This window comes from Geotrypetes seraphini, chromosome 5 (assembly GCF_902459505.1).
Source record: "Geotrypetes seraphini chromosome 5, aGeoSer1.1, whole genome shotgun sequence".
NCBI classification, from domain to species: domain Eukaryota; kingdom Metazoa; phylum Chordata; class Amphibia; order Gymnophiona; family Dermophiidae; genus Geotrypetes; species Geotrypetes seraphini.
Window position 1 is genome coordinate 18,278,872 of NC_047088.1, and position 260,564 is coordinate 18,539,435.

At 44.2% G+C, this 260,564-nt stretch overlaps 1 protein-coding gene across 1 annotated transcript; it reads left to right on the top strand.

Annotated features, from left to right (window-relative positions):
- The first annotated feature begins 104,233 nt into the window (after window positions 1-104,233).
- Window positions 104,234-232,276, top strand: DCX (doublecortin). The gene is made up of 7 exons (XM_033946242.1): window positions 104,234-104,361; window positions 111,164-111,547; window positions 129,243-129,583; window positions 200,370-200,472; window positions 208,605-208,718; window positions 227,752-227,846; window positions 230,673-232,276. The coding sequence occupies exons 2-7, from the start codon at window positions 111,184-111,186 to the stop codon at window positions 230,727-230,729; spliced, it is 1,074 nt and encodes a 357-aa protein (XP_033802133.1). The 5' UTR covers window positions 104,234-104,361; window positions 111,164-111,183; the 3' UTR covers window positions 230,730-232,276.
- The last annotated feature ends 28,288 nt before the right edge of the window (window positions 232,277-260,564 follow it).

Consider the following 260,564-nt stretch of genomic DNA (forward strand, 5'->3'; position numbering starts at 1 on the left):
ACGTGAGTATCCCATTTTCTCTTAAAATCCGTCACGCTGCTGGCCTTTATCACCTGGAGTGGGAGTCTGTTCCAATGATCCACAACTCTCTCGGTGAAGAAATACTTCCTGAAGTCGCCACGAAACTTCCCTCCCCTGATTTTCAGCGGATGCCCTCTGGTGGTCGAGGGTCCCATGAGCTGGAAGATATCATCTTCTGACTCGATGCGTCCCGTGATATACTTATACGTTTCAATCATATCTCCCCGTTCTCTTCTTTCCTCAAGTGAGTACAGTCGCAATTTCTTTAGTCTTTCTTCATACGTGAGATCCTTGAGCCCCAAGACCATCCTGGTGGCTGTTCGCTGCACCGACTCGATTCTCAGCACGTCCTTTCGGTAGTGAGGTCTCCAAAACTGAACGCAGTACTCTAAGTGAGGCCTCACCATGGCTCTGTACAACGGCATCACAACTTCAGGTCTCCTGCTGACGAAACCTCTGCGTATACACCCCATCATTTGTCTTGCCCTGGAGGAAGCCTTCTCCACTTGATTGGCAACCTTCATGTCCTCGCTAATGATCACTCCTAGGTCGCGTTCCGCTGTGGTCCTAACCAAGGTCTCACCATTTAGTACATAAGTTCTACGTGGGTTACTCTTTCCCAGGTGCATTACTTTGCATTTTTTAGCATTGAAGCCAAGCTGCCAAGTAGTTGACCATTGTTCCAGCAGCAGTAGATCGTGTGTCATATTATCAGGTAATAAGCTTCTGCCTACTACGTTGCAAAGTTTGGCGTCGTCAGCGAACAGCGATACCTTTCCCCTAAGTCCTTGCGTCATATCTCTTATGAATAAGTTGAATAGAATCGGACCCAGGACCGAGCCCTGCGGCACTCCACTTATCACGTCCGATGCTTCAGATGAAGTACCATTCACCACTACCCTCTGATGTCTGCCGCTCAGCCAATCCCCAACCCATGTAGTTAGAGTGTCTCCTAATCCTATCGATTTTAGCTTGTTCAGTAATCTTCGATGAGGGACGCTATCAAATGCTTTACTGAAGTCCAAATACACTACGTCCAGTGACTCTCCTGCATCCAGTTGTCTAGTAACCCAGTCAAAAAAGCTAATCAGATTAGATTGGCAGGATCTACCTTGGGTGAACCCGTGTTGGTGTGGATCACGCAGTTTTTCTTCGTCTAGGATTGTGTCAATATTCTGTTTGATCAGTGTTTCCATGAGTTTACACACTATAGACGTGAGACTCACTGGTCTGTAGTTTGCTGTTTCTGTCCTGCAGCCCTTTTTGTGGAGTGGGATTACGTTGGCGGTTTTCCAGTCCAAGGGGACCCTTCCTGTGCTTAGGGAAAGATTGAAAAGAACAGATAATGGTTCTGCCAGGACTTCCCTTAACTCCCTGAGCATTCTGGGATGCAGGTTATCTGGTCCCATGGCTTTGTTTACTTTGAGTCTTGATAGTTCGTTGTAGACGCTACTGGGTGTAAATTCATAATCTTGAAACGGGTCTTTCTGGTTATCTCCCGTCTGTAGCTGTGGACCAACTCCCGGCGCTTCTCGGGTGAATACTGAACAGAAGTATTGGTTTAGTAGTTCTGCCTTCTCAGAATCTGATTCCGCAAAATTACCGTCCGATTGCTTCAGGCGTACTATCCCATCTTTGTTTCTTTTCCTGTCACTAATATAGCTGAAGAAAGATTTATCCCCTTTCTTAATTTTCCGTGCTAGCTCTTCCTCCATTCGGAGTTTGGCCTCTCTGACAGCTGTTTTGACAGCTTTAGATCTGTCTAGGTAGTCCTCCTTCGCTCCCTCCCTGCCTAGATGTTTGTAGGTGATAAATGCGTCTTTTTTCTGTTTAACTAGGTCTGAAATTTCTTTACTGAACCATTGGGGTCTTTTGTTTCTCCTGCGTTTACTTACTGTCTTTATGTATCGGTCTGTTGCTTCGTGTAGTATGGATTTCAGAGACGACCACATATCCTCCATGTTGTCAGATTTTGCTTGTTTATGTAGCTCCCGATGGACATAATCTCCCATGCGGTTGAAGTTTGTACCTCTAAAGTTGAGAACCCTTGTTGCTGTGGTTGTCTTAGGGAAACCTTTCTTAAGGTTGAGCCATACCATATTATGGTCGCTGGAGGCCAGTGTGTCTCCTACTGAGACTTCCGTGACGCTATCTCCATTGGTGAGGACCAGGTCTAGTAATGCCTGATCCCTGGTGGGCTCCAACACCAATTGCTTGAGACGTGCACCCTTTATGGAGTTCAATATTCTTTTGCTGCTACCCGTAGTCGCGGAGAGTGTGTTCCAATCTGCATCTGGCATGTTGAAGTCTCCTAGCATTACTGAGTCTCCACGCAGCGTGATGTTCTCTATGTCCTCGATTAATTCCATGTCTTTGTCCTCCTGTTGCCTGGGAGGTCTATATATCACACCAAGGTATAGGCATTTTTCTTTCCCTCTGGCCAGGTTCACCCAGAGGGATTCCCCGGTGTATCTAATATCTGTGATTCTGGTGGTTTTGATGCTTTCCTTAGTGTATAGCGCTACTCCTCCTCCCAATTTTCCCACTCGGTCGCAACGAAGTAGGTTGTACCCTGGTATAACCATATCCCACCCATGCGATTCCGTGAACCAGGTTTCGGATATCGCTATCACGTCAAGATCGGCATTTGTTATCTCAGTCTCTAATTCTAGAATTTTATTGCCCAAGCTGTGTGCATTAACATACATAGCCCTCCATATCTGTGAAGAGATTCCTTTGTGAGTTAGTGTGGCTCCTAATTTATCAGTGATCTTTCTCCCTGAAATGTTGTGTGTATCCTTGGTACTTACCTTAGACTTTGTAGTGTGAATGCCACTTGCCTCTTCAGGGTGGTTTCTTACTGCTCTGGGATATAAGTATGTACCCTCCCCCAACTTACCTAGTTTAAAGCCCTATGGAGTAGGCGGGCTAATCGATGTCCAAATACGTTTCTACCTCTTCTGGTCAGGTGGAGTCCGTCTGGTCCCTGCAGTCCCTGGAGTGTCTCGCCGTGGTTCAGGAATCCAAAGTTCATTTCTATACACCATTTGCGGAGCCATTCGTTAGTCCGTTGAATACGCTCTTCTCTAGCTCTGCCTCTGTTTCTCACTGGAAGAATTGACGAGAAGACCACCTGCGCTCCTATCTGCTTCAGCTTCTTTCCCAGCGCTCCAAAATCTCTGGGGATGTTCTCTGTGTCGTTCCTAGCAGTGTCGTTTGTGCCTATATGGATGAGAAACATGGGAAAATGATCGTTAGGTTTTAGAATTTTGTCTAGGCTAGCGGTAATATCCTGGATCCTGGCTCCAGGGAGACAGCAGACCTCTCTCTCCTGCAAATTAGGCCTGCAAATTGGACCCTCGGTGCCCCTTAGCATGGAGTCACCAATGACTACCACTCTTCGTTCCTTCTGAGGGGGTCGGTCTGCATGCTCTGGATTTGACGTTGTGGGCTGGGTATCCTCATGAGCCTCTTCCGCTGTTTCCTCGGTGGTTCCATCCTGTAAGATCTGGAATCTATTTCTGAGAGTTAGCTGTGGTATAGATGAACGGCTATCCTGATGAAGAGAAAAAGAAAAAGAAGAAGAAGAGGGTGAGAATGAGGTGGGTTTATTTCGCTTGCCCGTAGAGGAGGTTACTAGTTGCCAGGGACCAGCATCTCCAATCATCTCCTGTACTCCAATCCTTGTGTTCAGTGCTGTGGGTTTGGGTGTATCTAGGATGGACCTGTCGTGGGTTCTCTCAGTGATGTGTGACAGTTCCAGGATGGCGTCGTCGATGAAGGCCTCGTCATCCCTTATGCTTCTTAGGCTCTGTACCTCCTCCCTGAGTCTCAGTAGTTCCTGCAAGATATCCTCGTCTAAGTTCCCTAGCTCCTCAGTCTGCGTAGAGACTGTAGTGCACTTTGGGAGGGGGGGAAGGTCTCGGTCTGCACTGAGACCTCTGCCCTCTGATCCATGTCTCTCTCTGCCTTCTGTGCACAGACCTCGACCATCCCCTGGGTCCCTCTGGATGCTGGAGTGTCGATCTTGATAGTAGCTTTGGTACTTCGTGTCCTCCCCGCCATTTCCAAGTTAGAGGGATTTATTTCTGTAGAGAGAAAGGTTGAGATGTCAGAGAGTATGTAAGTCAGAGAGTATGTGCTTTGTGTAGTTTAATTTTGTGGTTAACCATTATGTGTTGTTAATACGATTATATTATGTGTGTGTGTATATATGAAAAATGAATGGAAAAAATGGTGTTACAATTAGTACTATTATGGGGCGGGGTCTGGGGCAGAGAGTGTTCTTCAACTGCCGGTCTGCGGACCGGTGCCGGTCCACAAAATAATTATTTTATTTCCGTCGGTCATAGGTATCAAAAGGTTAAAGAACACTGCTTTAGAGCAGGGTTGTCAAAGTCGGTCTTCGAGGGCCGCAATCCAGTCGGGTTTTCAGGATTTCCCCAATGAATATGCATGAGATCTATTTGCATATACTGCTTTCATTGTATGCTAATAGATCTCATGCATATTCATTGCGGAAATCCTGAAAACCCAACTGCATTGCGGCCCTCGAGGACCGACTTTGACACCTGTGTTAAAATTAGAGATTTTTTTTTTACTTCCAGCTCAAATGGAGTCTATTGGGTCTGGGCCTCCCTTCAGGGCTGCAGAGGATTATAAACCCCCTTCTCTCCCGTCTAATAAAGCCACGTCTAGCTGATAGCCATGGGCTCCTGTTCTGTTTGGAACTCGGCCTGAGTATGCTGTAAAGCCAGCAAATATATCCTTCCTTCTTATCCTGTTTGGAGCGAACTCAAATAAAATCCAATTTCTTATTGGCGTGCCTTTGAAGAAGGACTGAGTGTTCCTCTGGTGAAATTTTCTTTTATTAAAAAAAAAAATTTGGACCAGGCGTATCCTTCTGTTACTTTGGGCATCCAGCTGAATCAGAATTAGCCTGTTTTGAGCACCAGTAACCTTCATTTGCAGCTACCCATGATTTTTTTTTCTTTCTTTTTAAACCCCCACCAACTCCAATCCAGCCAGTGTAGGATCCACAAACCTCATCTTGCCACAGGACGTAGCTAATGTAGGGTTTTGGACTGTCCAGCATAGGAGCCATCTTTTCAAAATGATCAGACAGGAGGCTCAATTCAACAGACATTCTCTCTCCTTGGCAGAGGAGGATTAACTGGCTAGTGGACCCTAAGCAAATAAGCATGTTGACCTCCCCCCACCCCTCTGAAATATAAATATATTTTAAAGCTCCAACAAATGCCCTCCCCTTGGTTCTGACAGCAAAGGAAAACCAGGAGAGGGGGAGGTAGCAAGTAAGAAGCGCCATTCGCTGATTCCTCCTGCTGACGGGAGGAAAACCAGACTGGCCTGTGGGCAGTAATGGCTCTGATCTCGCCCCTAAGTTTCCAAATGTTATTAACATGTGATATACCGCGCTTAGCAAAACATCAGTGTGGTTTACAAAATATAATTACGTTCAAACAATTTTTATTGAGAATAATAGGTAATAAGTCAAAAAAAACCCCAGTGTTCCCACATTGCAGAACAATAAAAAGAAAATCCCCCATCACAAAACAATTGAACACAAGTGAGACCTATTCCCTGACCAAAATATAGCCACAGAAAAGTTGTAGAGAGAAGGGGATTTACTTTTGCCCTGTAGTATTTGCACATGATTTTATTCAAGGAAGGGAAGGGGGGGATCTTTAAGAGATGGGAGCGAAAAGGTTTGAGGTATTTTGGATTTTACCAAGTAGTAGCAGGGGATCTTTTCCCTTAATTACAGCTGAAAAATTATATTATGACATTTAAGGCGATGGAAAAAGGAATAATGAGGAAGCCGGAATTTGAAAAGAGGTTGGGAAATCCGGTTAAGAAAGGGTCTACCTCTTTGGTTATATAAAATTATACATGTAGATGAGGGAAAGAAAACATCTAGGAAATGCTAGGAAATTCTTTTTCACTCAGAGGGTGTTGGACACCTGGAATACGCTTCCGGAGGTTGTGATAGGACAGAGTACATTACGGGGTTTCAAAGAGCGATTGGATAAATTCCTGAAGGATTCGGGGATTGAGGGATACAGATAGGGGTAGAGATAGGACTATGAAAGGTTAATAGATAGAAGGAAAAAGGGGAATGTAGGGTTTCCGACAAAGGATCACTTTACAGGTCATGGACCTGATGGGCCGCCGCGGGAGCTGAGCGCGATGGACCTCTGGTCTGACCCAGCGGTGGCATCTTCATATGTTCTTATCTCATATGAGAGCGTGGGAACAGGATTTGGGAAGGGAATGGAGCACTGATGAAAGGGGAGCAATTGTGTTTTATCTCGTTCACACAGCTAGAGCTTCTATTTTGGTGGAAAATGCTCTTAAACTTTTAGTGCGATGATATATTACCCCAGTTTTAATTAATAAATGTGTAAAAGGGAAAAGTGATGGCTGTTGGAGGGGGTGCACTGAATGAGGCACATTTTTATCATATGTGGTGGGAATGTCAAGTTCTTCAGAGGTACTGGGAACGGGCGTTTCGGTATGTGAGCAGATTCATTCAGATCCCTGTGGGCATGAAAGCTGAAAGGGCACTATTGGGAGTGGGGATTGGGAGACTGTCATCCCTTCAATCTAAACAAAATCTTTTCCAGAGAAAGGAAAATGGTAAAACCAGAGGGCATAATTTGAGGTTGAGGGGTGGTAGATTCAAGAGCAATGTTAGGAAATTCTACTTTACGGAGAGGGTGGTGGATGCCTGGAATGCGCTCCCGAGAGAGGTTGTGGAGAGGAAAACGGTGACGGAGTTCAAAGAAGCGTGGGATGAACACAGAGGATCTAGAATCAGAAAATAATATAAAATAATGAACTAAGGCCAGTACTGGGCAGACTTGTACGGTCTGTGTCTGTATATGGCCGTTTGGTGGAGGATGGGCTGGGGAGGGCTTCAACGCCTGGGAGGGTGTAGATGGGCTGGAGTCGGTTTTGACGGAGATTTCGGCAGTTGGAACCCAAGCACAGAACCGGGTAGAGCTTTGGATTCTTGCCCAGAAATAGCTAAGAAGGAAAAATTTAAAAAATTTAAATTGAATCAAGTTGGGCAGACTGGATGGACCGTTCGGGTCTTTATTTGCCGTCATCTACTACGTTACTATGAAGGCCCCGCAGTGGCATAATCCCAGTGCTCCTAAATTAAGAGATATGAGGGGTCATTTAGGAATAATCTGTGAAAAATATAGATTATCAGCCCCCTTAACGAACCGGTGGTTACAATTTAAAGATTTGTGGAGAGATTATATTGACGTGGAGAAGGAGGATATGGGGTGTGGTTAGAGGGGGAAATAAGGATGTTATGCATACTATCCTGTCCTTATGGAAAAAAAAAATTCCCTTTAGATTGATTCCAGGTTTCTTGGGGGGGAGGGGGGAAATATTATATTTAATTATATGTTTAATGATGTACTTCCACATTTTAATGCATTGTATACGGGTCTTTTGGATAATGTTATTATCGGTTTGTATTTTATGCTTTTCTATGGAAAGTATTATGTTATATTTTGTTCAAAATAAACAATTAAAAAAAAGTCAAAGAGAAGAAACTGAATTAAAGTAGGGGAACAGAGGTAAAGGAATATTCAATAATACAGGAATCAAAAGAGAAAGAGAAGGGGGAGCGGGGTGGGTTGTGCAGTCATGCAGGTAACCCACGGGAACAAAACTAAAGTGAGCCACTCAGTGGCATAGCGAGGATGAGAGGCAGCCGGGGCGGTGGTGCCTCTCCCCCCGATTCCTCCTGCCGCACACGCTCCCCCTTTTCCTTCCCCCCGTACCTCTAGTTGAAGTTGTTGCTCGCGGGGGGTCAACTGCTCGTTCCTCGTGACCCCATCGGCTCTCCCGCCGAGGTCACTTCCTAGGTGCAGCACCCAGAAGGCGGAGGGGGGGGGCCGAGAGGAGGAGGGGTGCTGGCCCCCCCTTACTATGCCACTGAACCCACTGACGGATAAAAGTAGTTGGATTAACGGAAGGCATCTTGAAATAGAAAAGTCTTAGGTGAGGGTTCAGGCCTGAGTTGTGCAGGGAGGGCCTTCCATAGTGTAGGACCAGCGACTGAGAAGATGGCTGCTACCAGATGATGTGTAGGCGATCCGATTGTGGAAGAGACATCAACTTGCCAAGGCAAACATATACCTTAGGAACCACTGAAATGGCATATCTCAGAGGGTCCCTCCTCAACATTTGGCCTATTTTTTAATCCCGCCCTGCTCATTGGACACAGTGAAGGAGTTTGATCAGTAGTGGGGATGATTGTGTCCACTGCATCCACAGAGCTGGCATCTATGTTGTACACTGGGTGTTGCCACTAAGCAATAGCCAACCTCATCAGAACATATGAATTGCCATACTGGGGACACGCTGAAGGTCCATCAAGCCCAGTATCCTGTTTCCAACAGTGGCCAACCCAAAGAGTAGCAACACTCCAGAGCTGAGATTGTGATGTCATAATGCCTCATTCCACCAATGCCTAAGAGCCAACCTCATCAGAACATATGAATTGCCATACTGGGGACACGCTGAAGGTCCATCAAGCCCAGTATCCTGTTTCCAACAGTGGCCAACCCAAAGAGTAGCAACACTCCAGAGCTGAGACTGTGATGTCATAATGCCTCATTCCACCAATGCCTAAGAGCCAACCTCATCAGAACATATGAATTGCCATACTGGGGACACGCTGAAGGTCCATCAAGCCCAGTATCCTGTTTCCAACAGTGGCCAACCCAAAGAGTAGCAACACTCCAGAGCTGAGACTGTGATGTCATAATGCCTCATTCCACCAATGCCTAAGAGCCAACCTCATCAGAACATATGAATTGCCATACTGGGGACACGCTGAAGGTCCATCAAGCCCAGTATCCTCTTTCCAACAGTGGCCAACCCAAAGAGTAGCAACACTCCAGAGCTGAGACTGTGATGTCATAATGCCTCATTCCACCAATGCCTAAGAGCCAACCTCATCAGAACATATGAATTGCCCATACTGGGGACACGCTGAAGGTCCATCAAGCCCAGGATCCTGTTTCCAACAGTAGCCAACCCAGGTTACAAGTATCTGGCAAAATCCCAAGGAGTAAAACAGATTTTATGCTGCTTATCCTAGAAATAAGCAGTGGATTTCCCCAAACCATCTCAATAATAGCCTATGGACTACTCTTTTAGGAAATTAGCCAAACCCTGCTAAGCTAGCTGATTTCACCTCAAGGTCTGTGTCAAGTTGCTTTTACATGTCCCCCCAGCCCAACCTGGCTTGGGAATCATACTTGGGTCCTCTGCTTAGCATGGTTCAACATATTTCCTTATAACAGCAGTGGTTTTGTGTGTCGTGGTGGGGGGTGGGGGGTGTTTAGCGTCCCTCTGGCACATCATTTTCAAACTGCACTACTGAGTTCTCATTTCTTATCATCAGTAACTTTCAAAACATGTTTATCATGATCTCTTGTTGCAATGAATCACAACCCTTCTCGTGACCTTGGAATGTCAGCCATGCTATCCATCCCATTTTCTGCAGTACATTCATTCTTTTGTTATTTTTTTGATAGAGAAGCCTATTTCCTTTCTCCCCCCCCCCCTTTCCTTATTTTCCTTATGCACATTTCATGAGCTGACCCTAGACATGGCTTATGTGATCCATTGGATACGCTCTCATCACAATACCCACCCTTGATTTTTTTTCCACATGCCAGCTACAAGGGTTCTCTTCATCCTTCACCATCCGTTAGACAAAGATAACTCTTCTTGATGTGTGTGAATAAATAGCAATGTTATACAGGAATAAACCACATGGTTTGCGCATATTTTTCTCAGGATAAAGTGGACCCCATGTATTTGCAGCCTGCATGAAGCTCAGTCTTGGATAATTTATTATTTTAACACTGCTTTCTTAACAGAACTTATCTAAAGCAGTTTTGAAGTCATCAGACTTGTGTCAGGGAGGGGGACAGGGTAGCTTACATCAGAATAATGAGGGGACAACAAACGTACAACCCCCCAAGTACTAAGATACTATTGCATCTCCTTTAGGCTTAGGAGATGCATCCAAGTTTCGCCAGTTGGGGGGGGGGGGGGTGATATGCCCAAATGAGAATGTGGATAACATGAGCAAGATAGAGTGACTCTGAAAACAGATCAGGCTTCTAGTTGACACATGTCCCAGGTTATTTCAGTCTTTGCTTTTTCTCCATTTACCTACTGTTCCCTGGCAATATGGAGCCCTCTGGATACCCTAGGGATTAGAAGGTGCTAAATTTAGAAGGTGCTAGATTTAGATTGTGAATCCACTACCCGCATATAATGTATGTAAATAGCTTTGATTGTACCCCAAAAAGGTGATATATCAGATTCATGACCCCTTTATATCAAGGATAGCATAGTCCGGCACTTGGACGCACATGACTTGATGAAACCCAGTCAACATGGATTCAGGAAAGGGAAATCATGTTTGACGAATTTACTCCAATTTTTTGAGACCGTGAACGAGCAAATTGATAGTGGGAAGCCGGTGGACATAATATACTTGGACTTCCAGAAAGCGTTCGACAAAGTTCCACACGAAAGACTTCTCAGGAAACTACAAAGCCATGGCATAGAGGGGGATATACAAAGGTGGATAGGCAAATGGCTGGAAAACCGAAAGCAGAGAGTGGGCATAAATGGGAAGTTCTCCGACTGGGAGAAAGTGACTAGTGGTGTACCCCAGGGCTCGGTACTTGGGCCGATCCTTTTTAATATTTATATCAATGACCTGGAGGAAGGAACATCCAGTGAGATCATCAAGTTTGCAGACGATACAAAACTATGCCGGGCGATCAGATCGCAGGATGATAGAGAGAAACTCCAGAGCGACTTGTGTCGGTTAGAAACATGGGCGGAGAAATGGCAGATGAAGTTCAATGTGGAGAAATGCAAGGTAATGCATTTAGGCAATAAAAATAAGGAATACGAGTATACAATGTCAGGTGCAACTCTGGGGAAGAGTGAACAAGAAAAGGACCTGGGTGTACTGATAGATAGGACCCTGAAGCCGTCAGCACAATGCGCGGCAGCGGCAAAGAAGGCAAATAGAATGTTGGGCATGATAAAGAAAGGAATCTCGAGTAGATCGGAGAAAGTTATAATGCCGCTTTATAGGGCAATGGTCAGACCACACTTGGAATACTGCGTCCAACATTGGTCTCCCTACCTAAAGAAGGATATAAAACTGCTGGAGAGGGTGCAGAGACGAGCAACAAAACTGGTGAAGGGTATGGAGAAACTGGAATACGAGGACAGACTTATAACACTAGGATTGTTCTCCCTTGAGAAAAGGAGACTGCGTGGGGATATGATCGAGACCTTCAAAATACTGAAAGGAATCGACAAAATAGAGCAGAGAAGATTATTTACATTGTCCAATTTGACACGGACTAGAGGACATGTAATGAAGCTAAGGGGGGACAGGTTCAGGACTAATGTCAGGAAGTTCTGCTTCACTCAGAGAGTGGTTGACACCTGGAATGCCCTCCCAGAAGAGATTATGACGGAATCGACCGTCCTAGGCTTCAAGAGCAAACTAGATGCATATCTCCTTAAGAGAGGCATATAAGGATATGGTGGACTATAAATTAAGCCAGGTGTACACCTGGCAGGGCCTCCGCGTGTGCGGATCGCCGGACTTGATGGACCGAAGGTCTGATCCGGAGAAGGCAGTTCTTATGTTCTTATGTTCTTATGTACCACACACAAACTGAAATAGAAGAACCTAGGCTGGCTCGGTGACTGCTCACTGCCATGCAGAAGGTATTGATTCAGTTACTGGGTTAGACCTTTCACTTCCTGGGTTGATCAGTGCTGGGGGATGGTGAAGGGGGAATTGTGGTCATTGTATGGAAGTGACTCAGGGCTTATGATGGTGGAGTTCAGGAGGGAGCCAAGCTACCTGGTCTGCAGCTCAGAATGTCAGTATAATGACTTAATTGAATATGTTTTGGGGAAGGGGGACAGAAAATAGGCAAAAAATCCCTGGGTAATGAAATGAAAGCTCATGGTATCAGATTCCAACCAGGTTCCCAATGAACGGGAGAAAACTGCCAGATCAAAAAATAATAGAAAAGTCTGATGGCCTTAACTTTTACCGTCCTGAATGTTTATGAATCTGGTTTTGGTCAACAGCCAAAATCCTGCTTTCGTTTAAGAGTCCACAGAGGATCTATAGTTGCAGGAAAGGGAATGGAAGGCCAGGAATCTTTGGAACTAAGAGCACTTTATTGGCTTATTGGGACCAGATCAAACCCTCAACATCTTCAGATCTAATCTGATTCACTTCTTCATCCTAAATTTTGCCTCAGCACTTTAATGTTTCTTTGCTCTGAGTGGGATTCCCAGGGACCAGGAACCAGTAGCAGTAGGCCCTGTGGATAAGATGTTTTATGCAGTGTTTGAACCAGGAGTGTCAAACTCCTTCTTGGGCCAGACTGACACAAAAGCTAGCTTAGATGTTAGAGTGATGGAGATCAACCTGAGATATTGTGGTAGTGGGAGAGAGAGAAGGGGGCAGGAAATGCTGTGATTGTTGGACTAGTGGAGATGGGGCTTCAATGTACCTTCCTTATGCATGTATGCCAGGTGCTCAGCTGCCTCAACATAACCCACGACCATATGCACACACAGCCATGTATTCATGTACACACTTGCGCTCTCGAGAGAAGTGGTGGAGAGGAAAACGGTGACTGAGATTAAAGAAGCGTGGGATGAGCACAGAGGATCTAGAATCAGAAATTAATAGTAAATATTGAACTAAGGCCAGTACTGGGCAGACTTGCACGGTCTGTGTATGGCTGTTTTGGGGGAGGATGGGCTGGGAGGGTGTAGATGGGCTGGAGTAGGTTTTGATGGAGATTTCGGCAGTTGGAACCCAAGCACAGAACTGGGTAGAGATTTGGATTCTTGCCCAGAAATAGCTAAGAAGGAAAATTTTAAAAATTTAAATTGAATCAAGTTGGGCAGACTGGATGGACCATTCAGGTCTTTATCTGCCGTCATCTACTATGCTCACATGTTTATACCGCTTTTAACTCTCCCCCCACCCCCCCACCCCCACATACACACTAACAGGGGGCCTACAAGTGTCTCCTTTCAATTTCCCTTTTCCTATCCTCTAGATAATCCATAAACAGCCTTCTCCTTCCCTTCACTCTTCCACTCCAGGCTCAACTCAACCTCACTTCTGTACTCAACCCCTTCTCCATTCTGCCAGACAGAACCCCTTCTCCAGACTCATCCACTCTTCCCCACTTCTTCACTGTCATTCTTTCCAGACTCATCCCTCTCTTTCATTCCTCCTAGGCTTACCTTTCCAAATTCATCTACTTTTTCAACTCCCACAGCAGGCCTGTTCTCTTCTTTCTTCATGTCTTCACCCTAAAGTCATTCACCTCCCCTAAACGCAACCATTCACCCTCTTTCTTCCATCTGTGCTCATCTCTTCTCTCTCACCTTCCAGATTCATTTCCCCTTTTCTCCATCAGTGGTTACTCCTTCACTTCTCTTCCTCCAGGCTGAATCACTCATCCACTTTCTCACAGCATCCTGGATCCACTCTCCTGGGCTCACCACTTCCAAAAAGGCCCTCTCTCCCTGCTCCAGCATCTCACTTGTCTCTTCATTCCCTTTCCTCTTTCTGACTCCCCTTGTGGTCCAGCGTCCTTCCTCTCCCTTCTCCACCCCTTCCCGTGGTCCAGGATCTCCTGCACTGGTCCTTTCTCCATGTCTCCTGCTGCCGCTATGGATATACCCCACCAGGTTCATGACAGCAGCAGCAGCAGCAGCAGCAGCAGCAGCAGCAGCAGCAGCAGCAAAATAGACACTTCAGCACTGGTGGCAGAGCCTTTGAGTCTCTGCATTCAGGCTGCTGCTGGATCCTGTCCTTTTTGACTCATACTTCCTGTTGGGGATGGGACACAACAGTGACTGCAAGTGACAATGAAGCATCTGTTTTAATGTTGTCACTGCCATGGGCCTAGTGAGATATGGCGGTAGCAGCTTTAGCAATATGGGGAAGAGGACTTACAAGCAATGTTGGTCAGGGCGGTGGGTGGGATAAAGGGCTGCAGAATGTTTGATATCTCTGGCCTAAACCATGTTACCATAACTGGTGCTGTAGACGTGGCAGAGGAAATCAGGGCAGTAGAAGGCCACGAAGCAGCGTGTTTAGAGTGCTGCGGACGCTGCTGGAGCCGGAAGGTTTGTGGTCGTCTCGCGGTGGGAGGGTCAACGGGGGTTCGGGTGCGCCGGGGGGGGGGGGGCGACGACGACGAACTGCCTTACACGAAAACAGAACCCTAAGCGCGCATGTGCACTCCTACCTGCCAGGGACCTACTGATCACGAAACACGCAAGTAGGAGTGCGCATGCGCACTTAGGGTTTTATTATTATAGATGCTGTGTGGTTTACGGTAAGATCAATAATAGAGGAAGAAGTTTTTTAACCACCTAATAACAAAACTAAGACCAACATAAAATAGAGTAGGAAAGGCAAAAAAAAAGGAGAGGGAGGGGGGACACATGAAGGGAGACATATTGGTGAAAAGTGATAAATTATCATTTCAAAGCTGGGTATGGGGCAAAAACGGGAAGGGGGGAGGGGAAGGCTGCATCCTTCAGAGAGGGGGTTTGAAATTGTGAGAAAGCTTGAGAGAATAAGTGCGCTTTAAGACAGGTTTTGCAATTTGGAAAGGAGAGTTGTAATGGTGGTCTACATTCTCACAGTACCACCACTAGGGGTCAGCCTTCCTAGTAATAGTACTGCAAAACTACTGTTAGGGGTCAGCACCATTATTTTGAACCCAGAGCCAGGTGGAGCAGGACCAAAAAGGGAACTGATCCTGCCCTGACTCACTACATGACAAGAATCAGCTCCAGGTAAGCCCGGGGGGTACCTAGGAGTCTGCGTGGAGGGGGGAGGAGTGCAGAGGTGGAGGAAGAGATAAAAAGGATCAGACCCGCAGGGAGGGAGGATGAATTGGTGGGGGAGGGGGGAAGGGAGGGTTGGGGGACTTGACAGATCCCTTATGCCGGTCCCAGCCCTTTCTTAAAAACATTTCAGAACTCAACTGAAAAACTATCTCTTTTCAAAATACTTGATCAAAAAATTTCTCCCTAGTCATCCTTAAATTGTTCTTAATTTAAAAAAAAAAAAATACCAATATATTTATTATTACAGGTTAAATGTGCCACAGCTACAGTGCAAGATTTTTCAATACAAGTTTTTATCCTAAGGCGACACATACCGGGATCTAGTACCAATATACGTTTCTTTGTAATCCATCGGTCGTGTATTCAAATAGTTTCTCTTTCAACACAGGCTATTCCTCTTATTATAATTATAAACTCATTCACTAGACAAAATTTTTACATTTCAATTTTATAATAAGAGTGCATAAGTCAGCCAGAGCATGCATGAGTGTCTAATGCAGATCCAGACTGCATATCAGCTGGGACCTGCACAATTGCTGACCGTCACCGTGTCCGGATATTCAATGCTGGTGCGTCAGTCTAATTTAGCCAGTTGAATATTGACCAATACCTAGTGTATCTGAACATAACATAGTAACATATACAGTAATCCGGTCTGCCCAAAAGTAACATTAATTTTTGAGGCAATGTAAACTAACAACCCAGTAATTATTCATTTTACTTGCTAAGGGATATTGAAGGGAATTGACTTAGTAGAGAAAGAGAGATTGTTCACCCTCTCCAAGGTGGGGAGAACGAGAGGGCACTCTCTAAAGTTGAAAGGGGATAGATTCCGTACAAACGTAAGGAAGTTCTTCTTTACCCAGAGAGTGGTAGAAAACTGGAACGCTCTTCCGGAGGCTGTCATAGGGGAAAACACCCTTCAGGGATTCAAGACAAAGTTAGACAAGTTCCTGCTGAACCAGGACGTACGCAGGTAGGGCTGGTCTCAGTTAGGGCACAGGTCTTTGACCTGGGGGCCGCCACATGAGCGGACTGCTGGGCACGATGGACCACCGGTCTGACCCAGCAGCGGTAATTCTTAGGTTCTTAAGTTTCACTATTAAGATATTTTTCCGCTCTCCCCTGAGATTACTCCGATTATATGAATGTGATAAAAAGGTGTATTCTTGCTCCTGGTCCATATTGCTGCACACAGGACACAGGCCGTACAAGTCCTCTGAAAAACATAAATAAAAATGCAAATTGTATGCAGATTTAAGCATTGCCTTACATCAGAACATTTTCGAATGGCTGTGCAAGCTTTATGACCACCTTATCTTGACCATTGTAATGTGTTGTATCGTAGCTTTCCCGATGCAGCTTTGTGCCGCTGCTTATTCAGTTTCAGCAATTAAGAGATGTAAATATATCTCAAGTTTCAAGTTTATTAGATTTTAATATACCGACCATCAAGCAAATATCTGGACGGTTTACATTAGATTTAAAAATGACAGATAAGAGTAGAAACAATTGAAAAAATGTTAAGTAATTTAAATAATATATAGTGAACATTAAAAACAATAACAAGACGGACTTGACAGTGAGGAGAGAGGAAATGGATGGGTAAAGTTACATTGTAGATAGAAAAAGGAGAAAGAGGGGTTGGGAAAAAACATGTTGGATGGGGAAAAATATATTGAATGTTTGTGGAAGAAAAAAGTTAGATAGAAGAAAATTAAGACGAGAGAGATTAAATGGAAGAGAATGCATCACGAAATAAAAAAGTTTTTAAGTTTTTCTTAAATTTGTCAAGGTGTTGTTCGTCTCGAAGTGGTTGTGGGAGGGAGTTCCATAATGTCGGAGCAGTTACTGCAAAATTTATTTTGCGTGTGTAATAAAACTCTTTTATAGACGGAATCAATAAGAGGTTTTGATTTGAAGATCTCAAAGTTCGAGTAGAGCACTGAGGGATAAGAAGTTTGTGAAGATATGACGGCAGGTGAGAAGATTTTATTTTGAATGACAAAAGGATGATTTTGTAGGTGATTCGGTGTGTCTCCCCTGTGCTACTAGATTTTCATTACCTGCCAGTTCATTTTCAGGCAATATTTAAAAGCTTATCTTTCGTTTTCAAGGGGCCCTTCTGCTAAGCCACACACATGCTTACTGCAGCTTAAAATGTTGTACCTCAGGCACATTCAAAAATACTTTTTATCTTTTCCGGGGGAGGGGGGGGGGGCGTCAGGGGGCAGAAAGTGGGCATTCCTGTGCTAATCAGTTAGCCTGGCTACATTAACTGGTTAACCTAGGATAATCACATGAGCTCTTAGGGGCTGATTCTATATAGTCCACCTAGAAAAATTGACCCTGACTAGTGCCACGCCAAACACTATATAGAATTATGCTTAACTCCACGTAAGCGGCATTAGGCATCACAGTTTATAGGTGCACTCTACTTATGCCAAGGTTTCCTTGTCCTAAACTAAACGCCTCTGCCTTACCCTCCCCCCCCCACCCCTTTTACAAATGTGCGGAAGAGGCTTTTAGCAGCAACTATCGTGCTGAATGCTCGGCAATGCTCCGATAGTCATAAAGTTCCCATGAGCGTCGGAGCAGCGCAGAGCATTCAGCGTGCCGTCCGGCGTTAAAAACCTCTTCCGCACTTTTGTAAAGGGGGGTAGGTTAGGCATACAATAATATACACCAATATGATGGCTTCCTTCTAGCCAGCTTGCATTATCAACAGATCTTCCACCACGATAGCGTACAAGGTTTCTACTGGAGCTAGAGCAGTGGTCTCCAACTCAAACCCTTTGCAGGGCCACATTTTGGATTTGTAGGTACTTGGAAGGCCTCACAAAAATTGTTAATGTCTTATAAGACAATTTTGCATGAGGTAAAACTCTTTATAGTTTATAAATCTTTCCTTTTGGCTAAGTCTTAATAATAATATTGTAATTTATAGCTAAAGAGACAAATGATCAAGAAACTGTTTTATTTTACTTTTGTGATTATGATAAACATACCGAGGGCCTCAAAATAGTACCCGGCGGGCTGCATGTGGCCCCCGGGCCGCGAGTTTGAGACCACTGAGCTAGAGCCTATGGAATGACATCTCTGTGGATTTAAGGTTTGTACGTGATTACCTTAACTTCCATAAGAAAGCAAAGGCACGCTTGTTTAATCTTGTGTCTGTCTTGAGGTTTTTAAAAATATTTTATTAATTGAGCATATCGCCTTATATTGTTCTTTTGTTTATGTATTAATGTTTTAAATGGTTATTACGACTATTGAACTCGTATCCTGCCTAGAGGTGGGAAGGTAGATAAGTCATAAATTTTGATACATGAAATGAACTTTCTGAAACCTCGTCTTCCCCCAGATACTGAAGCATTGCCAGGAGGGAGGATTTAGGCAAATCAGATGCAATTCGCCTGACCTTCTCCCCTAATACTGTGCAGTTGAAAAATATGGATCTTACAAAAACAACTGATGCCTGACCTCTGAGGACGGAATTTTTCGAAAACAGCGAGCATGGCGGTCGTGTGATAGCCCAGGGCAACAGGACACAGTCCATCCAATATCATCATCTGCTCAATCATGTGTCGGATTCAGCAATCGCAGATGCACACGAGTTACCAAAGCAACATCCAGTAAGACAACTCTATTTTTAAAATGACAAACACGCTCTTTCACTGACAGTTGCCTCTGTCCCTCTTCAGAAGCTTAGCTAACAGAGTGAATACCTTTTAAAAGCTATTTGGAAGGGCAATTTGGAGGACCACGGTGAGAATGTTTTACTACGCCACCGATAATGCGTGATAGAATTAATAATCCAAAGATTTATGGGGTTGAAGTTGGCTCTTGTTCAGCTACATTTTATGCTCATAAATCTACTGAACTCACAGATTTATCCAGATATAAAAGTGGTATTACAACAAGGACAAAAGAAGTTATCCTGCCATTGTATCGGGCGATGGTGCGCCCGCATCTGGAATACTGCGTCCAATATTGGTCTCCGTACCTTAGGAAGGATATGGCGTTACTCGAGAGGGTTCAGAGGAGAGCGACACGCTTGATAAAAGGAATGGAAAACCTCTCATACGCTGAGAGATTGGAGAAACTGGGTCTCTTTTCTCTGGAGAAGAGGAGACTTAGAGGGGATATGATAGAGACTTATAAGATCATGAAGGGCATAGAGAGAGTAGAGAAGGACAGATTCTTCAAACTTTCGAAAAATAAAAGAACAAGAGGACACTTGGAAAAGTTGAAAGGGGACAGATTTAAAACGAATGCTAGGAAGTTCTTCTTTACCCAACGAGTGGTGGACACCTGGAATGCGCTTCCAGAGAGCGTAATAGGGCAGAGTACGGTACTGGGGTTTAAGAAAGGATTGGACAATCCCCTGCTGGAAAAAGGGATAGAGGGGTATAGATAGAGGATTACTGCACAGGTCCTGGACCTGTTGGGCCGCCGCGTGAGCGGACTGCTGGGCACGATGGACCTCAGGTCTGACCCAGCAGAGGCATTGCTTATGTTCTTATGGTTCTTACTGGCTGTGACCAAGACAGACTTTTCAATATATTGGCTTCGTGTGATGATCAGAGCTAACTGGTTTAATCTGTGCAGACAAGTCTGTCCAAAAAAACTTTCTGTGGCTATTGAGTCACTCGACCAAAACTCAGCCCTTCTGATGTGACCAATCATCAGCCAGTAGCTTACGTCCCCCTATTTATCAAAATGGTGGAAGGAATTGCTACAGAATGATTCGAATGCTATTTACAACACATCAATATCCTCCATCCTTCACAATTGGGATTCAGGAAAAATCACAGCACTCTATAAATGGCATTCCGAGTTGGCTGCCATTTATAGAGCAGTGTTTAGCATTAGGATCCATGCCCAACTTTGGGCATGAGGATTTTCACCAACTGACTAACCTGTAGACCAGGGATCTCAACGTCCCTCCTTGAGGGCCGCAATCCAGTCGGGTTTTCAGGATTTCCCCAATGAATATGCATTGAAAGAAGCATGCACATAGATCTCATGCATATTCATTGGGGAAATCCTGAAAACCTGACTGGATTGCAGCCCTCAAGGAGGGACTTTGACACCCCTGCTCTAGACCATGTTAAAACCCCAGAAATCTAGGCTGACAGTCTGAATGCTGGAATGACCTCATCAGGTTGTTCTGAGACAAGTTATCCAGTGTCTAGCTGTATTTCTCTTTCCAAGCTTTCATCCCAACCTCGTAACCTCTTCAGGTAATTCAGGTCAAAATTCAGCTGGTAAATTATGAGCATGTTCCACAGAACTGGATTGTAAATCTCAGATATTTGTACCACAGAGAACATGCTTCCAAGCAATATTTCAGCTGCAGAATGTTGAAAAATCATTCCTGGTCCATTTGTGTTGCTACAAATCTTGATTTGGCCTGAAATCAATCTAGAACATATCAAAGAAGAACAGCTCTAGACATAAAGTCTGGTAGTTAAAGTTCTCTTTGTTCGTGGGGGGGGGTTTCTCCCCAAAGTCGTTAGATTTAATCTTTTTCTGTCATAGATAACCAGCACTTACAGAGTCTAAAGTTTAGTATCTGTTATAAAGCAGTTTTCAGTGTGTTACCAGACTATCTTGCTCTCCATTTTTACTTGAGTCACTCGGACAGGGGTGTCAAAGTCCCTACCACTCTAGAAATTAGAATGTAGCAAAAGTGAGCCAAGTATAGGACAATCAAGCCATTGTGATATCACTGATGAGGTTGGCTCTTATTGGTGGACTGAGGCATTATTATGTCACAATAGCAGCTCTAGTTATCAGAGGCTGAAACTTGTCAAACTATTTATTTATTCAGTTTTCTCTACTATTCTCCCAGGGGAGCTCAGAACGGTTTACATGAATTTATTCAGGTACTCAAGCATTTTTCCCTGTCTGTCCTGGTGGGCTCATAATCTATCTAACGTAGGGTTGCCAGATTTTCCAAACAGAAAATCCGGACCTTTAGACCCGCCCCCCCCAGGTCTACCCTAATCCCGCCCACCCAGTCCCGCCGTAGCCCCGCTCCCTGCTCTTGAAAACCCAAAGGGCCGGGTTTTGAAAAGCCATCCGGACGCCTGGACAGTCCTCTCGACATGTCCGGGATAAATCTGGACCTCTGGTAACCCTAACTAGGACTGGCCATAACATCTGAAGCTGTCACACAGGCAGGTATGTACTGTTTCATTCACACATCTTTGGGGGTGAGTGGGGGGGTCAGCGACGCGGGGGTGGGGTGTATGTGTGTATGGGGGGTTCATGCTTGCATCCCTCCAGTTGTCATCTGGTCAGCTTGGGTACCTTGTCGACACTACTGCTGATGCTTTATGCCGTAGCCAGGGTATTGCTGCTCTCTGCAAATACACACTTTAAAATTAATCAATCTGCTCCGGGTGCCTCGTATTGTTGACTGATGCATTTGTTCTGCTCTATTTGCATGCGCTGAAAGGAACAGCCATAAATATATCCAGTGTAAATGGCTGAATAATTAGACTCAGAACTGGGATTCTCCCTGGGTCTCTGGTCTACCCCTCTCCTTCACCCTGGTAGGGTGTCAGGTCAAAAGCGCGTCGGGACAAAGGCGCGCACAGACAATTGAGCGCAGCGTGGAGGTGCGCGCCGCAGAAAATTACTGTTTTTACGGCTCCAACGGGGGGGGCGGGGGGAACCTCCCCACTTTACTTAATAGAGATCGCGCCGCGTTGTGGGGGCGTTGTGGGGGGAATGGGGGGTTGTAACCCCCCCACATTTTACTGAAAACTTCACCTTTTCCCTGTTTTTAGGGAAAAAGTTAAGTTTACAGTAAAATGTGGAGGGTTACAACCCCCCCAAACCCCCCACAACGCCGGCGCGATCTCTATTAAGTAAACTGGGGGGGCTCCCCAACAAAACCCCCCGTCGGAGCCCCTAAAAACTGTAATTTTCTTCGGCACGGACCTTTGTCTTTCGGGGGGTTGTCTATGAACCCCCTGGTAGTCATCACCATTGCATCTCTATTTCTCTGTTAGCAGAATGAAATGATATCTAGATTTTTGTCTTTGTTCAGCTGTGAATTGTCGGTTTTAGAGTGTCAGACGTGAACGTTGTCAGGTGTGTTCCATCTGTATTTCTCTTGCATCATTGTTAGCACAAGGAAATGATATCTAGGGTTTTTAAAAAAAAACAAAAAACTCTTTGTTCAGCTGTGACTTGTAGGCTTCAGTGTCAGACGTGAACATTGTCAGATGTGTCACAACAGAAGAGAGTTGAGAGCTCCTGGCTTAGAGGAAGGCATTCAACTACACATTCCGATCAGGTTTAAAAATGTGCACAAGGATGCGTTTCTTGCTAGGGCTGGTTCCGAGTGTGTGTCTTGTAAAGATGCACAAGCACAGGGCTTTTTCGTTGCTTGATAAAAATGACACACAAATTTACCCAGACATTGTGATGTCATCGTGATGTCATCGTGTCACATCTGCACATGTTCAGATGCCCTCCCGACGTGGCTCCAAGCGCAAGAACAGGCTGAGGGGGCGGGGCTGGGGGGCGTTGAGGCTGGAGCAGAACAGGGTGTGATGGGTGGAATAGGACGGGCCTGGGGGGGTGGAGCTACGGGTCCAAATTTTACAATAGTAAAATCTGGTAACCCTACCCATAGTCCTCAAATATTAATAAGAGAGCTCAGATTCTGCACACTCGGTGTTACCTTTTCATGGGTTCTGTGGCTGGTTGCGGGGGGCCTGGCTGCTGTGGGATGGGTCCCTCAATGATTACCCCACTCCTGAAGAATGGCCTGGTGTTTGAGCACTCACACCTTTCCTGCTAGAAAAATGCACTATACAAACATCTACGTTGCTTTCACAAAACAGGTGCCTTGTATTGGAACTTTGACACTGACACCCTTTCATTATTTTTTTTAATGTATTACAAGCATTTCACATACTGCCCTGCCGGACATAACCATCCAGATGATTTACAGCCTAACATGCATTTATATGATGATGGGGAGGACCAACATGCTGGTTTGCTGAGTGCGCACCAAAGAGTTAATCTCGTCATGGAGAGAGGGGAGTTCAACATGTAGGTATATAAGGCAGGCAGGAAGGAAGGGAAAAAGGCAGGAAGAGAGGTGGACGAGGCAGAGAGGGGAAGAGTAAAGAAGATGCACAAGGAGGGAATGGGGATGCAGTAGTGTAGTAACAGGGACGATCCACCCTGAGCGCAGTAGGGGCACCAACGGCCATCCTCTCCCCCCAATCCTCACCTCCCCGTGTGCCCCTTCCCTCCCCTCGTACCTCTTTAATTTTCCCTGCATGAGCAGCATTACAAACTTGCTGCCCGCATCAGTGTCATCTCTCTCTGATGTCACTTTCGGGCCCTGCACCTAGGAAGCGATGTTGGAGGTATAGCTGACACGATGCGGGCAGCAAGTTCGCGATGTTGCTCTCGCCTGGAAAGTGAAAAATGTGCGGTGAAAGGGAAGGGGGTGTGTGTGCATCAGGGGAAAGGGGGTCGGGAAGGAGTGAGGGGCAGAGAAGAGGGTTAGGAGGGCCCCCACCGCCCCAGGTGCCACTCCCCCTCGCTATGCCACTGTGGGGAAGTAATGTTGTAACAAGCAAGGGAGTAAAGAGGGGCCAGAAAGGGCAGGGAGAAGGACTGACAAATGGGTCGCAAAAGGGAAAGAAGAAAGCAAGAGGGTTACAAAGAAGACAGGAGAAGAAACAACTAACTGGGGAAACAGAAAGGGCAACAAGACAATGAGAACGAGAAACCAGAAGGTTAAGATGGCAATGACATGATAGAAGAATTACCAGGGATGGCAAAAGTTCCTGGAGGAAAATTCCATAGTCTGTTATTGAGAAAGACATGGGGAAGCCACTGCTTGCCCTGGATCGGTAGCATAGAATGCTGCTACTCTGGGGATTCCATGTGGAATGTTGCTACTCTCTGGGGTTCTAGAATCTTACTATTCTGTAGGATTCTGAATGGAATGTTGCTACTCCTTGGGTTTTTGGCCAGGTACTAGGGACCAGGATTAGCCACCGTGAGAACGGGCTACTGGGATTGATGAATCATTGGTCTGACCCAGTAAGGCTATTCTTATGTTCTAAATCCCAAAAAAGTGAGATATGAAGTAGTGATAGAGGCAGCAGAGAAGTGAAATGAAAGGAGGGAAAGCTGGAGAAGAGAGAGGAAAAAGGAAATATAATGTGCAAAATTAAAATAAGAAAATGAGTTAGGAAAAGCCGTAAAAGCATTTTGAGGATAATTTTGCAAAGCATTTGCAGTGTGTCAAGTATGTTTACATGAGGAAAATGGATCTTACAAAACTGTGTGGCCAAATTCCCACTTATGCATTTCCAGGAGGTGGAGTTGATGCAAGAACACATGGAGTCTTCTACGTGCAGACATACGTCTAATCAGGTGCTCTCGCAAGATGAAAGCAAAGGGGCGGTGGTAATATGTATAAAGATCAGTCAGTGGTGTCCCTTTGCCCAGCAAGTTCTAATCCCTTTCCCTTTTTGTGGTTACTACTACTACTGCTATTAATTATTTCTATAGCGCTACCAGATGTACGCAGCTCTGTACGGAGTCACAAAGAAGACAGTCCCTGCTCCAAAGAGCTTACAATCTAAGCAGCCATGGATAGAGTTAAGGGGAATGGTTAATCAACTGGCTGGGTTGGAGGGCAGAGGGGAGTCCAGGACAATCAAGCCATTGTGACATCACTGATGAGGTTGGCTCTTATTGGTGGAATGAGGCATTATGACATCACAGTCTCAGCTCTGCTTCCCAAAGACTGAAACTCTTCACACTACCACTATTATGAATTATTTCTATAGTGCTACCAGATGTACACAGCACTGTACAGAGTCACAAAGAAGACAGTCCCTGCTCCAAAGAGCTTACAATCTAAACAGACAAACAGGATGTCATGGATAGAGTTAAGGAGAAGGGTTAATCAGCTGGCTGGGTTGGTGGGCAGTGGGGAGTAGGGTTAAGGATTGAAGGCTATATCAAAAAGGTGGGTTTTCAATCAAAGCAGTTTATATATTATACTAGCTGATGCCCCGGCGTTGCACGGGTATTTAATTATAGCAATAACACTGTAAATGGATTCAAATAAAGATACTTTGTAGTGGTGAATGAAATTATTGTTTTACAGCTTAATAAAAAGTACAATATTCAAATTATAATGTGAAATATTTGACAAAATGAATACAATACAACTAACGCAAAATGTGATTATAAACAAAATTTTTAGTTTCACCTCCAGGAGCAAGAACATATAAATTGTTGGGTGAACCCACCCTTGAGCAAGCAACATAGAGTTGTGGGCCGAGAGACCCCCAGAACATATCACCCCAGGTAGTGAGGGATCTGCATACCAAGGTTCGTTCAAATCGGTCAAGCCGTTTTTGCGTGATCGCGGCACATACACACATACATACCTCCGGTTTTATATATATAGATTATATACACGTACTTATTTTGCACCTGGGCAATAGAGGGTTTAAGCGACATGCCTATGCCCTCCCCCCCCCCCCCTTGATTCTCAGACAGCTGCACCAACCATTAGGCTATTCCTTCAGTCTAAGAAGGGATTGCCCTCCAGATCCCTGGCCCCAGTGCTTTCCAGTTCCTTGACAATCCTGCCAATGTTTTCGTTACATTAAGTTAAACCCAGCTTCCAAACAACTACATCTAATGAACCCAACTGCAAACCAGTCCAACAGGATCCAAGTGCAGTAAACATAACTATTACTCATGCAACGTAGGGGTCCTCCTAATTAAAATATAAACAGTCCTCTTGAGTATTTTCATGCCATTCTCTGTAAAGGACATTAAGTTCAACTTTTAGTATTTTGCTAACCGAAAACCCTTATTTTCACTGCAGATGAATTATTAACCTGTCAGACAAACAGCTTTTCAAGATTAATTTTTGTAATGCTCATACATGCTCGACTTAACAAATATGAACCTACCAGAAGAATGTCTGTCATAAATGACAAGATTTAAGAATTTGTAACTTTCACAATGTAGCACAAAGACAGTCCATTCCCTCTCAAGACTAGAAAAATGTACGCCATTGAGTACATGTTTTTCAAAGGCATTCTCCACAGTATATTCTATCTCTCTCCCCAATTCTGTTCACTATCTCCTCTCCACCTTCCAGTCATCATCTTATTTATTCTCTCCCTCTCACCCCTTTTCCATCCAGCATCTCCTTTCCTCTTCTATCCAACACTTCTCTTTATTCCCCCCATTCAGCATCTCCTCTCTCTCTTCAGCATCTCCTCTCTCTCTCTTCAGCATCTGCCTCTTTCCCCTTCCATCCAGATTCTCCCCTCTTTCTTTTCTCCTTTTCATTCAGCAGCTCACCTTTTTCTCCTTTCTATCCAGGATCATCTCTCTCTTTCTCTCTTCCATCCAAATTCTTTCATTTCACTTCCCTCTGCCATAGTGTATCTCACTTTTTTCTTCCCTTTTATCATCTCTATTCTTCCCCCTCTCTATCCAGCATCTCCCTTCTCTTTCTCTGTCTTCCCCCTTGCATCCAGTGTCGCTTTTTTCCCTCCCCTATCCCTTCCTAGCATCTTCTGTTCTCTCTCCCCTCTGGGACTCCCTCCCCACCCCAGCACCCTGGCCATTGCTGCTTCCTAGGACTAGCAGTGGCATTACAAAGATGCAGGGCCGTAGCCTCTATGCATGTGGATTCCCTCTACTGGGTTTTCCCCCTCCAAAACAGGAAGTCGACTTCAGAGTAGGCAGGACCAGAAGAGCCAGCAGCTGTGCATATAGAGGCTTCGGCCCTATGACTTTTTTTTTTTTTACACTGTTGCTGCCGATCTCAAAGGAGGGAGGTTATGAAAGGGTGGAGGGGCTTAGCCTCCCCAAGCCTGTTATGCTGGGTGCCTATCACTTCCTTCTTTATCTCCAGTCTCTTTTCCATCTAATGTAGAGGGTCTCCTGGATCCTTTCCATATTCAGAAAACTTCTCCAGAACATGAGGAATGATCTATAGGAATCCCATCTCACCCTATTCTTCCACCACTGAGCAGGAACGAGTCTCCATGCAGATATTTCATATCCAAAGTCTGTCAGCAAATTGAAGTCCTTTTCTCCTTCATCATGAATTGAAATCTAGATCAAAAATCTTTGGTTTTTTAAAAATATGTAGAGAGACCCCCAAAGCCAACAGTAGCTGTAGCAGTGCATGGAATGCTTAAGGGCCAAGAAATTTGTTTGTGGCAGAATAACTTTCTATTCAGCCTGTTTCTAAAATTTTGAACATGAAATAAAGTCCAACTATCTCTAGGATTTAATAAGGTACAGCTATCACATTCTTCAGTAGTGGTAGAAGCAGTTATGCAAAAAAAAAAATCCCAAAATGCAGAGTATTCATCAACACATCTTCACACTAGTCCATTTAGAATAAGGGAATATTAATCTATGACTTATTTTTTGCAAGAGAATTATTCCATAGTTTTGGCCCTTTTAGGCTTATTCTCCAAGTTAGCCGATTTAGTGCGCGCAAAGCGCTAACGCGTTCACAGAATAAATGAAAGCATGTTCTCTTGGCATTCCATTGCCTATCCAGGACCTCTACAGCTGCTCAGACACCTTCTACTAAGATGAACCTTTGGTTTAAATTGTCTCATGCTTTTCTAATAGCCACAACCCCATTACATGTCCTCCTATAATGATTCTATAGTACCTATACTACCATGTATATTATTTGATTCTTCAAGTCTCTTCTATTAGAATACAGTGGTACCTCGGAATCCGAATGCCCCAGGACTCGAACGTTTTGGAATCTGAACTTTTTTTTGTAGTAAATTTTGCCCCAGAATCCGAACTCTGCTTTGGAATCCGAACGCCTTGCACATTGTATGTGTATGTTTCTGAATGCTGCTTTGGAATATTTGTTAATATTTTACCTTAAAATCCAATGTATTTACTGTTAAAATTTGAGTTTGTGGGACCCAGGAACGGATTAATCTATTTATTTCTATTATTTTCAATGGGAAAAATTGTCTTGGAACTCGAATGCTTTAGAACTAGAACGGGGTTCTGGAATGAATTAAGTTCGGATTCCAAAGCGTCACTGTACACCTCAATACACTTTTGGCGTACCATATTCTGGTGCATAATCTTTAAGGTTCACAATCACATGTGGTTGCTTGCTTGCATCATGAAAGACCTAATTCATTTAAAGTCTCCATTGCAGAAGCCCCTGATGCCATGGGACATGAATTTAGTCCTTGCTTCCTTCCTGGTCGCAGGGAGTGACTTCAGAGGGAGAACCAAGGCCAGCGCTGGCAGCAGGTTGGAGATTCTGCTCACGCTGGAGAAAAACCAAAGAGATTCGGGGGGTGAGGGGGAGGGGAGAGGAAGAGAGGTGCCAGAGCCCCCCACCAAAGACGGCGCCTGAGGTGGTCTGCCCCCCACCCCCCTTGACACGCCCCTGACTACCTGCTGTCCCTATCATATCCGAGCTTCGGCTTCCATTGGGCTTGCTTTGCTTGATGGTCATGCTGTGATCTGATTCCAGAGCAGTGAATCCGCACGCTCTATAACTCATGGTCCAATTATAGAAGCAGCGCCATTCTCTGAGAGTCTCAAAGCTTTTCTCTGTTACGCAGAAGTAATCCACAGCCCCTCTGAATTGCCAGTAGAAAGACTAATTAACGGAACGGTGTTATTCAAGCCCTTGCTGGGAGTTGTAGAGATTGTTCTGAAAAAAATAAATAAAGCGGGAAATAAAATATGTTTGTGGCTTGTCTGCAGATATGCTACATTAATTTTAATACTCTCAACGGGGCAATATGTCCAACCTGGAAACGATTCACTGCCATCGCACATGTGAATGATCTGCTGTGCGTCTGAAGTATCCGAGCAGGATCTGAACATATTTTGGAAATAGGGCAAATGTTACTCTTCTTCCTGGCCGCTTAAAGTTGTGTGGCAGAGATCAGGACAGGAGGTCAATTTGCCAAAGCTCATCAAGCAGCTCTGGCAAGATTACAATTTGAATCCCACTGTGAGGTACCAGAGCATGGCCGACTGAAGTAGAAATCTGTTTTGAGTGTTTATTTTAAGGATATTCCTTCAGTTACATAAAATTAAGCACTCATAAATGGCTGTTTTAGCATTAAAGAAAACTGTCTGTCAAAATTGTCTGTTTTAAGTACAGTATAATTTGCCGTTAAGCAAACCTGTTGTCCAAGAACAATGTAGGGTCTCCTAAAACAGTGTTCTTCAACCACCGGTCCATGGACCAGTGCCGGTCCACAGAAATTTTCTGCCGGTCCACAGGGCCAGCACGTGCATCAGGCCCAAAACAGTGTTCTTCAACCGCCGGTCCACGGTGCGATCGATGCGGAGTTATCTTCGAGCCAGTTCCCTCTTCCTAACTGATCCAGTGCACAAAGCCACGGGCAGTGGCTCCTACGGGCATCCTGCGCCTGATCCGGAAGCCTTCTCTCTGACGTTGCAACGTCAGAGGGAAGGCTTCCAGATGAGGCACGGGACGTGCAAGGTGCAATTAGTACTATTATGGGGTCTGGGTCTGGGGTGGAGATTGGGTAGAGATGGGCGGGGTCAGGCCCATGACTTAGCCCAGTGTTCTTCAACCGCCGGTCCACGGACCGATGCCGGTCCACAGAATAATTATTTTATTTCTGCCGGTCCATAGGTGTAAAAAGGTTGAAAAACACTGTCCTAAAACACAGGGAAAATCCATCTCCTAGAAACAGGGAGTGGTTTTCTGAGCACCCTTCTTCAGAGTGGGTAGAATTGCTACTACCGTACTACTAATTTATCATTTCTATAGCACTGAAAGGCGTATGCAACGTTGTACGTTTTGATAGTTAATAGATGATCCCTGCTTGGAAAAGCTTACAGTCTCACTTGGACAGACAGACATGACTTATAGGGTTGGGATGCAGAACCCAAGGTGAGAGGAGTTAGGGGTTGAAAGCAGTCTCGAAGAGGTGGTCTTTTAGCTTGGGCTTGAACACTGCCAGAGACGGAGCCTGCCGTACAGATTTGGGCAGTTTGTTCAAGGCATACGGCGCAGCAAGACAGAAGGGGGCGGAGTCTGTAGTTGGCAGTGGAGGAGAAGGGCACAGATAGGACGGATCTAATGGCTGAGTCGAGACGAGCTTTCCTGGATTGAAGTCTCAGTATATAAAACCAAGCATTAGATTAGATTATTGGAACGACCTTCCACTTTGCTTAAGAAGTTCTAGTTCCCTTCCCTTTTTTTTGTAAGTCTCTGAAACCATTCTGTTTACTAAACATTTTGGAAACTAATCTTTCTTGATAAGAAGAACATAAGAAGTTGCCTCCGCCGAGGCAGACCAGAGGTCCATCTTGCCCAGCGGTCCGCTCCCGGGGCGGCCCATCAGGCCTAATTGCCTGAACAGTGTCCCAGACTAATTTTGTAACTGCCTCTAATCCTCTAATCCTATCCCTATAACCTACCTCTACTCCTATCTGTACCCTTCAATCCCTTTCTCCTCCAGGTACCTGTCCAGACCCTGTTTGAAGCTCTGTAGCGTGCTCCTGCTTATCACATCCTCCGGTAGCGCGTTCCATGTATCCACCACCCTCTGAGTGAAAAAGAACTTCCTGGCGTTTGTTCTAAACCTTCCCCCTTTCAATTTCTCTGAGTGCCCCCTTGTACTTGTGTTTCCCCGTAATTTGAAAAATCTGTCCCTGTCTACTCTTTCATGATCTTGAAGGTTTCTATCATGTCTCCTCTAAGTCTCCGCTTTTCCAGGGAGAAAAGCCCCAGCTTCTTCAGTCTGTCAGTATATGAGAGGTCCTCCATACCCTTTATTAGCTTAGTTGCTCTTCTCTGGACCCTCTCAAGTACCGCCATGTCCTTCTTGAGGTACGGCGACCAGTACTGGACACAGTACTCCAGGTGCGGGCGCACCATTGCACGATACAGTGGCAGGATGACTTCCTATATATAATTCTCTATATGCCCTTATTGGCCTAACTTAATCATTGTAAACCGAGTTCAGCTTTCCTGGATTGAAGTCTCGGTATCCAAAACCAAGCATTAGATTAGATTAGCTCAGGGGAGGGAACATAGGGGGAGATAAATGACGAAAGATAATGAAAGGCTGCTGAGTGAATGCATCTGTAGGGTCAGGAAGAGGAGTTTGAATTTGTATTCAGAAAAGGATGGACTTTAGGAGAGAGGTAACGTGAGTATAGCGACTCTCACAGAATATGAGTTATTCAGCTGAATTTTGAACGGTTTGAAGGGGAGAAAGATGGCTGAACGGAAGTCCTGAGAGTAGCAAGTTGAAGTAAATGTAAGCACAAGGTGATGAGGGCAGGGATAAGGGTTTTGGTCATGTGCTTGGGTCAGATTTTGGTAATATTATAGAGGAAGAAACGGCAGGTTTTAGCGGTATGTTGTATCTGGGCATAGAAGGAGAGGAGCCATAGATGACGCTGAGATTGCGAGCAGACAAGACGGGGGTTGGGGGGGATGAGAATGTTGTCCACAGAGACAGAGAACGGGGGAAGTGGCGAGGTAGATTTAGGCGACTGTGGCGCATTGGTTAAAGCTACAGCCTCAGCACCCTGAGGTTGTGGGTTCAAACCCCATTCTGCTCCTTGTGACCCTGGGCAAGTCACTTAATCCCCCCATTGCCCCAGCTCCATTAGATAGATTGTGAGCCCACAGGGACAGACAAGGAAAAATGCTCAAGTACCTGAATAAATTCATGTAAACCATTCTGAAGCTATTATGACCTCACAGATGAGGTTGGCTCTTAGGCATTGGTGGAATGAAGCATTATGACATCACAATACAAGGGGCCACTGAAAAGTTCTCAGCCTAACCAAGAAGAGAATGGGGAGAGTGTGGCACAGTGGTTAAAGCTACAGCCACAGTATCCTGAGATTGCGGGCTCAAACCCATGCTGCTCCTTGTGACCCTGGGCAAGTCACAGTGCAGTATGTGCTTCCTTATCAGTTCAGTATATACTCCTTTTGTGAATCAGTGCTTTGTCATGGTTATTGATGCAGTGTGCACTCCTTTGTTTAATTGGCATTATGTCAGCGTTATTAGTTCAGTGTGTTCTGCTTTGGTAAATTTCACAGTATTAGCATCCCTCCCCCCCAAAAAAAAAAAACCCACACACTGGGAAGAGCAAAGATGAAAACACCCGACGCTCTTCTTATATAACTTATTTTGAAGTGTGAAAAATGCTCAGAACCTTTTTGGTAAAGAGACCACAAACGGGTTCACGCCCCAAAATGTGCCACTTGCGTTCAATCACAGCACACGTCAGAACCCACAAGCATTTCGTGAGAAGCATTTAAAAGATAAGTGCATTATAAACAATCTGTATATTTAGAAAAAAAAAAAAAAAATCGATCCATCTAACTGCTGTGATTATGAACCTCTATGAGACAAACCTGGTTTTTTTTGTTACATAAATCTTTTTGGACCCCTTTTAGGTTACAAAACTTGGACAGTTCTAAATCAAATAGATGCTGGCGCTGTCATATAGACATTGGGACGTTGGATCATCTGTTGTTCTATTGTCCTTTGATACTCAACTTTTAGAAGTCAATATGGGGACAGATTAACCTCATGTAATGTAATGTAATTTATTTCTTATATACCGCTACATCCGTTAGGTTCTAAGCGGTTTACAGAAAATATACATTAAGATTAGAAATAAGAAAGGTACTTGAAAAATTCCCTTACTGTCCCGAAGGCTCACAATCTAACTAAAGTACCTGGAGGGTAATAGAGAAGTGAAAAGTAGAGTTAGAGGAAAAATAAAAATAAAATAAACATTTTAACAAGACAGCATTGATCTAAATACTTTGGAAGGTAGAAGAGAGGAGAGAAAGGAATAGAAGCAGAAGGGGGAGCCGTTGAACAGTAGAATTCTGGAGAAATTTAAATGATAGAAATAAAACAAAACAAAGACAAAAGGCAAAACAATAGATAAGATTAAAGATAAATCATAAGCTGGAAAGAAAAATAAAATAAAACTTTGTCTTCAATCCACGGTTTCAGCGTCAGTGATGAAGTGGAGCAAGTAAGTTTAGGAAGAGCGATTGACGTTTCCAGAAAGGGCTTCTTCAGGGAAGAGACTTGGCAGACAGTCCCAGGATGCCTATGTCTCCTCCCCTGCGATGTTCTCATATTGGAATCGACATTCCCATTGACTTATGAGGTAATTATATGAGCCCCCCACGGATCGTTATGACTGGGGTAGCCATACAGATGATAACTCGAAATTGGAAAAACTGTGATCGTCTTAATTTTTCCTTTTGGTGGGCGAACTTATATTTAAGTTACAGGTATGAAAAGATGAATGCCGACATTTTAGGGCATTCTAAGATATTTAACTTAATTTGGGGTCCATTAACATCTGTTGTACAACTGTTATAGTTCTTTTAGCCTTCTTTTATTGGTGTAATTCAGACACATCTGGGGTGGGGGTGGGGATGTATTTTTAGGGCGATTTGTAGGTTCATAGACAAAATTGCGCGACACAACGGGGTGCCGCCAACTGAGCGCAGACAACTGAGCGCAAGGTTGACGGCGCGCCGAAGAAAAGTACTATTTTAAAGGGTTCTGATGGGGGGTGTTGGTGGGGAACCCCCCTATTTTACTTAACAGAGATCGCGCTGGCGTTGTGGGGGGTTTGGGGGGTTGTAACCCCCCTCATTATACTTGAAACCGAACTTTTTGCCTGTTTTTTAGGGAAAAAGTTCAGTTTTAAGTATAATGTGGGGGGTTACAACCCCCCAAACCCCCCACAACGCCAGCGCAATGTCTGTTAAGTAAAGTGGGGGGGTTCTAAAGTGGGGGGGGTTCCCCCCACCACCCCCCGTCGGAGCCCTTTAAAATAGTGCTTTTCTTCGGCGCGCCGTCAACCTTGCGCTCAGTTGTCTGCGCGCCGTTGTCTCGCGCGATTTTGTCCCGTCACCGATTTGTAAGGTAATTGTGTGTGTGGGGAGGGGGAGGGCATATATTGTTGTACTAATTCTGATTGTATTTAAATGCTTATTTATTTTTACTGATGTGAACATTGTGTTGCACTTTTTGTTAGTACTAAAAATTAATAAAGAATTAAAAAAAAAAAAGAACATAACAATAGCCGTACTGGGTCAGACCAATGGTCCATCAAGCCCAGTAGCCCGTTCTTACGGTGGCCAATCCAGGTCACTAGTACCTGACCAAAACCACATTTTGGGGTGTGACCCCTTTTGTGGTCTCTTTACCAAAACGGTTCTGAGCACTTTTCACGCTTCACATAAGTTATATAAGAAGAGTCTCGACTGTATTTGCATTAAAACAAGGAAACCCAAAAAGGAGAAACCGAAAAAAACCTAAAATGCTATGGAATAAGATGTTTTTGATGCAAATATTTATTTCATAAAAAGGTGGTAAATCAATCCAAATAAATGTACCTGCACAATTTTATAACAGTCATTCCTGCAAGCAAAACGTACTTTTCATGCGAAAAGTGCTTCATGCGTCCGCTAATCCAGAAAAATCAAATTAGACAAATCCCACAGTAGCCCATACTGCTTTCGTCTTCTGTGTCTTGTTTGTTAAATTATTATGGATGTTCTGAACTCTGGGGAGGACGGGATATAAATCGAATTAAATAAATGAATAGATCGATAAAATTATCCCCAAAATACATTCCTGTTAGCTCATTCTCGAGCTCCCACGTCTATTCCTCTAAATCTCCCTAATTGACAGACTGGTCTTGTTGGGTCTTTTCCATGTCCTTCTCTCCTGTAGAGCTGAAAGTCACAGAAAAAATAGATTTTCCCACTGGACTATAGAAGGGGAATTCAAAATGCTCCCTTGCCAGCCCTTAATTAAACATCCCAATTGCAATGACTAAGTTAATCTATGCAAATGAATGCCTAAGCAGGAGGATTGCCTTCGATTCCTGAATGGCCCTCACCGTTCATCTTTATCTTCTCCTTACTTCTTGTCAAGGTCACCCATCACAGCCCACAGGAGAGGGGGAGTAGCTTAGTGTTTAGTGCAGCTCCTTTTGACCTTGGGCAAGTCACTTAACCCTCTATTGCCCCAGAAATAAAATAAGTACCTGCATACGTAATATGCAACTCCTTTGATTGTAACCACAGAAAGATAGTGTAGTAAGGGGGGGGGGGCAGGGGGAGGACCGCCCTGGGTGCCGTCTTGGTGGGGGCGCCAGCACCTCTCCGCACCCCCATGCCACACTTGTGCTCTCCCTTCCCCGGGGCCCCCACATACCTCTCTATCCCCGCCCCGTCCCTGCAAGCTCCATCCTCATCTGCACAAGCCTCAGACACTTTAAAATCACAAGTGGCAACATTCTAGAACTCAGACTGTGATGTCATAATGCCTCAGTCCACCAATGCCTAAGCTCCGCCCTCATCTGCACAAGCCTCAAACACTTTAAAATCCTAAGTAGCAACTTTCTAGAGCTCAGATTGTGATGTCATAATGCCTCATTCCACCAATGCCTAAGCTCCATCCTCAGCTGCACAAGCCTCAAACGCTTTAAAATCCTAAGTAGCAACTTTCTAGAGCTCAGATTGTGATGTCATAATGCCTCATTCCACCAATGCCTAAGCTCTGCCCTCATCTGCACAAGCCTCAAACGCTTTAAAATCATAAGCGTTCGAGGCTTGTGCAGTTAAGGCAAAGCATGTAGGAATGGGACAGGGATAGAACTTGCAGGGATGGGACAGGGATATTGAGATCCCATGGGGACAGGGACACATTTGTCCCTCTGTCATTCTTTACGTCCCAGTTAACCTGGTTCTGTCCTAGGACCCAGAACCTCATTGTGTTACCTCCCTGAAGTGTGTGCCCTGGTCTCCTCCAAAGAAAATTAAGAGGCAGGGAGGGAATCCAGACTGGTAGGGGTTACAGACAGAATCCCCCCCGCCCAGGAGAAGAAACGTAAAAAAAATCACAGACAATAAGGTCAGCTAAATTCCATGGAATCCATTAAATTTTTCTTCCTGTTTCATTGATACAGGTCCCAGTTTATTATTGGGTTTGTCTCTACCACCATTACATACATTCACCCCCCCCCCCTTTACCAGGAAGAAATACTTCTACTATTTACTCCTGAGTTCATCCTTTTGGAGTCTCATATCATGAGCCCTTGTTCTAGAACTTTCAGTCCACTGAAAAAGCTTAATCTCTTCTGCAAGACCTAACATCGTCAAGGTGTTTGAACATCTCTCCTCTCCTTGGTCTTCGGGTCTCACATCACTGAGCTTCCAGTGCAGACGTTGGCTCAATGTTGCTCCTGTGGCCGAGAGAGAGAATGCAGGTCCTCTTCCAGCAGCTTCCAGGGTCGCTGTTTGACAGGGCGTTCTATATTTAACATGTTTGTTAGCATAATGTAAAACAGTCCTCGGGGCTGATGTGTTAAATGTTTGCACCTGTACTTGAAAGGCACATTTTGCTGACTCAGGTGCATCTGACGCTTGTCAGTCAAAAAAGTCCTCTGGTGCAAATTACACCTTTGTGCACAACCTTAGATTGCCTGGTTTTGCACCTGTGTAATTATGGGTATTATAAATGCAGGTGCAAAAAAAAATGGAAATGATGAAAGATGGCTTTTCACGGACGCTCAGATTATTAAAATACCAGGGAAGGAGAGAGGCGGGGAATCATGCAGTGACTGTCTCTACTGCTGAGGAAAAAAAGCTGCAGTTTGTATAGGTGACAGATTTTCCGAGACTACCAAATTCTACTTCACTTGGTCAGGCCCCTGAAATATTCCAAGGAACCAACATTTTGTTGATGTGGGAGAGGTACCTCGGATTTCAGCTGAGGGTCTGAATTTATGACTCATTGACTCAGCCAGACATCTCCCTATAAGATTTATGAAGAACTTTGCTAGACCTAACACCAGTTTGTAAAGGTCACTTTGTTGCCTACCAGTCAGGTTTCCAAGTTTCCAAGTTTCCAAGTTTATTAGTTTTTTAATATCCCGACCATCAAGTGAATATCTGGCCGGTTATTGGTACCAGACCTCTGGACCACCAGACTCTTACCTTCCCCCTTACAGGACCTACGGTAACAAGAGGGCATCTGTTAAAAATCAAGGGTGGGAGATTTCATGGTGATATTAGGAAGTATTTCTTCACTGAAAGGGTGGTTGATCATTGGAATGATCTTTCACTTCAGGTAGTAGAGGCCAGCAACGTGCTCGATTTTAAGAAAAGATGGGATAAACATGTGGGTTCACTTCGAAGAAGTGCTTAAGGGGGAGGGTTATTAGGTGGGCAGACTTGTTGGGCCGACGGCCCTTTTCTGCCGTCATATTCTATGTTTCTAAATGACTAGAAATCAATGCTACATGCATTCCTGCACCTAACATTAGGTGGCTCCTTGCAGAATTACAGGGATGAAGTTACAGGGAAATACATTTAACACAAATAGGAGGAAATATTTTTTTTCACTCAGAGAATAATTAAGCTCTGGAACGCGTTGCCAGAGGTTGTGGTAAGAGCGGATAGCGTAGCTGGTTTTTATGAAAGCTTTGGACAATTTCCTAGAAGAAAAGTCCATAATCTGTTAATGAGAAAGACATGGGGGAAGCCACAGTTTGCAATGGATCGGTATGGAATGTTGCTACTCTGGGGATTCCGCATGGAATGTTGCTACTCTGGGGATTCCGCATGGAATGTTGCTACTCTTTGGGGTTCCGGAATCTTTTGTTACTCTGTGGGATTCCAGAATCTTGCAATTCTTTAGGATTCTGAATGGAATGTTGCTACTCTATCATATCTCCCCTCTCCCGCCTTTCCTCCAAAGTACACAGAATGAGATCTTTAAGTCTGTACCTATACGCCTTATCACGAAGACCACGCACCATTTTAGTAGCCTTCCTCTGGACCGACTCCATCCTTTTTATATCTTTATGAAGGTGCGGCCTCCAGAATTGTACACAATATTCTAAAGGAGGTCTCACCAAAGTCATATACAGGGGCATCAATACCTCCTTTTTCCTACTGGCCATACCTCTCCCTATGCACCCTAGCATCCTTCTAGCTTTCACCATCACCTTTTCAGCCTGTTTGGCCACCTTAAGATCATCACATACAATCACACCCAAGTCCCGCTCTTCTGTCATGCACATAAGTTCTTCACCCCCTAAACTGTACCATTCCTTTGGGTTTTTGCAGCCAAAATGCACGACCTTGCATTTCTTAGCATTAAATTTTAGCTGCTAAATTTCAGACCATTCTTCAAGCTTCGCCAGGTCTTTCTTTATGTTATTCACACCATTCTAAATATATATTCTATTGCAGCTTCTATTATCCACAAAGAGGCATATCTTACCTGACAGCCCTTCAGTAGATGAACAACAAGGAAATCCATCCAGAAAATAGGTTTCAAAAATAGGCGTCATCCAATGTAAATTGTAGTTTTTTTGTCTACTCAGCTCTTCCCTGTAGAAGACTCTTCACCCTCCTCCTGTTTACTGTCTCCTCACTCCTAAATTCTTCTTTCGATTTCTCCTGTCACTTGAATTGTACGTCGCCTTGGCATAGAGCGACTCATAAATATAAGATTAGATTAGATAAATAGCGAATTGGAAGGATTCGGCAGACCAGAGAAAATATTTCTTCACACAACATGCAATTAAACTTGTTGGCGGAGGATGTGGTAAAATCATTTGGTAAGCAGGGTTTAAAAAAGGTTTGGATAATTTCCTAAAAGAGAAGTCCCTAAACCATTATTGAGGTGGTTTGGGGAAATCCACAGTTTATTCCTAGGATAAGCAGCATAAAATCTGTTTTACTCCTTGGTACCTGGGTTGGTCACTGTTGGAAACAGGATACTGGGCTTGATGGACCTTCAGTAAGTCCCAGCATGGCAGCTCTTATGTTCTTTTCTGAGCCAAGTATAGGACAATTAAGCCATTGTGACATCACTGATGAGGCTGGCTCTTAGGCATTGGTGGAATGAGGCATTATGACATCACAGTCTTAGCTCTGGAATGTTGCTATTCTTTGGTACTTATTCTTTGGCCTCTGTTAGAAACAGGATACTGGGCTTGATGGACCTTCTGTCAGTCCCAGTAAGGCAATTCTTATGTTTTTATCTGCCACTTTATGCTGCTTTTTGGACATTTTTCTTTTTTGAAAATAAGCACCTTTGTATATTAATATCAAAGATAAAGCAAAAAAAAAAAAAAAAATTATTCAAAGGATTAAGGACTCTTAATCATTGCATTTACTAGCCCACAGAATAGTGAGTTTAATATTTTGCCTAAGTACAAGAATTAGTTGATTATTTTGCAACCAGAATTGCTGCATTATGAGCTTCATTGGGTCTTTCTACTGGGAAAATATGTTTGCATGGAAGAAAGTGAAACAGGAAGATTTTTGGGGCAGACATGAAGTATGATATTGTTATTTTATCCCATATGAATAATGTCGCCTACTCCCTGGAACCCTGCCTTGCAGGGGTCAAGAAAGCAGCTATTAATACAAAGGACGGCACATTAACCATGATTAATACCTCACATAGGGAGAATTCTAACAGCTTTTAAAATACAATTGTTAGGTCAATGTTATAAAAGCAACTGCAACTCTCTAAACCTTAACAATCAGGACTGGTCTAAAAAAATTAGGTGCCTTAGGCAAAGCTCGGTCTTGCACCCATCCAGCCCCTCCTGATTAACCTTTAGGCTCCCCCTCTAACAAGTAGGTTAACCCTCAGTTTTGACAATTTGCAGCTTTTTTGATCTAGTGCACTGTTTTTCATTGCAAGGCCTATGAGCCAATGGCGGCCCGCGGAGACCTCTACTGCGGCTCACCTCAAAAACTACAAGGAGGAGTGTGCTGGCACAAGAGTGGTTCTCCAGCACTGCCAGTGGCCTCCTCCGAACAGTTCTTTGGTCTTCCCCCTTTGAAATAACTTCCTTTTTCCGCTTGGCTGGACCTCAGCAAAGGAACCATGTAGAGGAGGCTGTGGGCAGTGCTGGAGAATCACTGCCATTCCAGTATCCTCCTTATAGTTTTCATGGGCTTTGGAACGGGGGGGGGGGGGGGGGGGGGAGAGGGAAGAAGAAGGAAGAGATGCTGAATGGGAGGGGCAGAAAGGAGAGAAATGGGTGCACATGGATGGAGGGGAAGGGAAGGAGATGGTGGCACATGGATGGATAGAGTGGAGGGGAAGGCAAGAGGAGAAGGAAAGGAGATGGTGCATATGGACGGAGGACATGGGAAGAGAAGAGAGGGAAGAGAGAATGCACATGGATGGAAGGGCAGGAAGGGGGGGGGGAGAGAGATGGTGCACATGGATGGAGACGAGGGGAAGAGATGGAAAGGTAGATTTGAGATGGATGCAGAAAAACTTGAGAAAACTGAAATGTGAAAATCAGTGCCAAAGATGGATGTAGTGTAAAAAGTGAAGGAGAGGAAAGAAACAGCAAATGCACAAGGAGGCCTTGGAAATCGAGTTTGAGCATTAGATAGACTGTGATCCCTCCGGGACAGATAGGAAAAAATGCTTGAGTACCTGAATAAATTCATGTAAACCGTTCTGAGCTCCCCTGGGAGAACAGTCTAGAAAATGGAATAAATAAATAAATAAAAATAAATAAGATGATCAGAAAAATAAAATCACCAGATAACACAGGAAGGAAAAATGTTTTTATTTTCAATTTAGTTCTGAAACTTTATATCTGCTGGTTTTATATTTTGGACTGTTTATATACCGCAGGACCGTGAAGTTCTATGCGGTTTACAATGATTAAAAATGCTTCAAATTGAGTAGCATATAGTTCTTTTGTATTGATTCCTTTCCTTTGGATGAGTCAATTTTAGATTTTTATGTTGTTCTCCAGTTGTTCCGGTCTGACAATTTTCCCGTTTATTTTTCCAGATCCTTTTCAATCGTCTTACTAATTATTTCATTTTTAAAAGTTCAGTGTCAAACCATTTATTATATTTATTTGAGCAACTTTTACTATTTCGTTTAGGGGCAATTTTATTGCTTGTTTTCATCCAGTGATCCCAAAAATCAACTCCTTCTCCTATATGACCCCTTGTGAGATGTTCTTTTTTTTATCTTTGGATGTGTTTTAGATTTTAAATGAGTCCAGATTAAATTAAAATAATAAGTAACATAGTAGATGACAGCAGATAAAGACCCTAATGGTCCATCCAGTCTGCCCAACCTGATTCAATTTAAATTTTTTAATTTTTTTTTCTTAGCTATTTCTGGGCAAGAATCCAAAGCTCTACCCGGTACTGTGCCGAAATCTCCGTTAAAACCTACTCCAGCCCATCTACACCCTCCCAGCCACTGAAGCCCTCCCCAGCCCATCCCCCACCAAATGGCCATACACAGACACAGACCGTGCAAATCTGCCCAGTACTGGCCTTAGTTCAATATTTAATATTATTTTCTGATTCTAGATCCTCTGTGTTCATCCCACGCTTCTTTGAACTCAGTCACAGTTTTACTCTCCACCACCTCTCTCGGGAGCGCATTCCAGGCATCTACCACCCTCTCCGTAAAGTAGAATTTCCTAACATTGCCCCTGAATCTACCACCCCTCAACCTCAAATTATGTCCTCTGGTTTTACCATTTTCCTGTCTCTGGAAAAGATTTTGTTCTACGTTAATACCCTTCAAGTATTTGAACGTCTGAATCATATCTCCCCTGTCCCTCCTTTCCTCTAGGGTATACATATTCAGGGCTTCCAGTCTCTCCTCATACGTCTTCTGGCGCAAGCCTGCTATCATTTTCGTCGCCCTCCTCTGGACCGCCTCAAGTCTTCTTACGTCCTTCGCCAGATTCGGTCTCCAAAACTGAACACAATACTCCAAGTGGGGCCTCACCAATGACCTGTACAGGGGCGTCAACACCTTCTTCCTTCTACTGACTACGCCTCTCTTTATACAGCCCAGAATCCTTCTGGCAGCAGCCACTGCCTTGTCACACTGTTTTTTCGCCTTTAGATCTTCGGACACTATCACCCCAAGGTCCCTCTCCCCGTCCGTGCATATCAGCTTCTCTCCTCCCAGCATATACGGTTCCTTCCGATTATTAATCCCCAAATGCATTACTCTGCATTTCTTTGCATTGAATTTTAGTTGCCAGGCATTAGACCATTCCTCTAACTTTTGCAGATCCTTTTTCATATTTTCCACTCCCTCTTCGGTGTCTACTCTGTTACAAATCTTGGTATCATCTGCAAAAAGGCACACTTTTCCTTCTAACCCTTCAGCAATGTCACTTACATACATATTGAACAGGATTGGCCCCAGCACCGAACCCTGAGGGACTCCACTAGTCACCTTTCCTTCCTTCGAGCGACTTCCATTAACCACCACCCTCTGGCGTCTGTCCGACAGCCAGTTTCTGACCCAGTTCACCACTTTGGGTCCTAACTTCAGCCCTTCAAGTTTGTTCAACAGCCTCCTATGAGGAACTGTATCAAAGGCTTTGCTGAAATCCAAGTAAATTACATCTAGCATATGTCCTCGATCCAGCTCTCTGGTCACCCAATCAAAAAATTCAATCAGGTTCGTTTGGCACGATTTACCTTTTGTAAAGCCATGTTGCCTCAGATCCTGTAACCCATTAGATTCAAGGAAATACACTGTCCTTTCTTTCAGCAACACTTTCATTATTTTTCCAACAACTGAAGTGAGGCTCACCGGCCTGTAATTTCCTGCTTCATCCCTGTGACCACTTTTATGAATAGGGACCACATCCGCTCTCCTTCAATCCCCAGGAATCACTCCCGTCTCCAGAGATTTGTTGAACAGTCTTTAATAGCTCCCTTAGTATCCTGGGATGGATCCCGTCTGGTCCTATTGCTTTGTCCACCTTCAGTTTTTCAAGTTGCTCATAAACACTCTCCTCCGTGAACGGCGCAGAATCTACTCCATTTTCTCGTGTAACCTTGCCAGACAATCTTGGTCCTTCTCCAGGATTTTCTTCTGTGAACACAGAACAGAAGTATTTGTTTAGCACATTTGCTTTTTCCTCATCTTTTAGTTTAGCAATTCCATTTTTCATCTTCCTCCTTTCACTAATATATCTGAAAAAAATTTTGTCTCCCTTTTTTACATTTTTAGCCATTTGTTCTTTCACCTGTGCTTTCGCCAGATGTATCTCTCTCTTGGCTTCTTTCAGTTTCACCCTGTAGTACTTTCTGCACTCCTCTTCTTGTTTTTATTTATATTTCACGAACGCCAACTTTTTCGCCTTTATTTTCTCCGCCACTAGTTTGGAGAACCATATTGGCTTCCTTTTTCTCTTGTTTTTATTGATTTTCTTCACATAAAGGTCCGTAGCCATTTTTATCGTTCCTTTCAGCTTAGACCACTGTCTTTCCACTTCTCTTATGTCCTCCCATCCTAACAGCTCTTTCTTCAGGTACTCTCCCATTACATTAAAGTCTGTACGTTTGAAATCTAGGACTTTAAGTATCATGCGGCCGCGCTCCACTTTAGCCATTATATCAAACCAAACCGTTTGATGATCGCTACTTCCCAGGTGAGCACCCACTCGAACATTAGAGATACTCTCTCCATTTGTGAGGACCAGATCCAATATCGCTTTTTCCCTTGTGGGTTCCGTCACCATTTGTCTGAGCAGAGCCTCTTGAAAGGCATCCACTATCTCCCTACTTCTTTCCGATTCCGCAGACAGAAAGTTCCAGTCCGCATCTGGCAGGTTGAAATCTCCCAACAGCAGAACCTCCTCTTTCCTTCCAAACTTTGGGATATCCACAATCAGATCCTTATCAATTTGCTGCGTAGATAGAAGTAAAATGATCAGACCAGATATCATGACGCCAAGTACCCTCAGATAGAGAGATGGAAGGATCTAAAGTCTTCTTTATGGACATAGCTACCATATCTAAATGATGTCCTTTTTCATGCGTTTGTGGGGTAAAGGGAGATTATAATTAAGCAAAGATAAAAAGTTTTTAAAATCTTTTGCATTTGGATTGTCCTCTTCATCTAAATGTAAGTTTATGTCTCCTGCAATAATATTATAAGAAGGAGTAATCTTATGGTGTGCTGTGTGCAGAGTCTGGCATATTAAGGTTTCGTTTGTATACTATAGTGCTTTTAGTTTATGGGCTTGCATTTGAAAAAGGTGTTTTATGCTTTCTGCGTGTGTGTTTCCAAGTTTCCAAGTTTCTTATATAATTTGATTAATCGCCTATTCCAAGTTCTAGGCGATGTACAATTGCTAAAATAGCCAAATATGGGTAACAAATCACACAGACATAAATCTAAGCAAATTAAAATGACAAATACAAACATTCCTATACAAAGTTTAAATCAATTAAATTGAGTGACTGATACATACAATATCAAAATAAAAGGGAAAATTATTAAGGGATTACAATCAGTGTTTAACTCAATATATTTAAGGTAAAAACATTAGGAGAGCAAACAAATATAGTTTGTAATAAAATCTATATATATAAAATCGGAGGTATGTATGTGTGTGTGTATGTGCCGCGATCACGCAAAAACGGCTTGACCGATTTGAACGAAACTTGGTATGCAGATCCCTCACTACCTGGGATGATATGTTCTGGGGGTCTCGCGGCCCACCTGCACACGTGGGCGGAGCTACAAACATAAAATAAGATTTCACCCATTCATGTCAATGGAAAAAATGTAAAAAGCTGCCATTCTCACAGTAATTCAACAACGGCTTGACCGATTTGACCGAAACTTGGTATGCAGATCCCTCACTACCTGGGGTGATATGTTCTGGGGGTCTCGTGGCCCACCTGCACACGTGGGCGGAGCTACAAACATAAAATAAGATTTCACCCATTCATGTCAATGGAAAAAATGTAAAAAGCTGCCATTCTCACAGTAATTCAAAAACGGCTTGACCGATTTGAACGAAACTTGGTATGCAGATCCCTCACTACCTGGGGTGATATGTTCTGGGGGTCTCGCGGTCCACCTGCACACGTGGGCGGAGCTACAAACAGAAAATCAGATTTCACCCATTCATGTCAATGGAAAAAATGTAAAAAGCTGCCATTCTCACAGTAATTCAAAAACGGCTTGACCGATTTGAACGAAACTTGGTATGCAGATCCCTCACTACCTGGGGTGATATGTTCTGGGGGTCTCGCGGCCCACCTGCACATGTGGGCGGAGCTACAAACAGAAAATCAGATTTCACCCATTCATGTCAATGAAAAAAATGTAAAAAGCTGCCATTCTCACAGTAATTCAAAAACGGCTTGACCGATTTGAACGAAACTTGGTATGCAGATCCCTCACTACCTGGGGTGATATGTTCTGGGGGTCTCGCGGTCCACCTGCACACGTGGGCGGAGCTACAAACATAAAATCAGTTTTCACCCATTCATGTCAATGGAAAAAATGTAAAAAGCTGCCATTCTCACAGTAATTCAAAAACGGCTTGACCGATTTGAACGAAACTTGGTATGCAGATCCCTCACTACCTGGGATGATATGTTCTGGGGGTCTCGCGGCCCACCTGCACACGTGGGCGGAGCTACAAACATAAAATAAGATTTCACCCATTCATGTCAATGGAAAAAATGTAAAAAGCTGCCATTCTCACCGTAATTCCAACTACCTGGGGTGATATGTTCTGGGGGTCTCGCGGCCCACCTGTACACGTGGGCGGAGCTACAAACAGAACATCAGATTTCACCCATTCATGTCAATGGAAAAAATGTAAAAAGCTGCCATTCTCACCATAATTCCAACTACCTGGGGTGATATGTTCTGGGGGTCTCGTGGCCCACCTGTACACGTGGGCGGAGCTACAAACAGAACATCAGATTTCACCCATTCATGTCAATGGAAAAAATGTAAAAAACTGCCATTCTCACAGCAATTCAAAAACGGCTTGACCGATTTGAACGAAACTTGGTATGCAGATCCCTCACTACCTGGGGTGATATGTTCTGGGGGTCTCGCGGCCCACCTGCACACGTGGGCGGAGCTACAAACATAAAATAAGATTTCACCCATTCATGTCAATGGAAAAAATGTAAAAAGCTGCCATTCTCACCGTAATTCCAACTACCTGGGGTGATATGTTCTGGGGGTCTCGTGGCCCACCTGTACACATGGGCGGAGCTACAAACAGAACATCAGATTTCACCCATTCATGTCAATGGAAAAAATGTAAAAAACTGCCATTCTCACAGTAATTCAAAAACGGCTTGACCGATTTGAACGAAACTTGGTATGCAGATCCCTCACTACCTGGGGTGATATGTTCTGGGGGTCTCGCGGCCCACCTGCACATGTGGGTGGATCTACAAACAGAAAATCTTATTTCACCCATTCATGTCAATGGAAAGGATGTAAAAAGCTGCCATTCTCACAGTAATTCCAACTATAAAACACTTTATATGACACTATAACCACTAGGGACATCGTTTCTATTCTACCATGGACACCATACATATAGAGTTTGTATGTTCTAATTGTGTTTGTAACTGTTTCCTTCATGCACCCCAGTTCATAATGTTATTACATTACATGAGTACTCACATATGCTGAACTAGGCACACAGATTCCATTCTGAACCGGGGAAAAACTCCATGGAGTTTCTTTTCAACCTGAGTTTCCACATATTGAGTTGTTTAAATCAATACTGAAACTTTTGGATGCCACTTATTCCAACAGATCTTCCTTTTCAGTTTAAGAGATTGCTAATTCCAGTGAGACTTGCATTCATTCACCACTATAAAGTATCTTTATTTGAATCCATTTACAGTGTCATTGCTATAATTAAATACCCGTGCAACGCCGGGGCATCAGCTAGTATTAGATAAAAAGAAACAAAAGCATTATGTTTATTCACTAAAAGCATCTTTAAAGAGAAAACTCTTAAGTTTGGTCTTAAATTTGTCCAAATTCTTTTCCTCTCTTATATATAATGGGAGGTCATTCCAGGACTGAGGAGCGGTTATAGAAAAAATAGTGTGGCGCCTCGTGTTAATAACTTTTAATGAGGGGATGGCCAGTAAGTGTTGGTCTTGTGATCTCAGAGATCTAGAGATAGACTGAGGCCAGGTGTTCTGGTGAGGACAGAAGTCCAAAAACTTTGGTTGGTGTTGTGTCCCCAAGTAGGAAGATATTTGTCAGCTCTCCTTCAGCTTTTTTGGACTTGAAACTTAAAAATTAGTGCGTCAGGGCATCAATATCTATCTACCTATGGACAAGTCGACTAAACTAAAAGCCATTGAATCACTAAGGCCGCCCTTTGATCAAGTTAGGCTTTTAGCACAAGCCAGAATTCCTATGAGTGTCAGAACACTTACATCGCTGGCCCACTCTAAAACCCTCTAGCGCAACTTCATAAAAGGGGGGGGAGGGGAAAGGGGGGATAAAGCTTCTAGATTGGTAGACTTGCGGGAACTACAACACAAGTTTTTGTTGAGACTGAAATGTCCTAAATGCCAGGCCACTCCGACTAGAGAATGACACGGGGACAAATCTTTTCCCCGTCCCCGCGGAACTCATTTTCCCGTCCCCGTGAGTTCTTTTCCTGCCTCTGCCCCATTTCCTCCAAGTCCATCCTCATCTGCACAAGCCTCAAATGCTTTACAATAATACGTGTTTGGGGCTTGGGCAGTTAAGGTAGAGCTTACAGGAATGGGGCAGGGACAGCGACAAAACTTGCGGGGACGGGACGGGAAAATTGAGTTACTGCGGGAGACAAATTTGTCTCTGCGTCATTCTCTGACTCCGACTACTCTTTTGCATATATTTTGATCTCCAAAAATTGCATTGGCTTCCAGTCGCCTTCAGAGTACAGTATAAAGCAGTGATGATTTGCCATCAATTCTTGTATCCCATAATCGTTTAAAAATAATATATTTAGTTATATACCAAAAAGATCTTTGCGTTCTGAAAATTTAGCTTTACTGAAGACGTCTATGAATCCAAGACTTGTCGAGACTGGTAAAATGACTTTCTGCTGTGCAGGAGTTAAGTTATGGAATTCCTTGGTGGGTCGGATACCAAATTGCTGCAAAAAGGGCAGGTTTAGAAAATTAGATATTTGTAAGATGCCTTTTTCTAGCTATTTCTGGCAAAGTTGATGAATTATTCATGATTTTTTATTATCTAAATTATGGTATTTTTCTGAGGATTGTTAGCATGTTAATTTTACTACATGATTATCTCATTATGTATTTGTTTTATTATGTGTCTATTTTAAATATTATACAGTGGTGCCTCGCATAACGAACGCCTCGCACAGCGAACGCTGCGCACAATGAACTTCATGTCTTGCTTCCCACAACGAACTTCGTTTCACACAACGAAGTCGCCCGAGCTGCATCCTTCCGCGCAGGCACTGCGTTTAACTGCCCTCTCTCCGCCTGGCTCCCTGTGCAGTGGCGGACCGTCGGCTCGCAGGGGCCCGGCGCCTACTGCTGATGCGTTGGGGGGGGGCGGAGCTACTCTCGCCGCTTCCCCGATGCTAGAAAAAAAAAAAAAATGAACAGTTAAGTCCCAGTTTTTGCCGCTGAGACTCTGCCCTCTCTCACTGTAAAATTAGACTCTACTTAGTCTGTCTTTAAATTTAAAAAATGTGTGTTGTTTTAAACAACAATTATGTTTTTAGATGTATCTAAATAAAAATAATAACAAATTTATCTTTTTTTATGTCATCTTAGCATATTTTATGCTACAGAACGAATTATTTTTTTTAACATGTATTGTTATGGGAAAACGCGTTTCACATAACGAACTTTTCGCATAACAAACTTGCTCCTGGAACCAATTAAGTTCGTTGTGTGAGGCACCACTGTATATGTAAATTATGTACGTCGCTTAGTTTTAATTTAAACAGTATATACATTTTTAAAATAAAAATAAAATAAAAATTCTGGAAATACATTTTGAATTATCTTGATTTATTTTATTTAAAAAAATGTATAACCTGTTACATCCAACAATTCTGTGTAGGGAACAATAAAACATACATAATAATACAAAAAACAAAATCAGAACATATAATAATACATACTCCAGTTAAAATATGCTAACGTAGCAAAACCAAAAAACAGGCTGAAATTTCTGGTGAAGACCATGAGGTTTTCATCCTTAGTGGTGTTAGCCGTAATGAAAATAAATGAGGAGGAATGAAATGGAGAGACACACCTCTTTGCTTCTCTATGGGCAGATAATTCCTGTCACGCTGCCAAGGTCAGTGTGACCTTGACGCTTGGTAGCATAATACCACTTTGCTAGCAGTGTGCAGCATAACTTGATTATGTGTTAATCCACACTAGTTGGTTGGATAATGATCAATTCCTTAATTAGGATAAATGAGAGAGGGGGGAGGATGAATTGGGAGCAATTCCTATTCGGAGGAAGATTAACCCTGCTAGTCTGCCAATGTCACGGGCTGTAAAAAAAAGTGACAAGCTCTTTCGATTACAGTGGGCTGGGGGCCTTCTGCATGCATGCCCACAGCTGCAAATTGTTCACACAGGTCAGGTGCTTTCTTTCCCTCCCCTTCTGGATTGCACATAGCTTGCATGCAGCACGCAGAAGACTAGCTTTAGAGACCCCTCTGGGTGGGTAAACAATCATTGAGCATTACTACAGCAGAAAGGCTGGACCAAAAACTATGAAACGGCGTCCAAGGCCAAAAGCATGTGGCAGAAAGATACAGAGAAATCTCCCATCTCCCATGAACTCCAGAAGGAGGGTCTGTTTGGTACAATGCGACTAAGTAGAGACTAAGATCATATTCCACATACCTGGCTAAAGATTTATTGACTATGTTACCCTGTTAGAATGGGTTTGAGACACTGTTTACATTTTGCTTTGCTCTTGTCTACTATGTGGATTTTTAAAATTTTACATAGTAACATAATAAATGAGAGCAGATAAAGACCTGAACGGTCCATCCAGTCTGCCCATTAGTTATCTATATATATAAAATCGGAGGTATGTATGTGTGTATGTATGTGTGTATGTATGTGTGTATGTGCCGCGATCACGCAAAAACGGCTTGACCGATTTGAACGAAACTTGGTATGCAGATCCCTCACTACCTGGGATGATATGTTCTGGGGGTCTTGCGGCCCACCTGCACACGTGGGCGGAGCTACAAACAGAAAATCTGATTTCACCCATTCATGTCAATGGAAAAAATGTAAAAAGCTGCCATTCTCACAGTATTTAAAAAACTGCTTGACCGATTTGAACGAAACTTGGTATGCAGATCCCTCACTACCTGGGGTGATATGTTCTGGGGGTCTTGCAGCCCACCTGCACACGTGGACGGAGCTACAAACATAAAATCAGATTTCACCCATTCATGTCAATGGAAAAAATGTAAAAAGCTGCCATTCTCACCGTAATTCCAACTACCTGGGGTGATATGTTCTGGGGGTCTCGCGGCCCACCTGTACACGTGGGCGGAGCTACAAACAGAACATCAGATTTCACCCATTCATGTCAATGGAAAAAATGTAAAAAACTGCCATTCTCACAGTAATTCAAAAACGGCTTGACCGATTTGAACGAAACTTGGTATGCAGATCCCTCACTACCTGGGGTGATATGTTCTGGGGGTCTCGCGGCCCACCTGTACACGTGGGCGGAGCTACAAACAGAACATCAGATTTCACCCATTCATGTCAATGGAAAAAATGTAAAAAACTGCCATTCTCACAGTAATTCAAAAACGGCTTGACCGATTTGAACGAAACTTGGTATGCAGATCCCTCACTACCTGGGGTGATATGTTCTGGGGGTCTCGCAGCCCACCTGCACATGTGGGTGGATCTACAAACAGAAAATCTTATTTCACCCATTCATGTCAATGGAAAGGATGTAAAAAGCTGCCATTCTCACAATAATTCCAACTATAAAACACTTTATATGACACTATAACCACTAGGGACATCTTTTCTATTCTACCACGGACACCATACATATAGAGTTTGTATGTTCTAACTGTGTTTGTAACTGTTTCCTTCATGCACCCCAGTTCATAATGTTATTACATTATATGAGTACTCACATATGCTGAACTAGGCACACAGGTTCCATTCTGAACCGGGAAAAAACTCCATGGAGTTTCTTTTCAACCTGAGTTTCCACATATTGAGTTGTTTAAATCAATACTGAAACTTTTGGATGCCACTTATTCCAACAGATCTTCCTTTTCAGTTTAAGAGATTGCTAATTCCAGCGAGACTTGCATTCATTCACCACTATAAAGTATCTTTATTTGAATCCATTTACAGTGTTATTGCTATAATTAAATACCCGTGCAACGCCGGGGCATCAGCTAGTACCCTTTTAAAATACATGATTAAATCAACTTGTCTCTTCTTTGATATTTCTGGGTCACAGACTTTAAAGTCCACCTGGTATTGTCCTAGGTTCCAAATGCTGAAGCTGCCATCTAATCAAGCCATTGTGACATCACTGCTGAGGTTGGCTCTTAGGCATTGGTGGAATGAGGCATTATGACATCACAATCTCAGCTCTGGAATGTTGCTGCTCTTTGGGTTTCTGCCAGGTAACATAGTAAATGACGGCAGATAAAGACCTGAACGGTCCATCAAGTCTGCCCATTAGTTATACCCATTACAAATCCATGATTACATTAACTTGTCTCTTCTTTGATATTTCTTGGTCAAAGACTAAAGTCCACCTGGTATTGTCCTAGGTTCCAAATGCTGAGCTCTCTCCAGCCTATCCAACCATCCTTTTTGCAGAATATCTACCATAAAGTCTGGCCAGTAACATCCTCAGGTTCCAAGTTAGGGGAGTTCCCATTGAGTTTAGAAGGTGTGTATGTTACCTGTGAGCCGCTTTGATTACAAGCGGAATTCAGATGTGTTAAATAAAGAGTAGATTCATTACTGTCATGGTATGTGCAGAACTAAAATTACTTTTACCAAGGGCTCTGGTATTCACAAAGTGCACCAACTTGATATTCCCTCCCCCTCCCCGAAGCAGCCAGTGATATTGGCGAAACGAGGTGCCTTATCAGGATATGGGGTGGGCAAGATAGTTTTTTGAGGACTGCATCATAGGATGCTGGAAAATCTGGCAACCCTAGCCCATCCAGTCTGCCCATCCAGGAATCCACTATTTCCTCCTTTCCCTAAAAGATCCAACATGCTTGTCCCATGCTTTCTTGAATTCAGATACAGTCTTTGTCTCCACCGCCTCTACCAGGAGTCTATTCCACGCATCTACCACCCTTTTTGTAAAGAAGTATTTCCTTAGATTACTCCTCTTCTCTTCATCCTATTCCCTCTCCTTCTGGAGTTTTCCTTCATTTGAAAAAGACTCACCTCCTGTACATTAATGCCAAGGAGATATTTAAATATCTCTATCATATCCCCTCTTTCCCGTCTTTCTTTCAGTATTAAGTTCTCTAAGTCTGTCCCTATACGATTTATGATGAAGACCACTAACCAATTCTGTAGCAGCCCTCTAGACAAACTCCATCCTATTTATATCTTTTTGAAAGTGGGGTCTCCAAAATTGCACACAATATTTCAAATGGGGCCTCACCAGAGACAAACAATGACACTGTCATCTCCTTTTCCCTACTGGCCATTCCTCTCCCTATGCATCTGAGCATCCTTCTGGATTTGGCCATCACCTGTTCTACCTGTATTGCACCTTAAGATCATCAGACACATCACCCCCAAGTCCTGCTCTTCTCTCATACACCAAAGTACTTTGCTGTCTATACTATACTGTTCTCTTGGATTTTTGCAGCCCAAGTGCATGAGCCTGCATTTTTTAGTATTAAATCTTCGTTGCCAATTACTGGACCATTCTTCAAATTTTGCTAGATCTCTTTTCATGTTATTCATACCTAGGGTTACAACGGCATTATTACCTTCCTTTTCCTACTGGCCATTCCTCTCTGTATGCACTCAAGCATCTTCCTGGCTTTGACCGTCACTTTTTCTACCTGTTTTGCCACCCTGAAATCATCAGATACAAGTCCTGCTCTTCTTCCATGCATATAAACTATATACAGGCAGAGGTAAGAAGAAAAATAGCTTCAATCTCTTACAAAGTTTAGTAGGCTTCCTTGTCAACACTATGGGGAAAATTCTATAAATGGTGCCCAAAAAGAGAAGCCAGAAAGATCCATGCTAAACTAGTATTCTACATATGGCACTTTGTGCACTGTGCCCTTTATAGTATAGTGCTTAGAGTAGATTCCTGTGTCCCATTTTGGGCGCCAGCATTTATGCCTGTCAAAACCTGGTGTAGATACTGGCTCCTAATTTCTGGTAGTTGGACATGCAAATGACAGTATTTTTTTACATCGTGCTTAACTTCTGAGAACGCCCTCTGATCTGCCCGTGCTCCTTGCATAGCCACGCCCCTTTTGAGTTGAATGCTATAAAATTTAGGCTACTAGACAATACTAGATACTAGACAATAATGACTAGGGCAGATGCATGCACAAATGCAAATTGTCAGCAATTAATCCAATTATTCACTGTTAACATCTTATTAACTTGTTAAGTTGTGCATGCATCTAACCTGCCAAATTTAGGTACTCGACTTTTGGTGACCCGTATAGAATTTGGGGGTATCTGTATAAAGGATAAGGTCAAGTTCTTTTCATAGCTTTACTCTCCTTAAGGCTCTCCCCAAGAGAGAAAATTGCACTGTAATTCTCTGATCTGGTTGCATGAAGCTCCTTGAGCCTCTTTTTGGTGCAAAGTCCTTGGTAGGTAGTCCATTCTTCGATGGTAACTCAGCTACTGGGACTCTTTATCCTTGATGGTCTTCTGGTACCATTTTGCTCAATCAGGCTGGTTATTTCAGCATGTTATTCCTTTTCTCTTTGGTACTTTGGTACGTGGCTTCATGATCTAGCTTTCACTTGTGAACAGTGTAGCAGCTTCAGAGGCTCTGTCACTTCTCTTCACTTCTCTCCACTTCTGCTCTCTCCAGGCTTTGTTAACTTGAGACCCTCTACTCTTAATGGTAATGGTACAGTGGCCATGGAAGCAAGAGCTAAAGACAAGGAATTTCATACTGGGTTGGGATTCATATCAGCACAGTTTCCCTCCAAGAGGTGTCTTCTCCTACTACAATCAATCACAGGAGCTGTGAAGGGAGTACAGGTATTTAAAAATTAACATGTAATACTATGATAGAGCCACTAGAGGTAGCTGCAGTTCCTTTAGGGAGCAGAACCTAAGGGTTTCTATATTTCATAAAACAGAATGGAACTCAAATCATTTCTGCAATGATTGAAGGATATAAAATAGAGTTAATCTCTGGGAGTTGTGATCAAAGACTGATGGTACATTGGAATAATGATCAGGTCGGGCCCAGGACTAAGAGCCACCCTGAAGGGGGTGTTACATGTGTATAAGAACATGCTGTGCTTTTATGTCAGTCTCTCTCGACCCCTCTATGTTTCTGTCGCTTCCCCTCTCTTCTGTCCTACTTGGAAAGTGGCAGCAATACCTTGAAGGCTCCCCCCCCCTCCCACCGCTGGCCTCTATGATCATGGCTAGGAACTTGGGATCTGTCAGGTGGAGCATGGAGGACTCTTCTCACTCCTGGTAAGAATGGATAGTGTAGCTGGTTTTATGAAAGGTTTGGACAATTTCCTGGAGGAAAAGTCCGTGGTCTGTTATTGAGAAAGACATAGGGGAAGCCACAGCTTGCCTTGGATTGGTAGCATGGAATGTTGCTACTCTTTGGGGTTCCGGAATCTTTTGTTACTCTGGGATTCCAGAGTCTTGCTATTCTTTAGGATTCTGAATGGAATGTTGCTACTCTTTGGGTTTTGGCCAGGTACTAGGGACCTGAATTGGTCACCATGAGAAAGGGTCTACTGGGCTTGATGGACCATTGTTCTGACCCAGTAAGACTATTCTTATGTTCTTATGGTCCAGGCTGGCTGACTTCAGCTGTTTTTCTTTCTTCCTTTCTGACCTCTCTTCCTCCTAGTGGATCCTGCTGGCCTCCCCTCAGCAGCTGCTGGCAATGCACTATGCACGAGGTCATACTCGTCGGAGGAGGGCTCATCATCCAACCAACCTTGCCACACAGCACACGCGAGTAGATCAGGTGACCAGCGTGACCTGAGTTGACCTGGTGCTGTGCATTCTCTTTGCACAAGCCTTGACTGATTTGCCATGATGACAACACCCACTGCCCCTCCATGCTAAAACCTGGTCAAAAAGCTGTCAACAGCAAAAGGCGCACGGATGGACTGCCAAAAATAAGTCATGTGTGGGAAAACTCGGACATATGGTAACTCTACTTTCAATGGAAGTAAAACCCAGGTGTCTCAATCTGTTTCCCTCTTTCTGCACGTAATAAATCTTGGAGCAGAACTGATACACTTTCTTGTGATAATGCTTAAGTGCTCAGCCAACACAGGAGACACTCATTCAGCACTTCATCTCATAGCCACCTTCCTCACATAAGCAATTCAAAGTGCATAAATTATAGTGATAAGTGCTCAGACCCACAACCTAAGTGCTCTAATAGTGATATTAAGCAGAGGTTGTACAAGGGACCATCATAGCTGCTTATTAGTCCCTGACCTCTCCTACTGTTCTTAATAATGGCAATGGAGTTGAAAACAATTTCACTTAGCTGTATACTGGAGCGGGTGAAGTTTCTTCATGTGCAACTCTCTGCTTCACCAGCTCCACCGAAAATTGTGTAACCACTTGTGCATTGAGTTCCCTCTACTCGAGTTTTGCAAAAAAACAAAAAACCCCAAACCAACAACCCAACAAAAACTTCCTCAGGAGGTATATAGCAGTTGCACGGCTACAGGACCTTTTTCTGGAGTCATATGGTAACCCTAAGTCAGTGGTCTCAAACTCGTGGCCCGGAGGCCACATGCGGCCCGCCAGGTCCTATTTTGAGGCCCTCGGTATGTTTATCATAATCACAAAAGTAAAATAAAAGTTTCTTGATCATATGTCTCTTTAGCTATAAATGACAATATTATTATTAAGACTTAGTCAAAAGGAAAGATTTATAAACCATAAAGAGTTTTACCTGACGGGCAGCAGGCTTAGGACAAATGTTAGGAAGTTCTGTTTCACACAGCGAGTGGTGGACGCTTGGAATGCTCTCCCGGAGGAGGTGGTGATGGAGTCTACCATTCTGGGTTTCAAGCGTAAGTTGGATGCACACCTCCTTGCAAATCACATTGAGGGATACGGATGATCAGGGTCTCCATCTGGAAGCACCTGGCTTGACCTCCACGTATGCGGGTCGCCGGAATAGATGGACCTAGGGTCTGATCCGGTGAAGGCGTTTCTTATGTTCTTATGCAAAATTGTCATTTCTTTAATAAGACATGAACTATTTTTTCTGCGGCCCTCCAAGTACCGACAAATCCAAAATGTGGCCCTGCAAAGGGTTTGAGTTTGAGACCACTGCTCTAAGTCATTGCATGAACCAATGATGAATTGTAGACAGTAAAGATTCTTACAGTCACTACTGGAGGGGGTCATTGAAAATATTAATTTTCCTTCAAAACGCCTTAAAGAAAACAAGAGAAGGATGACATTTTACTCAGGAAATGCTGCACCATTTCATTTATTTCTTCTTTTAAATCATTTGAAAAATTAATTCTAATGAAGTCACGCTGAAGACATTCCGTCTTCTGTAAACCTGTTTCGTGGTGGGGCTCAGCCACACCTTCAGGGCTCCTGTCTGGTTCATTAATCACCTGCCTGCTGAAACCTTTATTCTAACTCTTAATTAAAGACTTCAGAAGGGAGAAAGTATTTTGAGAACTGCAGACTGGCTTTAAGCTAAGCCAGCCTAAGAATTAACTTTCCGAAGACTGGAAACAGGTTTAAGCTAAGTAATGCAGGGTCATGCATTTGGGCTGCAAAAACCCGAGGGAACAGTACAGTTTAGGGGGTGAAGAACTTATGTGCACGATGGAAGAGCGGGACTTGGGTGTGATTGCATGTGATGATCTTAAGGTGGCCAAATAAGTTGAAAAGGTGACGGCGAAAGCTAGAAGGATGCTAGGGTGCATAGGGACAGGTATGGCCGGTTGGAAAAAGGAGGTATTGATGCCCCTGTATAAGACCTCCTTTAGAATATTGGGTACAATTCTGGAGGCCGCACCTTCAAAAAGATATAAAAAGGATGGAGTTGGTCCAGAGGAAGGCTACTAAAATGGTGTGTGGTCTTCGTCATAAGGCGTATGGGGACAGACTTAAAAATCTCAATCTGTATACTTTGGAGGAAGGGCAAGAGAGGGGAGATATGATAGAGACGTTTAAATACTTACATGATGTAAATGCGCATGAGTTGAGTCTCTTTCATTTGAAAGGAAGCTCTGGAATGAGAGGGCATAGGATGAAATTAAGAGGTGACAGGCTCTGGAGTAATCTAAGGAAATACTTTTTTACAGAAAGGGTGGTAGATGCCTGGAACAGTCTCCTGGAAGAGATGGTAGAGACAGAGACTGTGTCTGAATTCATGAGGGCCTGGGATAGGCATGTAGGATCTCTCGGAGAGAGAAAGAGATGATGGTTATTGCGGATGGGCAGCTCTATGACCTCACAATGCAGGTGCACAGAGCCTTAGCCTATAGGAAGAGGAGATGCAAATGTTAAGAGCCTTAGCCAATAGGGAGAGGAGGAGATGGATGCTGTGGATGGGCCATTTGGCCTTTATCTCCCGTCATGTTTCTATGTTTCTTATAACCTCCACATTGAAAAGCTTGCACTCCACTGGTTCTGGTTTAGTGGCTGATGTAATGGTTGACTGCCTATTTATATTATTCAGGCTTTCCCGCCACTGCCTTACTGGGAAGGACTCTCACATACTGGAAATGCTGTGTGGCATAAAAAAGGTCTCTATACTGGGTCCTACCAAGTTGTCAGAGTTGGTTGGTATCAGGGACAGGTTCCTGTCAGGACTACGATCCAACCTGGCACTTCTTATACTCTTCTGTTAATCAAAAAGGGTATAATACAGAAAAAATGCTGGCAAGGTCATCGAGGGGAGGGAATCAAACATAAGACCTTTTACAAAGGTGCATTACTGTTTTTAATGCACGCACTGGATTAGTGTGTGCTATAGCGGGCGCCAGCCCTGTTCAAAAGGAGGCGGTAGCGGCTAGCACACGTGGGAATTTAGCACGCGCTATTCCGCGCATTAAGGCCCTACCTCGCCTTTGTAAAAGGAGCCCTAAGGCTTGTGCATAAGGAAGGGGTACACGAGTTGATCTTTTGAGTAATTTCATTGTTCGGCTACTATTACCTTTCAAATAATTTTCTATAAACTCTCTCTTTGAGTTAACCACACTCCCATAGCTTTGTCCAGCACTCTTTTGGGTATAGTCAGCTATCTAAGAATTGTTTTGCTAAAGTGTGTTGCTTCTCTCTTGCTTAGGTGAATGAGGTTCAACGTGGATAAGTGATGCATGTCGGTAACAAAAATCTTATACATGAATACAGGATGTCCGGGGCGGCACTTGGAGAGACCCCCCCCCAAGAAAGAGACTTGGGAGTACTGGTCGACAAGTCAATGAAGCCGTCCACACAATGTGCAGCAGCAGCGAAAAGGGTGAACAGAATGCTAGGAATGAGTAAGAAAGGGATCACGAACAGATCAGAGAGGGTTATCATGCCGCTGTACCGGACCATGGTCCGCCCTCACCTGGAGTACTGCGTCCAGCACTGGTCGCCGTACAAGAGCGACTAAAATGGTTAAGGGGTTGGAGGAGTTGCCTTACAGCGAGAGATTAGAAAAACTGGGCCTCTTCTCCCTTGAAAAGAGGAGACTGAGAGGGGACATGATCGAAACATTCAAGATAATGAAGGGAATAGACTTAGTAGATAAGAACAGGTTGTTCACCCTCTTCAAGGTAGAGAGAATGAGAGGGCACTCTCTAAAGCTAAAAAGGGATAGATTCCATACAAACGTAAGGAAGTTCTTCTTCACCCAGAGAGTGGTAGAAAACTGGAACGCTCTTCCGGAGGCTGTTATAGGGGAAAACATCCTCCAGGGATTCAAGACAAAGTTGGACAAGTTCCTGCTAAACTGGAACGTACGCAGGTAGGGCTAATCTCAGTTAGGGTGCTGGTCTTTGACCAGAGGGCCGCCGCATGAGCGGACTGCTGGGCAGGATGGACCACTGGTCTGACCCAGCAGCAGCAATTCTTATGTTCTTGTGTTCTTATATATCCATCAAGCTATGTCTTATTATTCTTTTCTAAAATGAGTTAAGACTACTTTGACAAATTCATTACCTAACTTAGGAGTTTTTAAGACTGTAACTAGTGTATTTATTGTGTATTAGAACTACTAGGTGATGGTGGTATAGAAGAATAAAGTTATCATTATTATTATTGCTGAGCAAGGACTCTCCTTTGGTAGAGCATTAGATGCCACCTAAGAGGAGAGTCCAGTGCTCCAGCCAAAATTTAAAGGACATTTGAAAGGAAAATTCAGCATTGCCCAATGTGAAGAATTTGGCCGCTTTTTGAGTGCAATTTGGATATATCTGGCAGGCAATGAATTAGGTATTCTCTTGAATTCATTTTTTTTAGAAGCAGGTGTGGTGTTATCTGCTTGCAGTGGTGAGGACAGAAATTGAACAAGCAGTGTTGCTGTAAGTAATTTTACCACCGGAGGGCGCAGCAGAGGGGCAAGTTGCTCAGTGATAATGAACTTGTTCTAATCAGTCTGTACAGGGACACCTACCAAGTGTTGCCATCGTAGGACCTGAAGGATGGCCACAAGACGTCAGAGGTCACAGCTCTTATATTGCCATAGGCTGAGAAATGCCAGCTGAGGTGGACATGTCCTGGCAGGGCTGGCGGTAGACCTAGGTGATACCCATTCCTAAGTGGATCGTTACATTGTAGAGTAGCCCAGGGTGACCAGAGGCCATTAAAGTGGACCGTATATCCCAAAAGAATGATATTAAGGACTATGGCTAGCTTTCCAATATAAATTTCACTTAAGGGATGGGATATTAGAATAGTGGGTGTCAGGTACCTCTCATTTGCTCTTTTAAGACACTAATCAGAATCTCAGAGGGCAGGTTTTAGCATTCTTGATATTGTTAATAAAGGCGCAGTTGATTATTCCAACTACCTGTGACCTAAGAGCTATTTTTTTAAACAAGGGATGCGCGCGTTACTAGTAATTCCATTAAACAGCTAAAGAGCTTGCAAGGAGAGGGGGGGTCTCACAGGGAAAGACACAGGCCCCAGCAGTAATGCAGAAGTCATTGTTACCACAATGATTGTTTTTAAAAATGGAGAATATGTATCTGTGGATACAGCTATACAAGGGGTTACTGAAAAGTTCTCAGCCCAACCCAGAAGAGAATGATATGTGGAGCCATGAAACTTAGTTTATTCCACACTGTTCTTGACACTTTTTCTTTCAATGATATGAAATGAAACGAAAAATGTCAAGAAAAGTGTGGAATATCTAAATTTCATGGCTCCACATCATTCCCTTCTGGGTTGGGCTGAGAACTTTTCAGCGGCCCCTCGTGTTGTGATGTCATAATGCCTCATTCCGCCAATGCCTAAGAGCCAACCTCATCGGTGATGTCACAATGGCTTGGTTTCCCTACACTCGTGTCCATTTACTAGATGCATTTGCCTCATTGAAACTGAAAGTGTCATGAGAAGTGTGGAATAACTAAATTTCATGGCTCCACATCATTCTCTTCTGGGTTGGGCTGAGAACTTTCAGCGGCCCCTCAGACCAGGCTAACATTCACTATTACTGTCTTTTGACAGTGGGTGCTTGTATTTATTTATCTTCTGGTCAATAGTTGAAATGATTTAACATGCCAGAAGTGACCGTTGACCGGTTAAATCACTTGTTTGCAGCTATCTGGTCATTTTCAGTGGCACTTGTCTGGTTATGTTTGCTGAAAATATGGCCGGTTAAGGCCTATGCGAAAACTGGCTATGTACAAGCTGGCTCAGATATTCAATGCTGAAGCTTGGACAAGGCCCAACATTGGCGTCAGTCAGCAAAATGTTCACAGCACTGGCTGAGATTTTAGTTCATGAATTATAAATAGTAACCCAAGGGGAGTTTCATTCTGGCTCCCCCATCTAATTTTCTATATGACGTATAGGTGTTGGCATGGGAGAAGCCAGAGGGGCCGTGGCCTCCCCAAAAATCGGTGGTCAGAAGAGTCAGTTACGGCTCTACTCCCCCCATCCACCTCCTCCAGGCCTGCTCATTGACGCTGTGCGGCGGCTGTTGGATGATTTAAAATGACAGCGACCGGGGGAGGTAGGTGGGAGAGTCGGGAGCTGGAGAAAGGTCGTGCCACAGGATCCTACAGGAGCTAGGGCGGAGCCTTTGGGCCTTCCCAAACGAAAAGGCGTTTCGCTTCCTAGGATTTGAGGCAACGGAGGGTTACGTGATTTGTCCAAGATTTCAAGTTTCAAGTTTATTAGATTTTAATATACCGACCATCAAGCAAATATCTGGACGGTTTACATTAGATTTAAAAAATTAACAGACAAGAGTAGAAACAATTGGAAAAAAAAAAACAAACAAAAAAAAAACAAAACGAAAAGTATTAAATAATTTAAATAATGTATAGTGAACATTAAAAACAATAACAAGACAGACTTGACAGTGAGGAGAGAGGGAATGGGTGGGTAAAGTTACATTGTAAGGAGAAAGAGGGGTTAAGGAAAAAACATGTTGGATGGGGATAAGATATATTGAATGTTTATAAAAGAGCAAAATTAGATAGAAAAGAATTTAAGAGGATAGAAGTTAAGTGGAAAAGAATGCATCTCGAAATAAAAACGTTTTTAAGTTTTTCTTAAATTTGTCAAGGTTTTGTTCGTCACGAAGTGGTTGTGGAAGGGAGTTCCACAATGTCGGGGCAGTTACTGCAAAGTTTATTTTGCGTGTGTAATAAAATTCTTTTATAGACGGAATCAATAAGAGATTTTGATTTGAAGATCTCAAAGTTCGAGTAGAGCACTGAGGGATAAGAAGTTTGTGAAGATATGACGGCAGATGAGAAGATTTTATTTTGAATGACAAAAGGATGATTTTGTAGGTGATTCGGTGCGTCACGGGTAACCAGTGGGCATCTTTCAAAGCAGGCGTAACATGATCATATTTACCTAGGTTATAGATGAGTTTTATTGCTGTGTTTTGTATAAGTTGAAGGCGGCGAATTTCTTTTTGTGGGAGGCCGTTGAGTAGGGAATTACAGTAATCTAGGTGAGAGATTATTAGTGAGTGAATAAGAATTTTGATGGATTCGGTTTCTAGAATTGAGGTCAATGAACGGATTATGCGTAGTTTATAGAAACATGTTTTAACTACCGAACTAATATGATCATGAAATGATAGATCTTTATCAATGGTAACTCCTAAGAGTTTTATTTTTGTCTCCATTTGAATTGGGATAGATTTGATAGAAATTTTATCTGGTAGAAATTCAGGATTTTTGATTGAGAATAGAAGACCGCGAGATTTATCTATGTTAAGAGAAAGTTTATTAGAATATAGCCAATCGTTTATGGAGTCCAGTTTATTGTTTATATCTTTTATGTCAGACGTTTTGGAAATATTGATTGGGTGAAGTAGTTGTATGTCGTCTGCATAGGCGAAGATCGTAAATCCTATAGATTGTGCAAGGGTTAAGAGGGGAGATAGGAAGATATAGAATAGTAAAGGGGAAAGAATGGAACCTTGCGGAACCCCATACTTTAATGATATTGAGGGTGAGGTTTCATTTCTAGCAAAGACTTTGAAGCTGCGTTCTTGAAAGTAAGATGAAAACCAAGATAGTGCCGTTCCTGTGATACCGCACTCTTTAAGTCTGTTTAGGAGAAGCGAATGGTCAATGGTGTCAAAAGCAGCAGATAGATCAAGTGAGATAAGAAGGACAGATTTTTGGTGGTCATGATAGTAGTGTATGGTTGAAATAAGGCCTAGCAGAGATAGTTCTGTTGAATGTGATGAACGGAAGCCTGTTTCAAAGAGCATCAGTGGGATTTGAACCAGGCTTCCTGGATCCAAAGCCTGTTGTACTAAGCAAAGACTATTCATCTTCATGTGGTTTGTCCTGTTCCACTGACTGGCTGCATCCCAGACTGAACAGATGTGACAGGGCTTGTTGACATCTCAACCTCTTTAATGCTCAGCTCACTGCTTGTGGTGGCTGGTGCTGTGTTACAGGATTTCATTCTGTCCTGAATCTATTAATTAGCCACGCAAGGTCAGCCTGCACTATTGAATCCAGAATAGCTTTTGCACTGAAGCGTGCGATCCACATTTATCTGAGTGGGTATGAAAGAGCAGGCGGCTGGATTCGGAAAGGCGGCTGCCATCCACCGAGACGGTCACAATCCAGCTTTATCAGCTGACTCCAACTCACTGGAGAGAGGATGGGCCAGCCCTGGTTTACCTCGCTGCCTCTCTTGACTTGTAGGTGAAATTTGTCTTTGAAAAACAGATCCAAGACCAGCTCATGAGGTTCTTGTTGACTTTGAGTCATAGGTCAGCGACATTTTGCAGTTTTGGTTCAGGCCATTATTTTATCTCAGTTGGAACCCGCTTTATTCTTGTTAAGGGAATTTGAGGAGGCTACAACTTATCCAAAATATGACGGCTAAACTGATATACGGTAAACATAACTATGATCATGTCACACCTTTACTGAGATCCCTTCACTGGCTTCCTGTTTACTGGAGGATCCAATTTAAGTGTGCAACTGTAATTTTCAAAATGCTATACTGTATTTTTTTCTCCTTTGGTTCCTGTCTCATTTAATTCATAAGAAATCTCTAATTCTAGGAGCTCTCAGAAATATAAACTTGGTTTTCCCACTGTTAAAAGAATAAAAACTATGGCCAATTGTTGTCGATCATTTTCTTTTTCATTTGTAAAAGTTTGGAACGACCTTCCTTCTATAATTAGAGTTCTCTCTCATCTACCCACTTTTCATAAAGTACTGAAGACATATTTATTTCAGAAATTTACTAATGATCTTTCTTGTTCAAATAATCAATCATAAAAGATAAAATTCTGGCCTAAAATATATACCCCTCTCTTCTACGAAACCGTGCTAGTGGTTTGTAGCGCAGAGAGCCGCGCTGAATGGCCCACACTGCTCCCGACGCTCATTGAGTTCCTATGAGTGCCGGGAGCAGCGCGGGCCACTCAGCGCGGCTCTCTGCGTTAAAAACCACTAGCGCGGTTTCGTAGAAGAGGGGGGATGGTTTCTGTTCTAATCTCCTGTATAATCCTATATAATAAAACCGTAGCTGCGCATGCGCACTTACCTGCGTGCTTCCATGATCTCTGATCTGTGATCAGTAGGTCCATAGCCAGCAGGAGTGCATATGCGGTGGCCAGACAAAGCAGAGAAGCACAATACAGCCAGCAAATCCCCCCACCCGCCCTCACTCACCGCCAAAACCACCACCGCCAAAGCCTCCTCCTACTTTTCCTTGGCTCACCCGCGTTTAAATTAAGAGAAAAGCGCTGCACCGCGCTAACGCTGGCCTCGCCGTCTTCTGTTCACTGTGGCCCGCCCTCTCTGACTATTTCCTGTTTCCGCTAGGGTTGGCCGTAGTGGATAGAAGACGCCGAAGCCAGCAGTAGCGCGGTGCAGCGCTTTTAAATGTGGCAGCTGGGAAGGGGGCAGCGGGAAATGCTGCTGCTGCACAGGAAAGGCCGGGAAATGCTGCTGCTGCACAGGGAAGTGTGTGTATGGGGGGAAATGCTGCTGTTGCACAGGGAAGTGTGTGTGTGGGTGGGAAATGCTGCTTCTGCACAGGGAAGGCCGGGAAATGTTGCTGCTGCACAGGGAAGGGTGGGAAATGCTGCTGCTGCACAGGGAAGTGTGTGTGTGTGTGGGGGGGGGGGAAATGCTGCTTCTGCACAGGGAAGGCAGGGAAATGCTGCTGATGCACAGGGAAGGGTGGGAAATGCTGCTGCTGCACAGGGAAGTGTGTGTGTGTGTGGGGGGGGGGAAAATGCTGCTTCTGCACAGGGAAGGCAGGGAAATGCTGCTGATGCACAGGGAAGGGTGGGAAATGCTGCTGCTGCACAGGGAAGTGTGTGTGTGTGTGTGGGGGGGAAATGCTGCTTCTGCACAGGGTAGTGGGGGGGGGGGGAATGCTGTTGCTGCACAGGGAAGTGGAGGGGACGGAGAGGGAAAGGGGGCCTGGGAGCAATCTTGGTTTGCTTTGGGGGAGAGGAGACAGAAGGGGGCCATGGAGAGACAGAAAGACAGGCAGACAGGCAGCGCATTAGAACGAAAGACAGACACACAGAAAGACAGCATGCAGGGAGAGAGACAGAAAGAAAGACAGACAAACAGACAGGGTGCCAGAGAGAGAACTAGAAAGAAAGAAGGACAGATAGCGGGAGGGAGAAAGACAGAAAGAAAGGAAGAGAGACAGGGGCAGGGAGAGACACAGAAAGTAAGAAAGAAAGACAGACAGACATATATTCTAGCACCCGTTAATGTAACAGGCTTAAACACTAGTTTTATTAATATTTTGTTAACTGAGTCGAGCCCTCCTGTTGGGATGAATCGGTATAACAAAAAAATCAAAGATTAGATTAGGTTAACCCTTCCAAGGCCACAACCGATTTCAAAGGTACCAGATGTGACTTTCAGAGGGCAATGACCTGAGTTGGCTTGTGAATATTTAGGGCCAGATGCACTAAACAGGATCAGTAAAACCGTGCAGGTCTGCTCCGATCCAATTTTTGGCTGATTCTTAAAGAGCTATTGATGCACTAAAAATTTTGCATGCAAATGATTCGTAATTCCCGTCTCTCCTGTCCGACTGATCGCTGTGAGAGTGACTCTCACACATGTGCAGAGCCGGCAGGGGAAGCCGCAAAAGCATCCTCCTGCCACTCAGCTGTTTGGGGAAGAAAACCTTCTTTTTAATGGGCACAGATGCTGCACAATATCTGCCCCATTAAAAAAAAGACACCCCCCCCCCAGTAAAACAGAAAACAGAATAAACTGAGAGAAGTGCACTAGAGCAGTGTTCTTCAGCTGCCGGTCCATGGTGCGATAAACGTGGCATCTTCGGGCCGGCTCCCTGAGTGCTGCAGTGCACAAAGCCATTAGAAAAGGCTCCTACATGCGTCCTGCGCCTGAACCGGAAGCCTTCTTTGTCACGTCACAACGTCAGAGGGAAGGCTTCCAGATGAGGCGTGGGACGCGCGCTGCCCACAGCTTTGTGCAATGCAGCACTCGGTAGCCAGCCCGAAGATGCCGCGTTGATCGCACCGTGGACCGGCCTGAAGATAGCACCAGGGGGGAGGCCAGAAGGCAAACATATCGATAGCGGAGAACCGGTGGATATAATATACTTGGACTTCCAGAAAGCATTCGACAAAGTTCCATATGAAAGACTTCTCAGAAAATTACGGAATAGAAGGGGATATACTAAGATGGATAAGCAAATGGCTGGAGAACAGAATGTAGAGGGTGTGCATAAATGGGAAGTTATCGGACTGGGAAAAAGTAACTAGCGGCGTGCCACAGGGCTCGGTTCTTGGGCCCATCTTATTTAATATTTTTATAAATGACCTGGAAGAAGAAATAACCAATAAAATCATCAAGTTTGCATATGACACAAAGCTAAGTCGGGCAATCAAGTCACAAAAGGACAGCGAAGAACTCCAGAGAGATTTGAACCAAATAAAAAAATGGGCAGAAAACTGGCAGATGAAGTTTAATATAGAGAAATGCAAAGTGATGCACTTGGGCAGAAAAAACAAGGAGCACAAATATAAAATGTTAGGTGTAACATTGGATAAGTGCAAGCAAGAAAAGGACCTGGGGATACTAATAGACAGGACCCTGAAACCGTCGGCTCAATGCGTAGCGGCAGCTAAGAAGGCAAACAGGATGTTGGACATGATAAAGAAGGGAATCACGAGTAGATCAGAGGATGTCATAATACTGCTCTATAGAGCAATGGTCAGACCACACTTGGAATACTGTGTCCAACACTGGTCTCCCTATTTAAAGAAGGATATAGCAATACTGGAGAGGGTGCAGAGGAGAGCGACGAAGCTAGTTAAAAATATGGAGAACTTGAGCTACAATGAACGCCTTGAAAAACTGGGATTGTTCACCCTCGAGAAGAGAAGAATGCGCAGGGATCTGATTAGAGAATGACATGGTGAAAAAATTGGTCCCCGTCACCGCCCCGTCCCCGTCTCACCATCCCCGTCACCGCCCCATCCCCGTCTCACCATCCCCGTCACCGCCCCGTCCCCGTCTCACCATCCTCTTCACCGCCCCGTCACCGCCACTGCCACCCCATTCACCGCCCCGTCACCGCCACTGCAATCCCATTCACTTTTCTTTATTTACGGCCGCTGTACCTAATCGCGGCAAAGATCTCCCTGCCGTGATTAGCATAGTGACCGCGGCTACGGCTGCAAGTCTCCCCTCCCCCCAGCGATCATGGCAGGAGGGCACCCAACCCCTCCTGTAGACCCCCCCAACGGCCCTCCCGACAATCGCAGCAGAAGGGTACCCAACCCCTCCTGCCGGTCCTCCCAATGGCCTCCCCTAAGATCGCCGGCAGGAGGGTACCCAACCCCTCCTGCTGGACCCCCCCCCCCCCAACGAACCCTCCCACCCCGGAACCCCCTTAGTCTTACTTTCCAAGTTGGACCGGACGGCTCCTCACACGTATGGCCAGCAGGCTTGCCTCCGTCCAAATGAGGCGGGCCCGCCCCTACCCTGCCCAACCCACAGGATCCTAGGGCCTGATTGGTCTAGGCACCTAAAGCCACTCCCGCTATAGGAGGGGCCTTAGGTGCTTGGGCCAATCAGGCCCTAGGATCCTGTGGGTTAGGCAGGGGAGGGGAGGGACGGGCCCGCCTCATTTGGACGGAGGCAGGCCTGCTGGCCAGACGAGCGAGGAGCTGTCCGGTCCAACTTGGAAAGTAAGACTAAGGGGGTTCCGGGGTGGGAGGGTTCATTGGGGGGGGGGTCCAGCAGGAGGGGTTGGGTACCCTCCTGCCGGCGATCTTAGGGGAGGCCATTGGGAGGCAGGGGAGGGGCGGGCCCGCCTCATTTGGACGGAGGCAGGCCTGCTGGCCAGACGAGCGAGGAGCTGTCCGGTCCAACTTGGAAAGTAAGACTAAGGGGGTTCCGGGGTGGGAGGGTTCGTTGGGGGGGGGTCCAGCAGGAGGGGTTGGGTACCCTCCTGCCGGCGATCTTAGGGGAGGCCATTGGGAGGCAGGGGAGGGGAGGGGCGGGCCCGCCTCATTTGGACGGAGGCAGGCCTGCTGGCCAGACGAGCGAGGAGCTGTCCGGTCCAACTTGGAAAGTAAGACTAAGGGGGTTCCGGGGTGGGAGGGTTCGTTGGGGGGGGGTCCAGCAGGAGGGGTTGGGTACCCTCCTGCCGGCGATCTTAGGGGAGGCCATTGGGAGGCAGGGGAGGGGAGGGGACGGGCCCGCCTCATTTGGACGGAGGCAGGCCTGCTGGCCAGACGAGCGAGGAGCTGTCCGGTCCAACTTGGAAAGTAAGACTAAGGGGGTTCCGGGGTGGGAGGGTTCATTGGGGGGGGGTCCAGCAGGAGGGGTTGGGTACCCTCCTGCCGGCGATCTTAGGGGAGGCCATTGGGAGGACCGGCAGGAGGGGTTGGGTACCCTTCTGCTGCGATTGGCAGGAAGGGTTGATCTGACAAATGAGGAGCACGGTGAAATAGCGGTTCCTAGAAGGGGGTACATTGGCCCGCGAGGACAAACCTGTTCACCGTTTCCGCGGTCGGTGAATGGCCTTGTCCCCGTCACCGCAGCGACTGCTAGTTTTCTTCCCCGTTTTCGGCGGTGACCCGCGGCTTAAATGCGGTGGCCGCGGGTAAACCGTCACCGTGTCATTCTCTAGATCTGATAGAGACTTTTAAAATACTAAAAGGAATCGACAAAATAGAGCAAGAAACTACGTTATTCACGTTGTCAAATGTGACTTGGACAAGAGGTCATGGACTGAAACTGAAAGAAGACAGGACCAGGACAAATGTCAGAAAGTACTATTTCACACAGCGAGTGGTGGACGCCTGGAACGCTCTCCCGGAAGAGGTTGTGGCGGAAACTACCATTCTAGGATTTAAGGGCAAGTTGGACGCACATCTTCTTGCAAGACACATTGAGGGATACGAGTGACCAAGGTCCTCGTCGGGGAACACCTAGCTGAGCCTCCGCGGGCGCGGACCACCGGACTAGATGGACCCACGGTCTGATCCGGTGCAGGCATTTCTTATGTTCTTATGTGCCCCTGTGTCATTCTCTAGTTCAAAGTAAAAGAGCATTTGATGATATGTAGGAGTGGGGAAAGAAGATGTGGTGAGAGTAGGCAATGTTGGATAGTGAGATTAGCAATGGAAACTGAGGAACAGAGGATGCAGGAGTATAGAATTTATTTTTTTTTAACTTCTCCTGGGATCCAAAAAAAAAAAAAAAAGGTTCTTTCATTGGGACCCATGGAAAAAAGTTAGAAATTGACTCATCTTTAGAAATCAAAACCTGGAGACAGTTGCTAGAATTACAATTGCGCCCTCTGCTGGTCTATTATATCCAGCAACACCTACATTTCTCTGATGCTTGTTAGTGATTTAAGTTAAAACTAAAAGACCCCGTTTTGAAAGATATCAGACCGAAGCAATTATGTTGGGTGAAACATGGATTCATGTCGGGAAAAGTGGTGCTATATTCTGAACAAACTGAAGGTGTCACTAGTTTTTCACATGTTTTATAGAAAGAACATAAGAACATAAGTAATGCCTCTGCTGGGTCAGACCAGAGGTCCTTCATGCCTAGAAGTCCACTCACATGACGGCCCATCAGGTCCAGGACCTGTATAGTATTCCTCTATCTATACCCTTCTATTACCTTTCCTTCAAGAAATCATCTAATCCCTTCTTGAACTTCAATACTGAACCTTGTCCTATCACGCCCTCTGGAAGCGCATTCCAGGTGTCCACCACCCGTTGGGTGAAGAAGAACTTCCTAGCATTGGTTCTGAATCTGTCCCCTTTTAATTTTTCTGAATGCCCTCTCGTTCTTGTAGATTTTGAAAGTTTGAAGAATCTGTCTCTCTCTACTCTCTCTATGCCCTTCATGATCTTGTAAGTCTCTATCATATCCCCTCTAAGTCTCCTCTTCTCCAGGTAAGAGTCCCAGTTCCTCCAATCTTTCTCTCTCTCTCTCTCTCTCTCGCTATTTCTGTCTCTCTCTCTCTTTCTTTCTATCTCTCTCTCTATATATTTCTCTCTCTCTTTCTTTCCCTCTCTATTCTCTCTATGCCCTTCATGATCTTGTAAGTCTCTATCATATCCCCTCTAAGTCTCCTCTTCTCCAGGGAAAAGAGACCCAGTTTCTCCAATCTTTCTATCTCTCTCTCTTTCTCTCTCTCTCTCTATTTCTGTGTCTCTCCCTTTCTCTCTCTCTTTCTATTTCTCTCTGTCTCCCTTTCTCTCTCTCTATGCCCTTCATGATCTTGTAAGTCTCTATCGTATCCCCTCTAAGTCTCCGCTTCTCCAGGGAAAAGAGCCCCAGTTTCTCCAGTCTTTCAGCATATGAAAGGTTTTCCATACCTTTTATCAAACGTGTCGCTCTCTTCTGAATCCTCTCGAGTATCGCCATATCTTTCTTTAGGTACGGCGACCAATACTGGACGCAGTACTCCAGATGCGGGCGCACCATTGCCCGATACAGCGGCAGGATAACTTCTTTCATTCTGGTTGTAATACCCTTCTTGATTATACCTAGCATTTTATTCGCTTTCTTAGCGGCCGCTGCGCACTGTGCCGACGGCTTCATTGTCTTGTCCACAATTACCCCCAAGTCCCTTTCTTGGGAACTCTCACTCAATAACAGCCCTCCCATTTTGTAGCTGTAGTGGAGCAATTTACTCCAACAGCAATCTGAAGATCCTTATAAATTAGAATATATATTTTATATATTTAAAAATTTATATACCATATAAATCCTATACGGTTTACATAACCACAGTCAAAAATAGTAGACAGAACATACATGCTCAATACATAGTCTGCGCATGTTGAGGAAGGTCAGATCACTATTCCATCAAGACCATTTCTCAGTATTGGTACAATCCACTGGGCTTTCTCAGCTAGATTATTGTAACTCAGTTTATCTGGGCATTAAGCAGAGCAGTCTAAAAGGACTTCAGTTAATTCAGAATACTGCAGCTAATCTAATCTAATCCTTAGGTTTGTATACCGCATCATCTCCACGTTCGTAGAGCTCGACACGGTTTACAGTAGGAGAAATAGGAAGGAACTACAACAGAGGGTTAGAGGTAGAAGTGTGAAGAAAATTTTGAGGACTTGGGATGCCAAGATATAAGAGTTTCCTTGATTCCTAAGTTGGAGGGAGACTTACATTTTATGAGAAAAACCAGGTTTTCAGATGTTTGCGGAAAACTTGGAGAGAGCTCAAGTTCCGAAGAGGGGAGCTCATTTTTGGGAAACGAAAGTATGATCATGTTTCCCCTTTGTTGATCAAGCTTCACTGGCTCCCAGTTCACTTTAGGATCCAGTTGAAATGCGCATGCATAATCTTCAAGCTTCTCTATGGAATATTTGATCCTTTTGTCCCCTTATGTTGGAATACCCTTAGACCAGGGGTGTCCAACCTGTGGCCCAGTGAAGTATTTTGTGTGGCCCCGGTCGAGGGCGATGCAGTGTTTTCCTTTGCTGCCCCTGGGTGTTTACCGTCTTGCCGGCTCCCTCCTGTGTCTTACTGGGCCCCAGAAACATTTTTTTCGGCCAATGCGGCCCAGTGAAGCCAAAAGGTTGGACACCCCTGCCTTAGACTTTGCCATTTGAGAAACCCACAAAGATATAAGTTAGCCTTCCCTTCCTTTAAGGGAATTAAATCTGCTGGAAAGTTCAGTCGATCTTTTGTTTTCAAGTTTGTAGAGATCTGGAATGAACTTCCTGACTCCCATTAAGCTTTTAGGCCAGCTGCAATTATTTTGAAAATTCCTGAAAACTTTGTTGTTCTCACAATTTGTAAATGGTTTAACTACAGCCTCAACAAAATGATAATATTATAGTTATTTTTCTTATGTTTTTCTTATGTACTTTAATTTTTAATTAGTTCTTCCTTCTCCTATGTACTCTAGTCTTAATTATACGTGAACCGAGTCGAGCTCCACTGGGAGATGACCCGGTATATAAACCAATGATTAGATTAAACAACTTTACTATAAGATCCAAAATAGCTATCAAAAAGCATTTGCAAGAAATTATATCCCACAATATCTCATTATAAGAAAACATTTACAAACAATTGCGTTTTCAACATTTCCTCGAAACCCAACCTAACTGCGCATAAGCACAGAAATCCTGGCAAGGCATTGGAAAGCTTTATACCCCCAAATGACCACATAGCGCCGCCAATCCTGGAGTGAGAAGTTGACATCCTGCCACCCAAATAGAATTTCATACTATTTTCTGATCTCAAGCTCCTTCTGGGTTGACAAATCTAAAAAAAAAAAATCCTTGCAAAACAATGGGCAGACGCGTGGTACGATATCTGATGTATTTTGGCTCAACTCGTTTCACTGGAGTACACGTGTGTAGTATCACATCACATGTTGGGCAGATTGAGTGGGCCATACAGGTCTTTATTTGCCATCATCTAAATGTGTTAAATTAAATCCAATGTCCTTGGAGCCTGGCTAGGCCTGTTCTGCTGCCAATACATTCCTGAAATGCAGGCCCACTTTCCAGGGGCCTGGGAGGAATATGAGGATAGCAGCTCTCACCAGGGAAACCTGTGATGCTGTGAAATTGTGTCGACATGGAGCAGATGGTAACTGCTGCTACATTTTTGTGCAAACGGAAAAGGGAGAGCGGGATTACACTCTCTAAATTTAATTGTCAGATGCAAAATGCCACTTCCTAGCTGCAGTTTTTTTTTTAATTTTTTAATTTATTGATTTTCATTTAAGTACATAAATGTGCTTAACAGGAAATTAACAGAAATTAATACATCCAATTTACTAATGGATTTAGAAATTAAATTAAGCCAAAATGGCTGTGAAACAATATACCTTAATACATAGTCCTCAAATTAAAGAGAAAGGAGGCAAGAAAGAAATTCTTCCAGGAAAGAAAAACACCTTATCAATATTATTATAGGAAATTAGAGCGTTAACTTCGGCTTTAATTACAGACTTGAGTTACTTTATCATTCACTGGGGTGCAAAAGAAATCCCTTTCCCTTCTAAAAAGAAACGCAGCTGATCAGGATCATAAAATATATACTTATTATTCTGATACAATAGAAAACACTTGCATGGAAACCTTAACTGAAAAGAAGCACCCAAGGAAATCACTTTATCACGATAACCTAAGAATTCTTTTCTTCTTAATTGTGTCCATTTGGAAACATCAGGATATACAAATATTCTTTCTCCTAGATAGCTACAGTAAGCGAAAGCTGAGTTTACTCAGGACTCTGATGGCACAAATAAAATGGAAGACGACAGCAAAGGAGCATGAGATCGAGATGCCAAGCAGAAGTTAAAAAAAAGTCTCAACGTTCTTTTCTTTTTTAATGCTTTATTTATAAAATGTTAATAACAAATCAAGCAATACACAAAATCAAGCAATTTGCACAAAAAAGCACTACAGGCTTCAAAACAAAGAAATATACATAGCAAAATACTAACCTTAAGGAAATTACATGTCATCACTCTAGTCCAGAGGTGTCAAAGTCCCTCCTCGAGGGCCGCAATCCATTCGGGTTTTCGGGATTTCCCCAATGAATATGCATGAGATCTATTTGCATGCACTGCTTTCATTGTATGCTAATAGATCTCATGCATATTCATTGGGGAAATCCTGAAAGCCCGACTGGATTGCGGCCCTCGAGGAGGGACTTTGACACCCCTGCTCCAGTCCATATTAAGAAGAACCAATAACAAAAGAGAAATGTTGAAATAAATCACCCAAAAAGCTTGCAAGACGTCATACTAGACAGAACAGTGAGATGAATCTAATTACAAGCCCATTAAGCCCTATTTCCGGGGTCCATCACAGAGGGGGATGTAGGAAGAGTCTTGGGTGGTACATAAGTCTTTCACATGGACAGTGGAAGGTAGAAGGAAACCCTAACACAGAGGAGGAGGAGTCTCGGGCGCCATTTTGGTAAAGCACGTTTGGCCACCCACATGGCAGCAGAACTCTACCACTTCTTCTGACTGCCACCTCTCCTCCCCCTGCCTAAAGAGTCTGCTTAGTGGAGTTGGGGGGGGGGGGGATAAAGTGCCAGATCCATGTAATTTGAAAGTATTTTCCATTTATGTTGTCTTTGAACTATTGTGAGTGTCTCATTGTTAACCGCTCAGTTATAGGCGGTCTAGAAAGTTTAGAAAGAAATAAATAAATATAAATCTGACATCATTAAATACAGTACTCCATCAATATACAATCACTGATTCCCCAGACGTTTACCCCCCCCTCCTTTACAAAGCGGTAACAGCTCCGACGCTCATAGGAATTCTACGAGTGCCGCAGCTGTTATCGCCCTGGTCAGCGCTAAAAGCCACACTATGGTTTTGTGAAAAGAGGGGGGGAGATAAATAAGATGACGCATTGTTTACAAGAGGGAGAAACACAGACTCCCATTGAGTTATTTGACATTTCTTGTGTGTACTGAGGCGAAAGGCAAGCAAGTGGCTCTTCTCAAACTCCAGGTTGCTGAATTAAAAGCGAAATGTTCCACCAAATAACTAGGCAAAAGACCACTAAGACATTTATTTATTGCCATTTTTTTTTTTTTGTAAATCTTTTTGATTTTCAAAGCATATAATAAGTGCAATAATTATCAATTGATAAATATCAAAGAACAGCACTTACATATTTGAAAATAACTGAAACAAATTACCCTCCCCACACCTTTCCCTCCCTCCCTCCCTACCTGGATGGAAACCAAATTAATTCAGGGCACTAAGGTATTAATTAACGAATGACTCTAATGGACTCCAAATATCCTTAAAAGTCTTACTATTCCCAGATTGTTCTGCTAATCATCCTTTCATATCTATAGTATAAGTGTAAAGTGATGCATGTCGGTAAGAAAAATCTCATGCATGAATACAGGATGTCCTGGGCGGTACTTGGAGAGACCTCCCAGGAAAGAGACGTGGGAGTTCTGATCAATAAGTCGATGAAGCCGTCCATACAATGTGTGGTGGCGGAGAAAAGGGCGAACAGAATGCTAGGAATGATAAAGAAGGGGATCATGAACAGATTAGAGAAAGCTATCATGCCGCTGTACAAGGCCATGGTGTACCCTCACCTGGAATACTGCGTCCAGCACTGGTAACCATATATGAAGAAGGACATGGTACTAATCGAAAGGGTCCAGAGAAGAGCGACTAAGATGGTTAAGGGGCTGGAGGAGCTGCCGTACAGCGAAAGATTAGAGAAACTGGGCCTCTTCTCCCTTGAAAAGAGGAAATTGAGAGGGGACATGATTGAAACATTCAAGATAATGAAGGGAATAGACTTACTAGATAAAGTGTAGTTACTTACCTGTAACGTAGGTTCTCCGTGGACAGCAGGATAGTCAGCCACATATGGGTGTTGTCCCAACACCTCCCAATTTGCGGAAAAGCTCTCCAATAGCTCAGAGAGATTTTTTTTTTTTTTTTTTTCTCTGAGCACGTGCAGTGCCCGGGCCCCACTGGGCATGCCCGAGCCCTACCCATTTCCCCCTGCTTCTCCCTAATCCCCACGATGTTCCTAGCTGTGGCCGGGTCGGCCGTATGGGGAGGCGGGTGGGTTGTGTGGCTGACTATCCTGCTGTCCATGGAGAACCTATGTTACAGGTAAGTAACTACACTTTCTCCTAGGACAAGCAGGATGAGTCAGCCACATATGGGTGACTTCCTAGCCGAGGGATGTACCGACTGGACCTGCGCCTTAGCGCTTTGTGCATCCCTCGCCTGGCTGTGGAGGCCGAGCCGGGCAGGGTAATCAGGCAAAGCAGGTAAAGTTGTGGAAACAAGGTTTTAGATAAAGTGCTGTGTTAACTGAGCAATAATACTCACAGAACAATGAACTGGTCAATGACAATCAATGATCAGTGAGAAACCAACTGGTCAACAGTGACCATTCGTACTTGCATGTGAGAATTCATACTTGCCTATTCCACCTTCAGTCTAGACAGGAGTGCTGGAAGACCTACTTAACTCACAGAACAGCGAAAACTGGTCAATGACAATCAATGAACAGTGAGAAAACCAACTGGTCAACGGTGACAATTCATAACTGGTCAATAGTGACAATTCGTACTTGCATATGAGAATTCATACTTGCCTATTCCACATTCAGATTAGACAGGATTGCTGGAAGACCTACTTAACTCACAGAATAGTGAAATTGGTCAATGACAATCAATGAACAGTGAGAAACCAACTGGTCAACAGTGACAAATCGTGCTTGCATGTGAGAATTCATACTTACCTATTCCACATTCAGTCTAGGAAGGAGTGCTGGAAGATCTACTTAATCAATATCTATAACACCCTACTTGAACAGTGTTTGTCGATATTTATAACACCCTACTTGATCAGTGTTTGTCAAGGCTGTGCTAGTGGTTGCTGTCCCTCCCGGGAGGGAAGAGCCACTTCCAAGACTGCTCGGCCGAATGCATTTGGAGCGTGGAATGCTATGTCGAGGCAGTAGTGCTTGGTGAAGGTGTGCATGGAGGACCAAGTGGCTGCATCGCAGATGTCCCCTATTGGTGTGTGGTGCAGATGTGCCGTTGTGTTGGCTATGGTTCTGCGCTGGTGGGCGTTGGCTCCCACCTTCGGTTGATGCTGCGCTTTTCTATAGGTGAAGGGGATGCACTCTTATATCCAGCGCGAGCGCCTGCATTTGGTGGCCGGAAGTCCTGGTCTGTTTTGGTCGTAGGAGACGAACAATTGAGGCTTGTCTAATCTGCTGCATAGTCAGGGCCCGCACACAGTCCAGGAGGTGTTGCTGAGGTGGCAGTGTGCCTCCCTGTGGGGAGATGTAGAGTGCCGGGAGGCACGCTGAAGCCACCTTCGGCAAGAATCGGGGGTGGGTTCTGGGTACCACCCTGTTCTCATGAGGGAGTGTGTCGGTAGACACGATGGTCAGGGTTTTCCCAGCCAGGAATACGGGATCTGCCTCCCCCAAAGGTTTGAAGGGGTCGAGGTGAGATGATGCGGCCCCAAGTTGAGGTCCCATCCGGGCGGTGGTGGTCTGACCGGTGGGTGCAGATTGGACAGTCCCTTCATGAAATTTTGTGATTACTGGATGCGTCGACACTGGTTTGCTGTCTAGGCCAGCGTGGTATGCCGTGATTGCACTTAGGTGGACCTTGATGGAAGTGGGTTTTAAGTCCCCCTGAGATAAGCTCAGTATGTACTGCAGGATGTCCGGTATGGGGCAGTTGTAGGGGTCTCGCTGCGTGTCTGTGCACTGGTAGCGGAACCTTCTCCCTTTCAACCCATAGCGTTTTCTGGTTGAAGGTCTTCTGGCTGCCATAAGAGTGTGCTTCACGTCTTGTGGTAGGTTCATCCTCTCATCATCCATGCGGTCAGGGCTAAGGAACGCAGGTCATGGTGGAGGGTAAGGTTCCCGCGTTGTGTAATGAGAACTGCACTGATCGGGAGCGGGGAGAGGTGGGTGAACCGCTATCCCTTGCCGGAACGGGAACCATGGTTGCAGGAGCCCGAACAGGGCAATCATGATCACCGTTGCTCTGTCCTGAAGAATCTTCTGCAGGACTTAGGGTGTTCCAACTCACAGACATACCGTCGGGGCTGAGACGGCGATGGGTTGATCTCTTTGCGCAGAAGGTCGAGTATTGTGAGTTCGGTTCGGTTGCAAACAGGTCGATGCTCGGTGTGCCCCAGGTGCTGAAGATCTTCTTCATCGCCGCTGGGTTGAGACACCACTCATCGGGATCCAGCTGGTGGCTGAGTCTTTCTGCCAGGTCGTTCTGCTCCCACAGGAGGTAAATTGCCTGGATGGGGCATTGAATGGAGTTGGAGAACTCCCACATGTGGCAAGCTTCCTTGCATAGCGAGGTTGACCCTGTCCCTCCCTGTTTGTTGATATAGTGCAAGGCCACCTGGTTTTCTGTTTGGGTGAGGACTGCCCTGCCTGTTTGAAGGTTTCGAGGGCATTCCCTAAGGCCCTGAGCTCCAGTAGGTGGGTGGTCAGAGGTTGGGTACACTGGTCCCAGTGACGTCTGAGGTGCCCTTTCAGGGATCACATGAGTAGTCTGGTGTGCTGCACAACAAAGACCGGAGCGTGCTGACGATGAGCTGCTGGCAGGGATGCACTGGGCCAGGGATGTCATGGCGTCGATCTGGTAGTCCCGTAGGACGGCCTTGGTCTGCGTGGTGTCGATGACTGCCCAGATGAACGATATCCCCTGGGTGGGTATCAGGTGGGATTTCATGTAGTTGATGAGGAACCCCAGTTCTTGGAGGAGGGTTATGGTGGTTGACGGGGCTGCCAGCTGTCGAGATAAGATAGGACGCGCACCCCTTGAAGGCGAGGATGTGCCACTGCCATGCACTTTGTGAACGCTCTTGGAGCCGTTGAGAGTCCAAGGGGCAGGACCTTGTACTGGAGGCGTCTGTCTTGGCTTTAGAAGCGACAATGCCTCCTGTGGGCTGGGTGCATGGGATACTAGCCAATACTCGGGCTGTAACAGGGCCAAGACTGTACCCAGAGAGTGTATCTGGACCTTGTGTATGCATCTGTTGAGCTTACAGAGATCCAGGAATGAGCGTTGTCCTTGTCCATGGTGACGCGGGGGTTCCTGGAGTAGAAACCCCTTGGTGATCTCCTCTGTTCGTCACCGCCTCTATTGATTCTGCCGAAGCAGGTCCTCTCCTTGCTGCAGGAAAGTTGGGTCATCAGATGGAGGGTGCCCCGCCCGCTCGGGGGGGGGGGGGCGGGAGTGGAGACGAATTCGGAATCCCTGCTTGATGATGCTGAGGGCCCACTGGTCGATGGTGATCCTGAGCCAAGCCTTCGCAGACAATTAGAGTAATTCGTTTTTGTCTTGGGGAGAGGGCTGCCCTTGGATGCCCTGCCCCTCGGGCGGTGCTTGTTTGCATAGCAGTTATGTTACTGTTGTGAGCGCTGGGGCACAGACTGCTGCCAGTGTGGACTGGCTCAGTTGTGAGCTGGAGTCTCTATTTTATTTTATTTATTTATTTCCTCTCACTGGCCTCCTGATAAAGCCGCATCTGGAACTGGAGCACAGCAATTCATGCGCTCAGCATTGCGCCCTCGAAGGTCTTTTTCCCCGTGGAAACCAGGGTTTTTCAGGTCCTTCCCTGACGGGGGTTGGAGGGGGGGTCGTGCTGCCCTGTTTCTCTTAAGCTACCACAATGTCCATGTATGACTGCTGCGGGTTGTCGAATCCCTGGGCTGGAAAGATCTGGTACTTCAATCCCAGTCTCCTTGATGTTGGTTGCCCTGAGGAGGGAGTCAGCCAAATCTTGTCTCTGCAGTCCAGGAGGTTCTTGTGGACTGGAATCGCCACTGCCTGCGTGAAGTACTGGTACTGGTATTTCAGGCCTTGTAGTACTCTGTCTTGGGTACTTGTTGTCCACCCACGTGGATCTTGAGAAAGGCTGTAGTACTCTGTCTTGGGTACTTGTTGTCCACCCACGTGGATCTTGAGAAAGGCTGTGAGTTTCTGGAGGGACTTGGGGTGAGTCCTCGTTTGTGGGTTTTTGTTTTTTTGTTTTTTTTTTTTTAGTAAATATTTATTTATTTTTGTGGGTGGTGACTCGGGGCGTGGCTGGAGGCTGGTGTGTAGCTTGTTCCTCCGTTGCTTGGGTGCATGGCATGCCGCTGAACCGCGCCATGTTGTTGTGCGTGGCTCCCTCTAAAGGGGGGCATAGTGGGGAGTGTAGCCCACTGAGAGAGGAGTGGGTCAGCAGGAGGATTAACTGTGGCTGCTGGTCCCACCCCTGGTGGTTCGCAGGTTCATGTGCTGCTCCACTTGGCTGGTTGGGTGGCTCCATGTACCCCACCGCCCTTCTCTGTCCTTCTTGAGAGGGGGGGAGAGCCTGCAGAGAAGGGGCAGGATGCACCCCTTCATCTGTGCCAGTGCTCCTGGCTGCGTTTCCCACTGTGCCTTGAGGCAGAGAAAGAGGAGTGATAATGCCTCTTGAGTGGGCTTCTGCTGCTGTACTGCCTATTGTATATTAAACTGTACAGTGCTGCATATGCCTTTCAGTGCTATAGAAATCATGAATAGTACAGAGTCCCTCATGCTAGCTGGAAAAGCACTCTGCCTAGGTTTTATGAAGAGCAAACAGCTTTTTAGACTGAGGAGTTTCAAACCCCCACCTTTGGAGAGGCATGGTCTGACATGCCGCATCTCTGAAGATATCAGCACCCTGCTGAGAAAGGCAGACTCCTCGTTCCCAACATGAGAGGGGGAGGGGGGCGGGGTGGGAAAGGTGTGAATTGTAGAATCTGCAGGACCCCAAGAGGGAAAGAAACATCGAGTTGTGTTTTTTTTTTTTTGTTCTTTTTTTTTCAGCATGTCCTTTATGAGCTGAACTCTGGGGCAGCATGTCTCCTACTGGGGGGAGATATCTGCAGGTCCCCTCCAAGGGAAAGAAGCATGGGAGATTCTTTCTCCTTAAATTCAGATTGGGAGGAGGGTGGGGCAGAGCCCTCGGGGCTGCAACAGATTATCAGAGGTTTTCCCAAAAACAAGCAGATAGGACTTACCTTTGAACCCCTGCAGAGGCTGGCTGTAAGAGGCAGCATGCCGTCTGGAGGGTGAAAGCCCCGATCTGTTGCTTGCAGAGGCTGTGGATTTACGCAGCAGCATGCAAGACTCCTATCGGCTGCCCTGCAGAGGATGGCTGTGCGTGGCAACATGCAGGGATTCCTGGAGAGATCTCTCGGTCTGGCGAGACTCCTATCGGCTGCCCTGCAGAGGCTGGTTCTAAGCGGCAACATGCAGGGACTCCGGGAGATATTTCTCTCCTTGGCCAAGTGCAGGCGGGGGGGATTAGCTGAGCCAGGGCATCCTGGAGGCTCCTTGCCACTGTAGCTTGTGGATCCCCCGCTGCTGCATTCTGATGAGGATGGCTGCTGGAGGAAGATTCTCGGGCCTCACTTCTCTTCATGCCCTGCAGAGGCTGGCTGTAAGCAGTAACATGCAGGAACTCCTGGAGAGATCTCTCGGTCTGGTGAGACTCCTATCGGCTTCCTGCAGGGGCTGGCGGCTAGCGACAGCATGCAGGACCTCCGGGAGAGATTTCTCGACCGGGCAAGTTGCAGTCAGGGGGGTTGACTGAGCCAGGATGTCCTGGAGGCTCCTCACCGGATTCGTATGTGGATCCCCCGCTGCTACGCTCCGATGAGGATGGCTGCTGGAGGAAGATTCTCGGGCCTCACTTCTCTTCATGAAGTCTCTCAGTGCCCTCTTCCTGGTGACATGTGGTGACATGTGCGCACAATGCAAGCCACACGGAAACCTCGAGCGCCGGATCCAATCAGTGGGCGCACAATTCATGAGGATCCAGTGTGTTCATCCTCCTCCTGCATCCCAGTTGTTTCCTTAGATGATTCAGGCATCTTCAAGTTGATGAGTAGAAAAGTTGTAATGGAGAGCTGTAGAAAAATCCGACCGATGGGAACGGGCGGAAACTAAAGACTGGGGATTAGGGGGAAGCAGGGGGAAATGGGTAGGGCTCGGGCATGCCCAGTGGGGCCCGGGCACTGCACGTGCTCAGAGAAAAAAAAAAAAAAAAATCTCTCTGAGCTATTGGAGAGCTTATCCGCAAATTGGGAGGTGTTGGGACAACACCCATATGTGGCTGACTCATCCTGCATTATCTTGAAACATTCAAGATAATGAAGGGAATAGACTTAGTAGATAAAGACATGTTGTTCACCCTCTCCAAGGTAGGGAGAATGAGAGGGCACTCTCTAAAGTTGAAAGTCTAGCCTTACCTGCTTATGTTCCAGTTCAGCAGGAACTTGTCTAACTTTGTCTTGAATCCCTGGAGGGTGTTTTCCCCTATTTGAATCCCTGGAGGCTGTCATAGGGGAAAACACCCTCCAGGGATTCAAATAGGGGAAAACACCCTCCAGAGATTCAAGACAAAGTTAGACAAGTTCCTGCTGAACTGGAACATAAGCAGGTAAGGCTAGACTCAGTTAGGGCACTGGTCTTTGACCTAAGGGCCGCCGCGTGAGCACGATGGACCACTGGTCTGACCCAGCAGCGGCAATTCTTATGTTCTTATAGGGCTCCTTTTACTAAGGTGTGCCAGCGTTTTTAGCACGTGCTCAAGATTAGCGCGTGCAAACTGTGTGCTAAACAAAAAATACTAACGCAAGCTCTATGGAGGTGTTAGCATTTAGCGCGCGGGGCACTGCAGCGCTCGCTAAGTGCGCGCTAAAACCGCTAGCGCGCCTTAGAAAAAGGAGCCCAAAGTGTTTCACACCAAAAAGAAAAATTCAACCTATCCCAATTTTTCCCATTTCTAGTTATTAATTGCATGGCCACCCCAGTCATAAGAAGAAGTCATTTTGATATTTGTCAGTTGGACTATTACGTTTTAACAATGTCCCCCAAAAAACCGCGTCATACGACAATGGAATAGAGCAGTGATTCCCAACCCTGTCCTGGAGGAACACCAGGCCAATTGGGTTTTCAGGCTAGCCCTAATGAATATGCATGAGAGAGATTTGCATATGATGGAAGTGATAGGCATGCAAATTTGCTTCATTCATATTCATTAGGGCTAGCCTGAGGTGTTCCTCCAGGACAGGGTTGGGAACCACTGGAATAGAGACACCTAATACCCTATTCATTTTGCCCCAAATTGACTTCCATTAAGACATTTATAACAAAGGCGAATGTTTTACGATATGTTGTCACACCACAGGACCTGCCTAGCTGCACGGTGTCTTTTCCGAGGCCTTGGCATGGTTTCCTTAGGAAGAGGGAAGACTCTTCAAGTTGGTAGGACTCATGCACTGTTTCACCCAGTCCGAATGCCGTTTGTAGAAACATGGAAACAAAGGCCGATCTTTAAACAAAATCAGATTTTTATTGTTGGTTTGTCAAACAAACCAGGATTGAAGAACATACGTCATCGTTGCAGTTCGACAAAAAAAGAAATCAAATCAAAATAAAAGTCATTCTTTCCACGGTTCAAATGCATAAACTCCCTTTCCTGGTCCGGCCATTACTTGCTCCAGTATGGTCTTTTCCAGATAAGCCCCACCACTAATGCAAAAAGTGCACGGGCGAAAACTTAAGCCCCGCCACCACTAATGCAAAAAGTGCACGGGCGAAAACTTAAGCCCCGCCACCACTAATGCAAAAAGTGCACGGGCGAAAACTTAAGCCCCGCCACCACTAATGCAAAAAGTGCACGGGTGAAAACTTAAGCCCCGCCACCACTAATGCAAAAAGTGCACGGGCGAAAACTTAAGCCACGCCACCTTATAAATTATTAAACTATTGAAGCCCTCCGAGGAAATTATTCACATGATTTGAATAATGACTTGGGGGGCTCTAAGGGGGGGCAGAGCCCCCCCTTGTATATCACTTTCCCCAAGTATTCACTTAGCATGGTACTAGCTAAAACTGTGGCGGGGGTTAACTTTTTGGCGGGGCTTATCTGGAAAAGATCCCAGGTAAGAGTATTTTAGGAAAGTGGTTGCTTCATAACTTCCTTCAATATGGAAAAGTTCACAGGCAAAAAGAAATTAGCTCAGCTCTCCCTTTAAGCAAAGCAGGGAAAGAGCACAAAACTTAAGCCCCCAGCTTCAGAACTTGGGAGCTCGGTGACACCGCTCAGCCCAGCGTTTGTTCAAGGGCTTGACCTCAGATTTTAAACAAACACAGCAGGGAGTCTGGAGATTAACTTTCAGTTTTAGGTAGGCACTTGCCTGGAGCTCCTTCTATCTCTCTTGCTTCTTGATTAGCCTCACCTGCAAACACACCTAATGCTAGCAAGGCAATGCTTCCCTGTACAGCTTACAGACTTACACTGTTAAAGGGTTCATAGTCAGTGGCGCGCAAGATGCCAGCGCGTTGACAATCCAGCGCCGACAATTTGGCACAAGACAGAAGCGCGCGGGGGAAAAAGTAATTTTTAAAGAGCTCCGATGGGGGGGTTAGGGTGGCAGCCCCCCACTTTATTGGTTAGTGTTCGCGCTGCAGTTGGAGGGGGGCTCGGGGGGTTGGAAACCTCCATTATAGTGAAAACGGAACTTTTTCTGATTTTTTTGGGAAAAGTTCCATTTTCTCTATAATGTGGGGGGTTTCACCCCCTCCCCCCCCGCAACGGCAACGCGAACACTAACCAATAAAGTGGGGGGGGGGGGGGCGTTGCCACCCCAAACCCCCAGTTGGAGCCCTAATGAATATGCATGAGAGAGATTTGCATATAATGGAAGTGACAGGCATGCAAATCTGCTCCATGCATATTCATTAGGGCTAGCCTGAAAACCAGATTGGCCTGGTGGTCCTCCAGGACAGGGTTGGGGGACCACTGATCTAGTTGATAGTCTGCAGTGTTTCCACATAGCTTAAATATATGCTCGATCTTGTTTGCAAAGTGTAATGCGATTGAGTTAGGGGTAGGGCAGGGGTAGGCAATTCCGGTCCTCGAGAGCTGGAGCCAGGTCAGGTTTGCTAGATCTGCAAAACCTAAAAGTTGCCACAAGGGGGTAGCATTGCCTTTCTGGACACACTTTGTGCTGCGGAGGAGGGAACAATTGCAAAGATAGCCTCCTATCTGTGAAGCTCAGAGCCATGCAGACAAGTCTATCATGCACAGAAGCAAGATTTTCCTGGGGAAACTGTTGGCTTTTTCCCTCTACCTTCCAGAAGTGACCACTGAGTCATCTCTTTTGCCACAATTAGAAAAGAATATCAAATACAGTATTTGGCTATTTATACAGAACGGAACAAAATTCTAGGAGAAACATAGAAAAATAGAGTATGACGGCAGAAACGGGCCGACGGCCCATCAAGTCTGCCCACTCAAGAACCCTCCCTCCTCGAGAAACCGTCTTTTAAGCATTCCTCTGGAGCGATCCCACCTGACGGTCCCTTGAAGTCGAGCGTTGTACTGGCCTCAACTACCTGGCGTGGAAGACCATTCCATTTATCAATTACCCTTTCGGTGAAGAAGTATTTCCTGGTGTCCCCATGAAATCTTCCCCCCCTGAGTTTTAGCGGGTGCCCTCTTGTCGCTGTGGGACCTGTAAGATAAAAGATTTCTTCTTCCACTTCAATGCGGCCCGTGATGTATTTGAATGTTTCTATCATGTCTCCCCTTTCTCTGCGCTCTTCGAGAGAATATAAGCGTAGCCTGTTCAGACATTCTTCGTATGGGAGATCTTTGAGTCCTGAGACCATCCTAGTGGCCATTCGCTGAATCGACTCCATTCTCTTCACATCCTTTTGATAATGTGGCCTCCAAAACTGAACACAGTACTCCAGGTGAGGTCTCACCATGGATCTGTATAATGTTAGTATAACTTCAGGCTTTCGGCTGATAAAGCTTCTTATAATGCATCCCAGCATTTGTCTAGCCTTTGCTGAAGCTTTCTCCACCTGATTGGCAACTTTCATATCTTCCTGGATGATTACTCCCAAGTCCCGTTCTGCTGCAGTTCTTGTTAGGCTTTCACCATCCAGGGTGTACGTTCTGCATGGATTTCCGCTATCAAGGTGCATTAACTTACATTTCTTGGCATTAAAATTCAGCTGCCAAGTACTGGACCACTGTTCTAGTAAAAGCAGGTCCTGTTCCATCGTGTCAGGCATGGTTGCGCCGTCAGGTTCTGCTGCGCCGCCCACAAGGTTGCATAGTTTAGCGTCATCAGCGAATAATGTAATTTTGCCTCGAAGTCCCTGAGGCAGATCCCTTACAAAGATATTGAATAGTATCGGGCCCAAGACCGAGCCCTGCGGTACACCACTGGTCACTTCCGCCGTTTTTGAGGAAGTACCGTTTACCATCACCCTTTGAAGTCTACCGCTAAGCCAGTCTTCTACCCATGTCGTTAGTGTTTCTCCAAGGCCCATCGCGTTCATCTTGTTCAATAACCTCCAGTGTGAGACACTATCAAATGCCTTACTGAAGTCTAAATACACGATGTCCAGGGACTCTCCCTTATCCAGCTTTTTTGTTACCCAGTCAAAGAAATTTATCAGATTGGATTGACAAGCCTTTCCCTTTGTAAAGCCATGCTGGTGGGGATCCCTTAGTCTTTCGTCCTCCAGAAACGTGCCCAGTCTGTTTTTGATCAACGTTTCCATAAGTTTACATACTATTGATGTGAGACTCACTGGTCTGTAATTTTCGGCCTTCGATCTGCACCCCTTTTTGTGGAGCGGAATAACATTGGCAGTTTTCCAGTCCAAGGGAACTTTTCCCTTGCTTAGGGAAAGATTAAAAAACTCGGCTAACGGTTCTGCTAGGACATCTCTCGATTCCCGAAGTACTCTGGGGTGTAGATCATCCGGGCCCATAGCTTTGTTCACTTTGATAGCTCGTGGTAGACATTGCCCGCGGTAAATGCAAAGTCCCGGAATGGGTCCCCCGAGCAGCCCTTTGTCTGCAGCTGAGGTCCGGATCCTGGCGCTTCACAGGTGACGACTGAGCAGAAGTAATTATCGAGTAGTTCTGCTTTGTCTGCGTCTGAGTCTACAAAGTTTTTATAGGCGAACAATACCACTTGAGTTCTTCTTCCTGTCGCTAACGTATCTAAAAACAAGATTTATCCCCTTTTTTAACCTATCTTGCTATATTTTCTTCCATCCGGAATTTGGCCTCCCTGACTGCCGTCTTAACCTTTCTAGATTTTGTCTGATAGGCTTCTTTAGTTTCCGGCTTTTGCGATTGTTTGTGGGTTACGAATGCTTTTTTCTTTTGCTTTACTAGATCTGAGATCTCAGCAGATAACTATTGTGGTCTATTTTTTCTGCGCCGTTTGCTCACGGTTTTTATGTATATATTGGTTGCTTCTTGCAGGGTGGATTTCAGAGCCGGCCATAGTATCTCCACGCCGTCCGTCGTGCTCTGGTTTTGCAGCGCTTTATAGACATAGTCCCCCATGCGCCGAAAGTTAGTTCCTTTAAAATTTAGGACTTTAGTCGAAGTATTTGACCTAGTGGTTCCCTTCTTCAGGTGGAACCACACCATGTTGTGGTCGGTGGAAGCCGAAGCCTCTCCCACCGATACCTCTGTGACACTGTCCCCGTTGGTGAGCAACAGGTCCAGGATCGCCTGATCCCTGGTGGATTCTAACACCATCTGTTTGAGGTGTGCTCCTCGTGTAGAGGTTAGTAGCCTCTTGCTGCCGCTTTTCGTGGCGGAAAGTTTGTTCCAGTCCACATCAGGCATATTGAAGTCTCCCAACAGCACTGTGTCTCCTCGCAGTGTGATGGTCTCAATGTCTTCAATTAGTTCTTGGTCCGCATCGTCCTTTTGTCTTGGTGGTCTGTACACAACCCCAAGATACAGGCATTTGTTATTGCCCCTGGCAAGGTTCACCCAGAGGGATTCTCCCGTATACTTGATGTCTGTGACTTTAGTAACTTTGATGTCCTCTCTAATGTATAGAGCTACTCCTCCTCCTGATTTGCCTTTTCTGTCGTGACGGAGTAAGTTATATCCTGGTATAACCATATCCCATCCGTGGGACTCCGAGAACCACGTTTCTGATATCGCCACCACATCCAGGTCGGCGTTTCTTATTTCTGTTTCCAGTTCCAGGATTTTATTGCCCAAGCTACGGGCATTAGCGTACATGGCCGTCCATTCTTTCTGTTTGCACGGAGTGTGTTCTTTCCTAGATAGTTTGTCCCCTTCAATTATGCCTTTGTCGCTCTTAGTGTTGCTTGTGCCCCTTTCAATAACCCCTGCAGTACGCGCGTGATTACTTACCTCAGGCTCCAAGATGGAGTTACTTACCCTACTAGTGTGAGAGTGGGTCCCCTCCCCCAGCTCACCTAGTTTAAAGCTTTCCGGAGCAGGTGAGCTAGACGTCTTCCCAGGACGTTCTTCCCTCTTCTGGTTAGGTGTAGCCCATCTGGTCCCTGCAGTCCCTGCAGTGTCTCTCCGTGGTCCAAGAAGCCAAAGTTCATTTCTTTGCACCATCCCCGTAGCCATTTGTTTGTCCTCTGGATCCGTTCTTCTCTAGCTCTTCCCTTGTCTCTTACTGGTAGGATGGAGGAGAAAACCACCTGTGCTTCCATCCATCTGCTTCAGCTTCACCCCTAGGGCTCTAAAGTCTTCCGGTATCTTCTCCGGTGAGTTCCTGACTGTGTCGTTTGTCCCAACATGGATGAGGAGCATCGGGTAGTGGTCTTGGGGCTTGATAATTTTCCTTACAGGTGGTCACATCTCGGATCCTGGCAGACAGCAGACCTCTCTTGATTGTAGATCTGGTCTGCATACTGGTCCCTCGGTTCCCCACAGAAGAGAGTCCCCTATGACAACCACTCTGTGCTTCTTGGAGGGGTGCTGATTTGTTGCTGCTTGAGCTGGGGTTGACTCCTGGATGTCCTCCTGAGTTCTGTTGGCGGGTCCTTCTTGTAGGAGTTGAAATTTGTTGCTCAGAGTAATTTGTGGTGTCAGTGTGAGGTTGCTGTGCTTGCATGAAGATAACGAAAAGGAGGACCACCTTCTGTGGTTGCTTGCAGAGTTGCCAGGTGCCATCGTCTCGAGTCACTTCTTGTACCCCAGTTGTTACTTCCAATGCTGCAAGCCTGGTCGGTTCGGGTGTCTTGAAGATGGATCTGCCTTCGTGCACTGGCTCGGAGTCTTGAGACAGTTCTTGAAGGACTTCATCGATGAATGCCTCACTCTCCCGGATACTTCTTAGCCACCGCACTTCTTCCCTCAGACTCGTCAGTTCTTGCAGGATGTCTCCGTTGAGCTGTTGCTGGGTGTGCTCTTCTGTCTGCACAGAGACTGAAGTCTTCAGCTGGGGCTCAGCTTCGGTCTGCACAGAGACCTCTGTTATCCGTTGGGGGGGGGGAGGGGGTCTACTTCGGTCTGCACGGAGACTGTGGTCTTCATCTGGATCTCTTCGGCAGCCGGAGCACTGATTTTGATGCAGTCTTGGTGCTTCTAGTCTTCCCTGCCATTGCTGAGCTGGTCTGGCTGTGTGTTTCCGCTGGGTGCTATCCGCTGCTGGCTATGTGTCTCTGCTGGGTGTTTTCTATCGCTAGCTGTGTGCTAGTTGGACTGCCCTCTAGCTTGTAAGCTCAGTCCGCCTTCTACCTTATTAGTCTGTTCTAACATTGCTACCTTCTACCTTGTTAGTCTGTTCTTACCTTGCTGCCTTCTACCTTGTTAGTCTGTTCTTACCTTGCTGCCTTCTACCTTTTTAGTCTGTTCTTACCTTGCTGCCTTCTACCTTGTTAGTCTGTTCTAACCTTGCTACCTTCTACCTTGTTAGTCTGTTCTTACCTTGCTACCTTCTACCTTGTTAGTCTGTTCTTACCTTGCTGCCTTCTACCTTGATAGTCTGTTCTAACCTTGCTGCCTTCTACCTTTTTAGTCTGTTCTTACCTTGCTGCCTTCTACCTTTTTAGTCTGTTCTTACCTTGCTACCTTCTACCTTGTTAGTCTGTTCTTACCTTGCTGCCTTCTACCTTGTTAGTCTGTTCTTACCTTGCTGCCTTCTACCTTGTTAGTCTGTTCTAACCTTGCTGCCTTCTACCTTTTTAGTCTGTTCTTACCTTGCTGCCTTCTACCTTTTTAGTCTGTTCTTACCTTGCTGCCTTCTACCTTGTTAGTCTGTTCTTACCTTGCTGCCTTCTACCTTGTTAGTCTGTTCTAACCTTGCTGCCTTCTACCTTTTTAGTCTGTTCTTACCTTGCTGCCTTCTACCTTGATAGTCTGTTCTAACCTTGCTGCCTTCTACCTTGTTAGTCTGTTCTAACCTTGCTGCCTTCTACCTTGATAGTCTGTTCTAACCTTGCTGCCTTCTACCTTGTTAGTCTGTTCTTACCTTGTTGCTTCCTAGGTGTCCTCGAGCTGATGACTCGGCCCTTCTTAAGGCCCTTCGCAAAGGCGCTCTCGCTAAGGCGAGTGCCTTTGCTGCTTGCCAAACGGCTGCGCGCCCTTGGCTCGCCTCCTTTTAAGGGGGGGAGCCCGGGCGCTGACGCTCCTCTGATGTGGTGGGGGTGGGCGGAGCTTCCTCTCGCCGCTACCCCAAGCTGCCTGCCTTCTCCCTTCTCCCTTCTGCCTCTCTTATCGCCATCTCCCTTGTCTCTCCCTCGCTTGCCTCCTCTTCACTCGCACGCGGCTCTCGCACGCGGCTGAGCCTCCCAGAGCAGAGGAATCTCCCTTAGAAGATGTTTCATCAGCTTTAAGTCCCTCTTTCCCTGGGCCCTTCTGCATTGCAGGGACTGCTTGGGTGAAATTTACATCACTGCATATATGCAATCAAAGAGATGAGGTAGAATTTCACAGGCTGTCACTGGTCGCAGTGAGCCCTCTGTGGCCACATGTGGCCCATTAATACTTCACATCACCAAAAGAAGGGGGGAAAAAACTTCCTCATGAAATTTTCTGAACTAGCAGAATAGTGAGGGAAAAAACTAAAGGAGTTACTGAGACTCTAAGAACTCCTTAAAATAAAAACATGTATTAATCCACAAATCAGAATATAAATAAAAAACAAACTCACCATAACAATATAAAAAGAGTTCAAAGGATCGGACTGTACAACTAGGGCTGTCCAGAAAAAAATCTAAAGTTGGAAAATCTGTGCAAATTGAAGTTTTTCTCATGAATTTGGTTGTGCTTGATCAGAAAATATTTTTTTTAATTTTTTTTAAGCCCACCCTGTGGTCCTTCCAAGCCACTGATTACATAAAGCTCCATTTTTCTTAACCCCCCCCCCCCTTTTACGAAAATACCCATTATACCTGAGTCTAGCTCACCCCGAGCTACTATTGAAAAGGTGTGAGCAAAATCCAAAAAAATAAAAATAGTAAATTAAAGTCGTGAACGATACAGCCATGAAATACAGTGGGAGCCATGAAATTAATAGCTACCATGGAAAAAGGAGTAAGCTATGAGGCCAAAAAATCTAAAATGTTTTTGGTAGCCGGTCTGAACTTATGGAATACTCTGTTTGGACAATTAAGGCTGTGCACAGACTGCCCTAAGTTTAAGAAATTATTAAAAATTCAGACATTCGTTGATGCCTATATGTAGAGGTTGCATTAAATTTCATAGGTTTCAGTTCTTGGAAAATTTATTACGCAAGCTGTTTGTTATTGCTTGTATATAGGTTGCAGAAAATCCTGTATGGTGTATGTCAGGGGTGTCAAAATCCCTCCTTGAGGGCCACAATCCAATCGGGTTTTCAGGATTTCCCCAATGAATATGCATGAGACGTATTAGCATACAATGAAAGCAGTGCATGCAAATTGCAGGTAGAAATTTGACGTTCTCTTCCACTTAAGCACCTGAGCAAAACCTGGAATGGAGTAGAACCGGAGTCATCCAATAATCCTAAAAATAGCCCATGAAAATGGTTTCACACGAATAAACAGGAAGGGAGTCTCTGGAAAAATGATCATTTTAAAGTCCCTGAAATTATCAAAGCAAAACCTAGCACAGCTGGGGTCAGGCCGGCCCCATAAGGCATCCAGCTCCGTAAAACCCAGTGAAGATGAAGGGGGAGCAGAGGAAGAGCTAGAGATAGGAAAGGTCAGGCATCAGCCCAGAAATCATTTTACATAACAAGCAAGGTTTTGTTTTGTTTTTTTAAATCATTTTTATTAGTAAGGGTTCAACAGAAGAACAGGAACAACACAAATACAAAGAGCCAAGACTCATAGTTTATCTTGTTCTGTCGGCTTTTTTTTATATAGGAAATGTTTTTTATTGCCTGAAATGGAGATGGATATCAGGCCCACCACTGGCTCAGAGTTGGCACTTTCACTACACTTTTAATAACTGAACACTGAAGGGTTTTGGGGAGGTTGCGGGGGGGGGGGGGGGGATGAAAGGCCTCTGTACTATTCTGAGAGGAAACGAGTTTGTTAACAGCTGAGAGAGCCTGCCAAATGACAAATCCTAGGGAGGAGGGAATGGTCTTTGAGTCGGGAGACAACTGAAGGTATTACGCCAGAATTTTTCATCTGGAGAATAGGCCAGAGGTAGTATGTGATAATAATAATCATCATAATAATAATCCCCACTCCTGTCCAAACTTCACTGGCTCCCAGTTCACTCCAGAGTCCTCTTTAAATGTGCCTGTTTAGCTTTCAAGATCCTACATGGCATCCTCCCTCCTGTTATCCCACTCTTCTGGAACTCCTCTAACCCTAATTCCGCTAGATCCTCCCCAAAACTGAAACTATCATTCCCCTCTGCAAAAGGTATATCCCGCGTAGGAAAACTAGGAACATCCCTCCCCTTTAGAGCCACAGAACTCTGGAATAACCTCACATCCCCGCTCAGAGTTTCAAGTTCCCTCCAATCCTTCCGCAAACACCTGAAAACTTGGCTCTTTTCAAAAATCTAACACCTCCCGCTCTTTGGTTCTTTATCTTCCTAGCTCCTTTCCTATAACCCTTCATTGTAGCTCCTTTTCAACCTAACCCTGTAAACCGTGCCGAGCTCTACGCTTGTGGAGATGGCGCGGTATACAAACCTAAGGTTTAGTTTAGTTTGTATACCGCAATACCATAAAACAGTTCAGAGCGGTTTACAGGAGAAGAGACTGTACATTTACAGTGAAGATGCAGAGTCAGATTAACCAGGGTAAAGTAAGCAGTAACAGTAACAATTAAAATTAAAAAGTAAGATAGGTACTTAGAAATTCCCTTACTGTCCCGAAGGCTCACAATCTAACTAAAGTACCTGGAGAATAACAAAGAAGTGAAAAATAGAGATAGAGGAAAAATAAGAAATAAACATTCTAACAAGACTACATTGATCTAAAATACTTTGGAAGGATGAAGAGAGGAGAGAAAGGAATATATACAGTTACAGGGGAGTGCAGGATGAGGATAGTAAGATCCGGGTAAGAAGAGGTATATAGGTGAGGAAGGAAGGATGGGGTTAGAGAAATTTATCAAAGAGGGAAACAATATCGGAAATGCCAGGAGCCTGGGAAAGGTCCCACTCGTGGTTATCTTTTCATTCCTTACAGGTAGAGTCAAGTCGAAAGGACTGTACCCTTGACAGCGTGCATATCTAATATTCTCTTCCTTGGCTAAGCTAAGTACAGCTCCTCTCCTGAGCTGGCTCCCTCCGTGATGCCGAGCAGAGGCCTCAGGACTCTGGCCACATATGAATTTTTTTCTTTTTTTTTTTCATCTCTAGCACCTGTTCTCATTGGTCAGCAGCCAAAGGCTGACTTATGGCTCCAGTTGTAGTGGCTTGCCAGTCTCTGCCCCAATGCCCTGTGGTGCCATCTGTTCCATGGTCACTCAGACTGGTATGGTGGAGCTCAAGCTCCAGGGCCCCAGTTGGTATTGCTATCCTTCTTGGTTAAATAAATTAAGGTTCTTCATCTTGGAGATGGTTTGCTCACTTTATTGTGAAATAAGTACAGAGGAAACTGGAAACCAGGCTGGGATGCTATCATGAGCTTTTATCCGTATCTAACATAAGAGCTGCCATACTGGGACAGACCAAAGGTCCATCAAGCCTAATATCCCGTTTCTAACAGTGGTCTACCCAGGTAACAAGTACCTGGCAAAATCCCAAGGAGTAAAACAGATTTGTTGCTGCTTAACCTAGGAATAGGCAGTGGATTTCCCCAAATTCATCTTAAAAATGGTTTATGGACTTTTGTTTTAGGAAATTAGCCAAATCTTTATTTTTTTTTTAAACCCCGCTAAGCTAACTGCTTTTACCTACTGCCATTTCTCCCTCTTTTTCAAAGTCATACATATACCCAGTTTTTCACCTTTCAAAGCAATATTTCATTCAGAACAGCCTGACAGATTCCATTTGGTCATCCTCAGTTCAGCCTTGCCCCATGTTCCCCCTCCCCCCAAAACAAAAAAACATACTAAAGTTATTGCTGGACTAGGGGCCCTTTGGAGCCCTGCCATAGGCTCTGAATCTAGGTATCATTCCCATCCAGTGACCAAGAGTCCCACTGGGGCTGTGCCCTACATGCCCAACTCAAGGACATTTTGCACGGTAGGGCAGTTGAACCACCGAGCCTGCCTGGGAATTTTGCCCTGTCAGATAGTGTTCAATCACAGGCACTCCAACAAACTAACTGGTAGCAGATTTAAAATTAATTTCAGTTGATAACACAAATTTGGAATTTGTTACAGGAGCATGTGGCCAAGGCCAGTTGAATAACTGCCTTTTGAAAAGGTTTGGACAAAATTCTGCAGGACAGTTCCATTAGGAATTATTAGCCAGGCAGATGGCAATTGACAATTCTAATCGTGAGCCATATGGTCTTTATCTGTCGTCCTCTTTTATCTGTTCATCTGAATGAACTGCTCAGTTTTACAATCCCTTCGTCAGCCTCAGATCCTCAGTGCTTGTTTCCATCCATTCCTAGATTTTGATTTTTGTCCTTGTCTCCACCACCTCCACTGCAAAGCTGTTCATGCATCCACTGTCTTTCTGCAAATATTTCTTTTTATTACTTCTTTCCCTCTCATCCCTTGTCCCCTCATTCTAGAGCATCCCGGGCACTCATATTCCTTGGCAGCATGATAAAGAGACTAAAACTTCTCCCCTTCCCTTCTTTCCTCCAAGATATATACTTTTTTAGATATTTAAGTTTGTCTCCACAAGCTGTATGATCAGAAACTTGCCATTGTTTGGGTTTCTACCAGGCACTTAAGACCTGGATTGGCTGCTACTTGGGACCTCAGTTGGCTTGATGGACCTTCGGTCTGTCCCAGTTCTTATGTGAGCCAAGTATAGGACAATCAAGCCATTGTGACATCACCGAAGAGGTTGGCTCTTAGGCATTGGTGGAATGAGGCATTATGACATCACAATCTCAGCTCTAGAATGTTGCTGTTCTTTGGGTTTCTGCCAGGTGCTTGGGACGTGGGTTGGCCACTGTTGGGAACATGATGCTGGGCTTGATGGACATTGGTCTGACCCACTCTGGCTATTCTTATGTTCTAGTCTTGACCATTTTGGTAGCTGTCTTCTGGACTGACTCTTGCTTTATATCCTGTTGAAGGTGCAGTCTTCAGAATTTGTACACAGTAAAATGAACTAGTGTAGTATTTCAAAGAAGGTCTTACCATAGACCAGTGATTCTCCACCCAGTCCTTGAGGCACATCTAGTCCCATCAGGTTTTCAAGGTATCCACAGTGAATATGCATAATATAGATTTCCATGCACCGCTTCCATGATATGTAAATCTGCCAGAATACACTTCAAAGGCGCATGCCTCACTTTTTAAGATCTTATTCGGCATTTGTCTTGGATCTCGAAAAAATTTGGACAGGCTAGAACTATGCATAAACTCAAATCCATTTCCCTCTCTGAAAGGCATAGCTTCCACTGGTAAACTGGGGAAGTCCCTCGCCTTCAATTTAACTGAAGTATGGAATAATATTCCTCTGTAGCTGAGAGAACTGGATTCCCTTCAAATCTTCCGTAAACATCTAAAAACCTGGTTATCTACTAAATTGTAAATCTTGCTGCTTCTGGTTTTTCTCCTTACGTGATCTGCTGTAAACGGAGTCGAGCTTTATTCTCATAAAGATGACTCGGCCTATAAATTTAAGGTTGAATTTAGTTTAGCTTAGTTTGAAACCATCTTCATCATTCAACCGTTACATCATGCACTCCGCTTCCAGTATGCAATATGACAATGAACGATAAGTGGAAACTGTACAGGAGAACATACATATGCCCTGATTCTCACATGATTCAAGTTGCAAACAAACAAATCTATACAGCCTTCTTACCCCCCCCCCTCGCATCCTCCCTCCCTCCTTGCAAATTTCCAGCTGACCTCCTACCCCTCTACTAATATGACTCTATCAATTAACCAACCCCAAACTGCATCTTCCCTACAAGTATATCTCAATTCTCCATCCTATCCTTCTATCTCTCACCAATGCCTCTACTATGTAACCGACCCTAAATTGTAACTTCCTGGAAATGTCCAGCTATCTTCTACTGTAATCCGCTTAGAACTGCAAGGTACAGGCGGAATAGAAGTCACTAATGTAATGTAATGTAATATGCCCAGATTGATCTGGATATTTATTTCCAGTTTTAATTTAATATTTGAGTGGAAGGTGCAATTCAGTAGCAAGAGCTTCAAATGTCTTGAATTTCCCCTCATGAAGTAGATGTTCAACCGTCTCAATATGCTCTTCTTGGCATTCAGGCCAGTGAATGACTTTATTCCAAATTTTAAATTATAAGTTGACATCGAGACTGAGACGCTCTAACAGAGCTAGTTTCTTCTTCGTATTTTGTATAACCCATGAGGAGAACTTGCGATTCGCATGGTAGACAAACTGATTTAAAAGAAAGGATTTCACCAAAGTTTGCTCTACCAGAAGCCACCTGGGAGAAGAAAGATCTGAGAGATCCACTAGCCAAAATGCCACTGCTGGCATCAAATAAATATAGTGAAAAATGTACACTCCTCTTTCATGTACTAATTTCAGTTTTTTTTCTTAGTTATGCAGAGTCCTAATTCCCACCCCTTACATAAGGAACCATGGAGGGGAGGCATACTCAATAAATGATGTATCTTCTGTATGAGCACTATTTGGTTGTCATAATAATAATAATAATAACAGTTTATATACCGCAGTACCATTAAGTTCTATGCGGTTTACAAAAGAATAATGAAGTACAAGTTGAGAGAACTTAAGGGATGGGAAAACAAGAGGGGGATAGGGCGAGAGAACCGTTATAGAGGGGAAAGAGAGGAACGGGTCAGCTGTCTAGATACTTCAGGAACAGGTGAGTTTTGAGGCGCTTCCTGAATACCTCGTAAGTGGTGGGCGAGAGCAGTTGTTCTAGATCTTTACCCCATAAAGCTGCTTGATGTGAGAGAAGGTGTTCATGGTGTTTTCTTAGTTTGCAACCTCTAACCGGGGGAGAAACGGAGCTTCTCTTGTGTCTGTTGGCTGAGAAGGAGAAGAGGTCAGTTATGTATTTAGGGGCTAGACCGTAAAGAACTTTAAAGCAGAGGCAGGCGAATTTAAACTTTACATGAGCTTCCAACGGCAGCCAGTGTAGCTGTTTGTAGTATGGCGTCACTTGATCAAATTTCTTTAGACCGAAGATCATGGGGTCCTGTAAGGCTAAATTAGGTGCAATAAATCTATCAGGAAAACACAGATAAGAGCTTCCACCGCACGGTGTCTAGGATGCCTTACACATAAAACAAACCCAGTGATTCAGACTTTCACAATCTTATTGGAGGAATGAGACCAAAGAATATCTGAAACTTACCGGTACTTTATTATAAAAAAAAAGAAAGAAAAGAGAGAACATTGGATAGAAATCTATCAACTATAAGGAGAAAATTGGGATCTTTCATTACTATTAGCAATTAGTACTTGGCAAAATCCCAAATAGCAGCAACATTCCATGCTACCGATCCAGGGCACACAGTGGCTTCCTCCATGTCTCTCTCAATAACAGACGATGGACTTTTCCTCCAGAACCTTCAGAAGCACCTTCAGTGTTCCACTGAAGAACTCTCATGAGTGAACTACTGACCTCTGAAAAACTGGACATGCCTGATAATGGCTCCCCCTGGACAGAAATTACAGTGGATTTTGGATCCTTTCTGGAACTCTTTCTCGCCATTGGCTCAGTATGTAAGATCTTGGTTCCAAGCTGTATTACCATAGAAAATTGGAAGGATGGGATGGGGGGGAGTTGGGTGGGAGGGTGTGTTGAGCTCCTAATAAACTGAGACCAACTTAAGTGTTCTAATGTTAATGCTTTTAATCTATAGGCATTGTGTATCTTCTAGAACTAGCTTTTCTTGTATTGTAAATCGGCTGGATGTTCAGCCTTATCTTGCTTTGAACCGCCTAGAACCTTTTACTGGTTTGGCGGTATACAAGAAATAAATTATGACTTGTATCATGTTGGCGTCTCTTTTGAGTATTGTCTTGCAGATGTTCTTATGGCTTAACATCTGTTTATTCATCCTGTTTAATAAAAAGCGTTTCACAATCTAAGGCCTTCTCGAGCAGAATCAATACTTCTGCTTCCCAAGAGTAGATGAAAAGGCTTTGCTCTCGTAGGCACCTCCTTATTGGATATCATCTCCCTACACATTATATTGAACTCCTTTTATTACACAAGGATGATCAATACACAGATGTTAAAGCCATAAGAGCATTTGCAAGACAATGCTCAAAAGTACAAGCAGTCAAGGAAAGGCCAACTCCGAAGAAGGTGTCCTCCGGCAACCGGAACAAACCCATCAGCTCTGCAGCTGGCAGTACTCTCTACGGGTCGCAATGGATACTTGCAAAACCAAAAAGAAAGACCTACTGTATGCTCTACAATATAACTGGAGAAAGCACAAAGAAAAAGAACGTGGAGCATGTGTCTGGAAGATACTGGAACAATTTATTCAAAATAGAAAAATTATAAAACTGTAGACAGCAATTTGATCACTGTATTTCAGAGCACCCGTTTGCTCGTAAAAAAGATTAGTAGACATCTGATAAGTATATCATGCGGAGCCAACGTGGTCCGTGTTTTAGCCGGACTAAGCTTTCATGCCAAAAGTTCTTAAAATGAGCAATACAATCCCTGAAGTCATTTAAGTCTCAGGTGAAGGCTTATTATTTCAAAATGGCATTTGAACCTACTTTGCAACTTTTGCCATGACTAGTGGCTAGGGAGTCTTTACCTCTGCAATATTTCTCCATAATTCTGACTAGGTAGTTAATTTCCTTGTAACTTTTTCATATTACTTGGGACCAGGTAGTCACTATCTTACACTTACCTTTACTTTTCTTTCTCTTGTTCTTTCTGCATCCTACCCTCTTGTTCCTATTCGGCTGGGGTTTTGTTTTTTTTTTTTCCTTAAGATATTGTAAACCTTTCCTGCCTTTTTGTGTCTAGTTTGGTTAATTTGCTCGTGTACTTTTCCCCTTGTTAGGTTTTTATTTTAAATATTGCCCAGTTTTTTTATTTACTGTACACCGCTTTGATTTGACTTTTTGTTAAAAATGGCGGTATATCAAATAAGATACATGCAACTGTAATAAGATTTTGGTATTTTCGCTAGGAGACTTACGAGCAAACAGTTGCTTTGAAATACAGTGATCAAATTGCTGTCTACGGCTTTATAATTTTTCTATTTTTAAATTTTTAATAAACCGTTCCAGTGTCATCCACAGATGCATGCCCCGTAATGCATACGTGAGCATCATACTTCATGATTGAGTCTGTGTGGTTACGTTGGGTATGCAGGTAGGGCTAGTCTCAGTTAGGCCGCTGGTCTTTGACCAGAGGGCCCGTGCCCAGCAGTCCGCTCATGCGGCGGCCCTCTGGTCAAAGACCAGCGGCCTAACAGAGACTAGCCCTACCTGCATACCCAACGTAACCACACAGACTCATTCTTGAGGGCCGCCGCAATCCAATCAGCACTCATGCTGAAAACCTACCTGCATGCAAAGGAGACAGCGCAGACAAATAGATCTCATATTTGTTGGGGAAATCCTGAAAACCTAACTGGATCGCCCAGCCTGTGCCAGCGCTGGTACGATTCTCTTTAGCTAATTTGGACCCAGCAGTTCTTGGACAATGATTAATAATAGCCTAAATGCTAGCAGTCTAAAAATCCGATGTATCCCAGGATGCGCAGTGCGTTGTATGAGATACTCCTGGTTCTTCAGCTGTTACTTCTGGTAAGATTAGGTGGGTAAGTTGAATTGCAATTATTTCTACTATGTAGCTGACAGACTGGGGGGGTTTTGCACAACAGCTGAGCTCTGCCAGCCCCCTCCCTGCAATGTAACTACTGATTACTCATCGCCTGCCAGCAGCTGGGCTTCTTCAGGGTCCTACTGCCCCTCCAGTCAATGTCTGGAGAAGGTTTTAAGTACTTTATTGGCAGTGGTACTGCTGATCAAGGATTAGTGGGCTGTTGAAAGGCGCATCATCTCCTGCATCCAGCTGGAATCTGAGTCAAAGACTGGCCAATTGAAAAGCAGCTGTAGTCAAGAATGCAACCAATCGGGAATCATCCTATACAACAGCTGAATGCTGATCAGCTGCTCTTTCTTTGACATTTGCAGTATGTCTGTTCAGTCCACACACCGTTACCATTGTCCACTGGCTTCTGATTGTTGGGACAGGCTGATCCAGTCCTGGTTTTACCCCAGTGCCTGCAGGGACTTGTAGTCTGGCTTTTTTTTTTTGTAAGTAATGTAATTAAGACATCATGACTACAAGTTCCTACTGTATATGAAATGAGGTAAAATCCGAGACGTGCCACACAAAGCTGCATTGTCAGTCAGTGAACTGCTAAATGTATTTGAACAGCCAGTGTTTTAAAACCGTAATCCTGACCTGATATTCGATGCCAAAGGCTGCAGATGATCCTCTTGCTTGAAGACAAATCAAACAGGAACAGGGCAGAAAACCTGTGGTCCTCATGAAGTTTCAGGATAGCCCCGATTACCATGCGTGAGATCGATTTGCATGGAAACTATTGTTACAGATGTATGGAAATCTGCCTCTGGCACATATATAAATTTGCTTATTTATTTTCATTGCTATTTGAATATATTCACTATATGGTGTTATGATAACAAAGGATTTGTGTTATTGATGAATTAATAATGTATATATTATTACAAATAAATAGGCAAATTTATATATGTATACGGTCTTAGTGTCTCTTTTGTGTTGACGTATAGAAATCATTGAAGCAAATTATTTGTATAATTGTCCCGTTTCATTTTTTGATTGGCATAATCAACAGAGATATTTTGAAACCCCCCAGTGGTATGGGGAACTAGAAGTGCCTATAGCTCAGTGCTCTCAAACTCAAACCCTTTGCAGGGCCACATTTTCAATTTGTAGGCATTTGGAGGGCCGCAGAAAAAATAGTTAATGTCTTATTAAAGAAATTACAATTTTGCATGAGGTAAAACTCTTTATAGTTTATAAATCTTTCCTTTTGGCTAAGTCTTAATAATAATATTGTAATTTATAAAGAGACATATGATCAAGAAACGGTTTTATTTTACTTTTGTGATTATGATAAACATACCGAGGGCCTCAAAATAGTACCTGGCGGGCCGCGAGTTTGAAACCACTGCTATAGCTGCACCGACCCTCATCAGATCCTCACATGATTACATATTGTATAAAGCTTGAGAGAGATCCATCAATAAAGAGACTGTGGTTATTTATGGCTGTCATTATTGTTGAGGTTATATGAGATTTGATAAACAGCAAAGTGAGGAGGTTTGGTGAACAAGAAGGCAAGGGGGTGATGGGGGAGGCGGGGCGACAACTGGGCCATTCCAGATCCATAGGTTATGCATATTGTATAAAGCTTGAGAGAGTCCGAGAAGGGGAAATCCTAAACTCGTAAAGAGCCTTCTTATATCAAGAGAATTCCTGAAATAGGAGGAAAGCAAAAGTTTTCAAAAGAAGCCAAGCCAGCATCAGGGAACCCGAAGCCCGCTTTGATATCCATCTGTTGAGATTTTTTTTTAATATATGGACTTTATTTTTAGGTGCTAGATAATAGATTGTAGGATATTTCATTTAAGGTAGCATTTTCTGCTTCTTTTGTTCGGGCAATTTCCAGCGTTAAACTTAGGTTTAGGGCAGGTCGAATTTTTCCCTGGATCTCTACAGGTTCTGGCCACCTATATTTATTTATTCAATTTTCTATACTGTTCTTCCAGGGGAGCTCAGAACAGTTTATATGCATTTATTCAGGTACTTGAGCATTTCCCCCTGTCTGTCCTGGTGGGCTCACAATCTATGTAATGTACTTGGGGCAATGGGGGGATTAAGTGATTTGCCCAAGGTCACAAGGAGCAGCATGGGTTTGAGCCCACAATCTCAAGGTGCTGAGGCTGTAGTTTTAACCACTCTAGAAATTAAAATGTCGCACACATGAGCCAAGTGAAGGACAACCAAGCCATTGTGACATCACTGCTGAGGTTGGCTCTTATTGGTGGAATGAGGCATTATGACATCACAATACCAGCTTTGGTTATCAGAGGCTGAAACTTTTTCACACTGTTTGTTTATTCAATTTTCTATACTGGTCTCTCTAGGGAGCTTAGAATGGTTTACATGAATTAATTCAGGTACTCAAGCATTTTCCCCTGTCTGTCCTAGTGGGCTCACAATCCATCTAATGCACCTAGGGCAATTAAGTGAGTTGCTCAGAGTCACAAGGAACAGTTGGGGATTTGAACCCACAACCTCTAAGTGCTGAGGCTGTAGCTCTAACCAGTGCACCACTCTAGAAATCAAATTGAATAGAGGTGAGCCAAGTATAGGATAGTGAAATCACTGTGACATCACTGCTGAGGTTGCCTCTTAGGCACTGGTGGAATGAGGCATTATGATGTCACAATACCAGCTCTTCACACTATTTATTTATTCAGTTTTCTATACTGTTCTCTCTAGGGAGCTCAGAACGGTTTACATGAATTTATTCATGTACTCAAGCATTTTCCCTGTCTGTCCCGGTGGGCTCACACTCTATCTAATGTACCTGGAGCAATGGGGGGGATTAAGTGACTTGCCCAGGGTCACAAGGTGCAGCATGGGTTTGAACCCACAACCTCAGGGTGCTGAGGCTATAGCTTTAACCACTGCGCCACCCTCTCCCCCAACACACTCAAGTCACTAGCATTAAACACAGGCTGCCACAACAGATTTTGAAGCCCCCCAATGGAACACAGATAAGTGCTAATATTTTAAACATCTGATTAAGAATCTTATATGCTGTTTGAAATCTTGGCAGTGAGGGTGTTATAGGCAACCAGTGTTGTGTTTCACCATGAGGCACTATTGGTTGTGGGTCTGAGCACGTCACACAAAAATTTATTTATAATTTGGAGTTATTGATATGAAATTTTGGTAATTGAAATGGTGACCAAGAAGTACTGTGACCTATATGAATGGACACAGAAAATCTGGGGGGGGGGGGGAGTGGAGGGAGATGACAAAAAAAAATTATAATTGCAAATACAGGTATACTGTACATTAAAAAAAAAAAAAAACTAGTCTTCCAAATCGGGAGGAGGACAGAGATGATATTAGACCCCCCCCAAGCCTCTTACAGCCATGCATGATCACTTAGCATAAGAATGGATCTACTCCTGGGTTCTTGCCAGGTACAGCACCTAGGGCTCCTTTTACAAAGGCGCACTAGCGGGGTTAACGCGTGTGACTTTTCATCACATGCTAAGCCAAAAACTACCGCCTCCTCAAGAGGAGGCGGTAGCGGCTAGCGCATCTGTTTAGCGCGCGCTATTATGCACGTCAAACTGCTAGTGCTCCTTTTATCAAGGCGCGCTACCGGGGTTAGCGCATCGGACATTTCATCACGCGCTAACCCCCGCGGCGGCCTATAATCCTAACGCCTCGTCAACGGAGGCGTTAGGTACTAGCGGTTTAACGCGCGGCATTCTGCGCGTTAAACCGCTACCGCGCCTTTGTAAAAGGCGCCCTTGGTATCTGGACTGGCCACTGTGGAAACAAGATACCGGGCTGCTCCCACCCAGTTTGGCATCGCTTATGTCCTTTGGTTGTGCAGAAATCGCCCTGTAGCCCCCCCCCCCAGTCGAGGGTCTCAATCTCGGTTCTTCAAGACAAATAGACTGGTTTGCCTCTGCTCCCTGTCATGGCTGATGGGGGGGGGGGGGGAGAGGGGTCTTTTGACACACACTTGAGGGCAGATAACGCCTGTCAGCCCGACTGCAAGCATGAAGCAGGAGCCAAAAATAAGAGAGGGCAAGAGAGGGTCAGGAAGGAAACCCGAGGGGGGGGGGGCTTTCAGCCTTTCCAAGTTCAGGGCCAGATAACCCACATGTGTGTCACATCCAGTCACTGGCCACACGCCAGCTGTGCAAAGCCAAACAATTCCCAACCCCTCGCTGGCCCGACTGACTGGGGGCCAGAGGCACTCAAGCAGGGAGGGTGGGGAGAGGAGGGGCGCTAGGACCCGGCGGACGCCTTCTCCGCCCCGGCAGGAGCTTCTCGCTTGGAGCTCAGACAACAAAGGCAGAGCGAAGCCGCATTTCTCTCCCTGAGCATCTCCGCCCGGCAGCCCAGACCCGGTGAGTAGCCTTCCGCGGGCACGCCAGCCCAGATCCCGGGTCCCCCCCCCTCCCCCTTCCCTTCCCGCCGCAGCTCAGGGGCCACTGGGATCCCTGCATTGGCTCTCTTTCCTGTCATTGCTTTGTTAACAGTTGCCTGAATTGCCAACACCCGGGTTGCATGCAAAAAAGAGGATTTGCAAGACAATGCATTGACACTGTTGGGGGGGGGGGGAGGGGGTGGCATTGAAATAATAATAAATAAATAAAAAGTCCCTTTGCAAAGGTGATTTCCGGGTTCTAAAGTGACCCGAGGGCAGGGTCTTTATGTGTGTGCTGGTTCCAGAGCCGGTTCCCCAGTTCTCCACCAGAGCCCCCCCCCCCCATCCTCAGCACAGAACCATCAAAATCCCATATGAGAAGCAATTGCATTGATAACGCTTGACATCAACAATATAGAGCGCTCCAATTATGTAAAATGCACAATTTTGTTAAAAATATTTTGGGGTGTCTTTAGAAATATATTAAGATAAGTTGTCGGTTCAGTTATAGTTTGTGCCAGATTTCTGGTCTTTGGTTATATTTGACAATTGCCAGCTCTTCAATTTTCACTAATGTTGGAGAAATAGAAATTTGAAATTTGAATTGAAATATTTATTCACCAAAAAAAAAAAAAAAGTATAAACACACACCAAAATATTAAATTATAGATTAAATTATTAAACTCGACAGAGGTTTTGATGGATGATGAGACCCTAACCCCAAAATGAGTCCTTCTGTTGATTGGATCCCAGGGGTGTTTTGAGATCTTTTTCCTCTGTTTTAACAAAATTGTGCATTTTACATAATTGGAGTGCTCTATATTGTGGATGTCAATCTGAGGATTTTGTTTTTTGGGCACTCCATTAAGGTCTTCACTTTATTTGTTCAATTGATAATGCTTGGCCATTGCCAGGAAGATTGCCTTTTGGTGGTGGGAGGGGGGGGGGAGACGGTGCTGCAGCCCTTCCTGGGTGGGCTCTGTATGGCAGAATGGCTTGGGAGGGGGCTGGTTGGGTGGTGAGAGGCAGCAGAGGGACCAGATCATTGCAGAGTTGCGGAGAATATTTACCCCGGGTGGGTTGGTGGGGGGGGGGAGGGTATTTTTTTGTTTGTTTTTAACGTCCATGTGATTTTATTTCATCTTGGAATTTTTTTCTTTCATTTTTTGAACAATATAATTTACACAAAGCACTGGTTGGTTTTTCTCATTTAAAGCACTAGACTCTTGTGGCTTTCTGTTCTAATGATCTACATTACAAGCCAGTCTTTATTCCTTAACCAATGACTGAAGCTTAAATTAGCCAGTTGAAATCGGTGACTCAACAAAGCCTTTCTGGGCAGATGAAATTATTGACTGTCCTGCTCAGTTTTCTCTATTTGTAGTTTTGTAAATGAGAGGCTGGTAGATACCTGACAGTAGGACTGTCCATCCTCCAAACTGGTCAAGATGGCCATTTTTCAGCTGTGTCCTACAAAATTCTTCACCCAGTACCTTGCATTCCAGTTGAATATTATGACCCGCCCTTCCTTCTCAACACACATGTGCCAAGATATCCAGCGAAATAGTTCTTTAGAATTGGTTACTCCGGCAGGAGGATTTGGATCCAGAGCACAAATATCCCATCAGCTTCCTGGTTATTTTGCAATCATGTCAGCTATGGAGAATTCTTTCACTGGGTCAACATGATATAGTAACAAATAGTTATATATATGTAAAAAAGCAATGGATCAACAGTTAATCAGGATCAGTTTACCCCCGTCCAGATTGATCTTGGTCAGGTGGAAATCCAAACTATGCCTGTAGAGTGTTCCTCCCTGGTAATCAGAATTACATTTCCCTTGCAAGCCTGATTCTCCTGGTTTTCATTACAAAGATAAAATGGACAGTTTTCAATATACCATGTGGTTTTTATTTCACATGTGGACCAAAAACTGAAGACCTCCTGTGGTTGAGGGGCTTGATGCTCCAGAGACACTTTGGTGTGCTGCTTCTCTTGGTTGTAAGAGCTGTCCATGGAGCACTTCAAGTCCTGACATGCCTGAGGATCAGAAGCTTATGATCAAAATCACTCCCAGACATGGTGCACCGTGGAAGAATGTTGTAGTTGTGGATCTGTGTTGGAAATGATTAAAGAAAGACATTTTAAACCATTTGCTCTTGCAAAGAAGAACCCCCATATTCTATTTTTTAACATGTGCAATTTTGGTCAGTACCCCCAAATTCTATAAAAAGTACTAAAAACTGCATGTACAGTTTTGGTCATTACTCCCAAATTCTATAAAAAGTGCTAAAAATTGCATATGAAATTTTGGTCAAGTACCACCAAATTCTATAAAAAGTGCTAAAAATCACACATTGAATTTTGGTCAAGTACCACCAAATAAAATGTGCTAAAAATTGCACGTGTAGTTTTGGTCAAGTACTCCCACATTCTATAAAAAGTGCTAAAAATTGCACATACAGTTTTGGTCAGTACTCCCAAATTCTATGAATAGTGCTAAAAATCCCACATGCAATTTTGGACAAGTACCACCAAATTCTATAAAATGTGCTAAAAATTGCACATGTAGTTTTAGTCAAGTATTCCCAAATTCTATAAAAAGTGCTAAAAATTGCACATACAGTTTTGGTCAGTACTCCCAAATTCTATGAATAGTGCTAAAAATCCCACATGCAATTTTGGACAAGTACCACCAAATTCTATAAAATGTGCTAAAAATTGCACATGTAGTTTTAGTCAAGTACTCCCAAATTCTATAAAAAGTGCAAAAAATTGCACATACAGTTTTGGTGAGTACTCCCAAATTCTATAAAAAGTGCTAAAAATTGCATATGAAATTTTGGTCAAGTACCACCAAATTCTATAAAATGTGCTAAAAATTGCACGTGCAGTTTTGGTCAAGTACTCCCAAATTCTATAAAAAGTGCTAAAAATTGCATATGAAATTTTGGTCAAGTACTCTCAAATTCTATGAAAAGTGCTAAAAATTGCATATGAAATTTTGGTCAAGTACCACCAAATTCTATAAAAAGTGCTAAAAATCACACATTGAATTTTGGTCAAGTACCACCAAATAAAATGTGCTAAAAATTGCACGTGTAGTTTTGGTCAAGTACTCCCACATTCTATAAAAAGTGCTAAAAATTGCACATACAGTTTTGGTCAGTACTCCCAAATTCTATGAATAGTGCTAAAAATCCCACATGCAATTTTGGACAAGTACCACCAAATTCTATAAAATGTGCTAAAAATTGCACATGTAGTTTTAGTCAAGTACTCCCAAATTCTATAAAAAGTGCTAAAAATTGCACATACAGTTTTGGTCAGTACTCCCAAATTCTATGAATAGTGCTAAAAATCCCACATGCAATTTTGGACAAGTACCACCAAATTCTATAAAATGTGCTAAAAATTGCACATGTAGTTTTGGTCAAGTACTCCCAAATTCTATAAAAAGTGCAAAAAATTGCACATACAGTTTTGGTCAGTACTCCCAAATTCTATAAAAAGTGCTAAAAATTGCATATGAAATTTTGGTCAAGTACCACCAAATTCTATAAAATGTGCTAAAAATTGCACGTGCAGTTTTGGTCAAGTACTCCCAAATTCTATAAAAAGTGCTAAAAATTGCATATGAAATTTTGGTCAAGTACTCCCAAATTCTATAAAAAGTGCAAAAAATTGCACATACAGTTTTGGTCAGTACTCCCAAATTCTATAAAAAGTGCTAAAAATTGCATATGAAATTTTGGTCAAGTACCACCAAATTCTATAAAATGTGCTAAAAATTGCATATGAAATTTTGGTCAAGTACTCCCAAATTCTATAAAAAGTGCTAAAAATTGCATATGAAATTTTGGTCAAGTACTCCCAAATTCTATAAAAAGTGCTAAAAATTGCATATGAAATTTTGGTCAAGTATCACCAAATTCTATAAAAAGTGCTAAAAATTGCATGTGCAGTTTTGGCCAGTACTCCCAAATTCGCATATGAAATTTTGGTCAAGTACCACCAAATTCTATAAAATGTGCTAAAAATTGCACGTGCAGTTTTGGTCAAGTACTCTCAAATTCTATAAAAAGTGCTAAAAATTGCATATGAAATTTTGGTCAAGTACTCCCAAATTCTATAAAAAGTACTAAAAATTGCATATGAAATTTTGGTCAAGTATCACCAAATTCTATAAAATGTGCTAAAAATTGCACGTGCAGTTTTGGTCAAGTACTCCCAAATTCTATAAAAAGTGCTAAAAATTGCATATGAAATTTTGGTCAAGTACTCCCAAATTCTATAAAAAGTGCTAAAAATTGCATATGAAATTTTGGTCAAGTACTCCCAAATTCTATAAAAAGTACTAAAAATTGCATATGAGATTTTGGTCAAGTATCACCAAATTCTATAAAAAGTGCTAAAAATTGCATGTGCAGTTTTGGCCAGTACTCCCAAATTCGCATATGAAATTTTGGTCAAGTACCACCAAATTCTATAAAATGTGCTAAAAATTGCACGTGCAGTTTTGGTCAAGTACTCTGAAATTCTATAAAAAGTGCTAAAAATTGCATATGAAATTTTGGTCAAGTACTCCCAAATTCTATAAAAAGTACTAAAAATTGCATATGAAATTTTGGTCAAGTATCACCAAATTCTATAAAAAGTGCTAAAAATTGCATGTGCAGTTTTGGCCAGTACTCCCAAATTCGCATATGAAATTTTGGTCAAGTACCACCAAATTCTATAAAAAGTGCTAAAAATTGCATATGAAATTTTGGTCAAGTACTCCCAAATTCTATAAAAAATGCTTAAATTGCATGGGCAGTATTGGTCAAGCATCCCCAAATTCTATAAAATGTGCTAAAAATTGCACGTGCAGTTTTGGTCAAGTACTCAAATTACACATGCAATTTAATTGCCTAATGAGCTAAGTAGTGCAAGCAATGATTGGTGCTAATTAAAATCAATTACAAGTTACACATGTAAATTTAAGCTTGGGCTCCACGTGTAAATTTTGCACACAGTCAAAAAGGGGGCATGGAAATGGGCAGGTGGTTGACAAGTCATGGCGACTCGGGGGGGGCGTTACTTTCAGTGAGGAGCATAATTATAGACTATGGGCTTCTGCGCTTATTAACAAGGCGCCTGGTATAAACAAAAATAGGTGCAAATAGGAGCAAAAAATGTATCTGTAATTTAGACATGAGCACTTATGCCAGCAGTAGAGTTGGCATTACTGCTTGCTCCTAAAGGACAGGCAAAAGTGTGCAAAATTATATATATAAATAAGAGTCCTGCCCATGTGTACGCCTACAGAATTGCATGTAGGTGGAATTTTGGTATTTATGTGTACATATGCCAGTGGTTCCCAAACCTATCTGAGAGAACCCCAACCAATCAGATTTTCAGTATACAGTCAAACCTTGGTTTGCGAGCATAATTCGTTCCAGAAGCATGCTTGTAATCCAAAGCACTCGTATATCAAAGCAAATTTCCCCATAGGAAATAATGGAAACTCAGATGATTCGTTCCACAACCCCAAAACTTTAATATAAAATACTATACGTACTTATATTGCAAGACCTCGTCATTTAGAAAAGTCACTACACTCCCGCAGCGTCAGAGAGAGAAGAACCATCGGCTCAGTTATTGTGTGTATACTGTATGTACTCGTATTGCAAGACTTTGCTTCTTTAGAACAGTCACTACACTCTTGCAGTGTCAGAGTGAGAGAGAGTGTGAGTGAGAGAGTGTGAGTGTCAGTGAGAGTATGAGTGTAAGTGAGAGTGTAAGTGAGAGTGAGAGTATGAGAGAGTGTGAGTAAATGAGAGGGTGTGAGTGAGAGAGAGTGCGAGAGAGAGTATGAGTGTGATAGAGAGTGTGTGTGAGAAAGGGTGTGAGTGAGAGAGTGTGAGTGAGAGAGTGAGTGCGAGAGTTTGAGAGAGAGAAGAACCATCGGCTCAGTTGTGATGTGTGTATAATATATGTACTCGTATTGAAAGACTTAGCTTCTTTAGAATAGTCACTACACTCTTGCAGTGTACGAGAGAGTGTGAGTGTGAGTGAGAGAGTGAGTGTGAGAGTGAGTGAGAGAGTACGAGAGAGTGTGAGAGAATGAGTGAGAGAGTGAGAGAGAGTGAGTGAGAGTGTACGAGAGAGTGTGAGTGTGAGTGAGAGAGTGAGTGTGAGAGAGTACAAGAGAGTGTGAGAGAGTGAGTAAGAGAGTACAAGAGAGTGAGAGAGAGTGAGTGAGAGTGTACGAGAGAGTGTGAGTGTGAGTGAGAGAGTGAGTGTGAGAGTGAGTGAGAGAGTACGAGAGTGTGAGAGTGAGTGAGAGAGTATGAGAGAGTGAGAGAGAGTGAGTGAGAGTGTACGAGAGAGTGTGAGTGTGAGTGAGAGAGTGAGAGTGAGTGAAAGAGTACGAGAGAGTGAGTGAGAGAGTACGAGAGAGTGAGAGAGAGTGAGTGAGAGTGTACGAGAGAGTGTGAGTGTGAGTGAGAGAGAGTGCGAGAGTTTGAGAGAGAGAAGAACCATCGGTTATTGTGTGTATACTGTATGTACTTGTATTGCAAGACATTGCTTGTATATCAAGTTAAAATTAAATAAAATGTTTTGCTTGTCTTGCAATCCAAGGTTTTACTGTATTTGCAATGAATATTCATGATATTGATTTGCATGACCTGCTTACACTGCACACACTGAATATACATGAGAGAAATTTCCTGGCAGGTACATAAATTCCAGCCCATGTTGGCTGCAGAAGGTAATCTTTCTCTTCTCTACCTAAGATTTTCAGTGTTCACAAGAGATGGAATTGGACTTTGGTCACTTTGACGAAAGAGACAAAGCTTCCAGGAACTCACGAACCTCCCGAATGAACGGATTGCCCAGCCCCACTCACAGCGCTCACTGCAGCTTCTACCGCACCAGGACCTTACAGGCTCTGAGCAATGAGAAGAAAGCCAAAAAGGTGCGCTTCTATCGCAATGGGGACCGCTACTTTAAGGGGATTGTGTACGCCGTCGCCCCTGACCGCTTCCGAAGCTTCGACGCCTTGTTGGCTGACCTGACCAGGTCACTTTCTGATAACATTAACCTTCCCCAGGGTGTGCGTTACATCTATACAATTGATGGGATCAACAAGATTTCCAGCATGGATGAGCTGGAAGAAGGTAATGGTAGCAGTTTAGCAGAAAATCTGATGAGGTTGAATAAATTACACACAAGCCTCAGTGTTAATGGCTTGAAGTTGAATTGTCTCTCGAGTCAGCTAGGTATTATACATTCAAAAAATAAATGTATCCTGGTTCAAGGTTATTACTGCGAAGAGCTAAATAACTTCATAACAAATAGAAACATGACAGCAGATAAAGGCCACTATATTTCCTCCTCTCCCTATTGGCTAAGGCACTTAACATTTGCATCTCCTCTTCCTATAGGCTAAGGCTCTTTACACCTACATTGTGAGGTCATAGAGCTTTATGATTATAGAAACATTGTGTATACCAAACAAATTGAATATAGGTTTTAGTAGCTGGACATCGTTCACACCACATTTAACAAAGACCTTCAAGCTACACACTCTCAATAACACAACATATGAAAAATAATGTAGACATAAAACAACGGAGAAAAATGAACCTCAATTGTGAGAGGCCAGGACTACACAAGTGCCTGAACCAACTCACATCATCACGGGTTCATAAAAAAACTCCGTGTACATTTAAATAATTCTCATTCATACGTTTTGTCAAAAACTCTTTTTTCTTTTTCAAACTTTTTTGTGTGAGCCCAGTCAATAATATTACTAATCTATTCTTCAGTGTGAACCGGAACCAAGCTAACCAAAAAATTCTTTCTTATGAGGGCAACAGCTCAACTTAACAGGTGTACGTAATTGTAGAAGCCTGAAAATACTGCCAATAATAAGAGCAAAAAACATTCACTCATCTGAAAAAAAGATGGTTCTAACGATTCTTCAGGTCGTGTCCCAACAGAAAAGTCCTTCTGTTTCTCCTACAAGGCTACTTCAGGGGACTTTTCTGTTGGGCACGACCTGAAGAATCGTTAGAACCATCTTTTTTTCAGATGAGTGAATGTTTTTTGCTCTTATTATTGGCAGTATTTTCAGGCTTCTACAATTACGTACACCTGTGAAGTTGAGCTGTTGCCCTCATAAGAAAGAATTTTTTGGTTAGCTTGGTTCCGGTTCACACTGAAGAATAGATTAGTAATATTATTGACTGGGCTCACACAAAAAAGTTTGAAAAAGAAAAAAGAGTTTTTGACAAAACGTATGAATGAGAATTATTTAAATGTACACGGAGTTTTTTTATGAACCCGTGATGATGTGAGTTGGTTCAGGCACTTGTGTAGTCCTGGCCTCTCACAATTGAGGTTCATTTTTCTCCGTTGTTTTATGTCTACATTATTTTTCATATGTTGTGTTATTGAGAGTGTGTAGCTTGAAGGTCTTTGTTAAATGTGGTGTGAACGATGTCCAGCTACTAAAACCTATATTCAATTTGTTTGGTATACATTCTGATTTATTGAATTGAATCTCCTGTTACATTTAGTTATAGAAACATTGTAACATGATGGCAGATAAAGGCCAAATGGCCCATCCACAACATCCTCCTTTCCCTATTGGCTAAGACTCTTAACATTTGCATCTCCTCTTCCTATAGGCTAAGGTTCTTTACACCTACATTGTGAGGTCATAGAACTTTATGGTTATAGAAACATTGTAACATGATGGCAGATAAAGGCCAAATGGCTCATCTAGTCTGCCCATCTGCAACATCCACTATCTCCTCCTCTCCCTATTGGCTAAGACTCTTAATATTTGCATCTCCTCTTCCTATAGGCTAAGGCTCTTTACACCTACATTGTGAGGTCATAGAACTTTATGGTTATAGAAACATTGATTTAATGAGTAAATTTAGAATCAGTGTTCATTTTTGATTTTTTGTAAATGGTCTTTAATATTTATTTTGCTTATAGAAACATTGTAACATGATGGCAGATAAAAGCCAAATGGCCCATCCGCAGTAACCATTATCTCTTTCTCTCTCCGAGAGATCCCACGTGCCTATCCCAGGCCCTCTTAAATTCAGACACAGTTTCCACCACCTCTTCCGGGAGACTGTTCCACTCATCTACTACTATGCAACTTAGCATCCTTCTAGCTTTCGCCGTCACCTTTTCAACCTGTTTGGCCACCTTAACATCATCACATACAAGTCCCGCTGTTCCGTCGTGCACATAAGTTCTTCACCCCCTAAACTGTACCGTTCCCTCGGGTTTTTGCAGCCCAAATGCATGACCTCGCATTTCTTTGCATTACATTTTAGCTGCCAAATTTCAGACCATTCTTCAAATCAGTGATATGCAATTTGATTTTCTCCAGGACTCAAACTCCTAAATTAGGCAAGTGTGAGAAAATTCCCCCCCCCCCCCAAAATAAATCACAATAAATTTTGAAAAATTGAAAATAATTGCAGCATACCTTTACCTTAGACTATGGTCTGGGTCCCATAAATAGCAGTCAGGTCAGGATCAAGGTTAGAGTGGGCTTTGACGGCAGCTCCAGTGGTTGGGAAGTAGAACCAAGGAGGTTTAAGTAACAGGAGATGGCTGGTGTGGGCTTGGCCCATGACCTGATGTGAATCCAGTAGGTGGAGCTAGTCACCATATTGAGTCACCCAAAACAACCTATTGGAAACCAAGGAGGTTTAATTGACAGGAGATTGCACCAATCTGAGATTGTGTTTCTGAGTGTATCAAGATGGCGGCTGCTTCAGCGTTGTCACATTATATCATTTCCTGTTAATTAAACCTCCTTGAGTAGGAACAAATGCTGGGCAGACTTCTGTGAATTGTGCCCCGGAATTGGCAGGGAGAGACTGAGATAAGATATGCACATACTTAATATCTTTCAAAGCGTATGCTATGATTGCAGGTGCTATGTAGGAAGGGGCAGAATCATAAAGCTGATATTAGTGAATAAATGATGCTAATCAGCGGTGAGAGAGGGGAAGACATTCTTAAGGTTGAAAGAAATGGTATCATGGTATTATGTTCCAAGATTACATCATATAACTGCCCATATCAGGTTGGCAAGGCTGGTTGCCAACTGCCCTGTTTCAAATACCAGTGTTTAATTATGAAGAAGTGGATGGACTGCGGCCTTAACGTGTTCTTACATGGGTTTTTCTTGTACGCTAAGGCTGCAGTGCCATCCATTTCGTACGGGGTAAAAAGCTCACATGGTCTTTCTCTGCTAACCAGTTAGCGTGCGCTAATATAGGTGCGAAGGGGGCGACCTGCAATTACATGTTTGGACTTGTTGAAAACAACCATGGGAATGACGCTGGAGGACCTTACCAGACTAGCACAAAATCTGTTCCTTTTTAGACTTGTAACATAGTAAATGGTCCATCCAGTCTGCCCAACCTGATTCAATTTAAATTTTTTAATTTTTTTTTCTTAGCTATTTCTGGGCAAGAATCCAAAGCTCTACCCTGTACTGTGCTTGGGTTCCAACTGCCGAAATCTCCGTTAAAACCTACTCCAACCCATCTACACCCTCCCAGCCATTGAAGCCCTCCCCAGCCCATCCTCCACCAAACGGCCATATACAGACACAGACCATGCAAGTCTGCCCAGTACTGGCCTTAGTTCAATATTTACTATTATTTTCTGATTCTAGATCCTCTGTGTTCATCCCACGCTTCTTTGAACTCCGTCACCGTTTTCCTCTCCACCACCTCTCTCGGGAGCGCATTCCAGATATCCACCACCCTCTCCGTAAAGTAGAATTTCCTAACATTGCCCCTGAATCTACCACCCCTCAACCTCAAATTATATCCTCTGGTTTTACCATTTTCCTTTCTCTGGAAAAGATTTTGTTCTATGTTAATACCCTTCAAGTATTTGAACGTCTGAATCATATCTCCCCTGTCTCTCCTTTCCTTTAGGAGAGACAGGGGAGATATGATTCAGACGTTCAAATACTTGAAGGGTATTAACATAGAACAAAATCTTTTCCAGAGAAATGTAATTCATCAAGTCGCTAGGAATCCGAACAAGAGTCAATAGCACCTGACAATAAAGATGCTTTGTTTAGCTAAAGAATGCTCACTTTTTGCCCCCCTCAAAAAAAATTTGTTAGTCCATGGTCAGCACATGTGTATTTGGTAGTTACCACAGGATGCCTGAGTGGGTCCTGCGGTGTGCCATTTAAAGCTACACTGTAGGATATGATATTTTGTTAGATTAGGGCTCCAAAAGTGGCCATGCAGTCCAGAATTCTCATAGGCTTGTCTTGTCTTCTTCCCTCCCCAGAGGTTACAGTGCTAGTTTACTTTCAGATGTGAACATTACCGGCTCAATATTCAGTTTTATAAATGCCAGCCATAGTAGTTGAAAAGAATGTCGGGATATCCAGCGTCATTATCCAGACAGTGGATAGCACTGAATACCCAAATAAGGTGGCCACCACTAGAACTTATCTGAATGGGGAGGGTGGACTGCCCTGGGCGCCATCTTGGTGGGGGTGCCGGCAACTTTCCACTCCCCCCCCTATCATGCTCGTGCCCTCCTTTTCCTCTCCTCCTACCTCTTTAAATTTTCACCGGCACGAGCAACTTCTCTGGCCTGCCTCCCCTCTGAAATTACATCCTGGTCACAGGGCCAGGAAGTGACATCAGAGGATAAGCGAACGCCAGAGAAGCTGCTCACACTGGTGAAGTTTTAAAGAACTATGGGGGGGGGGAGGGAAGGGAGAGCGTGAGAGTGGCATGGGGGGGGCGTGGAAGGAGCGGAGGTGGAGAGGAGGCACAGTGGTCTAAACCGCCTCAGGTGCCTGGAACCCTTACTGTGCCACTGGGTGACAATATTCAGTCTGCTATCCGGATAACTTGCCCAGATAACTTAGGCCAGCCTTCTGTCTGTCCTAAGTTATCTGAGTAAATTATCCGGACAGCAGACAGAATATTAGCACTATGGGGGAAATTCAAGTTTATTGCATATTTGATTAATCGCTTGTACCAATTTCTAAGCGATGTACATTGAGTTACATAATCAAATTATATAAATATGACTTACAAGACAGGACAGTAGAGGGAAGAAGGATAAGAAATACAAGTTATGAATAGTAAAGAAAACATATAGGGAGAAGGACATTAGGGAGGGGAAAAACAAAAAACCACAAGGGAAACGGAGCCTGGGCTGATTCTAAAGCTCCTGATCCTAATCTGTTGTCAGGTTAATAAACTGAAACTAGTTTTATTCATTGTCAAATGCATCTTTAAAAAAAGAACACTTTAAATTGCTCTTAAATCTTTCCAGATCCGCGCAAGTATATAGGAAGTAGATTTCATAATTGGGGGGGGGCCGTAACGGAGAAGATATTTTGTCGCCCTGTATTCTATATACGGGGGTTCAAAATTCATCGCTGAAGAAAAATCAGCACTGAATTCTATAACAGATGTTCTGGGCTCAGCACCCTTTTAGAAGGGCACGCGGTGCTGGGATTCATTTTCCACTTTGGGTGCAAGAAGTTACACCAACTGAAACCGGGTGTAAATCCTGGCGTACAAGTTGGGCGTAGATCCCTCGAATCCTGCCCACATTTTATGGAAATGCCCCTGGCTTGTCCACGCCTCTCCCACGGCTACACCCTCTTTGCATATCTGCATGGAAACACTTAGGCCCAGATTCTGTAAGAGACACCTAAATTTCAGTGCCTAGATTGGCACGCCTAGCTGACCTGGGCGCCTAACTTAATTAGTTAAAAAGCTTAATTAGCACCTCATAATTGGCTTAAATAAAAATTACTTGGCTGGTAGGCACCTAACTTAGGCGTGGTTAGGGGCAGATCGTGGACATGTTTAGTAGGGTAGGTTCTTAACTTAGACCAAGAAAACCGTGGCATAAATAGAGAACTGGCGCCTAAGTCCACGTTAGGCGCAATTCTATAAACAACATCCAAAAACATAAGAATTGCCATACTGGGACAGACCGAAGGTCCATCAATCCCGGTATTCTGTTTCCAACATTGACCAACCCAGGTCACAAGTACCAGGCAAAAACCCAAAGAGTAGCAAGATTCCAGAGCTGAGACTGTGATGTCATAATGCCTCATTCCACCAATGCCTATGAGCCAACCTCATGAGTGATATCACAATGGCTTGATTGTCTTATACTTGGCTCACATAAGTACATATGAGCTGCTACTGGGACAGACCAAAGGTCCATCAAGCCCAGTATCCTGTTTCCAACATTGACCAACCCAGGTCACAAGTACCAGGCAAAAACCCAAAGAGTAGCAAGATTCCAGAGCTGAGACTGTGATGTCATAATGCCTCATTCCACCAATGCCTATGAGCCAACCTCATGAGTGATATCACAATGGCTTGATTGTCTTATACTTGGCTCACATAAGTACATATGAGCTGCTACTGGGACAGACCAAAGGTCCATCAAGCCCAGTATCCTGTTTCCAACATTGACCAACCCAGGTCACAAGTACCAGGCAAAAACCCAAAGAGTAGCAAGATTCCAGAACTGAGACTGTGATGTCATAATGCCTCATTCCACCAATGCCTATGAGCCAACCTCATGAGTGATGGCTTGATTGTCTTATACTTGGCTCACATAAGTACATATGAGCTGCTACTGGGACAGACCAAAGGTCCATCAAGCCCAGTATCCTGTCGGGGGGGCAAGAGGGCTTGAGCTCCCTCTTGCCCCGATCGTGTCGGTGGTGCCGCAGTTGGCTGGGGCAAGAGGGCTTGAGCTCCCTCTTGCCCCGATCGTGTTGGGAGTCAGGGAGTCGGCGGTCCTTCGGGGTGGGGGTGCAGGTGCGTGCGAGTGGTCCTGCTTGGGGTGAATCGGACGTCAGGGGGGGGGAACTATGTAAAAAAAAACAGATACAGAGTTTTCAAACTGTCAGTTTGTCAAGAAACACCATTGCAGACAGAGTTCAAGAACTCTCAGGAAATCTATCATCACAGCTGGCCGAACAGGCATGCAGTTATCTCGCTTTTTCACTTGCTATCGATGAAAGCACAGACAACAGTGGCCAGCCCAGGTCCCAAGTACCTAGCTAGATCCCAAGTAGTAAAACAGATTTTATGCTGCTTATCCTAGGAATAAGCAGTGGATTTCCTCAAGCCATCTCAATAATGGCCTATGGATTTCTCTTTTAAGAAATTATCCAAACCTTTTTTAAACCCCGCTAAGCTATCGGATTTCACCACATTCTCTGGCAACAAATTCCAGAGTTTAATTACACATTGTGTGAAGAAATATTTTCTCCGGTTATGGATTTCTCTTTTAGGAAATGATCCAAACCTTTTTTAAACCCCGCTAAGCTATCGGATTTCACCACATTCTCCGGCAACAAATTCCAGAGTTTAATTACACACTGTGTGAAGAAATATTTTCTCCGGTTTGTTTTAAATCTATTACTAAGTAGCTTCACCAAATGTCATTAGTCCTAGTATTTTTGGAAAACGTAAACAAGCGATTCACATCTACCCTTTCCACTCCACTTATTATTTTCTACACCTCTATCATATCACCCCTGAGCTGTCTCTTCTCCAAGCTGGAGAGCCCTAGCTGCTTTTGCTTATCCTCATAGGAAAGTCGTCCCATCCCTTTTATCATTTTTGTCACCCTTCTCTGTACCTTTTCTATTTCCGCTATATCTTTTTTTGAAATATGGTGACCAGAACCGCACACAGTATTCAAGGTGCAGCGATATAAGGGCATTATAACATTTTCATCTTTGTTTTCCACACCTTTCCTGATCATTCCTAACATTTTGTTTGCCTTCTTAGCCGCCCCTGCACATTGAGCTGAGGGTTTCAACGTATCCTCAACGATGACACCTAGATCCTTTTACTGGGCAGTGACATAGCTATTGTTCGGGTTCCTCTTTCTCACATGCATCTAATTTAAGATTGACATGCGATAAGCACTGTGTTCTTTGGTGACGATGTTTTAGGTGCCGTTTATAGAACATAAGAAGTGCCTCTGCTGGGTCAGACCAGAGGTCCATCGTGCCCGGCAGTCTGCTCGCGCGGCGGCCCAACAGGTCCAGGACCTGTGTAGTAGTCCTCTATCTGTACCCCTCTATCCCCTTTTCCTTCAGAAAATTGTCCAATCCCTTCTTGAACCCTAATACCGTACTCTGTCCTATCACGCCATCTGGAAGCGCATTCCAGGTATCCACCACCCATTGGGTGAAGAAAAATTTCCTAGCATTGGTTTTGAATCTGTCCCCTTTCAACTTTTCCGAATGCCCTCTCGTTCTTGTAGTTTTCGAAAGTATGAGGAATCTGTCCCTCCACTCTCTCTATGCCCTTCATGATCTTGTAAGTCTCTATCATATCGCCTCTAAGTCTCCTCTTCTCCAGGGAAAAGAGACCCAGTTTCTCCAATCTTTCTATCTCTCTCTCTTTCTCTCTCTCCCTTTCTCTCTCTCTCTCTATTTCTGTGTCTCTCCCTTTCTCTCTCTCTGTCTCCCTTTCTCTCTCTCTATGCCCTTCATGATCTTGTAAGTCTCTATCATATCCCCTCTAAGTCTCCTCTTCTCTAGGGAAAAGAGTCCCAGTTTCTCCAATCTTTCTATCTCTCTCTCTTTCTCTCTCTCTCTCTATTTCTGTGTCTCTCCCTTTCTCTCTCTCTCTCTCTCTTTCTATTTCTCTCTGTCTCCCTTTCTCTCTCTCTATGCCCTTCATGATCTTGTAAGTCTCTATCATATCCCCTCTAAGTCTCCTCTTCTCCAGGGAAAAGAGTCCCAGTTTCTCCAATCTTTCTATCTCTCTCTCTTTCTCTCTCTCTCTCTATTTCTGTGTCTCTCCCTTTCTCTCTCTCTCTCTCTCTTTCTATTTCTCTCTGTCTCCCTTTCTCTCTCTCTATGCCCTTCATGATCTTGTAAGTCTCTATCATATCCCCTCTAAGTCTCCTCTTCTCCAGGGAAAAGAGCCCCAGTTTCTCAGTGTATGAAAGGTTTTCCATACAGGGCCTTAATTGGCTATTCTATAAATGCACTTATGTAGGATTGCCGCCCCCAGGCCCTCCCAATTCCGCTCATCCCTGCCCTGTAATGCCCTAATTCCGCCCCCACCCCCTCAGTCCTGCCCTAGCTCCGCCCCCCACTGCCTGCTCTTCTCAGACAGGGAGAAAGTCCGCGCATGCCGGGTTTTGAAAAGCCGTCCGGAGGACATATCCGGGGTAATCCAGACATCGGGAAACCCTAAGCTTATGTGTGTTTTTGTGTAGTTCTGCTGTTTTTGCCCCGTTTCAGTGCCTTGCATCTTTTAGAACACTTTTTGTGCCAAAAATTCAACACAGACATAGCACGTAACGTTCAGGGCCGAATATGGAATTTCCTCGTATCTGGATTAGTTCAGGACTGACCGGGCTTTGCCCATTCACACAGTGGCACATGCTGTTATCTGAATAAGTGCTTTTGAATATTGCCCTGTGCCTTTTCTTTTACGCCGATGCCTTTGAAAAAAAGCAAGACATAGATGAATATAATTCAACAGAAAATGGTGTACAGCCTGGATTCCCTTCAGCTTCTCAACACCCAAAACTGGACATAGTACTCAGAATGGACGGCAGCCTCACTAGATATCTGTACAGAGGTAAAAAGTAAATTATTTATGCAAATTTAAGATCACAATCAGAGCATGTTAGAAAACAATCCAAACAATAACATTATGGATACAATTAAAAATATAAAAAACCAATTCATAATGCAAGTATAAAAATACAACACTTCTCCCTCCGTATTCGCGGTTTCAATTATTCACGGTTTTTAGCTTGCTGGCTCCTCTCCCCCAATTACATCAGCTTTCATAGAGAAATCGCTGATTCCAAGCGTTTACAGAGAAAATCGCCGATTCCCGGCACTTTCTTCACCGTGTTTTGCCTCTCCTGCAGGAACAGACCAGGTCTCCCACCATGTTGCTCGCGTTTTCACTATATTCACGATGGTTTTTAATAGAAAACAGCGAATAACATATGAAAAAGTTATTCGCGGTTTTTCTGGATTTGTGGTTCTATTAATTCCCTATCACAGCGAATACGGAGGGAGAAGTGTAAAACCCTATCCGGAACTCTCTATCCCTTCCTGGTTTCTCATTAGTGAAAGATGGTATTAGCCTGCTGCGTTCATTGGCTGCTTTCACTTTATTAGAGGTGATGCTCCCTTTCCAATTTGATGATAACGGGTCCTCCCTTTCTAACTAAGGACAGGAAAAATTGTAGAAGAGCAAATGCTACTTCTACATCATAACTAAGCTTATCATTCGGAGCATAGCAAACCATGTAAGCAAGGGAGGGCAGCAGGTGCGAATGAAACGGTTGGTGAATGGTGTGTGCACACGGGGAGGGGGAAAGGAATTGGAAATGAAGAAATAACAGTGTCCCAGTGACTCTCTGCTGGTCTATTTGTTCCCGGAGACACAATGTTAAAGCAGGAATTGTTCATGTGTGCAGGTATTCATTGTGGAGCAGCCATGTATGTAATAAGCTTCTGAAAGTCTTTGGACTTCTCTTTAAATGCACTTATGTTCTTAAGTAGTTCTCTGGCAGTGGCGTGGTAAAGGGAGGGGGTTCCACCCCAGGTACAATTTTCCTTGGGGTGCAGTCACCCCTCCTCCTCCCACCCGCCCTTCCCACTCCAACCCCTGCCCCCTCCCTTCCCCCTTACCTTTTTAACGTGGGCGTGAGCAGCCACCAATTTACTGCCCGCGCTGGGGTCGGCGCTCTTATCTGATGTCACTTCCGAGACGTGATGTCAGAGAGAGCGCCGAAGCCAACATGGGCAATACGTTGGTGGCTGCTCGCGCCCGAGTTAAAAAGGTAGAAGAAAGGGGCGTGGCAGGGTGGGGCAGGGGAGGGGTGCCTCTACATCGGGCACCGCTCACCCTTGCTATGTCACTGTTCTCTGGTATTATTTGGGGGGGGGTCTTCCACATCTTGTCTTTAAGGCCCTCCGCCTATCAGTCAAAATTTGAACAGATGATTAACCCCGCCCCCTTTCACAAAGCCGCTCTAATGGCAGCCGCGTGTCAAAAGCCCTGAAGCCCTTTAAATCTCTGTGGACTTTGGGACAGTTACCCCAGTGGCAACCGCTAGCGTGGCTTTGTAAGGGGGGGGGGAGGGGGTAGCGTGCAGAATGTGAGCCATTGCAAGGAGGGAAAGGAAGCCAAGTTTCACTGTCCACTGATACTCAACAAAAGCAGTTAGGGCCAGATTCTCAAAAGCTGCCGGAATTCAGTTGCCAGCAGGTGCCTAAAGGGATTTAATTGGCTTTAAGTGGAGTCATAATCGGTTGCACCATTTAAAACCTCATCGAAACAAAAATATTAGGCGACGTTTGGGTGGCCAGGGCTGGCGCCTAGCGTTGCCCAGGGACATCAAAGCCTGGAAGCAGCTGTGAGTCAGCAAGGACCCCGGATGCCAGAAATGTAGGCCTGTAAACCCTGGACTACCTGTCCATTCTTCCTGCACTTCCATAGTAATATAGTAAATGACAGCAGGCCCAGGTTGTGGGTTCAAATCCCACGCTGCTCCTTGTGACCCTGGGCAAGTCACTTAATCCCCCCATTGCCCCAGATACATTAGATAAATTGTGAGCCCACCGGGACAGACAGGGAAAAATTCTTGAGGACCTAAATAAATTAATGTAAACCATTCTGAGCTTCCCTGGGAGAACAATATAGAAAATTGAATACATAGGGTGAAAAGTTTTAGCCTCTGATAAGCAGAGCTGGTATTGTGACATCATAATGCCTCATTCCAGCAGTGCCTAAGAGCCAACCTCATCAGTGATGTCACAATGGCTTGACTGTCCTATACTTGGCTCACTTTTACTACATTTTGATTTCAAGACTGGCGCAGTGTTTAAAGCTACAGCCTCAACACCCTGCGGTTATAGGTTCAAAGCCATACTGCTCCTTGTGACCCTGGGCAAGTCAATTAATTCCCCCATTGCCCCAGGTACATTAGAAAGATTGTGAGCCCACCAGGACACACAGGGAAAATCCTGAATAAATTAATGTAAACCATTCTGAGCTCCCTAGAGAGAACAGTATAGAAAATTTAATAAATCAGGGGTCCCCAAAGTCCCTCCTTGAGGGCCGAATCTAGTCGGGTTTTCAGGATTTCCCCAATGAATATGCATGAGATCAAATGTGCATGCACTGCTTTCAATGCACATTCATTGGGGAAATCCTGAAAACCCAACTGGATTCGGCCCTCATGGAGGGACTTTGGGGACCCCTGGAATAAATAAACAGTGTGAAAAAGTTTCAGCCTCTGATAACCAGAGCTAGTATTGTGACATCATAATGCCTCATTCCGTCATTGCCTAAGAGCCAACCTCATCAGTGATGTCACAATGGCTTGATTGTCCTATACTTGGCTCACTTTTGTTACATTATGATTTCTAGAGTGGCAACAGGGGTTAAAACCACAGCCTCAGCACCTTGAGGTTGTGGGTTCCAACCCACACTGCACCTAGTGACCCTGGGCAAGTCGCTTAATCCCCCCATTGCCCCAGGTACATTAGATAGATTGTGACCCACCAGGACACACAGGGAAAATGCTTGAGTACATGAATAAATTCATGTAAAGCATTCTGAACTCCCCTGGCAAAACATTATGATAAATTAAATAAATAAAATAAAGACCTCAACTGTCCATCCAGTCTGACCAACATTCACATTCATTATCAATTCATGATTAAACCAACAATGAGCGTGATTAAAAAAAAGTAATCATTTCCTTGAAGTATTTAGAAACATAGAAACATAGAAAGATGACGGCAGATAAGGGCCATAGCCCATCAAGTCTGCCCACACTATTTACCCACCCTCTTAAGTCTACTGACCCCCTAAAGAATAATTGTAATTATACTGTCACTCTACTGACCCGCTCATTCAGTCCTAGTGACCCAATCCCTTGGCATGACCTCGTAGGGATCCCACATAGGTATCCCATTTGTTCTTGAAGTCTGAGATGCTGCGTGCCTCGACCACCTGCACTGGAAGCTCGTTCCAATGCTCAATCACTCTCTCCGTGAAGAAGTATTTCCTGGTGTCTCCACGAAACTTCCCTCCCCTGAGCTTGAGCGGATGTCCTCTTGTGGTCGAGGGTCCCCTGAGAAGAAAGATATCATCTTCCACCTCTACCCGTCCCGTGATGTACTTAAATATCTCAATCATGTCTCCCCTCTCCCTACGCTCCTCGAGAGTGTAGAGCTGCAATTTGCTCAGTCTTTCTTCGTACGGGAGACCCTTTAGCCCCGAGACCATCCTGGTGGCCATCCGCTGAACCGATTCAACTCTGAGCACATCCTTATGGTAATGTGGCCTCCAGAATTGAACACAGTATTCCAGATGCGGTCTCACCATGGCTCTGTACAGTGGCATCATGACTTCAGGTTTCCTGTTGACGAAGCTTCTCTTGATACAGCCTATCATTTGCCGTGCTTTAGATGAAGCCTTCTCCACTTGAGTGGCTGCTTTCATGTCAGCACTGATGATTACTCCTAAGTCTCGTTCTGCCGTGGTTCTAGTTAAAGTTTCTCCATTCAGGGTGTAAGTTCTGCAAGGATTTCCGTTGCCGAGATGCATGACCTTACATTTCTTGGCGTTGAAACCCAGCTGCCTGATCAAGGACCAACTTTCTAAAGTACGCAGGTCTTGCTCCATAGCATCCTGAAGATTATAGCACCTGTATCATATCACCTCTGTCTCTCCTCTCCTCTAGGGCAGTGGTTCCCAACCCTGTCCTGGAGGACCACCAGCCAGTCAGGTTTTCAGGATAGCCCTAATGAATATTCATGGAGCAGATTTGCATGCCTGCCACCTCCATTATATGCAAATCTCTCTCATGCATATTCATTAGGGTTTCCCCAAAACCCGACTGGCTGGTGGTACTTCAGGGACAGGGTTGGAAACCACTGCTCTAGGGCAGGGTTTCTCAATTCGGTCCTGGAGTACCCCCTTGCCAGTCAGGTTTTTAGGATATCCACAATGAATATGCATAAACTTGATTTAAATACTGCCTCCATTATATGCAAATTTCTTTCATGCATATTCATTGTGGATATCCTAAAAACCTGACTGGCAAGGGGGGTATACAGATTCAGGTCTCCAGCTTTCTGTGAGCCGAGGGTCTGAATGAGGTGATGGGTTCATTAGGATGCTTTGAGCACAGGAGGAGCATAGAACATTCCTGACTCAGTACCATTTCTTCTTTTTTGGCTTTGCCCCACAGCTGGGTTGGGGTAGCTTGGTTCACTGTTTTTGTGACTTTAAATGGTTAGTTGCCATCTGCCCCTTCTGTTTTCAGCTGGCAACTGCATCTTTCATGCGCAGAACCCGGCAGGGATGTTTCAAAATTCTATGGAACAAGGAGCTGGGTGTGAACATACCGATTCTGCTTGAGGAATAGGGTTGCCATCTGGCTCCAGTAAAAGGAGGACAGATTGAGGCATCCAGGTTATGCTTCCATCGCTTTCAATGGAAGTAAAATCCAGATGTCTCTCTCTCTCTGTCCTCCTTACTTCCATTGCTTTCAGTAAAAGTAAAACCTGGATGCCTCAATCCGTCCTCTGGAGCCATATGGTAACCCTATGGAGGGCAGATAAGTCCATGGCAGACTGCATAGGGAAGTTTTATCACCTGGGATTTGAGGCAGAACTGTTTTCATTCCAGTAAATGCCTATCTCTGCTACAGAGTGCTTTGTTTTCTGGTGGCCAATATAATACAACTGGGTAATTGAATAAATTGAATATTGTTCCAAAGGAAATGTAGCACAAACAGCAAAAAAGGAACAATAATAGTTATTAATACAGTTTCAAAAATGGCGTTTAGAATCCAAAAGTAGAGTAAAATAACTCAGCATAGGGAAAAACCCTTTTATAAACTTTCATAGAATCAATCATTGTACCATCTTGTTAGAATAAATGATTTTTAAATAACTTCATAGATTCATAAGTAATTCTTAAATCTCCATGATGTGAAAATAAAGTCCAAAGTTTTGTGAAAAGCTAATATAAGTAAACAGATTTAGTTTCAATGTCTCTGCAGCGGTGACCCAGCGGGGTTCTGATGCGTTTCGCCGTCCTGGCTTCCTCAGAGAACCCGCTAATGCTGTGTGTGACCTTAAAAAATAAATCCTTAGACTTGTCAGTTGGGTACCTAATTGCTCAGCAGAGCATTCATGTCATAGAACACGAGGAAGTTTCTTTTCCCTTTTGAATTGAAACGCGTCAGAACCCCGCTGGGTCACCGCTGCAGAGACATTGAAACTAAATCTGTTTACTTATATTAGCTTTTCACAAAACTTTGGACTTTATTTTCACATTATGGAGATTTAAGAATTACTTATGAATCTATGAAGTTATTTAAAAATCATTTATTCTAACAAGATGGTACAATGATTGATTCTATGAAAGTTTATAAAAGGGTTTTTCCCTATGCTGAGTTATTTTACTCTACTTTTGGATTCTAAACGCCATTTTTGAAACTGTATTAATAACTATTATTGTTTTCTGGTGGGCCAGAGTCCTTATGAAGACAGAAGTCCTTCATGTCCTCTGCGGTTTGTATCTTGTGCTCTTAAACCACCCCCTAGATAGCCAGGCCATGTGAGAAAAAATGTGAAGCAAAGGAAATCCATCAACCATCGGAGTGGGAAAGAGGATTTATTCAGACCTCCTCCAGCTGGATAATGCTGGCTCACTTTTTTTTTTACTAATGTTTTTGGGAATGAATGGGTATTTGGGGCTTGCTCATGTGCCTTCCCGGACTTTGCTCACAGCATCCTAATGAGGGCATCAGCTCATTCAGATCCTCAGCTCACAGAAAGCCGAACGGCCTCAGAGGACTGTCAAAGAGCCAAATGACTTTAACTCTTTAGTACCATTTCTCCTATAACACATCTCAAGGACAGGCTTAGTGAGATCGCGTGCAAGCTGACGCAGGTCAATCAACAATTACTATTGGAGAAACGGAGGCTGCCTCCTGCATTTTGCTACTTTCAAAAAAAAATAAGAACTTGTACTTCTGTTGTGCCTTCCTTGCAAAGTAGATCGAAACTGCTTTTAAGGCTCGTATATGAAAAACATCCATGCTGCGGCTTCTAGGGAGGAAGGCCTTGAAACACAGGTATGATCTCTTCGATATGCCCATCTGCAGCTCCTAAAGAGTGGCAGTTGACCAGTTTGGTATGTCATTTTGGCATTCTCAGTTTTCATGCAAGAACTGAGCAGGTACGGATGCCAGAATCCGCGCTCAGTAACGCTGCCGCTGGCTGCCACGGTTATCTGAAGGGAGTTATGGTGGGCTTCAGATGTCTTCAGCCAGTGGGGCTTGAGAATCCCAGATATAGCAAGTGGGCACCGCTACTGGGTAAGCCTGAGTCAAAAGTGGACAGGCTTAAGCCCTGCTAAGCCCACCTGTGGCTCCGCCCCTGCCTGGCACTACAGTGTATCACTATATATGATATCCTGCAAGAACATGAGCACATGTTCTTCCATTGCCGACATCCAGGCTGATAAGACCAATTCTTTACACTCACGCAAGCTAAGAAATGCGGAGAGAATTTCTACTTTGAATAAAATTGAACTCAAATTATATATCTTTCGAAAGATTCTGAAAACCTTCTTACATCTAAACCAGGGGTGTCAAAGTCCCTCCTCGAGGGCCACAATCCAGTTGGGGTTTTCAGGATTTCCCTAATGAATATGCATGAGATCTATTAGCATACAATGAAAGCAGTGCATGAAAATAGATCTCATGCATATTCATTGGGGAAATCCTGAAAACCCGACTGGATTGCAGCCCTCGAGGAGGGACTTTGACACGCCTGATCTAGACAATTGCTGTATGATAAGAAAATAAGCTTTGTATATCGCCGATAGCGATCCTTGCCAATTCAGGTAGTATTAAACTTTGGCCAAAGCTTCTGTTCTATCTAGTTGTATCCCAAAACTATGAATTTGTTTTCATCTTTATGTTAACTGAATTGAGCTCCAATTTGGGGATAATGCGGTATATAAACCTAAGACCCTATGGACATGTTAGCGTTTAGCGGGCGCTAATCAGCGCACCTAAGTATAAGAGGGGGTAAGTTTTAGATTATATTTAGATTATAAGTATGGTAGCAAAACGCCAAACCTGTTAGGAGGCAGAATTGTACATCTTTGCTCTACGGAAATACCTGTTAAGAACCAGAATCTATAACTAAGCAGGGCAGAAGCAACCACCAAGATGGTGTCCGACCCATGTCAAATGATTGGGTCAGCAGTCAAGAAGCAATATAAATGACTGAACAAGACAGCAGTATAGAAACAATGACCAATCAATGATCAACTAATGGAGCTGAGGTCATATCATAACCAAGCCATATCGAACCATTGGCCAAACAGAGCAGAGGTGATAGCCAGTCAATAACAACAAAACGCAACAGTAATGGACAAGCAGTGTAGGTTCACTTTCTTGATGCAAAATATACCGAATCTTATAATATATATAAAATTATATATATAATATAAAAAATATATATAAAATTATATATATATATAATATATATATAATATATAAATTATATATATATATTTATATAAATATAAAAAATATAAATAATATATATAAATATATATATATAAATAATGCAATATATATATAATATAAATAAAAACCCAGATCTTACAATAAATAATATCTAAAGAAACCATCTGTAGTTAGAGCAGCACAGGCCTTAAGCTATTTCATATTTATTTGGTTCCACGCAAGATCTATTTATTCAATAATAATATGTTCCTGTTTCAGGGGGAAGCTACGTCTGTTCATCCGATAACTTTTTCAAGAAAGTGGAATACACCAAGAACGTTAACCCGAACTGGTCAGTCAATGTGAAAACTTCGGCCAACCTGAAAGCCCCTCAGTCTCTGGCCAGCTGCAACAGCACCCAGTCTCGCGAGAACAAGGACTTTGTGCGCCCCAAACTGGTCACCATCATTCGCAGTGGTGTCAAGCCTCGAAAGGCGGTGAGAGTGCTCTTGAACAAGAAGACCGCTCATTCGTTTGAGCAAGTCCTGACTGATATCACCGAGGCCATTAAGCTGGAGACAGGAGTGGTAAAAAAGCTGTACACTCTGGATGGGAAGCAGGTAGGCGGTTGCCTTTTATTCCTTATTCCCGCTGTCGAAATAGAATTTCTTGAGGAGGTCTAACTACAATGTAGCTTAGGGACCAATAGGAATGGAATCTTGGGCTCCTTTTATCAAGCGGTAGGCGGAATACCATGCGTTCAACCGCCTGTCGCGCTAATGCCTCCATTGACGAGGCGTTAGTTTTTTGGTGTGCCGCGGGAGTTAGCGCGTGATGAAATGTCCAATGCATTAACTCCCGTAGCGTACCTTGATAAAAGGAGCCCTTTGGGTTCTGACTGGTACTTTACGAGTGCCAGTATCCAAAACTGCTGCTCTGCTTTCGTTGTTCAGGTATGATTAACAAACTGAGATGTCCATATAAATGTTGAGCCATCTCATCTCACTGCTTTAATAGCCACTAAACCGACTGGTGCACCGTTTTCGTGTTCTGCAGAGGGAACTTAAAGTCTGGTGTCTGGTCTGTGATTAATGTCAGAATCAGTTTCTTGCTAACCTAGGCCTTTTTTATCAAGCCGCGTTAGGGTTTTTTAATCGCCAGCAGCTGCGGTAAAAGCTCCAACGCTCATAGAAATTCTACCGCAGCAGCCGGCGATAAAAAAAACCCTAACGCGGTTTGATAAAAAGGGGCCCTAGTTTCTTTAAAAAAAAAAAAAAAAATCCTCCTGTTGGTAATTCTTGGATCTAATGTATTGTGGACTTGCGCTGTTCAATCATTTTGTTTAGTTCATTCTTTCTAGAGATAGTTTTCCTGTTTTTTTTTTTCTTTTTCATTATTGACTACTTTTCTGTACAAAAATTTGTTTTTTGCTTGGATGAAAAATTGCGTAAATAAAAAAAATTACCTCCCCCCCCTTTTTAACAAAACCGCAGAAGAGGTTTTTAGCAAATGCTCTGCGCTGTTCTAACGATCATAGTGCTTCTATGAGCGTCGGAGCAGCGCAGAGCATTCAGCGCGCCGGCTGGCGCTAAAAACCTCTTGCATGGTTTTGTAAAAGGGGGCAGAGAGTAAATAAAAACTGAAATGAATTGGTTCTGAATGCTGGGGAAGTAATTTCTGCATTTTGGTTGACTGATCTCCCAAATGAACAGCGAACTAATGAGTGTATGGTTTTGTTTTATCGTACAGCCTTGTTATATTTTATTGGTAGGAGGTGTATTGTGATCCATTCAAATGCTTTGAGCTTCATCAGTTAGAACCCCTTTTATCAAGCTACATTAAGGGTTTTTTTTATCACGGGTCGCTACGGTAAAAGTTCCAGTGCTCATAGGAATTCTACGAGTGGCGGAGCTTTTACCACGGCAGTCTGCGATACAAAAAGCCCCTTACGCAGCTTGATAAAAGGGAGCCTTAGTCTTTTTCAGTCATTGACTACTATATTAGTGCAGCTGAACTAAATATGTTATAAGTATTATTCTAATGTGGAAATGGTGGCTAGATTTAGACCCCCTTCTATCAAGCTGTGGTAGGGCATTTTAGCACGGGCCAGCGAGGTCAATGCTCTGATGCTCATTCAATTCCAGTTAAGTCAATATTGAGCCCTTCACCACATAAGCCCAATCGCTTAAAAACAGGACTGCTATTGATGTGGCAAGGGGTTCAATATCGGCGCTTAACCTGGAATGCCCACAAGTGAAGTGCTGTTGAATTCGGCACTGACCAGTCCATTTCAGCAAAGACATCTGGTTAAGTGCCCCTGAAAATGACCGGATGGCACAAACAAGTTATTTAGCCGATCAGCGGCTGTTTTCGGCCCAGTTAAATCATTTTTAATATCAGCCAGACTGAATCTAACAAACAGGTTGTCATATCTTAAATATATGTCCTGAGTGTTCATCTAAGAATCCTGTATACTGTACTATGTAGGTGGGTTTCAAGGAGTGTCCTCTGACTGAGAACAGTGCATAATGCAAAATTTGTAGAGAACATATACTGTATTTTTCGCACTATAAGACGCACCTGACCATAAGACGCACCTAGGTTTAGAGAAGGAAAACAAGAAAAAAAAATATTCTGAACCAAATGGTGTACTAATATATTTAATAAAATATAGTAGAATAATATTTCAACCATGTAAAGTCAACAGTAGGATTAAGAACCATCATTACTGTCATCAAATGAGGAGAGACTTTAAGGTTCAAGCACTCTTCTAGTTTTCTGGACCCTGACCCCCTCTGGTGGTCTAGTGGTAAGCCGGGACAGGAGGGATTTGTCCCAGCCGATTAACAATTTTTTACTCCTCCCGCCCACCCCCGTACCTTTTTTCACTTTTTAAAATCCTGGTGGTCCAGCGGTGTATCAGCAGGAGCGAGCTTTCCACGCTCCTGCCCCATGCTGAACCCCTCCCTCAGTGGATGACTGCCTCAGATCTTGTGACCAGCGGTGCACAAGGCAGCAGCGAGCTTTTTGCACTCCAGCCTGGGCCCGCGCCGCTCCCTGAAAGGCTGCCGTCAATTCTCGTGAGATCTGAGGCAGCCATCCAGCAAGGGAGAGTGGATAGCTCGCTCCTGCTGTTCACCGCTGGACCACTGGGATTAAAAAAGGCGAAAAAAGGATATTTCCCTGGCAGACAGCTGGGCGCTCACCTAAATTAGCTGAGCGGAGCGCCCGGCTAAAAGACACTAGGGGGGACACAGAACATCACAGTCTGTGGCGCAATATTCGCTCAATAAGACGCACAGACATTTCCACCCACTTTGGGGGGAAAAAAGTGCATCTTAAGGAGTGAAAAATACGGTAGTTTAAAAGTGTTTTGCCTCCAAAGAGAATGCGGCACAGCATGATAACAGACATCATTTGGCTTTGATCAGCTTGCCTGGTGCCGGCATGATACATATTTTGAATACCTGAGCAGCAGAGGGGCTTCTTTGGCCACTGTAGGGTTTTTATCATGGCAGTATGAAGGATGTGTTTCATCAAACCCAGGTGTGCTCTGAAGATGACTTCCTGAACTTTCGAGGCTTTCCTCCTCAGCTCTGCTAGTCTCCATCCGTCTCGCCTGCAGCTTTTTCCAGTAATGAAATCTGACTTTCTGCTCTCCTTGAAACTGACTGTGTAGAACTGCAGCCGAATTTAGATCTTTCTTGACAGGATAGAGGAGAACGTGTCTCGGCTTCTTTCTTCAATTCTTCATTAGTATCGGTTCAAATGAGCTGGGGCGCCCATTTTCCCCCCCCCAAAAAAAAATATATAACACTCCATGGGGTAACTTAGCTGTATTTTGGGGGGGGGGGGGAGTGTGTGGCGCAGTGGTTAAAGTTATAGCCTCAGCATCCTGAGGTTGTGGGTTCAAATCTCATGCTGCTCCCTGTGACCCTGGGCAAGTCACCTAATCCCCCCTTTGCCCCAGGTGTGAGCCCACCAGGACAGACAGGGAAAGATGCTTGAGCACCTGAATGTAAACTCCCTTAGACTATAAGTGGTATATAAACGCTTAAATAAATAAATTTATTTAAAATATCTTTATTTATTGGTAGATTAACCTCTTTCATACAAAACGCTGATGTCAGCAATGAAAAGGATATCGAGATCAAGTAGAAAATATACAATAAGACTATTCTGCATGCTGGTAAAACAGAACAATCACAGTAAATATTGTTTAGAAGTACACAGACAGCCCCGTATCTTCAAAAGCCTGAGAACGTCTGCAAAGAGGAATTAGAAGTGGGCATAATATTTCCAAATGAGAAAATGAGAGAGCAGTCACTGGGTCATAAACATAACATAAGAACATAAGAATTACCGCTGCTGGGTCAGACCAGTGGTCCATCGTGCCCAGCAGTCCGCTCCCGCGGCGGCCCCCAGGTCAAAGACTGAGACCAGCCCTACCTGCGAACGTTCTGGTTCAGCAGGAACTTGTCTAACTTTGTCTTGAATCCCTGGAGGGTGTTTTCCCCTATATACAGTAGAGCCAAAGGTGGGAGTCTAATCAAGGAACACCCCAGTGATGCCTGGTATCTCCACTCAAGACCTCTCTCCCTTTTTCATAAATAGTGGCACATGAAGGTGCGTGAGATCCATCTTGAGCTAGAAAATAGACCAGGTCACCTTCTGCTCCCCCTTTCCCCCTCCCCACATAAAATAAGGAAAACAAATTCATTAAAGCTACTCTGTGGGAGAGTCAAGAACATTACTGTAGAATTCATTTTTGAGAAAAGTCACTGAAGTTTATTAGACCGAGGGTATGAGCTGAACTTCCATGACGGAGAAAACTGTCCGGTATGCTAAATCTAGAGCGGCAATGTTGTCCGTGGCGGGGGTAAAATTTTGGAACTCCCTCCCTGGCGTCCTGAGGACCTGTTCTGACTGTTTACAGTTTAGAAAGAGGTTGAAAAGACAACTGTTTGTGGAGGCTTTTCTCTGAAATTATGTTGGTAGGCATATGCAATAAGGATCCTGAACTGTGATCGTTGCACTTTATTTAGTGGGGGATGGTTGACGTGCAAACTCGCTGAGTTTTTGACATTATTTGAAGTGGTCTAAATTACTATGTAATGGCAATATAATTTGAATGCATTTTATAAATGAACTGTCCGTGAATGTTTTAATTGTTAACGGTGTCAGGTCAAAAGCGCGCCGGGACAAAGGCGCGCCCAGACAATTGAGCGCAGCGCGCGCCGCCGCCCCGCTCTAAATTACTGTTTTTAGTGCTCCGACAGGGGGGCATGGGGGGAACCCCCCCACTTTACTTAATAGACATCGCGCCGCGTTGTGGGGAGTGTGGGGGGTTGTAACCCCCCACATTTTACTGAAAACTTCACTTTTTCCCTGTTTTTAGGGAAAAAGTTCAGTTTACAGTAAAATGTGGAGGGTTACAACCCCCCAAACCCCCCATAACGCCGGCGCGATGTCTATTCAGTAAACTGGGGGGGTTCCCCAACAAAACCCCCCGTCGGAGCCCCTAAAAACTGTAATTTAGAGCGGTGCGGTGGCGCGCGCTTCGCTCAATTGTCGGCGCGCGCTTTTGTCTTTCGCGCTGTTGTCTATGAACCATTGTTAACCGCTTAGCTATAGGCAGTTTAGAAAGCTCATCCCGAACCAAAGTTTATTGAATGAGGTGAAATAAAACTGGGCATATTTATGGAGCTTTACGCCAGCATTTTTAGAGAATGGAGACATGTGTGTGTTTGTGTCTTGTATGTGATCTGTATACGATCATATTTTTTTCTTCTCTATAACCGGAAGGAGGTACCACAGAAGAGAAGAATTGCTTTAAATCTTGAAGTTGATATGAGAGAGTTTTAGGTAAATTGTGCATGATATGCTCATATATACCTCTTCCACTCAACTTGGAAACACATTCCCCCTCTTCTTCGAAACTGCGCTAGCAGTTTTAGCGCAGAGAGCCGCGCTGAATGGCCCGCGCTGCTCCTATGAGCGTCGGGAGCAGTGCGGGCCATTCAGCACAGCTCTTTGCGCTAAAACCATTAGCGCGGTTTCGTTGAAGAGGGGGGATTGTTGAGTAATAGCAAGAAAGTAGCCAGGAGAGTTGAGGTGGCTCAGTGGTTGCTCTTAGTAAGTGTGTATTCAATGTACCTTACCCCTGTAAAACCAGCATTTAAAGGTATGGGTGTTCCTGCAAATTTATGTCCGTTATACCGCGCTATGTCAGAGGAAGTACTTAAATGGTTAACTGAGACTGGTTCTCAGAAGCATTTGGTGAAATCTTACTTATTCCCATTCCAGAAGGAACAGACTTAGACCCATCCCAAGCTACCAGGGATAGGCCTACCGCAGGCAGACCTTTCAAGACTAAACTGATAGAATTTGTAGTTAAATCCCAGCTAAAAAATTATACCTGGCTCTGGAACCCACTCTTACCCTCTCAACAAGGGTTCAGAAATCCAGTGTAAGATCAGCAATAAGTGAAGGTAAACCAATGATACTAATACAATTTTTTTTTTTTTTTTAAATCTTTATTCATTTTTAAAACTCACAATAAGTGTAACATAAAATACAGTCATTTTATACTTTAATATCACTTAATATATCATCAAATTCTAACTCGCATCAAATATCCCCCCTCCCGTAAACCCAACAATTATTCATAAGCATAAGAAATCATAAAATATCCCCCCCCCCACACCCTGGACGTTTATGAACAAAAGGGAAAAAAATTTGATATGTATTCTATGCAGTAATTTCAATCTTTACAGTATCTTGTTAATGGCTCCCAAATAACCTGAAATTTCTTCAAATTTCCCTGCTGCATGGCAATTACCCTTTCCATTTTAAATATGTGACACAATATGTGATACTAGTACAATTTGATGTCTCAATGGCATTTGACATGGTAAATCACACCATGCTCTTAAACAGATTATCCGAGCTAGGAATCATAGGACATGTCCTACAGTGGTTCCAAGGGTTCCTGACCAATAGACGATACAGAGTATTCCAAAGATCACACCCCGCCATGCGGAGTACACAAGGATCCCCCCCCCCATTTCCCCACTTCTTTACAACATCTTCTTGGCCACTCTGAACACAATTACCCGAAATCCTGGAGCGTGGACATTCTTCATGTAATTCCCATAGGCTGGGATTTAACAAGCCTCACTACCAAGCCTTCTCAAGCCTTACACAGTGGGAAAGAATGGTCAACATCACACCATCTTAAACTAAACTGTAAAAAAACGAAACTCGTATTATGGTTTTGGTTGCAGAGAGAATGGATTCCATTCTCTATCACATTGACAAAAGGAAGACTGAAAAAATCCTCCAGGGACCTGGGAGTCACCTTAGACAGCTCTCTGACATTTGAAAACCATGTTGACAGCCTGGTTCGAAAGTCATTTGTCACGTTATAACAGCTGAGAAGGATCAGGCCATACTTCCTCCACCAACACTACAGGATACTGGTCCAATCGACGATCCTTTCAGTATTAGACTACAGCAGTGCACTCCTCTTGGGACGTCTGAAGAAATTAATAAGACAAAACTACAACTAATGCAAAACACAGCAGCAAAAATTATATTTTACAAATCCAGATCCGGTCGTGTCACACCACTGCTTTTGGAACGACACTGGCTCCCAATTGACCAGTAGATTAATTTCAAATTGTGCTGTTTAACATATAAGATCTTACAGGAAAACTCTCTTGATAGTTTCCTTAGATTGGCTGAACTGCTAGGAAAACCCACTGAACAATATAATACGGATTGGCTGATAAGGCGCAAAATAAGGACATAAGGACATAAGCAGTGCCTCTGCTGGGTCAGACCAGAGGTCCATCCCGCCCAGCAGTCTGCTCGCACGTGGGCCCATTCAGGTCAAGGACCTGCATAGAACCCCTGAATCCCCTTTTCCTTCAGGAAATCATCCACTCCTCTATCTATACCCTTCAATTCCCTTATCCTTCAGGAATTCATCCAAACCCTTCTTGAAACCCAGTAGCGTACTCTGTTGTATCACACCCTCTGGAAGCGCATTCCAGGTGTCCACCACCCTCCGGGTGAAGAAAAACTTCCTAGTATTGGTTCTGAAACTGCCATAAGAACATAAGCAATGCCTCTGCTGGGTCAGACCTGAGGTCCATCTTGCCCAGCAATCCGCTCACGCGGCGGCCCAACAGGTCCAGGACCTGAGCAATAATCCTCTATTTATACCCTTCTATTCCCTTTTCCAGCAGGAAATTGTCCAATCCTCTCTTAAATCCCAGTACTGTATTCTGCCCTATAACGTCCTCTGGAAGTGCATTCCAAGTGTCCACCACACGTTGGGTAAAGAAGAACTTCCTGGCATTTGTATTGAATCTGTCCCCTTTCAACTTTTCCGAATGCCCTCTCGTTCTTTTATTATTTGAAAGTCTGAAGAATCTGTCCCTCTCTACTCTCTCTATGCCCTTCATGATCTTGTAAGTCTCTATCATATCCCCTCTAAGTCTCCTCTTCTCCAGGGAAAAGAGTCCCAGTTTCTCCAATCTTTCTCTATCTATCTCTCTCTATTTCTGTCTCTCTCCCTTTCTCTTTCTCTTTCTTTCTATCTCTCTCTCTCTCTCTCTGTCTTCCTTTCTCTCTCTCTTTCTGTCCCTCTCTACTCTCTCTATGCCCTTCATGATCTTATAAGTCTCTATCATATCCCCTCTAAGTCTCCTCTTCTCCAGGGAAAAGAGACCCAGTTTCTCCAATCTCTCAGCATATGAAAGGTTTTCCATCCCTTTTATCAGACGTGTCGCTCTTCTCTGAACTCTCTCGAGTAACGCCCCCGTATGCCCCCTTGTTCTTGTATTTTTGAAAATTTTGAAAAATCTGTCCCTCTCCATGTTCTCCATGCCTTTCATGATCTTGTAGGTCTCTATCATGTCCCCTCTAAGCCTCCGCTTCTCTTTTCTCCAATCTTTCGGCATATGTAAGGTTTTCCATGCCTTTTATCAGTCGCGTCGCTCTCCTCTGAACCCTCTCGAGTATCGCCATATCCTTCTTAAGGTACGGCGACCAGAATTGGACGCAGTACTCCAGATACGGGCGCACCATTGCCCAATATAGCATCTCATTTCACTACCAAACGACAAAAGTGTGGATCTCATTACCCCCAGAAATCTGCATTTCCACTACGTATGCTCTGTTTTGCAAGAACCTGAAAACATGGCTCTTCCAAAAATCCTGATTAAGAAACTAGCTCAGTTTAATGACACAAAGTATGTCTATCATTACGAAACAATTATATTTAGGGGCATTTTCAAAACACTAAAATGTCTCCAAAAATGACATAAATTGGCACATGGTCTTCCTAATCGCCAGGATGTCCAAGTGGCAATTTTCAAAACTCTTTCTGGACATCTTCTGAGGCACCCTAACCTCTGTGAGTTCAAAACTTAAGTGTGTATGAGTGTGTGTGTGGTGGTGGTGGTGGGGGTGGGGGTGGGGGTGGGGGTGTTGGAGGCATGTTCTAGGTAGGCTTTGGGCATACTTAGACTTGGATGCCTTGTGATAATAATAGAACCTTTGCCAAGACATCCTGAACGGAACTTAGATGTTCTGAGCTAGGTCTGTTTTAAAAGCATCTAAGTGCACAAAAAGGTATCCAAACTGATTAGATGACCACCAGAAGGATTAAGTTATGAACTCCATCCTCCATACTCCCACTAACTCCCTCCCACCCCACAAAGATCTGAATGAAACAGCAGCACCTGGTATGGGAAAGCCTAGTAGAACATCACACAGGTGTCTTAAGTAGCCGGGTGGGTGGGCTAGTGAACCATAGAGAGCAAGACCCAGGCCCATAAGCCACTCTAAACACTTCATTTATGGGGGAAAGTATGAGCCCACCAAAACCCACCAAATCCCTACAATAACATAGTAGATGACGGCAGATAAAGACCCAAATGGTCCATCCAGTTTACTGCCATATAGGTTCCACCTGCAGCCATAAGGGCTATTGGGCTGGTTAACAGATGGTTTTGTGGAGGGGTTAGAGGGCTCAGCATAAATGAGAAGAGGGTCATGGTGAGATGTACTTCTGGCAGCCTTTATGTGAAGATCACAGCAGTGCCCTCTACTGGCATGTCTATGTGGCCAGTCCATTACAATGCTGGCCTCTCTCACGTCCAAATGGTCTGGATTTGGATGCTTTGAACTTGGACATTTTTGTGGTCGAAAATGGTGAATAAATTTGGATGTCCTAAGGATGGACGTCCTGGCAGCCAAGATGTCTAAGCAGGCAATTAAAAAAAAAAAAAAAATTAATTGAACATCCAGTGATTTTGCAGGTTTTGAAAATGGCTATTTCTCCAGACTCCCTTAATCTCTATGTATAAAGCCCCGGCTATAACCAGCACTTTAAAAAAAAATTAATTTGCACATATTGTAGCTCTGAGCTGGTGTAAAAAAGAGACAGAGAGCTGGAAATTGTTTTGCTTTGTGTTGGTTCCCGAGTTGTTTCTGGAGATCTGAATTTTTTTTTTTTGGGGGGGGAGTGTGGGAGGGCGGTTGTTCATTACGGGAGTTCAGGAGTTCACATTCTTTGCAAAGAGGGTGCTGTGGAGGGTCAGGATGGCTGTTCTATAAGCCTCTGATCCCTCTTTGAAGTGGAGAGTGCCCCTGGGTCAAATACATCACTTTTAATACTACTATTTATAATTTCTGTAGTGCTGAAAGGTGTACGCAGCATTGTACATTTAACATTCAATAGAGGGTCCCTGCTCAGAAGAGCTTACAATTTAATTTGGACAGACAGACAGGACAGCTCAGGTTTGGGGAAATTCTGGTAGAAGGAATGATACAAAGGGTATAGGTGTCTGATATTGAGAGGGAGTTAAGAGATGAAAGCAGTTTCAAAAAAGTGGGCTTTTAGTTTGGATTTGAATACTGCTAGAGACGGAGCGTGACGTATTGGCTCAGGCAGCCTGTGCCAGGCATACGGCGTAGCAAGAAAGAAGGGATGGGGTCTGGAGTTGGCAGTGGAGGAGAAGGGTACAGATAAGAGGGGATTATCCGATGAACGGAGTTCACGAGGAGGAGCATAAGGGGAGATAAGTGAGGAGAGATATTGGGGGGCTACAGAGTGAATGCACTTGTAAGTCAGTACGAGGAGTGTGAACTGTATTTGGAAATGGATGGGGAGCCAATGAAGTGACTTGAAGGAATGGTAATGTGAGCATAGTGGCTCGCACGGAATATGAGCCATGCAGCAGCATTTTGAACAGATTGAAGGGGTGAGAGACGGATGGGCGGGAGACCTGAGAAAAGTTGCAGTAATCTAAGTGTTTGCAGTAATCTAAGACGTTGCAGTAATCTAAGTGTTGCAGTAATCTAAGACGTTGCAGTAATCTAAGTGTTGATAAGGGTTTTGGTAGTGTGTTCAGAGAGGAGAGGTCGGATTTTGGTAATAATATAGAGGAGGAAGTGACAGGTTTTAGCGGCATGTTGGATCTGAGCGGAGAAGGAGAGAGAGGAGTCAAAGATAGGGTTACCAGACGTCTGGATTTCCCCAGACTTGTCTTCCTTTTCGAGGACATATCCGGGGTCTGGACAGCTTTTCAAAACCCAGCATTTTGTCCGACGAGAGCAGGCAGCGGGGGACGGGACTGTTGTGGGATTGATGGCGAGACTCGGGCAGAAAGGGGCGGGGATGGGTAGAACTGGGTGGGCCTGGGGAGTGGGTGTAGGGGGTTCCGGATGTTACTAATGTAAAATCTGGCAACCCTAGTCAAAGATCACCCCAAGGTTAAGAGCCGACGAGACAGGGAGGAGGAGAGTGTTATCTACAGAAAGAGAGACTGGTGAGAAGGGCAAGTCGAGTTTAGGTGGAAAGAAAAGGAGTTCAGTTTTGGCCACATTCAGTTTGAGATGGTGGTGAGACATCTAAGCGGCAATGTCGGACAGGCAGGCTGAGATTTGGGCCTGAATTCCTGTAGAGATATCTAGTTGGGTTTCAAGGGTTCTGTTCTCTCCTGGTTTTCTTCCTATCTCTCCTATCGTACTTTCAGTGTATGTTACGGTGGATTCTCCTCGGCTGCCATTCCACTGTCTTATCGGTGTACCTCAAGGCACCATCCTGGGTCCTTTCCTCTTCTCCATATATACCTGCTCTCTCGGTACGCTGATCTCCTCCCGTGGTTTTCAATATCACCTCCCAGATCTACCTCTCCTAGTCTAGTTGTGAATTATAATAAAGCACATGGTATCAGAAAACCCGGTAACCCTAGGTTAGGTCAACTCTTCTGTAAAAATCTCAGATTGTGATCTGTATTGGGCTGTCATATTGAAAATGCCCCTCCATGTCCACTAAGAATTGTTCTATAATGGGAAAATTCTATAAGAAGTGTCCAAATGTTAGGCACTGCTATAGGCACCGTTCAGCACAATTCAAGTACAATTGGGTGCTCTTTGGTGAATCACGCTGAGCGGCACTTATTTGGGTACCTAGTTTGGAGGCGCCCATAAATAGGCCAGCTCTAGGGACATCTTTTCTTTTCTTGATAAACTCATCATCCCCTTTGGCCCTCCCCGGACCCTTCGATCGGCAGATCAGAATATACTGACCACACCTTCCATCAACGAAGTCTACTACACTAGAAAAACGAACTTTTCCGTTGTAGCTCCGACTTTATGGAACGCTGTGCCACCTCAACTCCGCCTCGAAAATTCACTCGACAAATTCAAGACTAAACTAAAAACGTTCTTATTCCAAGACGCAAACCGTGGCGTCTAAATATTTCCTTTCCAACAGTCTGCAAAGATCCCCGTTCCTGGTGTTTTATCCTCCCCCCCTTCCCTTTAATTAATTTGTTTTTAATGATGTAATTATTAATTTTCCCCTCCCCTTTACCCTTAAGCTCGTGTTCGTATTTGTAATTTGTCTATTTAATGTTCACATTTTCCCCCCCCTACAAAAATTTATTTTAACCTTTCATTTTTAGCATTGTAAACCGGCCAGGTGCACGTCGATGGTCGGTATATTAAAATTAATTAAACTTAAACTTGAACTAAAACATAGGCATCCATGCGAGCGCTTAAGCATGCTTACGAGCAGCGATTCTGTCACAAGGCGACTAACACGAAGCCACGCCCACGCCTAATATGCATAGCGCCTATTTTTTCGAAGGCCGCCTAAATTTTTAGAGGCACCTTGTGACAGAATCGCTGTTTCTTGTTTCAATTAGTGCTGATTAAAAAGCTTAATTGAGCTTGCTATTCTTTTTTTAGATAGGCGCCTATCAAGTTGGGCACCTCCGAAATAGGGCAACAAAAGAAAAAAAAGGTCCAACCTAGTCTGCAGAGAAAACGCCCAACCAGGTTTTACTTTTTTTGAGACGCTTTACAGTTGTTGGCGATCCTCGGCGAATTTTACATACAGGCACTTTGTTGTTATTCTCCATTTTAAGTGGCATATTTTAGTCTCCCCCTTTTTTACTATGGACCCCTGACGAAGGTTTGTCCGAAACACGGACCGTGCTGGGTCCCTTGTTTGGTAAAAGGGTTTTATATATATTTTTAATCTTGTCACAATAAAATTTGCCTACATCTTGTACACAGTCTGCAGTTTTGTTTTGTATGCACCTTCGAAATAGGGCCTAAGTGCCTAGAGCCTAATTGCAAAGTGTGTATACATAAGGATGGTGCATGAGTGATCCAAGGGCCTGTCTCTCACTCAGGAGCTTAGTTTATACTGTAGAATGCTATAAACTACGCACATAATTTATTGCACTTAGGCACCTTTGACATGGCATAAGAGGGCAAGGCAATGCCAGCCTTAATGGAATCCTGGCACCAAGATAGAAATGGTGTTAAGCACCAACATATAGACCTGCCCTTTGTATGTATTTTATAAAAGGCGCCACATTTGCAAGAGCCTTTTATAAACTAATACCACAGCTTGAAACATGCTGCTATACAGATTTATCCACCTTGCATTCCTGAACTCCCTGTCTTCCAGGGGCTGTCAACATTTGTATTCAGACCTGCTCTGGTACAAGATTTTCCCAGTGACACTTTTGTAGGTGACATGAAAAACAGTATCAGATCTGTCCCAGCATCATTTTTTTTTTTTTTTAGCAGATAGATCTTAAAGTCTTGTTAGGATTGTAATCAGTGTAATGGATCATCACTTGAGGTTTATGTCTGGATCTGTCTCTCTATGCATAACTGCAGTATCCTTTCTCCTATATGTACTCCGTTAATTAGCTATACTGTACTGGCTCCGGAACATATTTTGGTTTCCCTGGCAACCGCTTTGGATTTCTGCGTGCTTCCACCGACAATCTACCCTTCCTCCACAGAGATTTCCCAGGGCGCTGAGAGCTGCCTTTGTATTGGTGAGGAGGCTGTGATAGTGATCAGTATTCACAGTGGAGGGGAACAGACTGACTGCCAAGTCCATTCAAGACAAATACCTATTGCTTGTGTATTCCTGCGCTGATCCTTGAGACGCAGGCCGGACGCTACATCATATGCATATAACTATAGCATCAACAGTGGAGGCGTAACCTCGAAAATATATATTTTTTTTTTTTTCCAAAAATGGTGCTGCAGTTGTAATTCAAACAAGAAAGACCCGAGAGATTGTGAGAGTCACGACAAGGCAAGCGAGCTGACATTTTGAGGAATTTTAGCTGCGCTAACACGAGCTGCTTTAAACCATTAGTATGTTGGCAGCAGAGGTGCTACGAGATGTAAGATTCAGGGAGTGGGACTGAAGGACGGTTCTTTTTTTTTTTTTTTTTTTAATATCTTTATTAGCAATTGCAAAGGGAACATACAACCAAGAATGGAAGCAGATAAAAGCAAGGCACAACAGCCCACAATCTGTATGCTTCTAATGTGTATAATCATACATTTTTTTTCAGCTTTGCTTGCCAGGAAGGACAGTTCTACTCAGAGGTTGTGAAGGCAGGAGGACCTCTTCCCCAGTGGTGTCCTGAGGGTAGGAGGCGTCCAGGGTAGGGCCCTCCTGCAGTTCCTCTCTGACAACCCCCCCCCCCCTCCCGCTTATTCCCTGCTTCCCATGACAAGTTTCAAGTTTATTAAAATTTGATGAAACGTTAAACATAAATTCGAAGCATTTAACAATTAAAAAATTTAAATGGGGAACAATTAACATACTTGATAAAGACAAGACGTAACTTACATGAAAACAAAAGGATAGTACCTATTTAAATCTTTGCAAGCAAGAGCAGTTTTTCTGGCCTGCTGCTCACGCCGGCGTGACTTTCCCTCGGCTATCACTTCCTGGCCCCGCAACCCGGAAGTGATTTCAGAGGGGAGCCAGGCCGGCGTCATAGACTTTAAACTCCACCTGGTATTGTCCTGGGTTCCAACTGCTGAAGTTGCCATCTAAGCTCCCTCCAGCCTATCCAACCATCGCGTTGTTTGCAGGATATCTACTGTAAAGTCTGGCCATTGACGCCCTCACGTTCCAAGTTAGTGGAGTTCCCACGGATGCCCTCCCCGGCCCCATCCTACACCGAATCGCCATATATGGGACACAAATTGTACAAGTCTGTCCAGTACCAGTTACAGAATCCAGGCCTTAGTGGTGCTCAAAAAACAGTGCCCAGATAATCAGCGCAGAGGGTTATTCTATAAACAATGCTCTGAGTTTGCTGCCAGTTAACCCTTTCAGGACCATAAGGATCGTAGGCCAATTTTTGTGGTTTTGACGACATTTTTATGGTAAAAAGGGCTTGCAGATGCCAAAAAATTGATTTTTTTTGTGAAATATCATTATTTTTATTTAAAAAAATCACACTTCTGGCTTATGGACAGTGTGGCAAGTGAATCTTCTCGTCAATCTAGCAACGACGCTAATGAATGAATGTCGGAACCAGTTTGTTTACATAAAGGCAGTATCATATGGAATCCGTACATATCAAATTTAGAACTGTAGACTATCCCAATCAAAATTTATAGGATTTTAAAGTTATGGGACAAATATGTCCCTTGGTCCTGAAAGGGTTAAACAATTAAGATAGTGCATGCCCACTCTCTACCCCCAGTGTTGAAAAATAAGTCCCATAATTACTGCGGGACACCTGAGCACACCCCACAGTAAAGCATTTAGAGGTGTAGAAAGTATGTGCCAGAGCTTACCACAACTTAATAAAAGAACCTCTTCGATTGTAAGTCCACTAGGGACAGAGAAAACACCTGCATATAACATGCATATCAAATCCATGACTCATCCTCATATTATGGGAGTGTATGGCATAGTGGTTAGTGCTACCACCTCAGCAACCTGAAGTTGTGGGTTCAAATCCCATGCTGCTCTTTGTGACCCTGGGAAAGTCACTTAATCCCCCATTGTCCCAGGTATATTAGATATGAATGTGAGCCTTCCAGAACAGATAGAAAAAAGTGCTTGAGTATCTGAATGTAAACCACGTGGAGGGGCATAATCAAAAGGGACGTCTAAGTCCGTTTACGTCCATCTCACAAGTCATCCAAAGTAAAAAAACAGCCTAGGACACATTTTCGAAAAATACATCCAAAATTTTTTTGCTTTCGAAAATTGTCTAATTATACGTCCTGCAGATCTGATCGTCCAAGTCGCTAAATCGTCCATCTTTATACCACATTTTCATCTAACTTTTTGTCCAAGTCCAAAATGCCTAGAACAAGCCCTGTTGGACGTGGGAGGGGTCTACAAAGTGATGGACTGAACACCCAGACATGGCACCTAAATAGTGAGGTACCTTACAGGGCACTGCTGTGAACTTCATAAAAGGGTGCCATGTCTTCTCCTCACTACAGCTAGCTCCCTTATAGGTCATGGTGAGCCCCCCAAACCACCTCCAGAATCCCCTACACCCACTTATCTACCACCCCAACAGCCCTTATGGCTGCAGGAGCCACTTATATGCCAGTAAAAAAGGGTTTTGGGGGTGTATAGGGGAGTGCACATTTTTAAGTATCAATGCAGTGATTACAGGGGCTTATGGGCATGGGTCTTCCTCTCCATGAGTCCCTAACCCACCCCCAAGATGACTTAAGCTGCCTCTACTGGACGACTAGGCTTTCCTATGCCAGGCGGCCAGGTGATGATGGTCTGGAGGCTGAATTTTAAAGGTGTGATTAATTTTTGTTATGGGGGTGGGGGGTCGGGGATCACTGGGGTAGTGTGTGGGGGTATGTTTTATGCGTTTGCAGTGCTTCTCTGGTGACTAGATGAGTTTTTGTGACATAGACCATGTTTTATATGGTCTAAGTCACAACGTCCAAGTTCCGTCGATCGTCGGCTATATAACTTTCGGTTATACATGCTGTACGATTAAGTCTAAGCCGGCCCACGTCCCGCCCAACTCCTGCCCTCGACACTCCTCCTGAAACACCCCGTTTAGCTTTGGTCGTTCAGCGGCACTATGAAGGCTTAGGTCGTTTAGAAATACGTCCAAAACCCGTTTTTAGTATCAGCACTTGGACGTATTTGGGAAATGCTCGTCCAAGTGCCGACTTAGGCCGGTTTTTGGACGTTTTTCTCTTTCGATTATGAGCCCCTTAGGCTATAAGTGGTATATAAATAGTAAAATAAAAAAATAATAAATTATTTAGGAGAGTATCCTTAGATGGGCATAATCAAAAGAAACGTCTAAGTCCATTTTGGGCCTTAGTCACCAAGTAAAATGTCCATTCCCGAAGAATACGTCCAAAATATATATTTTTTTCTGAAAATCGTCTAGTTGAGATGACCAGTCATTTGATCGTCCAAACCGCCATCGTTATACCCCATTCTCGTCCAAAAATTCATCCAAGTCAAAAACGCCCAGAACAAGACCTTTTGGACGTGGGCGGGGTCAACAAAGTGATGGACTGGCCACCCAAACATTGCACTAGAGTAGTGGGGCACCTTACAGGGCACTGCTGTGAACTTCACAAAAAGGGTGCCACATAAACATCACACCTCCCTTATAGGTCATGGTGAGCCCCCAAAACACACCTCAGAACCTACTAGACCCATCTGTCTACCACCCCAGTAGCCCTTATGGCTGTAGGAGCCACTTATATGGCAGTACAAAAGGGTTTGGGGGTTTTCTTTGGGGGGGGGCACATGTTTCACCATGAATGCAGTGATTATAGTGGCTATGGGCCTGGGTCCTCCTCTCCATGGTTCACTAACCCACCCCAAGACCATTTAAGCCACCTCTATGCAGCTCTACTAGGCTTTCCTAATGCCAGGCTGCCAGGTGCTGATGTGCTGGAGGCAGATGTGTATGTTTTTATTACGATTTTTATGGTGTTCGGGGGGTCAGGGATCACTGGGGCAGTGTGTGGGGGTCTGTACTTTGTGTCTGCAGTGCTTATCTGGTCACATTGGATACCTTTTTGCCACTTAGACCTGGCCTAAGTTACAGCGTACAACTTCCGTCCAGGCAGCCTCGTTAAACTTTCGGTTTTACTTGCAGTACGACTAAGTTTAGATCGGCCCACGTCCCGCCCTCACCACTGCTCCTAAAACGCCCCTATTAGCTCTGGTCGTACAGCACCACTGACAAGGCCTAAGTCATTTTTAGGTACGTCTAAAACCCGTTTCGGTTATCGCCACTTGGACGACTTGTTTTTTAGATCATCCAAGCACCAATTTAGGCGGGTGTTTAGACGTTTTAAAAAATTATTATGAGCCCCTTACTGTTTAAAGTTATGGACGCTACTTATTCGTGTTCTGAGTTAGGTTGGACCTATTAATTCAGTTATATGAGCATTTATTGTTCTGTTTAGTATTTATTATTAGGAGGCTCTGTGATATTTATGATTATTATTTATATTGTATTTTAATTAGATGTTTTTCATTGCTTGAGAAACAGTTGGTGACAAAGCAATGATAAATGAAACAGTGGGACACCAGGTCCCAAATATATCAAAATGACAGAGAAGACTGAAAAGGAAGGGAATGGAGGCTTGTATACTGCCTTTGGCATTTCAAAGTGGTGAGCACTGAAGGGTTAAGTGACTTGACCTGGGTCACAAGGAGCAGCACCAGGATTTGAGCTCACAACCTCTGGGTGCAGAGGCAGCAGCTCTGCCAGTGAGTCACACCTTCAATCCGTCCCAGTGTGGCAATTCCTATGCTCTTATGTGAGCTGAGCATAGGACAACCAAGCCATTGTGACATCACTGATGAGGTTGGCTCTCAGGTATTGGTGGAATGAGATTTTATGACATCACAATGTCAGCTCTGGAATGTTGCTACTCTTTGGGTTTGTGCCAGGTACTTGGGACCTGGGTTGGCCACAGGATACTGGGCTTGATGAAAGAGGACTTTTATACTGCCTTTTTGCGGTTTTGGTATTTCAAAACTGACATTCAAAGCAGTGGGCAGTGGAGGGTTAAGTGACTTGCCCAGGGTCACAAGGAGCAGCACCGAGATTTGATCTCACAACCTCAGGGTACAGAGGCAGCAGCGCTACCAATGAGGCACACCTTCCCTCTTACTCTGCAAGTGAGCCACACCTTCCCTGTCTGGTGCTGGTGTGGCCCTGTATGTTAAGGATGTGATATGGGTTTCTGCCACTTGTGACCCAGATTGGCCACTGTGGAAACAGGATACTGGACCACTGTTCTGATCCAGTATGGCCATCCTTTTGTTCAACAAGAAAAGGATCTGGGTGTACTGATAGATAGGACCCTGAAGCCATCGGCACAATGCGCGGCAGCGGCAAAGAAAGCAAACAGAATGTTAGGCATGATAAAGAAAGGAATCACGAGTAGATCGGAGAAAGTCATAATGCCGCTTTATAGAGCAATGGTCAGACCACACTTGGAATACTGTGTCCAACATTGGTCTCCCAACCTAAAGAAGGATATAAAACTGCTGGAGAGGGTGCAGAGACGAGCAACGAAGCTAATAAGAGGTATGGAGAACTTGGAATATGAGGAACGACTCAAGAAACTGGGACTGTTCTCCCTTGAGAAGAGGAGGCTGCGAGGGGACATGATCGAGACGTTCAAAATGCTGAAAGGCATCGATAAAATAGAGCAGGAAAATAAATTATTTACATTGTCCAACGTGACACGAACAAGAGGACATGGTTTGAAGCTAAGGGGGGACAAGTCCAGGACAAATGCCAGGAAGTTCTGCTTCACGCAACGAGTGGTGGACACCTGGAATGCTCTCCCAAAGGAGGTTATTGCGGAATCCACCGTTCTAGGATTTAAAAGCAAACTAGATGCACATCTCCTTACGAGAGGCATAGAGGGATATGGGTGGCTAAAACTACATCAGGTGTATACCTGACTGGGCCTCCGCGTGTGCGGATCGCCGGACTCGATGGACCATGGGTCTGATCCGGAGATGGCAGTTCTTATGTTCTTAACGAGGATGCAAACTATACCCTGGAATTTCAACTAACAGGAATTCTAGGAATGATGAGGAAGAGCATAGCAGTGGGTGTGTACTGCCCTCCACCTGCCCAGGACTGGCTCAGCTTGTGCACCCTGCTCATTTTAGCTTCCAATTTCAAGCTAGAAGCACATGATTGTTACATATGAAGAGCAAACGTGTAAGCGGATAGAGAGTCATTGCAGGAGATTTTTTTTTAAATCCCAACCCTTTGTTTTCATCGACGCAGTATTCCTACTGTCAGACAAAGCTGAGCTGGATGCCATCCGTACCCTTCTGCTGCTCTCAGGGTTTTTTTTTACAGGTCAGGCTTTCACTTTTGGTAGCCCGGCAGCTGCAAGAACTGGTTGCCAGGCAACAACCTCTGCAGTACAAAGAGGCGCTCAGCTAGAGAGGTCCAGGCTTTCAGGTTTAAACAGCTGGGGAGGATTTGGATATATATTTTTGTTGGTTGCACTCCAAACCACTGAAAATATTTGAACTGATTTCAGTCTAACAGGCTGGGTGCCTGTATTTAATTTCTGGAATATAGCTCGGGGCTCTGTTCTCCCAGACCAGGGACTGGCAGACGTGTCGGCGTGATGGGGTGGATTCTGGAGGAGTAACATTCACCCTTTGCTGCAAAAAAAAAAAAAAAAAAGAAATGGAAGCAGCGGTTCACTGCCTGTTTTTACCGCTTATTTCCTTTTCCTTCAGAATAAGCACTACAGCAATAATTCAACATGGCTGTGGTCCTTCTTTCCTTTTCCCCCTTCTCCCTCTTTTCAAAACTTGTCTTCCTCTTTCCTCTTATGGAATCTTTACTTGGTTTATTCCCTGGCGCTTGTTTTCCCACCTTCTCACCCCTTATATGACTTGTTTCCCTCCCCCCCCCCCTTCCCTCTTCTCTGGCACTAGGAGCGGCCCTAGTGGTTTGGACTTCTGCCATAGCCCCCTGAGGTGGTGGATTCAATCCCAGCACCACTCCCTGCGACCCTGGGTAAGTCACTGAACTAGGGTTCCCCAAACATGTCCTCCTTTTCAAGTACCTTTTTGACACTTAGATGCTTCTAAAACAGGTTTACCTGAGAACATCTAATTTCCATCCAGGACATCTTGAAAGAGACATCCAAATCTAAGCCGGCCCATAGCCGGCCCATGTCCTGCCCAAAACACGCCTCTAACATGACCCTTTCTGAGTTGGACATCCTGGAGGAGTGAACGTCCCGCAAAATGTCTAAAATCGTTGTTTCGAAAATTGGCACTTAGATGTTTTGCTCAGTAAAATGTCCAAGTGACGATTTTAGATTTAATTTTTTTATGGGGGGGGGGCATTTTTGTGTTTTGAAAATGCCCCTAATTGCATAGTGACTGATATTACTCTTGAAAAGCCGTGTTGCATATTCAGGAATAATATTCTGTAAGTCTGATTATAGCAACAGCAGTGATAGGGAAATGTTTTTCTCTTTCATTAGATGAAATCAGAAGTGTCCCTGGGAGAAGTTAAGCAGAAATTTGGATACGTTCATTGCCAAGCTTACAGCACATGATTGTGGAACTGGATCATCTAACACAGTGTTTCCCGAGTCAGTCCTGGAGAACCCCCTTGCCTTTCAGATTTTCAGGGTATCCACAATGAATATGTGTGAAATTCACTTGCATGCACTGCCTCTATCTCTTTTATGCATATTCATTGTGGATATCCTGAAAACCTAACTGACAAGGGGGTACTCTGTCTTGGAAAACACTGAACATAAGAACATAAGATTTGCCGCTGCTGGGTCCATCGTGCCCAGCAGTCTGCTCATGTGGCGGTCCTTAAGTCAAAGACCAGCGCCCTAACTGAGACTAGCCCTACCTGCGTACGTTCTGGTTCAGCAGGAACTTGTCTCACTTTGTCTTGAATCCCTGGAGAGTGTTTCCCCCTACGACAGACTCCGGAAGAGCGTTCCAGTTTTCTACCACTCTCTGGGTGAAGAAGAACTTCCTTGCGTTTGTACGGAATTGATCCCCTTTTAACTTTAGAGAGTGCCCTCTCGTTCTCTCCACCTTGGAGAGGGTGAACAACCTGCCTCTATCTACTAAATCTATTCCCTTCAATATCTTGAATGTTTCGATCATGATCTAGCATACTGTTCTAACATAGCTGAATTGCTTGTTATAATACAGTTCTCTTCCCATCGCCACTGTATTACAAGATGTCCAATGTGTGCTACAGATATTATAAAGTTTTCCATTAAAAAGTCACAAGAACTCCTAAATATTATAATGTAGAAAAATCAGTTAAACTTTTATATGTACGTGTGTGGGGAGGGGGGAACCTTTGCACAGCTCCACAGAGGTGATAAGTGGAGTGCCGCAGGGCTCGGTCTTGGGCCCAATCTTGTTCAACATCTTCATAAGGGACTTGGCTGAGGGGCTTCAGGGTAAATTAATGTTATTCGCCGATGACGCCAAATTATGCAATATAGTGGATAAGAACACAACAGGACCTGACAACAAATCCAAGACCGATAGTATGGCACACGACCTCCTCCTACTGGAGAATTGGTCCAGGACCTGGCAACTAAACTTCAATGCCAAAAAATGCAAGGTCATGCACCTTGGCAACAAAAATCCATGTAAGACTTACACTCTTAATGGTGAGATCCTAGAGAGAACTGTAGCGGAACGAGACTTAGGGGTAATCATCAGTGAGGACATGAAGACTGCAACTCAGGTGGAGAAAGCTTCATCTAAAGCCAGACAAATCATGGGTTGCATACGAAGGAGTTTCGTTAGCCGTAAGCCCGAAGTCATAATGCCATTATATAGGTCCATGGTGAGACCCCATCTGGAATACTGTGTACAATTCTGGAGACCACATTACCGCAAAGATGTGCTGAGACTTGAATCGGTCCAGCAAATGGCCACACGGATGGTCACGGGGCTCAGGGATCTCCCGTATGAGGAACGGCTGAATAAATTGCAGCTCTACTCCCTAGAGGAACGCAGGGAGAGGGGGGACATGATCGAGACATTCAAGTACCTCACACGCCGTATCGAGGTGGGGGAGGATATCTTCTTCTTCAAGGAACCCACGTCAACACGAGGGCATCCATGGAAAATCAGGGGAGGGACATTGCATGGCGACACCAGGAAATACTTCTTCACCGAGAGGGTGGTGGATCGATGGAATGGTCTTCCGATGCAGGTGATTGAGGCCAGCAGTGTGCCTGATTTTAAAGCTAAATGGGATCGAAAGGTGGGATCTCTTCGCAAAGGGAGGTAGGGGAGGGTCATTGGTGTGGGCAGACTTGATGGGTTATCTGCCGTCACTTTCTATGTTTCTATGTTTCTAGCTCATGGAGTATTCATAAAAAGACAAAGAACAGATTTTGTACATGGCTGATGACATCCACAGTTATTTTGGTGCAGAAAAGTACAATCTTGTAAGGCTCCAGGCAGTGGCTAGGCTGTCATGTCAGACACTGGTTTACAGGAGCATGCCTCAGAGAACGCCAATATCACAGTGGTCTAACATGTTTCCCCCCACATTCATTTTTGATTCAGATAGTCCACCACCTGCCAAAGATTAAGGATTCTGGAGTGTGAATTTCTTGGGCAAGCACTGATTTTTGATAGATAAAAAAGGGTCTGTCAGACCAGCTGTGCATTAAGCTTCAAAGCCTGCTTATGGCTGGTTCTGCTTTCATGTAATCAGAGACATCTCTGGTCCCCTGGGGTTTCCCCATCGGGATGAGCCCTTGGTGGGCAATGCAGTCATGTGAAGGGCAATTTTATAACTGGGTGCCCAGATTTACGTACCCCTTACATGCATAAAATACTTGCACTTAGGCACTAATACTACTCCTACTATCCATTCAGTCATGCCCGACCCTTGGATAGTCTGTAGGCCAGTCCTCACCAAGCTTCTCTGTTTTTCACAGCTTCTTTCAACTGCTCAATGTTCATTTTCCGTTCATTCTTGATGGTATCCAGCCAACGAGCCTTTGGTCTCCCCTGCTTCCTTTTACCACTGACCATTCCGAGTAGCACCTCCTTTCCTGGTGAATTCCCCCTCATCACATGTCCAGTTTCTGTCTGGTAATCTTGCCTTCCAAGGGACAACTCTGGGTTTATATGATCAAGAACATCTTTGTTGGTGATCCTAGCTGTCCATGGGATTCGAGGATGTCTTTTCCAGCACCACAGCTTGAAGGTGTTGATTTTTCTTCTATCTGCTTTTGTGAGTGTCCATGTCTCTAGGTGACCCAATATAAGGTTACACAGGCCAACAAAAAAAACCAACATTTTTTTCTTGGTGCCTTGGGTTTTTGACCTGTTCATGGGGTTATTTGGAACGTTGATTCAGAAAATTGCATTGGATAGATCGCTTCAGCTCTAGTTTCTTAGACATAGTATCCTTGGTTTTTATGCCCTTGGGATACTAGAGCCAAACGTAAACATTGGGCAAAAAAAAGATTGGCCTCCGAGGGACTATATGGTGGTTGGAGGACAAAATATAATCAATGAACCTTTGGTAGCATGAGATAGAATCCTACTGCCACCACTACATATAAAGCTAGATCTGATGAAACAATTTGTAAAGGCTTTGAATAAAGACGGTTCGTGCACTGAATTCATGGCGGGGCATGCATCCAAGTCCGATTAGGACATAGGGCACTAGTCGCCCAAAGTCAGCAGTGGGAAAATGCCCATTCTCGAAAAGTACATCTACTTTTCTTTTTCTCGGACAAAGTGCTGGGTTTTGAAAGCCATCTGGACTCCTGGACATATCCTCAAAAGAAGTACATGTCCAAGGAAATCCGGACTACTACTGTTTATTATTTCTATAGCGCTAAAAGGCGAACGCAGCACTGTACATTTTAACATACAAAAGACAGTCCCTGCTCAGAAGAGCTTACAATCTAATTTAGACAGGACATGTAACTTACAGAAAACTCTGCTTCCTGGATCCTAATTTATATTGACAAGCACATTGGTTACAAATGGTTATGGCTCCATCAACTTCAGGTGATGCAAATCCTGCTTCCGTTCCTCATATGATATTTTCAGTGTACAAGGCATGACATAGAGCAGCTGGCTTGTATCTGAAAATGTAAGACAGGTGGTGTTTCTCCCTTGGAGTAAAAAATGGAGACTTCAAATAAAACCACCCTTGGAGGAGCTGAAGTTCTAGAAAGAGACTGCACTGTACTTGCAAAAGTTGCAGCTGGAGCACTGCGGCAGTGAGGAAGGAGCTGGCCCGAAGATAAGATCAGGGGTTGCATTAAACAGCCAGGAGGGAGCAGGCCAGAAGGAGGGAGGGAAACAACAAAGGTAGGGGGAATGATTTTATTTTTTAATTTAGTGATTGAATTGTGTCTTAGAATTTACATCTGCTGTCTGTATTTTGCACTTTTCAGGAAGAAATGCATTTGTTTCTTCTTCTCTGGGGTTGTACTGCATGCAGAGTCTTGAATCTTAGGGTTTGTTTGTATATATTAGTACTTTTAGTTTTTGGTCCCGTATTTGCATAGGGGTTATCTGTGTTCTGGTAGGAATGAACGTTGAGAAGCATACAGTGTGCTTTGTGTAGTTTAATTTTATGGTTAACCATTATATGTTGTTAATAAGATTATATTGTGTATATATATGAAAAATGAATGGAAAAAATAGTGTTACAATTAGTACTATTATGGGGGGTGGAGTCTGGGGCGGAGATTGGTCAGACATGGGCAGGGTCTGGCCTATGGCTTAGCCCAGTGTTCTTCAACTGCCAGTCCGCGGACTGGTGCCGGCCCACAAAATTATTCTTTTTATTTCCGCCGGTCCATAGATGTAAAAAGGTTGAAGAATTCAGTTTACTTTTGTCCTGCTCAAATATTAGTCTCTTGTAGCAGCACCTTTTGTTTTTCCAGGCTATACTGGATGTCTTGAATATTTTGCGTTCACCTTACAGTCTAATCAGAGTTTGGGACAACCTTCCATATTTAAATTTTGGTACATTTCTTTAAAAACAGAGATCTAAATGCTCTTTGTATGGAATTTATAATGAACCCAACCACTCAGCTAAAAGATTTTGGAGAACTGGCCGTATTGAGGTGGAAGAAGACATCTTCTTCCTTACAGGCCCTACGGCGACAAGAGGGTATCCGCTAAAAATCAGGGGCGGGAAATTCCATAGTGACACTAGGAAGTACTTCTTCACCGAAAGGATGGTTGACCGTTGGAACGATCTTCCACTTCAGGTAGTTGAGGCAAGTAACATAACTGACTTTAAGAACAAATGGGATCAACACATAGGTTCACTTCAAAGAAGAACCTAGAGGGGAGGGTTATTTGAGTGGGCAGGCTTGTTGGGCCATGGGCCCTTTTCTGCTGTCATATTCTATGTAACTATTATCCCCTACAAATCTATACTATTTAGAAAATAAAGTAAAATAAGAGCAACCAAATGGTGCTGTGATCTTTTTAGAATTTCTGCTTTCCACTTCACAAATGATCCCACTCTGTACTGTACTGTGCTGAATAAGAGCTGGAAAATTTCATCATAGTTATTAACATCCGATGACCAGATTTTCAGAGAACCACAAAGGAAATGTTTTCCTTTGGGATCGTTTTCAGTGTAAATAACGCTGCATATGGGAGCAGCTCTTTTGGCCTGCTGGAGTATGGCTGGTTCCCAACGGAGCTGGCCATGGTCCTGAACATTAGAACATCCTGCACAAACCACAACAGCCCTCATTTTGCTGGAAAGGAAACAGGAGTCATAGTAAATCTGATTAGAAAGATTCGTATTATGGCATTTACTAATATGGACACTGATATTGTTTGCTGGTACTAATTGTATCAAGCTTCTATTCTTGATAAAAAATGCCAATATAATATGTGCATGTAACAAAGTCTCTGGGATACCAAGTTTGATATTTATCTATATAATAAAACCCTAGCCGCGCATGCGCACTCATGACTGCGTGCTTCCATGATCTGTAGGTCTGTGGCCGCAGGAGTGCGCATGCGCAAGTCCCCAGCCTTCTTCCCAGCACCTACCTACACTGCCGACAGGACTGGCTGCCAGAGCTGGACTCTCCACAACATTCGGCTCCTCTCACCAGCCGCACCAGCGTCGGAGAAGGCTTCCGACGCTGGCGGTGATCGACAGGAGCTGCGGCGACACCTCGTGGGGCGGGAAGGGAAGTGCTGAAAAACCACTCCAGCCGCTACGTTCTTTGCGGTCCCGACTCCAGCAGCATGTGCAGCATTCTACACACGCTGCTTCGGGGCCTTCTACTGCTCTGATTTGCTCTGCCGCGTCTCTGATGATGTCATCAGGGACGTGCCAGAGTAAATCAGGGCAGTAGAAGGCCCCGAAGCAGCGTGTGTAGAATGCTGCACATGCTGCTGAAATCGGCAGATTTGTCGGGACCACGGGAAGGGAAGAGAAATGCTAATGCTGCACAAGGAAGTGGTGTGGGGGGAGGGAATGCTGCTGCTGTGGCTGCTGCACAGGGAAGTGGGGGGGAGGGGATCAAAATGCTGCTGTACAGGGAAGTAGGGTGGGGGGAAATGCTGCTGCACAGGGACATGGAGGGGGAGGGAATGCTGCTGTGGCTGCTGCACAGGGAAGTGGGGGGAAAGAAAGACAGACAGCCAGCACCCGTTAATGTAAAGGGCTAAAATACTAGTTTATTTATATTCTGCATATCCTACAATTCTATGCGGATTACAAATTATTCAGGTACTCAAGCATTTTTCCCTATCTGTCCCGGCGGGCTGACACTCTATCTAACGTACCTGGGGCACTGGTGGATTAAGTGACTTGTAGATCAAAAACAATGTATATAGGATAAAGAGAGATCAATCATAAATCCACAAAAATACCTCCCTTTTATTCAATTTTCATATTCTTAATTAGAAACAGTGATGAAGTTTTCTCATATCAGACTTATCTCCACGGATCACACATTTAAAGTTCTTTATAGAGGAGAGGCCTCAGATCCCCATGCGTTGCCAGTGATTGACTATACAACAGCACTAGATAGGGAACTAACCTCATCGGCAATCTCCCCCTCTTGCCTAATTCCTCTATAAAGAACTTTAAATGTGTAATCAGTGGAGATAAGTCTGATATGAGAAAACTTCATCACTGTTTCTAATTAAGAATTTGAAAATTGAATAAAAGGGAGGTATTTTTGTGGATTAAGTGACTTGCCCAGGGTCACAAGGAGCAGTGCAGGATTTGAACCCACAACCCCAGAGTGCTGGGGTTGTAGCTCTAACCACTGCACCACACACTTTGGGTTTTTCCTATGTGACATTAGTTAAGAAGTTAAGTTTATTTTTGTAATATCCTATGTTGGGATCTGTCTTGCTTAGCCCAGTGTTATAAAGGTGAACAATGAATGAAAGTAAAATGAAATATTTAAATACTAGTTTCTGTAATTAATGTGTATAATTTGTTTAGCTTTAGGGATGTAGCTTACACGCTCTCTAGCAATTTCTTGCTAAACATTGGTCAAATGGTACATTTTGTCATAATATAGAGGAGATTTATTTTTCCAAACCAGAACAAAGTACACTAGGAGTGGATTTAATTTGGATAAATATTCTTATAAATCCACCTAGATAAATTTATCCATATAAAATCATTTGGATAAGATTACCTATTTTATTAGTGTGATTTGTCTTAGCTAAGTATCTTGCTGTAGAAACACTAAGGGCTAGATTCACAAAGCAAATTGATCGTGTACCGATCGATTTGCGACCCCTTTGCGACCAGATTTCCCTCCTGCACTATTATTCACTAACCTCTCCTGCGATCCACTTCGAATCCATGTATGCAAATGAGGAAAAACGCATGCAAAGTAGACAGGGACGCGATTCACCAACCAAATTTTTAAAACCGACTGGGCTGGCCAATCAACCCAAGAAGCGACTGCTGGGGACCAGTCGAAAACGTCTTTCTGACTTTCCAGCTCCATAGAAGCCCTGCTCTTTGCACGCCTTGCTCTCTGGTATCCTGAATCTCTCCTGCCTGCCGCCTCGATGCTCTTCCCTGGATCTCTCCTGCCTGCTCTGCCCTGCCGTGGCTCACAGAAGGTGACGAAGCATACCTTGATTAAGCATGTCCCCCTGGTTTTTCATTTATTTTTCATCATCGTTGCCATAAAAGAGGCGGAGGTTTACCAACTATTTATCGTGATTCTCTATTAATAAATAAAATTGACTCTTCCCTAAACTCTCATATCGAATATTTACAATTTTCCATTCAAACTAAGCCGAAAACAGACATACTTTTACTATACATACCACCACCGATCAATACTGAAACTCTTAACCATCTACAATCTCTTCTCTTTGACTTTGGTTCCTCTACGCTAAACCCATTAATTTTGAGAGATTTTAACATTCATTTCAATGATCTTACTAACACCTGCACCAAAACTATACTATCTCAAATTAACTATTTAGACCTATATCATCTATTAACACAACCAACTCATCAAGCAGGTCATATATTAGATATGGCTAAAGTACCTAGTTCCTTTAATTTCAAATTATATTGTAAACTCATTGTTGCCAGTTCCATGGTCTGACCAGTTTTTAATTTCTATATCATACTCCATTTCTCACAATACGCCTCACTCTGAACATCGGACATTAAATATCAGAGACTTTAATAATCTCGCCCTAGAATTAATCCGTTCATCATTCAAGCTTGATTTTTCCGATTCAAAACACACTGATGCGGAAGACCTATTAATACAATGGGTTTCTTCCATAAATACATTATTAGATGAGAATGTTCCACTGCAAACTAAAATAATCTCAGCACGAAGAATTCAAAATCCATGGTACACAGCTGACCTCGCTCTTATGAAAAAACAACTTAGATCCATAGAACGTAAATGGAGGAAAAATAAAACACATGAAAACACTCAACTATTTAAAGAACACTCAAAATCGTATAAATTAAAAATTAATCAAACAAAAGCAAAATACTGCTCAGGAAAAATACTAAAAGCCAAAAATCCATCAGTACTTTACGCATTACTAAATTCATTAACAACTACAAAAAAGCAGCAAATACAAGCTCAAAATTCATTACCGACAGCTCAGGACCTTGCAGATCATTTTATTGAAAAAATTAAAAACATTAGAAAATCTTTTACAAAACAGCAACCCATTATTGAACATGATCATCCTATCACAAATTTATCATATTCAACATGTTCCCATTTTAACTTACTTGTCTTAAAGAATTAGAATCCATATTAAAGTCCATCAATATTAAGGGTTCAAAAGCAGACCTAATTCCTCCATTCATCCTAAAAAAATATTTTGAAATCTTTGGTCCCTTCATTTTAAAATTAATAAACGAAAGTTTAATACAAAGTACTATGCCAAAACTCTGGAAAGCATCTGTTATTCGACCCATTATTAAAGATCGTAAGATTAGTTCGGAGAAAGTTTCTAACTATAGACCAATAGCAAATCTTCCATTCTTGGCAAAATTGACAGAAAAGATTGTTTTCAACCAAATCTCTGAATTCATTGAAAAAACTAATGTTCTTCATCCGAACCAAACAGGGTTCCGACAGCATCATAGTACTGAGCATTCATTGATTGGTATGACTTCTTCAATACATTACTTTTTAGACCATCATCAATCAGTTCTACTTATTTCTATCGACCTCTCTGCAGCCTTTGACACCATAGATCACCAACTTCTATTAGACAGACGTCATTCAATTGGTATTACCGATCAAGTTTTATCTTGGTTTGAATCTTACTTTTCTGATCGTACATCTACTGTTGCATTTAATAATTCAAATTCTAAAAGCTCACTAACTTCTCACGGTATTCCCCAAGGATCTATTCTTTCTCCCTTACTTTTCAATATCTTTCTTGCCCCCTTAATGATTGTCTGCCAATCTATAGGTTTTCATGTATTTGCATACGCTGATGATATTCAACTCTTACACCCTTTAGATCCCAGTAACTCTTTGGATATCATAGCAATCAACAATAAACTTGAACAAATTTATCAATGGTTAGATACAAATAGGTTGGCCCTTAATATTGAAAAAACAAAAACGATGCTTTTCCCATGGAAAGAAACTCCTAAACTTATTGCCCCTATTACTATAAAAAGTATTCCCATGCAATTGGTTTATACCATTAAAATCCTAGGAGTTATATTCAACAGTAAATTAACTTTTCACGAACATATTGGTAGTATCGTCAAATCATCTTTCTATAGACTCCGTTAAATCCGTTCCCTTTCACAATATCTTTGTTCTAAATCATTAAATATCCTTATCCATTCCTTAGTAATCTCTAAAATCGATTACTGCAACGCCCTTTTTAAAGGAATTGCACAAAGTGAAATCAGACGGCTCCAAATCATACAAAATACGTCCATTAAACTTATAACAAAGACAAAAAAATTTGATCACGTAACACCACTTCTCAAGAACGCTCACTGGCTTCTGGTATCTCATAGAATAACTTATAAAATATGCCTACTCACTTTTAAATCAATGCTTTTTAAAACACCTGCATTTATTTTTAAATCACTGATCCCTTACTCCACAAACAGAATATTGCGGTCAAACGAACAACATTTATTGACAATTCCATCCCTTAAGATCATCAACACTAGAAGACAATTTATCTTTTCTGTTACTGCCCCACAAATCTGGAATTCTCTTCCAATTTATTTAAGAGAAGAACATAATATTGATAAATTTAAGACCAATCTAAAAACATTCCTTTTCAAAGACGCTTTCGAATAATAATTCTTAATCCTGAATTTATTAATAATGTTGTATTTGACCATTCATTTTAAATTCCCAACCCTGTGTTTTTACCTGACCTCCTTTTCTATAATAATTTGTAGTTCAAATCCCCTTTACCTCTTTGTTTTTGTTTTGTTAAGTTTGTATACAGTCTAGTTTATTTTAATGTTTATGTTTAAATGTATTACTTTTTAATATATTGTAAGTTTAATTGTTTTTTTTAAGTATGTTCATCGCTTTGAAGTAAGATTAAGCGATTAATCAAAATTTTAATAAACTTGAAACTTGAAACTTGAATTGCCACCCTGCTGGTCCCCGGTTTTCTCCTGCCCTTCCCTGCACTGCGAGCCCATGGTTTTAACCCGCGGGTATAAGCAGGTTAAAACCACAGGCTCGCTAGGCTAAAAGGTTTTATAAAAAGTCACGGCTTGGATGGGTCTAGACGCATGCGCAGACTATCTGTGTCGGGATAGCACACCAGCGATCCGTGCCGGCAGATGGGGGCATTCGTCTGATCGCCCCCATCTGCATATTAGGCTATGAGGAATCCATCGGACCTGCCCGGATCGGACACGGGCTGGTCCCAATTTGCATGGGCATGTACTAATTGATTTAGCGCATGGTAAAGATTAGCATGCGCTTAATCGATTAGCACATGCTAAATCAATTAGCGCACGTTAAAACGGTTAGCGCACCTTAGTAAAAAGGCCCCTAAATATCTGGGAATGCTGCCTGCTCATTTTATTTTCCCAACCAGTGAAAATTTTTTTATTAAACAATTAGTTTATAACATTTTATTGAAGGAATCAAATAAGTATACAATAATATAAATACAATAAGATGTTCATTACAATTATATTCACAATACTAATTTTCATGCATATTTCTATCACTCCTCCAAAATATATTTCCATATTACCCACCTCATACCTCTATACATTCCCCCATTCCCATTCCCTCCTTCCCCTATCCCCCTTCCCCCCCCCCTCCCATTCCCCCTCTTATTTATGTTCAAACATTTTATTAAAGGAATAGAGTAAAAATACATGTAAATTGTACAAAAAGATATTCTTTACAAATAATAAATAATTCACAATTGTTAAAATTCTAATCCATATATTATAAAAATTTCTATCCCTTCCATCCCATAATCAATCCCCCCTCCCCGGATGAAAGCTGACAAAAATAATGAAAAATAAAGAACTGGAATATAATTTAAACAACCTTAGCTTCAACGTAAATTATTGAGAATTAAACTTCTTGCTCTAGGTGCTTTTTTTTCTGGCTACAATTCATATTTCCTAGACAAAATGCAGCCAGAAAGTGAGGAGGTGAGGGAAATACTCAAATCTTGGGTTTTGTCTGGCTATCTCTAAGGGGTCCTTTTATCAAGCTGCGGTAGGAGGTTTAACGCGCATAATACCGCCTGCCGCGCTAGCCGCTAACGCCTGCATTGAGCAGGCGTTAGTTTTTTAGCCGGCCGCGGGGGTTAGCGCGTGATGAAATTTCCGACGCGCTAATCCCGCTAGCGCGGCTTGATAAAAGGACCCCTAAAAGTTGATTGAACTCCTAATAGAGCAGCTGCATTACCTTTAATGTCTGTGTATCTATAATAATAAAATGCTAAGCGCGCATACGCACTCTTAATTTAATTTAATTTTAATTTAATTTAATTCTTATATACCGCTAATAACCGTGAGGTTTCTAAGCGGTTTACAAAAATGATGCATTAAAAGATACAATAAATAAAAATAAATAAGATAGGTACTTGGAAATTCCCTAACTGTCCCAAAGGCTCACAATCTAACTAAAGTACCTGAAGAAACAATTTATGAAAAGTAAAGATAAAAATATAAAGACAGAGGTAGAGATAGAAATGAATATTCCAACAAGATGGCAGCCCGTGTTCCCTGAGATCTGATCTGTCGGGATGTGGCCACAAGAGTGCGCATGCGCGCTTACCAGCCGCCGCGGCCCCTCTCTCAAACTGCACCAGGAATGAACTTTTTCATCCGGAGCCGGCAAATAGGACATCTGGAAAGCTAAGAGAAGTCTAGAAAAACATTGCCAAAGTTAAACGGAACTTGCGGATCTGTAGGATTCACTCCTTTTTTTAATCTGCCCCATAGACCCTACTATGCCACAGAAATTCTAGCTCAAAACCGCCGCCGCGGTTCCTTTCTCGAAACGCACCAGGCGGGAATCGAGAGAGGAGACGCGACGTCGGCTTTGCACTAAAAAATGAACTTTTTCATCCTGAGCCGCATGCGGCGTATGCCATTACCCGAACGCCCTGGATCGCCATTTCGCAGCCAGCTTTTTCTTTCCGCCTCGACTCCTCTGTTCCACGGCACAGATGGAGAAGCGAGCGAGGCTGAGGAGGGAGAGGGAGCGGCGAACGGAAGGTTCAAATCCGCCCCTTTGCCTCTGAAGGTGATTTCCACAGGGTGAGGGGAAGCGGATGGTCGGGGCCCTAGCTGTTCGCTCAGTGCGGCCAGGACTTAGGGGAAGGAGGGGCCAGGACTTAGGGGAAGGAGAGCAGATCCGGGATTTGGCCGGACACGGCCAGGCAAGACCCCCCTTACCCGCCGCACACAGGCCACGGCAGTCCCCGCCGGCACAGAAGGAAAGATAGCTCGGCGGCAGGTTGGTGTGACAGCGGCATGGGCTGCGCCCGCCTAGCACCACAGAGCGGCGCAGACCAAGACGGCCGACAATTGGCTGGGGCGACGGCGCTCAGAATCCCCGGCTGGGAGCGCTGTCCGGGGGTGGGAGGCGGCGTGCCGTGACGGCCCTGGGAGAGGTGGTCAGGCGCAGGGAGCTCTCTGTTTAATTTTAGCCTAAATTGTCACAAAACAAAGAGAAGCAAATCTTGCCTAGACTGACAGAAATATTGCGCAGCCTTCTCGGCTGTAATTCCAAGGCAAAGTAAGTGATTTTGCATGAGAAAAAAAACCCAATCAAAAACAAGATAATTAGTCTGCGAAAAACACCAAATGTTGAGTTTAAATCTATGATCCAAATAAGATTACTTCACAGTTCAGTAATGGACAACCATCTCCTGCATTCTCTCCCCTACTAAAAATAAATATATTTCAGACCTTAATTGGAAAATCATATATATATAAAATCAAATCTGTGTATACATAGGCATTTAATCCTGTTTTGGGTAAAAAAAAAAAAGTCCTTCGCTCATTCTGCACAGACCTAATGAAGGACAGCCACAAATACATTGCCTTAATCCAATAAAAAGGTCTCACCTACAGCTCCGCCCAATCCTGGACTCCCCGCCATCCCCCGCACCCTGGCCTCCTCCTCCTCCCGCAGATGTGAAAAAAATACAGAAATACTGAAACAGGCTAAGCACAGAGAGAGAAATAAATAAATACAGACACACACACACACACATATTATAGCACCCGTTAGAGACAGAAAGAAAGACAGACAGGCAGAGAGATAGAAAGAAAGAAAGAAAGAAAGAAAGGGGGCATGGAGAGAGAAAGAAAGAAAGACAGACTGACAGTGGGCAGGGAGAGAGACAGAAAGAAAGAAAGACAGACAGACAGGGGGAAGGGAGAGCGACAGAAGAAAGACAGACAGGGGGCTAGGGAAAGAGACAGAAAGAAAGAAAGGGGGCAGGGAGAGAGATAGAAAGAAAGGAAGAAAGAAAGAAATGCCTAAGTTTACACATCTATTCTACCACCTGTTAATGTAACGGGCTAAAAAACTAGTTACTTTATAATCATATTTTTTTTAACCCCACTTTATTGTACACAAGCTTGCAAGATTACATGACTTGTTACTTGAAAGCTGAGCTGTGTGCTGTAAAGCTTGTACACATCTCGGGATAATTGTGTTCCAGTCTTCTAATCTTAAAGAGATTTCTAGACTAGTAGATGGACAATGTCAAGTTGAAATATGTTTTTAATATACATTCCTTATAAAATACAGCTGCCATTGCATTTGGTGAAGAATGCAACCAAAGATTTAACCTTGCATGTCTGAGAATGGGATGTACAGTATATTATTTTTGTATAGTTTCCATTAATAAAACTGTAGCAGCAGATGGTCAATTCACCAGCTATGATCATTTACCATCCGCGCAAGTGAATTAATCATACATCTCATCCAAAATCTATCAGAGCAGAAACTGAAGACATACAGAGACATGCCAGGCATTCACGGCTGCAAAATAACATGACTGGACATGTTATAGTGATACCTTCTAAAGGCTCCTTTTACTAAGCTGTGCTTGCGGTTTTAGCACACACTAAAGACGCTAACACCTCCATTGAGCTGGCGTTAGTTTTTCCGTGTAGAGCGGGGGTTAGCGCACTCTAGTCTAGCAGCGCGTGCTAAAAACGCTACCGCAGCTTAGTAAAAGGAGCCCTAGGTCTATCGTATTTTCTGTACTATCTTCAGCCATATTTCAGAACAAGTCTGGATTTTAAAGTTGTTATTTAGATTTATTAGCGAGAGATTGGAGAAACTGGGTCTCTTCTCCCTTGAAAAGAGAGGGCTTGATCCAAACATTCAAAATACTGAAGGGAATGGACTTAGTAGATAAAAACAGACTGTTCACCCTTTCCAAGGTGGAGAGAACGAGAGGGCACTCTCTAAAGTTAAAAGGGGATAGATTCCGTACAAACGTAAAGAAGTTCTTCTTCACCCAGAGAGTGGTGGAAAGCTGGAACGCTCTTCCGGAGGCTGTCATAGGGGAAAACACCCTCCAGGGATTCAAATTGGGGAAAACACCCTCCAGGGATTCAAGACAAAGTTGGACAAGTTCATGCTAAACTAGTGAGACTGGACTCATTTGGAACACTGGTCTTGACCTTGGGGCCACCGCGTGAGTTGACTGCTGGGCAGGATGAACCATTGGTCTGACCCAGCAGCGGCAATTCTTATGTTCTTATGAACTGAATTCAAGGTATTTTCAGTTCTATGAATTATTTTCCTGCCTAGTGGGCTCAGAGTCTAGTTGCTCCTGAGGTAATAGAGGGTGGAGTGACTTGCCTAAGGTCACGAAGGGTGTCAGTGGGAGAAGCGGGATTTGAACCCATGTGGTTATATATGTAAAATCATAGCACCCCATGTCACTGTTCCCTCTAAGCTTAGCCAGAGTTCTACAGCTGCATTGGTGCCAGTGGGGGTTGGTGTTTCAATACAATATTTTCAATTGCTAGGGAGAGGCAGGCTCCCTGGAGTCCTGCAGAGCTTGTCTGTCCTTCACTACTGAAAATGTGATAGTGAAACAGCACCCTCTCTGGTAGGACTGTAGGTGGAGGACTCCTGCTCAGCTTAGAGCAGGGGTGTCAAAGTCCCTCCTCGAGGGCCGCAATCCAGTCGGGCTTTCAGGATTTCTCCAATGATTATGCATGAGATCTATTAGCATACAATGAAAGCAGCACATGCAACTACATCTCATGAATATTCATTGGGGAAACCCTGAAAACCCGACTGGATTGCGGCCCTCGAGGAGGGACTTTGACACCCTTGGCTTAGAGGGAAGAGTGTTCCATATGTCCAATTCATTTTGCTTGTATGTATGTAGTTATTTCACTATATCAGTTAGTAATTGATTCATAATAAAGCGACTACTATTGCTACTTATCATTTCTATAGTGCTGCTAGACCAGGGATGGCCAAAAGGTCGATCGCGATTGACCAATACATTTCAAGGGCAACGCGAGTCAATCGCGGAGCCTGAGACTCAAGTTGCCTTTGCATTCTTCCTGCTTCCCCGATGATGCAACACCTAGGCAAGTACATCCACTGCATAAGCGCCGGGCCCACAAGCCTTCGCCCCCCCCCCCCTCCCAATGTCAATTCTGAGTTGGAGAGGAAGTTCCAGGCCATCCAATCACTGCCTGGCTGGCCCAGAACTGGGGGTGAAGGCTTGTGGTTGGGAGTGAAGCGCAGGTTGGGAGTGAAGTAATGGGAAGGAATAGAGGTGACTATGAAGGGATGAAGTGAACTAAAAGGATTAATAGCTGGGACAGAGAATGTTGCTATGAAGAGCAAGAAGTGTCTGAAAATTCTAAAGGAAAGAGTGACAGACTGATGAAGGCAGAAACTTGGAGAGGAGCTGTGGCAGTGGAGAAGAAATAGGCTGTGAGGGTGACAGGAACTCAGAGAGGGAGCATGCACTTTAATTGGGGAAGGGAACTGAGAGAAAAATACATAATTTGGGAAATAAGAGTAAGAGCAGACAGGAGGAAGTGATTGCTGGGGGCATTTGGCAATGGTGGAGGTGGCTTCAAGGGGGGGCAGGGAGAGAGAAAGAAAGACAGACAGAAAGAAAGAAGGGGGCAGGGAGAGAGAGAGAAAGAAAGAAGGGGGCAGGGAGAGAGAGAGTAAGTAAAAGTTGGGGGAGGGAATGGAGTGTGTCAGGTGGCAGGGGGCAGGCAGATAGAGAGGAAGAAAAAGTTGGACTCATGGAGGGACAGAGAGAGATGTTGGTTGGGGAATGGAATGAGATCTGGAGGAGCGAAAGCATGCAGGAAGCAGAAAGAAGGGAAGAAATATTGGATGCACAGTCAGAAGGCAGTGCAACCAGAGACTCATGAAATCACCAGACAACAAAGGTAGGAAAAATGATTTTATTTTCAATTTAGTGATCAAAATATGTCCATTTTGAGAATTTATATCTGCTGTCTATATTTTGCACTATGGCCCCCTTTTACTAAACCACAATAGCGATTTTTAGCACAGGAAGCCTATGAGCATCTTTTTTTTAAATATAAATTCTTTATTCATTTTCAAAATTACATTAAGTGTAAAATATATTCATTCACAGTAACAATAAATACATCACTTATAAACAATCATTGGTACATTATATAAATATATAAGCCTATGAGCATCGAGAACAGCGTGGGGCATTCAGCATAGCTCCCTGCGCTAAAAACCGCTATCATGGTTTAGTAAAAGGGGAGAGGGTATATTTGTCTATTTTTGTATAGTTGTTACTGAGGTGACGTTGCATATTTTAAAGTCATCTGCTTTAACCTCTATAAACCCGAATATAAATTATAATAAACATTTTCTCTGCGTACAGTGTGCTTTGTGTTTTTTAAAAAATTTTATTGTTGATAGATCATTTTGACTTGGTAATTTTAAAAGTAGCTTGCAAGCCAAAAAAGTGTGGGCACCCCTGTGCTAGACGTATGTATGTATCACTGTACATTAAAGCATTCAAGATATTCTTCCTGATCAGTAGAGCTTACAATCTAATCAAACAGACAAACAGGACAAGTAGGGGGTTAGGAGTTAAAAGCAATCTTGAAGTGGGCTTTTAGCTGGTTATGAATTCAGCCAGGGATGGAGCTTGATGTGCTGACTCAGGCAGTCCGTTCCAGTCATATGGTGCAGGAAGAGAGAAGGAATGTAGTCTGGAGTTGGCAGTAGAGGAGAAGGGTCTGAATTCAAGAAGGCGTGGGATAGGCATGTGGGATCTCTTAGAGAGAGTGGAAGAGATAATGTTTATTGTGGGTGGGCAGACTGGATGGGTCATCTGGCCTTTATCTGTCATCATGTTTCTATGTTTCTATAATCAGAAAGTTCTATGACATCACAATGCAAGTGTTAAGAGTCTTAGCTAATAGGGAGAGGAGGAGATAGTGGATGCTGCAGATGGGCCATTTGGCCTTTATTTGCCATCATGTTTCTATGTTTCTATAATCAGAAAGTTCTATGACATCACAATGCAAGTGTTAAGAGTCTTAGCCTATAGGAAGAGGAGATGCAAATGTTAAGAGCCTTAGCCAATAGGGAGAGGAGGAGATAGTGGATGCTGTGGATGGGCCATTTGGCCTTTATTTGCCATCATGTTTCTATGTTTCTATAATCAGAAAGTTCTATGACATCACAATGCAAGTGTTAAGAGTCTTAGCCAATAGGGAGAGGAGGAGTTAGTGGATGCTGCTGGAGGTAACAGACATTGGAGCCTGTTCTGTGCCTAAACACGAGTGTCTGTAAAATTTTATATGCAAGCAATTTTTTTCATTGCTCATATTTACACCCAGAACAGTCACCAACATATTTTGACACTTTAAATTTTTGTTTGGATATGCGCTCAAGAAGCTGCACTTACCGTGAAAACTTTGTGCGCATGTGTCCAGCCAGCAAGCCCCGTTAGCTGCAAGGTTCTTGCATGCCATCAGCTTTTTACATGGTGTGATATTATGCTCGTAGAAGCCATGCATTCAGACATCCATGTGTGGCTCTACTGGGAGTCTTTCTACATTGCACCCCGCCAGGATGCTGGGAATTATTAAAAGAGGGATGGTTAACAAGACTAAGAATGTTATAATGCCCCTGTATTGCTCCATGGTGCATCTGGAGTATTGCATTCAATTCTGGTCTCCTTATCTCAAGAAAGATCTCCCCACATAGACTGGCCAGCTTCAATATCAAACAAATTGTGAAGCAGGGAGACACATCCTTGGTCTGAAAAATTGCAAAGGGCAACTGTCTAGGCCAGTGATCTCAAACACGCGGCCCACCAGGTCCTATTTTGAGGCCCTCGGTATGTTTATCATAATCACAAAAGTAAAATAAAACAGTTTCTTGATCATATGTCTCTTTAGCTATAAATTACAATATTATTATTATACTAGTCTTTAAGCCCGTTACATTAACTGGTGCTAGAATAAATGTGTGTCTGTCTTTCTTTCTTTCTCTCTCTCTCCTCGGCTGTCCACCACCACCACCCCTTGCCTGCTCCCCCCGTCCAGCAGTAGCCCTTATACCTTCCTTTTACCTCCCCCCTGTCCAGCACCACCTCTTCCCTGCTCTCCCTGTCCATCAATACCTGCTCCCAAACCGTGGCTGCTTCCGTTGTAGGACCGGCCTCATGCTGAGGCCTGGACATTTGCGGAACTACCCCTTTTCCCTTACGTTCTCTCAGTCCTTGCGTCCGTGGTCCTCTTAGACTGAGTGAGGGCGGGAGGAGGGAGTCGCCTGCGTGTTCTCCGCCTCCTTGCATTCGTGGTCCTCTTAAAGGGAGTTAGGGTGGGAGGGGGGAGGGATTGAGGGCAGGAGAGGCAGTCGTCGTGGTGGTCGCCATTTCAACTGCATGCCTCCACATGCGCAGTAGGAGCCAGAAAACCGCCGCACACAAAACGCCACAGGCTTGTTCTACTGGCACAGAGCTACGGATCACGGATGCAGGGATCACAAAGTTTGAAGTGCGCATGCGCACTTAGGGTTTTATTATAGTGGATTATCATAGTCTCATAAAGTGTCTAAAGTGCAATTTTCCACAATAAATTATGACAGATGCCCCAGAATTTCCCCCAAATAGCAGGTTTTGTGTTAGGTGCTAACCAGTGATTTTCAGTTGCACTAACCAGTTAAGTGTCAAGGAAAATAACTAGTTAGTCATGAAGAAGCAATTTAACTGGCCAGGAGCTGTTTCTGGCCTGTTAAATTGCTTTGAATATCGACCCCCCCCCCCCCCCTAGGACCTAGGTGTTTAGTTCCTGTATTTCCCTTTCATTTTGGTTTTGAACTGCCTTTTATTTTCCAAATAAATCTTCAAGTTTAGAGCATGGTAGGATATTTGCCAAGATGTTTCACTTATGCTAATTTAGGAAAATGTTAGGAAGAGGAGGGAAGACGGAGCATTGTGTGCTTAACTCAGATGTGATTCATTCTCAGTGCTGATGTGTCAGACATGTTCACGCCTTTCCTCCTCTGTGATAAAGGTTGCTTTTGTTAGATACCAGTGGCTGTCTAGTTATGTACTCAACTGTGCCCCTTACTAATTAACATTATCTCTCTTTTCTTTTTTGCTTGACAATTTGGGCTTTCTGCTTCATCAGGGCATTTGGGTACATTTGGGTACATTAAAATACAAAATATCTATGGGAGGGGCCTTAGCCAACTTAGGCCAATCAGAGCCACAGGCCCCTCCCCGGATGCATCAGGGAGGGTCCTAGGGCCCTGATTGGCCTAGATACCTCATAGGCAGGGCCTTAGGCATCGGGCAAATCAGAGCCTTAGGACCCTTCCTGATGCATGTGTGTAATGTGCATTGTGTGATGTGCATGTGTGATGCATGTGTGTGATGCATTAATTGATGTTGTAACCCGCTTCGAACTCCATCTAGGAAGATTTGGTGAGATATACGTAAGACCACCAATAACATAACATAAAATTTATCAAGACTTGGAAGATGGGTGGGTGGGACTTGGGGTGGGAAGAGAAATGCTATAACTTCCACAAGTACAATTAGCTTCCCTCTCCTTTGAACTGTAGGTTAAAAAAAAAAAAAAAAAAGCCCTAGAGCATGGAAGCAAACTCTCTAAAAATAAATTAATCTCCTTCTTCTACTAAAGTCACAAAAATTCACTCAACAGCTAACCCAGCAATATAAAATTACAATTAAAAAAATCTTTTAAAAAATAAATCTGTCAGAGCACATGATGCAAAGAAAAAAAAAAAGCCAGAAAAAAATCACCTCAATATGCAAATACTTTCCTCGCAAATGCAGCTTTCCTGAGAGAAAACTGGAGATTGGAGGAACACAGAACTTTAAGAACAGAAAGCTGGCATTTTCACAGATCTGTTTGCAAGAGACAGCCTTTGAAATTTGCTTTCTAAGTAACAGACTTCATCTCCCTCTGGCTGCATTGAAACTCCTTTTCTTGTAATTGTTGTGGAAAAATATAGTGCAGCCCAAAATATTTCAATCGGATTTTTCGAGTTGCAGATGCAAGATGCCAAATCATTACTCTTCTGGGATGTGCTGAGTTAAAGATTATCGGCGACACGGTGCATTGAAGGGGAAAACAAGCTTCTTTGTGGGCACCGTGTATGAGGCCTTTACACGTGTGTGAGTTCAGGGAATAGGATGTGACTGCAAGCTCATTCTCCTCTGATTGCTGTGAAATCATCGCAGCGCTCACAGCACTGCCTCACAAAAGCGTTTAATCCACTACCAGCTGCTGTGAAAGATTTAGGATTAGAAGCTGATTTATTAGGACTTTGCACCAGAACTCGGAAAAACCATCTTCGTGAGGCAAAAAGCATCATAACAGCTGTACAGCGGGAACTTCTTACATTGAGACTGGTATAATAAGCGACCAGCTGTACACAAATTACATGCAGATAACGTGTGTGGAAGCATGAGACAGCACGTTGCTCACTATGAAATCATGTGTACATGAGAAAGTGTTGGCAACGGAAGTAATATTGCTAGGAAGTTGAATCAGCACCTGGAGGAGCATTGCCTGTGGAAACATTCTGCTTAATTCTTTAAAGTTGGGTGCCCAGCTTCATGCTTAGGGCCTGATTCTACGAGGTTCATTTCATAAATTTTTTTCACAATTTTTTTTTATTTACATGTATTTCTTTACAATCCTTCAATACAGTCTCCCTGCTTTGCAATGACCGAGTCCCAAAATCCGGGAAGCTTCATTATTCCATCCAAGACACCGTTTTAATTCAGTTGCCAAATGGCTCAGGTACCAGTGGAAAAAAGCTCTTTCAGAGATGCAAAACGATGTCCACTTTGGAAAAAGGTTGAAGTCTGGTGGACTCATGTCTGGACTGTAGGGAGCATGAGGTCAAACCTCCCAGCTGTATTCTCGTAGTTTTTCAATGACGAGTGGAGAGCTCCATCTTCCCCACGACCAAAAAAATTTCGACGAGCTCAATCAAAAGTAAAAAAAAATGATTTTTGCTTATGATCATGAAGGCATCATCATCATCACAGACAAAGTTCCGTGTGGAAGAAGTATCACAGCAGTGTATTATCGTGATTTTTTTTTTTTTGCGAAAAATGCACAAAACTCAACCTCAGTTGCTCTTGGCTAGGCCACTCATTCTTCACGACAACGCTCGCCCGTACGTAGGGAATGTTATTGAAAAACTACGTGAATATGGCTGGGAGGTTTTACCTCACGCTCCCTACAGTCCAGACATGGGTCCACCAGATTTTGACCTTTTTCCAAAGTGGAAACAACCTATGCATGGACATCGTTTTGCGTCTCTGGAAGAGCTTTCTTCCGCCGGTATCCGAGCCATTCGGCAACTGAACTAAAACGGTGTCTTGGATGGAATAATGAAGCTTCCCGGACCTTGGGACTTGGTCATTGCAAAGCAGGAAGACTATATTGAAGGATTGTAAAGAAATAGGTGAAAAAAAATAAAACATGTACATTTTTAAAAAAAATAGTGTGCATTATTTATGAAATGACCCTCGTATATAGCGTCAAGAAAATCAGTGCTGACTAGAGCAGTATTTAGCGTGATTCTATAAAAGGTATGCACCGTATATAGAATAATGCTTAGCAGCTGTACGAGTCACCAACAGTGAGGCGCACCCGTTTCAATTAAGGAAAACCAGGCCTAAATACTTGTACCTATGTTGGGCGTAGATCGGACGTATTCTATAACAGTATGTGGAGAAGCATTATAAGATGATCTGAAGGGAACAAGCCTTGAAACCGCCTCCTGGCGAAACATGATTTTTATTTATTTATTTTAGTATTCATATACAGTGTTCTCCCGATCGTTCGCAGTCGGCAGTTCGCGGTCCTGGTCATTCGTGGTATTTTCCGACCGAGAACCGCCAACAAGGAGAGGGCAGCGGGAGAGGCAGGAGAGAGCAGCCGGACACACAGCTTTGACACACAGCTCCCGATTGGATAAGGCCCGACTTAGTGCAGGAAGAGGCGGTCGGAGCATGCCGCGAGTGATTTCCTGCGCTCGCGGCGCTCCGGCTGCTCTCCCGCTGCCCTCTTCGTCAACAGATCAGGTGCATGCAGCAGCGGCTGCACAAGCCTCCGGCTGCTCTCCCGCTGCCCTCTTCAGTCTCCCCCATGAAAGACTGTATTCACGGTTTTTCAAGATTCGCGGGGGTTTCTATTCAAATACACAAGCATTTTTCTCTGTCTGGCCCGGCAGCCTCACACTCTGCCTAAGGTACCTGGGGCAAAGGGTCACAAGGAGCAACATGGGATTTGAACCTACGATCTCAGGGTGCCAAGGCTGTAGATGTAACACACTTCCTATCATGTTGGGAGTTCCCCTTTGAAGCATATTTAAGATGAGTTACTTACTTTAAAAAATATATGATATTTAGGAGTAATATTTATAAAAATATCTTTTTAAAAAATGATTTGAAAGGACAAATTTCAGTATTGCTCGTTGCGATCTGAATCTAACCACTGAAGTTCTCCACTTTATAGAATGCGCCTACCAAGTTGTGCACATAATGTCTAATAGGTGCCAATTGGCAATAATTATAAGGTGTTAATTGCCAAATATCGGCACCGATTGGTCTTGTTAAACAAGTTGTGCGTGCAAATTGTTACAATGGTTTAATTGTCCTATATTTGGCTCACGTAAGAACATAAGAATAGCCATACTGGGACAGACCAATGGTCCATCTGGCCCAGTAGCCCGTTCTCACGGTGGCCAATCCAAATCACTAGTACCTGGACAAAACCCAAAGAGTAGCAACATTCCAGCATCTCAAAGAATAGCAAGATTCCGGAACCCCAATGAGAGCAACATTCCAGAGCTGAGATTGTGATGTCATAATGCCGCATTCAACAGAGCCTCAGAGCCAACCTCATCAGTGATGTCACAATGGCTTGATTGTCTTACACTTGGCTCACATAAGAACATAATAGCAGCCTATTGGGTCAAACCAATGGTCCATCAAGCCCAGTAGCCCGTTCTCACGGTGGCCAATCCAGGTCATAGTACCTGGCCAAAACCCCATACTACCGATCCAAGACAAGCAGTGGCTTCCCCCATGTCTTTTTAGCCCACCCATTGTATCTCCTGGTTCCATGTTAGTCTAGTTTGGGGGCTTCCCACATAGGCTTGTGCATCTCTTCCGTTAGTTACCAGCCTCCAGACTCTGAATCATATTTCATTTATAATGTATTGTTACTGTGCATGTGTGAGGAAAAATATTAGCTTCTGAGACTCGCCTGTGTGGATTTGCTAGGTGTGATTCGAGAATTACAGCCTTCCATTATAGGGGACATGTCAAATCTTCTCTAGGTCAATTGAAAATTGCTACTTCCTGGGTGACCAGGTGGTTCTGGGTCATAAGAAACAGATGAGCATGTCCTGCTTTAACGTCCGTTTCAATCCACTGTCGTAATTAATTCTGCTGCACCTGTTATAAAGAGAGAGGCTATTGATGCATAATCCCGGTACGCTTCGAGCCGCTATACTACTAAGGTAACGTTCACAGAAGATGATTGTTAGAGAAAAGAAGCTCCCCCTCCCCTCAAATCTCTTGGTTCGCATGTCCTTCTTCTCAGCACTTCTAGGGAACAAAAAGCTTTATATAACCATAAGAAAATTACAGTATTTAGTTTGAATCCTGCTGGGTCATGAGACGCCTATTGCAGGAAATATAAATATAGCAGAAAAGGGGGTTATGTATCTGTTTTTCTGAAAAGTAGAAGAAAGGAAATAGATGTTAGGCTGGGGAGTGATTTATTATGCTTCAGAAAATTGGTAAAGGGCTTATTTGCGATGGCCTCTGATGCATCTTGAGCCCTGTTGTTTTTGGAGAATCCCAGCAGATGAAAGAATGTTTTTGTGTTAATGGAGGTTGCTATTTGGTAGGCATGTGGTTGCTGTGGATGGGATGACTGGCGTGGTATTGTGTTCATCGTTTTTAAGTGGTCTAATGCAGGGGTTCCCCTGTCCTAAAGGACCACCAGCCAGTTGGGTTTTGGGGATAACCCTAATGAATATGCATGAGAGAGATTTGCATATAATGAAGGTGACAGGCATGCAAATCTGCCCCATGCAGATTATCATTAGAGCTATCCTGAACACCTGGCTTTCTGGTGGTCTTCCAGGACAGGGTTGGGAACCACTAGTTTAATGGATCATTGGTTTTATGTGTTGTTTCTTTGTCCTTTGTGTTATTGTTATGTTGTCTTTTTTGTGCTTATTACTTTTATGTTTTTATTCTGCTCCATTTAATACTTTGGATAGGATGGCTATAAATAGTGTCAAGCCCCAGTCAAGCCACCTTCTATGACCTGGATGGTCATAGGTCAGGTGAGTATTGTTTTCTGGCTGTCAGTTTTGTGGATTAACTAATTGATGAGGTAATTTTAAAGAGAATTTATGGGTCAGACCAATGGTCCATCAAGCCCAGTAGCCCGTTCTCACGGTGGCCAATCCAGGCCCCCAGTACCTGGCCAAAACCCAAGGAGTAGCAACATTCCATATAGAACCCCAAAGACTAGCAAGATTCCGGAATCCCAAAGAGTAACAAGATTCTAGAACCCCAAAGAGTAGCAACATTCCATTCAGAATCTCAAAGAATAGCAAGATTCTGGAACCCCAAAGAGCAATAAAAGATTCCGGAATCCCAAAGAGTAACAAAAGATTCCGGAACCCCAAAGAGTAGCAACATTCCATGCTACCGATCCAGGGCAAGCAGTGGCTTCCCCCATGTCTGTCTCAATAATAGACTATGGATTTTTCTTCCAGGAACTTGTCCAAACCTTTCTTAAAACCAGCTATGCTATCCATTCTTACCATAACCTCTGGCAATGTGTTCCAGAGCTTAACTATTTTCTGAGTGAAAATTTCTTTCCTCATATTGGCTTTAAAAGTATTTCCCTGTAACTTCATCAAGTGTCCTCTAGTCTCTGTAATTTTTCAAGAAGTGAAAAATCGATCCACTTGTACCTGTTCTACTCCAAAGAAAAATGGTGAGACCCAATGATCCACAGTGAAAACAATCCACCGATGAAAACAAAAACAAAAACTTCTTAGCATTTTTTTTTTTTGCTACTTCAGCTTGTCTGCAGTGTTCTTTGCTCATATGTTTAAAGACAATAGACTGTTTTCAGTCCAATTCTTTATATGTGACCCCTGAGGAAGGCGTGTTCGCCGAAACACGGACCGTGTAGGGTCCGGTTGGATTTTTATCACAGTATTTTTTATCATTGTACTTTTTAAATTGAATTTTCATGGTTTTATATGTCAGTGTTTAATAAATGATCTCCAGAACACCTGTTCTACTCCACTCAGCATTTTGTAGACTTCAATCATATCTCCCCCTAGCCATCTCTTTTCTAAGCTGAAGAGCCCTAACCTCTTTAGTCTTTTCTCATACGAGAGGAGTTCCACCCCTTTTATCATCCTTGTCGCTCTTCTTTGAACCTTTTCTAGTGCCGCTATATCTTTCTTGAGATAAGGAGGCCAGAATATTTTACATGTAGAAATACTTTTGTAATATGGCCCTTGTGCAGGCAAAGGACGTACGTGTGATGAGTGTCAGAAACAGAGGTCAACTGAATTTCAATTTTGGTTTCGGTCATGGTGTCAAAACTGGCCCCAAATCCTTTTCCTGCTGGTTTCAGTTTTGGTCAAAAGGCCACGACCATGGTTTCGGTTTTGGCAGAAAATCTGGGCTTTTTTCCCTTTGTTTCCCACCCTTCCCACTTATAGGTGCTCTCCTTGGGCCCATGTTGGCTCTGCTCTCAAAATGGCTGCCATGACAAGAGGTCATGGCAGCCAATTTGAGAATAGCTCCGACATGGGCAAGAGGGACTGGGGATCACTCCTGTCCCGTCTATACTATTAGACCACAAGGGATTGTAATGTACTGTGGAAGGGGGTGCTATTTTTTTTTTGCATTCTTTGTGTGGGAATATAATACGATTGCTAGAAAAGCAGTTACGGTTTGTACTCCAAATGCTTTTATTACAGAGGTTTAGCAGGAATTTAAATCCATAAATTTAAGATGATAAGCTCCTTAGGAATTAGCCTCTCTATGGCAATATCGCATCAGCTGTTACTCCAAATGTGGCACAAAATCAACCAATGTAAAATGCAGCTTTTCGGTTCAGTTTTCATTAGCTGAGGCTCATATTTTGCTTGAAGGTAAAATGTGATCTTTCATTATTTAAATTATTGTGTATACTTTGGCTTGGATACAGTGGCGTAGTAAGAGGGGGGCGGGATGGGGGTTCCGCCCTGGGTGCGGTCTTCCTCGGGGCACTGGTACTCCTCCTGCTCTCTACTGAATGTGTGCACCCCTTCTCTTCCCCCTGTACCTTTTCATCTTTGGCACAAGCGGCCACGAAGTCACTGCTCGCATCGGCTTTGGTGTTCTCTGACATCACTTCCGGGACCTGCACCTAGGAAGTGATGTCAAGGAGAGCGCCGAAGCTGATGCAGGCACCCACTTTGTGGCTGCTCGCGCCAAAGATAAAAAGGTATGGGGAAGCCTCAGGTGTACGTGCGGCAGGGGGGTGGGGAAGAGGGGTACCACCACCTGGGGAACTACTCATCCCCGCTATACCACTGCTTGGATACTATTCAAGTAATTCTAAAGAATTTCCAGATTTTGTTGGGTAAGATGAAAATTCAGAGTTATAATCAGGCTTGTGGCATAGAGAAGCTAGATTCTATGAGGAAGGAACCTGCAGTGATTGTTTTAAAGCACAAGTACTGGTTAGCTTATAGCATTAGTAGGGACATAATATTACAATGAAATGAAGTTTATATTGGAAAATAATTAGAGAAACATATTGCTCTTGATTGCAATTTTTCAGAGCATATAGTTTCCACGTTCTGTAACATCAACGTGCTTTTTTTTTATTCCAACTTATACATCAGGCTGGTATAATGTCCGCAGTGTAAACTGATGTCTGGATTCTTTCACCCTATTTTAGGCCCCCTTTTACCAAGCTGAGTTAGGCTTTTTTTTAATTGCTGGCAGCAACAGTATTAACTCCACCACTCATTGTTCAGACCACAGTTTTGGTTTTGTCTGATAGTGGCTAGACTGTTTCGATGGTAGCTTCGGTTTCAGCCAAAATGGAAAAAACTGGTTTTGGTTGGTCAGTAGTCAGAAACGGGCATGTTCATGGGGGCAATATGGCATACTTTGAAACCCAGTTTTGCAGGTCTGCCCTGGTTAGTCTTTTGGGTTTCTTCTATGGTTTATCATGTGCCATAGCAAACTTTTAGGAAAATTATCTGGAGAGGAGCAGAAATCAATCTGGCACGTTGAAGTAGATAGCAAAGAGTGTCAGAATTGGCAGTTACCTCTAGACGGTTACAGGCTGTCACATGCCCAGAAAGTCTTCTAGCCCAGTGGTTCTTAAACTTGGCCTGAGAGACTCCCAGCCAGTTGGGTTTTCAAGATATCCCTAATGAATATGCATGAGGCAGATTTGCATGCCTGTCGCCTCTATTATATGCAGGGGCCCATCTGAAAAGGATTAAGGCCTCTAAATTTAGGCTTGTGTTTCTGAGGTTTTTATATCTCATATATACTCTTAATGAATTGATTGTTCTAAAGCAGTGGTCTCAAACTCAAACCCTTTGCAGGGCCACATTTGGGATTTGTAGGTACTTGGAGGGCCTCAGATAAAATAGTTAATGTCTTATTAAAGAAGTGACAATTTCGCAAGAGGTAAAACTCTTTATAATTTATCTTTCCTTTTGGCTAAGTCTTAATAATAATATTGTAATTTATAGCTAAAGAGACATATGATCAAGAAACGGTTTTATTTTACTTTTGTGATTATGATAAACATACCGAGGGCCTCAAAAGAGTATCTGGCGGGCCACATGTGGCCCCCGGCCATGAGTTTGAGACCACTGTTCTAAAGGCTGATGCACAGTATCCCTTCCCCACTTTTTCCTGGGGTGCAGACAATCAACTGACTGGATACAAACCATTGTTAAAATTCTCTATATGTTTACATGCTGTTGAAATGTGTGCATTTAGGTGCTTGCGAATTCCTTGATCACATGTCCATCAACTGCTGCTATCAGAGTCAAGCACGTTCATTATGAAATTAAGGACTGGGATGTTTTACGGGCGATGGATTTGTCCTCTGCCCCCAGTACAAAGACAAGGCTATTAAATCCATCAGTTGGAACGCCGAGTGATCGCGCTGTGCTCTTCAGAGGCACACGAAGACACAACAGGAAGTCAGTTCAAACCAGCAGGATTCAAACCTGGGTAGAAGCATTTCCCAGGTGGTTACCTTTTGTCACTAGAGGAAATCCCTTCCCTGCACAGAATGTTCAGCAAACACTTGCCCCCATAACAGATGATTGTAATATGCAATTCCTTGGTTCTAGCACAATGCACAACTCACAAATCACCCTGCATTTCTGGTTTGTCAAATGGAAACGTGTTCTGTTATACGGTATTAATAATAACGATCAAATATTCATTAAGTAAAACTATGGAGCTGGGGGCAAGGTGAGAGCAGGGCAAGGGTTAGCGGACGTCCAGGAGGACCCAGACATGTCCTCTTCGTCTGGAGGGCCTCCGAGCATGCGCAGTAGTGATGTGATGATGTCATATGCACATGCATCCTGTCGCATCGGTGAATGCTCAGAGGCCCTCCAGACACAGCCCGGACTCGGGGAAGGAGAAGAGATGGGGTTTGTGAGGCTGCGGCAGAACAGGGCGGGGCTGGGGGCAGGGCCATGTGTTCTTTTTTTTTTTCTTCATCAAATCTGATAACCCTATCAGGGCAGCAGCAACAAGGGAAAGGGGGCTGGATTAGGAAGCAGATTAGAACATAAGAACCAATGGTCCATCAGGCCCAGTGGCCAATCCAGGTCCCTAGTACCTGGCCAAAACCCAAAGAGTAGCAACATTCCATTCAATATCCTAAAGAATAGTAAGATTCTGGAACCCCAAAGAGTAACAAAAGATTCCGGAACCTCACAGAGTAGCAACATTCCATGCAGAATCTCAAAGAAATAGCAAGATTCCGGAATCCCAGAGAGTCACAAGATTCTAAAATCCCAAAGAGTAGCCATATTCCATGTTACCAATCCAGGGCAAACAGTGGCTTCCCCCATGTCTTTCTCAATAACAGATTATGGACTGCTGTCTGCTCTGGTTCAGCGATGTCCCCTCCCCTTCCCTATATGCAGCATGGAAGGGAGGGGCTTAAGCAGAACACTACCCCCCCCCCCCCCCCCCCGAAGCTCTGAAATGTGGAAGGAAGTGGTGGAACTATGTTCCACGCCCTTAGCCTACAAACTAAGCCCTGGTGAAACACTTGTTGACTTTTACACTTTGCATGGGTTAGCCACGGTAATCTGGTTGATGCAAAGCCCCATTTTGCTTAAGGCACTTTGGTAGGAATTAGGATGTCCAGATAGGGATGTTTACAATTCTGAAGGGGTTTTTTTGTGTGCCAGTATAGCTTACCAGCACCTTGTTTACTTGCTGATCTCTCCCCACCCCCACCCTGGCAGCTGTGGTCTGGCATCCTCAACCTCCTTCTAACCTTCCTTTTGGCTTTTCAAAAGTGAGTGGCGACAGTGATTCCCCAAAGCTGTCCTGCCATGACCCACCTCTCTGACGTACTTCCTGTTTCCTCAGATTCAGCCTGCAGTAAAGAAAAGAAGCCGGCAGCAGGACAGCGTTTGGGAATTGCTGCCGCTGCCAACTTTAAAAACCCAAAAAGAAGGTTAGACTCAGGGAAGGGGGGTTGAAGATGAAAGGGGGGAGAAGCCAGACTGCGGCCGGGGATAGGCGAGTTGGAGGGGAGGGGAGGAAAAAGAATGAGAGTGAGTATGTGTGTGTGAGTGAGGAGAACAAGAGGGAGAAGAGAGAGATGTTGGACTCTTGGTGGGGGGGCTAGAAAGAAGGGAGGAAGAGATGTTGATGGGGATGGGGTAATGGAAGAGTGCTCATATTCTGTAAATGTATATGTGAATGGTCGCCCAATTATCACTACTAATTGTCTCATTAACCAATTAAATTGTGTGTAGAATTTTGGGCGCTATATCTAGAATTAGGGGGACAAGATCTTTGGTGCGTAAGTATATTTGTATATTTTAATTTTATTCTTTTATTTCTTTAATCTTTTTTCTTTTTTTTCTTATTTGAATTGTACCTTTCCCTCACAATTCTTGGAATTTTGTTATCGTATATCTTTTCTATTTTAATAATTGCTTACTCAGGTACTTAAGCTCAATTGTGAGCCTTCGGGACAGATAAGGAAGTTCTAAGTACCTGTATTTTATTGTAAACTGCTTCGATCTGTAATATGCATACGCGGTATATCAAATGTTAGTGAAACATAAAGGTGGAACATGTCTATGTAAGGATTGTTAGTGGCCCCCACAATATATGGCTGGTGGGGTCACTTGAGAGGCACCCTTACACACGCCAGGTCCCAGGTTCAGTTCCCTCACTGAAGATTCACCAGGAGTAGAATCAAATAAGAAACATAGCCAAAGGTGATTGCATAAAGAATATATTATAGAAATAGTCTTACAGAAAAGCAATATTTATAAGCATTACAATTAATGAGAGAGCAAAGCAGTTTCCCTGCCTTACAGAGTCCAGAAGGAAGCGTGAAGTTCCAGGGAAAGGCAGAGAGAGAGAGAGAAAAGGGGGATGGGGTGATGCTTCGTGCTCCATAGATAAAGAGAAGGATAGACAGAGAGATAGAGAAAGAAAGAGCTGCTGATGTGTTGCAGAAAGGAGGCTTTTATAGCTTGGAATCTTATTCTGTGTATAGAAACTATTGTATGTCCCAGTATCTTTCTGTTTAGAATTTGTAAACTGTTTGAAACAATGGTTAATTTAATTGATAAGGAGGGTGTGATACTTGCAGGCATGGTAGATGGGATTAGTCTCTGGCTTCTTTGTCCCATTCAAGCAGCCTATCTTCTTGATAAACAATCCAGTTTGGCTGAATGATTAATGTATGTGAATTCTGTGCAGGAGCACAGAATTCTGCATCCAGAGTCAGATAATTTCTCATAGGCCTTTGCTGACATTAGTTATGCCAACTGAAAATGCTGTTTGCTAGCAATAGCTATGCTGACAGTCTACTCTACAGGAAAGATAGAGTAACAGAAATTAGATAGAAATAAAGAAAAATTGAAATCAGTAAAGGTACATGAAAATGATCTTAGCTAGGAGTGGATAAGCTCTGTGGGTGCTTGAGCACCCCCAATATTGAGTGTACTCCTTCACTACGTCCAATTAGGGGCAATATGTTTTGAGTTTGGCACTCCCAGTCGTTTTGATAAGTTGGCTTCTATGGTCCTGCTACACTATGGGCTCCTTTTACAAAGGTGCGCTTGCGTTTTTAGCGCACGCACCGGATTAGCGCACTCTATAGTGCGCGCTACCCAAGAAACTACTGCCTGCTCAAGAGGAGGCGGTAGCGGCTAGCGCGCGGGGCATTTTAGCGTGCGCTATTCCGCACGTTAAGGCCCTAACGCACCTTTGTAAAAGGAGCCCTGTAGGCAGTTGGTGTTGGTCCTTGTGTATGTGTGGAGAAGAGCAAGATTTTCAGCTGCTTCCTGAAGTCTTGCATTGAGCGAAACCTTTCAGGAAGGACATTCCAGAGTATGGAGGTTACTCTGGAGAAAGCTGATTGGTAGGTCTCACATCATGTGGTGACCTTCCCAACTTCCTTTAGTCCAAGCATCAAAAGATACATAGAGCTAGGAAGTTCAAGTCTGGTGGCAAAGCATCAAGACTCCTTCTGGAACTCTGTAATTAGGGACCCAAATTTCAGCCACTAGGTGTCATTATTGCTTAATGACTATACTTCTTTCTTCTTCTTCCCCCCTCCCCCTTTCCCAGCTTTGAAAGCTGCCCTTACAGCTTCTCTAATTCTGGCTAGCCTGCCAGATCTAACCCGGAATTGAATCCAGTTCATCCATATCTAGGGTTACCCTATGGCTCCAGAAAAAGGAGGACGGATTGAGACATCCGGGTTTTACTTCTACTGAAAGCAATGGAAGTAAAACTCGGATGTCTCAATCCGGCCTACTTTTTCTGGAGCCATATGGTAACCCTATCCATAGGCTCTGGAGTAATCTAAGGAAATACTTTTTTACAGAAAGAGTGGTGGATGCGTAGAACAGTCTCTCGGAAGAGGTGGTGGAAACAGAGACTGTCTGAATTCAAGAGAGCTTGGGATAGTCACATGGGATCTCATAGAGAGAGGAAGAGATAATGGTTACTGCGAATGGGCAGACTGAATGGACCATTTGGCCTTTATCTGCCATCATATTTCTATGATTCTATGCCAGTGAACAGATTGGCTTCTGGGTTACCTGTCTAATCCATTTCCACTTCTAGACTTTTTGATTTCATCACTCCTAGCTGCCCTGATTTTCCTCTGTGTATCTTTTGATGCTTGGTATTTCATCCTATATAATAAAAACTTACTGGCGCATGCGCTGTTAAAAAAGCGTGATCCCTGCCGCTGTGGTGTGTGATCCGTGGCTGTGTTCCATTTTAGAACCCGGCGGCAAGGAACATTCTGGCCACTCCCCTCCTCCTGCCCTCACTCACCAATTGCTGCTGCGAGGAAACGCAGGCATGCTCTCTCCCTGCTGGGATGAGCCGGACCCTGGAGACACGAGCGCCTGCAGGAGGAGGCCCCCGCCGCCGCCGCCCGCCAACACCTTCCCAGTCTCCTGAGCTGCGTCTTCGCCCTCCCGATTGCCGACTTCGGTGGCCGCTGACAAGTGCTGTGTCCCTCCGTGCCGAATTCCATTTTCGAATTTAAACACAGAGAGACACAGCACAGCCGGCGACTCCCCCCTCCCGCCCTCACTCACCGCCAAAACCAGCTACTTTTAAGCCTCCTTCTTCTCGCTGGCTCACCCACGTTTAAATTCAGAGAAAAGCACTGCACCGCGCTACCGCTGGCCTCGATGTCTTCTGTTCACTGCGGCCCACCCTCTCTGACTACTTCCTGTTTCTGCTAGGGTTGGCCGCAGTGGATAGAAGATGCCGAAGCCAGCGGTAGCGCAGTGCAGCGCTTTTCTCTGAATTTAAATGCGGTGGCTGGGAAGGGGGCGGCGGGAAATGCTGCTTCTGCACAGGGAAGTGTGTGAGGGGGGAAATGCTGCTTCTGTACAGGGAAGGCCAGGAAATGCTACTGCTGCACAGGGAAGTGTGTGTGTTTGTGGGGGGGAGGGAATGCTGCTTCTGCACAGGGAAGGCTGGGAAATGTTGCTGCTGCACAGGGAAGTGTGTGTGGGGTGGGGAAATGCTGCTTCTGGACAGGGAAGGCCGGGAAATGCTGCTGCTGCACAGGGAAGGGTGGGAAATGCTGCTGCTGTACAGGGAAGTGTGTGTGTGGGGTGGAAATGCTGCTTCTGCACAGGGAAGGCCGGGAAATGCTGCTGCTGCACAGGGAAGGGTGGGAGGGAAATGGTGCTGTTGCTGCACAGGGAAGTGGAGGGGAAGGGAGGAAAGGGGGCCTGGGAGCAATCTTGGTTTGCTTTGGGGGAGGGGAGACAGAAGGGGGCCATGGAGAGACAGAAAGACAGGAAGGCAGCGCATTAGAACGAAAGACAGACACACAGAAAGACAGCGGGCAGGGAGAGAGACAGAAAGAAAGAAAGACAGACAGACAGGGTGCCAGAGAGAGAACCAGAAAGAAAGAAGGACAGACAGCAGGAGGGAGAAAGACAGAAAGAAAGGCAGAGAGAGACAGGGACAGGGAGAGACACAGAAAGAAAGAAAGAAAGACAGACAGACATATATTCTAGCACCCGTTAATGTAACGGGCTTAAACACCAGTACCAATATAAAAATGTATGTTTTTTGGGGGGGGGGTTTATAGGAGTGAACTGTGTACTTTTGTTTCATGATGAAGAATGCTTCATCTGTTCTGAATATACACAGCGTCTGTGCCTGTCTTTCCCTAATGATATTATATAAATATACGTTGTAGATAGTTAAAGTAGGGGTTCATTCACACCAAAAATAACAAAAACAGGACAGTTGACAAAATCATAAATAAACGGAGAAAAATAAACCTCAATTGTGGGTCGCCGGGACTACTCAAGTACCCAAAGCTCACCACCTCATCACGGGTTTATAAAAAAACTCCGTACAGTTATAAGTTACTTTCATACTTCAACATCTCTTTAAAAGAATAGTTTTCAAAAAATTCTCAAAGGATTTGAATTTCAACGTCCTATAATTTTCTATAAGTAAGTGAAACAGCCCCAAACTAACTATATGTGTGGCAATCAGCTACAGCTGTAGATAAATTCAAAACAGAGTCTAGTAGCGTAGCGTGGCTATAAAACCTGCATAGTAGCGTGTATAAGAGAGTCAAACACTCATCTGAAGAAACATCTTCGTCCCGATAGAAAAGATCTTCTATTTCGCCTGAAAGCAGGCTACTTCAGGGGATTCATTTACGCCAGGTTATCTCCACGCTGTCAGAATTTTTTGAAAACTATTCTTTTAAAGAGATGTTGAAGTATGAAAGTAACTTATAACTGTACGGAGTTTTTTTATAAACCCGTGATGAGGTGGTGAGCTTTGGGTACTTGTGTAGTCCCGGCGACCCACAATTGAGGTTTATTTTTCTCCGTTTATTTATGATTTTGTCAACTGTCCTGTTTTTGTTATTTTTGGTGTGAATGAACCCCTACTTTAACTATCTACAACGTATATTTATATAATATTGTTCTTCACAGAATACGATTGTACCTTTACTATATTTGGTTTCCCTAATGATAACCATTTCGTCCATCGTACAGTTCCTAAACGGCAAAATTGATTCCTCAGATTTTCTGAGATGGTTCCTGACCTTTTCATTTTAAGACTGTAATTAGCTTAGTGGAAAATCTAGTAGAATATTTAGACAATGCACTAACATGGCATAAAGTCATGGTACGGTGCTGATTAAAAATGCTGCTTAACCAGTAACTAAATACAGGCTGAGAGCATTATGGAAACGTCCCCATAAACAGAACTCTACGGTGTTAAGCATAGTGCTTGGGTTTCCTTCCAATTTTGGGAGCCCCCTACAGGGACTGGCTGGCAGTGCTGCTATAGAAATAGTACCTTGAGGGAGGAGGAGGGGGTGGGGAGATTTGTGTCAACATCTACTGACCAACTAGAGCAGGGATCTCAAAGTCCCTCCTTGAGGGCTGCAATCCAATTGGGTTTTCAGGATTTCCCCAATGAATATACATTGAAAGCAGTGCATGCACATAGATCTCATGCATATTCATTGGGGAAATCCTGAAAACCCGACTGGATTGCGGCCCTCAAAGAGGGACTTTGAGACCCCTGAACTAGAGAGACCACATTAGAAATTATCTGGGGTGGGATGGGGTGGAATAACTAATCTTGATAACGGGAGGTTGCTGAAGTTGTGCTCAATACCCAGTGAAGGATCAGAGAGGACAGATTTTGCATATAAAAGAGAAAAAAAAATTCCCTCTACGGCAGGGGTGTCAAAGTCCCTCCTCGAGGGCCGCAATCCAGTCGGGTTGTCAGGATTTCCCCAATGAATACGCATGAGCTTTATTAGCATACAATGAAAGCAGTGCATGCAAATCGATCTCATGCATATTCATTGGGGGAAATCCTGAAAACCCGACTGGGTTGCGGCCCTCGAGGAGGGACTTTGACACCCCTGCTCTACGGGAAATTATTTAAATGGTCAAGAGAGGCTCCTAGCTGTTTAAATTGCTTGCCCGGGTATTTTCAGTGGTATTTAACCAGATAGTGCTACTTGGTAGGTGCCTAAGCCAGAATGGCTATTTGGGGGGTGTTCCAGGGCAGAGTCAGCACTTATACAGTTAAATGCCATTATTCAGTACTTAACTAGAGGTTAAAAAGGACCACATAAGGCACACAGGGCAGGATTAACCCTTTATTGGGCCCCTCATTGTAATTGCATGATTCTAGCTACAGAGGAAAACTGGCAGAGGAGGAAACAGCACGTAAGGAGCCCTGCTCAATGGTTCCTGCGGCTGACTGAAAGGCAGTAAACAGGGTGTGAGGCAGTATACAGAGCCAAAAATGGCTCTGTGCCCTCTGTTCCCATCCAATTCTCTTCTCTCTGGTAGCAGCTAATGTACCAGGGCTAAAAATCTGCCTTGACTTGTACATTTGAGAGGGCCCCTCCTAAATAGTTGGGCCCTAGGCCCAAGCCTAGTTTGCCTATGCTTTAATCCTGCCCTGGTGGCATACCTAGCGTTGAATCACCCAGGGTGCAGCACCTCCTCCTCCAGCCAGAGCACCCTATCTCCTCCAGGCATTTGGGAGGGGGGGGGGGAAGCATGGAGCAGTTTCAGGGCCACAGTCCACACGTGTGCGGCCATTGGCTCTGCCAGTCCCTTGCCCTGAAACAGGAAATTGGCATCAGAGGGGGTGGGGGCTGGCAGAGCTGAAGGCTACATGCATGCAAATGGCGGGCCCCCGTGACCACTCCACCCCCCCCCCCCTCAGTGCCTGTGCCAGGGGTGGACCTCCCCCTGCCCCGGTATACTAAAGGTTCTATCTTTATCCAGTTTTACTTATTTAATTTTTTATACCGTTCTCCCAGGGGAACTCAGAACAATTTACATGAATTTATTCAGGTGCTCAGGTACTGGTGGGCTCACAATCTATCTAATGTACCCGGGGCAATGGAGGGATTAAGTGACTTGCCCAGGGTCACAAGCAACAGTGTGGGTTTGAACCCACAAATTCAGGGTGCTGAGGCTTTAACCACAGCCCAAAATGTAGTAAAAGTGAGCCAAGTATAGGACAATCGAGCCATTGTGACATCACTGATGAGGTTGGATCTTATTGGTGGACTGAGGATTATGACATCACAATATCAGCTCTGGTTACCAAAGACAGAAACTTTTCACACTATTTATTCAATTTTTTATAGCGTTCTCCCAGGGGAGCTCAGATGGGTTTACATGAATTTATTCAGGTCCTCAAGCATTTTTTCCTGTCTGTCCTGGTGAGCTCACAATCTATCTAATGTACCCGGGGCAAAGGGGGGGGGGGGATTAAGTGACTTTCCCAGGGTCACAAGGAGCAGCGTGGGTTTGAACCCACAAACCCAAGGGGCTGAGGCTATGGCTTTAATCACTGCGCCACATTTTCCACACTTAACTGGATAAGTCTTATCCAACTACTTATAACCAGATAGTCAAAGCAGGTGCCTGGACGTAGCCTCGCATTGAATATCCAGGGATGCTGATGTCAAAATCACTGACCACCCCTGGCTGAATATCGATCCCAAAATGTTTAGTGTTACTGTAAAAATATGCAGTGGTTGAGTAGCACCGCATTTGAACACTGCGGCTTGCGAAGGCTCCTGCATGAAATCAGTAGGAATATCTATAGGACGGCACTCGTAACAGAGCATCCGGCTCCCTCTTCCTTTCTGTCCTTGGGAAGGGCTTCTTAGTGTCTTTAAATGGAAAAACTCCAGCTGATTGCGGTTAGAAAACCAGATGAGCTGTATCAGGTTTCTTCTCCTCTAGTGTCTGTCTCTCGCAGGGGGGTGGGGAGGATAAGGGCGAGGTGTCGACCTTTTGCCTTATGGGATCCCCGGGGGAAATGCTGCTGAATGTGAGATCATCTCTGAACGAAGTGTGCCTGCAGTCCAGGGGCGAGCGGACGTGACTGGATTGCAGAGCGGCACGTAGAAACGCTCAGCCAGACTCGCTGCTGCCATTTTACACGGCGCTCACGGGGCTCTCTCAACGGATTGTGTAGTCCTGTAAAAATCCTTGGGAACCATAGCAGGGATTGGCAGTGCTTCTGTGTGTATGACTTCCAGGAGGCCATACAGAGTTCCAGCTTGAAACCCTGGCCCAGCTCGTGCTCTAAGGCAGTGTTTTTCAACCTTTTTACACCTAGGGACCGGCAGAAATAAAATAATTATTCTGTGGACCAGCATCGGTCCGTGGACCAGTGGTTGAGGAACACTGGGCTAAGTCGTGGGCCAGACCCCGTCCATCTCTACCCCAGACCCCGCCCCCATAATAGTACTAATTGCACCTTGCACGTCCCGTGCCTCATCTGGAACCTTCCCACTGACGTTGCAACGTCAGAGAGAAGGCTTCCGGTTCAGGCGCAGGATGCCCGTAGGAGCCACTGCCCTTGGCTTTGTGCACTGAATCAGTTAGGAAGAGGGAGCTGGCTCGAAGATAACGCCGCATCGATCGCACCGTGGACCGGCGGATGAAGAACACTGTGCTGGGCCTGATGCACGTGCTGGCCCTGTGGACCGGCAGGAAATTTCTGTGGACCGGCACTGGTCCATGGACCGGTGGTTGAAGAACACTGCTCTAAGGGTCTGGAGGACACTTGATTGATTAGACATTGGCTAGTGCCGTGGGCAGAGAAGCAGACCAAGCCGGGCTTCAAATCCCGTTGCTGCCAGCGCTATTTCCTGTGACCACAAGCAAGACACTTTTGCTCCGATTGCTTCAGGTGCTCACTTAGGAGATGGCATGCCCAAATTTACGTGCCCATAAATTGACCAATGAGCTCGTAAACGTCAGTAATTGGGTGCTAAGGACCAATCGTCGATGTTAATTGGTGGTGCGCGCATCGTACTGCCCACCGCTCTATAAAGCGCGGCGCCTAACTTCCGTCAGATGTACCTGAAAATGCGTGTGTGGTCTGGGGCGCTCCAAAACGCGGCATGTGAATTTACAGAATTTGCCCAAAGCGCATCTAGGCTGGGCGCTGGCATTTACAAGTCTGGCGCCCAAAAGTTAGGCATGGATTCCAATCACTGATGTGATTGGCTCTTAGGCACTTTGGAATGAGGCATTATGACATCACAATATCTGCTCTGGATACCAGAGACTGTCATTCTGTAGTGTCTGTTTCAACCTCAGTCCTTCTACACCAGCATTCTACAAAACAAAGCTTGCGGGTCAGAAGTTGTGCCCAATTATACTCTGATTCTTTCCTCTCTCCTTAAAGAATGACATGAAGATGGTTTCCCGCAGTTATCCGCGGGGACGGGAACGGTGATGAATTTTGTGGGTTTGCATGCAAATAAATTTGCACCTCTGTGCAAATATTTTGCATGCAAACTTAATAGTGAATCAATCGCTGTTGGAAAATCGGCCAGAGAATCGGCCAACAACGATTGAGTCGCTATTGTTAGTGAATCTAGCCCCTAGTTAGTCTGGGCAGAGTCCTGATAGGATTAAACAGAGTCCTTATCTCGGAGTTTCAGTGGCTTTTGTTTCATTCCAAACCTCTGATTGCTAGGTATTGTTCATGGAGACTGGATTTGTTAACACTTCTGCAACTGCTATTGTTGTGCATATCTTGGAGAGTAGAATTCTGTTTAACAGTGGTAGATGTAGTTAGGGGTGGATTGTGGGTGTGTTTTTCATGTAGGCACCTGTTTTGGACTTAGGTGCCAGTATTTAGGCCAAGAATACCCTGGAATAAATAGGGTGCTCCTAAGGTTTTGATGCTTACTGGCACCTAAGTCCTGTTTATGCACTGCTAGATGTGATTCTATAAAATAGCGCCTAACTAAAGATCGATATGCACGATGTGCCACGTTCCTTGACACCTATGTTTTAGTTGCCGAATGCTTCCTTGACAGAACAGCACGGAGGGCCAGATTCTGCTAATGACACCTAAGTTTGTAGGCGTCTAGAAGCGTCAATGGCACGTTACATGTCTCTAACAGAATCGCGCCTATGGAGCAGGTGTTTGCCATGCCTACGATGTAGGTGCCTAAAATGTAGGCCCGATTCTGTTAGAGACGCTTACCAATGCCTAATTTTAATAAACGCCCTCAGTCCGCCCCTAACCACACATACATAATGGTGTAGGCATCTACGGATTTAGGCACTGACCACCCAATTAACCAGTGGCGTAAGGGGGGGGGGGCGGTCTGTTCCAGGCGCAACCTTGCTGAGGGCGCAGCGCCCCGCCTCTTCTCTACGCCTCCCCCTCTCCTTGCCGCGTGCCCCATGCCTTCCCCATACTTTTCTTACTTCCCCGGCATGAGGCTGCTGCCCGCGCTGGCATCAGCGCTCTCTCTCTGACGTCATTTCCAGGACCCTGCTCTTAGGAAGTGACGTCAGAGGGTGAGCCGACACCGATTTGGCCATGCTGCTTGCGCCGGAGAAGTTAAAAAAGTACAGGGAACGTAAAAGGTGTGTGTGCGCGTGGCGGGGGGGAGGTCTCGCCCTTATTACACCACTGCAACTAACCTTTATTTTTCGTCATTTTGAGCTTGTTAAAGCGCATTAACGATGTCATTAACTGATTTTTATCGATGTCGGTGCCTACACTTTGTGGGCCAGTTACAGAATTTCCCCCTTAGTGCTCAAGTTTCTTGGCATCGTTTATAGAATTCCCTCCTTAATGTGCAGTGAGCATGCAAGAATAGGGTGCGGCGGAAACGCATTAAAGCATCTTGTGGTATTTTGCCTGTTTTCCTGCGCTTTGCAGCACGTTATCGATTCTTTCAAAATATTTTTGGGAGGGGGCACGTCATGAGCAGAGAGTGGGCCTTCCCATGTTATCCAGATAGCAAATTACGATTAGCCCATGCTAATAGGCTAACGCAGCGTTAACGCGAGAGTACCTAATGCCTCTTAAACAGGATAAGTGCCCCCACGTTAGCTCTGTGCCGATAACAACATTGGCACACGTCCTTCAATAAAATGTATTTTTTAAAAGCCCAGGAGTGCCACATTAAATTTAAGCTTAGTACACAGGAAAGGCCCGCATTAATTCTGTTTTTTCTTCTGCTGAAAAATTGTTTTTGAGTAAATGTTATATTTTGGGGAAGAAGTGTATTTTGAACCATTGGCTGGCCGATGTTCCTCCCTCCTTTTGGTATTGGAAGAACAAACTTCATGAGCTGATGTGTTGGGAGGCCCGGCTGGCTTGCTCCTCTCGTCGCAAGAGTAGAGACTTCATTCACACTTGGTCTCCTTACTTGGACAGCTTGCCGCCAAGGAGTCGTAGTCGAATTTTGAACAGACTGCAACTGTATTCTGCTCCACCTGTCTGACCTGGGATTAAGAACATAAGAACTGCCATCTCCGGATCAGACCTTCGGTCCATCAAGTCCGGCGATCCGCACACGCGGAGGCCCTGCCAGGTGTACACCTGGCGTAGTTTATAGTCCACCATATCTTTATATGCCTCTCTTAAGGAGATATGCATCTAGTTTGCTCTTGAAGCCTAGGACGGTCGATTCCGCAATAATCTCATCTGGGAGGGCATTCCAGGTGTCAACCACTCTCTGAGTGAAGCAGAACTTCCTGACATTAGTCCTGAACCTGTCCCCCCTTAGCTTCATTACATGTCCTCTAGTCCGTGTCAATTTGGACAGTGTAAATAATCTTCTCTGCTCTATTTTGTCGATTCCTTTCAGTATTTTGAAGGTCTCGATCATATCCCCACGCAGTCTCCTTTTCTCAAGGGAGAACAATCCTAGGATTCTTTTTCTGTTGGGGGAAGGGGGTGGGGGTTTGGGGGGTACAGGTCTGTTGGGGGGGTGTTTGGGTCTCTTTGTTCCCTAAGAGGACATCAGAGTCCAGTCCTCTTTGGGGGGGGGGGAGGTGTCCCTCTTTTGCCTGTTGTTGGAAAAGTTACAATCCTTGTCTGTGTTCTGTGGTTGTGAGTTGTTTTATCAATAAAAACGGATTTACTAAAAAAAAAAAAAACACCTAAATTTTACCACGCTTTAGTGAAAGGGTTCCTCGGATTTTAAGCTCTGTGGGAGAGAGATGTATTATACCACTGTGCACTGCTCTGTATGTCCAGCAATGCTAGGAAGAGATTGGAGAGGAAACAATGATAAAAGAAGCAACAGACTTTTAAATTAATTAATTAATAAAGTGTGCCTGCCACGGCCATGTTTAGCCCATCATGGGCTGCTTCAGGGGCAAATAATACCTTATTGTGTGAGCCTTTCACTTCTCTAAAGGCATTTGCAGGTCCTCCATCCTCTAGGAGTCTCTGTTCAGGTCAAGCAGCATCTGGAGGCTGGAGGTCCTGTAATGTCTATGGTGAAGTGAAAGGTTCACACTGCAAGGTACGCTTTGCCCTGAAGTAGCGCTTGATGGACGAAACACCGCTGTCTCAGGCACACTTTTTAATTAATCAATTTATTTACTAATAAAGTCTCCCGTTTCATTTATCACCTTGTCTGCTCCAACATCTTCATTCCTTTTGGAACTTGTGGACTGTTTGCCAGTTTGTTTTCTGTGTCCTGCAATGCTATAAATGATATGTGGGTGGTTTGAAAATTTGGTGAAAAATCAAGTTAAACAGATATATATATATATACTAGCTGATAACCCGGCGTTGCCCGGATATTTATTTATCCCAAAATGTCCAACCCCTTACATGTCCCACCCCCCTATGTCCCACATGTCCCACCCCACACGTTACCCCCCCCCCCACATGTCCCATATGCCCCACCCCCATGTCCCAACCCCCTACCCTCCACATGTCCCAAAGGAATGTCCCTCTCTATGGGGCTGAACTTAGACTTAAACGGCATCGGGAGTGTCGGTATTCATCTCTGTGAGCCCGAAAACTATGGGTTGGACATTAATATCTGTCGCTTTTGATAATTTTAACATATCACCCCCTTCCCACCCCCACAGTATTTTACCCCGTCCCACCTGCACAATATTTTTCCCCAGATAGTAAGTCATATGTGTACCAAGTTTGGTTGAAATCTCTCCATGCGTTTCAGAGTTATGCTGAGTATTCATGTGTGAGCCCGAAAACACTATGGGGTAGATACTAAAATCTGTCATTTTCAATCATTTTTACATATCCCCCCCTTCCCACCCCCACAGTGTTTGTCCTCAGATAGTAAGTAATGTGTATGTCAAGTTTGGTTGAAATCTGTCCATGCATTGAAGAGTTATGCTGGAACATACATACATACACACACACACATATATTCAAATTATAATGTGAAATATTTGACAAAATGAATACAATACAACTAACGCAAAACTTGATTATAAACAACAATTTTAGTTTCACCTCCAGGAGCAAGAACATATAAATTCTTGGGTGAACATAGAGTTGTGGGCCGCGAGACCCCCAGAACATATCACCCCAGGTAGTGAGGGATCTGCATACCAAGTTTCGTTCAAATCGGTCAAGCCGTTTTTGCGTGATCGCGGCACATACATACATACATCCGATTTTATATATATAGATATATAGATATATATTTTATTTTATTTTATTTTTTTAAAGATTATATTTCTTAACATAGTCTCCATTGAGGTGAACACTTATTCCAGCAAGTGGCCAGTTTTCCCATCCCATTGGAAAAATAGGTTTTGCCAAATTTTTAAAACTATCTATTTAACTTGTGGGTTTTTTTTAACGAACATTTCAACCCGCCCTTTATTTATTTATTTAATTTGATTTCAATCCCCTCCTCCTGGGAGTTTCAGAACAGGTTACGAGCCAACATTCACAGAAGTTGGCTTGTAACCCTCATAATTCATCATCCAAACTTATCTTAAGCTGAAAAGCAAATAGTATTTAGCAAACTTTCCCCCACCTTTACTCATGTGTGGCATGGGTTTTAGCGTTGGAGCAGTTACCGCTGCTGCTGGCGTCAAAACCCGCGCTACGCCTTAGTAAAGAAAGGGGGTTTGTTTTGATGGCTAACAATATCAATTATCAATTTGCAATCTAGAATTTGAAGAACAATTGGGTGCCCCTTTGAAATGGGGCCCTGTGGGAAGAATTATATCAAGAGTGGATTAAATTTATTATACTCATTGGGTTATAAAAGTGAAGATTTGCCTTTGAGATGAGTGGCATTCATGGTTTTATTGAAAATATACAGAGCTAAAAGCACTAGATGTATTTTTTTTTTAAAAAATTCCTACTTTGGCTCTGGTGCGAGAGAAATTGGGATGGGTGTGTGAGAAATATCGGCTCTCGGCCCTGTTGACTAGAAAATGGCAGCAATATCACGATATTTGGGGGAGATACCTGGCAATGGAGGGTCTGGGGATGAATAGTTCTGTTGTCAGCTGAGGTATTGGCTCCGGCCGGATGGGTTTTGTGGGGGTTTGTCTTCTTGGGGTTCTTATTGGGGGTCTGTGACCTTTGGTCCACTTCTTTTCTGATTTTTCTACTTTTCCTCACGTTGGGGTGTCAGTGTGCCTATTGGTGGTGTTCTTGGGTTTTTGGGGGGAGCAGGGTGCTGTCACTAGGGGGGTAGGGGGGGAGGGGTAGGGGGTGGGGGGGTGACATCAGGAGATTTGTTGTTCTGCAGATTGCCTGCCTGTATTGTTGTTGGATCTTCCTGATGTTTTGCTGTGCTGTTTTTCTCTTGTCATAAATAAACAGTTACAAAAAAAATAAATAAAAAAAATTCTAAATAAGCACAAAATATTAGATCTAGATAAACATTGCTTATGTAAAAATATTATCAAGTAAAGTCACCGTAATAGAAACAGTTTTTTTTCTAGGACTTCAGGAGTAACAGGGCTCCTTTTACTAAAGTGCGCTAGCATTTTAAGCGCACGCAGGAAATTACCGCGCACGACACGGCTAGAACTAATGCCAGCTCAATGCTGGTGTTAAGGTCTAGCGCGTGCGGCAATGTAGCGAGCGCTAATCCGCGCGTCAAAGCCCTAACGCAGCTTAGTAAAAGGAGCTGAAATGCTCTTCCACGGAGTCCTGATTTTTTGGGAAAATTTTAAAGTGCAGAAACGTGCTCAAAATTCATAATAATTCATAGTAATCTCCAGAGTATTCAGTTATCTTCATAGTATTTAAATTATTCAAATGAATAGCGTTAATAATATAAATTAGTAAGCAAAAAAAACTGTAGTGCAGGTTTAGCGCGCGCTAAAATTCTACGTGCTCTAAAAACGCTATCGCAGCTTTTGCAATCGCGTCGGGGTGGGAATAAAAAAGCCGACACGACCATGTTTCGCCACTAGGGTTGGCTCAAGGCATACTCCCCCCCCCCCCCTTTTTCCTTTCTACTGCATGTTAAAGGCTCAAACATGTGGCGAAACATGGTCGTGTCGGCTTTTTTATTCCCTCCCCGACGCGATTACAACGCTAAGTGCTTTGCTTACTAATTTATATTATTAATGCTATTCATCTGAATACTATGAAGACAATTGAATATTCTGAAGATTACGATGAATTTTGAGCACGTTTCTGCACTTTAAAATTTTCAAAAAAATCAGGACTAATGATAAGACTCTGTGGAAGAGCATTTCAGCTGCCTTTGGTCCAATAAGGGCTCCTTTTATCAAGGCGCGCTACGGGGGTTAGCGCGTCGGACATTTCATCACGCGCTAACCCCCGCGGCAGCCTAAAATCTAACGCCTCGTCAATGGAGGCGTTAGGTACTAGCGCGGCAGGCGGTTTAACGCGCGGTATTCCGCCCGTTAAACCGCTATCGTGCCTTTGTAAAAGGACCCCTAAGTGTTACTCCTTAAGTCCTACGAGAAAACTGTTTCTATTAATGTGGCTTTACTTGATAATATTTTCACATAAGCAATGTTTATCTAGATTTATTGAAAATAAAACATTAGAAGCAGAAATGCTTGCTGGATGCCACTTATTACTCTCACTGGTGGACAGGAAGGCTCTGGTGAATGAAAAACAAGAAGTTCAATATGAATTCTGTAATCAGACTAAAGCTATCAGGCGGAGAGTTTCATCCAGTGCTTTGCTAATGAGTCCCCCATATTGTGTCAGCCACTGATGCTGAGAAGAATCAGTTTATGAAGTCGCGCTGGCCATGGTGGTAAAAGTTCCGGCTTTCATAGAATTCCTATGAGTGTCGGAGCTTTTACCACTGCGGCCGGCATTAAAAAAAAGCCTAACGCGGCTTCATAAACTTGAGGGGGGGGGGGAGGATTCATTTTTGCTTTGTGCCTTTTTAACATAGGAACAAAATAATGGCAATAATATCAGTATCATAATGGGGATCGGTTCCAGAAAACCAGAATCTTAGGGCTTCCCAGTCCTGTCCTGGGAACTGCACAGCCACTCGGGTTTTTAGGATATCCACTATGAACCGATTCTATATAGAGCGCCCCAAAAAATGGCGCCGACTATAACAGCGCTTAGAATGATTCTGCAACGTGTGCATACTTTTGATAGAATACTGCTAAGCGCCAGTGCGTCGCTTAACTTTTAGGTTGACTCGTTTAGGCCTAAAATTTTTAGGCCTAAACCAGGCCTAAATCCCTGTATCAGGAGGAGGAGTCTGCTCGTGATCTGCTGATGACCCTCCCCCGACCGTGCTCCCTTTTCAAATTCACGCACTAGAACTGGCACATACTTTTAAAAGAATTGCGATTTCTAAGTTATGCGTGTAACTTTTAATTAGTGCCAATTAGGCCTATTGAACAATTAAGCTGCGCATGCAAATTGCCAGTGTGCACTGATTTATGAACACAACATAAGGCCTCCATATACAGCATGTGTATTTGTTAGAGACCTGATGTATGTTAATTTAGTGCTGGTTGTAGGGTCTCTGGGCAGATGCAGGAAGGCTAATTTTTCAAAATATCCATGTTGTTTCCTGGGCTCACAATCTTTTGTCTCCAGTGGGGTAATAAGGGGGTGGGGTCCTCCTCTCTGCCCCTCTTCCCACTCCTCCCTTCACCACGTGCGCATTCCCCCTTCCCTTCTAGCTTTTCACTGCCACGAATGACGTCAACGTGCTCCTCGCAACCGCGTCAGCTCTCCCGCTAGCGTCACGTCTGGGCGCCGCGCATAGGAAGTGTCGTCAGAGGGAGAGCAGATGGGGGTCGCGAGGAACACGTCGAAGTTGTTACTCGCGGCGGTGAACAGCTAGAGGTGTGGGGGAAGGGTACGGGGGGCGCACGTGGTAGGGGGGATCGGGGAAGAAGCGGGGGTGGAGACGAGGGGGAGGGGGAGCGACTTGGGGGCTCCTTTTATGACGGCACGTTAGCGGTTTAACGCACGTAACAGCACGCGCTAAACCGCCGGCCGCACTAGCCGTTACCGCCTCCTCTTGAGCAGGCGGTAGTTTTTCGGCCAGTGCGGGGGTTAGCGCGTGATGAAAAGTCGCACGCGTTAAACCTGCTAGTGCGGCTTTGTAAAAGGAGCCCTTGGTATTGGGGGGGGGGGGGGAGGATAGGGTTACCAGAGGTCTGGATTTCCCCAGACATCTCCTCCTTTTGAGGACATGTCTGGAAGTCCGGACGGCTTTTCAAAACCCGGCACTTTGCCTGGGTTTTGAAAAGCTGTGTGGGGCAGTGTGCGGCTGTCACACAATGACATCATGCGCACGTGTTCATGATGTCATCACGTAGCGTCCACGCATCCTCCCTGCCCGACACGAGCAGGCAGTGGGGGGGGGGGCAGGGCTAGGGTAGGCTTGGGGGTGGGATGTGGGCGGAGATGGGTGGAACTAGGCAGGCCTGGGGGCGGGTCTAGGGGGGTTCCTGATTTTCCTAAAGGAAAATCTGGTAACCCTAGGAAAGGAAAGCGCACATGTATGGTGGGGGTTCAGGGAAGATAGAGGTGGAGAAGAGGGCGGGGCACCACTGCACTGGGTGCCGCCTTCCCTCACTACACCACTGCTGTTGGTGCCCGACGTACACATGGTAAAACCTCTGGGAGGAGTGTGTGGTGCAGTGGTTGGATCTACAGCCTCAGCACCCTGGGGTTGTGGGTTCAAATCCCGCGCTGCTCCTTGTGACCCTGGGCAAGTCACTTAATCCTCCATAGCCCCAGGTACGTTAGATAGATTGTGAGCCCACCGGGACAGAGAGGGAAAAATGCTTGAGTACCTGATTGTAAAAACCGCTTAGATAACCTTGATAGGCGGTATATAAAATCCTAATAAACTTGAAACTTGAAACTACACGCCCCCTGTTGAGCTATGCGCTATCGGAGTTAGACATCCTGTGTTATTGAATAGCATGCAGCCAGATGCATGCACAGATTTTAAGTGGCGCCAATTAATTTCAATAATTGGTTGAAGGCACCCGATAAGTAATGGCCTGTTATCCAATTGATTTGCGCACACGTTCGGATGCCACAGGTAGGATTACCAGATTTCATCAAGTTAAGTTATTAATCTTTAATGATGAAAAAGAAAGACAATGAAAAATTACACAAAGAAAGTTTTACATGTTCAATGATTGTACCATCTGCCTGAGACAGTAGAAAAATAAATATCTGAATCTCTCTCTGGGTTTCTGAGCATGTAATATATCACTTTTATAACATGTAGTTATTATGTGTAACTATTATGAGAGAAATGACATACAAGTGTTTTTCTACTGGAGGTTTTTACACAAAGGAGGTTTTTTTGGATACATTTTAGTGTCATGAGTCAGACACAATATACACTTGGACTAATCAAAGACGAGTCCCCCGTGAAATTATTTCCAGAAGGTTGTTAGCCGCTCACGGCCAGCCAGAATTAATATCAATTAAAAACCGTTAAGCAATTAATTAAGGCGGTGTCTCTCTTCTCTCACAAGGTATCCTGTCTTCATGATTTCTTCGGAGAAGATGATGTGTTTATTGCCTGCGGCCCAGAAAAGTTTCGCTATGCCCAGGATGACTTTTCCTTGGATGAAAATGGTAAAACTGGAGACACATTTGCTTTCCTAGTGGGTTTGAAGCTCCTTTTGACATGTTCCACGGGTCTCTTGTGAAGGACTGTGCTCCTTGGTAATACAGTGGTGCCTCACACAACGAACTTAATTGGTTCCAGGAGCAAGTTTGTTATGCGAAAAGTTCGTTATGTGAAACGCGTTTTCCCATAACAATACATGTTAAAAAAAATAATTCGTTCTGCAGCATAAAATATGCTAAGATGACATAAAAAAAGATAAATTTTTTGTTATTATTTTTATTTAGATACATCTAAAAACATAATTGTTTTTTAAAACAACACACATTTTTTAAATTTAAAGACAGACTAAGTAGAGTCTAATTTTACAGTGAGAGAGGGCAGAGTCTCAGCGGCAAAAACTGGGACTTAACTGTTCATTTTTTTTTTCTAGCATCGGGGAAGCGGCGAGAGTAGCTCCGCCCCCCCAACGCATCAGCAGTAGGCGCCGGGCCCCTGCGAGCCGACGGTCCGCCACTGCACAGGGAGCCAGGCGGAGAGAGGGCAGTTAAGCGCAGTGCCTGCGCGGAAGGATGCAGCTCGGGCGACTTCGTTGTGTGAAACGAAGTTCGTTGTAGGAAGCAAGACATGAAGTTCGTTGTGCGCAGCGTTCGCTGTGCGAGGCGTTCGTTAGGCAAGGCACCACTGTATAGGGGGACCTTTTGGTGAAGCATTGTAATTTAACAGCAAAATTTAACTCAAAGTAAATGCAAATGCAGAAACTTTTAAAGACGTGCCCAGCTTCTCCTCTACGGTTACCGCACTGAAAAGTTCTTTACCTCGAATATTGTGAGCAGTTGTGGTCAATTATGGCAAACAAAGTCACGAGAATCACCTCCACGAATAAAGTAACAGGCCAGCAAACAGTGGAGATGTCCAAAAAACACAAATGTGCTTGTTTATTTCAAAACTCTGCTTTATTTGTGCGATGACTCGACATGCACTTGTTTCGGCCCAAACAGCCTGCCTCGGGAGTCTTTTTATAAACACGTGTATTGTGGAGTAAAGTATACCACAAATGTAACATCTGCGTAAAAGACACTTTTAGCGTTTAATCGTAGCTTGCGAACTTCGCAGTCGCTAAAAAAATTGAAACTGCGGAGTTCACAAGCTCCGATTAAAATCCAAGAATATATTTTACTCTGCAATACATAATACCCCCTCCCCCACTGTGCCATTGAGGTAACAATTACTGTAATCAAGCAGTATCAGTACTTGTGAATTCATACGTTAGCTACTTAAAAGACCCATAATCAGTGATGGCACGGAGACCAAAATGGCCCATCCAGTTTCCCAGTTGAGATTTATCTACTCTGGGTAATGTATGAGTAGTGTGGAGTTAAACAATCAATTCCACCTCCCCTACTACTAAATATTTATAAAGTGCTACAGCAGGACGTATGCAGTCAGTGGAATAGTAAGGGGGAGGCGGTCTGCCCCGGGCGCCATCTTAGTAGGGGCGCTACCATCCATCCACGCCCCTTCCCCGTACTGTTCTGGGTGCGAGCAGTGACCCCCAAGCAGCATCGGCTCTTTCTCTGATGTCACTTCCTGGACCCATGCCTAGGAAATGACATCAGAGGAAGATCCGACGCTGGTGCGAGCATCAGGTTGGGGTTGCTGCTCGCAGCCAGGTATGGGGGAAGGGAAAGGCGTGCATGGCAGGAGGGGGTGGGGAAGGGGTGGATAGGGGGAGACAGAGAAGAGGGCGGGAGAGTGGCAACGCCTCTCACCCTCGCTATGCCATTGTATGCAGTGCTGTACAATAGTCAGTACATATAAGAGACAGTCCCTGCTCAAAGAGCTTATAATTTAAGAAAAAAACAGACAGACAACAGGGGTGGAGGAGGTTAAAGCTACGTTGCTACTTTCCAATTAATGGAGATGTAAATACTCAATAACTATTTTGCTATTTGTAATTGTGATGAATTACCATATTTTTTGCTCTATAAGATGCACCTGACCATAAGACGCAGCTAGATGTAGAGGAGGAAAACCCAAGGAAAAAAATTATGGACCAAATTGTGTACCTTGTCCCACATGTGTACCCTGTCCCACCTCCCTCCCCCCTCGTGGTATTTCCATGGTTTTTAACCCCCCCCCTGAACCTTTTAAAATCCTGGTGGTCCAGCAGTATATCAGCAGGAGCGAGCTTTCCATACTCCTGCCTGGCCCCTTGCTGCAAGTCCCACGAGAACTGATGGCAGCCATTCAGGCAGCAGAGTGGGCCCAGGCAGGAGCGCAGAAAGCTTGCTCGTGCCAATACACCACTGGACCACCAGGATTTTAAAAGGTAATATTCGCTCCATAAGACGCACAGACATTTCCACTCACTTTGGGGGGGTTGGGGAAGTGTGTCTTATGGAGTGAAAAATATGGTAAGTGGTACTCAAAATCCAAACCTCATTCCACTCACTGGGTCAACCAGAATGAAACAAACATTATTTATCAGTGCACCAGTCTGCTCTCTTGAAATTAAGCGATATAAAGCACTTAGCTTGAATAGTCTCAAACTTTCTTTACTGGCTGTGCCTCAGCGGTAAAAAGTCTCTTTTTCATGTTCTTCCAAAAGTGATCATAAAATATATTCCGGCACAATTTGGCAATTCTAACACTTCAATTTAAAGTGAAACAAAAGCTCCTTCATTAAGCACTGCTGAACCCTGTTACCTCACAGACACAGTCAATAAAGAAGAATTGCCAGATGCACTAAAGTCAGCGATCGTCACTAAACCTGTTCACAGCTTTAACGACGATCGCTTTTACTGGCCCAATTCACAAAATGGCTCACCACGTGTTTTTCACCCATTTTCTGATCCGGCCATACAAATTAGCTAAAACCCCATGCAAAATAGCCAAACGATTGTAAAAAAACAGACAGGTTTCTAGACCTGTTGGTAACTTACCGAGAGAACTGCCTGTTACTGTTCTTTTTTTTTTTCAATGGCACAGATATTTTGTGTGTGCAACACACGCAAAATATCTGTCACATTCATATAAAAAAGAAAAAAAGTCCCCCATTGCCAATGACAGCCCTCTCTGACGACTCCCGATGAACGCGGCACCAAGAATCCCCCCATGAGAATCCCTCCTGAAACAGAAAAGCAGGAGGGATGCCCATGCCCTCCTGCCACCGGATGCTCCCTTGAACCCCACTCCCTGACCCCCCCCCCATACCTTTTGTAGATGTTGGCAGCTGGAGGGAAGCACGGTCCCTCCAGTTCCAAGACCCGCCCATCAAAAATGATGGGCCTTCCCTTCTCCAGTGCACCATTCTCAGACATCAGACCTTAGGCCCCTCCCTGTGCATCACATGAAATACAGAGGGAGGAGCCTAAATATATTTATAGACATTGCAACATTACCAAGTACAGATGTACTGTCAAACTTTCTATAACTAATAATCCTCTTCCCTTGAGTACCTGATTGTAAACCGCTTAATACACCTTGTTCTAGCGGTATATCCCTTTCCCTGAAAAGGACGATAAGAGGTGCAGACTTCAGTAAATCCTAGTATCAGGATGGGATCTGGACTTTTATAATCCCACTCCTCTGGTAGCAATGCATGTCCCATCAAACTCTCCTTATCCTTTCCTGCCTGCCCAAATCCTATATTGAGGAGTGTATGATGACTAAGAAAATCATCTTCCTTTCTTTAGACAAATTCACCTAATCCATTGACAGCTAAACTTCTAGCCCTTGAAGGAAGGGTTTGTAGATATATATCCCACATCTACACGGGTGTATTTTTATTTGGACTGGTTGAGGTTTTCAGTGAACTGACTAGTGTTTTGTATTGAGCTAAGAGGCTGCCGTTCATAGTGCTTCAGGGACTTGTGAAGAATATTTGGGGGTAAAATGCTGGCACCATAGATTGATTTGGGCCCAAACTGCGTAGGCCGGAGATCTGGCCATTTTTTTGTGCCAGACTCTAATGAAGCAGCAGACTGTGTTCGCTGAAAGATATTTCAATGACCTGAAAATACTGGCACAGGGAACAATTCTTTTTTTGCATGCCTCTTTTAAAATATATTATTTCTTTATTTATCTTAAAATCCTTTATACTTTGTGAATAATGCCAAGAAAAAAAAAGGTTTAGGATTCTGTGTGGATGAAGGGCATTATCCATGCAAAATATTTGTCTTATAATTGCTTTTACTTCTGTGTACCACATGTTAGCCAGCAGAAGCTCTTGTCATTTTTCCCAACTGGCTCTTGCCGTCAAGAGAGAGAGTGAGATGCTGGAAGCTCAGGAAAACCCAAAACAAAGAGGAAGAGCTGGATAGCTCTGATTACCGCTTTCTTGGGTTTCTTCTTAAGCAAGCTCACTTGATTTATATTATTTTAGGATTTATACACCACAATTATATACATTTCTTTACCCAACATGTGGTGGACACCTGGAATGCACTTCCAGAGGACGTAATAGGGCAGAGTACGGTACTGGGGTTCAAGAAAGGATTGGACAATTTCCTGCTGGAAAAGGGGGTAGAGGGGTATAGATAGAGGATTACTGCACAGGTCCTGGACCTGTTGGGCCGCCGCGTGAGCGGACTGCTGGGCAAGATGGACCTCAGGTCTGACCCAGTGGAAGCATTGCTTATGTTCTTAGGATGGCAATTGCTTGTGCCTAGAGGTAGGAAGTGGGGTGGTGGTTATCTTCACTTGATGGCTCCATGACCAGCTCAGGGGGTTGTGGTGTCCTGAACCAAAGTTTGCGTTTGGCACTAGGAACCCTGCAGATGTTGGGACTCGTACCAACATGTCATACCTGGGGCTGAAGAGGAGAGGGACCACATATCTAGACAGAGATCTAAAGGAATCTGAGCTCCAGGAAGGACCCCACCCGCCCCCCATGATAGTTGCTTCCCTCTCAAGCTTTCCACCTTGCGACCAAAGCAACTTTAGCAAAGTTTAAAATTAGCTTGAGAACACAATGATTAGACCGAATGCAGCTGTGCTCTGTGAGAGAATCTGTGTTCCCCAGGAGCAACACAGAAGCACCCAAAATCTAAAATACATTTCCCGATTTTCTCCGATTTCCTCTAGTGGAAGAGTTAACTGGTGTAAATCTGACCAGTTGGTAAGTCCTGCCAGAAGGTTGCAAGTTGTAGTATCATAAAATGATATCCAGAGAACAGGTGCATTGACCGATGTGTGTGTGTCACGAGCAGCACTGAATCACCGAGGGTACACCCTGTGGTTTAGGTTCCCTTGATACTCAGGGTAGATAACAGCAAGCCCAGTATTCAAAAGTATGACGAGGGCAGCACCACTGACCGGAACTATCTATTGATTTTTAGCGGCACTGGTGCTAGCTGGATAATGCCACTGAAAATCATTGCAGAGTGTCGTGGCTATCCGGATGGTGCCAGGATGGTGCATAGGTGGAACAAGGGAAGAGTGTGAAATTATCTGGGTAGCGGAGATATTCAGTGCCACTGTCTGGATAACTGCCCAGACATCTTCAGACAGAAGAATGGATGTCTAAGTTACCTAGATGCATATTCAAACAGCAGCGCTGAACACCGCCATTATCCAGCTAGGCCCAGTGGCTGGCAGACTATCTGAATATTCAACAGTGCTATCCTCATAGGGGCCAGCACTGAATAACTGGGAAATTTTCAGCACCATGGCTAGCATGTAAGTGGAATTCCAAGCATAGGGTTTAAATATTACACTTATGTACCGTAGTTATTTACTCCTGGGGGATTTCTGCTCAACTGTGCGAATTTGCACAGAATTCGTCACCCCCCCCCCCCCCCATCACCACCAGATCATGCTGAATTCTGAAAAGCTGAAGGGATCAGCTGCAGTCTCCTCCTGCTCTACAGCAATCGTGCAGTAGGGGGAGGAGAAGGAGTAGGAAGTGAATCACGGCAAATTGTGTCACTTCCTTCTCCTCTGCCAGCTTAGACTCAACTGTGTATATGAACCATGCAGAGGAGGAGGAAGTGACCTAGTTTGCATGGATTCACTTCCCTGTTCTTCTTCTTCTGCAAGAAAGGGGTTGAAAGCAGCAGATGCTGGATGAATATGCTATAGGAAGGGTAGAAGGGGGGAATAGCAAGGTGAGTGTACCACAGGGAAGGGAGAGCAAGCAGGGCAAATTGAGTGTGACATATGGGAGGGGCCGGAACAAGATGAGTATGCCATGGTGAAGGGGGCAGAGCAAGGTGAGGGTGAGGGAGATGAAGCAAGGTGAGCATGCCATGGGGAGGAGGGGGGGGGGTAAAGACAGAGGAAACTAAGTGTACCATGTGGGAAGGATAGAAGGAGGCAGAACAAGATGAGTGTGCCATGGGAAGGGACAGAGCAAGGTGAAAGTGTGCAAGTGTGCAAGTGTGGGCAGTAAAAAAAAAAATTGTGCCATGGGGGTAGGGTAGGGACAGAACAAGCTAAGCCTGTACCACTGATGTGTGTGTGTGGGCGGGGGGGGGGATTAAGCTTGAGAGGGTACCATGGGGAGGGTGGGGGAGATAGATAGCTGGGGAAAGGAGGAGAAAGAATAAGAAGCAATGGTGTGAGCCTGGGTGAGGGAAAATGAGAGGGTGGGATACTGCATGGGAGGCAGAATTAAGTGTCTTGCTGGGACTTAGAGGTGGAGATGGAGCTGTGAAAGAAAAAGACAGACCTAATAATGGTAGAATTCTGTGCAAAAACACTGCAAATAAACACTGCAGAATTTTTTAAAGAATATTTTTTTATAGAATGCGAAAAATAATACATACATTATAATTACAAAATACTTGTTGACAAAAGTTACAGAATTAAATACCCTGCCCAAACCCTCCCCCCCCTACCAATCACCCCAAATCATCATATATAAAGAAATAACAGTAAATCATCAAGTATTAGGCATTAAGCAATCTGCCACCCTAAACAAAATCACTTTCCAACAGAAGAGTCCAGGTCTAAGAACTCACGACATCCCTGTGATGTGCACAGAATTTTCAAACATTTGATGCAGAATTCCCCCAGGAGTAGTTATTGCATAAAGATAGTGGGGGTCAATATTCAGCCCTTCGGAGACAGTCCACATAAGTCCCATAGTTGGCACGGACTCCGAATATTCAATGTCAGGCCCTTTCTGATGACAGGAATTGAATATCCTGTCTCACTTTTGCCCAGGGCAATGTAGCCAGTTAAGTCAATATCAGATAGGCCTGCTGTTTGACTGCTAAACGTAGCCAGTTTGGCGCTAACTGGGCATTTTCTCCAACAATAACTGGTTAAATGCCACTGGAAATGTTGATGTGAGTTAACCGGTCTTCAACCATTCCCGGCCAGTTAACTTGTGCTGAATATTGGCTGAAATGTTTTTGTTTATTAGATACAACCAAATTGATTTATGTATTATACACAGGCTCATAATCTAAGCTTATGTACCTGGGAAAGGGTTACCAGACATCCAGGAAAACCCGGACATGTCCTCTTTTTAGAGGACTGTCGAGGTGCCTGGGTGGACTTTCTAAAACCCGGCAGTTTGTCTGGGTTTTGGAAAGAAGCCCCGACGAGCTCCTGCTGCATCTGGAGGGCCTCTGAGCGTGACGTCGCACATATCCGCGCATGATCCACGCCGTCCAGACACGACCGGAGCTTGTCGGGGAAGAAGGGAGGAAGTTTGTGGGGGGGCGGGGCAAAGCTAGAGGCTGAACTGGGAGGGGCTGGGCCAAAATGGAACGGAGCATGCAAACTGGGAGAACAGGGCGGGGCCATGTGTCTGGGGTTTTGTGGCCCAAAATATGGTAACCCTGACCTGGGATAATGGAGAGTTAAGTGACTTGTTCAGAGTCACAAGGAGCCACAGTTCCTCTGGTTTTCAGCCTACTGCACTAGGCTACTTCTCTACTCTCTAAGCTTGGCTGGTGACTGGAAGGCCCATTCCAGTCTTCTCTATTCTCTTTCTGTAGAATGCTCTCACTTCCCCAATCTAAGAATCTCCTGTGTCTGTCTCAGGCTTTCTAGAGTTATGTTCCTGGTTTTGTCTCTGCCACCTCTACTGAGAGGCTCTTCCGTGCATCCACCACTTGGCCTGTGTTTCATTTGTACTTTTCTTTCTATAAAGCCATGAATAGAGCTGTGTTTCCTGTTGCCACAGAGTGCCGGGTCATGAAGTCAACTCCGCCAACAGCTAAACCATCCCATTCAGGTCAGAAGAGTTCTGCTAAAAGTCCTGGTCCACTGCGCCGGAGCAAGTCTCCAGCTGATTCAGGTAAGATGGCATCTCATGTCGCCGTGACGTTCAGCTGGGGTCTCCACATGGAGGCTCCATCGGGAGCTTGAAGGAACAGCCTAAAATTATGGTAATGTTTCAGTTAATCAGCAGATTAGAAAATGGGACTAAAAATGAATACTGCGTCCTTGAGTCTGGATCACATCAGTGTCAAGACATGAAAGCAACTTAACTACATTATTTGTTTTATTATTCGTATCCAGTCAAAAGTGCATGAGAAAATCGCGCGCGGACAAACCCGCTCAGACAGTCGCGCGCAGGACGTCAGCGCGCTGGATTTCAACACTATTTTAAAGCGTTCAGAGGGCATGGGAGGGAACCCCACCCCCACTTTACTTAGAAATGTTGGCGCTCCTGTTGGGGGGTGGGGGGAACCCCCCCATTACAGAGGAAACAGTAATTTTTCCCTAAAAAGCAGGGAAAAGGCTTTTTCCTCTGTAATGGGGGGTTACCCCCACACTCCCCCAACGGGAGCACTTTAAAATAGTGATGAAATCCAGCACACTGACGTCCTGCGCATGATTGACTGGGCGGGTTTGTGCGCGCGCAATTGTCTCACGTGGTTTCGTCTATGAGCTTTATTCTTTAATAGGATTTATTTACTACCTTTTTTGAAAAAAAATTCACCCAGGGAGGTAGACAACAAGACGTTCTGGACATAGACAATAGACAATGGGGCTCATTTTCAAAAAAAAAAGAAAACCATCCAAAAAGTGTCATAAAGAGCCAGATGAATCAACTTAACATAACCCAGCCTATAGAACACCTGGATGTCCTCCAGCCACAGCCTTGAGCCTCCTATTACTGCTGGTGGGAGGATGCTGCAGAAGGAGAGGTGAGGAGAAGGAGGAGAGGCACAGGATGATGGACTACAGGACATGCCTCTCGCTGTGAGAGACACATCCTTTAAACAGTAGCCAGCACCGGTGCCTCTTCTCCTCCTCGCCAGCATCTCAGGGCACACCTGGCATTTGCCACAGCACACAGTTTGTGATACGCTGCATTAAAGGTTTGAGAAAAGAGCTAAGCTATCACCTGCTTCCCAAAGTGGAGATAGTCCTGTGTGAAGCCTTTCAGGGAGTGCATTCAAGATTGATGGGGCCACTCCAGAGAAGGCCTCGCTAGCGGGTTTCATATCATGCTGTTCTTTGGATAGGGGGTTGTTAGGGATAATCCTTGGGAGTATCTTATTGATCTCGGAGGGATGTGTACAGGGAAATCCTGTTCTTCAAGTATTCCGGCCCATTTCCTTTAAGGGCCTTAAAGGTTAGACACAAAGTTTTAAATTTAGCCTTGTATTGTAATGGTGGCCAGTTACCATATATACTTGAATATAAACCGACCCAAATATAAACTGAGATAACTTCCCCCCCCCACCAAAAGGAAAAAAAAAGGTTGACTTGAATATAAACCGGTGGGGGGGGGGGTCCCTTGGCTTGCCCTGCCCTGCCAGGCTTTGCACCCTATTCCCCATCCCTCCCCTGCCCTACCAGTCTCTGCACCCAACTCCCCTTTCTCCCTGTCCTGCCAGGTTCTGTATCCTATCCCCCCTCCCTCCCGATGCCTTGCAGGCCTCCACCGGGCCTGCCGCAAGTCCTGGTGGTCCAGCGGGGCACAGGGACAGCATGGATCCCTCCCACCTCCTGTCCCAGCCGATTCTAAGAATTTTTACCTCCCTCCCGCCTCCCCCGCATACCTCCCACCTCTAACGCTGATCGTCCAGCAGCAGCAGGAGCAACCTTCCTTCACTCCTTCCCATGCAGAGCCGCTAGCTTATTGGCTGCTGTGAGTTAGTTGGCTGGGACAGGAGACAGAAAGGATGCCTCCTGCCTCGGCCCACCAGGTCTCACAGCAGGCCCAACAGGCCTGCAACAGGTTTGGGAGGGGGGCAGGTCAGCGCTGACCTAAATTTTTGGCCGCAAAATCTTGGTTTATATTCAAGTATATATGGTAACATAAAAACATAGAAACATGATGGCAGATAAAGGCCAAATGGCCCATCCACAGCATCCATCTCCTCCTCTCCCTATTGGCTAAGGCTCTTAACATTTGCATCTCCTCTTCCTATAAGCTAAGGCTCTGTGCACCTGCATTGTGAGGTCATAGAGCTGCCCATCCGCAGTAACCATTATCTCTTTCTCTCTCCGAGAGATCCCACGTGCCTATCCCAGGCCCTCTTGAATTCAGACACAGTCTCTGTCTCCACCACCTCTTCCGGGAGACTGTTCCATGCATCTACCACCCTTTCTGTAAAAAAGTATTTCCTTAGATTACTCCAGAGCCTGTCACCTCTTAATTTCATCCTATGCCCTCTCATTGCAGAGTTTCCTTTAAAATTAAAGAAATTCGACTCATGCGCATTTACATTACGTAGGTATTTAAACGTCTCTATCATATCTCCCCTATCCCGCCTTTCCTCCAAAGTGTACAGATTGAGATCTTTAAGTCTGTCCCCAGTCGACTTATGAAGATCCCTCTATGCCTTACGAGAGGCATAGAGGGATATGGGTGACTAAAAATACGCCAGATGTACACCTGTTCACATAGCATCTTATCACATTGCTTACAACCTTCTATCAGCCTAGCTGCGAAGTTTCCTAGCAGAGGTCAACTGCAGGATTATAGAGGGGGGAAAAAAACATGTATGAGGCTGATGAGGTATTCGCGGCAGCCTTGAGGTAACTTCATTATACAATGTGCAAAATTACTCTGAATTTTAATGCTACAATTAATCCATTGTTCCACAATAATGAATAATTACCATAGCAACCCTGCTTCATACGGCAATCCAAATACAAAGACAACACACGTAATCTTATCATTGATTCAGAATGAATACATCTGGAATCATGAGTGGTTTTTAAATCCAAAGAGGTCTGTCAGATGTGGATAGCAGAGTTGGAAGACCTGAGATGGATCTCCTGGAACACATCATCTCAGTGCTGGCCCTGGGGTTCTAACCGGTTTTCTTTCTTTAATTCTTAACTCAGTAGTTGTTCATTTTGGATTTTCAGCTCAACTAGAACTGGCCTGAGATATAATGCAGCCAACCTTTAAATATCCTTTTATTCTATCTTAAGTGTAAGGTGATGCATGTCAGTAACAAAAATCTTATACACGAATAAAGGATGTCTAGTGTGGTACTCGGAGAGAAACCTCCAGGAAAGAGACCTGGGAGTACTGGTCGACAAGTCGATGAAGCCGTCCGCGCAATGCGCAGTGGCTGCGAAAAGGGCGAATAGAATGTTAGGAATGATTAAGAAGGGGATCACGAGCAGATCGGAGAAGATTATCATGCCGCTGTACCGGGCCCACCTGGAATACTGTGTCCAGCACTGGTTGCCGTACATGAAGAAGGATACAGTATTACTCGAGAGGGTCCAGAGAAGAGTGACTAAGATGGATAAGGGGCTGGAGGAGTTGCCGTACAGCGAGAGATTAGAGAAACTGGGCCTCTTCTCCCTCGAAAAGAGGAGATTGAGAGGGGACATGATCGAAACATTCAAGGTACTGAAGGGGATAGACTTAGTAGATAAGGACAGGTTGTTCACCCTCTCCAAGGTAGGGAGAACGAGAGGGCACTCTCTAAAGTTAAAAGGGGATAGATTCCGTACAAATGTAAGGAAGTTCTTCTTCACCCAGAGAGTGGTGGAAAACTGGAATGCTCTCCCGGAGGCTGTCATAGGGAAAAACACCCTCCAGGAATTCAAGACAAAGTTAGACAAGTTCCTGCTGAACCAGAATGAACGCAGGTGAGGCTAGTCTCAGTTAGGGTGGTGGTCTTTGACCTAAGGGCCGCCGCGTGAGCGGACTGCTGGGCACGATGGACCACTGGTCTGATCCAGCAGCGGTAATTCTTTCTTTTTTTTAAAATTCATTTTTTAATCTTACATCAAGTGTACAAATAATAAAACATTTGAAATTAAATACATCACTTGAATTTCTTTCTAATATAACATCAAATGCATAAATTTATTCCCTTCCCACCTACCCTTTCCATTAATATTTAATCAAAAATATACAAATATATTCTTTCCTATTGATAAAACCTTCAGTAAACTTTAGACCACCCCCCTCCCCCCATATGGAAATATACTTTCGATAGAAAATGGTATCTATTCATTGCAGTAAGTTGTCAATGGCCCCCAGATCTTTTTAAATTTATTATAATTCCCTTTTTGTATAGCAATTATGCTTTCCATTCTATAAATGTGACACAACCAATTCCACCAGAAGGTATAATTTAATCTACTGCAGTTTTTCCAATTACTTGTGATATGTTGAATGGCGACTCCTGTCATAATCAATAAAAGCGGCAATTCTTATGTTCTTATGCCTATGTGCTCCACCTTTATTTTATTTCTCTTATACCAATAATCGTTATTGGCTTCTGACCGTCTATCAAATTATGTTTAAGGTGCTAGCTTTTATCCACTCTGTCTCTTTTACTCAGTTTTCTCATACCTTATGTACCTTTAAGGAATCTCCAACCTTAGGGTTTCCAGATTTTTGTCAGGAGAAACCCGGACATATGGACCCGCTCTGTTCTGCCTCCAGCCCTGCCCCACACAAAGCCCCGTCTTTGTTTTCCAACCTCCGGGCCACGTCTGGGGGGTGTCCGAGCATGCGCAGATGCATGTGGCATCATCCGCCCATGCTCAGAGGCCCTCCAGGCGCGGCCGGGAGGTCAAGGCTTTGCGAAACCCAGACAAACTACCTGATTTTAGAAATTCCATCCAGGCACCCAGACAGTACTCTAAAAAGAGGACATGTCCAGGTTTTCCCGGACTTCTGGCAACCCTGTCCAACCGATACATCAGAATCGACTCATGATCCCAACTCACTTGCAGAACCACCTGCTTTAGTGTGACAGTGGAATTCTTAAACACTGGATTTTTTGAAATAACTCTAATTAAAAAATTTAAAGCAGAAATCAAAGTTAATAATAATAATAATTTTATTCTTAGCCTATCAGCTCAACAGAGGATCCCTCTTAAATTTCATTTCATGGGCCTCCGGGATTGTCAAGCGGGACCCACGGCCACAAGAGGGCATCTGCTGAAAATCAGGGGCAGGAAATTTCATGGCGACACCAGGAAGTATTTCTTCACCGAAAGGGTGGTTGATCATTGGAATGATCTTCCACTGCAGGTAATTGAGGCCAGCAGCGTGCCAGGTTTTAAGAAAAAATGGGATAGGCATGTGGGATCTCTTCGGGGAAGAAGTTAGGGGGATGGGTCATTAGAGTGGGCAGACTTGATGGGCCGTGGCCCTTTTTTGCCGTCATTTTCTGTTTCTATGACCTAATCTGGACATTTTGGTGGCCTCTTGGGAGGAAGACCTGCAGTGCTCTCTGATAGCCCAATAGATACAGCAGGTACTGAAAACCATCAAGAGGGTGTCTGCCAATGTTACCCACTGGGAATTACAATTGAAGGTGGTTCTATGGCTCTACATTCCCCCTGAAAGGGCAGCTCGGATGGGAATCACTCCTACTCATAACTGCCCCAAGTGCGCACAGGCTCATGCTTCTTTGGGACACATGCTTTGGACTTGTCCTCTGATTCTCCTTTTCTGGCGTGATCTGGGCAACTATATCACATCCCTTTGGGGCAGACGTTGGTCTCCTATGCCCCGAGCCTTGTTTGGTTATTATACTCTTGCTATACCGAAATTGAAAGGGATGACAGCTTTTGTAACGCGGACTTTTGGGAAAGAAAGCCATTTTGACAAACTGGGTATTACAGGATCCCTCGACTTACAGTCAGTGGAGATCTTTGATGATAGTACAAGCCTCTTTGGAGCGGAGACAGGCTGGTGACCTTGACCGGGGCCCAGGCCGCCGCTTCTGTCAGATTTGGGAATGATTTTGGATGGACCTTACACCCCAGGCCCGTGGACGATTACTGAACTGGTGAAGGGGGTCACACGCCACTTGACAGAATGTCGGATGTTGACGCTACTGTTGTTGGTGGGAGGGGGGAGGGTGTGGGCGGAGGGATGGTGGGGGTTTGAGTTGTGCACATGTGAGAGTTTCTGGATTACACTACTATGTTAGCACCAAAACACACTCTATTCTATAAGCCACGCTTAAAGTTAAGTGTGGTTTATAGAGCAGCACTTACACCCGGGAACTGCGCCTAACTTTAGGTGTGGCGATTTGCACCAACAAGAAAGTGGTGCAAATGTCCACAGCTAGTGTTAAGCGCTGTTGCCCTTCTATAATTACTTGCGTAATTTAAAGGAGCATCCCTAATCCACAGTGACTGGCCCATTTCTGGGTCTCCTTTTTTGGCTCAGGTACAAAATTTAGTCAAGGATCCTGCACCTAAATCTATGCCTATAACTTGTAATTGGCATATAAATTGTAATTAACGACATTAATTGCTGGTTAAAATGCCAATTATTGGCACTAATTAGCTTGCAATTCAGTTAGATTGCGCACGCAAATCAGGTACACGTCCAAATTTGTGTGTGCAATTTTCAGCACTTTTTATAGAATTAGGTGGTTAAGGACTATTATTAACCTGCTAACTTCCAATCAAATTCCTCTACAGTAGCGTAGTAAGGAGGGGCAGGGGGTGCGGACCACCCCGTGTGCTGTCTTCACGGGCGGTGTCGATGCCTCTCCTCCTTTCTGCCCCCCCCCCAACGCACCTCTTCAAAGATTCATCAGCACAAGCGGCTTCTTCCACCTCCTGCTTGCACTGGCCTCGACTCCCTTCTGACATCACTTCCTGGTCATGGGAACAGGATATGACATCAGAGGGAAGCCGGGGCCGGCGCAAGCAGGAGGTGGAATATGCCACAAACGTTTCAAGAGGTACACGGGGGGGGGGGGCGCTTGAGCAGCGGGAAAAAGTGTGGGGGGGAGGGAACGCATAACATGGCGATGTCAAGTGCCACCACCCTGGACACCTCCCTCCCTGTGCTACTGTCCCTCTAAATCAGGGGTCTCAAAGTCCCTCCTTGAGGGTCGCAATCCAGTCGGGTTTTCAGGATTTCCCCAATGAATATGCATTGAAAGCAGTGCATGCACATAGATCTCCTGCATATTCATTGGGGAAATCCTGACAACCCGACTGGATTGCGGCCTTCGAGGAGGGACTTTGAGATCCCTGCTCTAAATTAATGTTAATTTGCATCAGGAACGCTCATGATATAGGCAGAAATATCCACCACTAAGAATACAAAAGCAATTCCAGGAAAGGTATAATTTGCTTGCCTCTGATGCCATTCATTGGTATCCGTTAATAAGAAGACTGACCTTCTTGACTTGTCAGCAGGGAAAAGATGTAAAATGTGAACATGGTTTATTTTTATGCACCGTAGCTCCCCTGTCTGTTGAGACCAAATTTGGCTCAGGCAGCCTCTGATCAGATCGATAAGCGACTGTTTCCAGGCATTGATTTTTTTGCTTCCGAACAGAAGGGTTGGGGGAGGCAGAGCTTTTTTTCCACAAGGCAGCTGCAGTTAACAAAGGATGTCACCAAGCATCAGTCCATCCTCGCTGCACATCCCTCTCCCGGAGTTATTAAGAATGAATGTGTTCAAGTCTGTACACATTCTAGTTGATTTCCATTGAGCTGTGCTTCAGCTCGGAGATCATGGACAGAATATTTTTCAAGCAAGAACTGGCTCTCCAAACCACTGTACCTGTATTCTTCCTGTGTATCTGACACTCAGCATGCTGCTTCAGCAGTAAGATGAGTTTCTGGAGGAAAAGTCCATTGTCTGTTATTGAGAAAGACATGGGGGAAGCCACAGCTTGCCCTGGATCGGCAGCATTGAATGTTGCTACTCTTTGGGGTTCCGGAATCTTTTGTTACTCTCTGGGATTCCAGACTCTTGCTATTCTTTAGGATTCTGAATGGAATGTTGCTACTCTGGGGATTCCGCATGGAATGTTGCTACTCTTTGGGATTCCGGAATCTTTTGTTACTCTTTGGGATTCCAGAATCTTGCTATTCTTTAGGATTCTGAATGGAATGTTGCTACTCTGGGGATTCCGCATGGAATGTTGCTACTCTTTGGGATTCCGGAATCTTTTGTTACTCTTTGGGATTCCAGAATCTTGCTATTCTTTAGGATTCTGAATGGAATGTTGCTACTCTGGGGATTCCGCATGGAATGTTGCTACTCTTTGGGATTCCGGAATCTTTTGTTACTCTTTGGGATTCCAGAATCTTGCTATTCTTTAGGATTCTGAATGGAATGTTGCTACTCTGGGGATTCCGCATGGAATGTTGCTACTCTTTGGGGTTCCGGAATCTATTGTTACTCTTTGGGATTCCAGAATCTTGCTATTCTTTAGGATTCTGAATGGAATGTTGCTACTCTGGGGATTCCGCATAGAATGTTGCTACTCTTTGGGGTTCTGGAATCTTTTGTTACTCTTTGGGATTCCAGAATCTTGCTATTCTTTAGGATTCTGAATGGAATGTTGCTACTCCTTGGGTTTGGCCAGGTACTAGGGACAAGGATTGGCCACCGTGAGAACGGGCTACTGGGCTTGATGGACCATTGGTCTGACCCAGTAAAGCTATTCTTATGTTCTTATGGGATCTCTGATCAAGCTTTAACTTTGTAGCAGCGGTGCCTGGTATTCAGAAAAGAAGTGAGGAGAGGGGTTGGGAGCTAGAAAACAGAGAATGACACGGGGACAGATCTTTCCCCGTCCCCGCGGGAACTCATCTTCCTGTCCCGTCGCTGCAAGTTGTTTTCCTGCACCTGCCCCATTCCTGCAAGCTCCGTCCTCATCTGTTCAAGCCTCAAACACTTTAAAATCATAAGTAGCAACATTCTAGAGCTCAGATTGTGATGTCATAATGCCTCATTCCACAAATGCCTAAGCTCCGCCCTCATCCGTTCAAGCCTCAAACACTTTAAAATCCTAAGTAGCAACATTCTAGAGCTCAGATTGTGATGTCATAATGCCTCATTCCACCAATGCCTAAGCTCCGTCCTCATCTGCACAAGCCCCAAACACTTTAAAATCATAAGTAGCAACATTCTAGAGCTCAGATTGTGATGTCATAATGCCTCATTCCACCAATGCCTAAGCTCCGTCCTCATCTGCACAAGCCCCAAACACTTTAAAATCATAAGTAGCAACATTCTAGAGCTCAGATTGTGATGTCATAATGCCTCATTCCACCAATGCCTTAGCTCCGTCCTCATCTGCACAAGCCCCAAACACTTTAAAATCATAAGTAGCAACATTCTAGAGCTCAGATTATGATGTCATAATGCCTCATTCCACCAATGCCTAAGCTCCGTCCTCATCTGCACAAGCCTCAAACACTTTAAAATCATAAGTAGCAACATTCTAGAGCTCAGATTGTGATGTCATAATGCCTCATTCCACCAATGCCTAAGCTCCGTCCTCATCTGCACAAGCCCCAAACACTTTAAAATCATAAGTAGCAACATTCTAGAGCTCAGATTGTGATGTCATAATGCCTCATTCCACCAATGCCTAAGCTCCGTCCTCATCTGCACAAGCCCCAAACACTTTAAAATCATAAGTAGCAACATTCTAGAGCTCAGATTATGATGTCATAATGCCTCATTCCACCAATGCCTAAGCTCCGTCTTCATCTGCACAAGCCTCAAACACTTTACAATCATAAGTGTTCGAGGCTTGTATGCTTAAGGCAGAGCTTACAGGAACGGAGCAGGGACAGCGACAAAACTCGCAGGGACAGAATGGGGGAAATTAAGTTCCTGCGGGGACGGAGAAAAAATTGTCCCTGTGTCATTCTCTACTAGAAAACATTTCCAACACTGCATTGTTATTTCAAATAGATCATTAAAGCTACTATTACTACACTGTGACCTGAAAAAAAACATACCAAATTATTTTTTGTCGCATCTTCCACAGAACTCGGGCGATTCTTGTGAAATTCAGTCTGTTGTGTCCCGAATGAAGCTGATATTAAATGTTGTAAATATTTTCTACCAAACACAACACTACCCTGTGAAAATAAATCGTTGCTATGGGGCTACGCACAGAAGCAGACGATCGTCTCTGTATCAAAATGGTTTTCACGGCAGAAGACCGAATTCTGATAAAGAACTCGGTGCTGCTAAAAGGTTACAGCAATCGACGATTGTTGAAAGAGTTCCCGCAGAAGGGTCGCAACAAAAACGGCTTTGATGTGCTACTAGGCAAGATCTGAGCAACGGGCACTGAGGATCGTAAGCCAGGCCGGGGCTGACCGCGCCCAATTCGCACACAAGAGCACATTGTGATTGTACGCAATCTTGTACTGAGCCAGGAAGACGCGCTGCAAGCGCGCTGAACAACGCGCCAAATAGCAAGAGAAGCAGGAATAAGCCAGGCAACCGCGGTTAGGATAATTCGCGACGATCTGAAATTAAAGTGTCTTAAGAAGCGTGGGGCCCAAGAGTTCGCTTTACACAACAAAGACGCATGTCTGAAATGGTGCACGCGGCTTTTGACCAAGTACCCGGAGCCCAACGTCAGCTTCATCTGATTTACAGATGAAAAGATATTTACAGTAACGCACCGCATAAAATCTCTCATGGACCTTCGATCAGCATAAACTCAACATTGTACACAATTCAAGCAACAATTAAAATATTGGGAGTCGTTCTGGATCAACATCTGACCATGAAAAAACAAATAGATGCTGTGGTACATGGAAATTACGCACCATTAAACCGTATTTTGAGTTTTCTGCTTTTAAACTTTTGGTTCAATCCCTGTTGCCAAGTCTTCTTGACTATTGCAACATGGTCTACCTGACAATCTCCAAGAAAGTGGCCAGACTTATATTGAGAACAACAAAAAGAAATCCAACCAGATCTGCAGAATAAACAGCGAAGCAGGAAAACAAATAAAAACTGCAGACAATGTACACGATGCAGGCAAAAATTTATTATCCCAAAATAAAATGTAGTAATATAAAAACCTTATTACCAACCAAGGGACCCAACACGGTCCGTGTTTCGGACAAACATCGTCATCAGGGGTCCATGGTAAATAAGGTATAAAGTGTACCGCAAAAAAGGAAGATAACAACAATTGCCTGTATATTAAATCTGCCGAAAGTGCTGCCAAAAATGAAGTCACTCAACTTATATTGATTCAGAATACAGCGGTCAGACTAATTTATGGTTTCAAGAAGTATGACCATGTAATTCTGGCTTCTGATGGAGGTTCGTGTCTTGTTCAAGTTGGGCTGAAAAAATGAGAACACATATCTCCCTACTACCAAAAACTCCACTGGCTACCAAAAACTCCACTGGCTACCCATGGGAGCAAGAATCCAGTTCAAGTTTGCCTGTATCGGTTTCAAATCCATTCTTGGTATGGCCCCCTTATACCTGGTTCCCCATTTCTCCTTAAACTGCCCTTCCAGGCCCACCCGCAGAGCCCACCTCTTCAGCCACCCAACTCCAAAGGCCTGCCGATACAAAAGTCACCTAAACAGAACACTTGCCTTCCAAGCAGGTCATCTAAATGATTGGCTGAGCAGAATTATCTCGCACTCCTCATCCTACCTAAACTTCAGGAAATGATTAAAAACTTAGCCTATTCAACCGAACTATAACCTAGCCCTCTCTCCCTCCCCTGCTCCCCAAGTTCTCTTTCCCTACCCTTCGCCCTGCCCACCTTACTTTTGTCCCTCATATTTTACCCGTTCCCCGCACACGCATATTTATTGTATCTGTATTCGCTGACTGTAACATCTCGCTGATTGACCTGCCCTTCTTTATTGTGAACCGCCTCGAACTACTACGGCTTTGATGGTATATAAGAAATAAAATAATAATAATAATGTATGGTACTGCTCCGTTGGTCTCAAAGGTGAAGCGGAGGAATATTTAGAAAATGGTAAAGATATGAAAAAAAGTTGCTGCTCTTCGACATGCGTCGGGATCGCTACAGACCGATCCGGGCGCTCGGGGTGTGATTCCGATCGCCCTTATTTGCACGAGGGTGATTCGTGAATCAGCCCCCCCCCCCCCCCCGGACATGGATCGGATTGGATCCGATCCGTGCCTTTAGTGAATCTAGCCCTAAGTCCACTATGGCCCTATCCATTAACAACTGCTAGAACAGTTCTCCCCCAGTTATCGCAAACTGTGTTCCTCCTGAGATTTCAGGGGTGCTGCGACGCGCTGGTGAGCAGGAGAGTCGTCTACGCCAGCTCACTGCCCACTCGCGGCGAGAGGCACGTCCTGTAGGAAGCCCGCGCAGATGACTCTCCTCCTCTCCCCGTGCCTCCCGGATCCCTCCACCGAAACGGGTCACGGCCAGATGGGCCTCTGTGAACGTGCAGACATCGACCCGATGACATCATGTGTGCGCCTGACCCCCATTGCGTCGACGTCCGCGCACTTCCGGGTGCCTTCCAGCCAGGGCGCTGGATTTAGTGTGCCGCCGGCCGGAAAGCTTGCGAGACACTGCTGTAGAGAATCCAGGATCTCACTATTTCTAGGAGACCCCGCATTAGGAATACGCCAATCAACATCTGGCACATTAAAATCACCTATTTGTAATGCTTCTCCTTTTACAGCTGTATTTTGAAATTCTTCAATTAAATCTCCGTCTACCTCTTTTGTCTTTAAAGGAGGCCAGTGTAGCTAAATTTACTGTTCCCTCTTTCCGGATTGACGCATTGTACTGTACCTCCTGCTTACCCTGTAGGTCCTGCATGAAATTGGTGGACACCGTCTCCATCCTATGCAGATTTAGCTCATGAATTTTCATTGTGGATGTCACAAGAACCAGGATGGAAAATAGTTACTTAAGGACCAAGTGGAGAACCACAGCATTTGCTGCTTTCCTGGCAATGGAAGGAGGGAGGAATCTAAAACAGAGCTTTCCTTCTATCCATCTCCCCCCCCCCCCCCCCACCTCTGATCCTTGAGCTTTCAAACACCGGTTCCTGCTTTTCTAAATTTTCGTACTCCTGCTACTGGTTACTGAAGGGGGGTCTGTAACCATAGCAACCCATTGTGGTCAAGAGGGCAGGCTGCATCCAATACCTTTTGTAGCCCGCTGGCTAGCAGACGTTGCCCATCGCTCTCACAAAGGTTCCCGGTCCCTGCTGTGGGGCTGGGAGCATCAGTTGGACGCCACCATCAACTGGAGTTTTTCCAATCAAATTATTTTGATAGTGCCAGATTTCATCATTCTTAAATCTGGAGAGAGGAAAAAAAAAAATGGCTGCTTCCCGAAGGTTATACCCAAGGCCATGTCTTTCATTAAAACTACGTTCTTCCTCATTCCGTCATTGGCATGGGCACGCAGTCCTGGCCAGGTACAAGAGACGTGGCTACTCAGCATGCGTTTAGGTCTTGACTCTTTGTTGCTGGCAGAGAACAAACTGTCCTTCCCTGGGTGAGCTCTTGGATGGTGTTCTTTCTTGTTGCTGGGTTAGTCTCGACAACACATCCATACAAATAAGGGCAGTTTTGGAACGGCAGCGAGCTACAAATTTACCAAAAAGAGATTACGGGCATTACCCTGCTCTCCTGCTGTACACGCTTCTATGCCATTGCCTAAACATTGAATACTTGTCTCTAAAACCAGACGGGCCAAAGATTTCTTTGGTTGTTATCGGTAATTACCAAGGTTGTCAATTGCTACTAATTCATGGCCGGGGACCAGAGTTGCAGTCCTGGAAATTAAGCTTTTCAGTGTATCAGTACGAATTACACTTCAGAATATTAACATACCAGCTTCTTTTCCCCAGGTTTCCTTTCTTCATTGTATTAATACTGCTGGCTTTGAACCTACTTCTATATTAAAGATTTATGTCTTTTTATTATGATCTTGTCCCTTGTTTTTAAAAGTATCTGTTGATGAAGTCACTTTTTAGCTGTCCGTGCTGTGTTCATGTTTTACGTGTATCACTGTGATCCTTGCAAGTGGCTTTGATGAAGCCCACTCTTCCGCTCAGCTGTCCGTGCTGTGTTCATGTTTTACGTGTATCACTGTGATCCTTGCAAGTGGCTTTGATGAAGCCCACTCTTCCGCTCAGCTGTCCGTGCTGTGTTCATGTTTTACGTGTATCACTGTGATCCTTGCAAGTGGCTTTGATGAAGCCCACTCTTCCGTTCAGCTGTCCGTGCTGTGTTCATGTTTTACGTGTATCACTGTGATCCTTGCAAGTGGCTTTGATGAAGCCTACTCTTCCGCCCAGCCGTTCGTGCTGTACGATGTTGCATGTGTATCAATGTAATGCTTGCATATGGCTCTGATGAAGCTTCTGCTCAGTTGTCCCAGCCTACTTGAACTACCACAACCAGGCAAAGGAGAAACCCAGATATCATTCACGCACCCCCCAATCAGAGGCGTCAAACGCAAAAAAATGTACGATGGCCACTAGACCACCAACTCTCCAATCTACTGATCATGACACCAGACTACAAAACTTTCAGAAGAGAAATAAAACCCCTGCTATTCAAGAAATCCATCAAGACAAATTAACACCGCAGGAAGCATTTCAGTCCCCCGAAGTAACCCGCTCAACTCTGTAACACTTCTGGAAATGTCCAGATAACCTCTTACGTAATCCGCCTTAAACTGCAAGGTAATGGCGGAATAAAAGTCACTAATGTAATGTACTCATGTCTTAGGTAGGTGCATACATGAGGTTCCAATAAGGAACAGCTCACATTTATTCTAATCAACAGTATTAATGTTTGACATGGTTGAGTGAGAAAGGCTCTTAGAATCTTCAAATATGGTAACCAGAATGACAAACGATGTGTCCTTTGAATGATTTTGGCTCCTTTAACTTTCAGTTTAATTAGATAAACATTTTTTTGCTACTCATTGTAGACTAATTTTATATTTATTTGATTTGGCTCGTGCCATTTCCGGTTCTAGCCAAGGCAAATTACATTCAGATACAGTAGGTATTTCCCTGTGCCCAGAGGGCTGCCAATCTAAGTTGGTATCTGAGGCGATGAAAGGCAGAGTGACTTACCAAAGGTCACAAGGAACCACAGTGGGATTTGAGCTGAGCTTTGCTGGTTCTTAGCTGCTCTTTTCCTAAAACTATTCCTTCACTAAGTGCCAAGCTAGTCATATCCTTGCTTTCCTATTGATTTTAGGTGGGAGATAGGTTTCTAGATTTGTTCGTGAAAAAAAAGAGGACACATGGCCCCTGCCTATTCCGCCCAAGTTCTGCCCCATTCTGCTCCAGCTCTGCCCCCCAAACAAACCTCCTCTCTTCTTCCTTGAGTCTGGGCCACGTCTGGAGGGCTTCTGAGCATGAATGGATGCAACATCATAATGTTACAAGTATACGAGGTCATGATGTGACATCGGCAGATGCTTAGAGGCTCTCTAGATGTGGCCCCAAGCTCAGGGCCTTCCATGACTCAGACAATCTGCCGGGTTTTGAAAATCCATCCAGGTAGGGTTACCAGATTTTCGGGAACGAAAATCCGGACCCACGGCCCTGCCCCTAGGCCCGCCCAGTTCTGCCCCGCCCCGCCCTGTTCCGCTCAAGACACACCCTGTTCCGCCCCCCAGCCTCACCCCCCCCTCAACCTCTTCGCTTGTCAGGAGGGCATCTGTGTGACATCACCGCGTTACATCCATGCATGCGCAGATACCATCCCAATGTCGCTGCTAGCCGGGTTTTGAAAAGCCATCCGGACCTCTGGACATGTCCTCGAAAAGGAGTTCATATCTGGGGAAATCCGGGAGGACATGTCTGGGATTTCCTGGACGTCTCGTAACCCTAGTGGAAGAATGCAAGAGGAGGGGCAGTTTTGCAAGCTCAGCCTCCGCATGTGTAGAGAATAACTGCATTTTATTTCACACTAGTATTTTAGCCCGTTACATTAACAGGTGCTAGAATATATGTCTGTCTGTCTTTATTTCTGTCTCTCTCTCTGTCCCGCTGTCTTTCTTTCTGTCTGTCTCTCTCCCTGGCCCCCTTTGTCTTTCTGTCTTTCTGTGTCTCTCCCTGTCCCTGTGTCTTTCTTCTTTTCTTTCTGTCTCCCTTCCTCCCGCTGGTGCTAGAATATATGTCTGTCTTTCTTTCTGTTTCTCTCCCTACCCCTGTCTTTTTCTTTCTGTCTCTCTTCCTCCTGCTGTCTTTCTTTCTGTCTCTCTCCCTCCCTGGCCCCCTTTGTCTGTCTGTGTTTCTGTCTCTCTCCTTGCCCCTGTCCCTGTGTCTTTCTTCCTATCTCCTTCCCTACTTCCCTGTGCAGCAGCCGCAGCATTCCCTCTCCCTCCATTTCCCTGTGCATCATCATTTTTTCCCTCAGTGTAGCTTCTCCTGCCCCTCCTACACTCAATACTTTAAACTTTGGCCCAGCCTGTAGGTCAGGGGTTTCTCGGGCTGACCGCCACCCGCTGCTGGTGGCTCTGTGCTCCGTCACCGCAGCCAACAGCCACCACGGCCTGCAGCCGCCGACAGCCACTGCGGCCTACAGCTGCCGCGGCCTGCAGCCGCTGACAGCCACCGTGGCCGACATCCGCCTCGGGGGGGGGGGAAGAGAGAGAGATTTGCGTGCATGTGCACTCCTACCTGCGGTGCCCTACAGCTCACAGAAAACGGGAGCACGCAGGTGGGAGTGCGCATGCGCGGCTTAGGGTTTTATTATATTAGATTAACAGGTTGACTCAGGTTTGGAATAGGATAACACCTCTACACATCCTGACATTTGGCTGGAGCAACATCTGGGTACCTCTAGCGATCGTCTGAAATAATATGTACAATCTGTAAATTAAATATGTATTTACATAGAATATGAATTTTTTTTTTTACTGCTGGAATTGTGTATTGCTTATGCTTGACTTATTCTTGCGGTCCACTGCCTTGAGTGAACGCCTTCAAAAAGACACTAAATCTTAATAAATAATCCATTAGCATTCAGTTCAAAAAGAAGAGCGTGATCCCTTCGGTTGACTGCAGGAGGAATAGTCAAAGGCAGAGGCAAAATGCAACACTCAAACCGCAGATCTGAGTATCTCTTTACTGGAATGTATTCACTTAAGTAAAAGCAGTTAACGTAGCTGGATTTAAAAAAAAAAATATTTGGACAAATTCCTGAAGGAAAAGTCCATAAGGTAGACCTGGGAAAGGCCATCGCTTATCCTTGGGGTCGGTAGCATGGAATCTCGTGCTCAGCCACAAGCGCACATCCAGCAGAATCCCGCTAGTGGGCGAAGACGTCTACGCATGAGCAGTAGGTTCATTATCAGTTTACATTGCGGTTTGATTCAAAACCTTATCAACCATGGACCCCTGAAGAAGGTGTGTTTATCGAAACACGGACCGTGTTGAGTCCCTTGGTTTATTGAAAGGTGGTATCATTGACCGCATTTAATATTTGATATAATAAACATAGCCTGCATCCTGTACATATTGTCTGCAGTTTTTTTTTTTGTTTATCATATGGGATTCTGCCAGGTACCTGCGACTTGAATTAGACTCTGTTAGAAATAGGATAGGGAAATAGATGAACTTTTGTTCTGACCCAGGATGACATTTCCTAAGATCCTTTGTTTCTGCTTAAGAGGACATGTGTGTTGACGTCGGTAAATCCAGTGGTATTAACATAGGGGCTGTTTTACTAAAGTCAGTAAGTTATGGACTAACCACCTGTTTACCACAAAAACAATCATACAGTAATTGCAAAACTGCATGAGTGGTATATGCAAGAGGCATGCATCGGATCTGCCCTGCATTTACTGCACAGGATACAGAGGGGTCCTAGCGGGCTTAGTGAGCTCTTACGCAGGCTTTTCTCACATGTTAAGGCCATTTTTGCTGCTGCAGTAATTGTCCAGTCTTCCTTTTTTGCATTAGCCTTGAGCTAATCAAGTGGTCTCAAACTCAAACCCTTTGCAGGGCCACATTTTGGATTTGTAGGTACTTGGAGAGCCGCAGAAAAAATAGTTGATGTCTTAGTAAAGAAATGACAATTTTGCATGAGGTAAAACTCTTTAGAGTTTATAAATCTCCCCCCCCCCCCTCCCCCCGAAGGCCTGCATGTTCCCCCCTTCTTAGCTGCATCCTCCAGCTTATCCCCTGGCCTCCCGGTCTTAGTTTCAGCTAATTACCGCAGCCTGCAGAGAGGATCGCCAATGCTGTAGTGTTTCTTGCAGGCTGCCATCGGCCTCCACAGCACGTTCCTTCTGCCGAAGTCCTGCCCCTTCCTCTGACATCAGGGACAGAATCACGGCAGAGAGAACATGCTGCTGAGGACGACAGCAACCTGCAAGGATCACTACAGCACTGGCAATCCTCTTTGCAGGCTGTGGTAATTATCTGAAGGTAAGAGGGGGAGGCCAGGGGGGGAAGCCAAAGGACATTGCAGAGAGCGGATAGCACTAGTATAGACAGCACTAGTACAGGCCATGAGCCGCAAAATAGTACCTGGCGGGCCGCATGTGGCCCCCGGGCCGCGAGTTTGAGACCACTGAGCTAATCCAAGTTTTATCTGTATTTGATATACTGTCCATCAGTGAAGCCATTTGAGGACAGGTTTTAAAAAAATGTTCAGAAGAAAACCATTAGGTCCCTGTGATTTACGATATAGGTGATGTAGGGTCATCCTCTCTCTCCAACCTAATCTCTTCAGCCTCCATCTCTGAAACAATATGGATTTCAGTCTTTCACGTTAGTGTCGCGCGATCTTTTATTAAACTAACCCCCTCCTTTACAAAACCGCACTGTTTTTAGCGCCAGATGCCACAGTAACAACTCGGGCACTCGGGAATTCTGTGAGCATCGGCGCTGTTCCCGCAGCGGCTGATGCTAAAAACACTAGCGTGGCTTTGAAAAAGAGGGGGGTAAGTTCATTCTAATTGCTCGAAGCCCAGCAATTTTTCAGCACTCTCGGTGAAGTAATATTAAAAGGTCCTTTATTCTAATGTAAAATATTTTATTTCTCAAATCATTTACTTCTGTAGATATGGCCTCTGGCTTCAAAGTGTCGAGGATGTGCACGTTTCTGGGTTTTTTCCCTTTCTTATCTTTTTCTGTTTTTTCGCTTTGTTTTATGATAGCCAATGGAACATCGAGCAGCCAACTCTCCACACCCAAGTCCAAGCAGTCTCCGATCTCTACACCTACCAGTCCTGGAAGTCTGAGGAAACACAAGGTATTACGTTTCTTATACCTTACTGGATCTGGTTCTCCTATTCACATAGGGCTTGTACTCGTACTGGGAATAAAACCAAATGATTATCTAATGTTCAAGAAATCAATGAAAACATTTGTATTCCTACAAGAAGTGAGTGTGATTTTTCCTTTTCAGTCTGACGGGACAAGAAGAGGTAATCCAAAATTCAAATCAAACATGTTGACATGTTCATTTTAATTATTTTTTTTGTATAGACCCATGAGGCAGGCATTCATGCCGAAACACGGTCCTTGAATAAAGACGTTTTCCTTGTCCCATTTCAGAGGCCCTCGGTGCTTTTTGTCTCTGGCTGTTTCAGTCTGAAACATGATGCAGGCAAATTTTATTGTGACAAGCTTTACTGCTGTTGGCGATCCTTGGCGAACTTGATACACAGGCATTTTGTTGTTATTCTCCATTTTTTATGTCATATTTTAGCCCCCCCTTTCTTACCATGGACCCCTGACGAAGGTTTGTCCGAAACACGGACCGTGTCAGGTCCCTTGATTGGTAAAAGGGTTTTATATATTTTTATTCTTGTCACAATAAAATTTGCCTGCATCTTGTACACAGTCTGCAGTTTTGTTTTGTTTGTTCCTGGTTGGTTTTTTCTGCAGATTTTTTGCTTTTGTGGCTCAGTCTGAAACATTCCACAAGTGGAGAACCAGAGGAAATTCAGTCCTTTATATTAAAAATCCCTGGATTCTGTATACATTGTCCAAATCTAATTAATCAATTCAGTGGTAACTATCAATTATTGGAATTAGCAACTACTTAACTGGCTGTATTTAGCAATTATGAACGGATCTGTCCTACACCCTATGCTATATAACATTTGGGCCTAATTTTCATAGTGTGCAACTCAAAGTTGGGTGTGGCCAGGGGAGGGGCTTGGGTAGGTCAGGTGCATTCCCAGAAATTAGAATCTGGAGGATGCACAAAACTTACCGATCGTGTCCCGATTGTTGCTAAACCGGTTTGACCAGTTTAGCGATCGATCGGATTCCTCAATGCACAAAACTGCCCACCGGGGGTTTTTTCCTCCCCCGATCGCCCATTTAATGATCCGATCCGACCCATGCAAATTAGTAAAACCCCATGCAAAATAGTCAAGCGACTGATGCACAAACATCGGGTTTTACTACTACTATTAATTATTTCTATAGCACTACCAGACGCACACAGCGCTGTACAGAGTCACAAAGAGTAAGAAAACAGTCCCTGCTCCGAAGAGCTTACAATCTAAACAGGCAAGACAGACAAACAGGATGTCATGGATACAGTTAAGGGGAACAGTTAATCAGCTGGCTGGGTTGGAGGGCAGAAGGGAGTACAGGACAATCTAGCCATTGTGACATCACTGAGGAGGTTGGCTCTTATTGGTGGAATGAGGCATTATGACATCACAATCTCAGCTCTGGTTACCAGACACAGAAACTTTTCACACTACTACGACGACTATGAATTATTTTTATAGCGCTACCAGATGCACGCAGCACTGCACAGAGTCACAAAGAGTAAGAAAACAGTCCCTGCTTGAAAGAGCTTACAATCTAAACAGCCAAGACAGACAAACAGGATGTCATGGATACAATTAAGGGGAACGGTTAATCTGCTGGCTGGGTTGGAGGGCAGAGGGGAGTACAGGACAATCAAGCCATTGTGACATCACTGATGAGGTTGGCTCTTATTGGTGGAATGAGGCATTATGACATCACACTCTCTGCTCTGCTTCCCAAAGACTGAAACTCTTCACACTACTAGTACAAATTATTTCTAGAGTGCTACCAGACACACAAAGCTGTTCAGAGTCACAAAGAAGACAATCCCTGCTCCAAAGAGCTTACAATCTAAACAGCCAAGACAGACAAACAGGATGTCATGGATACAGTTAAGGGGAACGGTTAATCAACTGGCTGGGTTGGAGGGTAGAGGAGTAGGGTTAAGGATTAAAACCTGATTGCTGTAGACCTGTCAGTAACGGTGTTACCGATTGGTCTGCCTGGTTTTTGTTTCTTTGTTTTTTCAGTGGCACAGATATTTTGCCTTGGGTGGGGCCTGAGGCATCTGAGCCTAATAATGAACTTCTGTGTATAATGTTGCCAGCTAAATATTTGACTGCTCTTATTTAACAAAACAAGCAGGTACATCGTAGCGTATTCACATCCATGGCCAAAACTATCACCAGATCACAACAGACATTTCCCAACTGATATTCATCAATGGGCAGGTGGCCCAATGGCCCATCAAGCCAAAGTAAGTAATAATGAGTCTTGAGAATACTTCCAGTAAGGGCTGCATTTCGTATTACATTTGTCTGATCTGTGCCACAGCAAGAAGGTATTGGCCGCGTCGTTCCCCTGACTTTTCCAAGCGGCCTTCCTTTTCCAGAACTGTGCGACCTTCAGCGCCCCTGCACCGCTGAGCGTGCTCAGTAACATCGAGCGAGCCTCAGTTGGGAAAGACCAGGCAGGAAAGGGAATGCAGTTATAAAAACATTAATAAAAAGATGGGAGCCTGAAAAACTGGCACCGAAAAAAATAAGCACTAAATACTATTCCATAAATGGTAACCTAAGCTAATTACATAAAAAGAACCACTGTGTAAAAAAAAACCCAACAACTTATTACCGCCCTAGAAACAATCGCTATGTCAGAAAACGCAGCCCTAGGTCATTGCTGGCTACTTCGTGAAATCCCGGGATCCACAGCCATTGTCCCCGTTCTGGTGTTCTGTAATTCCCTTTGCAAATGTGGGCTGGGCACTGGACACAGAAATCAATACCTCTCTCCTTTTTTCCTACAGGATCTGTACCTGCCTCTGTCCCTGGACGACTCGGATTCTCTTGGCGACTCCATGTAAAGCAGTTCGGCTCTGCGTGTCCAAGCGCTTTTGACACCTCTGCAAGGAAGAATCAGAAGCCAACCGGTCACATTGGTGCTTTTGAATCAAAAGGACACAAACTATTTGCCATATGTTCTTCTTTTCTGTATTTTCTCTTCCTGCCACAAACCAACGTCTTTCAGTCAGTAGGGGGGGTAAACCGATACTGTCGGGTCAAGTAATTTCCTAGGGATGCAGAACTAGGGCCCTTCCGGTCCTCTGCTGTCCCGAACTCCAAGTGCGTCGATGGACTCACCCACTTCCTCTCATGGTCTCACTTTGCTGCTTCCGCTCGGTATGCAAACATTTGCTTTAGATTAAGGAGAAACGAAGACTTCCCTTCCCCCTCTCGCCCTTTATGACATCACAAACGACGCGCTGGCGGGAGCTTGCAGAAGCCCCTTGTCCTGTTTGTAATTGGTATTAACGAAGGGCTTGTCACCAAAAAGAGGACAGTTAGCAAGTGTTCCCCCACCCCCCACCCCCTCGATAACAGATAAGCAACGTGTCACTGCTTAACGTGGTCTTCCTCTGAGAAAGTGTAACTAAGTCAAAACGTGAAACGGTGGTTGGGGCTTTGAGGAACAGACGTCACTAGATAGGAGGAAGAGGGCCTGGAAAAACCCGGCTAAAGCCTTACACATTTTCATTTGAAAATAACAGCTGTTAAGCCATAATCTGAATTGACATGGGCAAGAAAGTCTCAGTTATGCCCAAATGAGCTTTCTCTCTGGATGCCCACTTTAAGCAGTATATCCTGATATAACCACCAAAGAAACAGGGCCTTTTGTCAAACTTAGAGGTGGCAGCCCTGCTATACAGGTTCTTGGTATTTTCCCCAGGCCACTGCTCTCGCAGGGTAAAATCTCCTGTATTAGGACCCCTTTTGCTTTGTTTAAAATTTGGGTCCTCTGCTGTTGCGCCAACCTTTCAAAATGATTAGGTACCATGAAGGAGGTTGCTTGATATTTCGGATGCTCTGACCTGACCCACTGGCACCTACAGAGCTGGCTCCTATTGTCCTTGACCGATGAGGCCAATTTTTAATTACGTTCCTTTGGCTCCTTTATTGTTCCAGTTTCATCGCTTTTCCCCCTGTCCTATCTTGCTTCCCCATCAACACACCCAATCTGGTTCTTGTAGCATATCTCTCTGCTAAGGGGAAGAGAAGTAGCGAGGGTCCGAACAGTAGGCTAGGAACTAGAGGGTCTCTAGCCCAAATCCCACAGCAGCTCTTTTTGGTCTTCCGCAAGCCACTTTAACCTTCCGATTCCTTGGGATAATCAGGAATGGCACTGACAACTTCAGCCCATTACACTTGAGGCAGCTCCCATAAGTCATTCACTCCTTGATGCTTATTCACAGGGGAGAGAGAGAGAGTCTTTGGCCAGGGAGTGTCAAGCACAAGGCTTCCTCCCAGACCTGCAGTCATAGCCCCTGATCCAGTCCCTAGATTTTAATTTAATTTAATTCTTATATACCGCTAATAACCGTGAGGTTTCTAAGCGGTTTACAAAAATGATGCATTCAAAGATACAATAAATAAAAATAAATAAGATAGGTACTTGGAAATTCCCTAACTGTCCCAAAGGCTCACAATCTAACTAAAGTACCTGAAGAAACAATTTATGAAAAGTAAAGATAAAAATATAAAGACAGAGGTAGAGATAGAAATGAATATTCCAACAAGATGGCGGCCAGTTAGGTCATCTTCTGTGCTGTCTCCCTTGTCCTGCTTTTGTTTTTGTTTTATTTTGCCTTTGTTGATTTTCCTTTTAAATTTCTTTTTTGTTGGTTTTTTGTTCTGTCTCTGCTGTTTTCATTTGGGACTTCCAGTCTCGTTGGTGTTTGCTTCTTTTGAGCTCACCTACCGATTTCCAGTTTGACAGTTGCTCCGATCTGGCAGCTGAAGGAGCCGTTGCCTGATGCCTGAATGGTTCTGTGGTGGCGGTTAAGAGTTGAAGAATTGGGTCCTGTCATCCTCAAAGCTAAGGCCACAACTGCTCTTAGCCTAGGGTTACCAGATTTTCCTTAGGGAAAATCCAGACCCATGGCCACACCCCCAAGACTGCCCAGTTCCGCCTCTGCCATGCCCAGTTCCGTCCCCCGGCCCTGCCCCCAGACAGCATCCGTGCAGGCGCGTGAAATCACCGTGTTGCATCCGCGCATGCCCCTTCCCAATGCAATTTTGTTTGGGGAAAACCGGACGTCTGGTAACCCTATGTTAGCCCCGCCCCCCCCCCCAGCCATCTCAAGACAGGAAGTAATGCCTAAGGTGGAGAATCAAGTTTAATTTGGTTCAGTGATGTCTACAACTCTAAAATGTATAACAGCCTGCTAAAAGTCAAGTTTGTGGGTAACCTGTAGGTAACTCCCTAAAGTCATGATTCTTTCCAGAAGGCACTTGCGTGGACTGGCCCACAGGTTGCCCTCAGCAAGTTGTAGCTTTTCAGCAACTTGACTTGTGATTCAGCGGCAACTCGTGTCTTGCATAGGATCCCTCTCGAGGTGCTTTTCTTAGCTGTGCAGCCTGCTATCAAGAGCCCATTTCTCCTGGAGACAGAAACTTGACAGCATCCCCACCCCCCCCCTAACGAAGGCAATAGGACACATTTATGGAATGTCCCTGGTGATATATACATTGCACCATTCAGTGATTGCTGCTGGTGGGGGAATAAAGAAAATCATTAACCAGTTAACCATTAACCAGTTAACCATTAACTGCCATTAACCAGTTTTCTGGGAAAGTCTTGGGGGTCTGAACAGAATACTCTAGTATCTTACAAACAATGACAGCAAATTGTCCTTTCGTGGATTGATAACTTCCCTTTTAATGGTGAAAGGATGTTAGACTGATAACAATGCCTGCTCCCCCAAATTTGTGTAGATCAGGGGTATCCAACCTTTCAGCTTCCCTGGACTGCATTGCCTGAAAAAAATGTTTCTGGGGCTGCGCAAACGCTGCAGCAAGACAGAGGAGGGAGCCGGCAAGACGGTAAACACCTGGGGGCAGCAGAGGAAAACACTGCATCGCCCTTGACCGGGGCCGCACAAAATACTTCATGGGGCCGCATGCAGCCCTTGGGCCACGGGTTGGACACCCCTGGTGTAGATGATCCCACAGTGCCATTTTCAATTACTGCAAATGGAGCCACATGTGTTTTTCCCTTTGTCAGCTCTTCTGGGCTTTGAGGATTGACATGCAAATTCACACAAATTATACAGTCAGTATTCAAATTGCTGGAACTGCTCATGTGTGCGCACCGAATAGTCTGACAAGAAGAAAGAAAAGAAGCTAACGATTTCAATAGGAATTCCAGATCGAGACCCTCCCCCTCCGAAAACTGATTTAATTAATATATGAATCTATCGGAGAGAAACATTTTCTAACAGATAACTGAAAAATCGCCAGGACTGCTTCCGCAACCCAAAGATAATACCGACAGAACTGATGCCCGGTGGTTCTGAAATGTACACAGAACAGAACAATGCCTTTCGGACAGCCAATACTGAAAACACTGTGAAAATTTTGTTTTCAGGTCTGACACCTTTAGGAAGCTTTTATAGCAACAAACCCATGCTCTTTTTTATATTTTGAAAAAGAAACTTTCGTCTGTGTTTTGGCATAAGTGGTTGGGGGGAGGGGGCGTTCTTCATTTTTTGTTGTTATTAAAAAAAAAAAAAAAAGCAAGCAGAAAAGCTCACATAGGTGAAAATTGCAGGAAAAAAGCAAGAATGAATAGAGGCTCTGATGGACCTTTGGTAACTTTGGAAGGAAGTTCTCTTTTCTAAATATTAACTTTAAAATGAACCATTTTTATATTCTAACCATCTTGCAAACAGCTCTAAGGAAAGTTCATCTGACACCGAACTTTGTATTCTGCTAAAATCACTCTGATGCAGCGTTTTTATGAAAGGCAGGGCTGGCCCTACTATTCGCACGTGGGCCCACTTTTCTGCCAATGTTGACTTGTTCAAATGAGGACTCTCTATTCATCGCTGCACCAGACCACATATCCCTCCCCACCCCACCCCCGGAAGCCATCCCTGACTAAAGAATGGGTTAAGAAAAAGTTATTATTACAGAAAAATATGACATGTGCAATGTTTGCCTAATAAGCTCCAGGTCAGTATGTGACGGTCCAGCCATGATTTCCTGACTCCTACCCCGGTGCATTCTAGGTAAGGTTGCCAATTGGATCCAGGCCTAGGTTTACCCCATTGCATGCAGGGATTTGCAGGTCTGCTTTGTCCTTTGACTTCCCTAATAAGATCAAGAGTACAAGTCCCTATGTTGTTGATAACCTCTCGGCTTGACTATTGTAACTCCATTTATCTGCCAAAATGTGTTTTGCGGGCGTGGCAACTAGCACAAAACGCTGCAGCACGTCTCGTCGCTCGTGCCTCCAAATGCGATCCTATCACACCGATACTTCGTGAGCTTCGTTGGTTGCCAATCGACATGCGGGTTGAGTTTGAAATTCTCTGCTGGATCTTCAAAGCGCTTCAGTTTAACTGTCCCATCGAGGGTTTGCTCTTTGCTACTGTGGTACAGTCCTTCACGCGTGTTACGGTCCTGTGACCAAACTTGTTTGGAAGTTCCGTCATTGGCGGTGGTGCAGCTTTTGAGCAACCGCAAGTCAATGCTTTCAGTCTAGGGCCCAATGCTTTGCAATGCCCTTCCTTTTATCTCTGCGCCAAACTGCTACGCTTTTGCATTTTAGAAAAGGGTCGAAGACTTTGCTGTATGAGCGTATTTTTGGTTCTAGCTCAAAGAATGTTTAAATTCTTTTGTTCGTAATGCTGTTGTGTCTTTGTTTTTAATATATTTTGTATATTACTCTGTTCCTCATCTAGATTTGTGGATAGGCAGGTTATAAATCATCTAATCTAATCTAATCCTTAGGTTTGTATACCGCATCATCTCCACGTTCGTAGAGCTCGACGCGGTTTACAGTAGGAGAAATAGGAAGGAACTACAACAGAGGGTTAGAGGTAGAAGTGCTAGCTCCTCCTCTCCCTATTGGCTAAGGCTCTTAACATTTGCATCTCCTCTTCCTATAGGCTAAGGCTCTTTCCACCTGCATTGTGATGTCATTGAGCTTTATGGTTATAGAAAAAGAGAAACATGATGGCAGATAAAGGACAAATGGCCTATCCAGTCTGCCCATCCGCAGCATCCGCTATCTAATCTAATCTAATCTAATCCTTAGGTTTGTATACCGCATCATCTCCACGTTCGTAGAGCTCGACGCGGTTTACAGTAGGAGAAATAGGAAGGAACTACAACAGAGGGTTAGAGGTAGAAGTGGGAAGAAAATTTAGAGGACTTGGGATGCCAAGATATAAGAGTTTCCTTGATTCCTAAGTTGGAGGGAGACTTACATTTTTTGAGAAAAGCCAGGTTTTCAGATGCACTCTTTTGGATGCCATATTGATGGTTTCTGTCATGGGTCAGATTTTGCTCATTATACAGCCGTTGAAGACCTCTTAGACACATCCCGGGTTGCTGAGCTTGAGTCAGCAGGCACGCTTTATTTCTCCCTTGTGCCCCTTTCTAGTTCTGACTAATTAAAAGGCAGTGTGTCATACTATTTGGTTACTGGAAGCCCTTGTGTTGTAAATTGGAGCTTATTGGAATGCTCTTTGTACTGTTTCATTCCCAGAAAGTCCTGACACATACCTTACTGCATTACCTCCCTTGTAGGTAATGCACTGTTTTATAATATAATTGTTCTTCCTCCTTGAGCTGTGTGACATCACTGATCCAGTTATTTAGGAATCTTAGAAGCTTCATTTTTAAAAAAGTTTTATTATGGAATGATAGGATTCCTTTTCTTTGGACTTTTAGCGCTCCATCTTGGAACCTTTTCTTGTCATCTGGTAACTCAGTTGCAGACTGGGGGCTTATAGGGAGCCTTTCTGATCTGGTAGCAAATGCAAGGGCCTCTTGAGCAACCCTGGGTTTCAGCTGCAGGGAGCTGGCCACGTAGTGTCACTAGAGGGTACCATCGCTGCTTCCCATATAACTGCAGACTTGAGACTCCTCTGGTTTCTTGATTGTACATTGCTTACGAGAGGTTACAAACAAAAGAACCCTTAGCCTAGGGGAGCTGCAGTTGGCTGTGTCTCTGGTGCTGCTGTTTTGAGATGTGAGACAATGAGAAAAATTATTTGAAAAAAGAGTTCTGGGAAAACTGTAGGTGCAATATAGTGGAAAATATTCCTGGGAACAAACACGATAGATACGAGAGGGTGCGGAAGAGTTCTCGGCCCAAACCAAGAAGAGAATGACATGGATATGGTTCAATCAATGATCTGAAACAATGTCAAAACATAGAATTTTGTTTCTGCAAATTGACTCTTAACGAAATAAGATAACACTCTTCTTGCACAAGTCCTCTGAAGGCTGAACGGGACTCACAATGAAATTGTAGCTTCTCCCTCTAGTGGTGATATCCCTGTACTTCTGTTAGAATACCAGTATAGTTCCTGCAGCCGAAGCTGCAGGGGGTCTTTCCTCTTCAGCTCGTGATTTCTTTTCAGTTTTTAGTCACTTTCAACTACAGTGGCAAAATAACACTCAGAATTTAGGAAGTACAGGACAATCAAGCCATTGTGACATTGCTGATGAGGTCGGCTCTTAGACATTGGTGGAATGTTGCTACGCGAGGGTGCTGAAAAGTTCTCGGCCCAGCCAAGAAGAGAATGATGTGGATATGGTTCGATCAATGATGCAAAGCAATGCCAAACTATAGAAATTTTGTTTCTGCAAATTAGCACTTAACGAAATAAGATAACACAGTGACAAAAATAATGCTCAGAATTTAGGGCGTTGCTTGGGCTAAGAACTTTTCAACCCCCCCCCCCCCCCCTCGTGCATGTATGGTTAAAAGCTTAGATGCTTGCTTGCCTTGTGCTACAGAGTGTCACTGCAGGATAAGGAGAGAGAATATAACTGGTGAACAAAACAGAAATGCTCAGCCATCTGAGCTTTGGATTATTAGAGCTCCCCGAGAGTGGGCTGTTAATTCCTGAAATTAATAACTGTAGAGCCTATGATGATGTGATATGGTCCATCTGTAGTGACACTTTTATGTCCCATCCTGATCATAAAAATAAGTCTTCTTACTGTGAACCTTTCACCCTTGCCTTGAGAATTTATTTTCCTCTGAAAAATTCCTGCCTATAAGCACCACTTTAAAAGTGGGTTTTCGTCCTCTCTGCCCCCAAACTAAAACTAGCACTTCTGAAACAGTAGCTTATATATAATTTTCTTCTGCTCCCAGGTTGAGAGATGTCAGCAGGACTCAGGGGTGTATTAAACACCTTCAGGGAGCTGAGTAGAGAATTTGTGTGGAAAGTGAAGAGACAGACCTGCCATAGGAACATCCAGGGCCGCCATCAGGGCAGTACTACCAGTCCTGCATTCAGGGGCCCGGAGCTGACAGGGGACCCGGGCCAGTAGCGTACCTAGGGGGGGCGGTGCACAGGAGAGAGAGCTGAACGGGGACGATGGGGGACCCGCGGGGTTAAATATAACTCGAGCCACGAGGCTCGTCTTCTACTCCGACTGCCCTGCCGCTCACACAGCCGATCGGAAGCCCATGGAAGAAGGGGGGGCCGGGGGGGGGGAAGGGGTGCGTGGGGGGCCCAATAGGATTGCTCAGTAAGGGGCCCAGAAATTTCTGATGGCGGCCCTGGGAACATCCAGCTGCTTCCAGACAGAGCAAGACCTTCCTCAGTACGCATCGATACCTGTGGTGAGCTAGAACATCTCCACATCAGATTGAATCTGAAAGCCCTATCCATAAACTGCGCAAATTAAACGGGTCAAGATTTAAGGCTGCATAGGGATAGTTGTTTAAGACTGGAGCTTAATGAAATTTCTAATATCATTCTGAGGTTGTAATTGCCCACCTGTAATTCATTCATCTCTCTATTCAAAGAGAACACGGGTAACACAGATAGCAAGGATGCCTTCTTGCATAGGCGTCGGAACGGGGGAGGCCGTAGGGTCCATGACCTCCTCAAAACTTGGTGGTCAGTTATAGACCCAGAAACCTGCAACAAGCGCAATGCCAGCTGCGGAGACCCTGAGAGAACAGTTAAAGCTCTACTTCCCCAACCTACCTCCTCCAAGCTGCTGTAATTTTAAATCTTCGGGCATCCACCGCGCACGAGCAGGCCCTGCCTCGGAATCCTTCATTCTGCAGTGTCCCGCCTATGCGGGAACGGGAAGACGCTGCAGAATGAAGACTTCTGGGGCAGGCCTGCTCATTGATGCTGCGTGGGCGGATGCCCAAAGATTTAAAATTACATTGACCGGGGAAGGAGTAGGGAGCTGGAGAGAGAGGTTGTGCCGCAGGATTCTGCTGCCCCCCCCCAAACAAAAAAAGTGTTCTGCGACACTGCCTACGCCTTCTTTTAGATGTCAGGGCAGATATAGCAAACCAGTCCGTTGGAGCAATGGCAAAAGAGAGAATCAATTTGGGAGAGAAAGAAGGGGAGCCTATCACACTGTGCAAATGAAATTGAATGAGTCCAAAACAAGACTTCTTTGGCTCGGTCCAAAACTAGATCACCTAACCACCTCCATCCCACTACCCTCTGGCTCCTCTCTGCAGCTTGAGTTCTCGAGCAAGGTCTTGGGCATCATCATTGATTCCACATTGTCCTTCAATGACCACCTCCAATCCTTGGTAAAAAAAAAAAAAAATGCTTTTTCAGCCTTCACATGCTGAGGAAAGTTAGATCCTGCTTCCATCAAAAACATTTTACCCTCCTTGTCCAATCCATCATCCTCTCCAGATTGGACTATTGCAACTCTATCTACTTAAGCCTAACTAAGAAAAACCTCCACAGACTCCAACAGATTCAGAATGCCGCGGCCAAGCTCATCTTCGCTAAAAGTAAATTTGACCATGTCTCCCCGCTCCTGACCAAGCTCCACTGGCTTCCGATAATCGCCAGGGTCCACTATAAATGTGCCTGTTTAACTTTCAAAATCCTATATGGTATCCTCCCTCCCTTTATCCCTCTTTCTTGGAATTCCTCAAAACCCTAATACCACCAGATCCTCCCACAAATTAAAAACTATCCTTCCCCTCGCTAAAAGGCATTTCCCACACAGGAAAGCTAGGGACCTCCCTCCACTTCAAAATCACTGAGCTCTGGAAACAACCTTACCTCCCCTCTTCAGAACTTGAGCTCTCTCCAAGTTTTCTGCAAACATCTGAAAACCTGGCTTTCTCAAAAAATGTAAGTCTCCCTCCAATTTAGGAATCAAAGAAACTTATATCTTGGCATCCCAAGTCCTCTAAATTTTCTTCACACTTCTACCTCTAACCCTCTGTTGTAGTTCCTTCCTATTTCTTCTACTGTAAACCGCGTCGAGCTCTACGAACGTGGAGATGATGCGGTATACAAACCTAAGGATTAGATTAGATTAGATTAGATTAGATAAAGACTGAGTACCATTGAACTAGAGCAGTCAAGCTCAATGTGGTTGCCCGAAGCCAAAATGCGGCATGGCTTAAAATGACGTCGCCTTAATACTTAAAAGAGGATATCTTCATTCTGAAGCCCACCACAAATTCTTCTATGGTTCAAATCAATAACTGGAAGGCCCATCCCCCCGACCTGCATGAGTGAGATAACATGAAGACAGGAACCCCCAGATTGGTTCTGGGGAATCACTTTATAAGTCTGCTTTCATGATCGTAAAACATTTTTAACCTGTGTCAGGACTTTTTAATATGTGGAAATGGTTACTTTAATTTGTAGGTTAACATGCCCTAAATTAGTTTGGTGTAAGGCATGCTAATGAACTGAAAGACTGCTAATGATACACATCCGTAGAGCCGTCAGCCTTTAGGAGACCAAGAGAAAAAGATGGTCTAAATAAAGACACAGTCAAGGCTTCACAACCCTTTTAATATGTGAAATAAGACCCTGGTGTTCCGAAAACCCCAGATACTGCCATATTCTTTCTGCTGCTTCTCTAAACAGTATCACAACCTCTGATAACTTTTAGTAAAACTGTGTTGATGTTTATAAGTCTCATACTTTCCTCCAGGTGTATTCAGTTTGTTTTCCCATTGATTCCCATTGCCAAAAGTAGCATGCATAAGTGGCAAGCAATTGATATTATATATGTATTCATTAAAGATCAAGGGAATAGGAAATATATGAATAATGGCAGATAAAGGCCAAATGGCCCATCCTAGAATCCACTATCTCCTCCTCTCCCTACGAGATCCCATGTGCCTGTCCCACGTTTCTTGGATTCAGACACAATCTTTGTCTCCACCACCTCTACCGGGAGACTGTTCCATGCGTCTACCACCCTTTCTTAAAAAAAAAAAAAAAAGTATTTCCTTCGATTACTCCTGAGCCTATCACCTCTTAACTTCATCCCATGCCCTCTCATTCTAGAGCTTCTTTTCAAATGAAAGATATTTGAGTTTGGTCTTGGTTAGAAAAATATAGTCTCACTGAATAGCCACAAATTGTCTACATTGCCTTGAGGATGTATCCCTTAATTCTCTAGAATCGGTACCCGTTGCATCCCTTAGGTGATGCGCTTATGCGTTCACACTGTAAAGTCTGTGCCTTGACAAAGCAGTTGACTGAGGCCTTTGGGATGTCTCAGAGTGGAGGAGCCCATCTACAGTTGCAGAATGGTCCAGTGATATTGCCCATGGTCCTAGATGCTTTGCAGAGCCTCGGAGTAGAGCTCCTGAAATGATTAGCTTTCACTTTTCCTGCCTCAACTAGTTAACAGCTCTGCTTACGGTAGAATTCCACCCCAATTTACCCCCCTCTAGCTATTTTGCCATTCTCGTTGTTTACCCTCTGTCAGCGATGGCGACAGCTTCTGACCTAAGCTAGGCTTTAGTGGACCTCTATCGCCCCCATTCCCACACAGAAAAAAACAATACATGAGGACTTCAGTACACCCTTACAGGAAGTGTTTAGAGTTTAGTGCAATGTTGTTGATGTTTCTTCTTATATAAGAATGTCTAAGGAATGAATTGCACTCTTATCCAGTTGGATGTCTACAGACTTGTGAAACACAAGAGTTGAATGTAGAATAAGAAGGCCTATATGCACAGACTTATAGGCTGGATTCTGACATGCAAATTATCAGTCTGGTTCTAATTGAAGCTCCATGTGCTTCAAGTAGATTTCCTGACATGGCAAATGCTAGTACAGTAATGTTCCAGTTGTCAGCTAAAAAGGCGTTCCCGATTGCATTGGGCAGGGGACAGACACAGTAATTATCCATCTACCCTGCCAAGTTAGAGCATGTAGGTTGAAAACGCCTCTTCCTGCCCCCCCCCCCCCCCCCCCAGGAACAGCTTCTTACTGGTACCCAGTATAGCGTTGATAACATTTTAAAGCAGAGGACAAAAATAACCTGCCATTGTAAAGATCAAATGTCAGAAGTCCCTTAATGGAAGCTGTCACTGGCATTTGTCCATTTCCCATTCACAGAACTAATTACAAGTTCTAGAGGTGGTACCCATCACTGTCTTCGTTCTTCAGGGTGGGCCACCATCACCCGATAAGCTCGTGCTGCCTTGACTGCTCACACTGGGCTCTTTCAGCTCAGCAGTGTGCAATGCTGTTGAAATTAGGAGCTAAAGGGAAACGCTTAGCTAGTTTCAAAACGGACGATTGCCTTTTGCGACTCACTAGATTTTTCCAGGATTTTAGTTTTGACAAAGCTGCAATATAATATGAAAACCCGAGAAACTGCGATCTGCTCCCAGGGGTTTGCCTGGTTTGGATGTTAAAGATTGGTGGGGAGTTGAGTTGGTCTTGGTCCTCGAAACATTCCACTCGTTAGGGCCCCTTTCACGAAAGTGTGTTAACCAGTTGATGCAAGAATTAGCGCATTGCCCATACTAACAGTACTTGCCATTAAGCACATGCTAATTTGTGCATGAATTGGAAAATGCAGAATGGGGCGGGACTGGGTACAGACAGCGCCTTCCACTTGTCGTGCAGTATTGTACCACACATTAACTGTGGAGTAGCTAAGGCCACTTTGGTATGTTATGTAAAGTATGTCTGCATTTCCTACAATCCAATTAATGTGCGGTAAGCATATTTTTCTTGTGTTAACTGTATGGGAACATGCTGGACTCTGCAATTAGCATACATTAGTTTTGGTAGTTAATGCATAATAATTGCATAATTTTTATGCCGCTTTGTAAAAGAAGGTCATAACCTTATTGTATCCACCAGTTTGGTCATGCTTTCTGCTAACATGGAAGTCCTGTTAAAAATGAAGTGTTACTGGAATACGTGTTGTACATAGAATGTTTTAATTGAAACATTTATAGTTTTTCTGATAGCAAGGTTTTTGGGTATTTGAGGGGGGAGGGGGGGTTGGCCAAGCTCTTCTTAAACATGTGGTAACTGACAAAAATTTGAGTTTCTAAGGAAGTTTTATATCCTCACGGTTTCATGTCCCATGGACTTCCTGTACAACAAAATTAACTTAAGTTTTATCGAAGGGATGATGACAAGCAGATGGTTATGCCAAAATGTCTCAGTTATTATACCCCCCTTATAATATATTGCAGCTTTAACCCAATGATCTTTTGATTAATTGTAGACAATTTCGTGCATGCTTTTAACGAATCCCGCCTCCATTTGTGGTGTCTTCCTCTGCATTTTTACCGCCTTTTTTGCATCATTTGACTTGTACAGAAAACGTTTTTATGGATGTTAAAGAAAGCCCTTCTTTGGTCCCTAGTTGTAGTTAGGTAACCTGATTAGATAGCCAAACAGATGTAACATTTGTGCTTGTCGTGTTAGACACACTAGCTTGCCGATGAACAAACTTTTGGGAGTAGGTGCATGGTACTGGATGGTGCATTTTTTTAAATAACTTTCTCTGCCATTGAGAAGTAAGTGCCAATTCCTCTCTGCCCACCTCATGACTGTTCCAAATAAATAAGATGTGACACATGTTTGTTTGTTTGGGTTTTTTTTTTAAACCAGCTCTGAATGGCACAGTGGTTTTGGCACCCTCATGTAGACTTGAAACGTCTTCGAGATGAAACAAAGCATAGGTCATGTTCCTCAACATTTAATTTGCCAACACTTGCATAATTATTCATAAGAACTTGCCATCAAAACCAGACTGTAATGCTAAATCTGAATATTCATAATCTTTATTGATTTCTGCATGAAAGTAAGGTTCCAGGTTGGTTCCAGGATGATAGGGATAGGTGAACACGGTACTGTTTTGGCCCTTTTGTGTCTCTGGACTTGTAGTTACAGGGTTTTTTTTCCTCAAGACAAGAGAATTTCATGACCAGCAGGTGCATGGGGGTCAATCCAAACCTGGCTCAGTTTATCCCTGGCAAGTTTAAGTCATCCGGTCACCAAAAATGAAAAATGGACCCTTTTTTTTTTTTTTTTAATAATGGCCTTGACTTTTTTAATAGAACATTTCTAGTGGCAGACATCAAAAGGGCTCTTTCCTTTCTATTTCTGGCCCCAGTGGCATGGATGGTGCATACACCATTGCCTTCCCTCTTTGCGCAGAGCCATTTGACATGGTGATGTGTGCATGTTCAGTTTTGCAGTGAACCCCCTGAAACTGTGATCTTGTGTACCCAGAGAACCACAGTATTGTACAACCTTTGTGCCTGGCATGTGACTTAGGAGAATAAGTGCCAATTTTGCAATGACAACATACTTGTTGCCTATATTGTGGAGTGCTTGAGGGAAGAGTGCAAATTTGTAATTTTTTTGGTAGGTTTTGTACTTTTTTCACATTTTTTCACTATAGTTGGACCTACTCAGCAATTTGAAAATAGAGCTTAAAAATATTTTTATTATTTAGATAACACTCAACCCAGGACACCATTACAGGGCTCATCTACAGCAGAAAGAAGGTAGGCTGGATGTTACGTAACATAGGCAAATTAATAGTGGATCATAGTGTTAGCAATGAGGTTTCTTTCTCTTGTTTTTATGTATAATGGCCTATATGGGGCACTTTAACTAAAGCCCCCCGTTTACAAAGCCACAGCAATGAGTACCAGCATTGCAAATGCGAGGCGGCTCTTAGAAACTGAATGGGTTGCATTGCAATTGCCGTGTGGGAATTGCTACCAGAGCTTTGTAAAAGGGGGCCCTAAAAATTAAAAAAAAAATTCTGGCTCTGATTCTTTAAAGTCCGCCTCAAATTGGTGCCGATATCAGCGCCTTACTTAATAGATCGATAGGATCAATCAGGGCCAATACTGGCTTTCAAACACGTCACAATCAGCTTTAGTTGGACTTAAATGAAAGCTAGGTGCCTAACTCAAAAACACTTGATTGTATGAAAAGTAGGCACCTGACCCAAAGCGCCTACACTAAAAGTGGGCGTGGGTTAGGGGGGACGGATTATGGACGTGTTTTCGACTTAGGCCCCTCTTTGTGAATCAGCCTCCGATGTCGGTGCCTTAGCTTTAGGCAAAGAAAACCCTGCATAAATTGGGGACGCCTAAGCACGCCATCAAGGCCGCGCCTACGTTTATGGAATCTGTGTTGACATCGGCATCTAACTTTAGGCAGAGTTTATAAAAATCAGGGCCTCTGTGTATAATTTCAATAGTGCGTTGATCCATGCCAAATGAATCAAAGTTATAGGTTATAGGGATTCTGAAACCTGAATGTTTTGGAGCCTCGCCTTGACCTTCTAGAGGTGCGTATGTGAGACGCTTTTAAATAAACCATCATGGGCCACGAAGTCACAAGGCTCATACGGCTCACATGTTTGGGGTGTGGTTCCATTTTTCTCTATTTGGATACAGCATGCAAACTTTTTTTTTTTTTTTTTTGTTCTTTTTTCTTCAAAATACTTTTTGATTAAAATAATGCCACAAGCTGGTTTTGTGAGCAAGAAAGTAGAATGTGATAGACATAGAATCCTTCCTCTTTCCCTGTTCTCCACCACCCCAGAGGACATGTATCTAATTTTATCCCCTGAGATTGTTTTGTGCCAAAATACTGACTATTCCCACTTCTCCTCTGTAGAGACTGTTGTGAACTGTTGTATTATGACATTCTTCATCCCGGATCTGCAGTCCTGCCTCTCCATGCATGTCACAGAGAAACTCCCAACCTAGGACTTTTCCTATTAATATTTTATTACTCATTTCCCGGCATTTCCCTGTACATTTACAAGATGTGTGTGATGTCATTTTCAGAAATAAAATTTGATTTAAGCACAGCTGGCTGAGTCCGTTTTGATTATTTCTGTGTTGACGTCTCCTGTTTCTTGTTGGTAATAAAAATAATTAAAAGAAAAGAAAATATATATTTTTTATTGGACTAACTTGATACATTTTTTTTATTAGCTTTCAAAGGCAATACTTTATTCTTCAGATCAGAAATGAGCAAATAATGGCAAATAGCAGAATATATATGTGAAACATAACAGCATTGCATTCAGCTCGATCTCATAGAAACATAGAAGATGACGGCAGAAAAGGGCCATGGCCCAACTAGTCTGCCCACACTAATGGCCCACCCCCTAACTACCTCCATGAAGAGATCCCACATGCCAATCCCATCTTTTCTTAAAATCTGTTGGCCTCGATTACCTGTATCGGAAGCTCATTCCGATGATCAACCACTCTTTCGGTGAAGAAATACTTCCTGGTGTCGCCATGAAATTTCCCGCCCCTGATTTTGAGCGGATGCCCTCTTGTGGTCGTGGGTCCTTTAAGACAGAAGATATCATCTTCCACTTCGATACATCCAGTGATATATTTAAACGTCTCATAGAAACATAGAACATGATGGCAGAAAAGAGCCACGGCCCATCTAGTCTGCCCACACTAATGGCCCACCCCCTAACTACCCCCATGAAAAGATCCCATATGCCAATCCCATCTTTTCTTAAAATCTGGCACGCTGCTGGCCTCAATTACCTGTTGTGGAAGATTATTCCAGCGATCAACCATCCTTTCGGTTGAAGAAATATTTCTGGTGTCGCCATGAAATTTCCCACTCCTGATTTTCAAAGGATGCCCTCTTGTTGCCATGGGTCCTTTAAGGAAAAGAGATCCTCTTCCACCTCGATACGGCCCGTGACATATTTTAACGTCTCGATCATATCTCCCCTCTCTCTGCGTTCCTCGAGTGAGTACAGCTGCAACTACCCAGTCGTTCCTCATACGGGAGATCCTTGAGTCCTGAGACCATCCTGGTGGCCATTCGCTGAACCGATAATGTGGCCTCCAGAATTGTACACAGTATTCCGGCCTCCCATATCCATATCTCTCCCCTGATTTTCCCTTCCTCAATTCAACATTTCTCCCAGTCACCTAGGGCTCCTTTTATCAAGGCGCGCTACGGGGGTTATTCGCGTCGGACATTTCATCACACGCTAACCCCTGCGGCAAGCCAAAAAACTAACGCCTCGTCAATGGAGGCGTTAGCGACTAGCGCCGCAGGCGGTTGAACGCGCGGTATTCCGCACATTAACCGACTACCGTGCCTTGCTAAAGGAGCCCCTAGTGTAAGTGCTAAATCCTAATACCCAAGTTATGATCAATAACGTATAGTATTTTGTATGTTATGAATGATGTGAGTCTGGCCCAGACTCCACCTATGCAAATGCCCATCTGTCAAATAACATGAATAGGTAGAATTTAGGTATGTTCATGCATGCGCCATTATGCCCGTACGGTGACAGATTAGAGAAACTGGCCTCTTCTCCCTAGAACAGAGGAGATTGAGAGGGGGACATGATCGAAACATTCAAGATACTGAAGGGGATAGACTTAGTAGATAAAGACAGGTTGTTCACCCCTCCAAGGTAGAGAGAACGAAGAGAGCACTCTCTAAAGTCGAAAGGGGAAAGATTCTGTACGAACGTAAGGAAGTTCTTCTTCACCCAGAGAGTGGTAGTAAAACTGGAACGCTCGTCTGGAGTCTGTTATAGGGGAAAATACCCTTCGGGGATTCAAGACAAAGTTAGACAAGTTCCTGCTGAACAAGGTCGTACACTAGTAAGGCTAGTCTCAGTTAGGGCACTGGTCTTTGATCAAAAGGGCCGCTGCGTGAGCGGACTGCTGGGCGCAATGGACCACTGGTCTGACCCAACAGCGGCATCTCTTATGTTCTTATGTTCTTATAATTTATTTGCATAATCGACATATAAATATTTCCACCTATTTTGTGCTCCTTTTACGAAGTCGCATTAGCGGCTTTATCGCACGCACATTTTTAGCGTGTGCTAACCCCTGCGCTAGCCGAAAAAACTACCGCCTGCTCAAGAGAAGGCGGTAGCAGCTAGCGCGGACGACAAATTAGTGCATGCTATACACACGTTAAACCGCTAACGCGGCTTCGTAAAAGGAGCCCTTATCATGAAAGGAATGGGAACCAAAGATGAAAATGTTAGCATGCCCTATGTATCGCTCTATGGTACGGCCGTACCTCAAATACTGTGCGCAATTCTGGTCACCGCATCTCAAAAAAGATATAATGGTATTAGAAAAGGTACAGAAAAGGGTGACAAAAATGATAAAGGGATGGGATGACTTCCTACGAGGAAAGGCTAGAGTGGCTAGGACTCTTCAGCTTGGAGAAGAGATGGCTCAGGGGTGATATATTTTTTATTAAAAAAAATATTATTTACTAGTTTTTAGCCCGTTACATTAATGGGTGCTAGAATTACCTCCCCCCTGTCCAGCAGCACCCCTTACCTGATCCCCCTGTCTAGTAGTACCCCTTCTCCCTGCCGGACAGACTGGAAAGAGGAGCTCCGCCCCCTTCCAGCAGTCTTGCTGAAGATATTGATGCAGGCACGTGGTGGTCGCTGCGGGCCGGGCTGCTGTGTTCTAGGTCGAGGAACCTTTCCTGCGGGACAGTGGGTGCCCGTCTCTGGCCAGCGAGCTCATCATGCACAACTTCTTCTCCCAGACTGGCTGCGGGCCTCAGCCACCTGCGAGCGCCGGCGCGAGCACCGTCTTATACCCAGCGTGAGCGCCTCTTCCACCTGGCGTTCTGGCACCGGCTGGGGCTCAACATCGCGTGTCGTCTGCACCTCAATTGTCCTCACGTGAAAAGGGCAAGCATGCGGGTCGAGTTCGCCACCGGAGAACTACCTAAACCGAGGCAGCGACCGCGGGACAGGAGTCGAGGCGGAGCCCGAGGCGGATGCTGGGTAGCCCTTTCCTCACGCTGCTGGATGACCTGCGCGCTTCCCCGGTGCAGGGCTGTGTGTGCGAGCAATCCGTGAAGCGTAAGAGATCCGGGAGCCGGCAAAGCCCGCACATCTCCTTGGGTCTGCGAGAGAGAGATGCGTTGTAAGCCGGCTCATGGCGCACATTCCTGCCGACCATTGGAACTACAGATCAGGGATCAGAGAACCACGCTGGTAAGAGTGCGCATGCGCGCTTAGCATTTGATGAATGAGTAGATTAATTCAACATTACATTACAAGAAAATAAACATCTTGTTACAGAAATACAGTAGGTAGAAATGTTGCTTCACATTACAAGTAAACAGAGGAATTCACGGTCTACCCTTTCTACTCCACTCAGTATTTTATAGACCTCTATCATATTACCCCCCCCCCCCTTCATGTGAAGGGGTGACATGATAGAGGTCTATAAAATACTGAGTGGAGTGGAAAGGGTAGATGTGAATCGCTTGTTCACGCTTTCCAAAAATACTAGGACTAGGGGGCATGCAACGAAGCTACTTAGGGGCTCCTTTCACTAAGGTGCGCTACCATTTTTAGCACGCGCTGCATTGCTGCATGCAGTAACTCCACGCTCCGCGCCAAGAACTAATGCATTAGCGTCTAGCGCGTGCGGCAATGCAGCGCACGCTAAGCGCGCACTAAAACCGCTTGCGCAGCTTAGTTGAGCCCTAAGTAGTAGATTTAAAACAAATTGGAGAAAATATTTCCTTCACACAACGTGTAATTAAACTCTGCAATTTGTTGCTGGAGAATAAGGTGAAATCAGCTGAGCAGGGTTTAAAAAGGTGTGGCAGCATATAAATAAATAATAATTATTATTATTGAATAGTTTCCTAAAAGAGAATTCCATAGGCCATTATTGAGATGGCTTGAGGAAATCCACTGCTTATTCCTAGGATAAGCAGCATAAAATCTGTTTTACTACTTGGGATCTAGCTAGGTTCTTGGGACCTGGGTTGGCCACAGTTGGAAACAAGATACTGGGCTTGATGGTATGTCCCAGTATGGCAATTCTTATGTTCTTATGTGAGTCAAGTATAAAATATAATCAAGCCATTGTGACATCACTGCTGAGGTTGGCTCTTAGGCATTGGTGGAATGAGGCATTATGACATCACACTCTCAGCTCCGGAATGTTGCTACTCTTGGGACCTGGGTTGGCCATTGTTGGAAACGGGATACTGGGCTTGATGGATCTTCAGTCTGTTCCAGTATGACAATTCTTATGTAGGTAAGAACTGTATATACTAAATATATTTCGAGACAATCGAATCAAATTATACCATATATATATTCTCCAATCAATTTTTCTCATCTCAATACTTTTTCTTCTGGGTCTCAGCGACTCCACTCCACCGCTCAACAACTCGTCACTGGCCCACACTATTTTAAAAACTTTCTTAATCATTTAAGGCCCGGAAGAAAAAAGTACTGATTTGACTTATGTAGTTTAGAACATATGAGGTGCGATGCTAGGTCAAACCAGTGGTTTACTGAGCCCAGCATCCTGTCTCAAATATTGGCCAGTTTGGGTCACTTGGAAATACTCTGCAGATCCCAGTTGGATAATTTACCCGTAATGAACTGCTACTATCCAGCGACCGGGTAATCGGACCTCAAAGACCACCATGTGAGATACCATCACTTGGAAAAGTCTATGATGGCTCACTTGCAAAATTGAAATAGTCACCTTGAGCTATACAAATGAAAAGATATGAACTAAAAACAAATAGCATAATTATAACTGAATTACCCTTTCACCTTTTGCCAGCTGTTTCTTCAGAGCACAGCTGAAGGACAAGGTGGAATAATTTTGAGAGAAATTCTCATTTAAAATGTTATGAGGTTCATAATCGAAATGGAAAATGCATCTAAAAATCCGCCCAAATCGGCACTTGGACGACCTAAAAGACAAGTCATCCAAGTGCCGGCAATCGAAACGGGTTTTTAGACGTATCCAGTGACTTTTTAGGCCTCTGAATGGCGCTGTGCGCCTAGAGCTCAAAGGAGCATTTTTGGAGGAGTGGTTAGGGCGGGAGGTAGGCGGGATCTGGGCCAACCTAGACTTAGTCGTCCTGCAGCAAAAATCAAAAGTTTGATGAGACTGCCTAGATCAGGGGTCTCAAAGTCCCTCCTTGAGGGCTGCAGTCCAGTTGGGTTTTCAGGATTTCCTCAATGAATATGCATGAGATCTATGTGCATGCACTGCTTTCAATGCATATTCATTGGGGAAATCCTGAAAACCCGACTGGATTGCGGCCCTCAAGGAGGGACTTTGAGATCCCTGGCCTAGATGGGAACTTAGACGTTGTGACTTCGGCAATCTAAAAACAGGTCTAAGTCCTTAGAAGGTATCCAAAGTGACCAGATAACAAAGTGCTGACCCCCACACACTCACCCGGTGATCACTGACCCTCTCACACCGCCATAAAAATCGGTATAAAAACATACATACCTGCCTCTGGAACATCAGCACCTGCTATAGGAAAGCCTAGTAGAGCTGCAAAGAGATGGCTTAAGTCAGGGGTCTCAAAGTCCCTCCTTGAGGGCCGCAATCCAGTCGGGTTTTCAGGATTTCCCCAATGAATATGAGATCTATGTGCTTGCACTACTTTCAATGCATATTCAGTGGGGGAAATCCTGAAATCCTGACTGGATTGCGGCCCTCAAGGAGGGACTTTGAGATCCCTGGCTTAAGTAGTCTGGAGGATCCAGGCCCATAAGCCACTCTAACCACTGCATTCATGTTGAAAAATATGAGCTCACCAAAAAAAACAAAACAAAACCTTACTGTACAGCCATATAGGTGGCACCTGCAACCATAAGGGTCACTGGAGTTGTAGACAGGTGGGTATAGTGGGTTTGGGAGGGTTCATCATGGCCTACAAGGAAGTTGTGGTGAGATGTTTATGTGGCACCCTTTTTGTGAAGTTCACAGCAGTGCCCTGTAAGGTGCCTCACTTTTCTGTTGCCATGTCTGGGTGTCCAGTCCATCACTTTGCTGGCCCCTCCCACATCTGGGCAGTTGGGACTTGGGCGATTTTTTTGAATGAGAATGTGGTATAAAGATAGACGACTTGGCAGTTTTGGACGATCAAACGGCTGTATGTAGAAGTAGACAGTTCTCGGGGGAAAAAAAATATTTGGGACGTTTTTTTCGAGAATGGACTTTAGACACTGTCAGCTTTGGGAGACTAGCGCCTTAGGCCCAAAACAAACTCCACATGTTTATGTGCAATGCACACAAAAGCCTGCATAATTACATCATTTAACGCAGTTGACCTGTCAAGAGAGAACATCTAAATGAAAAGTGCATCGGTTAGAATGGCAACAAAATGTCCTTAACACATAGGGTTCCTGGAGACGAAATGCCCTGGTCAGACATCTTTTGCTATAGTCATGATAAGGAAGTGAAATGAAGCTAATATTCTGCCTTTTCCCCCTGCTAGGTCTTCTGTTTATTATAAGCCTAAATATTCTTGCAGCTGTTCTACCACAGCAAGTGTTCTGAGTCCAGCAGCTGTTTGGGGAAGTTTAAATAGATTCTGCTCCTGGCGAAGTCTATCACTTACTAATTTAAGTGCATAATCAGCATTAGCACTGGGACAAGGATAGGGGGCACACTCTTGAGGTCTCCTTGAAAACTGAAAGACACGAAATCCTTCCCGGCCTTCCATGTCACTTAAGCTGTGAACCCCCCCCCCCCCCCCCCCCCCCAGTAGTACACAAATTTAAACCTGCTCTGTACCTAGTGGGTTAATAGTCTAAGGTGTTTTTGTGCCTGGGGCAATGGTGGATTAAGTCACTTGCCCAAAGAGCTGCAGCTGGAATTAAACCCAGATCAACACCTGCGGCACTAACCATTAGACTAAACTAAACCTTAGGCTTAAATACCACATCTTCTCTATAGCAGTAGAGCTCGGCACGGTCTACAAAAATGTGGATCTGGAATAGTATGGAGAAGAGCGGAATTTACAACTTTGGAAAATAGCCAAGTTTTCTGATGTTTTCGAAATAGTTGGAAAGAGCCCAGACCGCGCAGTTGGGCAGGAAAATTGATCCACCACTCAGTCATTATGAAAAGTAGAGACTTCCCTAATTTGCCACGGTAGATAACACTGGCCTTCTCCTCCCTTCCATGTGGACTTGTCATCTCCTTATAGAATTACCTTATAAACTCGTGAGAAAAGCCTTTTAAGATCCCAGATTTCTCACAAGTACTTACAAAGAACGCAGGATCAATCTGTTAGCATTTAAAACACTTCCCTCCTCTCTTTTACGAACGCACAGCGTGGGTTTTAGCACCGGCAGCGGCGGTAACTGCTCTGACACTCTACGAGCGCTGGAGCAATTACTGCCGCTGCCACCGCTAAAACCCACGCTATGCGTTCGTAAAAGAGGGGGATAATTTGCATTTACTTTCTTATCTTCTTTCATGGTTTTGGTGCACTGATTCAAGCTGCTTTAAAAAAAAACCCAATGATTCCTTGCTGAAATTTGTGGGATATAAGAAACTATATGGTACGGTATGTGTCTCGATCAATGCGTCTTGCTGTGCAGGGTGACATGTATTGTTGCCATATGCAAGACTTCCTTATAGCCAAGAAATTGCATTTCTACAAGGGCTGATTCATAAGTCATGGCAACTATTTTTTTTTTTCTCTCGTAAATGCAACACTGGAAATTGAATATATACGTTTGAAAGTGACATGTGCTTCATAATGTTGCCACCAGATGAGTGCAATAGTCTTTGGTAGGGGGAGAAGCAAAAAAAAAAAAAAAAAGACATTTGAAATCATCATTTTATGTTTAACTGTTGACATCCTTCAAAGCGTTGTCATGTAGGAGCATGGCGTTGTGCAACTTGTAATACTGTGCATTCACAGTGTGTCCTTCACAAACTGAAAGACACACAAGACAGCCTGGCAGACTACTTTGAAGGATTTTAACAGCATGGATAAACTCTTACCACATCACGGCTGACTCAGGGTAGATACCAAACATACCACTTTTGTGGTACGAGAAGGGCAGAATTAGTAACAAGGATGACTGGATTTGAAGGCCGTGTGTTTTCAGAGTGCTACAGGTTGAGAAGAGCAGCGCCACACTGCAAATCAGATGGGAGTTCAAGACTCCCGCTCCATTGGGTAAGAAGACGGGGATTTGGGAGGAACAGCTTGGGAACTGATGGTTCTTTGAATTCAGTTCCTGATTCACTTATTGAACTTATTTTAGTCTACGCTATTTATAGATCTAGGTGGATAAAAATAAATGTACCCCGTCCAATAAGGACCAAAAAAAATAAATAAATCTGAAGTACATTGAAAGACCCTTTTACTAAAGTGTGGTTAGCTCATGAATTAGTCCATGCTGTTAATTTAATTAATGTGTTAACCATTATTGTACTGGTATGATAGCACATGCGAATTCAAGCACTACCTGATAGGGGCAGGAAATGGGTGTGGACTTCACATTGCAATTAGCATACAGTGGCTTGTGCTTCCCAGTGGTAGCCCGTGGCAAGTTACATTCAGGTAGTGTAACTATTTTCCTGTCCCTAGAGGGCTCATAATCTAACTTTGCACCTGATGCAATGGAGGACTACATGATTTGAACCAACCAAGAAGTGAACCCTGCAGATCCACAGATGAAAGTCCAAATCCAAAAACAAACGGCTGTGGAGACTGATGTTACTGATGTAGACTTTATTGGAATAAAGTAGTCAATAAAACATCCCTAACTTGATATATAGAACCCTACACGGACCGTGTTTCGGCATAAAAGTCTTCCTCAGGGGTTCTATGGGTGTAAATGATTATCCAGAGTTGCATTTTTTTAAGAACTTTATTTAGGTCAACTTGAAACAACGTTCAATCAACGAACAACAGTCACTGCACAACCATATCAGCAACATCAAGAACAAAACTCAGCAAAACATTGGTATGGCACGAAATGATTGCAAAACCAGAACACTGAAAGATGTTCTAAAGCATTGTGTCGTACTGTCCTGGAAAGAAAAATACTCTGTCATTTTCTTCTGGGCTGCATTTTGATACTATATCACCGGCATGCCACACGCCTTGTAGGCGGAGCCTGCATGTCCCTTATAGCCGAAGAAAACTAAAGCTAAAAGTGGCTCTGCGGACCAAATTGGTTGTCCGTTATATCTGAAAGTCCGTTATATGCGAGTCCGCTATATGCAATGATTTTCTGTATGTTTATATCCGATGATTTTCTGTATGTTTCTGTATGTTTATAATGTTTATATCCAATGATTTTCTGTATGTTTATAATGGCGCTCAGCTGGGACCAGCGGACCTCGTCTACTATATGCGAGGTTACATTACATTAGTGACTTCTATTCCGCCAGTACCTTGCAGTTCTAGGCGGATTACAAAGGAAGATAGCTGGACATTTCCAGGAAAATTACAATTTAGGGTGCTGTTTACATGAGTGAGACTTTGAAGGGAAATTTACAAGAGTGGATGAGACTTTGAAGGGAAGTTTACAAGAGAGGGGAAGTTTACAAGAGAGGGGATAGACATGGGGATGAGTTTTGATATCTAGATAAATTTTTTGAATAGCAGGGTTTTGATTTCTTTTTGAAATGATTTTAAGTCGGTCGTTGTTGTCAGCATGTTGGATATGGAGTGGTCGAGTTTAGCTGCTTGCGTTGCTAGTAGGTTGTCATACATCTTCTTGCGCTGTGTACCTTTGAATGGGGGTTAGGTAAATGGGGTCTGAGTTCTCCTTTGTCTAGTTGCATTGTTCCAGTTTAGGCAGTTGTTTAGGTATGTGGGGGCAGTGCCATTCATTACTTTGAATAATAGACAGTAGAATTTGAATAGTATTCGCGCTTGTATCGGTAGCCAGTGTGAGTCTAGGTATGCGGTGGTGATGTGGTCATATTTGTTCAGTGAATAGATCAATCTGAGAGCTGCGTTTTGTACATTCTGTAATTGTTTTATCATGTATGCGAGGCTTGGTATAATGGGATTATACTGTATGTGAATGAATTCCAATCTAACCTCCAGAACTCCCCCTTCAGCATGTGAGTTAGCCTCCATGTCATCATGTGTAGATCTCTGGGGAGAGGCCTTGTAAGCATGTGATTTAACTTGCTCAGGGGCTCAACTGGCTGCAGCAGTCAGACATTCAGTTTATCCAAATATTTTAAATGTGATAATACTAGACACATCAATTTTTTGAAAAATAATTTTGAACTTAGGACAGCATTTTCCCTTAATTCATTCTGGAGCATTGTCTATAGTTTGGAACAAGAAGGAGATTTAATTCCTTTCCAAACTAGTATTAAGGATAAATCCTGATTTATCCTATTGCCGGTGTAGATTTGTTATGCTTTTCTAATGGTTTCCCTCAGAAAATCAGAAGCCCAAATGATGAAGTTACGACTGTCTTATTGTGGTCATACCATCAGAAGAGAAAGATCACTGGAGAAGGACAGCATCATTTTGGGAAGATTGAAGGAACCAGGCAAAGATGGCTGAACATGTTGAAAACAACCATAGAGATGATGCTGGAAGACCTTATCGGACTAGCACAAAACCGATCGCTATGAGTCGAGCATGAGTCAATGGCACCCAACTGTTAAGGAGAGGAAACACATGTATATATTTGAAAAGTACTTTCCATTCTCTCCAGTTCTTGGAGTGCCCAGTTTTTAAGTGGTTAATGGCCAGTTAGTGAAATTAGGTGTTCATAAGTAGAGATGGGGGTGGGGGTGGGAGTTAGACATTTATACAGAATACTTAATTTGTGTCCCAGAGCTCCCATATCGCTTAAGTACAGAAGACAAACTGTTCTGGTGGCATTCTGCTGTCATCTCTTGTGTGCACCCCTGGGGTGGGGGGGATCAGTGTTAGGGGAGAGCAGAGTGTGGGGAGCTGAACTGAGGCAAGCCTGTACCATGGAGAAATGAAAGCAGGAAGCCTTAGAATGAAAGATGCACTCTCTTCCGATCAGTACTAACCCATAGCCAGTATCTTTCTGGAGTCACAAAGCCCGATAACTAAGCAAGGCAGAAAGAAAAGATGGGACTGGATTGCAAAGTGGCTCTGTGTCATAATAAACCGGCTTATCCAATCCTGATTTATCCTAATGCAACATGTACATTTGCCCTGCTTTTCTCATTGTATTGGATTAGTCTGGAGTTGTTTTTTTTTTAATGACATGGAGCCGCTTGGCAAGCCTTATGTTGGTTTTAGGCCATGACGCCGTCCTCATTCCCTGTCAGCGCTTATGACCCGTACCTGGTGTATCTTTCTAGGACGTAGCGAAGTTATTCTGCATTGGCGCTGTGTTGACAGGGCTTGTGAATGGAATGTCAAAAGCACGGCATGACAAGGGGCTGATAACACTAACACGGGGAATGGAGGGCTTTTGGAAGGACTGCAGAGTGCTGGTTCTGCTGGTCAGATGGTTTCAGCATCCCTAAATAGCACGAGACTGCTTTAAAGGGGGGGGAGGGGTGTACTATTTATTTTTGAACCGCTAGGTACTGGCGGAATAGAAATCACTAATGTAATGTATTTACCAGCCATTATTATATCCCAATAAATTTTTGAAACAAGTCTTCAGTAACTTTCTATAATGGAAATTTGAAACAGAGGTAAGTATTAATCAATGAAACTCAGATCCCCAGCTCGCGACCTGATAAAAAAGCAATCGCCCATGATACGTCTTGTCAACACAGCCTCTGGGCGAGGGAAATGTAAAAAAGACCAAATTACACAGTAAACGTACAGTATTCCATTAGTTCATTTGGTAGCAAACCTTACTTGTGTGCATGGAAACGGCTACACAATTTCATGAAAAGCCTTTCCTGTGGGTGAAATAGGCTTAACGCCATATATAGGGCATGGACTGGCACACTTTACTAAAAGTTAATAAGAATATTAAGTCAGAGCATATTAAGGATGACGTAAATATTTTGGGGTATCAACTTCCAAGTTTTGTATTGGCCCGAGGTTGTCACATATCAGTTTTGTTATAATTTTTACAGGGATGATCACTGCAGATTAATGAGAAATTTTGCCTTATCTAATGAAGCAAACGTGAGCAGTTGCATGTGTAATGTGTTCTTTCTTATTGTTATAAGAAAGAAAGAACAGTGATAAAAGCTATTAAAAGATTTCTTTTATCCTTTAACATCTCTGATTTGATAGGTCCTTCCAGGTTTTGGCAAAGGAAGTTTTAGAAAGACCTCAGCAGATTTATATTAGGCAACACTGCCACCTACTGAAACTTACCCATGATCACATGTTTTTTTTAATTGCAAATCTTTTCTTGGACCTGACAGATGGAGTGTTTAAAGGCTAGTCAGAAATTATATTCAGTCCAATAAAAGATGCAGGTGGTCCCCCAATGTGTCTCCTGGGGTGGATACAAGCATTAATTGGTGGTCTGTGGCTAAAAAAAATATTAAAAACAATGACTCCACAAGTTATTTCTTCTATATTTTAACAACGATGATACTTAGCACCAAACGTGCTGGGAAATATAACAATGTGAAATTATATATAGTGCTCAGTCACCAATCAATTAGTGTCATAAAAATGCCAGCAATGGCTAACTGCCTAGCACAGGCAGTTAGCCACTGAGAGAGAGAAAAAAAAGGGAGGCAGACATTGAACCACACAGGAGAAACCCAGCAGGAAGAGAGAAGAGAACCAGACCTTCTCTGTCAGGAAACAGAAATGCATTAGAGCCTTATACTCCAGAAGGGCAGTTGCCCCCTTCCTGATGACACCTTGAGCGAAACTCGAGTTGAAGGGAGGCCAGTAGATTAAAGAATGCAGGGTTACACAAGTCACAGCACTTGGTTCAGATTCACTTAATTTTTGTCCAGCATTATCGTTGGTTTTCCGCCTCCAGCAAGTTTATATTGCTTTCAGATAAATACCATTTACTTATACGATTCATTTTTTTAAAAGCAAGAGTTTGTGATCAAATTGGAGGGTGGCAAAAGGGACTTTTATGTGCTATGATGGTCCCTTTTATACAACCATTGCTGGCATTTTTATGACACTAATTGGTTGGTGACTGAGCACTATATATAATTTCACACTGTTATATTTCCCAACGCGTTTGGTGCTAAAGTATCATCGTTGTTAAAATATAGAAGAAATAACTTGTGGAGTCATTGTTTTTAGTTTGATTTTCAACACAAGTCTTTATTATTGCTCCTGAATCTGTTTAGTTATTTCAACTAAAAAAAATATTAAAATGTCCTCCGCCAGTCTCTTCCTACGCACACAGAGCAATGATAAAAAGTCACTGTTAGATGGCTCAGGCTGTGTGTTCTCTGCATAGTCTCTAGACCAGTGGTCTCAAACTCAAACCCTTTGCAGGGCCACATTTTGGATTTGTAGGTACTTGAGGGGCCTCAGAAAAAAATAGTTAATGTCTTGTTAAAGAAATGACAATTTTGCATGAGGTAAAACTCTTTATAGTTTATAAAGCTTTACTTTTGGCTAAGTCTTAGTAATAATATTGTCATTTATAGCTAAAGAGACGTATGATCAAGAAACTGTTTTATTTTACTTTTGTGATTATGATAAACATACCGAGGGCCTCAAAATAGTACCTGGCGGGCCACATGTGGCCCCCGGGCCACGAGTTTGAGACCACTGCTCTAGACTAACACATGCAGAACACAATAGAAAAATAACGAAGGGATGCTGGTAAGGGCTGATATTTTTGTCAGACCCTCCCCAAGCACCGAAAGCTATACAGAAGTAAAGCTAGAGGGAGTAGAAAACAATGAAAAGAGATGTGCGAATGTTAAAAGAATGGACTGAGGTTTGACAGTTAAAACTGAATGTGAAGAAGTGCAGAGTGATGCATTTGGGGAGTAAAAATCCAAAGGAGCTGAATATGCTAGGCCGAAGCCGATAAGCATGGACTGTAGAGGAACCTTGGCGTAATGGTGTCTGAGGATCTCCAAGCTACGAAACAATTTGACAAAGCGGTGGCCATAGCCAGAAGGATGTTGGGCTGCATAGAGAGAGGAGCTGTCAACAGAAAAAAGGAAGTGTTAATACCCCTGCACAAGTCATTGGTGAGGCCCCACCTGGAATATTGTGTTAAGTTCTCGAGGTTGTATCTTGCTAATGATGTAAGAAGACTCGAAGTGATCCAGAGGAAGGCAATGAAAATGATATCTGGTTTGCACTGAGAGACATATGAGAAGAGTCTTAGAAACATGATGGCAGATAAAGGCCAAATGGCCCATCCAGTCTGCCCATCCGCAGTAACCATTATCTCTTCCTCTCTCTGATTCCACGTGGCTATCCCAGGCTTTCTTGAATTCAGACACAGTCTCTATCTCCACCACCTCTACCGGGAGACGGTTCCATGCATCTACCGCCCTTTCCATAAAAAAGTATTTCCTTAGATTACTCCTGAGCTTATCACCCCTTAACTTCATCCTATGCCCTCTCATTGCAGAGCTTCCTTTCAAATGAGACTCAACGCATGCGCATTTACGCCACGTAGGTATTTAAACGTCTCTATCATATCTCCCCCCTCTCCCGCCTTTCCTTCAAAGTATACAGCTTGAG

Coding starts and splice junctions, on each gene's coding strand:
- DCX (XM_033946242.1), top strand. CDS start 111,184: ATGGAATTGGACTTTGGTCACTTTGACGAAAGAGACAAAGCTTCCAGG. Junction 111,548..129,242: donor CATGGATGAGCTGGAAGAAG/GTAATGGTAGCA, acceptor TTCCTGTTTCAG/GGGGAAGCTACGTCTGTTCA. Junction 129,584..200,369: donor ACACTCTGGATGGGAAGCAG/GTAGGCGGTTGC, acceptor TTCTCTCACAAG/GTATCCTGTCTTCATGATTT.